General features: G+C 34.7%; 1 protein-coding gene across 1 annotated transcript; it reads right to left on the minus strand.

Annotated features, from left to right (window-relative positions):
• Positions 1 to 40,519: 40,519 nt before the first annotated feature.
• Positions 40,520 to 193,905, minus strand: LOC105213914 (uncharacterized). Its single transcript, XM_054231876.1, is given in 9 exon segments — positions 40,520 to 52,161; positions 52,218 to 52,461; positions 52,463 to 52,572; positions 54,246 to 54,458; positions 63,720 to 63,793; positions 74,232 to 74,423; positions 115,036 to 116,820; positions 183,219 to 183,900; positions 193,017 to 193,905. Coding segments are annotated over 7 exon segments (2,673 nt in total). The 5' UTR covers positions 115,709 to 116,820; positions 183,219 to 183,900; positions 193,017 to 193,905; the 3' UTR covers positions 40,520 to 50,994.
• Positions 193,906 to 288,358: the final 94,453 nt, after the last annotated feature.

Consider the following 288,358-nt stretch of genomic DNA (forward strand, 5'->3'; position numbering starts at 1 on the left):
TTAGTAGGCTGTAATGGCACATTGGGAATGGTAATGTAGCTGCGCTATGTGTTGTTGCTCACAATAAAGTAACTACTGCTGCGGTGAGTGTTGGCATTTCGGTCTCATTTTATGCCAATCACGTTTGAGCGGCAGTGAATGAAGGCCATTGACCAAAGTGCATATTAGCCGCAAATTGCTCATATGTGGTCTACACAAACACATTCAGCTCAAATTATGTACTTATAATGTGTATTCGCATATTACGCCGTGCCAACATTCTACAAACATACATGTGTGTGTCTGATAAACATTTTTTTGCCTGCTTTTATATGCATTTGTATATAGTAAGTACTTGTAAATACTTGAACGCTGTGTATATGAGCTGCAAATGACTGCGCTAAAAACCGCATTATGTTCATAAAAAGGGCGAAATCAAATTGAAATAAAATGCAGACATCAGCGTCGACAACGAGCGTGAGTGTACTTAAATATTATTTAGCTTATTGATATAAATAACATATAATCATGACATACATATATTGTATAAACACTTGTAATATACTTGGCTGCATAATTTTGTTCAAATCTTCTGACTTGTTGGTTAAAGATCGCGTCTCGCATAAATTTAAAAGGTTAGAAAATATGTTCCTAATTTAATCAACTCCATATTCGCTGTATTGCATGTTAGCTGTGCTATGGGTCGCCAAAATTGTGTTGGGCAGGTGGAATCTTTAATAAATTTCTATAAAATTAGCTTTACATATACATCTATTAATGCCTCACATTCATAAAGCGAGAAAAAGTGGTTGGATGATGAAAGTGAAAAGCACATCTTTTATAAAAATTCGAGTTTGCTATTCATTATAATTTACAAAAGGGGGGATATACCGATTAAATCGTCCTTCTTAAGGTGCTGAGCTTAGAATATGAAAGGCGTGGCTGCCTAAAGGTAACATCGAATTTATTACTCCGAAGCGTGACGCCTTTCAGAGAACTGGTCCACTCTGACAGTAGAAGGCGATACTAGCCTTAAGCTCGCTGATTGTGCACAAATCAGCAGGAATGCCTGTCCTCATTATCTGTGGCATCGTGGTGCTTCGCAATTAGACTAGATAATGCTGATAATTTGCAATTAACATTCGAAGGATTCTTAGTTTGGGCCAAAGACTAGAAAAAATTCATCAAACCGCTTTTCTTTTAAAGGCGTGCCTTTCCAATTCTAGTATCACACTCTAATCTTCCAATCAGTCCATCAGCTTATTGTTATTCGAATTTCGACTCTTTGATTTGTTGATTTGTAATATCGAAGTCTTTGATTCATAACTAAACTCTTTACAATTTTTTATTTCACATTTCCAATAACAACATTAACACTTAATATTTCTTCGGTTGTTGACTCGTTAAATAACTCCTTCACTAACAAGAAAATATGCAAATAAATTTTGTGACTAAACTAGCTAAACTGCATTTAATCCATGGGAATAAAATTTATTTACTTATAGCATTCAACCTATAAGCTTTTGTACACGCCAACACCATTTAATCGTTTCGCTTAACCCACTGCTGACACTGTTTTACATTTATGCAAATGTTGGTAATTTATTTATTTCTATTTCCTTTTCTCAGAATATTGCAAGTGATTTACAATGAAGCTATCCTTTATTGGCTAAGGTTGAAAATCTGCAGCGCATCGTTTGCCTGCCACTAAATGATGCCAATCTTCGATTACGATCTGTAAATGCAAATTCAAATAGAAGGAAGTGAGCTTTGGTATGGACGGTTTGACTGTATGTAACTCTAAAATGTACATATGTATAAACCAATGCTATTTTCAATTTATATAGTGTACTTTAAAGGGTAGTTGGTAGGAAAAATGAAAATTGGAAAACCACAAAACGGCAATGCTACTGGCTTCTTTAGAAATTTTAATTATATATAGCAAGAGCTTAAGTTTCAGAAACATAATTATAATAAATAATTTGTATTTTTTGATAATTTTCTGTCTCAACCTTTCAAATATCCTATCGAGTTCCTGTTCCTTATTTATTTATTAAACACCCCTCAGTTAGATCAACAAATATGATATGGATATATTTCAAGGTGTCCACATTCATGCATGTAAATTGTTAAAGCTCACCTTGAAAATTATAGATTTTGTCTCATCTTCATGATTACCGTCATAGCAAAGAACCGGCATAAATGGTAGAATCCGCATTGCACACAGAATGCCACAGCGCGCCACGCATCTCTCCTGTTGGCAGTTTGGCGCCAATTGGTAATACCAAGTTAGTTAGTTCTTCTCCATCTGGTCCTTCCATCGAAGTGGAAAGAGGGAGGCCTCTTCCTCGTCTTCCCCCAGCGGGTACTGCATCGAACACTTTCAGAGCTGGAGCACTTTCGTCCATTCGAATAACATAACCTAGCCAGCGTAGCCGCTGTGTTTTTATTCGCTGGACTATGTCAATGTCGTCGTATAAATCGTACAGCTCATCGTCTGCAGTATTCGCCGTTGCCAATGTTTAAGGGACCATAAACGTGATCAATATTAGCAAACTCCTGCACTGTCTTTACGATGATCTGGACAGGAACAGGTATGTGTAAAGCGGTAGATCAGAAATACATGAAGTTCCTACTGACGATCGATAGAAGGGACTGTAGGCATATGGTTGGAATACACACTGGTCACAGTCTGCGGGCGGCACATGCTTATAATGGCTGACGGATCAAGATGTCTGCAGGAAATGTCAGTAACAACATACAAGAGAAAACACGGATCATCTTTTGTGCGCTTGTGCTGCTTTGTCAAGGCAACGTCGGGAATCTGGAAGAGTATTTTTTGAGGTATTAAAACTCAACACCTACAAGTTGGAACTTGGACCTTTACGTTTACTTACGAAGAGCTTTCTAAAGAAATAAAACATTCCAACTATTTCTTAGTATCTATCTAGTTTTAATAATCTATTGAATTTTGAGACTCTTGAAGTAGACTCCTTTTTGTTGAAACTTAAATGCATATTTTTACATGAAAATGTACTTATTTATTCATGTACATGTGTGCATATTTGTGGATGTAAGCTTATTCTTCCTTTTCTATTTGAAAGCAGACATCTTTACTTACTGAAAAAATGTCAGTACTCGTTATTATGTTCGCATAAAAAATGCAGTGTATTGACGTTCATTTAAATATTGACGCAGATATCTGCTTCAGTTGCCTCTGTACCGCTGTCTCTTTCACATAATATTGCTTTTGGTTGAAAAGGCGTTGTAGACAAAATAATTCCAGGAGAGGCAGTAGCTTTACTGCAATAGAATAATATTGGCTAGAAGCGCATATGAATGAGAAGTATATTTTAATTTGTAAAAATGCGGCCTTTGGCATATGCGTAACCAATCTCTTGGGCATTACGCGCAAATGTGAAAGGATAACAAATCGAACAAAAATGGAAAACATAAAAAATATTTACAAAGTAATAAATATTTATATTAAAAGCAGTCTAACCTAGATTTATGGCGAAAGCAAAAAAAAAAACGGTGACACGTTTACAGCGCAGCCATACATTGATGGGATATAGATGACAATGCTGACGTTGGAGTTGACGTTTATGGCATGGTTGCTGTTCAGTACAGCGCTGACATTGAGATTTTACGTCTACAACACACACACGTCAACGAACGCACGAGCGAATATGACGTTAAGTTATAAATATGCGTGGAAATCACGTGAGCTTTTGGCATGCAGCGAACTGTTGGTAATAACAATCAGGCGCTTGGAAATAAGAATAACCCGTTATTTATGCATTCACTTCAAAGTAGACGCACGAAGGACGTGAGTTTATAAACTTAAATTATTGTAAATTTTGTTAAGCAAAAAATGATATTATTGACATGCAAATACTTTGAGTTAATTGTGTTATTATTACGCTGAGAAGAATACTGTAATATTTAGATTTATTGCGGGACTTCATTTCCTATTTAAAATTTTTTATTTCAACCGCATTTCTTCATCTTCAATATATGTATATACATTTCTTTAGTATCAATGTAAGCATAATTTATTATCATTCACATTTACTTGTTCGAATGCTCGCATATGAAGGATACGTTCAACTCAAAGCGAAGATTTCTTCATTGACCTTTCTTTTTGATTATGAGTATGAATACTAAACATATCACCCTCAGATTAAGAATATTTATAGGTTTGAGTATTTGATTAGTGAAGAACGTGGTATAAACTATAATATTTGAAATTATATGGAAGTTTATCTATATGAATTTGTATTTAAATTTAAAAGGTATCTCATGAAGTTCCATTAAGCACCCTTAGGGTGCCTACAGAGTGGACGCTCAAAGCCGAGCCGAGCGCAAGGCTGATTTCAATCAGCACTGATCAATTCTAGGTACCGCAGAGCGATAGCGAGAGTTTAGCGATGAATTCCGCCAATAATTTGTTATTAAACACCTATGTACATGTGCACTTTTGCTCTTTAATCTTTTAATATTCGTATACTGATTATAAGAAATTCGCAAAAGCTTTTGGAATATTAATCAAAACATTCGATTACACTCTTGATTTTAATATATAATTCTAATTTTTTTTAAATATTATAAAATTATTTTATTAAATAAATTTTTAAATTAAATTAAAAATAACAAGTTAATAACATACATATGTGTATTTAAAACTGTAAAAATAAAGTGAATAAATACGTTTCAGCGCGATCAGCGTTACGCTCTGCCTCGGTCAACTTCCACTCTGTGTGTGATTTTGTATGAAAATGTATGCGCACAGCTTTGACGCTTAATTCTAGCATTCATCAGCGTTGAGCTCGGCTCGGCTTTGAGCGTCCACTCTGCAGGTACCGTTACTTTTTCACTCGCAACAAGAATAGAAATATTCACAAATTCAAATATTTCGCCTTTCAGAATGTATGATGTCGGTTCTCTTAAGGGATTAGGGGTAGTCAGGATTTTCAAAAAATCAATTTTTCTTTTTTGCATTTGCTTTAAGTGTAATATCTTAAAAATATTCTTGAACATTTGAAGTTGATCCGATAATTATTTTTCGAGTTATTCGACAAATAACAAAGAGCGTTTCGGTACTCAAAAACGCTAGTGTTAAACTTTAAATGCGCTTTTCTCAAAACTATGTTTTTTGAACTGGTTGAACTCGAAAACCACTCAGTAGATTTTAATGAAATTTATACTACAGCTTTAAGAATACGTAATAATCCCGGGCCTGATCGAAGATTTTATAGAATAAAGAAGGTACAATTTTCTATAAGAGTGTAAAGCTGCTGGCGTACGCCGATGATATCGATATCACCGTCAGTTCTGTTTTTTTTTCAGACTGGATAAGGAAGAAAGCGTATGGGTCTGGTGGTGAACGAGAATAAGACGAAATATCTCCTGTCATCAAACAAACAGTCAGCGCATTCGCGTCTTGGCTCCCACGTCACTGTTGACAGTCATAACTTTGAAGTTGTAGATAATTTCGTCTACCTGGGAACCAGCATTAACAGCAATAACAATGCCAGCCTGGAAATCCAACGCAGAATCACTCTTGCCAACAGGTGCTACTATGGACTAAGTAGGCAATTGAAAAGTAAAGTCCTCTCCCGACGAACCAAAATCAAACTCTATAAGTCGCTCATCATTCCCGTCCTACTTTATGGTACAGAAGCGTCCGATGAGACGACACTAGGAGTTTTCGAGAGAAAGGTTTGGCGGAAGATTTTTGGTCCCTCAAACAACGAATACCGCAATGATGAGCTATGTATATGTGTTATTCGACGACGTAGACATAGTTCACGAATAAAGAGACAGCGGCTACGCTGACTAGGTCATGTTGTTCGAATGGACGAAAGTGCCCCAGCTCTGAAAGTGTTTGATGCAGTACCCGCTGGTGGAAGACGAGGAAGAGAGAGGCCTCCACTCCGATGGAAGGACCAGGTGGAGAAGGACCTGTCTTCACTTGGTATTACCAATTGGCGCCAAACTGCCCAAAGGAGAGATGCGTGGCGCGCTGTTGACTCGGCTATAACCGCGTAAGCGGTGTCTACGCCAGTCAAGCAAAAGAAGATCGACGATTTTTCTGTTGTTCAAAAATTTCTATTTTTTAAGACCTATTGACTTTTTCCGAAATATAAACAAAAATTTCTTGATGCCGTAATTTTGATAAATTTGACAAAAAAAGAACAAAAAAACTTCGATCAGGATATTATCTATTTATAAAACTAATTTTTCTTATCCGATTGATTTTAGATGAATCTCCAACGCCTTATGATCGTCACCGCAAGGTCCTTTTTTGGAACCAGGTCAACACAAACAGCTATAATTTTGGAAATTATAATTTGTTTTTTCAATTTTCGTGACTTCAAGTCAAAACCTTGTGTAATAATGCCATATTATCACTTTTCCGTGTCTCTGTCTTATCCCCCTTAAACTCGTAAAATATGTATTTGGCTGCCTTCAGACTATTGAAACAAAATCAAAAAGCTTTTAAAGTTTTAGATAAAAACATTCCTGTTTACTTAACAATTAATAGTTTTAGATGTGCCTTCAGCCGGATATTTCAATTTCCACTTCAAATGTTCAAGCTATAACCACCACCATCATTTTTTCTATTTCATCGCGCAATTTATAGTGAATAGCGCTTATCAGTTGTTTTCCTGATATTTTTATTGCTTCGCATTGGTACAATGTGTGCTCATTATGTGAGTGTCTTAATATGCCTTCAAGAGAAGTGTTCTACAGAGTGTGTCATCCCTTGTGCCAGTATGAAAAGTAACTTCTACATTTTATATATTTTAATTTAATTTTTTATTGTAATATCAATGAATTGGCTAGCGTTTTTACTCTTTCAAACATTTAGATTATGGATTACCTTTGGATAATTCTTTAGGATTATGAAGTGATTCATATGTAAAAATATGCTGAACTCAGATTTTCAAGAGAAGCAACTCAAACGCTTAGTAAATATCTGAATTTAAATTATATATCAATATATGATGATGCACCCAGTATGGAAATATGTATACTACAACAGGAAATGCGTACGTGTGCATTTTTTTCACTGAATGCAGTTACTTCATTTTCTTGCAGCTTAACGATAGCGGCAACTGACTGATGGTAAAATGTAAGAAATATACCGTAAAAGTAAATGCAAGACCTTCTGCAAAATGAAGGAAAAATAAAAGAGAGCGGAGACATAAAAATTGTTGCACACAAATATAATTTAATGATGACTCTTTTTACAAATAAATCTACTTATAATTGTTTTCGTGAGCATACATATGCACATATTACACATGTAAGGTTATGTGCGGAAATCAACTTGCATTACTTCAATAGTTTCAACTCCCTACATACATATATATTTATATATACATATAGGTACTTGTGTTTACACAAACAATATAAGAATGCACCCACAATAGTTGGTATCGCTTTAATGGCTTTCATGGCGTTTTACTGCACAAATGGGTTGGAATTTGATGGGATGATATGTTGAAAAATTGGAAAAACGATGGATGGCTGAAAAATTGAAAAAGTAATTCATGGCGCAGCTAGAACGTGCATGGAATTTTCTGATATAATATACACTGATATTGAAGCGGTTGAGGGGTGCGGACAACCGGTGAGAGATCAATCATACGCCATGTGCAACTGTGTGACGGAGGTGAAATGAATAGATTAGGTGCTGGCGGAAAAGCCAGCCATACTCACTGCAATCCGTCAGCGGTGTGTTTTACAGTGCGCGTACCAAAGGGGTGCGGAATGTAGAGCGTTGCCAGTTAAAGGTGTCAAAAGTAAATGTCGATTTGGATATAGAATAATATGTAAATATCTGTATTGAAATACATATTATACTCCTAAATATATACACTAGTTTATCAGCAAGCGGCTGTCACTGCATTCGCTTCGTCAGCTGAGCAATTTTGATATCGACGCTGGCTACGCGTCCATGTTTTCGCATAAATCCCGTCGAAAACAACAAAAATATAATTTTTGCGTCAATAGTTACCTTTGCAGTGTCATTGGAGCCATCAACAAAACGCGTTTCGCCGATTCTGTCAATGCGGCATTTTCGCAGTGAAACCAAAAGGGAAGCAAATAAAAATGGTTGGATGTGTGTGCACACAGAGTATCACAGTTTTCAAATGTAATACCATAAAATAATACAAGTGCTATTTCATTATAACGGGCTTATCGGCGCGAGCATGTCAATGCCAAGCCACACATATCTTGTGTTCTTAGTTGCAATTCGAATGTGTATTTATGTGCCGTTTTCGTTTTTGTTGTGCTCGCATTTTGTTTGCACGGATCAACATGAGGCATGATAACATGTCAGGCGTGGCGTATGAGTGACATGTATTTTATGAGTATTTCAGTGCGCATTTGCACAATGACTTGTGTCTGTCTGTGTGCGTGTTGCTGTTGAAAATTTATTTATAAATTTTTCAAATAAACGAATTGGAGATATTATCAATTTTTAAAGCATACAATAATATTTTTAAAAGTTTCTCCCCTTCTAAGCTTTGATGAATTTTAATTTATTTTATTAGACAATATATTTTAATATCCAAGTCAATATTAGTATAAGTATTTTTTGTACTATGTGAAAGGATGGGCTCATATGTAGAAGCTCACGCAAGTGGGGAAAGTTTCTGATTGCCATTCACTTCGATTCTTTCACATATGACTCAAGCAGCTCACAACTTCCGGTTTTAGACCAAGTATACCCTGGGTAGCCAAGGGCGAGCTAAAGTGAGAAGACGAAGCCCGCTTCTGCGGTTGTGCGTAGGGTTTTGGACCCACCACATAAAAAAACCTCCCCAATGAAAAAACAATCAGAGCCTCGGAAGAGAAACCACCCTTTTGATAACGACCCCTGCAAACGTATTAAGAATAATGATATAAGGGCATGCACCTGGAATGTCCGGACCCTTAATTGGGAAGGTGCCTCTGCCCAGCTGGTTGATGTCCTCATACGACTTAGGGCTGACATCACCGCCATCCAAGAAGTGCGATGGACGGGACACGGACGGAAGAAGGTGGGTCCTTGTGACATCTACTACAGCGGCCATATAAAGGAGCGCAAATTTGGTGTTGGATTTGTGGTGGGAGAGAGACTCCGTCGCAGAGTCCTGGCATTCACCCCGGTGGATGAACGTCTAGCTACAATCCGCATCAAAGCGAGGTTCTTCAACATATCGCCACGCCCCAACGGAAGAGAAGGTCGATGTGACCAAAGATGCTTTCTATGAGCGCCTAGAATGCACCTATGAGCGCTGCCCCCGCCACGATGTAAAAATCGTGCTTGGCGATTTTAACGCCAGGGTGGGTAAAGAAGGTGTCTTTGGCACAACAGTCGGAAAATTCAGCCTCCATGACGAAACATCGCCAAACGGCCTGAGGCTGATCGACTTCGCTGGGGCCCGAAATATGGTTGTCTGTAGTACCAGATTCCAGCATAAAAAAATTCATCAAGCAACGTGGCTGTCCCCTGATCGAAACACGCGCAATCAAATCGATCACGTTGTGATAGACGGAAGACATGTCTCCAGTGTTTTAGACGTGCGTACGCTCCGAGGACCAAACATTGACTCGGACCATTATCTAGTAGCAGCAAAGATACGCACTCGCCTCTGTGCAGCAAAGAACGCCCGTCAACAAACACAAGGAAGGTTCGACGTCGAAAAGCTGCAATCACAACCGACAGCCGAACGATTTTCTACTCGACTTGCACTCCTGCTCTCGGAGAGCACTCATCAGCATCTCGATATAAGGGAGCTGTGGAACGGCATCTCAAACTCATTGCATACCGCTGCAGCCGAAACAAATGGTCTCCGGCAACGCCAAAAAACCAGTTGGTACGATGAGAATTGTCGTTCCGCAGTGGAGAGAAAACAGACTGCCTACCTCGCAACGTTGCGATCGACCACAACACGTTCGGGGTGGGATAGATATCGAGAACTGAAGAGGGAAGCGAGACGCATTTGCAGACGTAAAAAGAAAGAGGCCGAAATGCGTGAGTATGAAGAGCTTGACAAGCTGGCCGACAGAGGTAATGCTCGAAAATTTTACGAAAAGATCCGGCGACTAACTGAAGGTTTCAAGACCGGAGCACACTCCTGTAGGACCCCCAGAGGTGATCTAGTTATTGATGACCAGAGTATACTGAGTTTGTGGAGGGAACACTTCTCCAGCCTGCTGAATGGCAGTGAAAGTACAACACCAGGAGATGGCGAACCCGATTCCCCAATCGATGACGATGGAATAGATATTCCATTACCCGACCATGAAGAAATTCGAATAGCAATTACCCGCTTGAAGAACAACAAAGCGGCGGGGGCCGATGGACTACCGGCCGAGCTATTCAAATACGGCGCGAAGAACTGATAAGGTGCATGCATCAGCTTCTTTGCAGAATATGGTCGGAAGAAAGCATGCCTGACGATTGGAATCTCAGTGTGCTCTGCCCAATACACAAAAAGGGAGACCCCACAATTTGCGCCAATTACCGTGGGATAAGCCTCCTCAACATCGCGTATAAGGTTCTGTCGAGCGTATTGTGTGAAAGACTAAAGCCCAGTGTCAACAAACTGATTGGACCTTATCAGTGTGGCTTTAGACCTGGAAAATCAACAACAGACCAGATATTCACCATGCGCCAAATTTTGGAGAAGACCCGTGAAAATAGGATCGACACACACCATCTCTTTGTCGACTTTAAAGCTGCTTTCGACAGCACGAAAAGGAGCTGCCTTTATGCCGCGATGTCTGAATTTGGTATCCCTGCAAAACTAATACGGCTATGTAAACTAACGTTGAGCAACACCAAAAGCTCCGTCAGGATCGGGAAGGACCTCTTCGAGCCGTTCGATACCAAACGAGGCTTCAGACATGGTGACTCACTATCCTGTGACTTCTTCAATCTATTACTGGAAAAAATAATACGAGCTGCGGAGCTAAATAGAGAAGGTATAATCTTCTACAAGAGTGAACAGCAGCTGGCGTATGCCGATGATATTAATATCATCGGAAGCAACAACCGCGCCGTTTGTTCTGCTTTTTCCAGACTAGGTAAAGAAGCGAAGCGTATGTCATCAAACAAACAGTCAGCGCACTCGCGTCTTGGCTCCCACGTCACTGTTGACAGTCATAACTTTGAAGTTGTAGATAATTTCGTTCGCTTGCCAACAGGTGTTACTTTGGACTGAATAGACAATTGCAAAGTAAAGTCCTCTCTCGACGAACAAAAATCAAACTCTACAAGTCCCTCATTATTCCCGTCCTGATGTATGGCGCCGAAGCGTGGACGATGACAACATCTGATGAGACGACTCTTGGGGTTTTCGAGAGAAAGATTTTGCGTAAGATTTATGGTCCTCTGAAGATTGGCAACGGCGAATACCGCAGACGATGGAACGATGAGCTGTACGAGTTATACGACAACATTGACATAGTTCAGCGAATAAAAAGACAGCGGCTACGCTAGCTAGGTCATGTTGTACGGATTAATGAAAACACTCCAGCTCTAAAAGTGTTCGATGCTGGAGGAAGCCGCGGAAGAAGACCACCTCCACTCCGGTGGAAAGACCAAGTGCAAAGTGACCTGGCTTCACTTGGTGTTTCCGGTTGGCGCCAAAAAGCAAAAAGGAGGAACGAGTGGCGCGCTCTGGCGGATTCGGCTATAATCGCTTAAAGCGGTTTCTACGCCAAATATATATATATATATATATATATATATATGTGTGGAAATATATACGATTTGGAATAAGCTGGTATATTTAAAGAAGTGAGACATAAAAATGAAATACAATTATTTATAAAATTTATTATATAGAACGTCGCAGAGTATTAACAAAACTTTGTTGAAATGTTTCCATTTGAATTTTTTCCCAACAAAAACATAAAATATTGAAAGTGCAATTGAGCAATTAATTTTCAAAAAAAATCCTGTGTTATAAAAGTATATTTATTTGACTTTGACCACCTCTGCACATACACATATTTTGGATTTCGACATACCCGTGCTAATTTAATAAATGTTTACGTTGTGTGACTTTAATTTCACTTGTTAAACAAATATCCCCAACTTGTTAGGTGAAATTAAGCAACTTTCAATCCATATGATGAAATTTGCGCAGTTATGAAAATTGCATTAGTTTGAAAATTAAATATTTGCTTAACAGATGCACTCGGCAATTGAAATTAGTTCCGCTCGAAGAAGAAACTCATAAAGTTGTCTCCTTTGAGGTGAAGCTGGCAAACAGTGAGGTGTATTATTAAAAAATCATGTGAATCACTATTAAGGCTGCTGCATTCAATGTGTAGAAAGTATATGCGTATGGAATTGGTAAGAGGACCTACGAGCTAACCTACTAGGAACTGTTTCAGAAAGACTATTCTGTGATTCTTAACTCAATTAACATTTGTACTTATACCCTTATCTGGTTTATAGTCTTGTCGCACAGCCAGATTAATTTAATACATTAAGATTATAATTGAGAAACCAGTTTTGTCCTTCGGAATCGATTAACATTTTTGTTTTTGCTGCTCATAAGAAATAAATTGTGAAATTTCATTAGCTGCATTCTATTTGCAACTCGATTTGTATTCGCTTAAAAATTAATGTAGAAAAATGAGATTTTAATTATGTATGGTAAATATATCTAAATTAGTGTTTTTATCGAGCAAAGCCCAGTTTATTGATCAATTATCCTGTGCGAAAATTCTTTAAGATGAAAAAAAAATGAGTCTTCGGTGGCTAACACGAAGACATTGCTATAAATTTTTTCTAATCTAGTCGTGTTAGTTATTTGAAATAAATGATTAAATAGAAGAATACAATTTTGTTTAAATATTTGGTTTCTAATGGTAGTCCACTAGCGACTAATAAGTTTTTCTGATCGAGTTCGAGTTTATTTTTAAGATGACAAAATGGGATCATCTCAAGAGGATCTCCTCTATTCAGTCTCTTAGAACTCCCATCTGGTTGATTTATCTAATGTGGTAAATGCTTGACTTAACTTAATATATTTATAATGATTTCTAGTCGTTTCAGAGGTTTATTTTCGAAGTTATAAATATTCAAAATATTTAATTTTTTTATCCATATTTCACATATAATAATATTTCACATATTTCTGCATAAAGTAATTCTTATTGATACCGAAAATTGTGCTACTTTAATAATTTCCAGAATGCAATTCCAACCGCTGTGGGCACTAGAGTTGTGGTAAGTCTTTCTAAGCTATAAGCGTGTGCGTCCGCTTTATAACCAACGCAACAGCTTCCATCAAAGCCAATGTGAAAGCTCTTATTACAACTTTCGTGGAAGTTGATGTTGATAATTAAAGTGTTTCTTTCAATTTAATGAGAGTGTCACATTATCGTTTAATATGTTGGAAATTCTGCATTGACATTGTCATCTGCAGCCAACCATCAGTAAAGCAAGTGAAATAAAAGGTTTTTATTTTCATAATTGTGTTATGGTAGTTTTAATGAATTCTCTTTTCACTTGCATTTTTCAAGTGATGTGTTGAAAGTTCGATAAAAAGAAAGAAAATTGATTGTTTTATCTTGATGAGTATACTGGATGCGAATTGTTGTCAAAATACAAATTCTGAGTATTCAATGTGGTGGCGTCAGGTAGAGCTAAGGGAGTGGGACAGGTTGTAATTTAGTAATTCAAAGTCTATTACATTTGATAATAAAATAATCAAAAGAGTAAAGGAAATTGATTTTAAAATTGTCCTGTAAATATTAGAGGCTCTTCTCAAAGTCATCATTAAGCTGGCTTATTAAACAAATTTTACTACTTTTTGCAAAAACTCTTATAAGTGGTACACTTTGACCTATGAACCACTCCGTCTGGGATTATGAAAAGACATTGAGAAAGAAAGTAGTTTAGCTACTAAAGTCTCCTTCTTAAAAGTGTATTGGTCGAAAATCTTTGATATATGAAAATTAGTGTTCTCATACACTGTTGTTTTCATTTATCTTATTGGACGCTGACGTCGCTAGTGTACTTACTATTTGAATATATCAAAATTAGTGTTCTCATACACTGTTGTTTTCATATACCTTCTTGGACGCTGACGTCGCTAGTGTACTTACTATTTGAACATTTCGACTGACTTCGATCCACAAAAAATTAACGAGAGAGTGCAAACGATATCAACCTCTATAAATTCACTTGTGTGAGTTCCACTCATACCCAACTTCAGAAATATATTCCATATGTACGTTTCCGTAAATTATGGTTCGGGGAAAAAACTTAACGCACACACGCATAAATCACAGCTACGCAATCGGCGTACGCTTTATTTTCATTTTTACTTGACACTGGCTCACCTTTGGGAATACATTTCCTTCTTTTTTGTTTCCTTTGTGGTTTTGACAACCTTGATTCACACTTTCTTTTCGTTCAAGTGTTAAGTGTTAAACGTGTGTGTTGTAAATTTTTTATTATCGCCACTACGTCTCGAACTTTTTCTCAGGTTTGCTGCGCTTTCAATTTACGCTTTAGTGGTTTCATTCGGATTGCGATATTTTATTATATGCTTTATTCAGTGTTCGTTGCCAATTTTAAGTATGAAGCGTATGAGAAATAAGTGTGCTTCCATATGTATGTACATACGCATGCCTACATAGTTTGACTGCAGCTTCCAACAGACGTTTTAATATCGGTACACCGCAAGTGCCAAGGATTTAATTAAAGCGCACGAAATAATGAACTTCGTTGAATCTGACGCGAATAAATACATTTCCATTTAAAGTGTATATACGCGTAATAAGTTAATATTATATACAAGCAAGATGACGATATGAAGACATATAGTTGTTGCTGAACGGCAAAATGAAATTAGGTGGTTGAAAAATATTTCTATTTAATTGGAAAATGTCGAAAAAGTTACGAATTACTGCGACATGTTGATAGATTCTCGGCTTCCAACATATTCATGTGTGTTTATGAACCGACGATTGCAAAAGCCCTTCTCTCTGGTCGATATGATGCTAACATCTTCAATGAAACTTTCTTCAACGTACTTCGACGGGGTCTGAAAGTTGGGAACAGTTAAGAAGAAATGCCAATCTCAAGGTCGAGTAGTTTCAGATCTTAAAATGCGCTTCTCACCTCGGTGCTCTGAGAGTAATTTTCGGTAACTCGATGTATGCTATTGATAGCACCGAGAACAATTTGAGTATGAGCAGGCTGGTTCCATTCTTAGAAAGAAGTTTTCGACTTCAAATTTAAGTTTGAATGGAGTAAGAACTGTACGGTTTTTCTAACACTGAGTCAACTAGTGATTTCGTATAAGGATTTTGCTTTTAGAATGATATGGTAGAACCGCTCGTTGGCCGCGAATCTCTTAACTGTCTTAATCATTATTTTAAAGATCGAATTCCCTTTCAAGCAAAAAATTTCAAAATAACCACCAACTGTTCTATTCTTACTAAATCCAGTAAATATTGTCATAGTGCGATTAACTCCCAACTAGCTTACTTCTTTTCATTGCAAGCAATCATTTTCCTTCAGATTTGATTAATTAATTTTTGTCTTTGTTTCAATTGCGCTTTTCTTTCAAGCGATGTTGGATTTTCATTATAACTGTGTGCTTGAATGGCGACAATTGAAAATGAGCAAGAATACTTTGTTAAATCCTTCGTTGAATAGCAAAGCGCAGTAAGTAAAAGCTGGTGTGAACTGATAATACTGAATGCAGTCGCTTGATTGCTTTGGAATTGTTGATTACAGTTCAGTTTGGAAAAGTAAATTAAGACATTCTTCTTTTTTACTGACTCTGAACTTGGTAAGTGGGAAATGGAGAGATAAAGAGACTAAAATGGTTGAAGCTAAAATACTACTGAATACTTTCTAAAAGCGTTGATGATAATATAACAATAATAAAGGTTTTCGAAGGTATAGAACTTTTATTTCTAAGAAAATATAGATTATTAAAGATCAGTTTACTTTTGTTCATCAGTAAAACCGAAAGTTAGATATTTAGCGATTTATAAAGACTACGGTGCCGGTCTAAAGTTGAAACACCTACATCAGAATAGCAAACCATAGTGTCCCGCATTATCTATAGCGCTCAAATTTTGGCTTTCATTAGTCCATCGAAGCTGGCTTGTATTGACTAATTTTTTCAAGAGAATAATACTTTCAACATCTAAATCACACCACAGAGGCAATTTTATGGATATCAGGGAATCTGGAGAGACCAAATACGATCACTAAACTAGTGATATATCACACCTCTTCGAAATGATCTGTACGTTTGTAAGTCACAATTGACTTGTATATATATTTTAGCGATTTATAAAGTTCTTGCAGAGTAATTTTCCAAAGTATTCTTAGCATACATGTCAAAATGATAGTTACTTTGACAGCAATTGTTGTTTTGTATACTCTAAACCTCATACAGTTGGCAGTGTTTTGCGACCTCTTAAGATATGATTATGTACTCTATATAATATACATATAAATACTAGTACAAATACACGCACAACGAACAATTTATGAGTGGCTGCGTAGTTTGTATCTTGTTATCTTGCTAACAAACTCTATCAAGCTTAAATATGGTTCGACTTTTACCCACAAAAGTGTCTGATGGTCAAGATAACATTTCGATTACACTCATGAATCGATTGCAGAACAAGGAAAAGCAAAGTGAAACCAATTTCATTATAACAACAATGTAAAAGTCTGTCAACCAGGAGCAGCAGTATATCAGACATAGGACATCATGCGGGCTTTCGTACATACATATGTATGTATATATGTATGTGGTATGTGTAGTCTTTTGCTTCAATGAACCCGAATGACTTCAGTACAGGTTTATTTTCTTACACTCCAATATGCCAAAGCAGAACTTTCTTTCATCCGTCACATAACCTTACATTCAGTTTACATACATACAACGATATTTGGGTATCACATTTGTTATCTGTATTGTTTGTATTGTGGGGAATCAATTTTATAACATGAAAAGTTCTTGAAGTATTTGCACAGTTGAAGTGATTGAGTGAAAGGAAATCGATACGGGAAAACGAATATAAATGGAGGAAAAAAGTTCTTACGAATTATAAGTGGGCAATCAATAGTTAGAGCAGAGATGGCAGCTGATTGTTTATGTAGTATATGGGACATAACACGAAGTTTAGCACATGAACAGAAACCTTAAATTCATTGTACATTAGAGGTGCGACATTTAATTTCCCTTCCAAAAAATTCGTGGCAACTCTAAATCGATGCTTAAATAAATATAACGATTTTAATTTGAAATTATTTATTATGAATTCAAATATAATAATAAAAATTAATTTAATTTGGACTTGCTCCAATTTTCAGAATGTCGTGAAAAAGTTATCCATTATAAATATTTGTGATGTATTGTGTTTGTGCTTTGAAAGTACCGATTCCCTTTGCCTAAGCTTCGCCAAAGCAGCAAACGATTGACCTTCAGTTATAAAACATAAGTATTTCATAGAATTTCCCACAATCTGACCAGATATTCACCATGCGCCAAATCTTGGAGAAGACCCGTGAAAAGAGGATCGACACACACCATCTGTTTGTCGACTTTAAAGCTGCTTTCGACAGCACGAATAAGATGCCTTTAAGCCGCGATGTCTGAACACCCGCGCCGTTAGTTCTGCTTTTTCCCGCCTGGATAGGGAAGCGAAGCGAATGGATCTGGTGGTGAACGAGGACAAGACGAAATATCTCCTGTCATCAAACAAACAGTCAGCGCATTCGCGTCTTGGCTCCCACGTCACTGTTGACAGTCATAACTTTGAAGTTGTAGATAATTTCGTATACCTAGGCACCAGCATCAACACCGATAATAATGTCAGCCTTGATATCCAACGCAGAATCACTCTTGCCAACAGGTGCTACTATGGACTAAGTAGGCAATTGAAAAGTAAAGTCCTCTCTCGACGAACAAAAACTAAACTCTACAAGTCTCTTATCATTCCCGTCCTACTTTATGGTGCAGAAGCGTGGACGGTGTCAACATCTGATGAGACGGCACTAGGAGTTTTCGAGAGAAAGGTTTTGCGGATGATTTATGGTCCCTTAAACATTGGCAACGGCGAATACCGCAGACGATGCAAAGATGACCTGTATGTGTTATTCGACGACATAGACATAGTCCAGCGAATAAAAAGACAGCGGCTACGCTGGCTGGGTCATGTTGTTCGAATGGACGAAAGTGCCCTAGCTCTGAAAGTTTTCGATGCAGTACCCGCTGGTGGAAGCCGAGGAAGATGGAGACCTCCACTCCGATGGAAGGACCAGGTGGAGAGGGACCTGGCTTCGCTTGGTATAACCAATTGGCGCCAAACTGTCAAAAGGAGATATGCGTGGTGCGCTGTTGTGGACTCGGCTATAACCGCGTAAGCGGTGTTCACGCCAGTCAAGAAGAGAAGAAGAACACTATATGAGAGATTGTAAAGAGTGGTTCCTTAGAATACTACATATAAGCCGTCAATAATACTCATGAATGTTATTCTAAAATCTGTCAGTACATTAAGAATTAAACTCGACGATACCAAAGAGAGATTTTTTTCGGATTTCCCATAACATACATGTACATAAATAAGCCATCGACTTAATTCAAAAGCGGAAAAATTACGCTAATTTATTAGTTTTCGCCACAAATGCAATTTTTTTTATTTAATTAATCAATATATCTATATCTAAATACAATTCAACGCCTGCCAGTGTCAATTGAATTTCAGCACGAATATAACAAAGAGTAATGTCACAATTGTTTCGTATTCGAAACCAGAAACTCAGCATGACACACGCTTACTTGCGCTAAACTTTTCTGCAACAATTTGTGTACACAGACAATTTTTCCAACCATCAGCTAATAGCACAGAAACAAGAAGTGGCAACAATTCGTTAACATTAAAAAGTTTCTCAGCCACGTTTTGTTGCAATTGGCAAACGCACTCGGAAATTTGTTTACAAAGTACTACTGAAAGTCAGCGCAATACAACAAAGCCCAGCTGGACGTACAAAAGTTGTTCGAAACTTTCATGGCTAACTTCAAGCTTCTCATACATATTCTATCTCTTCTGTTGCTTATAGCGGACGCAGAAAATTAAAAACCGCAAACTCCGCTACACTAGAGAGTTTACAGTTTGGGAAGCCGTTGCTTCAAATTGTACGAATTGATGAAGACTAAAGACCAGTTCAAAAACAAATTAGACCATATCGCCCCAAAGTTGGACTTCAATAGTAGCTTTTAGGTAAAGACACCATCTAGACGTCCAAAATGGACTGCGGAGTAGGAGCGGGGCCATTCTCCAAGGATCTCGACATATCTCGACATATCTCTGCCAAACTCAGCCAACAACTTCCAAACAGATGCGTCGAAAATGGGTCTGGCCTATAACGACATATGTCGTTCCTGCAAACTAGAAGGGTACAAGGAAACCGTCTTTAAATTTCTTTGTGAATGTCCGGTCTTATCACAAACCAGATATAGGACACTTGGAATTCATCATGGACCAGACCTTAACTGGTTGGCCACAAAAATAATAACGGAAGTAGTTTCATTGATGGGTGGTCCCAAATGGTTCTTACATAGAGATGAAGCGTGATAACGGGATTACTAAGGTCTTACAACAGTGCATTAAAATGGCGCATCTGGCGTTAATTGAGACCGGAAAAGCTGCAACTGACAAAGACATATGTAATCTGTTCTGATATTAGTACTATGGTGATCTTCATGACTTTTGTAGCATGTCCCAATCTGAGGTAATATCATCCAGGAAGTGTTCTGACTTATGTGAAGTTAGGTCAAGAAACAGATCTCCTCGACTACAGATAATCTAACTTATACAGCTCACAACTGTCCTTTCGCCACTCGAATACGGATCAAAAGACTTTCACGATGCGACAAAACGTTCGGACTCTATTACATAGTTCTTAAGGGTTTACATGGGTTTCGTGGGTTCAAAAAATGTTTTTTTTTTGTTTTTTGGCTTATTAATTTCTACAACATCTCAAGAATATTATTCAGGTCGATCCGAATAATAGTTTCGGAGATGCAGCCTTTGGAAGGTGTGCACTCCAAGTCAGGTATTATTGTTACTCAAAACTTAAAACGCGTTTTTCTCGGTGTTTTCGAAGTCGGTTGTCAAATTTTCTCGAAAACTACTCAACCGATCGGCTTATGGCAATTCCAGTCCATTCGCTACATCGGTCGAAGGTGATTTAAGCTGGATATTGAAAGAAGAGGTGCTTATACGATTCCTCTCGTCTTCAGGCTTGTTGGCCTCGTAGGATAGTTGGTTCCAGAATAACGACAGCAGGACGTTATAAACACACCGTTCATAACCAAGGATCGAATAATTTTGTATACTATATCAGCTGTCCTGGCAGTAATGTTCTCTTATTGTTATCAAGGGTCGCCCTTTTGCGTGGGATTTGAATAGTTTGAATATTTTTAAAGAAAATATGTATAATTTATAAATCCCTTATTTATTAACGTTTCCAATACAGCAATTTACAAAATTTATTTCAAAAAAGTCATTGTTCTTTAGATATTTAATGTATTTACGATTTTGAACTAAAATATATATTATCTTCGTTTTCAGGGCAATTATACTGTCAACCAAACGGCTGCAGCCTTACGAAATGTGTGATATCCGCATACTCTCTTCTACGAATTCAACTCGACAACTTGACGTTATTTATCAATCTGCGAATCGCAGAGAATTCATACAAGTAACACATCTGAAATCAACATAAACCATTTGAGTGTTATCTAAAAATTGTAAATTGTGTTGGCATGACCGTGGCAGTTCAAAAGTGTAATATGTGTAACTCAGTTACGCCTTGAACATTCATATGTATGAGTACTTCAAATCAATTACTAACTATTGCACAATCAGTGGCGCTGCGCAACATGCTGTGTGGCATGCGAGTTTTACGCACTCGAAATGTTGTTATCATTTGTTACGCCATTTCGCTGCTGCACAATCCAATGCAATACAATCGAATGTAATCACTTCGTCGATGCAATAACGAGGCGCAGCTGCCACTGTTCGCACTTGCAATGCGCTGGTAACTTCTGTGTGCACTTTGTTGTCTGCACTCGCCGTTGCAATATATTTGCCAGCATAAATAGTAGCTGCAACAATAACAAATGCAATGGAGGCGTAAGCGGCAAAACGGCTTTTCGCTATGCCCAAACGCTGAACACTGTGATAATCGCGTTGACAGCGTCGCAATTACATTTCGCCAACTGTGTCAACAATGGTGTTGCCACAATGGACGCCGCCAATAGCTGCAGCACCGTCACTTCCAATAAGGCCGCCATTGTTGTACCCGTCGTTGTCGTATCGTGGCTGGCGGAAGGCCCATTTGGCGCTTCACTTGAACTTGCTTCCGTTTTCCGCCGTTCCCTGTGTTGTGTTGGGCATTATCGCAACCATTATTATTTTACACGCACTATCTCAATGTGAGTGTCTGTGTGTTGTGGTGGACATGCAGTTCTCATGGATTTAATCTGTACATTATCATGAATGTATGCTACCATTAAATATGCCAAAGTCTGTACGAGTGTCGTTTGGTCTCGGCAGCAAGTATCATTTGATTTGAACACCAAATCCTTTTAATGATGTCTGTTCATCGTTTTTGAAATAAAATCAATTATGTGTCTTGATGATTTTATCTGGAACTGCGTTGACATCAACTTTCCCATTCGGTATTGCGCACTATCAAATAAATATAATATTTTTCTTCATCGCCTAATGACTCCATTATCGCTAGAGAAGTATAATATTACTTCGATGTGCTACGTTCTCATAGACAGTTAATGTCAAAATTTCAATCAAATTAGCACTGTTGAAAAATAAAAGGAGCAATATCGATAGATGATTGGTATATTATTTTTGGAAGGGAAATCGCACAGTGAAATCGAGCGCGATCGAGAAAAAGTGTTTTAACGAGCTGAAACAACAAAACAGCGCAACGGAAGGTAACGTGACAAAAGTTTGCGACCTGCGACTACCGAAGGATAGCTGAAATAGTAGGCAACACTGGAACTCTAAGGTGGGATCTGTGAACGAACTCGTTAGCTGTCTTTGATATGTCGATTCGATGAGTAATTGCAGAAAAATACCCAGAAAACGTATTTTCCAGACAATTAAATATTAGACCGTCCTCGCATGTCTGTCTACATGTCCACAAGGGTTGTACTCTCAAATTATTCCCTAATAAAAAAATTCTCTCATTGTTATTAGGAAACCATATCGATGGTTCGAGTTAATATAAACGGACGTATCGAGGACGAAAGTTATCACTTTCAAAGTTGTTATGCCACGTATATATTAACTTGATTTCGTTTATAACTGGGTTAATATCCGTTAGTGATGAGCGATATCGATACCGGTGATTTTTTCACTGTGATTGAAAAATCGCATATTGCAACTGCGATCAATTTTTGTAAATATCAGTAATTTTAATAATAATGTTCAGTGCTTTTATTCGATCACAGTACATATAGGAGTTCAGTAATTCTAATTCGATCACTCGATCATCGAAAGAAGCAATCACTGTTCAGTGATCACAGTAGCAATTTTTGTTGCGATTTCGATAATTTTGGATACGGTGATTACAAAAGCAGGTAAATGTAGGATATTTTTAAAATTAATAAAAATCTAAATGTTAAAAATATAAAAAAAATGTGGAGTACAAATTCTCATAAAATCTTTTTTTTTTGTTACGATCGCAATAGCAATATAAAATTAAGTGATTTAAAACTAGCAATATCGCTCATCACTAATATCCGTATTGTATAACTTTTTGATGGGAACGCATAATTTTTTTATCAAATGAAGTTTACAAACATATTTATGTTGTATAAAAATCAACCAGAGGACGAAGTTAATTGCATACGAGTATATCATTGTCTACTTTTCGTCCATTTTTATATTTTAAATGTCCAAAGCTTTTATTTGCCAGTTGCACTTCATACTTATAGCCGTGCTTATTCCATTAAATGTTCTTAACACACCTAGTATAGTTTCCGTCGCAAATTGCCTACGCACCCATTCTCTGTGTCTTTCTGTCTTTTAAGTCTTAAAGAAAATGTCATCCCTACCTATTTTGCAATCACATGCGTGATATAATTAGCGCTTAATAGCGGTAATCAAAACTAGTAGAACCCAACAACACGTTGCATATTTCATATAATTATAGATAGTTGTAGCCTCTTAACAGGCGTAAATGCCTGATTAATGTGCGTGTGTTGGCAACACCTAATTGATATAATTAAAACAACAGCGCGTAAAGGTAATAGCATACATACTAAAAATACGCGCTCATAAATTTTCAAATTAACAATTTCACAGGACATAAATTAGGATACGCGCCCAAACGAATATGCGGTATGAACATATACTATACCATATTCATACTTGAATGTGAGAAATATGCAAATCAAGCAGATCTGGTTGGGTATAATAAAAATGTAGTTAGCGGCCTAACAAGCGTCGAACAAAATGCGCTAGCCTGCACCATTGACATATATACATAACGTAAATAGCGTGCTGCCGCCTGGTGGGAGTGCAAACTCAGAAATATAGCAAGGTGAAATATTTTTTACAATAACAAAGTAGTTGAAGGAGGCGAAATAGGATCGAAACATGCGTGATAGAAAACTACGACACGAACGTACGTTAAATGTCTACAATTTATACGAAAGTACTGCTGCAAACGACGAATATCCTGTAACAACCTGCTCCTTTTTAGGGAAGCAAAACGTTCTTCCGGTGATTATATATGCGAGGTCATTATTATGAGTTTTCTTTTAACAACATATTGCGCATAGTGGAATAAATAATAAAGCGAAAACTCAGATGTCCCTAATAATTTCAAATTTATTTAAAGAGTAATATAGGTTCCCATCTCAATTGGTTGTTCCGAAAAACTGTATAATAATATTTCAGAATAATGAAAAATATTGGATCAAACTCACAAATATCACTTTCCAAGTAAGGCATTTTGAATTACATGATCAAATATTACAAAAAAATTAATATCGGTTTCATGAAAAAAATAACCAAAGATCCAATCTACCTTTTCAATATTGGATCCTTTTTAATATTTGATCCTGTAAAGTTAGGGTTGTTAATCTGTTTTTAAATTGAATGAACTTTAAATGATGCATTTCTTCCGAATTTTATTTGATTTTTATATATATGGCACACTTAATATGACTAAAGAAGTATTTTATTTATTAATTAAATAGTAAAAATATAACAATTATTCCCAATCGTGAACGACCGCAGCTCGTAGCAAGGGTCCATAGAGAAAAATGTTTTGATAATTATTTAAAAATTAAGCATTTTTTTGCTGTTTCTATCACAGCATAAATGTTTCAGAAATTTCATAAATATGTTAGTAAGGAACTATTCGAAACGCCTTTAAAAAAAAAATTGTTAGTAGTATCTCTTTGTTCGATTCGCCAAAACCGATTCCGCTCATAATATGCAACGGTTAGATTAGAAAATTCCTCGGGGTGCAAACAATGAAACCATCAATACCATTCGTTTACCTGTGGAGCAAAATAATAATATTATTCTCTTGTTTCAGCATATTCCTGAGAAATGTTGTATATGACTTTAAAACGATTTCATTTATAGACTGTTTTCCCATAAAGGTGTTTTGAATAACTAAAACCATTTGAATAAACATAAAAACGAAATAATAAATACAATTAAAAAACAAGTAAGGAAAGGTTATCGCACTTTTAGTAATTTTGCATCTTTGTGTGGGAGGTGGGCGTGGTTATTATCCGATTACAACTATTTTCATGGTGTGTGGTGGGATAAGTAAGGGAATCAATTACAGAAAGTTTGGTTTAGTTAGCTTTATTAGTTTTCGAGATATATACCAAAAACCTATTTGGGGCGCATACTTCCCCAAAAAAATTACATCCAAATATGGACAATCCTTTGTATCAAATTTTACTTTTATAACTTTTTTATTGTTCGTTATGGCAATTTATGTGTTTTCGCCATTTTGTGGGCGTGGCAGTGGTCCGATTTTGCCCATCTTCGAAAGCAACACTCTCACTGTCCCAAGAAACATGTGTACCAAGTTTCACATGTGTTCAAGTTATCTAAATTTTTACTCAAGTTTTCGGACGGACGGACAGGCATTCTGATTTTGACTCGTCTTGTCAACCTGATCATTATACTCTCACAACAAAGTTGCTAAAGAGAGTATAATAGTTTTGTTCACATAACGGTTTGCTATGTGTCCTTAAACTAAACGAGTTAAGGTTATATATACCAAAGTGATCAGGGTGACAAGTAAAGTTCAAATCCGGATGTCTGTCTGTCCGTCCGTGCAAGCTGTAACTTGAATAAAAATTTAGATATTTTGGCACCATAAGAAGGTTAAGTTCGAAGATGGCCGTAACTGGACCACAGCCACGCCCACAAAATGGCAATAACCGAAATCATATAAAGAATTATAACTAAGCCATAAATTAAGCTATTGAAATAAAATTTGATATGAAGGATCGCACTATGAAGGCGCAAATGTGGATGTAATTTTTTTGAAAACAACCAGAAGCCTTAAATTGCATTATAAAGATGGTACAGAAGTGCTGCACTTAAAATGGTATACAAAAACATATGGTATGGAGAAAACATATATTTAGTAAAATAACATGCATGAAAATAAAAGATGCAAATTTAAATTGGCTTTTAAATAAAAACTCTAAACTTAGCCTAGACAACAAAGTGCTTTGATACAATACGTTCATAAAGCCGATTTGGATGTATGGCATTCAACTGTGCAACTAATATTGATATAATACAAAGGTTCCAATCGAAAATGCATCAATCACGTGCTCACCATGGTACATTCGCAATGAAAATATCCATAAAGATCTTGGTATCCCTATGGTGAAGAAAGCAGTAGAGGACAGCAGATTATATATATCTAAACTCCGTGATCACCCACACCCATTCGCTAATGCCTTAGTACATTCCTGCGATCAAACACGCCTAAAAAGAAGGGATATGCCTGCGTACTAAAGAGCAACGTTTCACCAATACAGCTCAATCACTTGTTTGAGCTTGTCTAGTTTTTTAAATAGATTTAAGATTTTATAACTTATTGTTAGGCTTAAAGTAAAAGCAGATTCAATAAATAAAGAAATATTGAAAAAAATAAAAATTTGAATGGTATTGATTCCGCCAACTTATGAGTCAAAATCGATGCGGTGATTTTTTGGCGTTCGAGTTAGATATAGTGATTTTGTAATATTAAGTTGTTCATTGTGAATAAATTTATTTGAATAGAATTCAACGGTTGACTTAAACCTAATTCTTCAAACATGATGTTTGATTTCTTGCTTCGTGCGATAAAATTATACGAGGGCTGCTATATATATTTCTGGCCTAGGCAACACTAAGTGTTGCCAGGTGCAATCTGACATTTCCATTGGAAAGTTTGACATTTTTTAGCATAACATCACTCAGAACGTTTTGTCATTTAATCGTGAATTGTTTTATTTACAGGGAATTAAAAAATTCATCTCGGCCAAAAAATGGAATTAACTCGTGAACATTTTCGTGCGATCATTTTTCACAACTTTCGACGTGGATTATCGCGACAAGAGTGCATCGATGAACTAAAATCTTTGTATGGCTTGAAGCACCATCCTATAGCACTGTGAAAACTGGTACAACGAATTCAATCGTGGTCGACGATCGCTCGCTCGCTCGAATTCCGTGAATGTCGTCCAAAAACAGCCGTTGTGCCAGAAAACATCGATGCCGTACGTGAACTTATAATGCAAGACACTCATGTAACATACCTTCAGATAGAGGCATGCCTATGCATTTCTCCCACCAGCATACATTCGATATTGCATGAACACCTGGCCGTAAAAAAGGTTTGTTCTCGTTGGATCCCGCACAATTTGACAATCGCTCAAAAAAAGGCTCAAAAAAGTGCTTCGAAAATTGATTTGAGCGCATGCAAAAGTGTATAAATCTTGATGGAGAATATCTTGCAAAACAATAAAACCTTTTTCGTTGATAAATATTCATATTTTCATTATTAGACCAGAAATATATGTAGCAGCCCTCGTATATATTATATATTATTATTATTATATACAATTACGAAGATGGCTTCTAATAAAAAAGAAGTGAATTGTGGCAATTTTTCGACCCAATGAGTGAAATTCACGAAAAATTTAAAATTTGCAAACAAAAATTTCGAATAAAACAACAAACGAAAAATGTATGGTAAGACACTAAAAACAATTCATTTTATTTCAGATTAAGTATTTTTATTCTAAATAAACATTCAAAACTAATTGTTATACTATTCATATTACTAAGTTAAGTAGTGATCGCTGGTCGCTATAAAAAATCGAGGAATAATTTTCTATATAAACAACATGATTTAAATAGTAAATAGATCACTCTCTTACTTTCCCATTTTAACGTCAAACGCGAACCAAAAGAGAGTAAAAATACGGCAAGGCATGTCATTGGAAGTGAGAGCGTAAATCAATTGCTTGAAAATTATAAAAGAAACAACATTTTACTTGCCAGTTTGCGCGTATTACTGAATTATTTATTATTTTTTGAACGCTCAATAAATAAATAATAAATAAATTTTTAATCGGAATAAATGTTCAGTGGTTTGATTTTAATACCCAAAATGAGCATTTCATCTGATATGGCAACAATTCAAATTGTTACGGAAAGTGCTAATTTTATGGTGGTCTGACGCTGGAATATGATAACCTTTCATTTATTACTGCTTCGATCTTTGCTTAAATAACTGATTTGTGCGAGAGTTTGAGTATTGTATTTTTCTCGCACTCAATATAAAGCTGAATATTCCGTTTGAAAACGGATATTTGACATGAACGGAATGTTTCTTTCAGGCATACATATATCTAAATGAAGTTCACGCAAATCCAGTCAGTGCTTTAAAATCAGTGGATCACAACACATCACAAATAAAATGGATCATTTTTTTACGAAATATAGAAAGTTGGAGGATGAAATAGATGACCCGTGCACGAAATTTATGCAGGTAGTTTTATTAGATTACGAAAAAGATATCGAGACAGACTTTAATGAAGAGTATGAGTCATTGACAAGGGAGGAAGTGGACCAACTTAAGTGGAATGCTGTGAAGGAATCAGAAGAAATGTACAACAAACGTGAAGCTGCATTTTGTGAATCGCAAGTGCAAAAGCTTGAAAAGGAATCAAGGAAGCGTAAAAGATCCTTGTCTAATGATGCAGCAGATAAACCTGACGATGGCTACGTTGCGGGAAGTGGTTTAGATGAAATATTTGATAGTGAGGATGAAGATTCCTTTCTTGAAATCGTCGAAGAAGAATTGTATTATAATCAAAAGAAGAAAGACAATAAAAGAACACGTAAAGCACAAAAACATCGATTCGGATATTTAGCGCATCGAATTCAGAACCATATACCGGAAGTATTTAATGCCCGTCAATTTATAAGACAGGCTGAGGATACCCTACGACTGAAGGGTGCAGAGGCTGTGGATGCTATGAATCGGGCACGTCAGATATTTTTCGACCCACGGAGAGTAACAAATGATGCAAACATTAAGAAATGTGTGAATTTCGCAAAAGAAGAAAACGGAAAGGATGCAAGGGCGTTTGATGAACAACTGCGTGATCCGGAAGGTCCAATGTTTATTCGGGAATTGGATGATTTTTAAATTTAATATTAAAAAATACTGAACATATATTTCTATTAACGTAGTTTTCCCAATAGATTGAATATTTATGTTGCTTATGTTCGTATATGTAAAAATACTATTTAATCACCATTTTACTAATAATTAGTAAGATACTGACATTTTCACAATAATGTGACACTTTGGCATTATTCTGTCGATATTTGTCGCGCTTCAGATATTTGCAATAAAGATTAATAAATAGAGTAAAGGCAAGAGGTATGCGTATTTATTGCTGGACATCTTCGATTCTCCAGTTATTTTTCAGGTGCTGCGAGACTTACAAATTAACATTAATATGTGTATATATACTTGAGTGTGAGCAATATCCAAATTAAAGCGATCTACTTGAGTATAATAAAAAATTAGTTTGCGGCCAAACAAGCGCCGAATGCAATTCGCTAGCTTGCACCGTAGTATACACTTTAATAAATAGCGGGCGGACGCCTGGTTGAAAATGCAAAGTCATATCAATGTAGAATATATTTTACAACAACAAAATAGATCAGAAATAATAATAACAACAACACAGGCATAAAACACATCTAAGCTTAGATAGAGAAGTTATAGGAGGCAACACTGGGCCTAAGCATGTGGGATAGAATACTAATGGGTGTTTTTTTGACGTGTGATGACTTAATACTTGTTTCGGAGTTGCTTTTTGTCCCCTTTTTAACGTAATTTCCACCAAACGCCGAACCGAAAAGAGTGAAGGATAGGGCAATACTGAAACAGTTTCGTACTTTTTATGGCGCGTAAAATAAATACGCAGATTAAAAGGTGTAGAACTCTCAACGGAATTCCAAGGTAAAAGAAATGTTTAGATCAGCCAGTGTTGCCAGAAAAGAAGTTTTATCCTCAAAGTAAAAAATTTCAAAAAATATGATTAAAATTTTAAATTGCAGATATTAAAACGAACTCAAAATTCTATACAAAAAAATCTTCACTATCAAAATATCTGGCAAGATTAGAAGTTTTTCTGAAACTGAAAGATATCGCTTTAAAATATGTATATATGTATAAACAGTTTTATTCATAATGTGTTTTGGATATTTGAGTTATAAATGAAATATAAGGCAGATTCCGCCCACATACACTATATATAGTGATTTTCGTTATTCTAGGTCATTCTAGTGGACTTAAAGCCGATTATATGTGTAGAATTGTGTGCTATTTTAATAATAATAAATAAATAATTTGCGAGAGTATAAAATGTTCGGTTACACACGGAGCAAAATTATTCATATTATTGTAATTATACATGGGATACAAAAGGTTTTAAAATAAGCATTTAAATAATGCCTCATATGCATGAAAATAATTGCTAATCCAAACAATTCACACTCGATATAACATATTATTATCAGAGAGGAAATTCGTTATATACATGTTAACGAAATCACTTAAACGCGCATATGAATTAACGACGATTAAGCAGGATGCAAACGTATATAGTCATAAGAACAGCTATTCACAAAGTGATATATACACATAGTACATATCACCTGAAAATTATATACTAGTAAATCATATATATTGCTCAACGGCCCAGGATACCCGCACCTATTACCCTTTAATTTGTGCAAAGACTTTGCACTAACTGCCTTACATTTACAATTTCTTTCAACCTAATTGGTTCATTCGGTACGCGTGTGCAAAGTGATTCAATGAGTATTTTTAATGTTAATGGATTCTAGCGAACTCATCGGTCACTTATAGGGATGCAAACATCGTGAAATGAAACATCGATTGTTCGATGTATCGATGTTTCTTCAAAACCCATCGAAATCAAAAACATCGGCCATTAAAACATCGATACATCGAAATATCGATGTATTTTTTTAATTCTTTTTTAATTTAGTGTGAAAAGCTAAGGGATACACAAACAGAATCATAAATAAATGAAATGTAGTACGTCTTAAGTTGATACATTTTATTTCACTTAGCATTATATGTCTGTTAAAGTTTTTTCTCAATAAATAACAGAATTTCAAAACAACGACATGGAAAGTTTTTTCACTGTCATTTCTTTTCGATTTTACTTCTGCGTGATAGTTGCCCTGGGATTAGAAAACGGTCGTTTACTCAGCACTGAAGTGGCCACAATGTAAAAATATTAATAAGCCTATTTATACAACTCCGAAAACACAGTATTCATGTCAACCCAAACTGTATTGGTTTCTGATTGGTCGGGGTAACAGCCGAGATACACTTTCTTTGACAGCTTACATTTCACCTTTTGGTGGACCAAATGTTTATTCTGGTTCCAAGTATCAAACTATTATTCTGTTTCACACTCATCCGAAGATTCTGTTGTATCAGCGCGATTTTTTGATTTTTTAATGAAACAAAAAAAAAAAGTATTTCTTTCAGCCATAGTTTCAAAAACAGCGATACATCGTTTGCATCCCTAGTCACTTAGCATGTAATGAGAGGATATTGAATCGAATAATTTTTAGAGTTGTGTCTATTCTAGTTGTGCTGCTTCAAACGCAATGCAATGAACTCACTCAACAATCCAATAATCTAACTCGGGCGATATTATTTTAACAATATGTATGCTGATAACACTTCAAAAGCAGCCTCTATATGGATACTTTCCGTTTATTATTACTATGTATGAAACAAATGGAATCCACTATGTAGTCATTATGAAGCCCTATCTAGGTACATAATACACAATATCTACCTATGCTATTATGTTATAATATTCTATATGCGCAATATATCCATCAATTACGATTCCGCTTGTCGCGGTTTGCACCGCTTGACCACATTTGCGCATGTATGATCATTGTTAGATGGATTTAAGCTTAACTCATACGTGTTTTAACTGTGATTGTTACTAATGGATGTTTGCTATTGGTCACCCACATAATTTACTCTCAAATAGCAATGTCAGTGATAAAACTGCTATGTCGCCGTATAGGTGGAGTGTAGAGAAACTACTTTAAATGTACTGACCATCATAACACATCACTTCAGTAGTCGCTGGTTGATTATTCATTTACAAAATGGTACATTAATTGCAAATAGTTCAAAAACATATGAGCATTAATATATAAATTGGATATATATAAATATAATTGTATAAGAAAAATCAACATGAAGCGTGAATTGTCAGAAATATACCTATTTCTCGATCCCTATGCCTTTTAAGTTTTGATTAATTACCGTGCCTTATAAAAAAGTTAATAAATTTACTACAACTTTCTAAATTAGTTAAGGTTTAAACTATTCCACCGCCTAGTCGAGGTTCATACATTATGGCCTTGTGCTATTAAAAACCATTGCCTCGACACGATCTTATAACTTAATTTCATGGTTCTCTAAACACCGTTGTACTTAGACGTAGGGTTGGCGAAATATCTGTAAAATTTAGATATTGATCTGTAGAGCTCAAAGTATTTAGTGCCAGCCTTCTTCTTCTGTAGTTTGTCGCCCCAATGCCTCATCTGCTCATCTTGAAACTCTAAAGTCCGAAAACAAACAAGAAAATCGTAGTTTGTTATGTAATCGAGTCAGAACTATACTGAAATTATCAGCCCTAAGAAACTTATTAATTTTATTTGTCCAAGCAATCGGATCGATGTATTTAGAAAATAACATCAAACTACACCTATTGTCGATGTGAGAAAATGATAACTACTTTCCATTTCATATGATTTGTTCATAATTCATAAACTAATCGAGTTCTCGCCTTCAAAACTTCTCGAGAACATACTATAGAGCGTTGCTTTGAATCCTATATAATGCTCTGACCTTATAAAAAATATTTGAAATATTCCAAATAAAATTTGGAGCAAGTAGTGCTATCTGAAAATTCCTTCTTGTTTCTAAATTTTTGATATTGATTCACACTGCACTCTACAGACCACATATGAGTATATCGAGACTACGATTGGGTTTTTACTACTTATATTGACTAATGAGTGAGACATTTAGAAGGAGATTGATTAGAGAATATAAGAATATGTGAAATATCATATTAAAATTTGATTTGTAGTTAGATAACTGTCAGGAATTGTGTGAGTATTTGATAATCGACTGGGACTCGCTGCAGAGTTAGACGTTCTTACAATATTTCTATTTACCCTTCATTATAATTATATTTAATTAGCGAAAAGTCCTACAAAATTAAATCATTTTAAACTAAGGCACGTATTTTCAACAAACATTTATATAATATAAATCCACCGTAAACTATTCCGGTGCAAGGGCACCACTGCTGTCGTTAGTGGGTGCAGGCTCTCTCTGCAGTGTTTGTCTGTTTGCTTGATTACTGTTTGTTTTGTCGGTATGCAAATGGTGTAGCCGTGTAGCCGTGTAGGTGCGAGTGACTGTGTTTGTCAATGCAAGTTTTGGTCTCGCTTGACATTTTCGCAACTCCGCCGGGCATTTCAGTTGATTTTCATTTCATTGTAGCCTTGTGCCAGCGCCATGTGGCGACGGGCGCAATCTTTGTTTCACCTCTGGCTATGGTGGCAATTAATGTTGTTCTTGTTGTATCGCTGGCAGTTCTTTGCATGCATACAATATGCAATTCGGCGGTGTTGTTGGGACGGCATGCTGTTGTTTGCCTGCTGCTCAAGTGTCACCAATAATAATGGCTCTAAGCAAATACGCCTAAAACGATGCAGCAATTTGTAAACATAATTTAAATTGCTTTGCATGTCGCCAACGCTGCGAACGCTGTGGTTTATTGGTTGTGGTTTCAGGGTCAAACAGTGCACACATGCATCCACTATATAGTATATGTATATGTAAACTAATTAGTTTTGAATACATTGGGATATTTGGAATGTTTGGATGTGACATACTATTAGTTGTGGGCGTAATTACGAAACCGCAGTCATTAAATTACACTAACACTAAGTAGGATTGGCAAGGTAAATAGTTGGGTAAGCTATTAATAATGGTGAAAAACATAATGGGTGTGCTAACAGGGTTACAATTCACCACCCCCAAGTTATTATTTATAGCTTTAACAGGGGAACAATAACAAACTTTTTAACTAATGTGTCTTAGATAGCCCAAAATAAAAAAAATATATTACATAAAATAGGTCCATATAAAGTATTTTAAAAGACATTCCCAGGTATTTTGACTTTCAAGGAATATTACTTCATATACTTTCTTCAAAATTCAGAGTAGCTGTAAGCATATATTAGTGCCGGTAGTGAAATGTTAACAGCATCCAAACGTCTACAATATGCCCGATAAAGAGTGCTCAAAAACTAAGAATTTCCATTAAATTTATAGCAGAGACTATCAACATCGAATACTTCTTTATCCCTCACAATAATTTTGTTGCGTACATTATACGGCTCTTAAAATGTTTCGATTAACCTGAAAACCGATTATTCGAATATCCGGTTTGTAACCTTTCATACGAATACTAATTAGTACTATTCGGTTAGTCGGTCTACTGCGTTTATTCGAATAGTTCTACTGTGACGAAATTGTTTGAAATCCAGACAGCCTTCGATTTTTTTTTGCTTGTCATAAATGTATGAAAATGTATAAAATGTTTAAAAGTTTCCGCACCAGTCACAATTTGCGTTTTAGTTAGTAGTAATTTTAATTATATTTAAATTTTGTTTTATATAACAGATAAATAATATATGACAAAAAATGAATCGAAGAAAAGCAAGTTGGGTATGGATTTTTTCGAAAAGTCCACCGATGATTGCCTGTGATAACTTAAAGAGTATGCAGCAGATTAGTAGGTACTTTAATACAAAATCCCAAAATTAGGCCTCTTAATATTGCAGCACCATCAAAGCAGCACATTGCACGATTAAAAAAGTTTCACATTAAAAAAAGTTAACATACATACCTCACGTTTTGCGAAAATTGGTCAATATTTCCGAAAATAAACAAAAAAAAAACGTTATGCCAGTAATTTGCCTTAAATTAGATCCTGGAGCCTTTCGTGGACAGATAATGCTGAATTTTGGTTCCAGGGCTTGTTTAGTAAACGCTTTATGCCGTGAGAAAAAGAATAAAGCAGTTTAGGCGCTAAACAGAGTCGGAGGTGACATTATGATTTTTTGGGGAAGTCTTTCTTATTGAAGTTCTGGAGATTTGGTACTAATTTAGGGGTCATAAATCATCCGGATATAAGAATTCACATGACCATGCCATTGTAGTGGGTAGTCAACTTTTTCCAACTATTGACAACGGTTTACAACAGGACAATGCTCCATTTCATAAAGGATCATTACCAACAAAACTTTTAAGTGAAGCAAATCAAGTTGACCTCGGCAGGGCCCCGACCTAAACTTTATTGAAAATATTTGGGGTTTCCTTAAATATCAGAGGACAATTGATATGATAACCGAAAACGCCTAAATTACCGACATTTGGTCTAAATTAATGTTTAACTTAGCGCCCAATTGTGTTGAATCAATTCGGACCATAAAATAGGCTGTTGATGCCAGAGTCGATGTACCGAATTATGAATTTATCGCTTTAGAATAGTAACTTAGACTAAACATTAAAATTGAAAAAATTGTCATTAAAAATAACAGGATAATCCATTTCAAATTGTGTGTAAGTACTTTTGATGCAAAAAAATGTGTGTCTGTAGTTCATTTGATTATATATCCGCCATATTTCTAGCTAGGAGGATGGAGTCATATGTAGAAGTTCAGGTAAGTGAGGAAAGTTTCTGACTGTCTATCATTTGGGAGTGGCCAGGAACGCTTCTTTTACATGTGGCTCAAGCAGCTCACGACTTCCGGTCTTAGACCAAGTATCCTCTGGGTAGCCAACAGACATCCGTTTGGAGGCGAGCTAAAGTGAGAAGGCGAAACCCGCCTATGCGGTTGTGCGTAGGGTTTGGGACCCACCACATAAAAACACCCCCCAATGAAAATAAAAAAACAGCCTCGGATGAGAGACCCCAATTTTGATGACGACCACTGCAAACGTTTAAAGGACTACGATTTAAGGGCATGCACCTGGAATGTTCGGACCCTTAATTGGGAAGGTGCCTCTGCCCAGCTGGTTGATGTCCTCGTAAGAGTAAAGGCTGACATCACCGCAATCCAAGAAATGCAATGGACGGGACAAAGACGGAAGACATCTTGTCCTTGTGACATCTACTACAGCGGCCATATAAAGGAGCGCAAATTCGGTGTGGGATTCGTGGTGGGAGAGAGACTCCGTCATCGAGTCCTGGCATTCACTCCGGTGGATGAACGTCTAGCCACAATCCGCATCAAAGCGAGGTTCTTCAACATATCGCTGATTTGCGCCCACGCCCCGACGGAAGAGAAGGACGAAGATACCTTCTATGAGCGCCTAGAACGTACCTATGAGCGCTGCCCCCGCCACGATGTCAAAATCGTGCTTGGCGATTTCAACTCTAGGGTGGGTAAAGAAGGTGTCTTTGGCACAACAGTCGGAAAATTCAGCCTCATTGACGAAACATCACCAAACGGTCTGAGGCTGATCGACTTCGCCGGGGCCCGAAATATGGTCGTCTGTAGTACTAGATTCCAGCATAAGAAAATCCATCAAGCTACTTGGCTGTCCCCGGATCGAATCACTCGCAACCAGATCGATCATGTTGTGATAGATAGACGACATGTCTCCAGTGTTTTTGATGTGCGTACGCTTCGTGGTCCCAACATCGACTCGGACCACTATCTTGTAGCAGCTAAGATACGCACCCGCCTCTGTGTAGAAAAGCGCACACGTCAACAAACACAAGGAAGGTTCGACATCGAGAAGCTGCAATCACAACCGGCAGCCGAACGATATTCCACTCGACTTGCACTCCTGCTCTCTGAGAGCACTCATCAGCATCTCGGTATAAGGGAGCTGTGGGACGGCATATCAAACTCCTTACGTACAGCTGCAACCGAAACCATTGGTTTTCGGAAAAGTCAAAAAAAAACAGCTGGTATGATGAGGATTGTCGTCTCGCAGTGGAGAGAAAACAGACTGCCTACCTCGCAATGTTGCGATCGACCGCAACACGAGCGGGATGGGAAAGATACCGAGAGCTGAAGAGGGAAGCGAGACGCATTTGCAGACAAAAACAGAAAGAGGCCGAAATGCGTGAGTATGAAGAGCTTGACAAGCTGGCCGACAGAGGTAATGCTCGAAAATTTTACGAAAAGATCCGGCGACTAACTGAAGGTTTCAAGACCGGAGCACACTCCTGTAGGACCCCCAGAGGTGATCTAGTTATTGATGACCAGAGTATACTGAGTTTGTGGAGGGAACACTTCTCCAGCCTGCTGAATGGCAGTGAAAGTACAACACCAGGAGATGGCGAACCCGATTCCCCAATCGACGACGATGGATGTTCCATTGCCCGACCGAGAAGAAATTCGAATAGCAATTACCCGCTTGAAGAACAATAAGGCGGCGGGTGCCTATGGATTACCAGCCGAGCTATTCAAATACGGCGGCGAAGAACTGATAAGGTGCATGCATCAGCTTCTTTGCAGAATATGGTCGGAAGAAAGCATGCCTGACGATTGGAATCTCAGTGTGCTCTGCCCAATACACAAAAAGGGAGACCCCACAATTTGCGCCAATTACCGTGGGATAAGCCTCCTCAACATCGCGTATAAGGTTCTGTCGAGCGTATTGTGTGAAAGACTAAAGCCCAGCGTCAACAAACTGATTGGACCTTATCAGTGTGGCTTTAGACCTGGAAAATCAACAACAGACCAGGTATTCACCATGCGCCAAATTTTGGAGAAGACCCGTGAAAATAGGATCGACACACACCATCTCTTTGTCGACTTTAAAGCTGCTTTCGACAGCACGAAAAGGAGCTGCCTTTATGCCGCGATGTCTGAATTTGGTATCCCCGCAAAACTAATACGGCTGTGTAAGCTGACGTTGAGCAACACTGAAAAGTAAAGTCCTCTCTCGACGAACAAAAACCAAACTCTACAAGTGTCTCATCATTCCCGTCCTACTTTACGGTGCAGAAGCGTGGACGATGTCAACATCCGATGAGACGGCACTAAGAGTGTTCGAGAGAAAGGTTTGGCGGAAGATTTATGGTCCCTCAAACAGCGAATACCGCAAAAGATGGAATGATGAGCTATATGTGTTATTCGACGACGTAGACATAGTTCACGAATAAAGAGACAGCGGCTACGCTGGCTAGGTCATGTTGTTCGAATGGACGAAAGTGCCTAGCTCTGAAAGTTTTCGATGCAGTACCCGCTGGTGGAAGCAGAGGAAGAGGGAGACCTCCACTCCGATGGAAGGACCAGGTGGAGAGGGACCTGGCTTCGCTTGGAATAAACAATTGGCGCCAAACTGCCAGAAGGAGGGATACGTGGCGCGCTGTTTTGGACTCGGCTATAAACGCGTAAGCGGTGTCTACGCCAGTCAAGAAGAAGAAGAAGAATTTCTAGCTATTCTTGCCAAACTGACTTCATTCTCTCAGGAATAGATTTACATAGGTTTATAACAACATAGCTTTTGCTACCCTGCGACAGCAACAAGCTTTAGTAGTTTACGAGATATGTGCAAAACACTTAGTAAGACCTCTAGTACACTGACATAGTGAAAAAAATGCATAATACCCCGAAATATTTCAATAAGAGCACCTCCCCAGTGAGTACTGCGACGTTTTCCTGCTTCCAAATCTGAAATATTCACTTGAAGAAATCTGCCAAGGTTAATTGAACACAGAAAAGAACCTATAACTAATATATAGTTATTACACTTTGATTCAATAAAATTGTGTGTTAATAAAAAAAGTGGAACCGGAAGGAATGTTTAATTAAAGTTTTTGTAATTTTGTGTTTTTTTTTCTGTATAAGCTGTTGAATCTTGAGATCTAAAAGTATTCAGCTACAGAACTAAATATATTAGATTATTAAGGAATTTATAGCTAAGTGCTAACTAAACCTTAATGGCCTTTTCGCACAGAAGTTAATTGATCAATTAACTGGCCTTTGATCGATTAAAGCACTGATTTAGACCGATTTACAAATACAAAATAAAAATCTTATTTCACTAAATTTATTTTTAATTAAATACAATTAGCAGTCAGCTGATGAAACTTCTTATGACCAGCAAAAATAAAAATGTATATAATGCTGATCGGTAATTCGCACAGCGAATGGCAAAAATTGGTTTCTCAATTATAATCTTAATGTCTTAAATTAATTTGGCTATGCGAAAAGGCTAGTAAATTAAGAGAAGACATTACCGTTTTCTGAATGTGGACAAACAATTTATATAGGAAATTAAATCCTGGTTCAAAAAACGCCAGGTTTGATTTAATTACAAAGTTGCTATTCTCAAGACTAGAGTACTAAACTGACTTAGTATCCTAGACGGAACACTAAGTTTAAATTCGAAAAGAACAGAATTAATCCTTTTTGTAGTTAAACCAAAAAAATTATATCTAAAATTCTCTTGCCACTGACAAGAATGGGTTATGAATAAGTAATATGAAGAGGAACATTAAAATGATATTTCCATTTAAGACAATTTGATACCCTAGATAAAATAAGTAGATAAAGAAGTACTAATTAGTATTGACCTGTACCCTTTATTCAGTTATGATGATCATTTCGAAATCCTGAGTTTTAAATTTGCAAGCAGCTTTGGACTTAATCTATGGAATGTTATAGAAATGATCTAATTTGTCTAACCATGCTCTGAAAGCATGCTCTGAGTTTACACTAGAAATACCAGACAGATTGAACCGACAAAGCTACAGACGCGACTAGTTTTAGCCAGGCACTAACGCCTTTCACAGTGGAGCTATTAGCACTTTCACAGACTCCCTCTCACTGATTACCGTCGTTGGAGTCAATTCGCTACACATTAGTGTAGTGGAGTTCGAGTTGCGTAGAGAAACCAAAGTGATCTTCGCACGGCTTCGCTCTGAAGATTAAACTCCTATCTACCCAGGCTAAACCCGGAATTTTCATGCCACTTGTAATTCATCTACATACATATATAACTCTCTTACCCCTATGGTCCGATCCTGTTGAAGCATTTCGTTTTTCGGACACCTGCAGATGTGCACTGATGACAATTAATTTGCTCTTTCCTTTCAAGAAGGGATACACATTACAATAACTACTATATTGAAAAAATAAAAAAAAAATTAAATCGAATTAAAATTTCTTTAAAGGCTTTTTGATCTATAGCTATGGATTACTTGTTGAATCATAAAACACATTGTTTTTTTGTTTTAAATATTTTCTGTTTTATTTGAATGATTTATTGGTCACTTTTTCGCATTCAATATTTTTTGTGGTTCATTTGTTTTATGTATTGTTGTTTACAATTTGAAATCTCTCGAAAAAGTAATCATTTAGTTATTCAATTGAAGTTCCATAATTTACATACACAAAAAATTTACACTATAAATAAATTAGTTTAATTAATCTATACAATACTAAATATCAATTGTAATTTTTTGCTAGTGTTTAAACAAGTTTATATCTCATTTGTTGTTGTACTAAAATGAAATAGTTTTCTTTGTTCTTTCATTTACATACATGTAGTTTATATACATAGCATTTAAGATACATCACATACATGTACCCATATATTTTTTTTACGGTTTTAAAGTATTTTGCCATTTCTTTAGTTATGTAATGTTTTTTTTTTACAAATTGCTAACATTTATTGTTTCATTTTGAAGGGAAAATATTATCGACGCTACATAAAATATTAGTATGATTTTCATTATAATTTTCGTATTTTCAACATTTCGTTTATTTTGTTTGACAATATAGTATTGAGTTTGAGTTTGAGTTTCAGTGCGCTTTATTTGTTTTATGCGCTTGTTTGTTTTCATTTAATATGTTAGTTTTTTCAATTTTTTGTTTACATTTAATCTCTTTTGGTTTGTTATATCGAATTTAATAACAATAAAATTGTCCATTTGCCACTGATATTTATTAGTTTGGAATTTATCTAGTTTACATTCATACAAACATATACATATAGACGCAGGTGCAACCCTGGTAAAATTATTTATGGCTTAAACATTTCTATTATTAATCACCTCAACACTTGTTGCACTAGTTACAAACTGACAACAATTAATAATTAAATAAATAACGGTTTACCAGCACATGGTCCTTGAGTTGTACTCCAAGAATGTTCAGTGCGTATTGATTTTCTTGCGAATTTTCATCTTAAATTTATATACATATACATATATACGCTGCTATACAATGTTGCACACAAATTGCACTTACGTGCATTTTAGTTCAATCTCAATCAGTTTTTGTTTTTGCAAACTGCAATTAGTTTGCATTATTTAAAAGAATTTGGTATTTTTGTTTTGTTTTTATTATGTTTTTACATTGGTTGCTAAGGTACTACAATTATTTGTATTTATTTATATGTTAAGTTTCTCACATTGTTGTTTGTTTTTGTATTTATTTGGTCGCGTAAAATATTCAAATACATAAAGTTGTTGCTACTTATTTTCTGCTTCGATTTTTGTCTAAATTTCTGCAATATTCCTGGTTTTCACCGCAGTTAAAAATCCTCTAAAACGAGATTTTCCAACAGGGCTACAGTTCTACTCGCACATATATACGTAACTTCCAGAGTTTGTTAATGTACTTTGCTTTATATACATATATATATATATATATATATATATTTGTTCTTAACGATAACTACATTTTATTTTACTGAGTATCGTTTTCATTGTTCTTCGTGATCGTCATCCGTTTGTGTAACAGCTTTTAGGCCTAATCCTTACTGGTACACTTAATACACACATAAACGTATTTTTATAGTACGTTTCCATTTTATATATAAAACACACTTTACCAGCTTAATAAATACTTTTATGTACTTAACGATTTCGTTTCAATGTTTTCCATCTTTTCTTGATTTGTGTAGCAAACCATTCAAACCACTGAAAACTAAACAATCGCTGTTTCATTTCTTTAGCTCATTATTGTACAAGAGTGTTTCATCATTGGTTTGGAATTTTACTTCAACATTTTTTACAAAATTGTTGGAAACACTTCGATTATCTCAAAAAGAACTTAATTTTACTGTTTTAAATATAAATTATTTTAGTAATAAATATCTGACAAGATCCGTGAATAATGACCTCATCCCAGTCACCGAATAAATGTCGACAAGGTAAGGATACAAGAAATGTCTCAGAACATGAGGAGTATAGGTGAGGATATTCCACTGGTCTTCTTACCCAAAGATAATGTCGCCAAATGGACTTATTTCATCAAGATGTGCATCATACTTGTGGTATTCAAAACTGCATCTCAGAGAGAGCAATGAGCACAGATTATTCTGCAGCGCAATTACCGCAAATAGTGTCATTTGATCACTTGTGGGATTAAATATCTCCTGGTCCAAGAGTGCTCAATATTGGTGCTGAAAAGGTTTGGCTTTAAGAAAATACAGTCTTATCTATTTTCCAGTCGAAATGAAATGTTAGAATTAAATGTCCATTCTTTTGGTAATAAATACCTAAATAGGGCCCAACCGTGATTAAAACAGTAAGAGATCATTCTGGACCAGAATTTATAGTGCCGGTTTAAAAATTGGTAAAAAAAACTGTTTATGATTCTGTGAAGAATATTACGACACTCGTTTGAACTGAACAAACAATAATAAAATTTGATAATTTCTGTAAGAAACTCAAACACAATCACAATGAAGCTAATTGTAGCTGTCTTCGATTCGTAAAGCACTTGAGAGAAGTCAATCGGTCAAACTATCTATATGTTGAAAGCAACCCTCGTAAAGCACTTGAGAGAAGTCAATCGAAAAAACTATCTATATGTTGAAAGCAATCCTGGTATACTCGCTCGTACGAATTCAAGTATACTTTTGTTGTTGCCTTTACTTGTATAACTATTGACAAGAAACCAGCGCCCAAAGCTAGAGCGCAGAGATATGGAAAATCGAAAACAGCACGTGTCATCTACAAAATATTCCCCAGAAAATAATTCACAGTTCACTGAGCTCAACTTTGAGTCATCCGTTATTCATATTCTAATTAGCAGACAGTGTTTTGAAACAGCTGACAGTGTTTGTTCGATTCCCTACTTTCCAAAGGTTCTGAGAAAAGTATACATAGATATTCGAAAAGTTTGAACTTGACTGATTCAGTAAAAAATATTGTAATATTAAAATTATAGAAGTGGTTTCATACAATCCATTGTTTTTTCGATAAGTAGAATATTGTTCGTAAATCTCAATTATAAGTATTTCTGAATTTATACTCACTCTATTTTCAGTTAAATTTACGTTTTTGTTTAGACCACAAGTGCGGAATATGATTTTAATTTTAAATTTATGGCTTAGTAAGTAGTTTAGTTCGTCGTTTTGTTGTGGTGGGTGTATATAGAAGTGTTTTAAGTACGCAGACTGTACTATATAAATATATTATTTTATAGTGTGTCAAGTATTTGAATATATTCATTGCAGAAACGCGATAAATATTAACTTAAACAAGCAGTTCTAGAGAAAAATGGAAACCTATTTTTTGTTGAACAATACTGTAGTGTTATTGTTAAAAAGTTATTGCCCGCCATTATTTGCTGATTTGCCGATTTTTTACATTTAATAAGTGATGCCCACTTGCATTTTGAATATCCCCTCAAACACGTATCGAAAAATAGTTCGCACTAGTAATTTACCGTTAAAAATACTAACGCTTATTCAAAAATACTTTGCGTCTCCTTTGCCAAACACCACGCGTGGGGCTGTAATTATGAGTTAAGTGTTATTGTATTCCTCTACATAGATATAGTATATACAACATACTACTTGAAATTGTAATTTTAGCATATAATTGTATTTAAGTACACACACCGATTTCAAATACATATAGTACTTACTACTTTAAAAAGCTTTGGGATTTGTTTCATTCTAAGGTACGAGAGTTTTGCGAAATTGTTGTTGTTTAAATTTTTGTTCATCATTTCGTTTATATTGTTGATTGTTTTTATTGTTGGTACTGTTTATGCAAATAATTTTTCATAAATTTATGTTTCTTCTTGTTTTCATACACTTTTGGATTGTTTAGTTTTCGTTTGTTTGGAGAACGTTGTTCTATTTGAAATGTGTTTTGTTTTTTTTTTTTTTTGTTTCGGAAGACTACAATGTACACACATATAAACATATACGTACGTATTTATATTACATTCACATACATAAAAACTTACATTTAGAAATTTATTTGTGTTTATTCTTTGTTTTGCAATATGCAAATCTTTTAGAAGTCTCTTATATAGATAAAAGACAATGAAATTGTTTAGAATCCTACTTATATACAAACATTTATAAGTTTTTGCTAATATTTTACATGTACAAAAACAACATTAAAGCGGAAATTATTATTCAATATTTTGTTGTTGCATTAAGTTTTTTTGGAGCCATTTTTTATGCAAATAGTGTGCTGATCCACAGATTACGGTAAACATGGAACGATATTACTGAACAATCATGCAGGCTTATTAAAAAATGAAATTAAAATATTCATTTCATACATAAGTTATGGCAGGATTGGTTAGGCTTACGACTGAAGAGAAAACTCACTAAGTTCAACAAACAAATTAATCATACTGAAATTATTATGCTGATATGTACAGATTTTAGGGGTGAATTCTTAATAATTTTCCATATATACGTAATATTTAATAAAAATTAGAATGTCTGAAAAGCAGGATGATCCGCAAAAAAGTATTTAAAGTCAACTTTAAATCTGCTAAAGTATACTTTGGCTTAAATTTGACTTCAAATGTGCTCATTTAAAATTTATTTAACTTCTTAAAGTATACTTTAAATTTATAGTTAACTTTAGATATGCCAAAGTATACTTTATCTCAAGTTAGAGACGATTTTTTTCAGCTCTTAAGAAATGCTAAAATACAATATATTTATTATAATTTTAAAGTAAACTTTAGATAAGCTAAAGTATATTTTAATTTAAATTAGTTAAATGTATGTTTTATCTCAAAATAGAGATTTTTTCGGCTCAAAAATTAAAGCGCGAACAGCTGTTAGTTAGCCAGTAACTGATCTATAAAAACTATATAATTGTGATTGAAGCAGTATTCACTTTTAAGTTTAAGACTCAAAAAGAATTGATTAGCATGTTAAGTCTTTTGTTGCAGACTTGGTAACTCAAAATAGTGTCGACTCTTTCAATGAAGCTTGCTGCTAACTAAAGTATACTCTAGAGTTGGACCAAGGCTACTGACTCACATAAAAAGAAATAACTATTCAGATTTTCGCAGAAAACTATTAGCAATACAGACTCAGTAAAGCATATCAGTGAGATATAAATATATAGCTACAACTCTCAAACCGATTTTTTATCTATTAGTATATGTATGTATTACTTGCTTCGCTCTCACGAACCTATTGTGAATAGTAGTTAAAAAATAGCTAATTACGAATACACATACATATATGAAACTTGCACAAATTTCAGTTACAGTTATTGTTTACTTATTTACATAACATATTTATTTTCACATACTCGTATTTTCTGCTTGACAATTTATTTCTAATAAATATAAACGAAGTTGTTTTGATATATTATCTAATATCAGTTTGATTTCCATTAATATGCCATTTTTAATACAAATTTAACTAGGTTATTTAGTATTATTTAGGTAAATTTGATTTGTTTTACTAATTAAAAGACACATACATCAATTCACTGTTTGCTAATTTCCTTTTTAATTTTTTTGTAATTTCATAACAAGTGGTATTTGTCGCTTAGTTTAGATATTGGGAAAGTATAAAGAGTTTAGTAAAGCTTGAAGTTAAAAATGTTGCTATCAATAAATATTGAAGATTTGTTTACTTTTTTTTTGATTTCCTGCTTTAAAATTACGCAACACATATTTGAGCAAGGGACCCTATAACAATAAAGCAATATAATATTAATAGTTAAGAAATCATGGTTTTAAATGGTAATATTAACATACAATATGCCCACAGTTCAGGCTCTTTCGTCAAAAAAAAAATGTGCAGTAGTGCACTTTGGATTCGAATATGGAAAGAGGTTTTTTCAGACAAAAATTACCAAATCATCTGTGAAAGTACGATTTACAAATCACTTATAGGAAATGTAAGTATTTCAGACTACTTTTGAGATACTTAAATATAAGTATCGAAATGATTTATGAATACTTATGAATTCTGGTTTAGTCTAGTCATGGTTTTATTTATGACAATTGACTTCAGTATACCTAAAGAAACGAATAATATTCTTGACACGTTGACATGTTTGTAAATGATTTTTAAGATCTTTTAGCAAAGCAGTCGAAATCAGCAGAAATTCGCTCCTAGAGCTGGTTAGTTGAATTATTAAGAAAAAAATTTCGACTTTCAAATGCTGTGTTGGATATTTGTTCACATGAGTTTTTAAAGACAGTATAAGAATCGGAATTTGACATCGTTTGGATTGCAGGCTCAGAAAGGGCTTGGCTACAGAAAGAACATTAACCATCCAGGAACAGATGCATTAAGATGATGAGATGAGCATATCGTAATTTAAGCAAGTATGATACCTAGCTCCATGGGTTGAACAACTTCATCTCGGTGCATAGATCGGCGGTGTCTTTCGATAGGGTTCATGACTCTTACTTGAAGTCCTCAAGGAACCATGAAAGAACGATAAAAGCACGCTAAAAATTATCCGTTACAAAATCGGTCACAGATTTCTCCGTAAGATAATTCACCAAACTTGATTTCCTCACAAATATGATTATTTAAAAATTAATGAGGGAGAAAAAAGAAAATTGTATTAAATTGTATTAAATAAGTTATTTAGTTTTGAAGAGTATAGTCTCTTGCTCGCTACCGACACAAAATTTACGTACGTACACATTTATTTAACAACAACAATTTTTGTCCTACAAATAGTTAAGAGGGTAAACAATTTTAACTCTTTCATAAAGAGACCAATTCAGTGCCAACATTGTAATTATAAACCCATTCCATACCTTCTCAAATTTACATTTACTTAACACTACTCAACGCGATCGACAATTATTTCCACCAGAAAGCACTCTTACTTGCGCAATTTTATACTTTTATACACACACAATTAACAATTCAGAGTCCTTACAACAATTTGGGTTTCGCTTGATTTCTAGTAGATAATCAAATGCGTTCACATTGCACTTATTTTGTTAGAGTTTTTGGAAATTCTTATTTTTAACACCGAATTAAATAATTTTTTTTTCTCCCATTTTAGTTTGAGTTATATTAGTTGTAATCTTAATGTTTTAGTTGCTTAGTTTAGTTTCACATACTTTAGAACTTAGTTTTGTTGCTATATTTTATTGTAAAGCTTTCGTTTCATCAGCGCATTCATTTCTTTAAAGTAAAGCATTTTCAACACTCGTCCACTTCCAAAGAGTTTCTCCATCATTTAACATTTAGTATTGTTCAAATTTAGCGGTTTTTGTTTTGAGTTTTTTTCTTTTTCTGGGCGTTGTTGCAGTTGCTGCCGCACGTCACAAAGGAAATGGTTGAAAATGTGAAAAGTTCAACTACGTGTTTGGAAAAAGTGTGGCAATAGACACATACAGACACATGTGTTTTTTGTAACTCGTAGCCATTTTTAGCAGATAGTGTGTGCGCCTAAAAATATGCTAGTTTCTCTGCTTTATGTCAACAAAGTTGCTGTGTGCATGCAGCTTGCCTTCAGGTGGTGCTTCCCAGGTGTGTGCGTGTGTACGTGTATCCTTGTGGGTAGGTGACTGTGTGTGTGGAAAGTGTCCTTGTGTGTATTATTTTCACTTGAGATACTCTCACATATACCTCCACTTAAACTAATACACCATGAAAGTAAACAGCGAAACTTTAAAATAAGTTTTCCTGCTCTATTACAGCTCCCCTCTCACATGTATGTGTAATATTTTTCTCATATTGTTAGGATTTATTATCAATTGTTTTGTGTTGTGTCTGCATGCAAACGGGTTTTATACATTTACGTGTACGCAATTTGTACGTATAGGTGGCACAGCAAAAGGAGCGATTTCCATTGAGTTTATTGTGTTTGAACAGCATTCAAAGCAGCCAAATTTACAAGCAGCAAAAACAAAATATGAATATTGAAATAAAATAAAACAAAAAAGCATAACATATTGTTCAAAGAGAATGAGAGAGAAAGAGAGAAATGTAATTATTACTATTTTGCATTGTTTAAATTTCTTTTGTATGGTAAATCGATCTAAATTAGCGCTTTAATCGAGCAAAGAGCGGTTAACTGAACAATTTACTCCTGTGCGAAAATGATTGGTTTCAGTAATTTATGTATAATGAAAACACTTTCAGTGGCATAAAACTATAAGATAATACATATATGCTTAAGCCTTGCTGTACTCTTTAACAGCACTAATTGTCTCGTCAGACTAAGGGATAATTAAGTTGTGTAGTATTGAGTACAACATGAGTGAGTGAGTTATTGATTTTATAAATAATGAGGGCGATCACTGTAAATCAGAAAACAATATGAGCGCTAAAATGTCCACAAATATTATTGAAAAGCTATTATACGTATATTATTAGATAATAAAGATATATACAACTAACAAATAATTGATATTATATTTGACAGTGCACTTTACGAATTTAAGAATAAACTGAAATTGGTATGTTATATAAAGGGAAGGCGTAACTTCTAACTTCTTAACAGCAATTCGATCTTCTAAAGTACTATGTGTCGTTTAAACGCCTATCAGCCTTTCCGCACAGCCAAATTAATTTAATACATTAAGGTTATAATCGAGAACTCAGGTTTTGCTTTTCGCACAGCCTCCTGATGTTCATAAGAAATTTGTAAGTTTCATCAGCTAATTATTCCATAAACCCAGACAAATTTACAGCATTACAGCTACAACACTCCGAGTTGAATTACAATTTCAACTAGATTTGTACTCGATTAAACATTAATGTAGTAAATTAAGCTTTTTCTTTTGTGTGGTAAATCGATCTAAATCAGCACTTTATTCGAGTAAAAGCTGGTTAATTGATTAATTAACTCCTGCGCGAAAAGGTCATAACACATATCTTTAATAATATTCATCTTCGTTTTAAAACATTAATCGAGCAGAGTTGATTTGCAAAAAATCAAAAAGAAACAACATGGTTAATAAAATTTATTGAGCTCAACGGATAATGCAGATATTTCTATTGCTTTAAAATCGTTATGTGATTAACTATTTCATCAATGCTAGTCATTCGATATACCATTCTGCAAGCGTTGGCAATGTCGTTTTCACACACTGTGATGTTAGAAATCTGTCCTAATGAAATATGAAAATGATTCAAACATATTTTACCTAGTATTTTTCTTTAAATAAAGTAAAAACTTAAATAAATAAAAGAAAAATACGAAAATGAAAGGTAGAAAAGTTATAGGTAGTTTATTTTTATTCATAGTGGCCAATCAAACAATTGTTTTACAAAAATTACTTCATTCATTATGCTTTTTCATTGGGTAATACTTATTTATTTATAATAAAGATTAAAATTTAGAAAATATAGCTAATTATACATTTATAAAAATTGAAGAACAAAAGTAATATTTTGAATCAATTATTTACATTATCAAAAGACATGTAAAATCTTTCAGCATAAAAAATGAGTTTTCCTTTGCATTTAACCGCTTACAAACACACAGATTTCTGGATATAAAATTAAATAATTTTTACTTAATATTTAATATACTAAATAACACACATATATGTACACAAATACTCAAATACTTAATTATTTAGTACACAAATGTGTCATAAATCATACTGTTCTAAATCTATGTTTGCAGTTAAAAACAAATTTATACGCACACAATAAAGCCTTGCAACAAATGAATTTGAATTAAGTCTGATAAATCTATAGAAAGCTTTAAATAGTTTAATAGTGTTGGAAAAAAAGGAAATCAGTATGCAGCAAAGATGTGATGAATGCATCGTTGAGAACAACATAATAAAAAATTTTTTTAGTTAAGAACCGGGAATGCGAACCAAGAAGGGGACGACTTTAGATATTTTAGATATACAAGCTAGACAAATTATTTTTGCGATAAAACTTGAAAAAAATTATATCCTGAGGTTAATCACACTGCTAATGGGAGGTTACACTATAGCAACTCTAAACTTTTTGAATTCTAGTCTGTATTACAGCATCTATTAATGGAATTTAATTCTGATTACTATTCTGCCTCAGAAGCTCAGCATCATTTAAAAATAGGTTAGGATTTCTTAAAATATCATTTCTTACATCCACGCTATTGGTAAACTCATTTTACTGCTCACCTTATAATATTATCATGCTCTCCAATCAAGTTCGAAACCTTATCAATGGTTTTTTTTTTGCAATGCTCCATTTATCATAGATAATTGGTTGACAACCTGTTAACGAACTACGCAAACTACATTAAGCTGTGTTCACACAGTGAAATCGTTATGCCAAAAAGTAAAACATTTCATAGAAATTGTGCCAAGAATCTTGAAAATGTATAGATTCGGCATTCCGAGGAGTTCAATTCAATTTAATTTTTTATTACTATAATTAATTTGTACTTGCCCAACATCTAAAAAGAATTTTACAACGAAAAAGATTTAGTTTTTTGAGAGTGTTGAATCAAACACATTAGATTAAATTAGATTTATAATTGAGGAATCCACTGCGTCCTAAGGTGTACTGTGCTCTCTATCTGACTCCTTTTCCTCGTTATCACCGGACGGTCAAGAAGTATATACTCAGGTGTCTCCGCTTCAAGGTCACAGAATTGATCCGAGGAGAACACGAGAGGAACACTTTAGTCACGAAAATCTATCATAGCTATAAGACAAGATAAAAAGACTAATCTAATATCTTGTATTCAACCTATCAATTAATTTGTATAGGGGACTATCATAAAATCTTTTCTAAAACCATCTGAAATATATGTTCTGTTACATTTTCTTTATCTTGTTCAACATAAAAAACTTTTCTCTGATATACCTTTTAAACGTTGGTGAACCGAACTATGTGTGGGATGTAAAGTGTTTATGGAGAGTGCTAAGTGTGTGACGGTGGATGAACTTGCTGAAAGACCAACTGAATTTATAGGAACCTCGTAAAGCTATTCATGTATTCATAAACTCAAAACAAACAACCACACTCAAATCCCAATTAGTAAGGAAGTAAGCGCTGCTAGCAAAAATACCAAGTTGCCCCATAGACGACAGATATATGTAGGAATGAAACTACTATTAGCAAGAAACACCCTGTTTGGCCACCGTATACCAGGCGCGCACCTTCACCAGAGACGGTGACTCGGATGTGGGAAGGTGCTGCTGCAACTGCAACTCGCTGTCGCTGACGGTGCCTCTGGTGGCGCGATCCAGAGGATGAGTAGTAGATCGAGGTGGCAAAGTGAGTGCATTCCCCGCTGCTGCAGTGAGTGCCGACGCCGCCACCGAGCTGGCGTTGCTTGCGCAGCAGTTCTCACTGCATGCGCTCGATGTGGCAGTTTGTATGTCTGTTGTTGCGTATAAATTTTGATTTAACTGCATTCTTACATTTCTATCTTGTTGCTTGTGCAATTGCATGTGAGACTCACATTCAATATTAATAGTTGTTGCCGTTGTGGCCGTAGTTGTAGTAGAAGTAGTTGTGGTGGTGTTGTTGTAGTCCATTTTGCTATTGTGTAATGCCGCATGCCGCTCATAATATGGTTGTTGTTGCTGCTGCTGCGGCTGGTAGTACGATGGCGGCACATAATCACATTGTTGCAGCAATAATTGCAACTGATATGCATTGTGTAGTTGTTGTGGATGATGGAAGTGATAAGGTGCTGACTTGGGTCCCACCTGCGGACAGCGATATCTTACCGCCGCGCTGACATCACGTCGCGACCAATGCACACCACTCGTATAGGTGTTCGAGGGGAGCATGTAGTCACCGGCGCCATAACGTGGCAACCCGGCATGTACTGCACCCGCACTACCGCCACCACCACCGCCGCCGTGCCCGTCGCGTCTACCGCTGCTATTGTCATGGTGCGCACCGCTCCAACTTACCTCCTTGCGCGATTTACTCGTACGTCGCTTGCTGCACTGCTGCTGCAGCAATCTGTGCCATTGGCGGCGCTGCTGCGGACGCAAATGGCGCAACTGCAGCTCAATTTGGGGCCGCAGGCAGTGATGGCACATGGAGGAGAGCTTCTCGCTGACCGCTTCTTCGCTATCGCTGTCGCAGGAGGCAGTGGAGGCGTCGCTGCTGGAAGTATGTGCGTTGGCTGCATCGATGCTGTGCGTAACGGTGCGCTTGTCATGGACTTCACGCAGTTGAGGGTTCGCACAATTTGCGGTTGCAGTTTGGCTGATTAGTACATCGACTTGTTGCTGCTCGTGTGACTGCAATTCTGGCTGTGATGACTGTGGCTGTGCTTTATCTGGTAGTTGAATTTGTAGGACTTTCTTATTGGACTTACGTTTATTTGGCTTTTTACATTTGTCGCGTTGTGATTGCTCATCCAGTGGCGCTTGTTGTTGCGACATTTGTTGCTCTTGCTGTTGACGTTGTTGTGATGATGATTGTTTGCGTCTGTTGCGACTACTACGTGTACGACTGTGATTAGTTCCTGCGGCAGTAATCCCCTTGCCCCTACCCGTTGAGTGTGGTTTGTGTTGCCGGTAATTACCGGCACTCTCGTCTCGTTTCTCCAATGGATATGGTCAGAACGCTGAGTCGAAGACGGACATTGACCGTGATATGGCTTCATCATTTCGACATGTCTCCAGAAACTCATCCAGCGTCACCACACCATCGCGGTTTTTGTCCATTTTCTGAAAGTAGACGTAATGAATTCATATTAATTCATCCATTAAGATCTTGATAATTCCAATATTTTAAAGTTATTCAGTTATTCTAAATGGAGGCGAATTCAACAAATGAAAGATTATAGAAACTGATCCGGTCGTTCTGCAGATCAAATCAGGTATCACAGCCTGTTGGCTGAAAGTTCTGGACCTCTGGACCCAAATTCTACACCACTGGAGTCATTATACTAGATATGGCCACAGAACCATATTGTGAGCGGAAGGGACCGCTGGGTAAATAAATGCAACTTTTTCTTTACCCAGCAGAGAGGAATAAATCAGTAATATTACCATCGATAGTATTAATTTCGTTATTGGTCTATGTATTCACTTACGGATCTAAAAACCCACACACAGAAAGTTTCTTTAAACTAAACGACTACAAATCGGTATTTTAGGTCGTGAATCTTAGACTAATAATAATCAACAAGTGGACTTGCTTCCTAATAGCAAAGTCAAATTAATTGATCAAATAAAATTTTAATTGAGAAACCAGTTTTTTTTCCTTCACACGATCGGTTATTCGATAATTGATCAGCTGTTTCACATTTTTGTTATGTTTTGTCGTAAGAAGTTGGTAAGTTTCATCAGCTGATTGATATTTTATTTATTTATTCCAGCAACGACATCTACCGTCGAGTAGTATTAATGATATTTCATCAAAAAATGCAGCCCATCGCAGACAAAGCACGTACAATATATATAATTAGAAATACGGTCTTTATCGCAGAGTTGCATTTAATTTTCAAATCGATTAAAATTCAATCAAAAATTAATGTAGATTTTTATTTTGTATAGTCAATCGATCTTAATCAGCATTGTAATCGAGCAGTGGCCGGTTTATTGATCAATTAGCTCCTGTGTGAAAAGGCTATACGATTAAGCAAAGAGGTAATCAATAGTCTAACGGGGGCAAACTCCGTTCATAACATCTTGGTACCGTCATATAGGTTTAGAAGGAAATCAAAAGGAAAGGAAGGTTGGCCCGGTCGAGGACAGCTGGGAACACAGTTCTCCTAACCATCGTCAATGATCGGATATTATTTTTGGAAGGAACCAAAAACTACACTCTAAAAATCAATTTTAGAAAATAATTATTACAAGTTTGCAATTTTCAAAAGTTTTCTATTATTTAACGAACAATTTTCATTATAACCATTGCAAACATTTAAGCTATAACTTTTCAATATAATATTGAAAAGCAATTTGCATTGAGATTAGCTACCGTAATTCACTAAGCCCACAAGTAATTAATTCAGAACAACGCGATGTATCGAAAGAAAATATTTGCAAAGCAATTTAATGCTGTGACCAACATACAACCATACATACAAGACAACTAGTTTAATTCGAAAATCTACCGAAGATAATGGAAAAATTCGCATTTCTGGTAAGTTATGGCGCCACTAGGGACAGCCGTGACAATTGTAATTCACGCTCATCTTAGCGTCAGCTTCACCAATTCTATGATATTTTTATAGCGCTTGAAAGCTATAAAGCAATAACTTATGTTCGTTTATTGGAATTTAAATTTTACAGTTGCTCAGAAGAATTTAAATTCCATCGACACTTTTTTTATTTGTTTGTTTTATGACTTGTGCAAAGCTGGCAAGTGGACAAGCAGCTAGCGACACACTCACCTGGAATATATGTTCGACTTTGCATTTGATTTTCTCCTCCTCGGGACACTCGTCCGGTAGGCGTCCCATCAGTTCGTAAATGGCAGTCACAATATCAGTCATTTCTTCCCTCGTTATGAAGCCGTCGCCGTTGATGTCGTACAACGAGAATGTCCAGCGTAGTTTCTCCTCCACAGAGCCGCGCGACAATATCGATAGTCCTTGCACAAAGTCCTGTAAGCAGAGGAAAAACAAATGCTCTTGGATAATTTGTAAACACCACTGCAAAAGTAATAGAGGAAGAAGCAGAAAAATCTAATGACAAACAATCATTTTTGCATTGAAATTTGAAATTTATTCCCCCACGACGCAGCGGAACACTTGTGGTAGTTACGCCAACACCAGCTGTTGTGTGGCAACCACAAATGTCTCGTCATTCGTTATCTTCGGCTGTTCTGCTCATTACATGCCCAATTGGCAAATGTTTTTCACGGCATTTTGAAATGCGTCATTTATTTTTATCACTCAGAAAATGGCGAATGAAATTACCCTAAACAAGCAAATTGAAATGGAATGGGCTTGAACGTATTTGGGCTCGAACTGCATGTCAAACATAGAGTTTTGTAAGCATTTGAGAATTATTGTAATTGAAAATAATGTAAGCCGCTGGGCATAGACAGTAATCTTTACATAAGCCGCAGGTGAAAATGATTTGGAGCTTTAAAGTTCCACTCAATATAAAATACTAAATTTATTGAAATAGTAAGTAACATTATTTGAGAATATTAAAAGGAGAAAACATCGAAATAAGAGATTGACTAAGTTCGTTTACCAATGTTTGCTAAGTTCTTAACAAAGTTTCAAATATCAGAACATTAGAGGAGTGAACTGGGTAATCTTCATTAATTTCTAATTTACTCCTTTTCTTTTAATCTTAGTTCTTGTGTCTCAATTTATTTCGTGTTAATTCTTTTTTTGTGATCGGCAGATTATTGACCTCATTTTATATGTTTTAATCATTTCTTTGAAGTTATGTGGGAAGTAGTACTACAAGATGATTAATCAAAGCAGTGATTATTTGTTTTGACTAAAAATTTGATGTTAAATTAAATTATTATAGCTATCTCTCAAACAAAGACACTGAAGTCCTGATATACGGTAAATGGTGGCTTGATCCCCCATCTCCACTACAGTATTTGGGAAAAGTTTTATTCCGATATCTTCCTTGCAACTTAATTTATATATTGGTAAGTTCAACAATCGAGATTTTCAACTATCTAGTAGTAGGCTTAGACTATCGATACTGTATGATGAAGAGGATAATTTATAATAAAACAAATTTTGGGACATACTATGTTAATGTATTTCCTCGATGAGAAGAACCAAATTATATATTAGAGAACTTTCCCATACACTATGAATTGGAAATGTGTTAATGTGATTATTTGATTTATTGTCTGATTACAAAGCCAATATATTTTGCTCATCACGATCAATGGTGAATATTCAAACCCATTAAAACTTCTGACTTAATTTTACAATCGCACATTCAATGACACCTCAATTCATTCATGACATTTAACAAATACCTTGGAAAGTTTTTAGAATTTGATTTGTCATCAATTCAATTCAGAGTCATTGTTGTTGTAGATGTTAAAGCAGTTTTACAGATCCTTTTGAAGAAAGTTAAGGCACGTGCAAGAGACATAAATTCTGAGATTTTATGCAATATATACGAATGTTTGATTTGGTTTATTAAGGTGACCTAACGGGTGATTTTTTTGAGGTTAGGATTTTCATGCATTAGTATTTGACAGATCACGTGGGATTTCAGACATGGTGTCAAAGAGAAAGATGCTCAGTATGCTTTGACATTTCATCATGAATAGACTTACTAACGAGCAACGCTTGCAAATCATTGAATTTTATTACCAAAATCAGTGTTCGGTTCGAAATGTGTTTCGCGCTTTACGTCCGATTTATGGTCTACATAATCGACCAAGTGAGCAAACAATTAATGCGATTGTGACCAAGTTTCGCACTCAGTTTACTTTATTGGACATTAAACCAACCACACGAATGCGTACAGTGCGTACAGAAGAGAATATTGCGTCTGTTTCTGAGAGTGTGGCTGAAGACCGTGAAATGTCGATTCGTCGCCGTTCGCAGCAATTGGGTTTGTGTTATTCGACCACATGGAAGATTTTACGCAAAGATCTTGGTGTAAAACCGTATAAAATACAGCTCGTGCAAGAACTGAAGCCGAACGATCTGCCACAACGTCGAATTTTCAGTGAATGGGCCCTAGAAAAGTTGGCAGAAAATCCGCTTTTTTATCGACAAATTTTGTTCAGCGATGAGGCTCATTTCTGGTTGAATGGCTACGTAAATAAGCAAAATTGCCGCATTTGGGGTGAAGAGCAACCAGAAGCCGTTCAAGAACTGCCCATGCATCCCGAAAAATGCACTGTTTGGTGTGGTTTGTACGCTGGTGGAATCATTGGACCGTATTTTTTCAAAGGACGCAACGTTACGGTGAATGGCGATCGCTATCGTTCGATGCTAACAAACTTTTTGTTGCCAAAAATGGAAGAACTGAACTTGGTTGACATGTGGTTTCAACAAGATGGCGCTACATGCCACACAGCTCGCGATTCTATGGCCATTTTGAGGGAAAACTTCGGAGAACAATTCATCTCAAGAAATGGACCCGTAAGTTGGCCACCAAGATCATGCGATTTAACGCCTTTAGACTATTTTTTGTGGGGCTACGTCAAGTCTAAAGTCTACAGAAATAAGCCAGCAACTATTCCAGCTTTGGAAGACAACATTTCCGAAGAAATTCGGGCTATTCCGGCCGAAATGCTCGAAAAAGTTGCCCAAAATTGGACTTTCCGAATGGACCACTTAAGACGCAGCCGCGGTCAACATTTAAATGAAATTATCTTCAAAAAGTAAATGTCATGAACCAATCTAACGTTTCAAATAAAGAACCGATGAGATTTTGCAAATTTTATGCGTTTTTTTTTTAAAAAAAGTTATCAAGCTCTTAAAAAATCACCCTTTATTTTTACAGACAATAACACTATACGGCAAAATCGACTTTTTTCTGGGTATTGGCCAAATAAATTTTTTCCTGTAGATTGAGTCATAAGTAAAAAAATACGTTCTCCATTTTTCGGAGTTAGCCTTTAAAGTGTAAATATTCGACTTTGAATTTGGAAATTTATTCTACCTTTTCGTCTTATTCAACATATATAACAAAAAAATTACAATTTTAACTTTCAAAAAATTCGTATAACTCAATCTCTCCGAAAAACTAAGTTTGATCCAATACCCAGGCGAGTGTTGCAGAGTGTAAAGAAATTGTTGTGCTATAAGACAATACAAATATTTTTTGCCAATGAAGAAGAAGAATCATGTTGTGCTCTATCATGAAAGTAATCATTAAATAATATTTGACGCACCCTAATGTAAACTAAGTTACCTTTCAATGTGTCGAATCTATTTTTTGCGCAATGACAAAGGTAATTTTGTTTACTAGATGTTACTATTGTTGTTGCACCCGAATTTTATTTTTTGTTTATTAATGTTACTATAAATTCGTATCACACATCTAAACATCTCTGTTTCTATTTTTGTCCAGTTACCGTGTTTGTAATCCATAACCTACGTCATGACTTTACAAAAAGAATGCAATGAGGCAAACACCTTCGCCTGTTGTTTAGCCAAACTTTCCTTCCATACACTGAAGGTTTCACCTAGCTTGCGAAAGGGCGGTATACGTTAGCAAAACGTTATTTATAATTTAAGATTTTGGTGTTAGCGTGATATAAAACCATGACAGGCCGAGTGATAGTCACGTGTTCGACTATTCACGTTGTATTTGTTGTAGCACTTATATTTCCTTCAAAGTGTATCAAATTGAATTATGTATAAAGTGTCTAAGCATTACTGAATAAAAAGAAATGATGCTACATTGGTGTGTATAGTAAATATATGTATTAGGAAGACCACCCCATTCACTAATAATATTTCCAGGGAAGTGTTCTTGGTGCTGTCTTACATTTATCATTTTATTTTTTAACATTTTATCCATTTTTGGCATAATCTTATAAATATTCAATCAGCAATAATTTGTTTTTATTTATTTACTGGCAATTTTTTTAATCACCTCTTGGAGTTTCACCTCATTCAATAAATATGTGGGGTACTTTATTTGCTAAGAATTGTTTCAATATATTTTCATTGCTTCAAGTAGTTAATACAAATTCAATAAAAGTCAAAGTTCATTGGCGTTTTGAAGGAGAAATAGAAAGCAAAAAGTTCTCCAATATTAGAGCCAATCTCAAGTAGTTTAGAAATGGTATTTAACACTCAACAGATTTCCTATAACCTGTATCCAGTGTAACTTTTTCTTGGAACATTGTTCTAGAACTTTATGTAAGATAGACGTCTATTCTGCTTCTCGGTCTGAAAACCGAGGTATATCAGAAGTCGTCAAGTGAAAATCAGCCATTTAAACAATTAATGTTCTAGTATATTGACAAGTGATAATTAAAGCGAACCGTTGCGTCAACACATGGAATAATATTTTACCTCCTATTCTCCACCATTTAATGGGTGTGGCTTAATACATTGTGTTTTGAATATTTGAAATTTGGTGACATTTCCTTTCTAGGTGTTTATTGCTGAATTACACACGCAGTACCTCTGATTTCTCCTTTCACCCTTCAATCTCAACTTTAATGTCACGCAAAATTTGTTTTGAATAATGCCTTACGTAATGAAAGCGAAACACGAACATGTAGACCACATATTTAAGTATTTATTATACTACATATATATGTTTTTGTATATATATATACTTATAATTGTGCCACCACAACGATCTTTGAGTGGCAAACAATTTCACGCGCTCACACTTGACTGAAGTTGACTTGACTGGAGTTGAGTTGTGCTGAAATTTATAGCAGATTTGCATGACCGAAAATTTGCGCGTTCAAATGGTGTAGACTACGCCACCAAAATTGCTTTGACTCAACAATCACAAATTCTCACAAACACTATTAATATTTATGCACGTACAAACAAAGACAAATTGCTTCCAAGTATATAACAAGTTTTAGGGTTGGCGAGAAATATGCGCGTATGTGAATGGCGAAAGGTGGGTGTTGCAATTGATGTTATAAATAAGGTGCTATAAAAAATTGCTACTGAAGAGTAGGATTAAAAGTTTGAAGATGTTAAAAGTCTTAGCAACATAAACAACAACCTCGGTTAAATGAAGAATTAAATAAAATAAATATATAAAATAATACCGAAAGTTTAGATAAATTTTCGATTTTTTTCTGCAAATTGGATTCGCACCGGCGATAGTCCCCTAATTCAATTACAATTTATGGCCCACGGGTTACTTTTTTAAGTATAGAAAGAAACAAAACTTGGTTGAATCTGACGAAATGGTGTACGTCACCTTTCTGACCTTTGTGACAATCTTTTACGTTTTCAGAGCTGATAGCTTTCTAATGTCCAGTATTTATACAATATATAACCCTGTGACCCAGAGTGACCAATTGTCTCAGCTACAGAGGTAAAGAGATGTACCACTCATATGTCATTGCAAGTGAGAGCGTAAATCACCTACCCAACATTGACTGGATTGTGTATGTTTTGACGTTTAGCTATTGGGAAGACTGGAACGACCAGATTGAAATGAAATAAAAACATTTATTTATTACGAGTTGATACGTATTAATTCAGTTTTTTTATCACTGAATGTTCAAAATCGGGTCATTTAATATCGGGTCATTTTAATATATCATGATTTTTTATCACAATAAATATTGTGTGTTTCAATTTAATTGACCAAAAATTAGTATTTCTTCTGATCTGGCAACAAGACGCTCTCGCGCTGGAAGAAGTTGGATATCCCTTTACCTCTGTTGGCTATATCTCGTATCTGGAATCGAATCACCGACCGATAATTTTTCTAAAATCTGCGGACTCTGTAGATGTCTACGTCATATACTATTCGATAGATACTTGCTCTGCATACGCTGCCAATATTAAGTGAAGATTTTAGTAAGTATAATAAGAATTATCCGATTTCGTCACTCTTGAAACTCGTGGATCTATTGGCAAAATACTGGGAAATTCGATTCTCAAAAGCATAAGGTGAATGGATAAGAACCTCATAAACAAACTTCCAGAGCTTGTGGTGAGTCACTATAATTTTCCTCTCCTCGACGGTGTCATTATTGACACTACTGGTCCAATTTGAGATTTTAGCTGTAAGTTAGCAAACTTATAGCAAAACCTTCCCGACCGTCGGTTCTGGCAGACCATCGTTTATGTAGCTTCATCGCAATTCTACCACGACAGTTTTTGCTTCGTCATTAGTCAGCGATTCCCAGATGTAAATCCGGTCTATGCAGATTTTGATGTTAACTTGTGTGTACACATGCATTGATATCGTTTTTATATCCAGCCTTAATTAAATGGTTCCAAAGCACTTTCAGACATATATATTACATTTTTCTAAAGCCACATCTTTGAAAAACTATGGATTTATTTTTACCAGACCTTATACGTATATAAACAGAATCTATTACAATAGATCGATATCATTTCGAAGATCACAACTTGTTAAATTAATCATCTCTTAGTAACGAAAGGTAGAATATCCGATATGTGGAGTATTAACTTATTAATCTTTGATAAAACATACGTTACTCTTGAAAACATTAGTTAATAGCACTCAATACATGGAGCTACTGAAGACAACATACAATTAGCACTCAATACATGGAGTTACTGAAGACAACATACATACAATTTTGGATCATCAAATATTTCGGTAAAAGCTCGAAATTAATTTGAACGATGGACCCATGTAAAATAAGTAATTGAACAATTAAGGCAGCAAAACGCTAAAACGGCGCCGTAAATACGATGTTGAACAAAGATGTGCAGAGCGATAAGCGACGGACAAATAATCACAACAGCAGACATAAAGCTGACCAACGCGGCACGGCAAAGCCATAAAGAAATTAACTGAATTTTTAGGAGAAACTGGAAGGCCGATATTTACATTGGACGACGACGACAGGCGGAAAGGCCACCCAAAGGAGGCGAAGCAAAAGCTAAGTGAAAATAAAAAGCACATTTGTGAACATTCGCTTCGTCCTCTCTAATGCCATCATAAAAGCGCACAAACGGCAGCTCGCAGCTAGTAAGGGGAACGCTTGAAAAGTGTATAACTCTAAGCAACAACAATGAGCAAATTAAAAACAAGCGCGCTGCTTACATAACGCTGGTGCCTGACAATTTGTGTTGCGGCACAACTTTAATATGGTCATACCATTAAGTGAGCTTTACAGAGGCAGAGAACAAATAAATAAGAGAAGAAGAAAAAAATAATAATAAAATGCGAGAAAGGCGCTAAGCGATAAAAAACAAGCAGACCAGCACTAAAGGCCAGCGTGAGTAGTAAAGAACAGTAGCGGCGAAAAAAGTAAACAAATAATGCTTATCAACATAAAGTATATTAGAAAGCTCATTAAGCTCTCGGCGAACGCGGAGACGGCGTGGTATTTTGTTGAAAGGGAGCGCTAATGTTTACATACTATACATAAATACATACTTACAAATGTATGTACATATATCTCTGCTCAGCATCTGCGATAGTGAAATTCTCACAACAGGGATGTGTGTGGCGCATTAGCATTGATGGCCCCAAACACAAGGGTCCTCTTAGTGAGTGCTACACAATAATAATATGATGCTGTAGTCAATGCTATTGTGTTTGTTTGTGTCACATGACAGTTGACCTTTAATACAGCGCGATGTTAACCAACACATAACAACACTAAACACCTAATCAAGTGACACAAAATGACAACAAGCGAGCTTAAAATGTTAATGCCACATAATGTAACTGTGATATTAGTGGTGCGCAGTTTGTAACTGAATTGGGTGGTATGCAAGGCGAGGGAAGGTCATGTATTTTCGTATTTACTTAAGCAAAATGTGTGTATAGCAATCTACTTTAGAAGGTCTTTTTGTACGTTTTGGCGTTTCAATATTTTTTTTTTTCATATTGCTATGATATCAAGAGTCAAATCAGGATCAGTGAGTTATATGACTGTTGAACCCATTACAAATTTGCTTAATTTGTTCCGTCTAATATTCGTAAATATCCGAAAGTTTGAGTTCCAAAGTCTTTTAGTACAGCTCGCGAAAAAGCGGTCAGTCAACCACCTTACAAGTTATCCCTATTCCTGTTGTCTCACTCCGTCACAAAGGTAATTTTAAGGAAACTGTCAATGAGGTGACAGAGGTTGTAACTCAAATTTATTTGATGTCTTCAATGTGGAACGCTATTTCCATATCGTGGTAAGTCACCAAAAAGTCTGGACGTATATGCAGGGCAATCAGTCTCTCCAAAATTTCCAACAGGAACGATGGGCTGCGTTAGTTCTAAAGTCCTTGGCTACGATAAGCGAGCTCTTACCAGCATTCGGGACGAGCGTAACCTTAACCTGCCACCAACCGCGATAGCTTTAGCTTTTTCTTTTTCGCTGTTTGGTGCTCCATTTGAAGTTGAGGTCTTCATTTTCCTCTGCTTCCACCAGCGGAATGCTTTCGTCCATTCGGACAAAATGACGTATCTAGCGCAGCCGCTGTCGTTTTATTCTCTGAACTATGTGAACTCGTACAGCTCATCGTTCGTCGGATTTTGCTTTTCAGTTACCAACTCAGTCCAAAGTAGTACCTTTTGGCAAGAGTGATTGGATTTAGATAGATACCACAAGGGAACCTCAACCACCCTAGGCCATGAGATTTCTACTTTTACGTGTAAGGCTTTCCATGTTGACCTGCTCATTCTACTTTCATATTATTTTCGTAAGTAATTTTTTTTTTAATTTTCCATGAATTTCATTACTTTTGTCATATTTATTACACTTTTTCACATTTTCCAATTCACTACCAACAACGCCAAGCGCGAGCGCCATAAATTCCGCTGCTTTACGAGTTTTCGTGCAAGATTCATTGTGATTTGTTTGTTGGTCAACATGAACCAATATTCATTAAATCACAGCAGCCGAAAAGGCACACAAAGAGAATGAGAATTTAGTAATTGTCAAATTCAAGCAAAAAAAAGGCGCAAAAAGTCGCCATTAAAATGTATGCATTCATTAGCATCTGCAATTGCTGTAGCTGACACAAAGGGTTCCTTCCGCATTTAATTAAAATAAATTGTTGGGGGCCACAACATCTTTTATTCTTGCTACATTTCTTTTTTTGAAGCGCGTGAACTTAATTAACTTTAAAATTAATATTGATCAGTTAGCTGTGGTTGGAGAGAACTCCAAAAATATATAAATATATATACATAATATATTAATGGTGAATGACTACGTAATTACATTACGAATTCATTAATGTACAGATAATTACAGAAAAACTTAACATTTTTCTTTCAGCACTTACCTCAAAGCTAACAATGCCGCTGTGATCCTGATCGAGTGTGTTGAAAACGTAGTGTGCATACAGGGTGGGATTGGCTGTTGTGTATAAGTTTGCAGCATAATTTTGGGCGCATGTTCCGTTGAGAGGGTTTGTACATTTTCGAAGTTATGTAAAATAAAGAAAAAATCGGTTAAACTATTTCATAAATAATACTTGATATGATTCTATTACAATCGTTAGTTGTTGTTTTAATCAATTATTCATTATCAGTATTTTAATCAATACATAAGTTAGGAAAAGCTACATTCGAGCTAAAGCCAACACTAAATGTTCTCATAAACCAAAAGCAAGGTTTAAAAAGGCCAAGATGTGTCTAAAATAGTCGGCTAAGCTATCCCTACAAAGATATTTATAGTGATTTGGCAGAAGCACGAGGTGAGTGGTCGGGACCTGGCTTATAGTCCGGACCTGGCTCAAAGTTATCATGTCCCTGTCTATGGTGAATGTTTTTCTTGGTCAAAAGTCCGCTCAACCATTTCTATGAAAGTGTCACAATACAATTATTTTGAAAATAACACCAAGTTACCGAACCAAATGGAGCATATTTGACCTAACTAAAGTGTGATGCATTTCGAGAATATATATTTTTCAAAGAAAAAAATACAGTAAATTCAAATTTATTGGATAATGTTTATTATCATTCGAAAGAATATTTTTTAGCATATATTTTTTAAAGATTTTCTCTTTCAAATGTTGGCCGCGGTTACGTCTCAGATGGTCCATCCGTTGACTTAAATGTTCGATGACTCGTTCGATCAGCTGAAATGACATGCGTGATGTTTTGCTTCTAGTCCTGAATCGAAGCGTGATTGCAAACATAGACTTTATACTTTTAATATCCTGACAGCAAAAAGTCTAACGGAGTGATATCACACGATCTTGGTGGTCAATTGACCTGCCCAAGACATGAAATTATCTTCTCACAGAAGTGTTCTCTCAATAAATCGATTGATTGATACGATGTGTGGAAATTGGTGCCGTCTTGTTGAAACGAAATGTCGCCGAGATCACGAGCATAAATTTCAGTCATCTGATAGTCGGCTATCATGGCCCGATAACGGTCGCCAGGAACGGTTACGTTCTCACCGCTATTATTTTTGACGAAATATGCACCGATTATTCCACCGGCCCACACACTATACCAAAACGTTGTTTTTTTTTTTTTGGTTGAAAGGTATTTCTTGAATCTCTTCAGGCTGCTATTCGTCCCAAATACGTGAATTTTGCTTATTTTCGTACCTATTGAGCCAGAAATGGGGCTCATCTCTTAACATAATTTGGTTCGAAAACGTCGAATCTTCATGGAACTTTTCAAGAAGCCATAGAGCGTATTTTGTACGCTTTCAATTTAACTTCTATTCGGTCGAATATTATCCAATAATGATTGCGGAATCTCAAGATGGGTAATGGTGTTGCGAATAGCATGCTCAGTAGGCCGATTATGTTGACCATAAGTTGTTGACAATTTGTAAAAGTCTTTCCATGATGAAATGTCAAACAATACTGAATAAAAATAAAATGAGCACGACTGAGCGTGATCTATCAAAAAAGGCGATTGACAAGAGTACCCGTTATAAGATAATTTCTGAATTAATCGATTTAGCAGCTTTGAACAGTATATAATTAGATGCATTTGATGAGCAATGTTCGTGGCGAAAATTATTATAATTGCACTCGGTAGGAAAGAGCCTCCTTTTGAAATTTTAAGCTCAGATGTATAGCCATAATATTTGACTAATTTTTTATAAATTTTACTTTTTCAAAAATATTTCCTGAAGTGTTTAAATAAAAAAAAGTTAAAATTTATATAAATAATTTTAATTATGAATAATATTTCTTAAACCAATTTGGTTTGATATATTTACATGTTGTTTTAAGCAAAAGCAACGCACTTAATGGAATTATATTCTTATCTTTGGTTTACTGCTAACCATTAGTTAATAGTTTTCACAGTTGTCAACTGTCGGCGCTAAATTTATTTGCTTAGAGCAGAAACTATCTGCAACTGTCGCTGTCACTGTCATTGCAAGGAAAAGTCCGCCTTATATTGCCGTCATTTATAAAAGAGAATCTATGCAAATTACAAAGTAAACTAAAGCCATTTAAAAATAAAAACTTGCAGTTTTTGAATGCGAGCACAAAAAATCTCAGATTTCATTCTTTCTCTACTTTTGTCTTCGCTTTTTCTGCATTTCGTCTTTGGAAAATGTAATAGCAGTGTAACAACATTCGGTTTTGCTTTCACTTTTTCCCTTTGCTTCCATATCTTGCACTGCCATTACAGATTTATTGAGTTTGTTCGCCGAGTTTTTATTTTTGCACTCAAATGTAGTTACTTTTGAAATTATGCCGTCGAAAGCTGACTGCCTTCAGTTTGGAATCCTCACACGTTTCAATTTTAAACACAAAAACATGTTGCTGGCACTTACTGGCATATTCACATACATATAGGAATGTGTGTAATATGTGGCGAGTGAAGCCTCTATCTCGTCGCCTTAACTTTATTATGCAGAACCACCTACATCTGCACCGATGAAAAAAGAAGGTCAATTAAGGTTGTACGCACATTCGTTTTTCCTTGCATTTTTTAGAATACACCACAGCATTGATGGCTGTTAAGCCAACTCTATGTCGGTTTCTGCCTCCCCTGTCTCCGCGTTCTGCAGTCTGCTTTTCATTCGTATCTTTATATGTGTGTGTGGTGTTAAGTGTTTTATGTGCATATGTTTTTATGCATTTATTTCTCTTTTAATTTTCCACTGTTTACCAAATTGCATCAAAGTGATTTATGACTGCTTTTCAGCGTATGTGCTTACAGACAAATGTACATATTTATGTAAGAAAAATACATATAAAGCGAGAAACGCAATTCAAATGCGTTGCTTTATATGGCAACATTAAATATTTTCACGAATGTGGTGTAAACGATTGTGTTTTAAGTGCAGCTAAAATTGAATTTAATATTCTTCTTTATAACGGGATTCTGTAAAACTATTTGTCACAATTTTTCTTTTATTTTAACTATTAATTGTATATTTTTAAAATCTAATAGCTTTTACATCCACTGTCTAACTATTCAAATAATTACGAAAAATATATAAAAAAGTAGAATTTTTGTAATTTACCTCTGAGAATTCAAAACTGCACAAGAACTTATCACGGTGCTTCTAACGCTAATATTTTGCTTTGTAAGTGACTCCATGGGAATCACAATGTCACAGAGAAAATTAACTAATGTGTCGTATCACAGATAGATCTGACAACCGATTTTTTTCTATTTTTATTAAATTGAGTTTAGAACTCTGTCAGAGCAGAGTAGTATAAGAAACAAGTTAGGAAAGGCTAAGTTCGGGTGCAACCGAACATTTTATACTCTTGCAATTTATTGAAATTGCAATTTATTTATACTTAGACACTGAGTTCTTCATGTTCGATATCCGGGGCCTTGAAAAGTTATAGTCCGATTTTGAAAATGTTTCTATAAGTGAAGCCACTGATCGTAATAGTATTTGTGTAAAGTTTTATTCCGCTATCTTCTTTGTTTTTTATGTATACAATATAAATTGAAGGTATAAGATGGAATTCAAATTTGAGTTATATGGAATGTCGTGGTGGTGAACCGATTTCATCCATCCACACGTGTCATCAGGGTGTCAAGAAAATATTATATACCGAATTTCATTGAAATCTGTTGAGTAGTTCCTGAGATATGGTTTTTGACCCATAAGTAGACGATGCCACGCCCATTTTCCATTTTGTAAAAAAATCTGAGTGCAGGTTCCTTCTGTTATTTCTTCTGTAAAATTTAGTATTTCTGACGTTTTTCGTTAGTGAGTTAACGCACTTTTAGTAATTTTCAACCTAACCTTTGTATGGGAGGTGGACGTGGTTATTATCCGATTTCGACTCTTTTCGTGGTGTGTGGTGGGGTACGTAAAAGAATTGACTGCAGAAAATTTGGTTTATATAGGTTTATAAAAAAATTACATCCAAATATGCCCCTTCATAGTGCGATCCTTCATACCAAATTTTACTTTTATAACTTTATTTATGGCTTAGTTATGACACTCTATGTATTTTCGGTTTTCGCCATTTTGTGGGCGTGGCAGTGGTCCGATTTTGCTCATTTTCGAAAGCATTCCTATGGTGCCAAGAAATAAGTGTGCCAAGTTTCATCAAGATATCTTAATTTTTACTCAAGTTACAGCTTGCACAGACGGACGGACGGACATACATCCGGATTTCACAAAGATTGACACAAACAACCGTAATGTGAACAAAACTATAATACTCTCTTTAGCAACTTTGCTGCGAGAGTATAAAAATAACCGAGGGTGGTTCGATAAGTACTGAATCGACAAACGAAAAATTAACATTTTGGCAAAGTGCCAAGTTATTTCAAATTAGCTTTATATACCAGCTTCTGCTATGGATCATGATTGAAGAGTCCACGATTTCAACTTTTCCTATGTCTCTGGTGTGTATCGTTGAGTCCATATATCATCAACCGCTACGAACGATGCAGAAGCTCATTCGAATTGTACTTAAAAATCATCAAACTCTAGTGTGAAGGGATCTTACGGTTGCTTTAGTTGTTCAAAGTATTTAATGCATGAGATAATCTATGTGGCTTAAGAGCTGTCGTGAACTCGTTGAATTTAATTTTAACCGTTCCCATTGATGAGTCACCGTATAAAACTCAAAACTCTCTTTGATTTCATTGCGATTCCCTTCCAAAAACAGGATTTAATTACGTCAAATCAAAACAAAAATACTGATAACATAGAGAATGTACTACAGATAGTACATAAAGTGGTGCAAATCGGACAGTGAAACGAAATATTTATTAGACCGCTTTCGTACAATGACCAATATTATATTTCTTTGTATGTATTATCTCAATATACGAGGACTAAAAATACTCCAGCGCTTAAAAATAAAATAAAAGTAGAAAATAATAGAAAAATACGGGCTGCTAAACTAGGATAAAAGCTTTTGTATGGAATATGGCGTGTTATATCGTATGAGTTACATGAGTTTCGATATCGTTAAAAAGAATATCGACAATGGAGACTTTCAAAGTAAAACCAAACGATTGGATAATAAGAGAGTTAAGCACTCTTAATCAAATATGTCCATATATCCGGTAGAAGAGGAGATATAAAATTTTACAAAGAAACTTTATTGATTGAAGCATGATTTCATCAAAAGTGGCTAGTGGAGTCAATAGTATACCTCATACAAATAATTATATGTGCATGAGCTTTTTGGTAAAAAAACTAAAAGATTAAAGAATTTCAAACTGTTTCTGAGAATGCAGGTTTGTTATTACTATTATATACGATATAAAAACAGAAATTCAAAAATTAATTTTTTTTTTTAAGTATAAAATATAATTTAAGTTTATGGTAAATATTTATATGTGCATTTTACTATTTTTACCAGTAAATGCTATACATTTGAGTTTAACTGAAAGAAATGTTTATTTTAATAGTCAGTAGCATTGTCCTTATATTTTGAAACTAAATTAAGCCGTTCTGTAAATATTGGCAAATTCTTGCTTTATGTCTAATTTAAGGTGACGTACTGTCTCAAACTGCTTTCCGTTTTGGAAAACAGTAGCAGAGAGGATACCCAGAGATCATCAATAGGATTTAGGTTCGAATTCAATGCTGCATATTGAAATTTTCCGGTCGTTAAAGATGTTCTTCGTGTGGATTAAAGCGTTATCCTGCTGATATGTCCTGTTGTATGCCATAAATATTTCCAGCAAATTTTATTAACGCGCTGCCCAAAAGATCTACATTAATATTAGCATTGATTTGAATGGATATATAACATGAAGATGTCTTTCCACTGCAGCAAAATGCAGCCCATTCCAAAACATCGCTCTCCAATATTTCTTGCAATGATCTGGGCCGTACAAATTTAATTTGTTTATTGTTTTTGAATGCTTAAAATATGTAAAATCTAATTCTAATTTTGATTACTATTTGTATTCACCTTGCCACCATTAAAATCGTCTGCATATTCAAAGAACCTTCTTCGTGCAGTGTAAAGCATAATTTTTGCTAATGTTAATAATACACAAAAATGATTGATTTTTGGAAAACTGAAAATGTCTTAATGAACCTAAGAACCTAAGAATTTCCGTAAACTTTCTAATACATGTTGTTGTATGTGCACTACTGCAGTTTCGACCATTCGTTCTACATACTTTAGCACGTGCCAACATGCGAGGCCGCATATAAAATCTGCGTATGGCGCGTTCTATATAGATTACGTATCTTTAAAATCCCCTTTTTAATAAAAGCACCAGATTTCACTTTCCGATGCGTGTCGACCTTTTTTCGAGCACCCACTGTCCACTCTGTCAAACACATTTGCTTGCCAATATTCGCATGAACATGCGTTAAGCCTCCTAAGTAGGCAACATATTTCGCAGGCTGCCAACTTATTAAATACGTGTTCATACAACCATTTACACTTACTCATACACACACACGTTGGTTTGCAAGCCACATTTTGCCTGTTGTTTGCTTGTTTGATAACATTATTTTCTTGTTCAGCATGTTCGAGGTATTTTTACCTAAACCAACAAACAAACGCCAACGTGAGTAATCACACATGTTCGTACGCTTGGCCGCTACGTACGCTTTGCCTGTGAGTGTATGTGTGTATGCGAGTGAGAGTCTACAAATAAGCTTTGACCTTAACGTGCTTATTTACTTGCACTTGGCAATGGTTGCTACTCATCAACGCGCAGCATTTCGAGGGCGTGTTGCCAGCCGAAGGCAATGAAATGAAAATGAAATTCTGTATAAAAGTGCCCATTAAAGCAAAGTAATGCAAATGCTGAGGGAATGGTGAAAATTCAAACGTAGAAAATGCACATCATCACTTATTTTAAGTAGGATTTATTGCGTAGCCTACATTTGGGCGCATAAGCTTGTAATTGAGTAACGCTACGCCAATGTGAGGCAAACTGCTTAAGCCCACATATGCATATGTATTTACATGTATCACACACACTTATGCATTTCTGCAGTACTTAATGCTCAGGTATGCCTGTAAATGTGTGGGGATTACATGCAATCCATGTACTACACGTGTGTGTGTGTGTGGGCAGGTGAAGAATTGCTACGACCAAAGTACAGCTACATAATTTATGTATGCATTAAATTGCTGTAATAGAAAGTCAGCAAGGCAAGATATTACTCATTTTGCCTCCATCGCTGTTCACAGTAGTTATATCCTCAGTGCGTACTTTACTTCTAATATAATTTCATATACCATATATCTGTTAGTAGTCATCTCAATCTCAATAAGTGAATATATTAAAGTGTTTTTTGCTGCTTGAAGATAAGTGGTATACTATATTTCATTTACAGAAAAGAAAAACAATTATGTTCATGTCTATGTCCGAAAACACGTTCTTAGCGAAAATGTTATGAAAATTACGAAAAATATAAATCCAGGTTATTATTTAAAAAAATGGTATTTTGTTTAGTATTTAGTAATGTATCCATTTGCAAGCAATGATAAACTAACATTATTTAGCGTATATGAAGGTTAGAGACCGTACAGATTTCTTTATTATTATGCAAGTATCAAATCTTTATCTAATATTATAAGCCTTATCTAATTTTAATAGAATAATGTCAGTAGAAACTTTCTGCCGAAACGATCTGGATTTGAGAACCTTATATTCTATATGTATGACCTACATATGAAAATCGTGAAAGATCACACCACAAACACAATGAATCTATTACTGTCTTAAAGTACTAAAGAAAGTAAAGTAACTAGAATACTCACGACACGTAATGATATTTCATACAATTAATTTCAAGTTATTGGTCTCGAAGTGAATTTAGCTCTGCTCTTTTTACATAAAGAAAAAATAGAATTTCGTTGTCTTGTTTGCAACTCCTAAAACTAAACGAATTAGATATGTACTTATATCGAAATAATCAGGATGATGAAACAAGTTCGAATTCGAACAGAAATTAAAATATCTTAATAAATGGTATAAGTTATAATCACAAGGAGTGGTGGTCACGCCCTTAATAAATTATACAGATATTAAATTATTGATATTAAAACTCCAAATGGGTATGGTATCGCACACTTTAAGGTAAGAATCGTTTATCAAAAACCAATGGATCAATTTTGGTGCATATCTTTTCTCTAACATCCTGATGTTACGGATTAAAAGTGGGTGAAAACGGTTTACAACCACGCTTACTTTTTTATACCACAATTTTGAAATCCATATAAGTTACTCAACTTGCATTATATCAAGCAAGAAACAATGATGATATCGGAACAAACTTTTGCAGAAATAGTTTATTTGTAGTGTGACAGCGTCCGTCTAAAAATCGCTAAAATCGGACTATAACATTTCAGAGCCCAAAATACCGAACTTGAGGTCCTCAGCGGATATGCATGATTTTTTACCGAATCGTTAAATCTCCCAGATAATTTATGGACATTCAGAGGTACTCGTTTTCAACTAATTATATACCTCTGTGTCGAAAAAATGGTAAAATCTGGTAATTTATCTCCTATATCCCATTTCTTTAACATTAAGATTTGTTCACTTCCGGTGGCAATTGTGCCGTGTTTATCTATACATTATAATACCTTAACAAAATTAAGTTAATGTACAATATTTTATATAGTGTAGCTTGGTGGCAAGGATGGGTGAAACCGATCTAGTAACTACTACATATACCATATATATTGATTTTCGTTATTCTAATGGACTTTATGTTGTGTTAACAAATTTTCGGGAAAACGAGTTCTCATACCTTTTCTAAAATTTGTTGTTAAGCTTTATGTCTATGTATATTTCGTCCATATATTTATTGATATTGAAATTATCTTTTGTATAGCTAATAGTCTAATGATATGGAAAGGGTGGGCCAATAATATATTAAGTAATAATCTTCATAATTATATTTGAAGATGTGCCCATCTTTATACATGATTTCATGCAATATACTCCATTCACAATGCGAAATATCACTACATTATATATTATATATTCAGTTAAAAAAAAGTTCTAATCTGTGACCTCCCTTATGCTAATGATTTTCGTAAAATTTTGCATCTGTATTAGTTAAGTGTCCTGCTATCCTTGCTCAGCTTTCGCTTCTTCTAATCTCTGGCCTTGCTCTCAACTTTCTTAATTTTATTCTGTTACTTAGTTGCAGTCGCTGTTACAACTAAGACTGTTTTGACTTTGCATTTACTCTGTTATTGAAGATATGAAATTATTTGATTTGGCCAGTTGTGGATTTGATTGTGGTGTGCCGCAACATTTCGTATTCAGTCAAATCAAATTTTAGTGTTTTTAGGTTAAATGAGATAAATTTTAAGTGAACTACAGTTTGCAACTGCAGTGATGTCTGTTTTGTTGGTCTAGGAATATTTTCTCATACTTATTTTAGTTCTACGAATTTCCTTAACACTTGACATTGTGACAGTTTCGTTAAAATCATATTAAAGTTTAAGGTCTACTAAGTATTTAGTTGTTATTGAAATCGAGTCTAGGAAGAAGTAAGAGTTTATCATTTAGAACCTATTAAATTTGAGTAAAATTCTTCCATTGTCTACCAGAAAATGCTCCTATAAAATCTCGTAATCTAGTACTATCGCTATCAAAGATATTCTCATTACAGGAATTAGAATAACCAGTTAACTGATTCACTAGTTTAGCCCTCATTTCATAGCTTGGAGTCCTGGAAAACTATATTTCAAGTTATTGAGAAGTGCAAATTTTATAAATTGGTCAGCATATGAATTGAAATTAAAGCTATGGTCCAATATAATCCATTCCCATAACGCAAGTAAAGTGACCAATCTGACATTATTATATTAGGATTCTTTATACATGTAGTATGTATCCATTGACTGTCTCTTATATACATATGTAAGTCGATATCTATCTTGAATAGGGGTAAATGTCGAAAAAGACCGTTAGTTAAAATACCGTTAATGTAGGATTCCTCATAATTTTTCTCTCTCCTTCATAAGCAGAAGCACCCAGAGAAAAGGCCGCGACTCTCAGGCCGGTAGGACCAGAGCCTTTAATTGCAGTTCGTCGAAATGTTCTAAGAAGCCGGCTACAAGAAGAGGAATGGGCAATTAAGAAACGCTGGCAGCGTTTGCAGAGACTTCGCCACTCCAAACTTTTTTTCGATGGATATAAACAGAAAAGATGTAAGCAATTAATAGCGCTACCTAGAAACAAACTGAGACAACTAGAGGCACTTTACACCGGAGATTGCTCCACAGATTAGTATCTACATTAACTAGGGAACGGTTAATGGTTATGGTTGCACTATTTACAAAATACCGGTGAATGGAGATATCACAAACAAATTGTTGAAACGAAAAGAATAAGCGAAAGCTGCTCCTCATTAATAGCAAGGTGTTAGCAAACAATATATACTGTACCGCACGAACCTCCCTGCGGGAAAAACTGCGAGTAGATTAGTTTGAATGTGTCCTCCTTGACGACACCCGTCGGACACTCAGCCTTAAAACCGCGATAAATTCGTTTGATTTCATCCTCCGTGAAGCGCGTGGTACGACTGAGGGCACTTAAGGAATCGGGACGATAACGTGCGGGCGTCTCAAATTCCTCCAATTCCGAATCTGCAAGAAGAACAAAGAAACAAGTCTGTGAGATAAGCATGTAATAAGGAATAAATAATAAGGAATTCAACTGCATTCAAGGATAAAGTTAAATTAAAAACTTTGGTTTTTCACTTGCGTGTGCGGCTGTCGCCTCAGTATTTTGTGTCTTTAGGTGGTTTAAGGGATCGCCTAAAAGCACACACGCGTTTAATTTTTAACTTGTTCAACTTAATTTTTTTCCATTTTCACAAGTATTCCACCCAAGTGGGGGAGGGACACTTGCGGTATATATTCGCGCAGTGTTTGTCGCGTCAGTGCTTCTCAAAGGCTTACAATGTCAATAGTCTTTGCGTGGGGCTTGTGTGTATATAAGCGTGGTATTTTGTGATAGTGACTGTGTTGTGGAAAGTCTTAAAGTGGCATGCCAACTTGCTGTCAAATGCTGGCACTTGTGTAAATACATACATACATATGTTGTATATGTATAGAAATAAATGCAGACACATAAAAACTGTGTCTTTTCGGTTGTCATTTGGAGCGTTCGCTTTATTTGCTTCTTCGCTCACACGTTTCTCTTTTTGTTCAATTCTCTCTTGTTTTCCAACATTTTACTTATTTTATCTCCATTTTGATTCCTTTGTTCTTAAGGGTATAAGAAAGAAAATCAACAATTGTCATGTGTGTTCTTCCAACCTCGTCCCACAATATTTACGCTTCACTGATTCCATTGTATTAGATTTTTACCTTTTTTAGGTTTCGCACTTTATGCACTCATATATGTACATACATACGTACAAAGTGTGTATGTATGAAGTGCGCTAAAGACGCCTTATGGCAAATGCGCAGTATCCTTGAGATCTTAAGACGAAGTCTTTGGGTACTCCAAGGGTTGTGGAAAATAAGTAAATAGTGGCGGGTTAAATCTGGTTATTTAGTCTTTGATTGCGCATTTTTTGTGATAACCTAAGGAAAGTCTTCAAGGAAACTTAAATTTCGTAAAATATCTTCTACTTGATTTCTTGAGTTTTTAGTAGTAATGAGACGAACACTAAGAACTTGAAAATGAATTTGGTTACTGTTGTACAATTAATTTAATTAATGAATATTTAAAGTAATCTATACTACTATTATAAAGAGAAAAGATTTATGTATGTATGTTTGTAATTAATAAACTCAAAACTACTGTGTCTATTTCAAAAATTCTTTCACCATTGGAAAGATACATTCACCCTGAGTAACATAGGCTATATTTTTTGCAAGAATTTCAACTTTCTGGAAATAGTTAGTTTAATAGATGGTAAATAGCGTAAGAGTAAAGAGCGCGCGGAGCTGCTTGCTTGAGAGTAAGGTACGGAGAGTGTGCAGCGGCCTGAAGAACAAAATATTATAAACATACAAGTTCCCAACGCCTTCATAATCAGAGAGAAAGATAACGGACATTAAAGACTAGAGGTCGTAATCAAGTTTTCGCTGATTGCAAATAAAATAAAATTTCATGTTCGAATTTTCTAGCTAATAATTCAACACTCCGGTTTTTTCGAGAGATTGAGATAAATGCGAATTTCGAAATTAGCCTCCAAAATCCAAATTTTTCGTTTCGAAGTTCGAAAAAGGATTTTTTAAATATTTATTATTAACTACAGGATATAGTTACTAAAAAAACAAGTAAGGAAGGGCTAAGTTAGGGTGTAACCGAACATTTTATACTCTCGCAATTTATTTATTTAACTTAATTAATATTATACTCGTATAATACACAATTTGGCCCAGATATTCGTCGTATATAGTCCATTGAAAGTTGGAAACCCTAATATTAGGTTAGAAGCACCGAGGTCCTCATGTTCGATATATGGGGCCTTGAAAATCTATGATCCGATTTCGGCGATTTTTAGAATGGGGCTGTCACACTATAAACGTAGTATTTGTGCAAAGTTCTGCACCGATATCTTCACTAGTGCTTACTTTATATATTGTAAAATAAGCGATTCAGATCGTCTTCTAAGTTCTGGTATATAGGAAGTAGGCGTGGTTGTGAAGCTATTACAAACCAAGTTTCATTGAAATCGGTCGAGTAGTTCCTGAGATATGGTTTTTGACCCATAAGTGGGAGATGACACGCCCATTTTTCATTTTGTAAAAAAATCTGATTGCAGCTTTCATCTGCCATTTCTTATGTAAAATTTAGTGTTTCTGACGTGTTTGGTTAGTGAGTTAACCCACTTTTAGTAATTTTCAACTTAACCTTTGTATGGGAGGTGGGCGTGGTTATTATCCGATTTCAACTATTTTCTTGGTGTGTGGTGGGGTACGTAAGAGAATCGACTGCAGAAAGTTTGGCTTATATAGCTTCATTGGTTTGCGAGATATATACAAATAACCGATTTGGGGGGCAAAATCTATATATTCTTTTAATTCAATGGCTTATGACCCAATCTGCTGGAAAAAATTAGTCTGGTCCAATACCCAGCCGAGTGTTGTACAACGATAATATTACGAAAAAAATTACCAAGCAATTCAACAACAGTAACATCATTGCTCTACGATACGAATCTCATTTACGGATATTTTCCTAGTCCATAGAAAAAGGTCGCATATCATCACGATAAATAAAACTAGTAAATACTTAACTCAGGCATTTTCATTCAGACCAATACGTGTCCTACTCCGTTGGTCTAAAATATTGATAACAAGTAAGGAAAGGCTAAGTTCGGGTGTAACCGAACATTTTATACACTCGCAATTTATTGAAGAAATTTTATTAAGATAACGCACAAATTTACCCATAAATTCGGCATACAGTTTAATAGAATAACGAAAGTCATATACGGATATGAGGGCTGAGGTAATTCCTGAACCGATTTCATTCAATTTCACCAGCAAGGTACACTATATCCAATACTATACGCTCACTTAATTTTGCTAAAATATATCACATATTAACCAATAAGTAATAAAGCCCAACGAATTTTTGAAAAAGCTCTAACTAGGTATATGGGAGCTAGGAGATGTTGCGACCCGATTTTAATAATTTTTGGAACAGAGACAGACTATTGGAAGAAAACAATTTTCTCTGAATTACATTAAATTATCTGAGAGATTTACCCATATTTTCGGATAAAATTTAACCTTAGGCGCTGAGTTCAACATGTTCGATATCTGGGGCCTTGAAAAGTTATAGTCCGTTTTCGACAATTTTTTCACAAGTGATGCCGAGGATCATATACTGTATTTTTGTAAAGTTTTATTTCGCTATCATCATTGGTTCCTAATGTATATATTATAAAGTGAAGGATTCAGATGGAATTCAAAATTGAGTTATAAAGAAAGTAGTCGTGGTTGTAAACCGATTTCGGCCATTTTCCACACATGTCATCAGGGTGTCAATAAAATATTATATACCGAATTTCATTGAAATCTGTAGAGTAGTTCCTGAAATATGGTTTTTGACCCATAAGTGGGCGATGCCACGCCCATTTTCCATTTTGTAAAAAGATCTGAGTGCAGCTTCCTTCTGCTATCATTTCTGTGAAGTTTTGTGTTTCTGACGTTTCTTGTTAGTGAGTTAACGCACTTTTAGTCATTTTCAACCTAACCTTTGTATGGGAGGTGGGCGTGGTTATTATCCGATTTCTTTCATTTTTGGACTGTATAAGGAAACGACTAAAAGAAACGACTGCAGAAAGTTTGGTTTATATAGCTTTATTGGTTTGCAAGATATATACAAAAAACATATTTGGGGGCGGGGTCACGCCAACTTTTCCAAAAAAAACTACATGCAAATATGCCCCTTTATAGTGCGATCCTTCAAACCAAATTTTATTTGCATAGCTTTATTTATGGCTTAGTTATGACACTTTATGTGTTTTTGGTTATCGCCATTTTGTGGGCGTGGCAGTGGTCCGATTCCGCCCATACTTAACCTTCTTATGGTGCCAAGGAACACGTGTTCCAAGTTTCATAAAGATATCTCAATTTTTACTCAAGTTACAGCTTGCACGGACGGACAGACGGACAGACGGACGGACGGACAGACAGACATCCGATTTGAACTTTACCCGTCACCCTGATCACTTTGCTATATATAACCCTATATCTAACTCGTTTAGTTTTAGGACTTACAAACAACCGTTATGTGGACAAAACTATAATACTCTCTTTAGCAACTTTTGTTGCGAGAGTATAAAAAGATGACATCTTCATTTCAGGAAAACTACAAATGTATATAATACCAACGCACAAATTTGGGTTTCATGCAAACATGGCGCATTACCAAGTTAAAGCTAAAGTTATCTAAACCTATATTAATACTATTTAGATGTAGTCCAAGGATGTTCGTAGAAGATGTATCCCTGCTGATGGGTTCATTCTCTGGAAGCAAGTATGGCAAGGAAAGATAAAGAAATAAAATCCAAATTCATTTCCAATCTTCCGCCAATTTTAAGATTATGCTGAATATTGTAGAAGCTAAATAATTTACAATATGTTTTGTACTCCTCAAAATATTTCATTATTTTAAAATTTGGCGCTCATAATTCATTCAAAGTTCATAAGCAAGGTCAAGTGTCTCGCTAAAATATATATGAATACCAAAAAATCATACAACATTATTAAAATACAGTTGTTTCGCACTGCTTTAATATATGCATTCGAACTTTTTTGTTTACTTTCTACACTCGTCTTTCTTATCTCTTTTAGCCAGTGCAGTTAATTAAAAGTTTTCTCCCATACAATATACTTCCATTGAAGGTTTCTTTATTTTTCTCCGTCCTTTTATCTAGTACAAAGTAGTTGGTTTTATGATATGCAACTATTCCATGGAGGGAAGCACTTCAAAGAAGGGAGAATGAATGCCAATATGCTCGTTTTGGGTCAAGTAAGTGAGCTTTAATATGCTGCAAAATTTAATGAGAAGCGAAAAATTGTATTTTGACTCAAGTTCATAGGTCGTTTAATCCTACCGAGAAACGTGAAATAAAATTATCTTAACAATTTTGAAATTTAAATTCTAATCACTTTATTCCGATTAACTGCACTGACATCTTACGCTTCTAATATTAACAGTTATAAAACTTCTGCGCATACGTTGCAAGCCACACACACATACACACAAGTACACTTGTACACTGTATTAACATTTATACGCACTCAAAGCATAAAAGATAAAAACATAAATAATGAAAAACAAGTTGAACGCAATGCAATGAGGATAATAAGCGCGCAATAAAGTATAACAGGCCAACAACGGTCCGAAAGGAAAAATTCGCAAAAACTTGTAACGGGAAAAAATAGGTTAAAAATAGTGATCGTTTTTGTGCATCCTAAAGTTCAAAGCAATTGTGGCAGTGTGCAGTGAATAGTTGAAGCGAAAAATGATAAATATAAAGCGTGTAGCGCGATAGTGCCTGATATGCGCTTTTTCCTCACTTTCTAAGTAAATATTTTATAACCCCTCATCGACTTAGTGAACTGTGCGCATGAAGGGCAACTATATACATAAGTATATCAATATATATTACTGACTGGAATTTATTGTATGATTTTTTTGCGTTGAAAGTTTTTAAAAGAAAAAATTATTTGATTGACAGTGAAATATTAAGTGGAAAGGAGAAAAAATATAATTGAAATATGTATTAAGTACATAAATATATATGTAATTAAATCATATAGTATATATGGAAGGGAACATAGCTAGCTAAAGAACATCGACAAGAGACGCAGACAGAATAAAAGTGTCCTGAAAACCGAACAGATTGACCGAGGTTATTAATATCCAATAGATAAAATCTATCTATACAAAAATTTAAAAAAACTTTGAATACTATAAAATATTTGTTTGCTCAATAGCTAGCAGATGCGTTAAAAATGGGAAAGTAATAATTTTAAAACAAATTTAATTTTGATTAGCGACAAATTTAGTCGAGAAACATTCAAAATTGAAATATAACAAGTAAGGCTATGGCTAAGTTCGGGTGTAACCTTAGGCACTGAGTTCTTCATGTTTGATATCAGGGGCCTTGAAGAGTCATGGTCCGATTTGGACAATTTTTTCACAAGTGATGTCACAGCTCAAATACAGTATTTGTGTAAAGTTTTATTTCGCTATCTTTATCGGTTCCTTATGTAAACATTATAAAGTGAAAGAATCAGAAGGATTCAAAATTGAGTTATATGGAAAGTAGGCGTAGTTGTGAACCGATTTCGCCCATATTCCACCATCATCAGGGTGTCAAGAACGTGTTATATACCGAATTTCATTGAAATCGGTAAAGTGGTTCTTGAGATACGGTTTTAGACCCATAAGTGGGCGACGCCAAGCCCATTTTTTTTGTAAAAAAATCTCAGTGCAGCTTCCTTCTGCCATTTCTTATGTAAAATTTGGTGTTTCTGACGTTTCTCGTTAGTGAGTTAACGTACTTTTAGTCATTTTCAACCTAACCTTTGTATGGGAGGTGGGCGTGGTTATTATTACTTTTCTAAAAAAATTACATTCAAACGTGCCCCTCCCTAATGCGATCCTATGTTCCAAATTTTATTTTCATAACTTTATTTATGGCTTAGTTATAGCTCTTTATGTGTTTTTGGTTATCGCCATTATGTGGGCGTGGCAGTGGTCCGATTCCGCCCATCTTCGAACTTAACCTTCTTATGGTGCCAAGGAACACGTGTTCCAAGTTTCATTAAGATATCTAAATTTTTACTCAAGTCACAGCTTGCACGGACGGACAGACGGACGGACGGACAGACAGACATCCGGATTTGAACTTTACTCGTCACTTTGGTATATATAACCTTATATCTAACTCGTTTAGTTTTAGGACTTACAAGCAACCGTTATGTGGACAAAACTATAATACTCTCTTAGCAACTTTTGTTGCGAGAGTATAAAAATCCTCGTTCTGGCACTTCTCTCTCTCTAGTAACTATATTATAATATATTCATACTAGCTGACCCGGCGAACTTCGCCCCGCCCAAATTTTATTTGAAATAGTTAAAACGCTTTTTGAACTCCGTTCAAGGCCATTTATTTGAATGGAATGTTAATATATTCAGGGAATAACGTCTCTGATCAATTTAAATATTTTTGGCGAAGTTCGTTCTTTGTTTTGTTGTGTAGCGTGTAAACAAATAAAGAAGATGGCTCTCCAACACGCTAACATGACACATACATACCTATGTATGTACATATGAAACTGTAAAATTTTGAACTTAAACGATAAATCGGTTTGAATCATTCGAATTCTCAGAATGAACATTTCCTCACTTTTAGAGTTGCTGTGTTGTAGTAAACTATTCACTACAGTGAAATTATTATTTATGAATAAAGACGGAAACCTTAGTATATATCCGGTATAAAAATCCACGGGATTGAGATTTGAACTTGAGGTCAAAATTTTTAAAATTATTGATGAAAATTTTCGTAGAGTTGATAATAAGCACAAATTTTCATAAAATAGTTAATTTTTGATTTTATATTCAAGTTTTTAACAAATAAGTTAATTACAAAATTGTTAGTTGATAACATGTAACATTTAATTTGGGAGGCTTAAGCAATGCTTAAATAACAGCTGATTTTTGTTTTGAATTTGCTTTGAATTTTCAGCGACATCTTTCGTAGCGTAGGGCAAGTGTCCGTTCGTTTGCACTCAATAACAGCTTATACTTTTCCTTCAGTTCCCATAGGTGCTCCGACTCGCTAGTGATGAAATTTGGGGTTCTTTTGTTGTTTTCATCAATTTTTGATATAATTTTCATCGCAAATTTATTTATTATCTGTTATAATTAAAATACTTCAAACATATTTTTATGAATGACATTTGTAAAACATATGTTGCCCATAACGTTGCCATATATCATAATAAAATTTTATAGAAATTAAGCATTGACTGTGATACGCAAACGACTACTCAGTTTGCAACAATACTTAGCTAAGATTTTATTTAGGCACAACTTAAGTATGGACTGTGAAACCGGGCATTAGTCATACAAAATTCTATACCTAAATGCAAATAAATGAATTTTTTTTTTGCATTTAGGAAATACATGCGATTTCCTAAATTCCTCTGAAATCTCCCAAATTCGAGGAAGATTTACTGGAAAAGAGTGGCAGCATTGCTTATTTGTCTGACCATACATATGTACATAACTTTATTTATTTCACGGATTGTATGTGATTTTTTCTTAAATTTAGAATATTGGAAGTCATAGATTCGTATAACTTTACCACAAATAATATAAACTTCAAACAACGCATTTTCATTTAATGTTTTTAGCAAGTGGCAGCTTTTGTTATGACAGCCTAAAGCCATGAAAATTTAGAAAGAAATGTAGCGCCATCTACTGTAACATACCGCACTTAGCGCCACCAACTGGTGGATAGCTCTTTGCTAATAATAAACAAATAGTTTGCAATAAATAAATAATGCGACTATAAAGAGAGTTATAAACTATCCTATCTTTCAAGTTGGACCAAACTGCACACAGTGTTAAATATTTCATTAAAATCGGTTCAGTAGTTTAGGAGTCCATCGAAAACAAACAACGTGACACGGGATTTTTATATATTAAGATTTAATATCAATTTAAACATTTAACAAATATTGGATACTCTACAGGTTTATGTGCTTATGTCACACTAAACATATTAAAAGTATAATATAATAGAATACTCCTTGCTGTTTACTGGGTCAGAAGTGACACCTGTAGACATCTGGCGGGGATAACTAATTAAATGACGATTGATCAGTTTTCGACCGGAGAGGAAAAATGATTAAATTACTAAAATGGCTATTAAAAATAAGGGTTGATCGTAGAAGGGTGAAAATTGAGGATTGTATGTATTTTTGTGTGTTGTATCATAACAAAAGAGAAATTAAAAATTTTGTCTAAAAAATAAATATAAAAATTTAGGGGTGGACTACCCCTAACATTTAGGGGGATGAAAAATAGATGTTGGCCGATTCTCATAGATTCCGGATAAGCACAAAAAATTTCATCAAAATCGGTCAAGCCGTTTCGGAGGAGTATGGCAACGAAAACTGTGACACGAGAATTTTATATATTAGATATGAAGGGGTTTTCAAAAAATCTCTTCTCGTTTGTGACTTGAAGTACACTTAGATTCCTAAAAACATTATTCAATTGGCTAAGTAGCATTTTCTCTGTCCAATTTTTTTTTTAATTCCCAAATTTATATATCCTTATGGGTATGTGAGATGCTTAAACTTTTATTGCATCTTGCAAATTAGAAGCAATTATATTGTTCAGACAAAAATTATTTCATATGAAAGCATTTCCATTTAACAATATTTTAGAGGCGTTCTAGAAACCAGTAAATCATTTTTAATGTCATCGATAGAGGAATGTTAAATACATTAATTTTTAAAGATTTATAGAAAATAGCTACAATAGAAACTTCCCATCTCAGTGTTAAATTGGCGCATTTGCCAACCATCCACAGTGAATTGACGCGATGAATAATTTAAATAGCTGAATTCCAATTACAATTAAATAACCCGTGCGCTGTTTTTATGCGCGTTGATTGTAGTATTTTCCGCTTTCGTAATGTTGCTGTCAGTCTTTCCGAATGCGAAGTTCCCGCAAGACTGTCACTGCCACAATGGCTGCCGCTACTAATTAACCCTGAAAGGGTGCAGTCAAGGAGACAAGTTGAGTGGCAGACACAAGTGCTGCACGTTTTGCAAACGGCGGCAATATACACACATAGAATTTCATGGAATTGAATGAAATGGAGGAAGGCACTCATCTTAAGCTATGTAATTCGCACTAAAAATAATTAGAGCGCGTCACACACACACACACACACATTTAAAACTATTTGCATTGTTTTTCTCACAGCTACAACTTGTTTGTTGTATTTTATTGTTATTATCATTTCACTGTTTTGCACTGGTATTTGAAAGCATTTATTTTTAATTGCATCGCCATACTTTGTCGTTTTATGTTTCGCGCATAAAATTCAAGTTAACTAACTGTGATGACAAGAGAAGAGTGAGATATTTTTTCATTACATTCTAAAAACACACATTTCAAGTGTTTCAAATTGGTTATAGTTTGGATGGCAGTGGACTCAGACCTTGGCTGATAAAATATTATTTCAACGGTCTTCTTCTCTAGTGTCTCGTCATCATCTTCGGAGCACGCCCTGCATTCTGCCGATTCTACTATGCCAAGTCTCTGCAGGTGGCCTCTTAGAGGTAGGTGCCCCGTGATGACCCCTGTGATACAGCTTAGTTCTCTTTTGCTTAATGTAAGAAGTTTTTGGTCTGTCCAATGTCAACACTACCCCATAGTAGTTTTGTGGTACGACCCGTGTTGCACATGTTCCAGGACCTGAGATGTTCCCCTGGCATCCATTGTTTTAGGCAGCGCCTGAGAGAACTGAAAGATCAGGGGCAGTTTAAGGGAACTGCCTTCCCAGTTGCCCAATGTTTGGGTCCAGTGGACTCATATAACGAAGAAATTCCTGGACAAATATTAATGATATTGATTCAATTAATTATCTTGCGGGGTTTGAGCGAAAGACGTAGCAGTCGAGAGAGAGAGAGAGAGAGATAGAGAGGGAGAGAAGACTCTCAGCATGTTTTATGAATTTACAACATCAGATACTCAGCTCCGTACAAGTGATTCTTCTTTACACATTGTTGAACTTAATTAAAAATTAAAATATGAAAACAAAACGATAATGAAACAACATATCGCGATAACTAGCAACAACTTTGGCAATAATCAAGTATGACGACTGAAACGGAAAAAATCTTGCATCGCTGACAGCCAGATTCAACTCCGACTATTTAAAGAACAAAGCGAGAACAATAAAAATAAAGTGATATATCAAGTAACTTGGTCAAGTCGCCGCAATGTAGAAGCTTCGCTGAAACTGTTTTCATACTATAGTTCGCTATTCGCTGTGTTCGTTATCTTTCACAATGTGCAATTCACATTGTTTTTGTGCTATTCTACAAAATGTTGTTTTTGTTTTTGTACCTTTTGTTTATACACTCCTATTATCTTCCCTCTTTTCGTACAAAGTTGCTCGGCTAGCTAGTTTCAGTCGCATTGGTTACAACCTTCGTTCCTTCACTGAAAGCAGCAGAAAGGACGGCGGTTTTTGTGAGCGTCGAGAAACAAAGGACGATAAGTGATGAAATGTTGACGTTGCTTCCGAGCAACAAAAAGGACAACAGGAAACGCTTGTAAGTCATGAATCAAAAGCGCGTCGCGAATTGAAATTCAGGAAACTGCTCGACACTTCATGGTTTCAAAATCTTAAGTGGCGGCACACTAAATGTGTCAAGGTTAGATATACATACAATGTAAGCTTAAATAATCTATTATATAGGCCAACAAATATTTACGCTGATTATTGATGTGAATGCATTTAAGATGGGCGATTTTATCATGAAACTAGGTGATTTATGAAATTTAATTTCATTATGTTAGTTGGTTAACAGAATTCATAATATACCAATTAAATTTTAATGTGCAAGAGCAATGATTTGAACTTAGAACCCCCAAGGTAAAACATAACAAACCTTATGGCGGAACTGTAATAGCAAATATCTATTTCAAATATCGTATAAAATTATATGGAAATCTATAAAAGAAAGCAGCTCTTTTGTATATACCGAAGAAACACATTACAATAAACTGTTGATACACATTTAACAACTATTCCTTCAAAACTGAAACTCTTATTTTGAGTCTTTGCCGATAGTAAAATAAAACATTTATTGAAATCTCCGCTACTTAAACTTACAGCAATTTTTGGCAGCAACTTTGTTGCTATAGTTGTAGTTACAAGCACCTACATACATAAGCGTATAAGTGAGTATTATTGCCAGCACGAGCAGCAAATAAGGCTCATTTTATATGTTTACACATTTGCTTGCCGAACAGTTTATAGTTCAATTAAAATGGTGCTGCATTAAATTGTAATAAAGTGTGGTAATTTTCAGCTCGATGCCAACAAGTACAACGCTAAAGAACCGAAGAAAATCGACACTAATGCGCTTCTTCATTCAATAGTATGCACACCAACAGATAACTAACTACATACGTAAGAATGTAGGTGTACTCTTGCATACTAACTACTCGTTTAATGAAATTACGACTGTGCTACTTGTGAAAGCAATCGGAACGATAAGTACAATGTAGAAATTAGTGATATGTAAGTACACTAGCAATTTTATCCCTGGTTTGAGTGTTATTTTGAGTGTAATGAAGGGAGTATTTAAAAACGTTTTGATGATCGATAAACTTTAATACTCTCACTAACCATTTTGGAACTTTACTCAGTGGTTATTATTATTTCAATATTGAACTTGATTTTTCATCTAATTTGTTAAACTATTTCTGAAAGCTTTATCCTTTGGCACCACAAAAATCCTCTGGCACCTCTTCATCCTTTGACATCCCCAAAAAGTGCACTTTTTTGTTTTGAAATAAAATTTTGCCATGGTCGGGTCAAGAAACGAACATTGCAAAGTTTCCGCTTTTTTTAAGCGATTATAAATATAATTATGTAGAACTGGAACAGAAATATATTTTGTAGAAGTGGTATGACAATGGATCGCATGTCGTGAAATAATTCAAAAACCCTCCTACTAAAAAATTAAGAAAACATCAAATGTGTAATCGAGATTCTATTAATGTATTTTATTAAGATAACACACAATTCGTCTCGTATATTCTATTCGACTACAAAAGCCAAAATCATATATAGTATTCATGTAGGGGTTGGGTTAATTCCTAGACCGATTTCATTTTCACAACCAAAATACATTATATCCAAGGTTATACGCTCACTTAATTTTGCTAAAATATGTCACATATTAACCGATATATACACATATTAGGTATATGTGGCCTAGAAGAAGTAATGTACTGATCTTGCCAATTTGGGGCGTAGACGCACACTTTTATAAAGAACACATCTCTTTTAAATATTTTTATAATATCTGAGAGATTTACTTTAGCTAAGAGTTTTTTATACACAAGTATGAGAAATATGCGAATAAGCACGTGGTGTATTTTGAGTGGCTGTGCACTTGTGCAGGTCTCTGATATAATGGGATCGAATTTCATTAACATCGGTTCAGTAGGTTTATGCCCCAATCCCGGACATACAACGTGACATATAGATATATAGATAGATAGAAAAAATATGTTGTTCGTTTTTTCTCAACCTACGTCAGCAATATAGCTTTTCTTCCTTAAAGGGAGGTTCTTTTACATGCACCTGTTCTTGTCTATGGCGAATGATGTTGATTATAAAAATTTATCTCAAGCGAAACTTATAAAAATAGACTCTCCTAGTTTTTTTCCCAATAGCAACAAGGCCAATAGCAACAAGGGTAAGAGTAACATTATGAAATTATTTTCAAAATCTCAACAAGTAGTTGAACAAAACTGAGCATAAACTCAAAAACTACTGTGCCGATTTCAAAAATTCTTTCACCATTGGAAAGCTACAATCACCCCCAGTAATATAGGCCATATTTATAGCTACTTTCTTTCTGGAAATAGCTCCCAGGTGAGGGTATCAAAAACACTTCGTGATGGAGTATCTTAATCTGAACAAGTAAGGAAGGGCTAAGTTCGGGTGTAACCGAACATTTTATACTCTCGCAATTTATTTATTTAACTTAATTAATATTATATAATACACAATTTGACCTACATATTCATCATATATATTGTATAAAGTCCATTGATAGTTGGAAACCCTAATATTAGGTTAGAAGCACCGAGGTCCTCATGTTCGATATATGCGGCCTTGAAAACCTGTGGTCCGATTTCGGCGAGTTTTAGAAATGGGCTGCCACACTATAAATACAGTATTTTTGCAAAGTTTTGCACCGATATCTTCACTAGTACTTACTTTATATATTGTAAAGTAAACGATTCAGATCATCTTCTAAGCTCTGGTATATAGGAAGTAGGCGTGGTTGTGAAGCGATTTGGCCAATTTTCGCAACTTATTATTAGGTAAGGAAACTATTACAAACCAAGTTTCATTGAAATCGGTCGAGTAGTTCCTGAGATATGGTTTTTGACTCATAAATGGGCGACGCCCATTTTCTATTTTGTAAAAAATCTGAGTGCAACTTCCATCTGCCATTTCTTATGTGAAATTTAGTGTTTCTGACGTTTTTCGTTAGTGAGTTAACCCACTTTTAGTAATTTTCAACCTAACCTTTGTATGGGAGGTGGGCGTGGTTATTATCCGATTTCTTTCATTGAACTGTATTAAGAAGTGGCTAAAAAAACGACTGCAGAAAGTTTGGTTTATATAGCTTCATTGGTTTGCGAGATATATATAAATAACCGATTTGGGGGCGGGACCACGCCCACTTCCCAAAAAAAATTACATCCAAATATGCCCCTTCCTGGTGCGATCCTTTATTCCAAATTTTATTTCCATAACTTTATTTATGGCTTAGTTATGACACTTTATGTGTTTTTGGTTTTCGCCATTTTGTGGGCGTGGCAGTGGACCGATTTTGCCCATTTTCGAAAGCAACCCTCTCACGGTCCCAAGAAACATGTGTTCCAAGTTTAAGATATCTCAATTTTTACTCAAGTTACAGCTTGCACGGACAGACGGACGGGCAGACGGACAGACGGACAGACGGACGGACAGACATCCGGATTTCAACTCCACTCGTCATTCTGATCATTTATATATATATAACCCTATATCTAACTCTTTTATTTCTTGGTGACACAAACAACCGTTATGTGAACAAAACTATGATACTCTGTGCAACAGGTTGCGAGAGTATAAAAAGAAAATCGTCTTGCAAGTCTTTCTCTTCGCATCGCAATCGCATGCCAGAGATTCGAGTAACAAGCGCTCGCAGCTGCTTGCAGAACAAAATTTCAAAACCTCCCAAGTACACGAGTGAGGGTCGAGTAAGGAGCGTGTGCAGCTGCTTGAAGAACAAAATATTAGAAATATTCAAGCTCGCACTAGGGAGTCGAACTCTGAGCGTTCCCAACGCCTTCATAATCAGAGGGAAAGACAACGGACACAAAAGACTAGAGGTCGTAATCAAGTTTTAGCTCATTGCAAATAAAATATGATTTCATGTTCGACTTTTCCTAATTTTACTTTTTTTATATGAACCATTGCTCGAAATGGGAAAGTACACACATACATATGTATGGGAGAGTGTGTAAAAACTTATAACTTTTGAAATGTTTGTTTAAACCCATGCGAAGCCGGAGCGGTGTTCTAGTGTAATAATAAATTTAAAATAAAAATTATGAAGTTCTTTATTCTAGACGTAATATTACATCGTGAGGAATGATTGGTTCAGGCAAATATGAATCACACTGTGTTTTATAAGGGGAACAGAAGACTTAATAGTTTAGGCTATTAAGAAATCAAGAAAGTAAAAAAATTTATGTCAGTATAATTCAAAAGCAGTAGAAGGAATCGGCTAAGAATCGGCCAAATATGGCCGATGCTGAATTGTGTGGCCGATACTGGCCGATGCCAAGGCCGATTAATCGGCCGGACCCTACTTAATTTACGAACAAATCAGATGGACTTGACAATTGTGGTATTGTGAAAGTAGTCGTGGTTGTTAGCCGATTTCACCCATTTTAAAGCTATACTATTGGGATATCAAGAAAATATTATAAATAGAATTTTGTGAAATTGCTCGAAGAGTTTTTGAGATATGGTTTTTGAACTATAAGTAGACGGATTACGCCCATTTGCCATTTTTTACACCAACCTACATAAGTACTGTACCTTCTAGTCTGGTGATTTCCTCACTGGGAGGCAGGCGAGGTTATAATCCAATTTCATTCGATTTCATGCTGCATAGTGATAAGACTAATGGACTTAAGTCCAGAATGTTTGGTTGACATAGCTTTAGTCGTTTTTTGGTTTTATTAGATAAGCCCCGCTACGCCTACTTTTAAAAAATTGTATCCACATGTTTTCCATTTCGTTTATGATCCTCTGTACCAAATCTCATTTCCATAGCCTAAATTATAGCTCTTTATAAGTTTTCAGTCATACGATGCATAGATCTTAGTTCAAAGATCAACTCAGTTGTTACAGAATAGAACGAACTTTCTTGCTTATAGAACAATATATAAGTTACTGTGTTGGAACTTTTATCTACTGACACGTTCCTTCTCTTTCTTTAAAGAGACTTGCGTGGTTTCGCTGTAAGCGCTCATAAATGACAATTAGACTCTAATGAAACCAGTTCAATATTTTCAAGTTCACTAGCATCCTAATCTGTCAAGACTCTCGCTGCTTCTTCCTCACCCTCTGCTACTTTACTATTTTTACATGCATATACATATATTTTGCTTACATTGCGACCGTCATATTCGTTCACTGTTTTATGCTTCATTACTTTATCCATTTGTGTTAAAGGAACATCTTTTATTTGTGTAATAATTTCACCGCGATGTGTTTTATCTTAAGTGACGGCCATTGTATTTAAAACGATCGCCCTCCTGGAAAGCAAGTCTACAAAGCTGGTAGCGATCAAAACCATTAAGATCTGCAAAATTAACTTCATTTTTGAATGAGTGAGTTTATTGTCCTTCTTTCGCGTAACAGCAAAATAGTTGTGGTTGTGAAAGCGTTGAGTCTGTGACTGATTTTGTTTAGACTCGGGCATACTGCTTTTATTGTGTAGACCGTGAACAGAAATGAAAGCATGCCTTGTGTGGTTATTTTAAAATTAATTGTCAAAATAAAAAAAAAAATATAAAAATAAAAATAAAATTTCAAAAATTTCAAGAATTTTTACACAAATTTCACTCTTTCACACTCAATATACCATATTGCTTGCTTTTGATTCATCGAAATGGGGAGCGTGACGAATCGAACAAGGCACTTGTATAAATTCACCAGACTGGCATAATCAAAAAGATATAAAGTAGAGTAGATTTATACTAATCTTATATGCTACTAATTTAAATTAATAGATTTGCAAATGATTTGACAAAAGAGCAAAATGCGAAGACTAGAAGTCATCTAATATCACATATTTTGCAACAATTTGGCAATTTAGAAAACATACTGATTATATTGGCCTAAATCCTAAATTTAAAAAACTTAGTCTAATTTCAAAATTATTGTTCATTAATATTACGTTTCTCAAAAAAATCCATCAATCCTACTTGTTTTTCAAGTCAATAACATTATTTAAAGTAAAATATCTTACATAACAGATACGATATTTTAATCATTTTTGGTACAGACACTCCAATTCCCTTTGAATTACATTAAAATATCTGAAGGATTTACCGATATTTTCGGTGAAAAATTACTCTTAGGCACTGTGTTCTTCATGTTTGTTATCCGGGGCTCGAAAATTTATAGTCCGATTTCGACAAGTTTTCCACAAATAATGCCACATCTCAAATGCAGTATGTATGTAAAGTTTTATTCCGTTATCTTCATTGGTTCCTAATGTATACATTCATATATAAAATGAACGAATCAGATGGAGTTCAAAAATTGTGTTAATGGGAACTAGGCGTGGTTATAATCCGAATTCGCCATATTCCCGTCCGTGTTTCAGAAAATTTTATACACCGAATTTCATTTCATTTCAAATCGGTCAGGTAGGTATGTTTTTTTCTGAAAAATAGAAAATAGGTATCGCCCATTTATGGCTCAAAAACTGATTTTAATGAAATTCGATGAATAATAGTTTCTTCACGTCCTCATGACACGAATGAAAAATGGGTGTAATCGGATCACAATGACGCCTACTTCCCATATAATTCAATTTTGAATTGCATCTGATTCCTTCCGTTTATAATATATACATTAGGAATTACCACAGCCCTCATATACTATGTATGATTATTTTCGTTATTCTAGTGGACTTCGCCTTTCCTTACTTGTTTTTAATTTCACGTAATATTTATTTACATATTTACATTTACATACACCAACAAAAGTTGGCGGAAGTTACGTAATTATAAATAATGATATTAATTCTTTAAGAGTTACAATTATAAAAAACTAATTATAATTGCTATATATAAAAAATAGTTATTACAAAGTGTGGGTCTGTAAATACATATACATATGTATACACTCAAGTTTTTTTATGAATATTATACAATAAATATTATATACGCTTTGTTTGCTAATGTCCCACATTGCGACCACCATATTCGATTACTGTTTGTTATGTTTTATTACTTTATACATTTGTGTTAAAGGATCATCTTTTATTTGTCCAATTATTTCACCGCGATGTGTTCTATATATATTGCCGGATCTTGTTTCTAAAATGAGCCCCTTCCAGGTACGCAGGTCTACAAAGCTGGTAGCGATCAAAACCATTAAGATCTGCAAAATTAACTTCATTTTTGAATGAGTGAATTTATTGTCCTCCTTTCGCGTAACAGCAAAATAGTTGTGGTTGCAATAACGTTGAGACTGTGACTGATTTCATTTCGACTCGAGCATACTTTTTATTGTATAGACCTTTGACTCATTACCACTAGTGGTCCATAGAAACGCAAATAAAAACAAAAATAAAATTTAAAAAAATTTCAAGAAATTGATTACACAAATTTCACACTTTCTGTACTCTTATGTGAATGGAATATATGTACGTATATTAGTTGCTTTTGATTCGTCGAAATGGGGAGTGTGACGAATCGAACAAAGCACTTGTATAAATTCACCAGACTGGCACAATCAAAAAGATATAAAGTAGAGTACATTTATACTAATCTAATATGCTCCTAATTTAAATTGATAGATTTGCAAATGATTTCATAAAAGAGCAAAGTGCGAAGGCTAGAAGTTTTTAGATTTTTTTTCAAAATAAGGATATGGTGTGAGAAAAAAGTCAGAGAGTTAGAACTCGTCAACGCTCTGTATACAATGTGCAAAACACTTAGAATGTCGTCGTCGGAGTGACGCATAACATATTAATCGGCTTAGGGTTTACCGAACCAATAAAAATCCAAATATGTATATAAAGCCGACATTTACTGAATCACGATAGTGGGTTATATTAGTTATTTTCAACTCATTTAATAACTTTAAGATTTCTTTGAATTCGAATGATTTGGTTTTCTTTTATTAATTTAATATCAATTGTAAGCTACATATGTATATGTGTGATTCCCTGTCCGCCGGTTCTTTTCAGCATTTCATAACACAATGTGAAAGTTATGTAAAGATTATATTGGAAACTATTTTAAGTGCAATAACATTATTTAAAGTAAATTAGCTTACATAACCGATACGATATTTTATTAATTTTTGGTACAGACACTCCAATTTCCTTTGAATTACACTAAAATATCTGAGGGATTTACCGATATTTTCGATGAAAAATTACCCTTATAGGCTAGACAGACGGCAGAGTTATTCCCAACTAACTGCACTTTTAATCAGTTCCAATTTGGTGGGTGGCAGCAAAGCGAGTTATAAACTCCCATAACAGCTGATTGGCAATAATATTTCCATTTTGGTGAAATGAAATTGGATAGAAAGCAAATATTGCGGTTGTTAGCCACACAACTAGTACAAAATCACTAATTATTAAAAAAATATACATAAATATGTTATTATTGGAACTTCAATTTTAGAAAAAAATATCATGCGTATGTTTTTGTTTACATTTAATTGAAAAACAGCTGTCAGTATTGCATATACTCATTCACAATCGATAAAAAGCGACCATGTTTAACAATGTTACCAACGAAAATGCCACGAACTCCCACTAACTCTCTAAAATTTTGAGGATTAAATGGGAGTTAGCAAATGGAGTTAACTGAGATAACTCTCGAATTAACCCCGATTAAAGCAGTTATTCCGAATTAACGCCGCCGTCTGTCAGGGGTATTAGGCACTGTATTTGTTATTCATGTTTGTTATCTTACGCTCGAAAATTTATAGTCCGATTTCGACAAGTTTTCCACAAATAATGCCGCACCTCAAATACAGTATTTATGTAAAGTTTTATTCCGTTATCTTCATTGGTTCCTGATGTATACATTGTAAAATTAACGAATCAATGGAGTTCAAAAATTGTGTTATATGGGAAGTAGGCGTGGTTATAAACCGATTTCGCCCATATTCCCGGGGATGCTCATATTTTTTTCTGATAAATGGGCATCGCCCATATGGGTCAAAACTACTCGAACTACTCAGGAACTACTCGACTGATTTTAATGAAATTCGATGAATAATAGTTTCTTCACGTCCTCATGACACGGATGAAAAATGGGCGAAATCGGATCACAATGACGCCTACTTCCCATATAATTAAATTTTGAATTCCATCTGATTCCTTCCGTTTGTAATATATACATTAGGAACCAATGACAATAGCGGAATAAAACTTTACACAAATACTGCATTTAAGCTGTGACAACACTTGTGAAATAAATGTGGAAATAGGACTATAACTATTCAAGGTTCCTGATATCGAACATACAGAACTCAGTGCCTAAGGGTAATTTTTCACCGAAAATATCGGTAATTCTCTCCAATATTTTAATGTAATTCAGAGGGAATTATGTGTCGCTGTATCAAAAATAGTTGAAATCGGGTCACAAATTCCCCAAGCTCCCATATACCTAATTATAGGTTTTTCAAAAATACGGTGGACTTTATTCCGCATATATCGGAGATATGAGAGCAATATTAAGTGAGTGATACGGCGATAGTGTACCTTGGTGGAAATTAGTAAAATCGGTTCAGGAATTACCTCAGCCCTCATATACTATTTATGATTATTTTCGTTATTCTAGCGGACTTTATGCGAATATTGCGAGCGTATAAAATGTTCGATTACACCCGAACTTAGCCTTTACCTACTTGTTTTTAATTTCACATAATGTTTATTTACATATTTACATTTACATACACCAACAAAAGTTGGTGGAAGTTACGTAATTATAACTAATGATTTTAATACTTTAAGACTTACAATTACAAAAAACTAATTAAAAACGCCGTATATAAAAAATAATGTGGGTCTGTAAATATACTATATACATATACACTCAAGTTTTGTTATGAATATTATACAATAAATATTATATACGCTTAGTTTGCTGATGTCCCACATTGCGACCGCCGGATTGGTTTACTGTTTGTTATGCTTTAATGCTTTATATATTAGTGTTAAGGGATCATCTTTTATTTGTCCAATTATTTCACCGCGATGTGTTTTATATATAATTTCGGGTTTATTGATCAAGCCTGTTTTTAAAACGCTCGCAGTCCTAGCAAAGCTGGTAGCGATCAAAGCCATTATTAAGATCAGCGAAAATAACTTCATTTTTGAATGAGTGAGTTTATTGTCCTACTTTCGCGTAACAGCAAAATAATTGTGGTTGCAATAACGTTGAGACTGTGACTGATTTTGTTTGAATCAAGCATTCTGTTTTATATGTGTGGACAGTGACTCATTACTGGTGGTCGACCACGCGTGGGTATTTTAATGAATTGTTAAGAAGATACCAAATAAAATAAAATAATCAATTCAAGGAAGTGGTTAACCCAATTTAACACTTTGTGTATATTAAGTGAATGGGATGTGTGTATATTACTTGCTTTTGATTTGCCAAAGCGTGGTGTATGACACATCGAAGAAGGAACTGATACAAATTTCACAGACTCGCATTATCAAAAAGAAATACAATAAACTGTATACCATTCTAATATGCTCCTCTGCAATAACTTTAAGTGGATAGCTTTGCAAATGATTCCATAAAAGAGCAAAGAGCAAAGTGCGAAGAACAGAAGTCGGCTATTATCAAATCTTTTGCAATGATTTGACAATTAAAAAAACATGCAGATTATCTTGTTCTAAGTCCTTATTATAAAAAAAACTTATTTTAATTTCCAAAGTATTCTTCATTAATATTACGTTTCTCAAAAATTTGTTTTTCCAGTTTTGAGTGGAACTGTGTTACTTTCACTTAAACACACAGAGTTGATTTTTTTTTTTTTCAAAGTAATGCATTCTCCACCGCCAACGTGTAAAACACATAGAATGTCGTCGTCGATCGAGTGACGCATAAGATACTAATCATTTTATGAATGACTGAACCAATAAAAAGGAAAATATATGTATGGCAAGTCGATATTGCTTGAATTGCAATAGCGGGTTATATTTGTTATTTTCAGCTCGTTTGGTTTTCATTCTTCAATTCAATATCAATTGTAAGCTATATATGCAATGTAACTGATATATTCGGAATAAAAACCACGGTATTTTTGAAAAACCTAAATAAAATTAAGTATATGGGAGCTAGGAGAAGTTATGACCATATTTTAACTATTTTTGATACAGAAACACATAATTAGAAAAAAATATTCCCTCTGAATTACATTCAAATATCTGAGAAATTTACCAATATTTCCGGCGAAAAATTACTCGTAGGCACTGAGTTCTTCTTGTTCGATATTCCGGGGCATTGAAAAGTTATAGTCCTATTCCGACAATTTTTCCACAAGTGTCAAAATACAGTATTTGTGTAAAGACTTATTCCGCCATCATCATTGGTTCCCAATGTATATATTATAAAGTGAAGGAATCAGAGGTGAACCGATTTCGTCCATTTTTCATCCGTACTTTCAGGGTATCACGAAAAAATTATATACCAAATGTCATTTAAAGCAGTATCGAGTAGTTTCTGAATTATAGATTAAGACCCAAAAGTAGACGGCACCATTTTCCTTTTTTTTTTATCTGAGTGCAGTTTTTTTCTGCCATTTGTTCTGCAGAATATTATTTTATGCTGTGTAGTGGGGTATGTAAGAGAAACTACTGGAAAAAGTTTGGTTTATATAGATTTAGAGTATAAAACTAAATCAAATAATAAATTAAAAAATAACTCAAATTATTAGATATAATTTATTAAAAATTCGTTTTTGATATTTTCACACATATTCCTTCAACTCCTAAAAAATACCCAAAATTGTTGACAGATACAACTTTTGGCACACGCTGCTCATCAGTCAGTGACAGGTGCAAATTTAATATTCTTTCGCTGCGAGAGCAAAATAAACATGAACTTCCATTAGAAATTAAATTATCCCCACACATGCATACGCAACATATGCAAAAAATACTGTGAAAAGAGAATAGCTAAATAGACGAACAAATTGCACAACCTGATTTTGCAATTTTTTATTATATTTGCAATTTTTTTGAATTTATGTTTTGTTTTTAAAAGTGCAACAAAGTTGCATTCAAATGAGTTTAATTGAATTTCATATGAACGTGTAGCTTAAAAAATACGAACTTAATGAACAAATCTATGGGTGAAAAAAGTGGAAGCACAGCATAAACTGAAAACACTAAAAACAATAAAAGTGGCAACATAAACATATAAAAGCGTGTGTCTATAAATGCATGTGAACGCTGACATGTGCAACAAATAGGCGACGCATAAGTAAAACTGCGAACAAAAAATAGACGAAAAAATTAACATTATTGTATGGCAATTTGTTGGGTACTTAGTTGCCACACACACTACGAGCAGCAATTCGAGCATTTTACATCACGCCAACAACACCTGCAACTCAGCAGTGAAACTGTGTGGTGAAAGTTTTGGGGAGTAGTACTTAATTTTCATAGTTTCATCTTATATAGACCCAAAGTCCGATCTACCAAAACCTATATTCTCATCTAGGACATGTAAGCCTATGCTGTAGAAAAAAAAAAAGAAAAATAACTATTCTAATAGGTTTAGGTTCAAAAGCTGGCCCTCGAGTCATGGATCACACTTTGACAGCTAAAAGCGTCGACTTCAGATATGGAACGTCATAGCGCTCCGAGTATTATTACCACTCTTATAAGGCGCCTAACGGCAATTCCAGACAGTTCGATTGGTTCGGCAAAAGTATAGTTACGGATTGCTTAATAAGTGACTTCAGAAGTATTGTATGTATGTATGTGATTGGCGTTGCAACCGTTTAGCCGGTTATAGCCGAATCGACGATAGTGCGCCACCTCTCTTCTCCTTCGCAGTTCGGCGCCAGTTGGAGGTCCCAAGTTTAACCAGGTCGCTCTCCACCTGGTCCCTCCAACGGAGTGGAGGCCTTCCCCTTCCTCGGCTTCCTCCGGCGGGTACTGCATCGAACACTTTCAGGGCTGGAGTGTTTTCGTCCATTCGGACAACATGACCTAGCCAGCGTAGCCGCTGTCTTTTTATTCGCTGAACTATGTCAATGTCGTCGTATAACTCGTACAGCTCATCGTTCCCTCGTCTGCGGTATTCGCCGTTGCCAATGCTCTGAGGACCATAAATCTTGCGCAAAATTTTCCTCTCGAAAACTCCTAGTGTCGTCTCATCTGATGTTGACATCGTCCAAGCTTCTGCACCGTAGAGCAGGACGGGAATGATAAGCGACTTGTAGAGCTTGATTTTGGTTCGTCGAGAGAGGACTTTACTGTTCAATTGCCTACTCAGTCCAAAGTAGCACCTGTTGGCAAGAGTTATTCTGCGCTGGATTTCGAGGCTGACATTGTTCGTGTTGTTGATGCTGGTTCCCAGGTATACGAAATTATCTACGACCTCGAAGTTATGACTGTCAACAGTGACGTGGGAGCCAAGACGCGAATGCGCCGACTGTTTGCTTGATGACAAGAGATATTTCGTCTTGTCCTCATTCACCTCCAGACCCATTCGCTTCGCCTCCTTATCCATGCGGGAAAAAGCAGAACAAACGGCGCGGTTGTTGCTTCCGATGATATCAATATCATCGGCGTACGCCAGGAGCTGTACACTCTTGTAGAAGATTGTACCTTCTCGGTTTAGCTCTGCAGCTCTTATAATTTTCAGAAGTAGTAATGCTATGTAAAGATATATGTTCTAAAAATATCCATAATGTTCTAGAAAATTCCATTAATTTGAGAAGTATTATTTTCAACAGGATTTAGTCCTACGTTCTTCTTTCTAAACCGGCCACTTTGTAAAATCGAAAACATTATAATTAGGTACAGAGTAGTGCATTTAAACTGCGCATTTTATCGTTGTAGTAACTACCAAATTTTTAACTAGATGCCCAACTAGTTGGGTAGCCAAACCAATTGAGAGTTAACCGTACCACCGAGCGCTCAATAAATTCAGCTTTCGACAGTTTCGTAAATTCTTTTTATTGTGTTGCCGATAATGAAGTCACATTAAATGCAGCTGCGCGAAATGGTGTGCAGCGAGCAGAAGAAATAAATGTGCAATGGAAAGAAAACGAAACATTTTTTATCTGGCTTATTTTGTTCGCTTTTTTGTGCAATTGCCGACAATGTTGTGGCAAAGTGGCACAGGCGCCAGTCAAGCAACGTCGTCGCAACTATGCGACATTATCGAAGTGAAGAACAAATTATTTGTTTTTCATTTGTTGCTACAATTTCCCTCAATTTATTTCTTTATTTCACCGCTTCGAATTGCTGCTGATTATCGACGGAAATTGCGCGTAGTTGTTGTTAATTGCTTTGGTGCTTTATTTAATCCAGTTAATTGAATGATTAAGTGCAATTTAAAGGTAAGTTGGAATAATAGATTAGTGGATTACTTACAAACAAAAAAGGATTGCTTTAAACCTTGAGAAATTGTTAGAAGATAGAGAAGTGGTAAAAGTTTATTACTCCATTAAGATTTGAAAGGGTTAAAATTCCTCAAACGCCTTTTTGTTATTGAGAGCCAATCAGATATTTAGACAATGTCATGTCTGATATATTTTTATCCTCGTGATACTTAGAGGAGAATATTTCTACTGAAATTAAGAACCTTGATATTACTTCGAGTTTTGTTTAAATCAATACTGACTTGAATTTTTATTATATAATTACTCTGAAGTTATTAATATATATATATTTATACTTTGATGTTATTCTAATTTTATATAATGTGTGAAACCTCATTATTTTTAAATATGCTGTGTTTGTCTGAAAGTCTCCTCTGCAAGCCATCAATAGTTTCGTAAATGCGTGTGAGACTTCAGCCCGTAAAAATAATTTCTTTCTGAAGCCAAAAACTCTTGAAGATGATTCTCTTGAATCCTTATGTAACCGCAAATTTAATTGATTAATTTCGAATCAAACAGTATGTCTAAAGTTCCAAGTATTTCACTTTTAGTCTCACAAGGTGGGCCAAAAGAATGGGAAGGGCCTTAGGTCAAGGCTCTATCTGGGCCTTATTTTATTTATCCCAGACCAGAAGCATTTTGCGACCGCTGAAGTGCAATCTCTGGATTAGAGCTCTATAAGTCCACTTGTTGTTTACTAGGCAGAAGTAATTCCCAAGAAAACAGCGGAACTCCGAAACTTTCATAATACAATTGTATGGAGACTATAGTGCCTTTCGGTATTATAAACATGCAGATGCAAGCCATGCTGAATTTACTAGTGAATTAATATTAGCAATCATATTTTTGTCTTCACCAAGGCAATACTTTCAGTATGTTTTATTTGCCACTTTTCAACTAACTGCGCGCGACATTCACTTGTTACATGCAACATTAACTTAAAGTGGAGGTAAGAGCCCGCAACGCTTTTGTGCCATCGTCATCATCATCAGTGGAATAATCACAAAAGCAGTATTCTGCAAAGCAATTCATCAGTGTTAGCGCACAAACATATTGTAGCAGTAACTCATGCGGGGCGTGATGTTATTTAGAAGCAGTCTCTATAATACCCAGTAGGAAAAACACGTATATGGTCAAGTTTAATGGGGTTTGGGGATGTATAAATCTACTAATTATTGGACTTTCAAAAGATCAAAAGTGAATATAATACTCCTGTAAAATTGGGAGGACTAAAATATGGAATAGAAACTATATAGACATCGAATATGAATAATTGGAAAACGATCAATATAACCCAAAACTACCGGACCGCTCGTCGTTATTTTAAGCTATTCCTAATACATCCCTTAAGAATACATCTAATATATAAAAAGCAATGCTTTTCGTTGTAATTTTATAACTTAAGAACGGGCTCACCGATCCAAACCAAATGTTTAGGCTTTCTTCGGACTATTTAGAAGATGGTTTATGTGAAATCGGTGGAGCGGTTCTTCACCGATTTGGCTAATTTTAATCTTGAAATGTTCGTGGAGATATGTGGAGAATACTTAATTCCACGAATTTCTTTGAGTTCCTACGATTTTCCATTTCAGTTCAAACGTATTTAGTTCCCTGTGAAACTTGCATTTGCGACGATAATTACCAGGTCACAAGGATAGTCGCTGGAAGTGTGTGGCGTAAGTCTAGAAAAGCCATGGTTTTCACACGGTCAGCTATACGTGGCGTGTTCACGAGTTGGAAAACCATCTTCACTGTGTTTTTCAAAACACATAATTTCACGCAGGGCAATGTTTGCGGGGTCAGCTAGTATAGTATACAGTAGATTCCGGTTATAACGATTTTCAAGGGACCGACGATTTTACGTCGTTATACCCGGAGGAACATTTTTTTGTTTATTTTATGGTTGCCATGTTCGTAATAGGCTTTTAAAATAAAACAAATTAATTTTTAAATCAAAACAAAAAATGTAATTCAATAACCTTGGTTTTTCAAAATAGGTCGTATAATGACTTCCTTATCGCGCATTTTGTGCAGTTTACGCATTTTGCGCATTAACTCACTTTTGGCGAATTTACGCATTCAAAAAAATGGAAAATTGGGAAAAAGCAGAAAAAACTAGAAATATAACGGGACATCCTATCGAATAGGCTATGTGGTCTGCACACGCACGCTGTAAACATTTGAGTGATGTCAGCATTGCACTTCGACTATCTCTCTCTAGCAGCAGCGTTGCTAAGGCGACGGCTAAAACTGACAGAAAGTAGTGAGAGAGTAAGAGCCTTCGTGCCGCTGCTACGCACATAAGCACCCTTGCTTCACCTTGCGATCACTCATAAATACATATATTTCTAATTACGTCGTTTGATGCTTAAATTTGTTGGCATTATTTCGCTGAATTTTTTTATTTTCGTCGCTATATCCGGTTGAATTCTGAAAAATTTCATCGGTATAAGCGGTTAGTCGCTAAAAGCGGAGACGTACTAAGCGGAGGCCCTTTCATATAAGTTTGTATGGGGACCAACCAAGCCATCAACTTTTCGTCGCAATAACCGGACGGACACTATAAGCGGAGTCGTTATAACCGGATTCTACTGTATATGAAAGACGTCGAGAGGTATACAATTTTCCTGCAAGTAAGAAAAATAGTTCAACATTTTTCCGCAACAAATTGTAGCACTTAGTAAGTCTGCAAGAACAGTGGGACCTTACAAAGTACAAAAACACTAACAAATCAGTTTCACTCTTTCATTGTAATATGCAGTAAATGTCACCAAAATATCTCTTGGTAGCTGTAATTTAATCTAAATTCCAAAAATTTAATGCTCACACGCTATTGCAACCTTTCATCCCTAGCCTTCTCCATCCCTAGCCTATCACATTTACTGTCGGTTTTTATCTGATTTTTCTTCTCATGCAATGTGATGGCATTTTGAATACAAGCTTACAAATGACTCTGTTGCATATGACTTAGTTGAGCACAACAAAAGCCAAATGGCAGCAACGCATTGCCATTTTCAAAAATGCCTTACAGTTAAACCACGAACCTGCAACGAGAATGTTGAATGGCTTTTCTCAGTTATTTCGCCGGCACATTGTTCTTATTGCAACGTGTGTCGGGAAGTGTGTGTATGTGTTTGACGCATTAGTCTGTGCCGAAATGCCTTATGAGAACATGAGCTTTTTCGTTTTCGACCTCATTTTCTTTGCCGTCCTTCCCTACTTTCGTTCGTATTTTTCTATCAAACATTTTCTATTATTCAGAATAAATATAAATTGTTTTTTTAAAGCACAAAGCAATAAAAATAGAATGACATTTTATATGGAAAATCTTTCGAAATCAGTTTAACTATTAAAAATAAAATTAGTTAAGGATTAAGTTCGAGATGTACCGACATTTAAAGACCGAGAATGAGTGTATTCAGATGTTGCAGATATTTAAGATCTTCATTTCCATTAGCTCTACGTGTCTCGGGTAACTATTTAATTAAGATATCTCAATAACCTTTCGTTATAAGCAAATGAACTAATTCTCATAGCATCACAACACTCTCCAGGAATATCATTTGTTCTAAATTACACTCTACAAAAAAAGAAATGAAATGTCAAATACATATTTGACAGCTCATTTGACAAAAGGATGACCTTAATGTCACATGAGTTGGGTAACGCTGGTCACGTACCGACAAAACTATGTATACGTAGAGTGCCTACGTAGTATATACGAGTATGTAGCGAACGACACGACATTTAACCCGCCAGCATTTTCACTGTCACCGCTTCAGAAGGCTTTAGTTGCTAGGCTGGCGGCGAAATCTGGTAAGTGCCAGTGCAGCAGACGTTGGTTGCCACGAATATATATAGAGGTATGTAACTGCCGTGTATGGTTGAGCAACATGAGAAAACCTCTAGTATGCGCGTGAGCCTCGAGCTCAACTCGACTCAGCTTAAGTTAGCTTGATGGCTTTCAAAATGGTTGAACGCAGCAATTTCGGAACAACACTAGTTACAAAGGTGCATCGGTATAGTCAAACATGCCTATATTTATAAGCAGCTATGTTAGTAGTAAAATTTAGTCCTCATCTACTGTGCATGTGACACCATGTTTAGTCTCGTTTCAATGGAACTAGAATCGCAAAAGCATTTAATATTAGGTTTTTGAAACGATTTGTTTTTACCTTTTAACCTTTAAGCACGTTTCTGACATGAAAATAATATGTCCTAATGACTAAATCTACTACTACAAATAATTGAGAAAAAAATTAAGTAATGACACTTTAGTTCATTGGACCACGTTATTTTGGATTTGTATTGAAAATTGTATATTTCATTGGTCGTGTTCGATTCTCCGTATTTGCTCGGAACGGTTATGTATCTTGGTGTTTTCTCCAGAACAAACTGCAGATTCTCCCTCCATTTACATAATAGGTTCTATCTTAAACGCTTTAATATCGTCACAAAAACCCAACTCGTAATTTCCTTGAATTTCAATTATTCATTGAAAACCCGTGAACAGCTCTCTGGAAAGCATACATATGTATGTATATGAAAACTATAATTATATCCATCAAATTAGATTAACGGAATATTCATATTAAATAGAATTATTTTAATTTTCTATTCTTTTATATTTATACTCTAGCAACAAAGTTGCTAAGAGAGTATTATTAGTTTTGTATTATAGCTAACTAACAGTGATCAGGGTGAAGAGTGGAGTTCAAATCCGGATGTCTGTCTGTCCATCCGTCCGTCCGTCCATCCGTCTGTGCAATCTGTTGCTTTCGAAGATGGACAAAATCGGACCACTGCGGCGCCGAAAACACATAAAAGTGCCATAACTAAGACATAAATAAAGCTATGGAAATAAAAATTGGCACAAAGGATCGCACTATAAAGGGGCATATTTGGATATAATTTTTTTGGAGAAGTGGGCGGGGTTCCCTACCAAGTTTTTTGTACAAATCTCGTAAACTACTTAAGCTATATAAACCAAACTTTCTAGAATCGTTTCTTCTAGGTACTACCTTATACAAGCCAAAAATGGAGGATATCCGATTATAACCACGCCCACCTCCCATACAAAGGTTACTTTGAAAACTACTAAAAATACTTTAATTCGGTAAGGGAAAACACCAGAAACCTTAAATTTCATTATAAAGAAGGTTCAGAAGGGCTCCACCCAAATTGGTATACAAAATTTTAAGTGGGTGTGGCTCCGCCCACTTATGGGTCAAAAACCATATCTCCGAAACTACTCGACCAATATCAATGAAACTTGGTTTGTAATATTTTTCTTACATCCCAATTATATGTTGTGAAAATAGGCCAAATCGGTTCACATCCACGCCTACGTCCTATATACCAGAACTTTGAAGTCGATCTGAATCGTTTACTTTACAATATATAAAGTAAGCACCAGTGAAGATATCGGAACAGAACTTCGCATAAATATTGCATTTATAGTGTGGCAGCCCCTTTCTAAAAATTGGACCATAGGTTTTCAAGGCCCAATATATCGAACATGAGGACCTCGGTGCTTCTAACCTAATATTATGGTTTCAAACTTTCAATGGACTTTATACCATATACATACATATATGACGAATATGTGGGTCAAATTGTATATTATACAATATTAAATAAATAAATTGCGAGAGTATAAAATGTTCGGTCACAACCGAACTTAGGCTTTCCTTACATGTTTTGGAATAGTTTTGCCCACTTGACGGTTTTTTAGAACACCCAAAACTAACCGATCTATAGATGGAGTTACCAGAACTATGAGAATGATGATTTGTAAGCTCATGCGACTGTGTCTATTGCGAATGAGCCTTGCTGAGGGCAAATAGTTCAGTGGACATCTCACGATCCACAGTCTGATGAGGTTGCGGCTAGAGCACGCTTCGGATATACATACGTGAGTAATAATAAATTCCATTGTTTTGTCTTTGTAATGAAACACAATATCTTGGAAAGAACTTAAGCATTTAGTAAAAAAAAAATAATTGCAAACACACCTAAAAATATAATTGGCAAATATTCTGAACCAAAATGTCATTTTAAATGCCTTATACAATTTAATACCTTACACAAACCGCATTTAATGCACTTTCAAATATCGATGCAGATATACAGTTACATACTCATCATAAATGCGTGCGTGTGTATATTCTTCTATAAAAAATTAGGCAAACAGGTGAGCGTTCGTGCTGCGGCGGTTAAATAAACATGCGTAAACAGGTGCTTATTTGCATATAAAAGCAAACATGTGGCAACGTGCAACCACATGCTGGTTCACATTTTATCATTGGAAAACACACATATGCACATATACAAACATTTATTCATATATACCTCCTCACATCTACGTAAGAAAGTCCTTTAGTGGTGAAAGTTGAATAGGAACTAGTCGCATAGAAGACATTTGGTTACTAGTTTGGTAGTGAAACTCAGCGGAGAGTATTAAGAAAATTATTTTTTTTATACCAATATTTAGTTCATAATAATAGCGTCAGGAGTTATGACGTCTTCTCAAATAAAATGTATTCAAACCGCAAACCAATATGCTTCAAACGGGAATTTGAAAACGTCACTGGTTTTGTGAGTCCAATTGTCAAACCTTGACAGCCGTCGTTTAACAAACATTAAATAAATGAAAGAGCTAAGGCTATTCCAAGAATCGAGTTTGCAGTACTTCGATTGGAAGAAACCTTGACTTAAGTATGTACTAAGGAATAGGGCATTTTTAAATGCGACAACATTATTATAAACGAATGAAAAAAAATTCAATAAAACTAAAATTACCGTTATTTTTTTTTACTGACCTCGTACATAATGGAAGTGCCTCACGATTTAACATTCCTAGAATCCTATAGGTAATGATATTAAAATTCCTATAATTCTTAGTCGTTTTAAAATATCTTTGAGAGAGAAATTCTTTAGTTAGTGACGTCACGAACCAATTCCTTTGACAGTTTCTATTATTTTAGTTTAATTATGTTCATGGAACAAACACTGGCAACATCTTAACACTAACCATTTCCAGAATGATACTGAAACACCACATTTTACTGATTAAAGCAATTTGTTTGACTTAAAAGCGAGAATATTTTTCATGAATTCCAGGTCCGCAGACCGCATTCTGTTGAACAGCTGCTGACAGTTCTCCTGACATCGGTCAGTTTGTTGGTTGTTGGCCTAGCCTTTATTACTTTAGGTAAATACGACTGCATACAAGTGTATGTGTAGCATAAGTATTTGCAAGCTGGCAAGAGTGCTGTGGCTGCACGTGAGGCTGGTGAAATGCAGATGGGCTATCATGAGTGCCCGGGGCTGTTGCAATAGTTGAGGTCAAGGTGTGTTTATGCAGTTGGTTGCTCTTTCAATGCATTTGCAATTCATATGTGCTGCACTGCCACAACATACAAACACGTGTTTTTGAAATTTACATATACAACAGATTGCGCTGGTCATGTCCGAGCAGAGATAAAACACGAAATTTTGAATTGCGGCATTATGAAAATGAATGCACAAAAATAATAATTATACTGTTTGTTTGTAGTTGCAGCATAAATAATAAAAAGCCGTGGCTTATAAAGTGATATCCTGAGTATGTATATTTGTGGAGCATTCATTCAATGCTGCAAAATTTAAATATTTTTCTTAATTTTACTAATCAACATCTTAAACAAAAAACAAGTGGACTGACTTAAATCGGAAAGGTGAGAAAATATAATATAGTCTAAATTATTCAGCATTATAAACTGCTTGTTTGTAGTGTTCAATACAAAATAAGCAAATCCGATCGGAGCTGTTACCTTTCGAAAAATATCTGTTCTTGCCTCGCTAAAAAACTTGAGTCTAGTCAGGAGAGATTCTGAACGACTTGTACATTGAAATGTATTGATCCAACAGATAAATAAATCACGCTCAGGTTCTCCTTCTGACTCATCTCTTTAAAGATGCGAATATTATACCATATGAGCGATTTAAAAATTCTCTATATAATTAGTCTGAAAAAAACAAAATATGAGCATATTATATTGCCAAATCTATATTGCCAAATTTTTGCAATATCCATTTGGTAATATCCGACTTCTATTCTTTACAACTTGATATTTGATGAAATCATTTGCAAAGCTTTTCATTTAACGTTATTGTAGAGGAGCACATTAAAGTGGTGTAAATGTAAACTGCATCTCTATTTGATTAGGTCAGTCTATTGAATTTGTACCAGTGTCTTGTTCGATTCCTTATACTCCACGCTTTGGCTAATCAAAAGCAAATAATATAGACTCATACATGACATTCACATAAGAGTACAGAAAGTGGGTGTAACCAATTTCTTGAAATTGTTTTATCATCTTAACAATAAATTTCAACATACCCACACAAGGCATGAGTCAACGGTCCACTCATATGTATAAAAGCAGTATGCTCGAGTCAAATGAAATCAGTCACAGTCTCAACGTTATTGCAACCACAACTATTTTGCAGTTACGCGAAAGTAGGACAATAAACTCACTCATTCAAAAATGAAGTTATTTTTGTTGATCTTAATAATGGCTTTGATCGCTACCAGCTTTGCAAGGACGATGGGTGTTGTACAAACAATCAGGATCAATAAGCCCGAAATTATATATAAAACACATCGCGGTGAAATAATTGGACAAATAAAAGATGATCCCTTAACACAAATACATAAAGCATTAAAGCATTACAACCAGTAAACCAATCTGGCGGTCGCAATGTAGGACATCCGCAAACAACGCTTTTGTAATTTTTATTGTATAATATTCATAACAAAACTTGAGTGTATAGTATGTATGTATATTGTATATGTATTTACAGACCCACACTTTGTAATAACTATTTTATATATATAGCAACTAATTATAAGTTTTTTGTAATTGTATCACTTAAAGTATTAACATCATTATTTAAAACTACGTCACTTCCACCTACTTTTGTTGGTGTATGTAAATGTAAATATGTAAATAAATCTTATGTGAAATTAAAAAAATATATATTTTGAATGAAATTATTTTTAAACAAGTAAGGAATGGCTAAGTTAAGAATGGCTATAATTATATAAAGGTATATGGGTGCTAGTGAAAGTTATGTTCCGATTTTATTCATTTTTGGTACAGAGGCACACTTCTTCTTCTTCTTGACTGGCGTAGACAGCGCATACTCGGTTATAGTCATCACTCCTTTTGTCAGTTTGGCGCCATTTGGTAATTCTAAGTGAAGACAGGTCCTTCTCCACCTGGTCCTTCCATCGGAGTGAAGGCCTCCCTTTTCCTCGGCTTCCACCAGCGGGTACTGTATCGAACACTTTCAGAGCTGGAGCACGTCCATTCGAACAACATGACCTAGCCAGTGTAGCCGCTGTCTTTTTATTCGCTGGACTATGTCTATATAGTCGAATAACACATACAGCTCATCATTCCATCTTCTGCTTCTGAGTTTGATTTTGGTTCGTCGAGAGAGGACTTTACTTTTCAATTGCCTACTCAGTCCATAGTAGCACCTGTTGGCAAGAGTGATTCTGCGTTGAATTTCAAGGCTGAAATTATTATCGGTGTTCAAAGTTATGACTGTCAACAGTGACGTGGGAGCCAAGACGGGAATGCGCTTTCACACAATACGCTCGATAGAACCTTATATGCGATGTTAAGGAGGCTTATCCCACGGTAATTGGCGCAGATTGTGGGGTCTTCCTTTTTGTGGATTGGGCAGAGTAAACTGAGATTCCAATTGTCGGGCATGCTTTCAGCTCTTCTCCGCCGTATTTGAATAGTTCGGCCGGCAATCGGCCCCCACCTTGTTGTTCTTCAAGAGGGTAATTGATATTCTAATTTCTTCACGGTCGGGCAATGAAACATCTGTTCCATCGTCGTCTATTGGGGAATCGCGTTCGCTATCTCCTGGAGTTGTACTGGAGAAGTGTTCCCTCCACAAACTCATTATACTCTGGTTATCAACAACTAGATCACATCTGGGGGTCCTACAAGAGTGTGCTCCGGTCTTGAAACCTTCAGTTAGTCGCCGGATCTTTTCGTAGAATTTTCGAGCATTACCCCTGTCGGCCAGCATTTCGGCCTCTTTCTTTTTTTGTCTGCAAATGCGTCTCGCTTCCCTCTTCAGAGACAGAGACACACTATTGGTAGAAAAAGATTCTCTTTGAATTAAATTAAAATATCTGAGTGATTTACCGATATTTTCGATAAAAAATTACTTTTAGGCATTCAGTTCTTCATGTTCGATATCCGGGGTCTTGAAAAGTTATAGTCCGATTTTGACAATTTTCCACAAGTGATGCCACACCGCAAATACAGTATTTATGTTAAGTTTTAACCGCTTTAATAGTTACTCATGAATACCTTATAAAGTGAACGAATCAGATGGAATTAAAAATCACAAAATTTAGAAAAAAAAGTATCAAAAAAGATACAAATGTATCAAAACGGCAAATCTAGTTATATGAGAAGTAGGCGTTAACCGATTTATCCCATTAATAATATCAGGATGTCGATTCGTTGTACCGAATTTCATTGAAATCATCAACCATCTTCTGCTTCTGAGTTTGATTTTGGTTCGTCGAGAGAGGACTTTACTTTTCAATTGCCTACTCAGTCCATAGTAGCACCTGTTGGCAAGAGTGATTCTGCGTTGAATTTCAAGGCTGAAATTATTATCGGTGTTCAAAGTTATGACTGTCAACAGTGACGTGGGAGCCAAGACGGGAATGCGCTTTCACACAATACGCTCGATAGAACCTTATATGCGATGTTAAGGAGGCTTATCCCACGGTAATTGGCGCAGATTGTGGGGTCTTCCTTTTTGTGGATTGGGCAGAGTAAACTGAGATTCCAATTGTCGGGCATGCTTTCAGCTCTTCTCCGCCGTATTTGAATAGTTCGGCCGGCAATCGGCCCCCACCTTGTTGTTCTTCAAGAGGGTAATTGATATTCTAATTTCTTCACGGTCGGGCAATGAAACATCTGTTCCATCGTCGTCTATTGGGGAATCGCGTTCGCTATCTCCTGGAGTTGTACTGGAGAAGTGTTCCCTCCACAAACTCATTATACTCTGGTTATCAACAACTAGATCACATCTGGGGGTCCTACAAGAGTGTGCTCCGGTCTTGAAACCTTCAGTTAGTCGCCGGATCTTTTCGTAGAATTTTCGAGCATTACCCCTGTCGGCCAGCATTTCGGCCTCTTTCTTTTTTTGTCTGCAAATGCGTCTCGCTTCCCTCTTCAGAGACAGAGACACACTATTGGTAGAAAAAGATTCTCTTTGAATTAAATTAAAATATCTGAGTGATTTACCGATATTTTCGATAAAAAATTACTTTTAGGCATTCAGTTCTTCATGTTCGATATCCGGGGTCTTGAAAAGTTATAGTCCGATTTTGACAATTTTCCACAAGTGATGCCACACCGCAAATACAGTATTTATGTTAAGTTTTAACCGCTTTAATAGTTACTCATGAATACCTTATAAAGTGAACGAATCAGATGGAATTAAAAATCACAAAATTTAGAAAAAAAAGTATCAAATAAGATACAAATGTATCAAAACGGCAAATCTAGTTATATGAGAAGTAGGCGTTAACCGATTTATCCCATTAATAATATCAGGATGTCGATTCGTTGTACCGAATTTCATTGAAATCAGTCGAGTAGATCTTGAGATATGGTTTTGACCCACAAGTGGGCGATGCCATTCCTATTTTCCATTTTGTAAAAAAATATGAGTGCAGCTTCCATCTGCCATTTCTTCTGCAAAACTTAGTGTTTCTCTTTTCCGTTAGTGAGTTAACGCACTTTTAGTAATTTTCAACATAACCTTTGTATGGGAGGTGGGCGTGGTTATTAGCCGATTTCAACTATTTTGATGGTGTATGATGGAGTACTTAAAGGAAATGTGAACAATTTGCGGACAAACTTCAAGTCATTAAGTATATATTTTGAGTATAATGGTCTTCTCACAAAGTATGGGTTTTCTTCATAAAATCCGATAGACATATTTTCTTGAGCATACTTTTATTTAACGAATTTGCCACAATAAATTATTTTCGATCTTGCGGGTGATGTTATAAATAACTACATATCTGATATCTGTTCCAATTATTATACAGTAACAGTCAACAGTCAAGTATGCCCAATTTATACTCTGGGTCTAAATGCCTAATAAATTATTCATTGATATGTAAATAAAATTATAATGAATCCAGTTTTGTGTTTGACGTTCCAGAAGTCAAAGCTTAATTCAGATTAATTTTCGTCGAAATAATATGATTTGTAGTGGACTTAGGACTACATATGCTGAGGCGCGTACAATAATTCTTAACAGTCAATTAGTTTACTAAAACCGGCGCTTCTGCGCACATCACTACAGCTATGTATGTATGTATGTAGAGGCTTTGAAAGTTGGGTCTGATTCATGCATATATTGTTCGTTTAATAATCATTGACGTCAATGAATTTGTGTGGTTACAACAATATTTATAAAACCGCGTGTATAAAAAACACACAAGTCAAAATTAAAACCACAATTATTGTTTGAGATCAAAATGGCTTGTTACTAAAACTGAACAAGTAAGGAAAGGTTAAGTTCCGGTGTAACCGAACATTTGGATATAGTTAGTTTCAGGTGTTGATAAAACTTTGTTTTCGGAAATATTCAATATCCGTTATTTGCTGCAATGCAAATGATAGACAGATGGACACACAGAAACACATCCGGAATTCAGGACGTATCGCCATCCTGATCAATATAATGTATATAACTCATATCTAAAGCGATTATTTTGATACGGTTAGATGAACAAAATTATTATACCCAATGCAACATGTTGCGAGATATAAAAAGTTTGTACTAAAAGAGTGAAAACGTCAATCGAAATGCTAATATGAAAAAATTAATAACAAAACACAAACCGCAAATTATTTTAGCAAATATTGCATGTATTTTTTGGGTATGCGGTTTTCTTTTGGAACATTCCCAAACACCAATGCTTTATATGGAAATACATTTTTAATACTCAGAGATGACACATCAAATATCATGCACACTAAATAAATATTTCCGAAACATTTAACTAAATTTGGAACAACGATGTAATCAGTTAGACTCTTCGATTGTGTCAAAAATAGTGTTATGCTTTTAAATGTTGTATATGATATATGGAATGTTAATCCAATCCCTTTTTGTATAGTATGCATTATCTTCTACCATTAATGTATATTTTACTGGTTCTCTCGGCAAATATTAGATTACACAACGTTCATCTGAAGGCCAACAAACGGACCATAAAATTCAACTCGCGCCAAATGTTAGGTTTAGTTTACCGATTCCGTTCCTACAATAACCCTCTCAAATTTTAAAACATAGCTTAAACTTAGCTTAATTTTATTAAACTTCCGATTAAAAATATTTATGCAAGATAATATTTTATTTATTTATTTTTGTTAAGTGTTTTATTAGCTTTAGTTTGACGTTAATTAAGATCATTTATATGCAGTAACTGCAGTACACGCGTTGATTTCATGAAGGAGTATTCTTGCTACAATATTTGTGCTTATAAAGTGTTTCTTATAAGTAAATTTCTTGAGAAAATTTTCCTGAAAAAAAAAATTGTGAGTATTCCACATATCAATATTTATAAATTCTTTAAAACAAAAAGTGATATAAATGCGTCAGCTATGTCTCAGGATGTGAAAAGTAGTTGTTCTTTAAACGGCCAAGATTGCTCAAGGGATAATTTGTACCTTTGTAACCGTTCGTTTTAATATTTTCCGAATTTAATATAACTTGTTCAGAAAAAACTACATTACGTAAATTTAACGAAGAGGAAATACTGGATCTTTAGAAAGAGCTTCTGATATTGAAAATGAATATGTAAAAGATGTCGATGATGGGGTTGATGGTGTGATTAAAAAGATATAACCTGCAGAGTTTGTTGTAATAACCTACACTGACACTGCAATTGAAGTTGCTTTAAACGCATTACCATTTGAGGAGAATCTTTGTGTCGATGGGCAAATTATATCCTTGAAGAATTAAAGCATACTTTTTATGTGGATCCACTACACCTATAGATGACAATCTAGTCAAGACAGTTGGAAGTGACACCGCAATTGTAATTGAATTAGCAAAGCGAACTCCTATAGATGAAAAGGGACATAAATTGTATTTTGATAAATTCTTGCAGACTTTTCGATTAATTGAAATTCCTTATGGCCAAGGAATACATGCGGCAGGGACTACTATCCATTCCAATCGCTTTGCAAATCCTCACTGGCCCGACAATAATGTTTTGCTCAAACGAGGGTCGAGGATCAGCAGTTCAATGCATTAGCGAGAATGGAAATGCTATATTTACTAGATGATACCATATCGAAGTGGTGAGCTTGGCTTCAAAGTTCGTTGGAATTGCTGTAGCGGATAAAGCTCGATGGTGGGAAAAGGACTCACAAGATTATATTGAAGTGAATAACGAAAAACTATGAGAACTAGACCTATTTAATTCAGTGATTCAACATTAACGAATAAATATACGCACTGCAAACTGTACTATTCGTTTTATACACTACATATATGTAACTATCAATAACTGCATCATGGATGGAATATCACAAGGACAACTGGTCGCTGAAACCCCACGCCGCCGTGGACGGCCATCGCGAATGGAAGCTTCACTATTTCAATACTGTACCCCTAAATCATGCGATACAAACTTTTCAGGATCTGTAAATCTTTCTAACTGCAATCTACAGGCCTTTTTCGGTTCAAATATCATGATAAATAAGAGTTAAAAGTATATTTTTAATTTTTTGCAGAAACCAATGAATTATAAGTTTTAGATATACATATGTATGTATATGGTACTGCATTGAAACTGGAAGACTTTTTTATATGAAAATAATAAAGCGGAAACTGTATAAAGAGTTTCCCATAATTTTCTCTCTCTCGTCTCACAGTTTCCGCAACACGCAACACGCACCACGCAATACTCACATATCGATTATGCACACATTTTCACTTACCGTTTTGAGCGGCGCTGCCTTGAAACAAATTGCGCAGGTAATTGAAAAAGCGACGATGCAATGGCCGACGCCGATGCCGCGACATGCGTCGGCCCTGTTCAACGTCATCGCCAGACTTGCCGTCCGCGCCGTCACCATCGCCATCGCCATCAGCGGCGACACCACACTGCGACGCGTCGACGACAATCTCAACACTACGCTGTGCCGTTTTCGACGACGCCAAATTGCTGCGTTTTATCGCCGCATTTGAAGGAACAATTAAAGCATCACTAGCGCTCGGCCCGGGACCGGCTATGCTGACAATTTGACCACCACCACCACCGACGCCACCGCCGCCCATATCAGCCAAACTGCTGCTATGGTTGTCGGCCGCTGTCCCCACCGTTGGCTGTTGTTGTATGACGTGCGTGGACTGCGTTTGATGGCTGGAATTGGCGCTATTGCCGCGATATATTAGCTCCATGTCGTTGGACATTTGACGCAGCGCATGCAACCCAGTGTTCACGCTACTGCTAGTGCTTATGCTCGTTGCTGTGGTTGTGTGCGTGTGCGCCGCACCGCCAATGTGATGGCCGTTGCTAGCAATGCCGCCGCCGCCTCCGCCATTAAGGCCCATGTAGTAGGCGCTGTTGGGGCGCTGCGAATGTGAATGTTGCACCTGTGGACCAGCCATAGTGATGGTGGGGTGTTGGTTTCGAGAATTGTGTTTGCTTGACGCCTACTTAGAATTAATTGGAACACATGTTTTTGGCTTTAACAAAGTGGAAATGACTTTCGCTACCGTATTTACTAATTTTTATTAGTTTAATTAAAATTATTATTATTTTTTATATGAAATTAGCTACTTTAACAGGTAATTTTGAATTGTTTGACATTTATTGCAACTTTAATGATTTGAATTTCATATTATTAATTTAAAATATTTATTATTAATATATATTTTGTTCATTACACCATTTCTAGTTACTAGATGAACTTCGATGGAATTTTATTTACGCATTCATGTCGTTTTATTGCAGAAAATTTTAGCAATTTGGGCTCTTTCACTTTTATGCAAGCAAACGCATTAGTGACATTTGTGCTACACTAAAACCCGCTAAGCATATTTTATATTTATATTTCAATTTCAATTTTTATTATTTATTTATATTTTATTATTACTTTTTGATTTTTGGCTCGCAAAGTTTTTGGCACTTACTCAACACTTTTTGCTTTGCATTGCTGTTCGCGCCTACTTGCCACATTACGCGGCACAATTTTTAATTCGCAACACTAAAATGCGAAATTTTGCAGACGCATGAGTAACTACACAAAGCCCGCACAAAGTACCGCCCACCAAGTTACGCAATTTATATGTTGTCGTCACTGCTCTCTTTTTGTTATTGTGTACAAAGTGGTAATGTAGTGTTTCTCCAACTATTACTCATTACATGGCACGACGCTTCATAAAAAATTCATACTAAATACAATTACGATTCGCGCTCGACTTGCCTATCGATGACGTCCAACACGCGGTCAAACTCCACCTGATTGACGCTGCTGACATGAGCGATGGTACGCGCTTTGTCGAAAGTAGCAAGTTGCTGGCAAACAATCGTGAATGGCGGCGGAAATTGTAGCATTTTATTATATATTTTTTGTTTGCTAAAAAGATATTAATTATATATTAAATGAATTATTATTAGCCTTTATGCTTTAATCAATTCAGCTTAGCGGATCGCAATTTCATTTTGATTTTTTTATACGTTGCATGTGTTAAATTATCTACTTTAATTGTTAGCACATCTGCAAGAAAAAAAGAGAAGAGAGAAATGCAAAAAATATAAATAAATAGCGCTTATTTATTAGTTTGCAGTGCTTAAATTGCGCACACAAATGTACTTGTGTTTGTATTAGTATAGTTCATGCATATGTAGTAGACCTTTTTAGCGATTACGAATAACAGTTATTCAGCGATTTTTTTTAATTCTCAAGAAAAAACATTCGCATGCTCAATTACTTGTATATTTTTAAATTACTTAAATAATTTTAGCTCTGAATTAATTATTACTCATATTAATGTTGTAAACAAAATCAGTCAATGTCGAGGTGTGCTTTAATGCCAATGATATGTCTATTTTAAAAAGAAATTTAAACAACAATTGCTTTCTCAGTTTTAAGTAGCAGTATTATAAACTAGGGCGAAATTTAGTACATATTCATTTAACATTGGCCGAAGCTTTTCTATTTCTACTTAGAATAAACTAGAATTAGTGAAAAAAGAAAGCAAAGTTAAAACACAGAAAGAAATTCATACTTATACGAAAACGATGAAAATGATGTGGAGTTTGTCAATATTGTAAAGTAACTAGAAACATGTGAACCACATGAATTGGCAAACAAACAGTAATAATATGGGTACAATGAAATAAGAAATGCACCTCCTATTATTAAAGCCTGCTCCCCCCTCCTAAACAATACCGCCGATGTGTTATGTGATGTGATAAACATACAACACATTCCTACAGGAACTCAACCTACCACACCGGCACACAACAATTTCCCAATTGCACAACACTGTTACACAAAATTCACCACAGAAGTGAACGCACGTATCAACACACCCACACCAATAACAACACCACACAAAGGGTATTCCCGTTCTCCAAATAAACGTACGACTACTTCTCTTTTCGAGTGTCAAGTCGATCATTGCTTTTCCGCGATAGAGATCGTACGCCGTCCTTAGCAGCCCGAATGTTTTTATTGCGAAACTCTGTTGATAATTTTGTACTCACCACATAATGGATAGCTTTAATACCACGGATCCCTCTCTTCTCATGAAAGAAACTAAAAATAACCTGATGTAAACTTATGGGAACCTGCAAGCAAAACGCCTCGGTCCGGGTAGTTGATGTTTTTCGGTTGGATAAGAACTAGCCATGAATTTTAACATAACTCTTTATTATATGTTAAACACTTCACGGCTCTCAAATGTGATATTATTTAAAATAATTTAAATTATAGAATTAAATAAATTTTGATTAAGAAAGAGATTCAATTCCAGAACCTAAAATACATAATTTTTTAGAAAACGAATAGTTCTCGCATCTACATATAGAAATTAGAAAGTCTGCTGTGGAACATTCCAAAAAAACATATCTAAAACTCTTTCTCTTCGTAGTAACTTTTGAGAACTCTAGGTTGAGCTACTTCATCAAGAAAAACGGGAATAATGAGCAATCAGAGTACTATTCAGACGTTTGAGATTTGCTATACTATTCAATATACAATACGTTATACGCTATAAAAACCACATACTATATAAAATTTTTCTCCAAATTAAAATCAAGTTTAATTAAAATTAATTCAGAGCGATACAAAGTCTTGTGGTAGTGAGATAAATTGAAATCTACGTGAGTACAAAACTGTATAGCAACTGCTCCGCCAATAATCATTTATCCTATTTTTATTATCCAGTAACAATTTCGCCACTACATTGACTTGAGTAGATGGGCAAAAAGAAATATAAATTATTACCGGATATTTATACTACAGCAGCGACAAAAATCCAATTTCCCCTTACTTTCCGGCAGTGAAAAGCACGTGCCGCAGCACAGCTCGGAAGTTACTCCAGCCACACTCGTCAGCGCAGCGTTGCTCTCATGTTCGCCTAACCGGTTGCTATAGTCGGACGGCGGCAGTGGCTGTCTTCCTGTTTACTTGAACTGGAATAAATATTTTTCTAGCTTGCCGTGCTTGACGTGGCGCAGGTAAGCGATAAGAAATATAAGCAACAAAGGCGCTCATATTTATTTCATGACCATAAAACTAACTACTAGTGGACTAAGGTAGTCACATTTTAAATTGAGCAACCTGAGGATGTGCGGCAGGAAATCACTGAAATGCTAGTAGATGCTATAATACCAAGTAAATACGTGTATTTGGTGGAGAATTTATGCGCATAATACTCAAGTATATAACTTATTGTAATAAGCAAGTTAAACATAAATTTTCTTAATATACTAGTATAGAGTTGTGCTGAGATAAACTGGAAATAAATGTTAGGAGAAAGAAGAGGTAATCGCCTAAATATAGGCCGCTTTTTCAATTCAAACGACAACTGGTTCTTTGATACCGTAATTCACACATCCGTTTTATACGACTATCCCATCGGCGATCTAACCCAGTTTTGAAATATGAATGATTATTATAAGGATTCTGATTTTGAAGATTTGAAAAAAGTGTACCGCAATATTATTAACTGCGAGGGTTAAAAGCAATGACGTACTCTCTCATATAGGTTTAGCTGTTTCTAATTTAAATGTTGTGAAAGAGTCCAATGTCACCTGCCATTGTCAATGATTTAAACTTTCGCTAGCATTGGTTTCTCCGTAAATAGTTTGCGAATAACTTGAAAATAATATACAAAAATATGGCGGAATGCAAATATATAAATTGTCTGAAATTATATATACAAATACGCCATTGTATGTATATATTGTGAGGAAATGTACACCTCAATTGCAAGCTAAATGCACTTGTAAACTTTCAAGGTGCAATTGTAGCTGTCCACATACACAATAGAGACGAGCCCATTTGCTATTTTTCAATGAGACAACTGCACTACAAAATGCTTTTGAATTTAGCAGCTGTATTTTTATTGTTGTTGTTATTGTTCTTTTTTATTTTTTTGTAAGTGCTCATAATGTATGCATGAAAACATATCTGGGACTGTCATTGTGCTCGTATTGTTGGCAGCACGTGTAGTTCTTCACACAATATAAATTGTACTTGTGAAATAGACGTGTGCTATGGCAAGTGTACACCTGTAATACATATAGATTTTTATAATAAAAATGCATATGTATGGGTATTAGCACCACAGCTACAACCTAAATAACACTCATACATGGCTGTGATACTTGTAGTGCTCAGACAATAAAGAGAAGTGATATAAAGGAAAATTTCTACCATATGATGTTGCTGTACAAGCAAATACACACAAGTGCATATCAGTGCAATTGCTTCTTGAAATCATTTAGCCTTGTCTATGACATTCACAACGTTTGTGCCTTTAACGGCACTTTAAGATACATTGAATGAGTTGCGATGGCTTTTAAGTCACTAATTTTAAGGTAGATGTTGCTATTCAGAACTCGAGTACTTGAGCATTGATTCGTTTCTAATGAAATTCAACACATAATGGTAGTGTTTAGATATATACTGATACCACTATTTGTATTACAAACTACATAATGCTAATTGAAACATTCTTGCTTAAATTTATTTAGATATCTAACTGTCTTTTCGCATTAAAGTTAATTGATTAATTAAAGGGCTTGTATTCGATTAATACGTTGATTAAGATCGATTTACCATACAAAAGAGAAATCTCATTTTCCTACATTAATTCTTAATCGAACAAAAATTTATAACAGCTTATCGTTAATCGAGTAGCCGGCTGTGCGAAAGGCAAAATCTGGTTTCTCAATTAAAATCTTAATACATTGCATTAATTTGTCTGTGCGAAAAGGCTATTACACCTCCATTGACACATTCATATTTATGTGCAGTTTAAAGTCTACGTGAGTGGCATAATTAAGAATATAAATTAAAGTCTGAGACAAACTTCATTCTTTCATGACCGAAATCCACAATAAGTCAATAAAAAATATTCATTTCATTTCACGAAATATCGCATTTAGATATATAACTACTGGAGAGTCGGAAATTAGGTTTAGACCATAGTAGACCATGAAGAATATATAGTATAAATAGTATAGTTTTTAGAACAGAATTTCCAGATATTGGAGGCAATATTTGTTCTAAATTCTATACCAATATATTCAATACTGGTTAATTTATATATTACGAAGTTAAAAAATTTGATAGAATTTTATTTGTATTCCGATTTTGACCACTTCGTATCTGTAATTTATATACATTATATATAAATTTCGATAAATGCGGTTTAGAAACTACGGAAATATGTAATATGTAAAAAGAAAAATAAGATTTTTTATTTAGTACAAAACAAATACTAATTTATAATTTATCCCTAATTGTATTATTTTTCTCCAAAAATAATTCCATAATTCTCGATGAAGATATTTTTGTATATATTTTTGCCCAGAGACTAACTTCAGCTCTCTTTTTCTTTCGTTCATTTCCGCCAGTCATTCAAACTAAAAGCCATTAAGTCTCTACCCCTCCATTCGTTTATACACTCTCGTTGTCTTGAATTTCGTAGTTTCCAAAACAAAACAACGTATTTCAATTTTGGCATTAATAATTGCGAATACGTATACGCAACGTCATTTAACTACAGTACGCGTTACGCATAAACATGGCTCTCAATTTACGTTCACATAAATCTCAATAGGAACTTCCTCTGCTTAATCGTTCAAGTAAAAAAAGTTAAAATAATGTTGAGTACCATTACCCAAAGTCGCCGCCTATCGAGCACATCGAGAACATAAGCGATGCCGGTGGTTAAGGAGCAGCAGCGGCTGAAGGAGAGGAGGAAGTGTACAAGTGTGTTTGAGGTTATAAAAACAGACCAAAGTCAAATAACTCACATATTTTACTGCGTCATTGCTTAACCGTTGTAACACTAATCTGCCGCAGTGGAATAGAGTGGAAACCCCGAAGATGGTGTTAGGTGAGTGGTGCAAATGCATTAGCAAATTCAAGTGAGCAGCTCTCGCATTGCGCCACAAGCGCTTATGTCCATTGTGTAAATGAAGCAAATCGAGAAATTTTTAAAATTGCAGGAAAATAGTTGAAGCTCAGTTTTTCATTGCAGCGAGTAAAGGATTAAGGAAAAAGAGAGAAGCGGAGAGTCACTGCGATTTCATTGGATTATCTTTACATAAATAAATAGTTCGCAAGTGAACTTTATTGCTTACAGCAAAATGATAGAGTGTAAGTATGATTAATGTCGAGGAGAGAATGAAGAATGCGGTGTATCGTCTCACGGCATCGTATACAATTTTTGTGTTACTATATATAAATATAAAAAATATATACTTGATTGGTTTATTGCTGATTAAAATTTGATTTACTTATTCCACATATGTAGATTATTTGAATTAAATCTGTTCTTAAAGAATGTCTGCAAAAATTGTGGGTTTGTAGTCTTTAATAGTATCATATTTGAATTAAAAAAAAATCACACTTAAAACCCAAGTTAGATAATAATAATAATATTTAATTTTCATAATAATTTATTCAAACGAAATGTTAGCTTAAATTTTACTTTAACCTAAAATTGGTTTAATTAAAACAAACATGAATAAAAAATGTCCTTACACCGACAACAATATTCATGTCATGAGTGGGAGGTTGATAGTGCAAACTTTTCGCCTGAAAAAGATCGAATTGCATAGCATGGCAAGAAAGTTTGTGACACCATGGTGCAAAGGGAAAGAAAACAAGAAAATTGGTTGAAACTAATAAAACAAAATCAATTTGTGTGATATAAGCGAGGTTCAGTATTTGTAGAGAGGGAGGTGTGTCAAAAGTATATAAAATTTCAGGGTAAGCCACTGGAACCACACATTTATATTAGAGTTTTAGAATTTTAGTGCTCTTCATGTACATACACACTCTCAATTGCAGTTACGTGGTTAATAAATATTTAGAAAATCGCAATAAAAAGTGTCAAAAAAACGCCAAAATCTTATTTTACTTTTCTTTATAGGATATAGCAACAGTTAACCACAGGACGTGTTTAGATAGTTAAAGCCTAAATTCCTGGGATGGAGTGTGTAAAAATTTCTTGGGTGCTTCTCTTTATCGTTCGTACCATTGATTGTTGTCAACTTTGAACAGCCCTAAAATTATAGCTTCAATTCCCTCTGTGGAGTTCTTTAATCGTTAGGGTAGTATATTTTCACTTGGCTATTTTCCTGCGGTCCTTACATTCCCATCAATAACTCATCATAGTGATTGTTCTCAAATGTAAGTGATATACATACGGATTATACTTCCAATCTTTAAATCAATTTTGATAATCCTATTTAAATTATTTTAATATCTTCTTTAGGAACGTTTGGGCTTTATTTTCCTTTTTATTCAAATATTCAAATTCGACATTTATGGTGATTTTGCATAAATAAAAACATTAACTAAAAATTTCCTCAGTTCAGTTGTAAACGTGCTTCAATATTTGACTGTCAATAACGCATTTATTTTATATATTCTTTAATAATTAGGTATATATATTTATAAAGAAACTAAAGTTATGCATAAAGAAACTGTGTAATATTAAATCTAATATATATAAAAAATGAATATTTCGTGGAAGTTTTCGTTTCCCTTTTTAAGTTCTACTAAGAAATTAATACTTATTAATAAAATTGACCACCAGCGATATCACATAAACGTTGGAATTACAAAAATTTAAAATATTTTATTAATTCGTAGAATGAAAGCACTGAAGAAATTCCATCGGAAATAAACATGTTTATGTATGTAGGTATGTTAGGGTAGTTCTTAAAAAAATTAAATGAACGATTTTGTTCAGTTTAAATATATCAATGAGTAATACCACGAAAAAAGATTTTATCTATAGTATTTTTTGTATATTGCAACTGTTAAAAATGACGTACATAGATATTTATGCTTAATTTCTAGAAATAGCACACCTTATCATATGTTTTCAGTCTTCATAAAGAAACCTAAAACTTAATGTCCATCCGACGTGCTTTGAATAATCAACTCTCTGGTCAAAAAATACATCAAAACATAATCGTCCCACCATTTATGGACCACCCTTATGCATAAATATAATACATTAGTAAAGATAAGTAAACTCGTACACTTTACTTATGGTGTAGCTAATGATAGCGTTGCTTTTGAGTGCGTAAATCAACATATAGCATATCTACATACATATACATACAAATAAATAATTCACTCAGTCCTCCTCGTTCGTTAAGCTTTCATTATACTCTCGCAACAAATGTTGCTAAAGAGAGTATTATAGTTTTGTTCACATAACGGTTGTTTGTAACACCCAAAACTAAACGAGTTAGATATAGGGTTATATACACCAAAGTGATCAGGGTGAAGAGTAGAGTTCAAATCCGAATGTCTGTATGTCCGTCCGTCCGTCCGTGCAAGCTGTAACTTGAGTAAAAATTAATCTTGATGAAACTTGGCACACTTATTTCTTGGCACCATAGGAAGGTTGCTTTCGAAAATGAGCAAAATCGGACCACTGCCCCGCCCACAAAATGACGAAAACCGAAAACACATAAAGTGGCATAACTAAGCCATAAATAAAGCTATGGAAATAAAATTTGGTATGAAGGATCGCACTATGAAGAGGCATATTTAAAAGTAATTTTTTTTGTACATATCTCGCAAACCAATGGAGCTATATAAACCAAACTTTCTGCAGTCGTTTTTTTAGCCACTTCCTAATACAGTCCAAAAATGAAAGAAATCGGATCATAACCACGCCCACCTCCCATACAAAGGTTAGGTTGAAAATTACTTAAAGTGGGTTAACTCACTAACGAAAAATGTCAGAAACACTAAATTTTACATAAGAAATGGCAGATGAAAGTTGCACGCAGATTTTTTTACAAAATGGAAAATGGGTGTGGCGTCGCCCACTTATGGGTCAAAAACCATATCTCAGGAACTACTCGACCGATTTCAATGAAACTTGGTTTGTAATAGTTTCCTTAGATCCCAATGTTATGTTGTGAAAATGGTCCAAATCGCTTTACAACCACGCCTACTTCCTATATACCAGAACTTTGAAGACGATCTGAATCCTTTACATTACAATATATAAAGTAAGTACTAGTGAAGATATCGGTGCAGAACTTTGCACAAATACTATGTTAATAGTGTGACAGCCCCATTCTAAAAATCGCCGAAATCGGACCATAGGTTTTTAAGGCCCCATATATCGAACACGAGGACCTCGGTACTTCTAACCTAATATTATGGTTTCCAACTTTCAATGGACTTTATATAATATATATGACGAATATGTGGGTCAAATTGTGTATTATATAATTTAAATAAAGTTAAATAAATAAATTGCGAGAGTATAAAATGTTCGGTTACACCCGAACTTAGCCCTTCCTTACTTGTTTTATATTAGTTTTACACTTGCTAAATTGCTTGATATGCCGCACATTGAAGAGTTGCTCAATGAGCGATATGATATTCCTAAAGCCGTAACGGTAGTCGTAATACGTCCCATTCATTCCAAGCGCTGAATGTGCGTATGTGTGTGTCTCTGAATACATTAATTAAAATTATATATTTGTTTATATGCATTCGCGGCGTTTTTACACATGATTAAACATATTTAATGGGATTGCCATACACATTTGCAGCAGGTGTGGTAAAATAGTAAGCAGCGAGAAACATTAAAAATTCTTTTTGCTACAGTTTGTAAATGAAATTCAGCAGCATAAATGCGTAACTTTACAAATGGATATTAGCACAATTTGCTCGCACTTATGCTTGAGCACATACATATATACTTGTATTTTATGTGTGTATGTGTTTACGATTAAGCTGATCACATATTCTTTTTGAAATCATCTAAGCAAATTTGCCATGCTCACGCTGCTCTATGTTTGCGCTAATTTTATTTACATTCATACCTTTTGAACTTGCCGCCTCTTTTAAAATTATTTCTGTGTGCAGCGGTTTGTGCAGAAAATATTTGTTTATATTTATTTTCAAGTGCAAATTTAGAGATGTAAATATATATTGATCCTGGTCAAATCAATATATTCAAATATAATCAGGAAATTACCCATATTCTTTATAATAACAAGGTACATAGTTGCAGATAAAATATACATATGAATAGTATCTTTAAGGCTCTTAACTTTTAAGAGTAATGAAGTTACCGACTGGTAGCTGTCTTCGATTCGCCATGATATACTAAATAACATATAAGCCGAATATATCTGTTAATTAATGATATACTTTAATGAAGTTAACCAAAATCATTATTTTAGACCTAATTATTTGTGCCCTTCTCCTTGACGTACAAATTTATTTCTTTTTATACTATTGTATACTGTCATTTGAGAGTATAATTGGCTAATATGGTGAAGGCTTCGATTTCTGTTCGTCAGGTAGATACATCTATATTATTAATCTCACACCCCTATTGAGGAAATATAATGATACCTGTGATTATGACAGGCTAATCAATGTTGGCAAATATTATTTTTGGAGTTTTGACGAATAAATATATTTAGAGAAAATATGTACACTTTATATTTTATTATATTACGAATGTTTCCAATAAAACATTTGCCGATATTGTTTTATATCTCGCATTCTTGTATAAATTTGCTTCAAAAAAATGTAAACTCGGAGTTGTTAACTGTGTCTTCTAGTTGACCTGGATAAATGTCCTATCGTAACATCAAACTGGCTGTTACTGTATACTTCGCAGCCCTATAAGATTCAGAAGGTTGATTTCTCTTATCTTATCTTAATATATTAAATTCTTTTGGCAATGCGAAAAGGCTATTAATCATCCTTACTTAAGAAAATTATTTTATAATCTACAGGTTGTCTTTGAATTCTGAATGAGTATGAGAGATATTAGTTAGTTTTCCAGTAACTTTCTTAGTACATGCATCTCATTAAAAAATTAAAAGTTACATTGATAAAACAAAATGAGAGAATACATATACAATACCAACACAATTTGGAAGTAACTAGTTATCAGGGGCGTACTGCTAATATACTCGTACATAAATAACTGATAAATCACAATGGTCTAGACAACATAGTCTAAATATAAAAAATATGCATAAATCACATCTCCCATCTATTCGCACAAATTAAATGAATTTATTTTTTACACAGCATTAATTGGCTTATGTATACTACACAGTGTACATTGACCCCTAAGTGATTTGGTTGATATAAACAGTGTAAAGCTTTTCAATTAATTAGCTAGCACATTGAAACTATCAATCAAAATCAATTTACTCTAGAGGGCAATAAAAACATTAACAGTTGGATTAGCGGAACTACAAATTTGCAATAGTTTGCCCTTAAGAATTTGAGTACTGAAATACACTAATTGCTGTTAGTTCCAATTTGAATAGGTTATTAAAATTAGTTAATTGTGATTAATTGTGAGTTTTGACTCTAACGATTAGAACGCCGCAGAATCATTAATATCGTTTCTAACTTCGCCATCTGACAATCTGTATCTTGTCAGAATTTCGTTGCGTAACATAATTTCGTTTCATTCATGCATAAAAAATTTGAATTTCAAAGATAACAAGTATTATACAAGACATTTTCAGAGCGAAAATAATGCGATTTCTAAAAGCGAGAAAGTATTAAACATTCTAATGAGCTTATCATATGAAATAAAGCCAAATAATAGACTCAAATCAGAGTATATGTGTAAGTTTTGTTGTGACCCCCTGATAATTTATTTATTTATATTATTTCATGCACTTGAGCAACAGCTCTTACAGCGACAATAATAATTTCTTGCAAGGTTCGGTGAATGAACTTTTTCTAATTCATTCAGCTGTTGCAAGCCCTCAAGTCTGTCGTCAAAATGGCTCGCCTGCGGTTGAACATTTTCAATAACAATTTCCTCTTTTATCCCACAAAATATAATTTGCCCTGCGCTGATTGAATGTTTTTCTCAGTTCAAATTATGCTCGTTAATGACCTTGTCTGGCCAAAAGCGCTTTTGAGAAAAGGTGAATTTGCATTGTTCAGCATAACCGAAGTAAAAACAGAGTGGTTAACGCGACATTTTTTATGTTTTTTATCAATTTAATTTAAATTTATTTTATTTTATAAAAAGCTCTCTCAAGTTTTTTAGGTTATTTAAACTGAGCCACCCGCAAGATGCTGGTTTTTATTTTTCTCCCTTCAATCTTCACCCCAGAATCTCTCGTTAATATTCAGTACAGTAATAACTGGATATTATATTTGTGACATAAAAAATAACTGCAAATAATTTCAAATCTGATTTCGCACACAAACACCCACAAAAAATGCGCGACACATTTGCGCTCTTCACTTCTCGCTAATTACATTTATATTTATACCGAAATATTCGGAGCCAGAAATATTTGTGCGCGCATTCTTTAGCATAGTACAATTCTCATCTCAAATGCTCACCCATTTAGAAATTGTTCGTCTGCTTTTATGGCATTAAAATTATATTAAAAGTAGCAATTAAATTTGTGTTATAAATGGAAGTTGAAAATGAGGTCACAGCTAATTGGCAACAAGTTTTTGTTTTTTTTTTTTGTAGCTTGCAACATGGCGAAATGAAATTATAACAAATATTGTCGTGACGTTAATGGTATAATTAAAATTTTCTATGAAAACGGAAAGCAAATGTTATTTTCCACTTTTTTATTGAAAAAATTTATAAATTGTTGCACATTGTCTTTTGTAAGTCCCTTTAGTGGAATTGCAAATTGTTGATTATTTTTTACGACCATTGTGAATGGCTTTTCAATTAAAAATACTTTTTTTTGCACATAAATTATATAAATTTAAGATAATATTTTAGCCTTTCCATAACGCTATAAAGATAGTTTAAAGAAACTCCAATTTTTGGTTAGCCCCTCCTTTCTTTGTTTTCTAAATAATTTAATATTAAACAACATAAATTTCTGTTAGTTTATTAGAATTTTCCATTTGTTTGCGGTCTTTAAGTTTCAACTCCAAAATCGATATAACACACACATATTCATATACAACTTAGTGACAGGTTTTTCAATGCAATAACATTTATAATTTCACCGTAATTTTACTTCATTACTGCCCTTCACATGTCTTTCTCTGTATGGGGGCAATACAATGCGCTTTCAGCTGACAAATTACAATGGCTCGTAATTAAATATGCTTTCCTACCTCAATGCAAGACGCGGCTGCACTTGACGGCATTTCGCCTTTATTCCGCATTTCCACGAAATAATGGAGCAGTCAACGTGTGTAAATGCATATATTGTGTTGTTGTGTGGCGTATTGTAAATGTATGGGTATGCCGTGAAAAGCTTATTGTATTTTGTATTTTGTACAATTACTTTTATTACAGCGTTGGGTATTTGTAAAATGCCTTTGCGTTGTTCGCTGGTTAAAATATTGCTTAGCAAATTGTTTCAGGCATGCTCATATTTAGCTATTGTAACTCACGGCTTTTCCAAACCAATTAAAATTTTACTTAAGCCAGTATTATCTTCTTAACGAGTATTTTAAATTACAAATACGAATTGAAATAAAATAATAATAAAAATCTGGAAATTAGGCCAAACAAATATTTTTTTCCGGGAGATTGAGTCATTTCGATTTTTGAATTTTAGCTTACTGGATACGCCATCATTAATTTTAGTTAGGGAGTTCACAAGTCATCTTTAAATAGTACACTTTTGAATTAGCATAGTAACGTGTGAGCATCTCATACTATGTTCCGTTCTATTTCGGCAATAAACCACCTGGTGCGACAGAGAAAGAAATATTACTCATCGGTAAGAATAATAAAGAACATACCATATAGCATGTGAACAAAATGAAATGGGCAAATTAGAAGAAATCTCTTTGAGCGCAAAGAGAGAAATAGCAGAGTAAACATACATACAGTAGGTAGAAAAAGTTATCAAAACAGAAATCACTTTTTGAAATGAACTTAGTTTTTTTCCTTTATCGAATATAAATTTTTTTTGTATATGTTCGGAAAGTACTGTTGTGAGAGTACGACAGTTGAAAAAATTTTTGGCGATCGCGTGTTTGGTAAGAAATTTGTGTGGCATTCTATAAATGTACTCAGTGCTAAAGCGTGGAAAAGTAAATTAACAAGTGCCATAATTAATGTTTTTTTTATTAAAACTTAAAAGTAAATTACAAAAATCCGTTAAAGCTGAAATAATTCTTCATTTTCTAAAATACAAAAATGAATTTGTAAGCAAAAACTTTTACTTTTTGTTTACTTTAATTTCTATACTCTCGCAACCTGTTGCACAGAGTATAATAGTTTTGTTCACCTAACGGTCACCAAGAAATATAAGAGTTAGATATGCGGTTATATATACATAAATGATCAGGATGACGGGTGGATTTGAAATCCGGATGTCTGTCCGTCCGTCTGTCCGTGCAATCGATAACTTGAGTAAAATTAAGATATCTTAATGAAACTTGGAACATATGTTCCCTGAGGAGGTGCAAAATCGGTCCACTGCCACGCCCACAAAATGGCGGAAACCGAAAACCTATACAGTGTCATAACTAAGCCATAAATAAAGTTATGAAAATGAAATTTGGAACATAGGATCCCATTAGGGCGGGGCACATTTGGATATAATTGGTTTTGTAAAGTGGGCGTGACCCCACCCCCAAATAGGTTTTTTGTATATAACTCGCAAACCAATAAAGCTATATAAACCAAACTTTCTGCAGTCGTTTATTTTAGCCATTTCCTTATACAGTCCCAAAATGAAAGAAATCTTATAATAACCACGCCCACCTCCAATACAAAGGTTACGTTGAAAATTACTAAAAGTGCGTTAACTCTACATAAGAAATTAATTTTACATAAGAAATGGCAGAAGGAAGCTGCACTGAGATTTTTTTACAAAATGGAAAATGGGCGTGGCATCGCCCACTTATGGGTCAAAAATCATACCTCAGGAACTACTTGACAGATTTCAATGAAAATCGGCATATAATATTTTCTTGACACCCTGATGACACGTGTGAAAAATGGACGAAATTGGTTTATAACCACGACAACTTCCCATATAACTCATTTTTGAATTTCATCTTATTCCTTCACTTTATAATATATACATTAGGAACCAATGAAGATGGCGAAATAAAACTTTACACAAACACTGTATATGATCTGTTGCATCACTTGTGAGAAAATTGTCAAAATCGAACCATGACTTTTCAAGGCCCCTGATATCGAACATGAAGAACTCAGTGCCTAAGGGTAATTTTTCCCCGAAAATATACTTAAGTAAATCGCTCAGATATTTTAATGTAATTCATTCCCTCTGAATTTTTTTCTTATAACAGTTTCTCTCTGTACCTGAAATGGTAAAAATTGGGTCATAACTTCCCCCAGATCCCATATACCTAATTATAAGTAATATTAAATTAAGTGAGCGTATAGTCTTCGATACGTTGTATCTTGGTGGTGAAAACGAGTGAAATCGGTTTAGGAATTACCTCAGTCCCCATATACTATTTATGATGATTTTCGTTATTCTATTGAACTTTATGCCGAATATATGGGTCGAATTGTGTTGTCTTTATAAAATTACATCAATAAATTGCGAGAGTATAAAATGTTCGGTTACACCCGAACTTAGCCCTTCCTTACTTGTTCGATTTGTAAAGCTTTTATTTTTTCGAAAATTCATCTTTAACCCCTAATAGCATTTATCATACATATGCATAAGATTAATAACCTTTATACATCATTAAATTGTAATAATTCTAAAAAATACCGCTTTTCGAACATCGAAGATAAATATTTCGACACAACTATTTTACTTATGATTCAATCTCTCGGAAAACGTAAGTTTGGTTCAATACCCAGCCGAGTGTTGTACAGCGTAATGATAAGGAGACATATTTCTAAAAAAATTGTCTAATGGCAGATTCATCAGTCATCTGCCGTAATTAAGACAAATGACATTTGGATTAAAATATAACGACGAAACGTTTTGTTTTGTATATTTGCAATCGTACATCAATTCAGAAATAAATTTATTTTTACTATTTTTTACAGACTACTTCACACTTTTCTTTATGGACTCATTTTTTAAGATTTACTCAATTATTTGCCAATTTTTAATACAATTATTTGGTGTCAGCTTTATTATATATATTTCAAGAATCCCCTCTCACTTTCTGGGCAGATTTTCTAGAATTCATTGCTAGTTTGTATCTACATTGTAAAACAAGTTTAAATAAAATCCCGAACAATTTTCGAAAAGCTTTATAAAGCTGAGCTTAATTTTTCCGGATATACCTAAACTGCAGACTATCAAACCGTTGTTTACTAATACCTACATATTTTATAATATTTCCCGCTTAAATTTTCTAAATAGGTGGCAACTCTATTCCAAAATATGTTGCACCAAATAATTTCGAAATAATTTTATTATTTATTCCATTATTTTGATGAATACAAATATCAACTTATTGGTTGAGTAATCTAGTATTTAAAACTTCATAATTAACCGGTTATAAATCCAAACCCAAATCCAAATGATTCATAATATATTTCAAGAAGTTCATCACATCGGTTATTATTCATTCTGAAAAATACAATATCTAAATATAAGCTCGCATGAATAGCAATATATTTAAAAGTGCGAACCAAATATGGACAAAGTAAGAGTTGAATATAATCGGTACGAATATAGACGCAAATAAACGAAATAATCAAACAGAGTAAAATGAAAGTCATGCTAAATACCTTTCAATTAATTGATTAAAAATGAATTACTTGCCAAATGGTGACTCGTAGAAGTATGAAATGAGAAAACGTGAAATGGAATTTGACGCAGCTCTTTGGCTGACACGTGAGTGGTAAAACTCAAACGATGTTTTCATAGAAAACTTAAAAATGCCGTCTGCCGTCGGTGGCAAGCGCTTGTTGAGCAAACTTTTTAGAAATAGATTAAAGCAGATTTAAAGCAACTGACGAAAGTTAACGCACGCACACCCGCACGAACGCATCGCGTCTCAGCGCGGTAGCGCTCGCTTTCAAGGAGAAATGTCAACATTGTGCCACCGAAATGGAGGCAGCTGCGCCAACGAAAACAAACAGCGCACATCGAAGTCGTGAAGCTCAAGTGAATGTGGCGCAGCAACTCTCAAACATGTGGCGTGATCTTGCCGCAACGGTGGCAACAAAGTTAGCGACGTGCTGCCGGCAACTTAGTAGTTGAGTGGCGAATTTTGCTGTTGGCAGCAGGCAAACAAACTAAATGCAACAAACGGCTGCAACAACAACAACAAATGCAGCAACTATGTAGGCAGCAGCAGCAGTCGAACGAAACCTTGAACCAAATGCGCCCTGCACATGGCAAAAGCAGAGAGAACGAGCGAAATTTGGTGTGTTGATTTTGTTAGTATTTTCTTTTGGCTGCTGTTCTGTGTCTCTTCTCTCTTTCGGTTGCCGCTGAATTTGGTGCGTTCGTGGAATCTTAAGCGGAAATGCACTTTTGCATTCTAATGAAGTTTTGCATAAACAAATTGTGCACACCCAGTAAATGTGCGACTGACAAGCGGTGGGGATTTTCATTTCATTTCGCGGCCGATTGATGAAAAGATTGCATAGAATATTTGGAGAATATAGCTGTTAAGTTTGTATAGTTGAAGTGGATGGGAGTGAAATTGGAATGCGTTTTACGAAATTCTAGCCGTGGACATAATAACTCATGATACGTTCATCTAAAAACAATCTATCTTTTTTTGAGTTTTGAGATAAACGCATTTAAAGTTTTACATACATACTGACGTGGCCTAATGGGTGGAGTTTCTCTTAGAATATTACTCTGATTGATTTGATATTTATGGAAAATATTTTTAACATTTGTCACTATTTAATAAGACAAAAATATTTATTAAAATTTTGAAACCCACCTAACCCCTTAATTGAGTGACTCCCATAAGAGCTTTGTATATGCCTTTAAAATTGTTCTTACTTAAAATGTTCTTACTTGAAATGTTATCGTGATATATTCACTTAAAAGTTTTATTGGCATTGGTTGATAGCTGGGATCCAATCCAGTCCAGAAGGGGAATAATAGGGGAGGAAGATATCATCTCAGTCGGGTTCAAAATGGACTGCGGGGTAGGCACGGGAGTATTTTCCGTATGATCTGGACATTTCTCTCTCTATCCGTTTACCAAACTAGGCTAGCATCTTCCAAACGGAAGTACTGGGCATAGAGAAGGGTTGCGAAGCTCTATTGAATAACTATGAGATGAGAGGATACATAAAGCAACAAAATACACGGATAGCCAAGCGGCTCTCCTGGCATTGTCGACGTCCATGACTAATTCAAATAACCAAACAGATATAGCCAAAATACCACATGAAAAGAACTAACGACTAATTAAGTCAAGGAACAGTATCTTCAGACTAACTGTTACCATAACAGGGCATTGGCCATTTGAAGAAAATGCATCAAAAATGGGTATGCCCTAAAATAACATATGCCGAAGCTGCGAACTAACAGGGAAACCGACACAGAACACCTGGAATCCATCAACCTACAAAAAGTAAAACGGATATTAATAACTTCATCGAAACCACAAAATGATTTGAACGAAAAGCTTAAACATGATAGCAAATAAAAAGGTCAACGACTAGTGCATCAAAATGGCACAAATAGTGCTAACTGAGCCCGAACTATAATAGGGCAGCACTCCTAGTAAATTGAAGAACAGCACACGAGCGGTCACTCAGATCACGATGAAGCTTACGCTGTAGACTCACATAGCATGGATAATTTTTATAGTATTATTTTATTATAGGTAAGCTACTTTAACTTTTGCAGGAGTGAAATAATTTTTCCGTTTAATAAATTACTTCATATATTCTAAAAAGGAGCTGATAAAAAATTAAATCGCAGAGTAGTATGATTATATTCACGTCAAACAATAATCAGCCTGGTTCTGCAATCAGAGTGAAAATTCAGAAATTCAGTACACCAAATATACCAAATATCGGATTGAAAGTGAATTTGCTTGAATTTCATTCGGAAGTGAATTACAGAACCTGCCTGAATATATCAGAATGATCGATTCAACACATACAAGTTTAATAACTTTGTGACAAAATATACTGAAAATGGTTTTTACTGCTAGAAATAAGCATTTGAATTATTTAATAAACTAAGGATTAATAACATTTTATGAAAATTATTTTTTCGAGAGACTATGTCAATTTCCAAATATAAATGAGGGATTACAACTCGCTGTGGCGCCTCTGCGTAATTTTGACTTTCTTTCACGAAATTAATTTTCAGTTTACCAGAAAGTATGCTTTATCCGCCAAAGCACAAACATTCACACACACACACATATATATATATATTCCTCACAACAAAATTAATTAAGCAAACTCCCTCCAAAATAAAGGTTTAACTCCTCCGTCAAGACAACATTCTGCAACCATAATGCCTGCGTGATTCTTAGTTCATTTTTCAGCGAAGCAGGAGGGTGTGGGGTCTTTTAATCCACAAACAACTGTTTTGTAGCACCATAATAACTAGCGGCAGATGTGGTTGGTGTGTGCAGCATATTTTTCACAAACAATTTAACAAAGTGCTCTGCACATTTCATTCTTTCTTTCCTTTTCTGCGCACAACTTTTTAGTCACATCTATGCAACCACACATGCGCTTACATACGAGTACGCTTAATAACGCAAATGTATGCTTAAACAAAAACAAAATGACGAACACATACACACACTTTTCGCTTGCTGGCTTGTTGCTGTTAACTTGTGGCGGATTTTATGACGTGCAATTTAAGTGGCAGAGAGCATAGTCTCACCGCCGGTTGTGTGGCAATTACAAGGCGAGCGACTGGAAAAAATGCGCACCCTACACACAGCTTAATAAAATGCACAAGAGGGATTTTTAATGGGAAAGCCAGGCAAAAACATACACAAACATACACATGTTGACTAAAAAGTATTCGGCTGGGTCAGGGTTAAATGTTTTAAATTTGCAAGTCAGTATGTATGTATGTATCACACCTACATGTATACAATGCATGTTCATATGGGTGTTGCATACAGTTATGTAGGTGCCACTTTATTTTTTGTAACACAAAACTGCAATTAAATTTGCTTTGTAGTTGTTGTCGCTGTAGTGCCGCAGACATGCAAATGCAATTAAGGCTAATATAAGAAAATGCTAATTGTTTTGATGTGGATTAAATTGCTAATATTGTATTTTGGGATAATAATACATACATGCCACTAGCTAAAAAGGCCAACATTTTGTTAAAACTATTTTTTTGTGGTCTAATGTAGCGCTGTTCGGATCAACTTGTTCAAAATATTTATGATAATACTGGAAGATAGTGATTTAAACAGATACTGTAAACTCTCTGTATGGATTTTAATTGATTTACTTTGTTGTCACAAATTAATTTTTGTGCCGATTTCGATAGTAAATGGATAAATCTAGTTAATGAACGAAGGAAAAAAGAAAATATTAAAATTTGAATTTATCACAGCTCAAAAAAAAAATAGTTACAATAAAAATATAAAAAATCCTTCGTTCATTAACTAGATAGTGATATTCCAAAGATGTGTGCAAAATTTGAATAAAATAAATAAAATAAAATAAAAATGAACTTTAACTTAAACGATAACTTATATCGTGCTCTCCGACTTGAAAAATTGAGTTTTGAGTTTTACATTTTTATATCTCTAAGAATATTACTCGGATTGAGATGACTTAACCCCTTAATGCCAGTCTTGTATAACTTTTAAGTAACTATATTGATTGTACATGTGTGTATTTAACCGATGTAACCGAACATTTTATACTTTTATTATAAATTTTATTAAGATAACACACAATTTGATCCACATATGCGGCATAAAGGTTACTGGAATAGCGAAAATCGTTATAGATTATATATGGCGGTTGATGTGAGTCCTGGACTGATATCAACTATTTTTGCCACCTAGCTAGCTATACACTCACATGATTATTAACCGATATATATGGTATTAAGTTCCTCTCTTTAACTATCTGAGAGATTTACGGATATTTTCTATAAAAAATTAGCCAAAAGCATTCAGGTCCTCATGCTCGATATCCTTGGCCTTGAAAAGTTGTATTCTAAATTTGTTCCGATGTCTTCACTGGTGCTTATCTTATATTATATATTGCAAAGAGAACGCACAAGATTTCAAAATTGCGGTATAGTGAAAGTAGGCGTGGTTTTGAATCGATTTCACCCATTTTCATGTGGGTAGTATAAACAAAACTTAAAAGCTTAAAAATTCTCTATACACTGCCCGAGTCCAAGTATATCTAATTCAGATATTTTCTTTCATCTGATTAATTTCGCGAAATATTTTCACGGATTTGAAGTGAATCTACAAGTGGCTGGAGTCAATCTATGGGATAACAAATATTAACAAAGCTAATTAAATGTGTGAAATTTCGCCTATTGCGCTATCCTCAGGACACAAATTATACAATCTAATTATTTCAGGCTTTCTGGTTGATTCAAGTTGATACATCTCAGGCTGATCTGTTCCTAAGTTCGTAATTGAATAAGGCTGCAGTCGAACTCATCACTAACTTATTCTTCCATCTAATTACTTAGTTAAAGCTTGTATCAAAATAAAATGTCGTATTTTCAATTCTCACCTTATTACGATTGAAAATAAAGCGCAATTACACCCCCCAAATAAATGTCGGTATGCTCTTCACAATTACATATTCCCATATGTATCTGAGTCTCTGTATGATAATGCCTACCACACATTGTCGTTCCAACTCTGCAGCTGGTTTCAATATGCAAAATAATGGACAAACCCACTCGCGTATTGCCTTGAGGTATGAAACTGCTGTTCAATGGTTTAATCTTCTCAGTTGTAAGAGCGTGCGAATACAAATCAAACGATAACAGTGTTTCTGCATACGAGCCAATGATTCGCCGAGGTTTTAGCGTAATCTGCATGAAAATCCCTTTTACATAAAAATAAGCACGTAGTTATGCCAGCAGCAATCCATTGAAATGGAGGGACGCATATGTATCGGTACAGAAATTGCAATGCGACGCCTAGGAGTGTCTACTTCACATTCATATGTATGAGAAGCTCGACAGGTGTTGACAAAGCAAACAAACAGGTAACTCGTGTAAATTGAAAAACAGACAAATTGCTTTTAAGTCTATCAATTCCAGTGTTTTTCAGAAAATAGAGTGCTGGATATGAAATTGATTTCTGGAAAATTTATGGCAGTTTGTACGGTCATATTACGCCACTCTCTCTTCTATTGAGTATTAAAACACTCCCAAGGCAAAAAATTATTCCTGCATTTTTTGTATTTACTCGACAAAATTCTCTGAATATCTTTTACCAAGATAAAAAAAAATTTAGAATCACTCTAGATTGAAAAAATTGGGGCAAATCAACATCCTTCCTCTTCACATTATCATATTACCCATATTTCATTTCCTGATGTTCTGTTAATTAATTTGTATAGCCGCCAAGGATACGTAGATGGACGCACACTTAATAAAAATATTTTTCGTTAATTTGCGAAAAATACAAAGTTACGTTCTTGTACTTGTAATTAACTTAACATACAGATGCATACGAGTGTCATTACGTGCTGAAACCCACATGCACTCGTGTGTATGCAATTTTCAACAATAACATGGATGATGCCGTCGTAGGACGACAAGTAATATTTTATGCATGGTCATCGCACAGTCATTAACAGCTGTTATAAGTAGTCCATGAAGACCGATTGTCCTTCGTATAAAGGCGGTTATCTTGTCTCGCCTTTGCGGTTTCATATTTTAATATGCTAAAGTTTTGATGACAGCGCAAAGGAGTTTTAAAAGAGAGAAGGAAAGAGCTCTAGTGTGGATCATATTATTTGAGAATTTTGCGTGATTTCGAAAATGAAAAAGATTTTTTTTTTCAATTTTTTTTATAAATATTTTGTTTTCAGAAGTATAGAACTTCTATTGCAAGTACAACAAATATAAAAAAATAATTCAAATTTAGTTCTTTAATAAATTGCGCATTTATCAAAGGACACTGCCAATAGATGTCCCACTCAAACGCCTATTGAAAAAAATGAATTACGCTCAGTTTGTCACGCCTATTTATTTTGTGCGTATTAATCCCCTGTGAGCGCTTTGGAATCAATAACACTCTGGAGATGCCGCTGGCGCATATCGCACATCAAACGATGCCGTGAATTTAATTAATTTTATTAGCACTAATAGCGAAGTAATGCACATAATCTCACAGAGTAATGTCGCTCATTAAACGATAATGCCCAACTGCCAATTCAACGCACACTACTGTGCATACACACACATATTTACTAGGACAATACGCACTGGCATTCCGACGGCTGACACATTTGCGTCCCTTTGCTTATTTGCACATGTCAAATCGTTTTAGCTTCAATTTGTGCGCGCTTAGCTTTGTCCTCTGCTATGAAAATAGCACTAACAACAACAATCAGCGCTTAATGAATCGTGCGTTGAAAGAAACCCAAATAAACAATAACAATTTGAGCAATCATCAAATGCAGCAGCATGCTAGGCTCACAGTGAGAGTGAGAGTGACGTAGGCTATGCGTTTGCTGGAAATCCCTTCAACGAATTTATTGATTTTGTCGTTCATTGATTATTTCTAATTTGCTTTCGCTGTTAGGTGTTGTTGTTTCGTTTATAAAGAAAAGCAACATAACGGTATACTAATGCATACACTCTCACAGAGTGGTTCATTTAATTTCTGTTTCGGGATAAATGAGAATCACTTTCACTTTGATGGTTGTAATGATATTGAAGGATTAAGTATCTATTAGAAGCCCAAACATAGCAACGCTAATTATATAATTTCTAGAAAAATAACTGATAATGATTTTATATTTTCATAGAGTTTATTTTAAACAGGTAAGGGAGGGTTAAACACAAAAGCAGATAAAACATAGATATCGCAATTCGTAAGACAGAAACTCGTGAAATATTGTGAGCTGTCGGTACCGATTACGTTAGCGCATAGCCGCCACCTATTATTATAAAGACGAGAGGAAGCCATTTTGCTTTAAAAATTAACTCGGATAGGTGACCAGCGAATAACGGGTCAAACAAATTCCAGACAAGAGGCCCAATTTTTTCCCACTTTTTGCTGCAATTGCGCCGGATGTTGTTGAGGAGTAAGTCTGTTCATTATTCAATCCAAACTGAGTATGAATCAAGCAACAACATTAAAAAACAACATTGAAACCACACTAAAAACCACACGCCTAAAAATAACACCCATTATTATAAAGACAAATTTTGTTGTAAGGATTCAAAAGATCCATGTTTGTGGTGTAACGTTTGAGAAGTTTGTGAGATATGCTTTTCGTATATAACAACAATATAAAATCATAACCCAAGTGTTACCCTGTGCAGCATAAAAGCTTTAAAGCTCTAGATATCAATGAATTATTGCACTTTTAGTGCTTTTAGATCTCAAACTTCTCTGCTATGTCAAGTTTCATTAAGAAATTTCAAATTTTACGCAAAGTCAATAATTGAGGGTTTGGTGGAATAAGGAACGAATTGGCTAACACTTTTGAGCCACTTGACCAAGCAATGCTTCAACTTATACAAACCGTTTCGAAACAGATATTTTATGGAGTCTGAAAAACAGAGAGTAGTAATGGTAGGAGCGAGTGAATTTATCAGGTTTGAAAACAAAGAGAAATCTCTCGATGCGAGGATGTCATTCGATGTCGAAACGGTTCAATAATTCGGTATAAGAGAGTCCATTCAGATGTATCTATCGATGTATCTTTCCTGGTTGCCATTTTTGAGTACCGGTTGAAAACCGTTAAACCAATTCTTCATGGAAGGATCACCAAATAAAGCATTCAAGCTCTTTCAATGCGCGATTTCTCTTCCAAAAGCAAGTATCGAATCACTGGCCGTTATTGGTTTCTAAAATCCGGCGGCAAGCCCTTCTGCCATACGCGGTCGCTACAAAATGCCATAACAGTAGCTGTCTATAAGATTAAATTTGATATCGGATCATCCTTCTAGACGGCAGATCTATTCATCATAACGAACCCAATTGATCTCTCATTCACTCCTGTGTTCGTAAGATCTACATAGGTTTCCTTGCCTCAATATATGAGTTATTTAGGAGTGATGAGATGGACGGATAAAGCTCAGAAAATTTTCAATCACTGACTGCGGTCAAACTTGGGACGAACGCGAATTTACTTACATGCGTATATATCCTATGGTATTAAAATACAGTATGCGGATATAGAAAAACAACATACATTTTTAGTTACTAATATCTACATCTAAAATAAAAAATCATCTGCGGTCTGCTGAAATTATGTTGAACCAAACCATCTTTAATGACAAAGCCAAAATGTTGTAAGTGCAAAGCAAACAGAATATTGAATACACAACAACATACAATGGAATACACAAGCATAAACAGGAGACAAGCAGAATCAACAAATGTGCCCAAGAGGCACACAAGCACTACAAGCAACAATGGAGATAATGTGACTGAGTACTGTACAAAATGTTGCTTTAATTATAGTATTATCGAGGGGCTTATTTCGCAGATACGTATCTCAATACGGATTTGTCCAGCACCGTTTGCTTATTTACTTGTATTGCACATCGATTTGGCCGCAGGCACTGTCACAGCGTCAATTCGCAACTGATATCTATCTTAATACGTTTTCGCTTATGTGTGCATATAAAAAAATACGTGTTTATAAATGACTATAGCTCATTATTATTTTTTCATGTAGTGCACTACTCAATAAATCTGTCACAATATCTAGACAAGCACATACTAATTGCCTCGTTAGTGCTGTCAAATATGTCGACTCTCGGACAGCAACTGTGTCTGGCGTAAATCTCTTGTTTTGCTTTTTTATCTCACTCAACATATTAAACTGATATTGATATGAAGATAATATATGGCATGGCATATTAGTAATATAAAATACATTTATTGAGTAGAAAACTAAACTGGAGTAAAGAAAAAGCTTTTCTGAAAAATTTCTAAAGGCCAAATTGGAAATTAAAACTACTACTTTTAAATTTTCTTTAAGGAAATGAGATTTTGTGGATGTTTCTTTTTAACTATTTTTTTTTTTTGCAATTTTATACATATACAAACGATTTATCGTGCTTTATTAGGAAAAATTATTGAATTGCAGAAAAATCTGTTCCACTTGGCGATGAAACAAGCAATTTCCCAACACAGCTGTCCCCACCTCCGACGTTCCACGAACAATTTGGTCGAATTGGAGTACGAGCTGCTGCCCCTACCATAATGAGAAGCTAACGGCCATATTATTAAGGCTAAGTCAGGTATGTTGAGAAATATGGATATCACAATTTATACAAACAGAATTTTTGTTTTTATTTTGTAGGCCAATTGCTTAATTCATAGTGCAGTTTATTTATTGACTTCATACTACATAATTTATATATTCAACTGCCAAGCATAATCACTTTAGTCAGTGTTAATTCATTAGAAAATTTAGATATTTCTGAAAAAAGCTTTATTACTCATCCATTAGCAAAAAAAAAATCATTAATAGAAACTAAACTAAATTAATGTCATGTACAGTTAATACTTTGGCGGGATCTAGTATTCATCTGTGTTTTAGTATGCAATGAAATAAGATACCTTAATGTCAATATGACTAACAAAACAAATTCCAACTAATGCCTACATTTAACTCCATGTAATTTCAGTAACTAATGAAAGCGATTACTGCGGCTTTGCATCGTTAACTGGAGCGTAATAAAAAATAAATGCCGGCATAAAATAAAATATTTTTTATCAGTAGCACATAGATATAGTATACACATAGAAGCAAACACATTTATCGACAGTATACTGCATTGAATTTATTAACATTTTAGCACAAACACACATACGTTTTTACATATGTGATATATGCCTATATACATTCGTTAATATGTCTTTATATATGTATTTATATTTACATTGTGCTTATTTAGTATACATACGAGCATGTAAACAAAATTATAGCTACATATGTTTCTGAGTTTGCTTGCCAACCCACCTTTTGTGTGGGTGTGTGTGTGAGTCTGTTGACACGCACGTGTCAATATGGGCTGACTGACCTCTCCTGCTGGTCCACTTAACCGATTTAGCTGACGACAAACCAGCGCGCCGTAAAAAAATATTGATTTTTGAGTTCGCCGCTAAGCGTTGTGGTCACTTAGCTGCAGCAGGAAAAGTCTGTGGCATTAAAATTAGGTGTTGGTTTTTGTAAGTTAATTCTATATTAAAGGCTGATTTTTTTTATTACATATAATTAATAGTCTGATAGCTGAGTTTTCTTATCAAATCCATTTATTAAAATTTTTAAATGACAGTTTTTTTTCATTGTTAAATTGACAAGTAATAATCCATAAAATTAGGCGACTTAACGAAGGTTTCAAGACCGGAGCATCCTCATGTAGAGACCAAGGTGGCAATCTGGTAACCGATGTCCAGCGCCTACTGGGATTATGGAGGGAACACTTCTCCGACCTGCTAAATGGCAGTGAAAGTACAACACCAGGAGATGGCGAACCCGATACCCCAATCGATGACGATGGAATAGATGTTCCATTACCCGCCTGAAGAATAACAAAGCGGCGGGGGCCGATAGATTACCGGCTGAGCTATTCAAATACGGCGGCGAAGAACTGATAAGGTGCATGCATCAGCTTCTTTGAAAAAAAATGGTCGGAAGAAAGCATGCCTGACGATTGAAATCTCAATGTGCTCTGCCCAATCCATAAAAAGGGAGATCCCACAATCTGCGCCAATTACCGTGGGATCAACCTCCTAAATATCGCATACAAGGTTCTATCGAGAGTACTGTGTGAAAGACTAAAGCCCACCGTCAACAAACTGATTGGACCTTATCAGTGTGGCTTTAGACCTGGAAAATCGACAACTGACCAGATATTCACCATGCGCCAAATTTTGGAGAAGATCCGTGAAAAGAGGATCGACACACACCACATTTTTGTCGATTTCAAAGCAGCTTTCGACAGCACGAAAAGAAGCTGCCTTTATGCCGCGATGTCTGAATTTGGTATCCCCGCAAAACTAATTAGGCTGTGTAAGTTGACGTTGAGCAACACCAAAAGCTCCGTCATGATTGGGAAGGACCTCTCCGAGCCGTTCGATACCAAACGAGGTTTCAGACAAGGTGACTCACTATCGTGCGATTTCTTTAACCTGATGTTGGAAAAAATAATACGAGCTGCAGAACTAAATAGAGAAGGTACAATCTTCTACAAGGGTGTAAAGCTGCTGGCATACGCCGATGATATTGATATCATCGGAAGCAACAACCGCGAAGTTTGTTCTGCTTTTTACCGCATGGATAAGGAGGCGAAGCGAATGGGTCTGGAGATGAATGAGGACAAGACGAAATATCTCCTGTCATCAAAGAAACAGTCAGCGCACTCGCGTCATGGCTCCCACGTCACTGTTGACAGTCATAACTTCGAAGTCGTAGATAATTTCGTATACCTGAGAACCAGTATCAACAACACCAACAATGTCAGCCTCGAAATCCAGCGCGGAATAACTCTTGCCAACAGGTGTTACTTTGGACTGAGTAGGCAATTGAACAGTAAAGTTCTCTCTCGACGAACCAAAATCAAACTCTACAAGTCGCTTATCATTCCCGTCCTGCTTTATGGTGCAGAAGCTTGGACGATGTCAACATCAGATGAGACGACACTAGGAGTTTTCGAGAGAAAGGTTTTGCGAAAGATTTATGGTCCCTTAAACATTGGAAACGGCGAATACTGCAGAAGATGGAATGATGAGCTGTAGGTGTTACTCGTCGACATAGTCCAGAGAATAAAAAGACAACGGCTACACTGGCTAGGTCATGTTGTTCGAATGGACGAAAGTGCTCCAGCTCTGAAAGTGTTCGATGCAGTACCCGCCGGAGGAAGCCGAGAATGGGGAAGGCCTCCACTCCGTTGGAGGGACCAGGTGGAGAGCGACCTGGTTGCACTTGGAATCTCCAACTGGCGCCGAACTGCGAAGGAAAGAGAGGAGTGGCGCGCTCTCATCGATTCGGCTATAACCGGCTAAACGGTTGAACGCCAATCACATATGTACATACATAATAATCCATAAATATTTTGGAAGAAAGCTGCCGAGTATACAGCCCTTTACCTAATTTAAATCTGGAACCATTTCGGTACCGTAGACCTGATTGTTATAGGAACTTATTCGTTTCTCGGAAATGGTAGTCAATCTATTTGGTTCTTAGTGGTGCAATTAAAAGAGGATCTTGCATATTAAAATATAAAATGATGGTCGGTAACTTCGATTTTATTTATTTGAAATTCCGGGGTATACTCATACAAAAAACGATTTTAGACCAATTACACCATCCTCAACTTTATAAAAAATATGCCAATATTTCCTATTATTTTCCCAATCAAATTAAAGTAAATATTCCCAGAAGGGCTATTGTTATTAGGACCTCATTCGAAACATCAGCACAGGCATTTACTCATACAAAGTGTAGAAAAAGTGATAATTTTTCATGTAGGAGTGCAGCCATACTGGCTCATGTAGTATGAATTTATTTACTTACTACTTTTTATGTACATTTCAAAATGAATAAGATAATTCAGCTAAGCAGAAGAGATTTCTGAAGTAAATAAATCAAAATTTCATCCGAATAGGCTATATTTTCAAAGTTTTCATATACATACCTCCAAATTTCAAATAATTTCTGACTTATGCTATGTGAAAAGACATTGTCCAAAAGCAAATTGTATATTAAATATGATGAAAAAATATGTCTGACTTTTAACTTTAAAGAAGTCCAACTGTATACGATTTTTTAAATAATGAACTATAAATAGTTTTTTTAAACCACTTATAATTATAATAAAAGTTGGCTATTTAAAAAAGGCTAATTTTGTTAGCTTCTCTATTTATTTCCAAGCATGTTGCATATACATATGTATGCATAGTATAATATAGAGTATGTGAGTTGATACTGCATCCACCATTTGCATATTCTTTTTGCTATAAATAACCGTCGCAAATATGAACTCAAACTTGGTTATTATCAGCAACTCTCACTTTTTAATAGCACAACCGCAGTTTACTTACTCTCTGTGTCATATAGCTTTCTTTCAAAGGCACATATTCTGCATGTATCCTCACTGCCAGCCATTCAACATGCCTGCTGCAACAACAAAGCATTTTCTATTTACTTCGCCTGCCAACAACGGACGACTACATATCAACTCCTTGCTTTCTCTTCACTTTTTTCCGCTGTTTGCCAGTTCTTCCGCTCTAGTCCGCCTGTGCTATTGTGTCATGTTATTCCACTTTTTTGTTTATCTATACGCCTGTCCGCTTATGTTTGCATTTGTAAGCTCTTTGCCTAGCACAATTTTATTAAGTCCTTGTCGCTTGCCTACCTGCCTACATAACAACAGCGAAGATGTACGATGTACTGTGCCATCCGGCGTTCCATTCTCCATCTATATCATCCGCCGCCAACACTAAGCAAACACTTTCACTTTCATTCAACGTTCAAATAAGATTACGTATACGTCATGTACTACCTGCTCACACACACACACACAACGGTTGTATAGTTGCATGTGCCGTGAGCTGACGTGAGCGCCGTCGCTGTGGTATTTTGTCGCAACCGGCAAGTTCACAATATGCTTTATAACCTTATAACTAATTCATTTGGCCCAACCTTATGAATATTCAGTGCGATGTCATCCTTAGCACTACAATCACCCCGTGTACCCTACCCCCAGAGTGTTTCATTTTGCCTTGCACGCCAGTTATATATTTTTTCCGTTCACTTCCAAAAATAACAGGCACCTTTTCTTGTCGGTTTCTTGCGTTGACTTGTTGTTGCAGCAACTTTGCCTGGCTAAAATTATTTATTTTCGCTACAATGTCGTTGCTATTATGTTGCGAAACTTTCGGCTGCATACTCTCAAATTTCATTTTATCCCTTTGTACATCTATACTTTTTCCACGAAAACTGCTGCTGCTTAACACTAATCTCTCATTCAATTCAACCTGCCCGCTTGCTAAGTTCTTTTCTTTTCTCTACCTTTACTTAGCTTATTCTTATGCGCTTATCCTTTATCGTCCATGGCATCACTTTTTTCGTTATTTTCTTCCTGTCAAAAATATTAAATTATCTTCGTGATTAATTTCATTAAAAATGTTGCTGTTTAACGAGTAAATATTGTGCGCAACTTACTTTACCTCGTCTAGTTAATTTAATTTGAGCAAGGTGCAAAGGTGCTCTTCACTCTTTTGGCTGGTGACTACACTTGGCTTTAGTGTTGTTATGTTTGTGTGTGAAAGGAATTTGACAAGGATGCCCATTTGCGCATAAAAACTAGTTCAGACATAAATAAGAGTTTTATATCACAATAGAAGCTCCTCTTACGATAAATTTTGATAACCGTTCATAACAGGACAATACCAAACCATACAAATGATATTAAAACAATAAACTGATCTAAAATCCATCATCGATTCTCCATTTGTATGCTCGTTACCTTTAGGAACTACTTTCTTGCCAAACAAATTACATGAACAACGCAAAACATAATTAGCGAGTAGAATTCAATAACGGAGAGTTTGCGGAAACCTCATTTAAGTGGAATAAGCTTTCTTTAATGCGACTTTTCTGCTTTTTACAGATTTTAGAGAGGTTCTTCAATTGTGAATGGCTCAAATATTAAATAACTGCCAGCTTCATATATGAGTAAATGGGCTTCTTTTTGTAATATTTTCTCATCCATTTTATAATGAGACTGGATTTGCGATAAGGATTGACAAAAGACAAGTTGGAAACTTTAGCTTAGATATAGATATTCTAATATCTTTTGCACTATAGGCGTGAGTTTGATTCCACGCTCTTATAATTTTTGATCATTGTAGGCAAAAAACGGGTCCAAATGGACCAAGACTCTCCCATTCAAAAAATGTTGAAGAGACCAGAACAAGTAGATAATAGTACAATTTTTAAGAATATGCGGGGTGTAGGTAGCACATCACATTCCAGCTACAAAAGCTTTTGGCGAGTCATTAAACTTGTATGAGGTCACGCATTATCTTGGTGGAATACTATACCTCTTCTATTGATCAATTCTGGCCTTTTCTATTTCAGTGCATCATTCAATTTCTCCAGCTTATCACCGTACACTTGAGAATTAATCGTGGTATTGTCGGGCAAAAGCACAATGAAATGTATCACTTTGAATTCACACTAGGGCTCTAAAATTATTCGAATAACCTGAAAACTGATTATTCGAATATCCGGTTCATACCGTTTTTATGAATATTAACCGATTAATACTATGCGAATAGTCGTAACATTGGGAGTTTTTATACCGATTCTACCATTGTCAGTTTATCTACAAAGTCAATTACAACTAACTTGCAACTAATAAAGACAAACTTTCGAACGATTTCAACTGCAAGCCGTTTCATCTACTCAAATAGGTTTTTAAGTCGCATAATCAGCTTTTAATTCTGCACAAAGTAAAATAAAGACGTCAAACACTTTAAACTCATTAGTTATCGCTGTGACTAATCCGATTTTGTAGTTATTGTTGTAGTACAACTTTTCACCAGCCATCTGCTGATTGTAAGCAGAAAACCGAACTCGTCGTCGCGCATAATAAAGTAATTGTCAACGTGCCATGGCTGATACCCACACACAAACCCTACATCCCTTCGTTGCGTTATGTGAGCGCTAGAGAGCTGAAGTTAGAACAATGTATCGTTTAATTTGCATGCCATTTTATGCGGATATTTCTGGGAAATGCTGTTGACAATAAAGTTAGTTTAAGCCATTTATAACGTTTGCTCGTAGAGCACACCGCCCACATGCGCACTTGGAGCCATGCGTTGAGCAGCGTTAAGTAGTTGCGGAATTATCGCAAATACTTTGTGACAAAATGCACAGCAAATGCTTTTCGCAAACTGACAAGTTATGAAAGTAAGCGGCTAAGTAATGTGTGTACAGCAGGTGGCGATGAATGGCTGCATTTTACCTGCGCTCGGATTTAACGTTGGCCGATAGTGCAAGCGTAGCGCAAACTTGTAAAATATGTAAGCTAATTTGGCTTGTGTGCGCAGGGATTACTTCTAACAAAAGGCTCAAGGCAAGCAGTTGCGACAAGCCGTAAGGCATCTTAAGCGCTTGCTAAGAAATGCGAATATGAGAAAATACTGTACATGCATGCATACTTAACTATAAATGTATGTATAGCTGTAATAACCCAGCAGTGGTATCAACTATTAAAAAATATTACTTTATAACTAGTATGAAACTGAAGTCCATCTAGTCAAGAAACATTTTATATGTTTTTCTCTTACGAGATATCAATTGTTGGGTTTCGTTGGAAAGTATACCAGTTTCATACTTATTTAAAACAAATACCTAATTTTTCGGTTGCTCTTACATTTTCAGGAATAATTTTGGTGTTTTTTAAGACTGAGGATAAATATGATGTATTCATGTTTCCGAAGTTTTGAACTACTTTCAATGTAAAACTTTTTAAATAATTCGATTGGTTAATAAATGTCAACATTTTTCAATATAAACAGATCTTCGTAAAGCCAAGTAAATACTTATTCTGAAACCATGAATCACAAAGACAAAGAAAACTTAAGCTTAATGTAGTCAGTGTAATTTAACAAATTATGGACTCAAATTTCGGCAAAGAAGATCGTATTCAAAGGAGTGAAATCATAAAGTATTATAATCAACTAATAATTGCCTTAGATGTTGAGTCATACTTTTTTGGTTGATTTCATAAAAAAACTGACTTAAAAATTAATTTAAAATTTTCAGTATAGATTTTTTACTTGCCTTATAGGTTTATCTACGTGATTCAATTTTGCCAAGGTTTATCTACTAAACGCACACCAAAAACGCACTGTCTTTCGTGCTACTTAGGATATATGCTATAATTTCAGTCACTAACGAGCTTAGCTACACTAGTCTTATGTGTAAGCATTTGTTTATGGCTTTTTAAGTATTCATACACTTGTAATAAGTCATAAATCCAATCGAAATCCAAAGTTAATTGCTTGTAGACAATAATGGTTGCAGGTAAACTTATTGCAAATGGATGTGTGTACACTACAAGTAGAACACTCTCTTTAAAAACCGCACGCAAACTCCTATGAATATTCACCTATTTATTTGAAAAGGACAGACTGGTGAACAGATATATGTATGTATATACATTCTTGTGGTAACTAAAGCGTTTTAAGCTGACAAAGTCAATGACAGTTATAAGAGCTAAAGTAACCCAATAAAAATTGCAAGGTTTATGAAGGAGAATGTGTGTATTTCTTAATGAAAGTCCTAAATAAGTAAGAAAGTTTAATTGTAATAATAATCGTGGAATTTATGATACATTGATTTAAAATTTCTGCGATATTGCTATTTTTGGATCACTGTCATTTCAGTGATTGCTATTTTCAAATCACTGTGATTTTATATTGCTATTGCGATCGCAACAAAATATAACGAATTTTTGAGAATTTGTACTCCACAATTTTTATTTTATTATTTACATTTACATTTTTATTCATTTTAACAATATCCAAAATTTACCTGCTTTGTAATCACAATTAACTAATTTATAAAATTTTGGGTACATTTAACTGGTTTTGTATCAACGTTCCCAAAATTCCCGAAATCGCAACTAAATTCGCTACTGTGATCACTGAACAGTGATTGCTACTTTCGAACTGATATTGCTACAGTGATCGAATTAGAAGCGATTGTAAACCACTGCTATTTACAAAAATTGATCGCTGTGCTATATGCGATTTTTCAATACAATACTTTCTAAATTTAACTACCAAATTAACAAAACAAAATTCAATTCAATTTAAGCGAACAAAGTGCTCAGCATTGCTTAATTAACTGCTCAGTTGGTTAACTAGTTAATAATTTCATGCTAGAAACGCAAGCACAATGAAAACTTTCCTCCGCTATTAATTTCATTCAAACCCTATACTTACTCGTACAAGCATACATATGTATATGCACATAAATTACACCGCTTTTGTTTGCGCCACAAACTAACACTTGTAAACACTTTTTTTCTATTTGGGGCCTAACACATGCAATCGCATATAAATTTTCCGCACTTTCCTGTCACAGGTTCACGACACTTCGAATGTCTTGCATACTTTTCGGCGTCAAAAGTCGGCTAACCGTTCCGGCATTTCATGGCATTCCATACAACACATACATACACACATGTAACTAAACGTTTTGTTCTGCTGCCTACTCAGCTCTTCGTCAGACTACTGGTTTATGGCTCACAGCGCTTTGTTGTTGGTTGGATTCATTGAGTTTCGTGAGTACTCACTGAACTGTTGAACTAAAGGTGTGAAATGTTGCATTTGCACGGAATTTAATTAAGTTCCGTGTATCGCATGACACAAAAGCGCGACTGTAACTTAACCGTTGTAGACGTCGCTTGCGCATATTTATGCATGAGACATTTGGGTGTATGTGCTGTGCTCTTGGAAAAAGTAAATGGTTTAGAAAATTTATGTAATGACACTATTTTTGTAAGCAGCGTTAATTGACAATTAAAAATCTTTGACATGAATGGGTATACATACATACATATGTATATTATCAGCTTCTCATAGCTCTCCCTCTTCAGAGGCTCAGTTGCGTATGAGTGGTATACCAAAGTTCTGCTCTTGGTTTTTGATTGTATATACCAACGAAAGTGCTTTCGGATTAGACTGCATAAAAAATCGCTTAAAAATTCGAATTAAAATATATTAAAACAAGTAAGGAAGGGCAAAGTTCGGGTGTCACCGAACATTTTATACTCTCGCAATTTATTTATTTAATTTTATAAATACAACGAACAATTTCACCCTCAAATTCGGCATATATGTATGTATATGGCATAAAGTTTATTGAAAGTTGGAAACCCTAATTAGTTATACGGGAGATAGGGGAAGTTATGACCCGATTTCACTCATTTTTGGCATGAAGAAATATTATTACAAGCAAAATATTCCCTCTGAATTTCTTAAAAATTTGAACCGATTTCATTGAAATTTGTCGAGTAGTTTCGGAGATATGGTTTTAGACCCATATGTGGGCGGAACTACGACCATTTAAAATTTTGTATACCATTTTGAGTGCACCACTTCTGTACCGTCTTTTTAATGAAATGTAAGGCTTCTGATGGTTTTTCTTACTGAATTAAACCTTTGTATGGCGTGGTTATAATCCGAGTTCCCCCTTTTTTGGACTGTATAAGGTAGTACCTAAAAGAAACGACTTCAGAAAGTTTCCTTGATATAGATTTAGAATTTTGCGAGATATGTATAAAAAACTTGGTAGGGGGCGGGGCCACTCCCACTTCCCCAAAAAATTACATCCAAATATGCCCCTTCACAGCGCGATCCTTCGTACCTAATTTTACATCAATAGCTTAATTTATGGCTGAGTTATAGCTTTTTATATCTAACTCGTTTAGTTTTAGGACTTACAACCAACCGTTATGTGGACAAAACTATTATACTCTCGTAGCAACTTTGTTGCGAGAGTATAACAATATGAAATGTTTGCTTTCTATTTCTCATATAATAATATGCTTTAATATTACAGCAACACTTTCTTTATTTCTGTTCAATACATTGTTCTATTCGTTTCACTGTTTTCGTTAGTGTCTGGCTGTCTTTTTGTAATAAAAGTTAATATTAGAGCCTATAAAAAAGAAATAATAAAAGCAGTTAAATTCGAGTGCGGCACTCTTCCATACAACAACAAGCAAGCGTATGAGCCTTTAGCAAATACATTTAGAGCAAAAGCAACGGTGGTATAGGTAGTTTGGCTACTTCGCCACGAGTGTGGGTCATACATACACATATCTAGCATTGACTATTTTTGTTTTATTCAACAGCTCCACTTGTGCACAGCTGCCGCACTTTGGTCCTTTTCACAGCTTCTTTGCAAACCATTTTCGAAGAAGAGAAATATCAAAGTGCTTGTACAGCTGTGACATTTGGAGAAATGTTGCCATGTTGCCGCAGGCGTTGAAGTGATGATGCCAACTGATGACCGACCATTTGACCACTCGAAAGCTCAAATGTGTTTGTCTCGTTACTACTACCTCTTCACCTTCATCTGTGGTAGCTATATGTATGTGCGTGTGTATATTCACTCGTACATAATACATATTTATTGTGTACATTTTGGTGCATGCAAACGTTTTATGAGAGTGCTCATGCGAATTTGATTGTTGGTGCACCGCTAGATGTAGCTAGAATACGAATTCTTGTCTACACGGAAAGTCCATTACGGCACGAATATAGATATACTTACACTCGTATGTTTGTATGTATTCCAAATTTCAATTTCTGTATTGGAAAATATCTCTTCGCATTTGGGTATATGCAGGAATTTCCAACATCCCAGAAAGGTATCATTAGTAATGGTTGCTTAAATTAGTGATGTTTCCTGTCCAATCAAAGTGTTGCCCACTTGAATGTGTAAAACATAAATCTTAAATGAGCTGCAGAATATCTCTGGAAGACCGAGCTCAATAAAAATGTTTTTGGAAAACAAAAAGCTAGCATGCCATCGATTCAATTCGGCTGTTGTTATGTGATTGTATCATTAGATTGGTATTTTATCGATTATTTTCCAGTTGGCTTTTCGAAAAGTTATGTTATATGTATTTATATAATATTCGCATTTTTTCTCTCAGACATTATTAAATATGAATCTGTCGAGACTTCATTAATGTCGGTGCTCAATTTCGAATATATCAATTACTGTTTTAAAGGATTTTTAAACCGACCTTTATATATATATATTTGGCGTAGGAACCGCTTTGAGCGATTATAGCCGAATCCACCAGAGCGCGCCACTCATTCCTCCTTTTTGCTTTTTGGCGCCAATTGGAAACACCAAGTGAAGCCAGGTCACTTTGCACTTGGTCTTTCCACCGGAGTGGAGGTCGTCCTCTTCCGCGGCTTCCTCCAGCGGGTACTGCATCGAATACTTTCAGAGCTGGAGTGTTTTCTTCCATCCGTACAACATGACCTAGCCAGCGTAGCCGCTGTCTTTTTATTCGCTGAACTATGTCAATGTCGTCGTATAAATCGTACAGCTCATCGTTCCATCGCCTGCGGTATTCGCCGTTGCCAATGTTTAGAGGACCAAAAATCTTGCGCAAAACCTTTCTCTCGAAAACCCCAAGAGTCGTCTCATCGGATGTTGTCATCGTCCACGCTTCAGCGCCATACATCAGGACGGGAATAATGAGCGACTTATAGAGTTTGATTTTGGTTCGTCGAGAGAGAAACCGACCTTTAGAAGCTCGAAAACCACTCTATTAATATCAATCAAAATTCAAATATATGCTCATTTCGCATCTTACTTTGTTCTAAAGAAATGTTCCAAATTATAAATTTAATAAAAAACATACTTGGTATAGTATAACTTATATATAGTACAACTTATTTTTGAAGCCTGTAAGTATTGAACACGCAAATAATAGACACACTTTTCAATACATAATTACTTTTTATGAAATTCAACTTAGCCTGGTCGCGGGGAGACACTTAGGGCATTAAACAAACAATAAATTAGCAGAACTGACACGAGAACACCAACTTTCAAACAATAGCCATGAACTGAAAGAACAATACTACTAATAAACCTTCGGTGGAGCAACAGCAATTAAAGGAACAGTCACAAAAGATAAAGTAATTACCAAAGTTTTGTATCTATATATAACGCAAAACGAAGTGTCTGGTGATGGAGAGTAGGCGGTAGCATGAGTTCTAGTTGTTAAGAATCCATACACATAAGTACACGCACACTACTAAATAACCATATAGATAGTCATTAAAAGTCAGTAAGTGAAAGTGAATGTAAATATTTACATATATAATGCACAACTTACAGCTCTAAATATAACAAAATGTTATGACCGAAAACAATATGAGAAACAATTTGGCCACATTGTAAAACAAAAGGCAAGGAGACACGAGAAATAACAATAAAATAAAGCTGCCAAATAGTCGTCCAATAATAACATCAAAGTACTTGTTACTTTAACACAGAAAAGGAGGAGAGTTTGTGGGCGGATGAGCTAATAACACTAACTGACTTTGACCGCAGAAACAATAGTTCGAAGAGAAACCTTGCATACAAGTAATATCATAATCGGAAACCACAAGAAAGTTAGGCGACGAAGTGTGCAGGGAAGTGTCAGGGAAGAGAAAAATTTCACTAACGACATTGTCAAAAAGTTGGAAAGGTAGGTAATTAGACTGTCGTGTGCTTAAACTTGACAGTTATGGGCAGAGATTTTACACGAATTATAGTAAGTGCTTCGCCTGCGTAGCATAAAAGTTTCTGATTCGAGATGTGATTCAGTACTCTTCCTCATATCAAAATCTTAGTTTTTGTATCAAGATTTGTAAAACGTGCAAAATTCCCATAAAATATTAAAGAATTAAAATTTTAAGTTAACATTTACCTCTAATATTAATTTACTGAAATGAAGTCACATCAAATGAAAGCTCCAGCACTCAGGGCTCTGTATTGAGCCTGCGGTCTATTGAATGCCGTAAAATGTTTTATTGCTTTACGCATTGCGTGATAGTTAGTTCGTATGTTGAAGACGAAGCAACACGACAGCCAAATTGGAGCATATTTAGTGCGTGACTTCGTATAAATGAATGAAGTTGCCAGCGAAGAAAATATTATAGTATGGTTTTCAACGAAAATTGTGGTATTCGACATCTTAAATGGCTAGCAATAGTGACCAACAGCAAGACGAAACACATGAAGTGCTACAAATTTGGCTTTAATGATGTTATTATAAAGACTTTATTTTCTCTTAAAACTGTGGCAGGTCGATTTTTTGTTTAAGATTCAGTACGTCAAATTCAAAGACAGTCATAGTCAAATCAGCGTAGACGGTTTTATTGTACTTATTTAGTTTCTTATGACAACACCTTTCATACGAATTTGTAATCCAAGAAGAGAACTCATATTTATGAACGATTAATAACACATTAATTTTGTACATTCATATTGGAAGAGTATTGTTGTCAGTAGATTTTTTGACACTGAATTTGATATACAGTATACTCTCGAAAAGTAAATTCTCAGAAACTAAATAATCGCGGAAAAGTTAATCACCTTTAAGATTACACATGCACCTCGAAAAAGTAAATTTTTATACTCTCGGAACAAATGTTGCTAAAGAGAGTATTATAGTTTTGTTCACATAACGGTTGTTTGTAACACCCAAAACTAAACGAGTTAGATATATGGTTATGTATACCAAAGTGATCAGGGTGAAGAGTGGAGTTCAAATCCGAATGTCTGTCTGTCCGTCCGTCCGTCCGTCCGTCCGTCTGTGCAAGCTGTAACTTGAGTAAAAATTAAGATATCTTGATGAAACTTGGAACACTTATTTCTTGGCACCATAGGAAGGTTGCTTTCGAAAATGAGCAAAATCGGTCCACTGCCACGCCCATAAAATGGCGAAATCCGAAAACACAAAGTGTCATAACTAAGCCATAAATAAAGCTATGGAAATAAAATTTGGTATGAAGGATCGCACTATGAAGGGGCATATTTGGATGTAATTTTTTTGGGGAAGTGGCCCCGCCCCCTACTAAGTTTTTTGTACATATCTCGCAAACCAATAGAGCTATATAAACCAAACTTAAATTTCACATAAGAAATGGCAGATAAAAGTTGCACTCATATTTTTTTACAAAATGGAAAATGGGCGTGGCGTCGCCCACTTATGGGTCAAAAACCATATCTCAGGAACTACTTGACCGATTTCAATGACTTCAACTTGGTTTGTAATAGTTTCCTTACATCCCAATGATACTTCCCTACTTCCTATATACCAGAACTTTGAAGTCAACCTGAATCGTTTACTTTACAATACATAAAGTAAGCACTAGTGAAGATATCGGAACAGAACTTTACACAAATACTGCATTTATAGTGTGGCAGCCCCTTTCTAAAAATCGCCGAAATCGGACCATAGGTTTTTAAGACCCGATATATCGAACATGAGGACCTCGGTGCTTCTAACCTAATATTATGGTTTCCAACTTTCAATGGACTTTATACAATATATATGAGGAATATGTGAGTCAAATTGTGTATTATATAATATATATAAAGTTAAATAAATAAATTGCGAGAGTATAAAATGTTCGGTTACACCCGAACCTAGCCCTTCCTTACTCGTTTAATTTACTTTTCAGAGAGTGTGATAAAAAATTCGAAACGAAGCAAGCAGCGCTTTTTACGATGTTGCAAAAACACTTACTCTCTTGTTTATCGCGTCTTTTTAGTAAATAAACTCTCCTACTTGATCCACTGGTTTAAAAATGAAAACGATGCAAATCAGGTGTCAGACGTTTTGAATTGTCGTACAAAAATGGTCAGAAAATATATTGCAAAAAAAAAAACAAAAGAATATTCAAGATTTTTTCCCTTCATAGTAAATACATATGTATGTATGTAAATGTAAACATGTTTTTCATGTAAATCCATATGTTTTATTGAAGCAAATAAATGAATGAATTTTTTAAGTTTAAAAATGCATTTAATATTATAAAAACAGATAATTTATGTATATATTTGGAAAAGTAAATTATTCGAAAAAGTAAATTACCCAAAATACCAATCGATTTTCTTTTTGAGAGTATACTGTAATATAAAAATTATATTATAAAAGTTTGGAATAAAAACAAAACTTAGTAAAAATTTAAAAATTGAATTTATAACTTCGTAAATATTATTATGGTTGATTATTTATGTTTTCAAAACGATGGAAACCACACTAACTTAAAGAACGGCAAAGCGAAGTGATGACGCTCATTCAGTAACCATGTTATCAGTTGAGGATGTATGTATGTATGTAGTTCGTTGCAACAGAAGTCATCGTAAATAGTCGTTAAAAGCGAGCTTATGTGATTAAGTATTGTTATGGTAAATCGAGTTATTTATATATGCGCTCGATTATTGACTTTATGGCGCTAAGAGAAATTTACTGCCGAGCACCACTTTCAAAAAAATATATGATGACTTCATATGATTCTAAATAAGACTTTATCAAAACTGTGCTTTGCGGTAAATCTCGCGGCAAAAGTAAATGCAGCAAGTTTTAGCATAACGGTTGCTATATAAGTCCAGCTACGCGCCAGCAATGCATTATACAAGAAAGTAACTTAAACTCAAGCGGATCACTCAGTACAAATCTAATTGCTTATTAAAATTAATCATTTGAAGTGGTAACGGAAAGCTTAAAATGGATTTGGATGCAGCTGCTGAATTTGAAGAAACTACTGAGCAAGACCCTTGTTGTCCACCAGGTAATAATTCATAAATAATAAACTCAATATTTTGTAATTAAATGAATTATTCTCATATTGCACAGACTTAACTGAAACAAATGAAACTGAGATGCCACAAGCTTTAGCACTTACAATGGAAACGCATCCTCAAAAAGACTATATTGCTCATACGCACACTGGAGAAAAAATCAGCGAACGACCTGACCCATTCCCAATACTTCATTCTTAGTCTGTTTAATAAGCTAATCTAGTGGAGTAAAAAAATTATTAAATATGAAGTGTAGAATATTCTTTAAATTGTATTAAGATTGTATATATGTGTAATAATATCAATAAATTATGTGTCAAAACTTCCGCATTTTACTACATATCTTCACGAAATTTGGTGTGAGTTATTGTTCATAGAAATAATTTAATCTCTGAAAAAATTGTTCAGATCGGTTCACTATAGCATACAGCTGTCATACAAACCGAACGATCGGAATCAATGGCTTGTATGGAAAATTTTCGCATTTGACGTGGTATCTTTACGAAATTTGACATGGATTACTACTTAAGGTAATAATATAATCTCCGAAGAAATTGTTCAGATCTATTAACTATATAACCTTAATGTTTCTAGCAAACAACCCGGCTAAAAAGAATTAGTAAAATGTTTTTTTTTTTTACTTACTTTTTCATACGTCTTTAGATTTGCTTAAACACAGTTACTAAAAGCAATGCACATGTGAAGGGTATATTAGCTTCGGTACAGCCGAAGTTAACGTTTTTTCTTGTTTTTGTATCACTTCATGAAGTCAGGGTATACTAACTTGTTATAATGGATGCAGAAAAATGTCATCGCATTTTTATAATACAGATTTTCGGCTATAATATGCATTTTGGTATATGTATTTGCATAGAAACTATTTGTTTCTCAATTCTTATATCGTCAGATGGTTGTTTTATTTATCGCTCAATTAAAACTTAAAAATCGCCAAACTGAAATGTGAGTAAAAGTAAATTACTAATGAGGATACATTCAATTTTCCTTTGATCAAATTGTTATTACCAAAGAATTCGCATCAAGCTGTCAAAGTAAACTATCGCATACGTAGATGTTTTACTAAAATATGCTCGCATAAATTAAGAATTTTATGTAGAAGTTTGAACATGCGGTTACATTTCTCTAAGGCCAGTGTAGCCAGATCATTTTACATGTGCATGTTATATGAATGAACAAATTGGGTTAAATTTCGTTTGAAAAAAATCCATAGTTTCTTAGTTCCAGCCTTGTATGTATAAAAGATGTGAATCATCGTCAGCGTGGGACTTATATGGCCTTATAGCTTTTAATTAAATATTTTTATGGAAGTGCGAATCTATTTCGAAAACAAACCGATTCAAATTATTTTGAAACACTTCCTAATATTAGTAATTTTGCATAATCCTCATGCGACTTACCAGCTCTTGCTTATTGGTTTTATTTATTTATTTTACGTATGTATGCATATAATTGGAAAACTGAAAATTAATTGCATTATCCATTATACAAATAATAAAAAATCCAATTTTTCACAATGCATATTGGTCAAGCGAAAATTTATGATGCTCGACTTTATTGTCATATAAAGTAAACAGTTAAAAACCAACTTCCATTTGCATGCACTGATGCATTTCTGTGGCAGGTAATTGCAAACAGAAATTGTATACAGCGTTAAAAAAAACGGTGCACCAAAACAATGCCAAACAGCCGCTGCTATCTGCATATGCATTGGATAGCAAAGAGATTTTATTATTTATTATCCACATCCGCTTCACAAATATGCGATGGAAGCGTGGCCATAAATTTATTTTCCCAAACTTTAATGCCTTACTGCTACTTTAATAAGCAAATATTTAATATTACGCCTGCAGCAGTAAACACAATTTAATAAAAGTTTAATGCGCATTTAATTTTAATTTTGTTTTTTAATCACACGTACATATAAGTGCAACGAAGAGGTCATGGTAGGCAAAAGCGGCGAAGTTCATATGTATCAGCTTATATAAAAATGCACAAGTCTTATAAAGGAGCATCTAAAAACCTTTGAAAACCTAGCTTATGTATGTATCTAGTCTAAGCAAACAGCTGTTAGCACAAGTTAATTACAAAATTATATGCAATTAATTAGGCAAATTATCAGACAACTATAATTACAATACATTTTTTTTTTTTAATATTTATAAACGGAAGTCAATAATAGTGAATTGAGTTCACGAATTAATAACTTAAAACTCAAATCACGTAGAGCGTATTGGGGAGAGAGGAAAACAAAATGAAAAGTTTAGTTTAGGTTAGGATGATTTTAGAAGTGCAGAATTTCTTGCAGGGACAAATGTCAAGCTGGATGTTAAAGTGAAGACAGCTTATAAAAATTAGAAATATTCTTTCAAAATTCAAGTCGGTAAATAAAATCGACTTTGCTGGAAAAGGTCATGGAAAAGCAGCCAATAAATAGATTTTTATAAGATGCAGGCGTGAAAGTCAAACATTAAATGTTATAAAATTTTATAATTTTTCTGTGGAATTATAGTTTTGTGGAATATTTTTTTGAAAATAACTATAGCACTGAAATCTGAATGTGCGGAGAGTTTTTAGAGAACTAATGTTACAAACATAAATATAAGGGGCTAAAATTGGTTTAAGAAGAGTACAGTACATGGTATTTAACATATTACTTGACCGCTATAAAAACCAGTTCAAGATCATAACTTTCCATCTCAAGTTAGAGATTTCGAATTTCCTGAGGAATATCTATAATACAACTGTCAAAATAAACTGCTGTGCTTGACATTTTGTTTAGTCTTCTTTCCAAAAATATCAACGTGAGACCTATGCAATAATATTTAAAAATCTTGGAAATTTAGTTGCAAACAATAGCTAATAAGTAATCTGTAGTGATGCATTTTAAAAATTTCGTTTTTTGAGTGTAAGTAATTTTATAAAGACCCTTATTTTGGAGATAATGGTTAATGAGTGAAAAGTTCTCCAAAAATTTGTTGATATATCTTTAGTAGCTTGTGAAATATGTACTTTAAGCCTATTAGGAAGTGGGGCCTAGGCAAAACATAATTGAAAAGAAACATTCGGCGCGTTGTTGAAAGGCACAAATTATCTTCAAAACATAATTTCAAACAAATTACGAATAAATAATGTCAAAATATTGGTTATGTTATTAGCTGTTTTTGCATTTTATTTGAAATAAAAATTCGAGTATATACTACATGTATATTATTGAAATATATTCGTTCAGCTTAATGATATTTCACTGACTCCAATAAAAACTATTAAAAATTATTAATTAAGAGAAGGACAGGTAACATATCAGAGAGGACGGCAAAAAAAACAAACATATAATATATGTATATGTAAGTACTTGTGTGCGAAGAACGGAAATGTCTGCGTGCCAGCAACGCAGCCACATTGGCGATATTGTGTCGGAAATCACGACAATCTACTTTATATGACATCATAACTTAAATACGTAAACAATTTAATTAATTAAAGGAAAATGAAAGTACCCAGTAAAATAAAATCTCTTCTGGACCAGGTAGGAAAAGCAATTGGCCGGTAATGCAGACCACGACAGCTGTTTTTGTACAAATAAATTTAAAAATATTTTGTCTGCCTATTGCTGTTTGAAAGCAGAAACTGTGAAGTTTAACGAGGTTCGTGTATTAATAATTGCTCTTAGTATAACAAATACCATTTCATATAAAAAACTTGATGATATCAGCTGCTAAAAATTCCCAGAATTTTTTCCAAATTATGCAATGTTTATCAAAGAACGTATATGTATATGATCTGAGGTTTTTTTTAGTCAGAATATTAATAGCAGAACAAGTCGAGTCAAGCTTTGTGTATAATTGAGATAATCTTGATTTGAATATGAGTGTTTTTATAAATAATGAGTTGGTTTCAATAATTTATTCAACTGAAATCATAATTTATATTTTTGTATAAATTGAAAGCTTTTGTATTAATGACTGATATGTACATAGAACACTTCATACTGAAACAAGCCTGAAATCATTAAAGTAGATTTTCAGCTTTGTAATTTCATACTGACTGTAGTAAATGTATATATCTATATTTGACTTGCTTTAACACCTAATTTTGTTTTCCAACTTTGCTCTAGGTCAATCGTGCCGTCATCACACAAATATGCCATAAGAGTTCTTTCGTCAAACAACAATTTTAAAACTCGTGCGGAAGGGACCACTAAATCTTTATTAAAGTAGAGTTCTCCTTAATATCGTATCTAAGTATTTAAGTATTTGATTTCATTATAAATTAAATATTTTTTTTTATTTTTTACTACACCGATTTTGAATTCAACTCACATTTTGTTTAAAATTTAAAGCGTGCGACAAAAAGATTACACAACCGACAACAAAATCTTTAAGCACCAACTAAACAGACCGAGCTTATTTCTAGTGAGCTCGTTACACCCTCACTGGCAACCTTATCGCATTCATTTTGTTTCATTTACTGTGCTCTATATTGCGCGAATTCACTACATCGTTTGCACCCGCGTACTCGCGTCTGTGCACGTTCTGTTGTGTGGTGCGCTTCCATCGATTGATTGTTGAAATCTGCTGCCATTGTTGGCGATGACTGACGATGCTGTCGCTTTGTGTTATTTAAGCTCTTTCTGCTCGTCTCGATTTTATTATTGTTTATTGTTATCGAGTTGTATGCATGGCACACCCATTCACCTACACATACATACGCATATATATTACAGAGGGATATCCGTATCCTGGCGGCGACATGAATGCTGTGGAGGCTATAAATAAACACATGGTATGTTTATAGAGTCACACACACTCACACACATTGGCACTCAAACAAGCATACAACGTGCTCGTATCGCCGCACTGCCGTCAGCTGTTTGACTCACATCGCTCTTTACTGCGATATTCTCTTTAGTCAGCCTTATTTACTTTATTTTTTCATTGAACTGAAAGCGCCACTCATCTTAATGCCACTGTCAATGCTGCCAACCGCCCCCCTCTCCTTCGTCTGTTTGCATGGCTCCTGCCTTCGCCATGGCCCGCACGCGCACAGTCATCGTAACGCGGATTTTACCGTTGCACTCTGCGCGGCAGCGCAAATTCATTTCATTAAATTTTCAACGAACCTGCGCTGGCATTGCGGTTGTCGCGGCGGCAGTACTCTGTGGCTGTGGCCCTGCATTATTGATTTGTTTTTAATAAATTTAATTGGAGCGAATGCAGTGGCGGCACAAACAGCTATTTCCGAACAGGTCGGTCGGTGAGTTGGCTGCAGGCTAATGCGACGTTAGAGTTTTTCCCCAACACATTTGTCCAATTCTTTGATGTTTGTCGGCTTAAAACAGGCCGTCTGCTATTCGGCATCGAATGTAAATTAAATTTTGAAATAAAATGAGTCTGGGGGGCTAAATGTGGACGGTCAAAATTTGTGTAAAATGTTATTTATATGTATATGTACATACATTCATACATGTCTATATACTTGTAATGGCCAATGAAGGGAAGCTGCCAATATTTTAGATTTTTAAATACAAATCTAAAGATATCTAAATACAAATCTGTATTGGTCCAGAGTTGGACTTAATAGTTGGGAGGCTGTGATCTGCAGTCCACTTCAGCGATGTTCGTTAATAAAATATTAATTCGGAGTTTGGATCCATTAGGATCAGAAGAGAGCTGGAGAGTCCACTGTTGGTAAGTTCTATCCTCGGTCCAAAATTCTGTTTTCAAAGTCAGTTGTCCAGATTTCCAGAAAACTGCTCAACCATAGAAAATATACAGATCTTCGATATAAAATTTGCCTACAGTCAGACGATGGAAGTTCATTTTTTCCCCAAATTTATTTAGACTTTCTTCTTTTCCTTCATCCAAGTCTGTATGTATATGTTTATTTTATTTCGGATAATCTCCTACTAGGAGTTCTTCAGTCAAAGCGGGCGCACCTTTTTCTCGAGTACACGCCAGTACTGCAGCACAATGATAGAATATTTAACATTTTCAATAAAAAATTTTTGTATGGGAATACCTCCCTCATTAAAAGTTTTTTTTTAAATCAGCAAAAATAAAATATAAATAGTTATATTTTACATATTAACTTATAACAGTACATGACCTTGGTACTTTTGGTTACAGAGTTAGAAGAGCTCAACATGTATGCTATGGACAATATAACTCACGGCGGTATATGTTACTCGGTATATATTTTCTTAATGACATAAAAATTCCCGTATTGAGGTGAGCAGCATTAATAAGGAGGCCATAGATAATCTCTGGAAGCCCCTTTCTGCATGATAACGGAAGACAGTATGGCATTAAGGGGACTTCCCATTCTCGATTTCAAATTTTGACGATTTCAATGGGCTGGTAAATTAACATTATTATACCCTGAACAGGGTATATTAAGTTTGTCACGAAGTTTGTAACACCCAGAAGGAAGCGTCGGAGGCCCTATAAAGTATATATATGTATAAATGATCAGTATGTTGAACTGAGTCGATTTAGCCATATCCGTCTGTCTGTCTGTCTGTATGTCTGTTTTTAAGATATCGTTTTGAAATTTTGCAGATATTATTTTCTCTTCAAGAAGCTGCTCATTTGTCGGAACTGCCGATATTGGACCACTATATCATATAGCTGCCATACAAACTGACCGATCGGAATCAAGGGCTTGTATGGAAAACTTCCGCATTTTATTACATATCTTCACGAAATTTGGTGTGAGTTGTTGCTCATAGAAATAATTTAATCTCCGAAAAAATTGTTCAGATCGATTAACTAAATAACCTTAATGTTTCTAGCAAACAACCCGGCTAAAAAGAATTAGTAAAATGTTTTCTTTTTTTTTTATTTACTTTGACTTACGTCTTTAGATTTGCTTAAACACATAGTTACTAAAAGAAATGTGAAGGGTATATTAGCTTCGGTACAGCCGAAGTTAACTTTTTTTCTTGTTTATTATGTAACTTTGCATACATTTATTTGTACTTATTTATACTTAAAAACGAAGAAAAAACGTTTACACAATCCTGCTCTGCAATCTTTAGAAAATTCTATATCAAATCTCCTCAAACTTTTATCCAAAAATAGATAGATAGATGATAGATTTATGTTGTTATCCTACAACATTATTAAAATTACTAGCGTATTAAAAGTGCAAACATATTATTCGGTAGTAAATTATAGCAATCCCATAATCAAAGATTGAAACATACATATATATTGTTGAACTTCCATAACTCGAACTTCTATAACTCGAAGTTGTCCATAACTCGAACTGTTAAATTGGCAATAGAAACCAAGTTTCATACAAATTACGTTACGTACCTCGGAAGTCTCTCTAACTCGAAGCTTTTTTGTAGATTATGGTGATTTGAGTTAGAGAAGTTTAACTGTATTTCTTCTTCCAATAATTATTAATATACATAGAAAACATAATCTCTTGATCGATAGTTACAATACTCCTCATTACGCTAATGTAATTATATTATTCACCTTCAAATTATTTTTGAAAGCATAATTCTAATACAACCTCAAATTAATATTTGACTATGACTGGAGTAAGTAACTGACAAAACAATATTTCCCGAAAATTTATAACCCGGTGATTGCTCAGAACTTAACACACTCTGTCACTACACACTTATGTGCATATGTTTTTACTTACTGCTTTCTACAACCATGGCAAAAGATAAATACCGCACTCACTTCCCTCCTGAGCACTTACAATTCCATATGAATGTGTGTGTTTGCAGGTGGTAAAAGCATTAGTTGACCAACATTGTCACGCTGCGTTTTACCATTAGTGGCACCTAAGCGCTTAGCGCTTTATTTGTACCGGTAGTTACTTCCGTTGACGCTGGTGGATTTCCAACTTAACACGACGGCGAGCACACACATACCCCGCATCCACTATACTCGCGCCTGTGTAGACTTTCACTTGTAGGCGGCAAGCGCATAAATGCTCCACATGAGATTGCTTACTTCGCGGCGGATGGCCAGTGACAGCTAGAACAAATGAATGTGCAGGCAAGCTAAGTGCCACACACACATACATACATATGTTGTACACCCTCACACAAGTTTAGTACCGGTATTTTAGCTCTGCACGTCTGGCAATATTGTAATTGTATGTTTGTCCTTCGACTGGGTACATGCGCGCTATCCGTGCCTGCCCATTGACACTATTAACTTGTAAATGTACAAAAACATACATAAATACAACAACAAGAACAATGTTGTGCACCTGAAAGTATGCTATGCTGCCGTACGAATGCCACTGAGCACTTGAATTAATGGAAAAATCCGTCGTTGAGCCATTTCTCACTTTGGCGTTTCCGTTTTATGGCGAGCGCGCTCTTCTTCTTTTCACCACCAGCAACGCTTTGGCCGATGCAGTATTTTACGATTGTGCATATGTAAGTGTGTGTGTGTGCACATGTTATTTGTATGTAAATGACAGGCTACGTGATAAACTTCAATGCATATGGCGATACACAAACGTATGAATCTCTACAATAATATTTCGCTCCAAACACACAGGTGTATATCCTTGGGATTTCTGTGTGTTTGTATGTACGTTAGCTTAATGGCCTGGCTACTTCCTTCAGTGGCATACATACATATGTATATATGTACATGCTCTATAGGTACAATCAGTTTATTTTATGCATTGATTGTTTTCCATTGGCGTTGAAATGAAAGCGAACAATTTATGATTTGGCCTCGTGTTTCCTGAGTTTCGTTTTATTAATTTGATTTAATTGTAATATCTTCAGGTTTTGTTCATGTAATTTGAATCTTTGTTTTAACGACAGATACTTCGTTTAATTAAGGTTTGTACGGCATTCGAAGAAGTTAAATAATTTGGTTTTTAAAGGGGTCGCTCTTTAATGCTTTTTTCTTAGCAAATAAGAGTATTCGACCACTGTCTGTAGCAGCAAGGTTGGACGTTTATAAGGTTGACGATTGTCGTTGCTTGTTCATGAATTTTTAGTCAAAAACAATACTGTACCGATGTTTCATCCTCCATATTCATCAGACCTGACTCCGTGAGACTTTTTCCTTTCTCCCACAATAAAGAGAGCTTTGATGGGCCGTCCATTTTTTAGCAATCGCTCAAAGAGCCAAAGGTTATCCCAAAAATCGAATTTGAGAAGTGTTTCAACGATTGGCAGAACAACTGGCATAAGTATATAATATGGAATGGTAACTATTTTAATGGCGACACCATTAATTCAGACGAATGAATAAATATTAATTAAAAAAAAACGGAAGTTCCCGTTATTTTTTGAACATACCTCGTATACTATTTTTTGAATATCTTCATATAACTGACAATCTGTTGGAAGATACAGCAAAGCATTTCTCGTTAGGCAAGTGACTCAACACTGAGTAATATATTGTGTAGTAAACAGTTCTAAAAATCTTTAGAAAACGTCTTTCAACTCAGGGTATAACTAACTAAAGCAATTAGAATATTTGACCTAATAATAGGCGTTATAAGCGCATCTCGATGATTACTATGGAAATTATTAACAATAATCGAACGGAAATTGTACTAATTTTTAGCATTATTAGAAGCTTTTTGTAATATCCACCTCCAATATCCAAGTGCTACCAGTTTCCATTTTACAAATATTAGAAAGTTGGTAATAATGTGAATGGCTATTTAGAAAGTGTTATTCAATTTGAAAACTAAATAATTGAAATAAAATCTAAGTCAAGAACCAGGAGGTCAGGAAGAGGTGTTATTAGGAGCAGAAGGATGATTTTTTTCTCGGAAAGAAAAAAGCACTAAAGGATGAGTGCGTTAAATGGTACGATGATTTGCCCCTTTTTGTTTTAGACTGTTTGAGCAGCTGATTTTTTCTGTTACTCTTTCTCACATATCGAAACTAAGATAACAAAAATTGATGTATTGATCATTATGTATTTACTTATATTTTAAAAATCATTGTTACAGAAGTGATCTTCTTTATTAATGATAACATCTGCATCAATTCTAGTATTATACGCTTTGTTTTGTTCTTCGTTTTGTTCTCAAAATAAAACACAGTGAAAGAATTTTTCAGTTTAAAAATTTAACTGTTTTCTTCAAAATTAAACCAAAATCAAAGCACAACTATGAACTCGATTTTATGAAGCTGCATGTGGCTTTCGCTCAGTAAGTACTACACACTTTCTACCGTTGTCAAAATCATAAATTTCCTACCACGTCAAATACATATATACTTAAGGTTATACTTATAAATATGTTTGGTTGTGGGGTTGCTCACAAAACTCATTACTGTCAAGAGTCACGCCCACTTGCTGCGTTTAAGAGATTTCTACGGAACAATATAATGGAAACGTTCACCACAGCATTCTCAGTTGCCTTATAATTAGCTTGTCTTCATCATGAATTTGCTTTTGTAAATGCACAAGTGTATGTGCGTGTGTGTGTGTGTGAATGGCGGTGTCTCCACTGGAGTTTGCCAACAGTATTTGCCATTCTTAAATTCACTATACTTAAGAATGTCTCGCGCTGTTGCTGACGTCTCTCATACAAACGACGGTTAATTATGGTGTCCTGTCTGTCTGGCGGCGAACGTAATGACTGTGAAAGCTTCAACCTAGTGAATTGTAAGAATCTTTTGCTCGCCTGCATTTGCGCTGCAGCAAATTATATATTATGTATACAGAAATATGCTGATATTTAATATTTATGTAGTGTTGATATGAGTTCCTTACTTTTGTGTGTGTGGGCATGTCTTCAGTTTTCTCTCGCACTTGCTTTCGGAGTGTATTCAATATTCCTCCACATACATATACAAAATATTTTAAAATTAACTTGTTTTCTTTAAACAGCCTTTTTCGTTGTTTTTCTTTCATTTAAATTAGGCCGGTTCAGAAAACTGTAACATTAAAGTTTTATGTTGGATTTAAGGAAAGACCTCGAGATATTATTTTATTAGCTTCACAAATTTTTTGTACCATATTATTTACATAAATTATTTATTCTACTTTAAAATTTAATTTTCTATCCTTCAAGCTCATATTCTTAATCGCTCTCCAAATTTATGACACTAGAAAAATAATCCGGTTTAAGTACCACCTTAATACGTATGTATTTACTATAAGTGCTGTGTGTTTAAGTATCCGTTTCAATTTGGTGCATATGTGTCACTTCGTCTGACACGAACAGTGACATTGAAGCATGTAATTCATTTCAAGTTTTAATTACTATGCCCTAGAGTACTTTATCCAAAGGATATCCACAATATGTATTTACAGAGAGTATATAAAAACTTGCAAACAAATTGAGAGCTGTTGAATTGTGAATATTTAAGAAATGTTTTTTAAAGGAGAATAGATACAAAATAATGGAAAATAAGTAAACTTTTTCGCAATGACATAATCAAAAAGTATTATTCTTACGTATATATTACTTGAAGACAATCCCACGGTAATTCAAAAATATTGAATTTTTTTAAGAAAATGTGTCAAAGATGCCTCAAATAAATACAAAAAACATTTGAAAGATGTTTAAGAGTTACTTTTTCTACTTCAATTAAAACACGCTTAAATAGAGAAATTATGGAATAATGTAGAAAGATAATATTTTCAAAAGGCCGTGTTTCTCAAAAGCTCTGTCTATAAAATGCTGTGAATATATTATATTGTAATAGATGATCTATTTTTTTATACTCTCACAACAAAGTTGCTAAAGAGTGTATTATAGTTTTGTTCACATAACGGTTAAAACTAAACGAGTTAGATATAGGGTTATATATTATGTATCAAAATGATCAGGGTGACGAGTAAAGTTCAAATCCAGATATCTGTCTGTCCGTCCGTCTGTAAGAAGGATAAGTTTGAATATGGTCGTAATTGGACCACTGCCACGCCCACAAAATGACAATAACCGAAAACATATAAAGAGCTATAACTAAGCCATAAATTAAGCTATGGAAGTAAGTTAGATGTATTTTTTTGGGGAAAGTGGGCGTGGCCCCGCCTCTTAAGCTTTTTGTACATATCTCGCAAACAATAACACTAAAGTTATATCAAGAAAACTAGAGTCTAGAGTCGTATCCTTTAGATACTACCTTATACAGCCCACCTCCCATACAAAGGTTATGTTGAAAACTGCTAAAAATGCTTTAATTCAGTATAGAAAACCACCAGAAATCTTAAATTTCATTATAAAGATGGTACAGAAGAGCTGCACCCAAAATGGTATACAAAATTTTGAATGGGCGTGGTTCCGCCCACTTATGGGTCAAAAACCATATCTCCGAAACTACTCGACCAATTTCAACAAAATTCGGTTCATAATATCTTCCTAACTTCTCAATGATATGTTGTGAAAATAGGCCAAATCGGTTCACACCACATTCCAGAACCTTGAGTCGATCTGAATCGCTTACTCTACAATATATAAAGTAAGCACTAGTGAAAATATCGGAACAGAACTTTGCAAAAATTCTGCATTTAAAGAGGTGCATCGCAATTCTAAAAATCTTCGAAATCGGTCCAGAAGTTTTCAAGACATTATGTATCGAATATGAGGACCTCAGCGCTTCTAACAAATTTTTTACCGAAAATATAGGTAAATATCTTTCAGATATTTTGAAGAAATTCAGAGGGAATATGTTTCTTCTAATAATATTTCTCCGTTGCAAAAATTTAGTGAAATCGGGTCATAACTTCATCTAACTCCCAAATACCTAATATTAAGATTTCAAACTTTCAATGGACTTTATACCACATATATGCCGAATATGTGGGTAAAATTGTTTGTTATATTAATAAAGTTAAATAAATAAATTGCGAGAGTATATAATGTTCGGTGACACCCGAACTTTGCTCTTCCATACTTGTTATTGGAAATAGTTTACACGAAAGTGGACACCATCGGACTAATTGGAAACCAAACAATTCACTAGAGAGCAAACTTATTTTCGAAAAGCTCTCTGAACACTAGTAAAGTCGGACTTCAATATATTTTTCCAAGAAATTACGTTGTAAATCACGAGTCATCAGAGCGCTATAACAGCCTCCATAAATCGTTAAACCTATTCAAAAAATATTTAAATGCACATGATTTCAAATTTGTGTCTTATAATAATAAACCTAGGCTTATCATACAAATTGCTTTTTGTTCCATGTAAAGAAACATTCTCACAATAACAACAACTTTAAGTCGCTAACTGCAAATGTGCGTAGAATTATTGCGCATAAAGAAATTTGATAACAATTTGCATATGGAACCCACATTCATGGTAATACCAAAGTTAGCTGAAAGTTTGTTACAACTTATGTGCTGCAAAATATTTTCAACCAGGTATTTTTCCAGCAACTTAATTAAAAAACTTTCAAAAAGAACAAAACAAAAGGAGAATTTCAAATGTATGCTGCTTGTGTAAACAATGTGGCAAAAAATCGTTAGGAAAATTACAAATGTATGAAATGAAGAGAAAGTTAGGTTAGAATGCACAATGACACAAGACATAATAATTCGAGCCAGACATGCAGGCGAAGTAACAAAACTCCAAAACAGAAAAATAAAAAAAAAACAAAAACAAAAAATACTAAAACAGAAGGCAAAACAAAAGTTTTGCTGCTGGTCTGAATACGCAAAAGGAGACAAAAGTTTAAAATAAACTTATGTCATAAAATATCAAGAGATAAAGTATGTTTATGTTCCAGATACAACTTTGCATAAACAAGCATACAAACAGTGGAACAGTGGCCAATGCATTTAAAAACAAAGACTTGTATTGGGGCAGATGGACAGCAATCTTTAAATTGAATTGCGAAGAAATAAAGGCAGTTGTGGCATTCAAGTGACTTCAATTCACAGGGTTATTCCGAAAACAATTGGAAGGGCATGCATGCGCACATGGGAGTGTGGGTGTGCTAAAATATTTGCTTTTGGAAATTATAAAATTTTAGCATAAGCTCAAAAGCAAATAATTGCAATTTACTGCAAATACTTGTATGCTAGGTTATGTTTTAGCATATGTCGGTTCTTATGGAAATAGTAAATATATTAGTGGAGAACTAAGTAATGGTGGCTAGGATGCTTAAAAAAGCTTTCGCAAATATAGAAAATTTACAGCTAAAATTATATTTAAAAATTTTGCTTTTATTAATATTGTTTATTTAATATAATTTATAAATAATTAAAATTGCTTCTTCGCAATAAAATTTAATTAGAGTCAAGAACGAATGCTGGCAACACTTCTCAAAAATTATTACCAAAGTTATATGTTTATAAAATTTAATATTAGATAAACAACGAAAAAAGGCAGTTCTTCCATAAATCATTTCGAGCTCAGTAATATGCATTAAAAATCTCATCACATTTAAACAAAATTCCTTAACACTCCACAATAACAGCCATACACCAAAGTAGTAATATTGTGCTTTGCCATAAATTGACTTATTTCTAAACATATTCAAGTCTTCAAAGGAATGACACAAATATGAATATGCAGAGCTTTCTTCGTACTGTGCCAGCATAGCTGAGTATACTAAAAACCTTGAGTAGTCATTGCATACACAACAGAAGCATACTTCTGTGCGCACGCAAACAAACCTGAGAAGGACGTTTGCCTCGCCACTTGAGATTTAACAGAATAGCGATCAGTATATGCTTGAGTCATTACACATACGCTAATATAAGTATATATATAAACCAAATCTGTATATATTTATATACACTCATATATGGTATACATATATGTAATCTCTCTAGTAAACAACTTGAGTAGCTGTGGCTGAGTGATGCGTTGGCGAGGGATAAGAAACTAAAAACAGCTAACAACATGCATGTTATGTTATCAGATCATGAATAAGTGTGTGACAGAGATGGCAAGAGTGTAAGTAGAAAATTTAAAATTTAAGCGAAGAAACTATTAAATTTTCCAGCTCTCCAATATAAATGCTTTCCATTGAGTCCCTCAGCACACTTTAAAGCGTGTTAAACACTTTGCTATTATTTTAAATTTTATATTATAAGCTCCTTCCAGCATACATAAAGACGTGCCTCACTTCTGTGCAGCTGCTTTGCCGTAGTAATAAATCATTTGGATTGCATTTAAGCAAAATCTTTCTCAGCTGCTGCTGCTGCATAAACGCTGCAGTTATGAGTAATATCTTGCATTCTCTAATGGCAATAAAACTTGCTGCTGCATACTTGGAACACACGAGCGCATAATGCAAATCAGAATCGTATTGAAATCAAATGTAGAGTTGAACATATGGCATAATAATGGTGAAAATGCAGTAAAAGTGTAAAATTATTGAGAAGTGAAAGGGGCATAATGCTCAAAGGAATACGTGTTATATTAAATATTTTTGAACGTTATTGAGAATTCAAATAATTTTGCAGTGCTAGTAGAGTCAGCATATCAATATCTGCTAGTATTCTATTGGTCAAGTGGTGCAGTGAATGCTAGAAGAAGGAGAAAAATCTTATGATGAGGAGACATCTCTCTACTTATCACGTAGTTTGTAGTGGCTTTTTGAATATCGCAAATCATGCATTAGCCTTCATCGATTTGCTATTTCTCTATTCGTTATCGTTGGGCACTGCTCTCAAAGCGGCAATAGATATGGAGAGTTCAATTTGACACCAGTCACTTATTTAAAGCTATACTCGCTTCATTTAGTTTATGTTAATTTAAAGTTCCATCACAAGGTTTACCAATACATATGTATCATCTATACTGGCTGATAGCTTGTTCGCTTCAATGTTTTTTAACGAAAGCCGAGAGTTCTCATATACAGTCACTCAGAAAGACATTTAGTAACTGAAATACTTGCAGTTACTTGCTTTTCGTTCAATAAAATTTCTGATTAATCGTATTAAATAGTAATTAAGTCGCTGATTATAAAAAAAATTTAACAGTCAATCTGACACAATACCGTAATTATACTGTAAAATAATTAACTCCTAAAGAGCTCAAGGAGCATAATTAAAGATTGTTCGCTGCACCCCCCAACTGTTATTTATATTTTACATGCGTTAACTGCTACTTTTGTTATATGTCGACTATCATTTTATATATTAACTGGAATATCATTAAGCCAGCTGACCAACCCTTAAATTTAAGCTTAAGCTACTTCAGTATATAGGCATTCATCAGAAAAAAATTTCGAATATGTGCCGGAAGTCTGCTCAATATTCCTTGTTTACTTATTCAGAATCTACTTATCAATTCTATAATAGGTATGTACATAATATATGTGCTTTGAGTTCAGAGTAGTCAGTCCTTTGTGATTCCATTGAAGATGCGCCAAAACAGGCAAAAAGGAAATTTACACAAATCACAAAAGCACGCATACACAGTCCATCTCTGAGTACATACGAAATATACCTACAATGGAGTGCTAAAAATAGCATTTTTATAGACAGACTACAATGGCGCGCCAGGATATTGATTGTGTTCCACATACATATTTCGGTAGGAAGGTATGCAGTTATTATATTATAATATATATATGTATGTTGGTATGAAATGAGTAGAACTAGGTATAAAAATACAAAATACTCACCACTAGAACAACTACTGAATTATTGATTTTTTCTTCATTTAATGGACAATAAAAAATAGTAGATAGAAGAGACAAAGCAGTAATGATATTGGCTCGCATACCTTTGGAAACAAAATCTAGACATGCATTTATTTCTACGAAAAAAATTAAGAGCTTTAAATTAAATTAAAACCGAGAAAATCTATAGTCTATATTCTATAATAAAAAAATTTCGTTTGAGATGTAATTTTAAAACAATTCACCAACGAACAAGTAGTGGGAAGTGCAGCACAATGAATTGTACATTTTGATGAATCGAAAGAATGCGGACAATTATGTCCTGATATGCCCTCAATTGAATTACCAATACAGCGTCAGTATATATGTATGCAAAAATAGAAACGAAGCATGTGCCTTTCCACACATTCTCTCTAGTGAATCACGGCAATGAAAGTCACATTCTTCTTATGTAGGCAGTCAATGTACGTGTATGCTGAAGATGCAATTACGCATGTTCATTACTTTGTTCATCCAAACATATTTATCGGCTTCATATGTATGTCCTGTAGTCACTTGTCGTATTTTCAGACAGAAATAGAAGTCTCTGAGGAACTTCATTGTGATCTGTTCAGTATTGAGGTCTTTACACTGTCGGATGTACTGGTGTGGAGTGACAACTGACAGGATTCCCTCATACACACATGACTTTGAGCTGATGATAAGATTACTTAAAACCAAATTGGTGACCAGATTTGAGAGACTGGTCGAGAGCCGTAGAGAAAGTTGTTACAAACAACATATCGTCATATCTAATAGACGGAGCATACTCAATACGGTTTCCTCGAACATTATTATCCAAAACAACAACAGCCGAGATTATTAGATATCCATATAGAGGCAGAAAAACATTTCCCAAGTATAATAGTTAAGAGAAATTCTGCCGAATTGACAGTCCTTGTTGGAATAAAAATCCGGCTCGTATGAATCCCAAAAAATTGCTTTGTATTTAATTGTATAAAACCGCAGTTATAATGTCCCACATAGATGAGAAATAAAACTTAAAAATATTCTACAAAAATATGAAATTCAATTTTATTATAGTTCGCCTTCTTAAAGACAAGAATTTCAATACCAAAGAAAGAAAATATTTTTGCTATTTGATAACAAAATGACAGGAGTCCAACAACTAACAAATTTTCTATTATCATAATTCCTTTAACATATCTCTTGTTACTTATATTAACAAAATTATTTCGAAAATATTCTTGCTTGACTTAATTCGATCAAATAACAGTATATTATGGAAATAACAATCATAAAATAATAAAGTGTCACACAATTTCAATGGAGCGTCAACAAAGTCATAAATCAAGATTGTTATACAAAGCATTAATTTAAAATATTTACAAGTAACGGTAACCACACGGTAATAATTTAAAGCATGTTACAGGATACCGTAAAAAGTGGGGGAAGAGTTCAAGGTAACAGAGCTTGTGCTGAATTAAACGATATTTGTAAATAAAACGACAACTCAAAGAATTTGTTAAGCTTATTGATACAAAATCCAAATGCATATTTGTGCTTGTTAAATTTAAGCGCAATAAGAATAATACGAATTTACATATACAGATATATCTATTTGGTGGCAAATTTATGTATCCCAGGGAGAAAGTTAATGCTTTTAATATCAGCACAATTGTCGCGTATACGCCGGGGAGTGCCAACAAGTTACTGGCAATATGCAAATTCGAAAAAGCACAGCTAAAACTAATACACATTGCGTTGCAGACTAATGTGTATGTGTGCCTTGATCCTTGATGACGCATGTGTGTATGTACATACGGACATGTGTATTTTTGCGTGAAAGCTCATAAAATATGCGCTCCCTGTTGTCATTGAGCATATAGCGCGCATGAAATGTCATACATAGCAGAGGTTATATGCGAGTTCGCTGGCAACTATATACAATGTGTATGCATACATTTGAGCGATTTTTATATATATACATGCTAATATATATTTCACGTATGTACAAGCTCATGCGATTACAAATGAAAATGAATGCAAAGGAGGCTCAGTCAAATGAGATAAATAAGGCAAATTCCTTGATATTTTATGCGTTAGAAATAAAAAAATGTAATCTACCATGTCATACAAATTGTCTAAATCCCTTTTATTGGAGAGTCAACGGAAGCAGTTGAAATAAGGCTAATGATCTGCGCTGAGGGAACTCATGGAGTAATTTATTACTACATATATAAATGTAAATATATACGACAAAGTACACACACAAATGTAAATTTCCCTCTTCCTCACACACATTTATATTTAGCTTAGGAAAGAGCCTGTTCTCCGTCTTTGTTGCATGCGGTCGTAACCCACAAGCGCCGAGTCAAAGGAGTGTAAAAAGCACTGAAGCTGTAATAAAAAACGCATATGAAATCCCATGTCAAAGAGACTTAAAAGCGTAAAAAATAACGCAAACTTAAACGTCGCTTTAATGACATAAAGTATTACATCTTACTTGCTTCGAGTTTTTAATATCATATTAAAAATGAGCGAAAATATAACGAAATTATCAAAAGAAAGCAACAATAAAAATGCGCACGGTGCCACTGTGGTCTCTAATGCGCTTGTGTTCATTTGCTGTAGACAGCTGCCTATCTCGCAGTCAATGTCAGCTACGCTTTCATAATGTTGCTCATACGCACTGTTGGCTCGGCTAATGCAAATTAAAGTGAAAACCGTAAAAATGCTTTTGGCATTTTGACACTTTACACTGTGCAGTGGTGAAGAATTTCATGCTGCCGGGTAAATATTGGCGAGAGTAGTTGTTGTTGTTGTTCTTTTGTGGGATATTAAAGGTTAAGCGGTTTAGAACAGATTGAAGGCTTCCAATGCTTTACAAATAATAAAAAGAAATATTGAAATTTAGTTGAATTGTTTAACCTAAGGTAAACAATGGTGGCTCAAGTAAAAATGTGTAAAAAATTTAATGAAGAATTGGGTAAGTGAAAATTAAACTATATGGTCATAATGTTCCAACAGCATTCGTGTCTACTTAGCTGGAAATGATACGGATTTGTATATACAATGCCTAGGCAACTTTTCTCAAAAATATTTGTGGAATATTACTTGTCGCTACAACAACAACAACACTCATTTGTCTTTAAAATATTTTGATACCGAAAAAATTGTCACCAATAATTTCCATTCTCTCTCATGCGACTAAAACTTTTTAATAAAATATAGTCTATCATGCTATAAACCACTAAATATTAAAGCTTCTTCCTTTATATTCTCCAAACTTCAAATAAACTCTGTCACTATTAAGTCTCTAATGCTTCCTGCCTTTGGCACACCCATTCACATAAAATACACTTAACTGACTTTTGACGTACGACAACAAAGCACCGTTATTTTCTATATAGCTTTATGTCCATATATATAAGCCGTACAAACAAATACGAATTGTTAATAAAGAGGAAAATCAATTTCCGCACGCTTTTGTTGTGTTGCTCATAATTTTCCCCTATTCCTCTTTGTAGCTATTTATTTCCATTTTCCACACTAAATATATGTCAACACTAAATGAAAGTGAAAGCGAAATTCAAAAGCAAAATGAATGAGGGAAATCTAAATTGAAAGACAACAATGCAAATTGACAACAGTAGCGTACGCAAAGACACACCGAAGGAGATGGGAAAGAGAAAATGCGAAAACGTTAAGGTAAAACCGTTATGTGTTTGCTTTAAATTTATGCGCGTCAGTTGCTGGCAGGATTTGCTTAAATCACAGGCGCCTGTTGTTGCAACCCTTTTCGATTATACCGTTTATTTATTTTATTTCAGCATCACGGCAGTTTTGCGTTCAGCCTACTTGCTGTTTGTCTCAATGATTGCTTTACATTCCCATCAATTGCATTGTGGCTCATCGCTTCAATTTGCAATTTCGATTTGTAATAATGTGCAAAGGTTTTTTTGAGATTTTCATGCGCGCTCAATTTACGATTATTTTCGCTATCGATTGGAAGGAAATTACTGCGATTTTACTTTTTATAGCGCAATAGTTTAAATTTAACGTTTTTTAGTTAATATACAACGGCTGTTTGGTAAGTAGACACGAAATTTAACCACGCCTACAATCAATAAAGTTTGCCTTTTCAAAATATTACATATTGAAATAAAACATAAATATATTTTTTATAGAGTGGCAACCCTTATTTACGATTTGAAATTGGCTATATTATTTTAGAGCCCTGATGGTGACTATAAGGCCCGAGGCATACTTTATTCAAAAATTTTTCGGAAAATTTTCGGACATATTTGTAAGTTATCTGATGAAACCAAGGGAGCAACTTTAATCATCTGGATAAAGTCGGTTTTTCTAACCCTCACAAACAGAATATAATTGTTTTCTTAAATCTACTCAAAACCAGTTATGTATATCGTACACTATATCCAATATTTTATTGAAATTAAATGAATACGTTTTTTTGTACACAGCAAGATTTCGTATTATCATTGTTATAAAATCAGTTCAGATCACGATCTTCCTAATATAACTAATATAATAATTTCTTTCACTCTGGTCAACTATTGAATAGTACATCCAATATATTATACATTCTGTCAGTAGTCATTCAGTAATAAAAATCTTAGCTATTGAAATGTTCCTCCCACCATTATGTGAACTAAGCTTTTGACACAAAAACTTAAAGCACATGTACTTCCAAGCATTGTGTTAAATTACATTTATATTTCAGTCCTTTACTTATGTGCCTAGCGCCTTGCCATTTCTACGCCCTCAGCTGTCAGGCACGTAAAAATATTCTCGTGCTGCTAGAGCCTGGTCAGTCGGGTCATTAAAATAGCTGTCCATTATACGTTTTGTCTTCCATTTCTACTGTCTTCCACATTTCTTGTCTTCCATCACTTTTGTGTGCTGTAATATTTTCGCAATCAGTACCTATGTTCCATGTGTCCGCTCACCGCTATTAATTTTCAGTTTTCTTTGCACTATTGTTGTTTTTACATACCTAGATCTACAATTTCAACTTGATTTCGTTCACTACGGTTACCAAGTTTATTCACTTTTGAGGTCAAATGTCTTGTGTTTGCCCAAATCACTTACGAAATTAGATTTTTGGTAGATAAGTTCACCTGTATAAATGACATTACACGGGAGTATGTTTATAGGGAGATATATAAGTATGTATATGAAATTTATTTGTACATACATATACAAAGTAGAGAGAATTTCTTAAATCTTTAAACTGGCAATTACTCCCATTTACAGAAAGGCACAATTTGAAGAGGATGTAGAAAAATTACCTCGAGAGGTGGTAGTAACAAATTACTATTGTGTGTATGTATGTGTCAAAATCAAAACAAAAATGTATACAAATTATATATAACTAATTCTCGTTTGATTCTCTCATGACAAACTTTTTTCGCCTCTAATCATTGAAAGTAACACATTTTAATTCCAAATTGTTCCCCTCTGGATTTATTTATGCATGTCATTGTTCATCGTTACTTTCACCGTGAGCAGTTGACATTTGTTACTGTTGGCTTTTTCAAGCTAAGTGAATTGTTTGATAAAAAATTGAAAATTTAATTTATAAAAAGCATGTTTTTTTATGAATACTCTCAATATTCAATCGCAATATTTGTGGGAATGAAAGCTGTTGTACATGTAAGAGTGTCTATCAGTAAATTACTATTAAATATACACAATTTCACAGTCGCACTTGGCATATATTTCTATGTGTAATCCTGTATATGTATGTAAATATATATTCATTTAGCCGACAGTGCCTGCAAATAAATCTGCAAGGTTGCGCAATTTAATTTTGCAAATTGTTTTTGTGAAATACACTTTGGTAAAATCTGTTCTTCACGTGGACGGGGTTTCCATTTAGGTGATTTTCAATGCATGTTCAATTTGGAAATGGGATTTTTTGAACAAATTTGTTATACAATAAATATGTATTTGACGCTAACACGTGTCAAAGTACGTGATTAATTGGCATGCAAAAATTTAAAGAAAAGTAACTAAATATTCAAGGAAAAGAAAATTAATGAGAGGCATAGGTTTTATAAAATTATTGTTGTGACTACAGCTAAAAACGTTTGTGCTGATGATGCCTAATTCTTAGAACTGGCAAAATTCATATCAGAAAGTGGAAGCCTACTAATGCATTTTATACCTTCCACAGATTTTATTGAACACAATTTAGTTCATTAATGTTTTCAGTTCGTCAGAACTGAACGTTGTTGCAGTGGTTACTCAAAACCTGCCTGAACCGCCAAGCTTAAATCAATTGTCATCAAAGTCATCTAACGGGAGGACCAGGACCTCATTGTGTAGGTGTTCGACCAGAGACGTCAATAAGAAATTTGTGGCTGTGACGGCGGAGGGCAGTATTTTGACAAGTCTGAAGCTTCACAGCTACGTCCTACTGTACCTAGGTGACCATATAGTGGCGGCGTAGTTGTTGACCGTTTTAGGTAACTGAACGTCTTAACCAGTGGCGCCACTACATAATATAATAATAAATAAATGCTGCGTTTTCCTTAAGATAATAGTATTTCGTTTGATGCTGTTTGATATTTTTATACTCTCACGCCAAATAGTACCTTAAACTAAATAAGTCAGGTATAGGTCTATAGATATCAAAGTGATCAGGGTGACGAGTAGAGTTGAAATCTGGATGTCTGTCTGTTCGTCCGTCTGCCCAAGCAAGCGATAACTTGGGTTATCTCGATGAAACATCTCCCAAAATACCAAAGCCATAAAAATCAAACTTACTACATACATCGTGACAATGGGAGAAATTGGATAATAACCACGGGCAACCGCCATGCTAAAGTTGAGTTGAGAATTACTAAATAGCGTTAACACACTCACGAAATGTGTTCCAAGTTCAAATTAGATTGATATGAATAATGAAAAATGGACATGATGCCGCCCACTCATGGGCCCAACCCATATCTCAGGAACTATTTCTAAAAAACTAGGTTACGATTTTGGCATCCCAATGATATAGTTTGAAATTGGGTGAAATTGGTTCACAACCACGCCGACTTTCTTTATAACACTATATGATTTGTTCACTTTGCATTATATAAATCAAGTACCAGTAAAGATATCGGGACAAACTTTTGCACCAATAATGTAATTTCTACTGTGATATTGAACTATAACTTGTTAAGGCCACAGATATCGAATATGATGACCTTAGTGTCAAATTTTCACCTATAGGTTCTATAATTTAAACACAATAACGACGAACTCAACACAGGGAAATACCAAAAGTGCACACATTCACATCGAAAGTGAAAGTTTCCCCGGCGTCATGTCGGGCGGTTGATTTATTTTTATCGCTATCGCCGACAATAGCGGCAGTATTTGCGAAATGTGCTTTGCATGTGAAAAAATTGCTATATATATAGTAAAGAATTTATTTGTTTTAAGAGTATTAATCATTTAAAAATTATTTAAATTTGCTACCACATTTGCTTGTTTATATATTTTTTCCTCTACATACGAATAGGTCTCCAGAACAAAATACAATCGATCATGGAAATCGATAACATTCCCAAATTATCTACTATATAAATCTTACAGAATTCTTGTAAATGTACTGCCGAGTAAATTAATAAAAAGTTATAAATGAATAGTTATGATTTTGAATTAGAGGTAAAGACAGGTAGATAGCCATCGAACCGTAAGTGGAGGAGGCTCATTTAGTAAACCGACTGTTAAAAAGTTGGATGCTGTTTGATAAAAGATTGTCGAAGACGGGTGAACGGTAAACGATACTCAGAGAACTTCGTCGTTTGTTCGATTCATGTTTAACTATTCTGTTATAGGTATATTCCTTTTCTCAAAAACAGAATTAAATTTGGTAATTTTGAGCTGGAAAACTATTTTATAGTTATAGTTCAGACTTTATTCCAAGAGTTGTATTAAAATTACATATTATATAGTCAATATCAATATTTTGAATACCATGTACTATATTTTAAATAATAATGGTTTGATAATTTCCTAATTTCTTAATTTTATAAAATCTATGAAAATTTTCGAATATGTTTACATTTTGTAATCACATTTTGTATTGTCCTTGTTCTTGATAGAAACACAAAAAATATGTACGTGAAAGTGTATTGAATATATGAAAATTTAATTATACACGAAACAATGAGCATATTATACACATGAGCAATAACAAAAACATACACACATACATATTATAATATCAATATATTATATATATTTTATATTATTTACAAAAAATATTTACGCAAAAGTGTTAGAGTAATAAGGAAGCCATAAAATAAAAGGAAGCCAAATTTAAAAGCATTTAAAGCGCTGCATATTTAGCAAAACAATTAAAAGCCGTAGGCGTTTCGCCTTTTGGCAAATATTGATTTTCTGCAACTCACCAATTATGTAGCACTATTTATGATTACACTGCATCTGTTTCATAGTTTCAACAGCATATACACATGTACACTAAACGAACCACAAATTCCACAACAATTTTGTCTTCAGAAAATATTTTTAATCAATCTATGATTTTCACTTTGCGTTGCGGCCAATTAATGCACCAGCAGCCAACTGCAATTGGGCTGTCAACAAATTGCAAGCACTTAACAATTCTTATTGTGTTTTCCCGTTAACGATTAAGCACTTTTCAGCGTTAATTTGCACACAATTTTAGTTGATTTATTTATTATTTAATTCTTTTTTTTTTTTACTTTTTGCTTTGTTTTGCTGTTGTTGTTGAGTAGTTGTTGCTGCTTGCGCTCGCAGTCAAAACAGCTTTTTTGTTTGCTTAGCACAAATTACAAATTTTGATTAGATTGCACGCTTTCCTGCATTTCGTTTTTGCTTTGCTTTATTTCCTTTCGCAGCTGCACTTGTTGTGCCGCAGTGATTTCATTTCAGTTCGCCGCAGTTTTCACTTGCCACATGTTGGCGCTAGTCGCCACTTTTGCTTTTGTGATTTCACTTGCAGTTTTACAATTTTTTTTCTTTCGTACTTTACTTAAATATTTGAGATTTTCTGCAATCATTTCATTTTATACGTCTATGGTAAATAACATTATTCACTGCAACGTGTTTCTAGTAAAACAAATCATTTACATTATTATTTCGGTGCGAAAACATACAAACAAGCACATTTTGAGAGAGTGGTCAGTAAGAAAAATGTTGTCGATATAAAATTTTTGAAAATAAAATTGATCTGACTGATTTTAAATCCAAAATGAAATGTTCAATTCAATGACTTCACTTCTTAGTTACATTTATGCGATTTTTTTCATGATTTTCTCAAATGGTTCTAATATGAATAAATGTGTTGCAATAAACGAGTCTACAAACATGGTATGACCTACTTAATTTGGATTTTTGGTAATTAGCAAAAAGCAAAAAATTATATAAATTTTAATTTTTCATCATAGACACGTTAAACAATAATACAATAAGTAAAAGAAAATATATTACTTATTATTATATTAATTCTCAAACGACAAAATATAATAATTTGTTGCAAATCTAGAGTCGTTACAGATGAAAGGATTGGTTTTGAAGATGTTGTTGATTTTGGAACAAAACTCTCCTGTTATTTTGATTGTATTTTTATTACTACGAATTGAACTCTGAATCTTTAAATGGTAGATGTGTAGAAAGAAATGTATATTGATATGAGTATCGATAATATACAAAAGTTCAAAATACAAATAATGTATTTTTACTTCAGTTAATCAAAAGATTAAAACAGCCCAATATTATGTTCGCCAATAGATACCCTGGAATGTTAGTAAGAATCAATCCGACAGTTTTAAAATTTGACAATTTATTTTTAACAAAATTTTCTATTTTTTTTAACTGATGATACATGTTCAGAGAAAAATAAAAATTCGAGTGTAAAATTTAGTATTAAGTACAGACTTTCACTATCCTTTTCAATATCAAACTAAATTGTTGCTGTACAGGCATTGCATTTACTAAACATCATAATAAAAACATTGCTTTGTAAGGGATATTCTTAACCCTTTCGACCCCGACTTTTTTCCTGTGGTTTTCTCCATTGGGACAATAAAAGAATGCCAAAAAGAGATTACAATTAAAATTTTACCTAGCCACGCCTTTTATTATGGGCGCTACAGAAGGTTGCTTTTGAGTAACATTGGGGCATGATGGTATACAAAAATCATAAAGCGAAGATTTTGATTTCATGAAAATGCTATAATACATTTCCAGCAAAAATGCATACTCATTTTTTCATTGAATTAAATTATTATAATAATTGGATCGATTCTAACAAACGTATGCAAATTTTCGTTCACAAATTATCAACGACTTTAATGCACTATGTTAAAAAACTATAAGAATAACGGTAAAGAATGTTGTTAACTGTTTTGATTTTCATTTCTAATATATTAATCTATAGGTAGCCACTTAAATCAAGTTAAAACATTGAACACAGCTTTTGCTTTACGTCATCAAACTGGTTAAATTGCTCACAGGCAACGTCGGGGTCGAAAGGGTTAATAAGCGGATATCTTATATACCAGCACATCTTAAGAGGTTAGGCGGGTTTCAAAATTTCAAAATTTGAAAACGTTTTTTTTTTCTTATGAAATAGACAATATGTACTATCTTAGTAAAATTCTATCTCCTTTGCAATTCCCCAATCAGGCAACGCCAGTTTCAATTTAAAACTTTTATCGCGTTTAACTTAAAACTTAATTTTGCACACATCTTTGAAATAAGATTATCTAGTTAATGAACGAATGATTTATTTTTATTTTTTTTACAACTATTTTTTTCGACCCAACATAGTATGGTGAACATTTTTCCGAAAAGAGATTTTTTTTATTAAACTTCTGTCCAAAATTTAAATATATTTTTCCTTCGTTCATTAACTAGATGTATCCATGCACAATAGAAATAATTTTAGTTTATTGATTTTGGATGGACCAATAATTAGTTATGCATGGATAGCAAGACCTTTTTTTTTGGACACATTATGGAAAGTAAAGTACCATCGGTTAATTTTTCGGTATTTTTAAATAAAACATTCACAAAATACTGGTTAAATACCTAGCTTTAATATGCTAATTGTTTAAATGAACTATATGATTGTATATATTAAATAAAATATCGTTGCTTTCAAACTCTGAAACACACATAATCTCTGAATCATATCTAACTACAAAGTAGATATTTAGTATCAAAATGTTAATATTATTCTTTTTGTACATTTGCATAAATATCGTAAATATGAAACGACATTCCTTTTTTTAGTCACAGAATTAATTATACAAATTTTTTAAGGGCCTAACCACTTAAAATACTGCTAAGTAACATCCGAAGTAAACTACAACAGTTTAAATCAATTGAATACCTTTTGTTGGTATTTGATGTATATAAATGTGTATGGTCCAGTAAATTTAAAATCGAAATATTCTCCGATCTTATTAAAACTTTCAATATCTACATATAAACTGCAGCCATATAGAGCAAGTCAAGAAGTAAAGTCATTTCCATGCGGGTCGCCAATTTATTTTGATTTCGCAGTGATTTCTGAATTTAAGTGATTACTTACAAACATTCACACATATATACATACACACGAATATATAAGTTGTTGTAGTTGTATAGCGTTCTGGCATGACTTGCTTGCGAAGATCGCTTATTCAACACACCGACACACACACACACAAAACGTCTAATAAAATGTGAAAACATATGTAAGACACCGTTAGTTGAATTGTTGCAGGTGCTTAGCCGTGTCAAATATGCAAAACAAACTTCCGAGAAACCTATTAAAAACGCATTTATATTATTTTCCGGTTTATCTGCATGTTGTAAGCAAGAAAGTAAATAAATAAATGTTGAAAATTTTCAGGTGGGTTGAATGTTTAGTAAATTCGCTGTATTCATATATAGAATATATTGAATTTTTCTTTTTTTTTGATTTCCCAACAAGTATGTATGTACATGTGTATGTGTTCATTAACACAAGCGCTCGTAAAGGCTTTGCTTGCGTTTTTCGCGTCATTCCTGCCTTTGCTCTGTTCTATGCGCCTTCATGGCAATTGTTTCTAATGAATGCTTGCAATGCCGCCACGCGGCGCCGCGCGCCTGCTACAATGCCACACAGACAGCGAGCGCGGGTCGGCTGCTATTTTATCTGCGCGCTATTTGAGATAATCCATCTTTTGTTGTCTGTCATGCACATTGTATGTGCGAACGTCGTTGAATTTTATATACCAAATCACATAGATTCATATATATGTACATGTGTTTGCTGCGTCGCCTTGTCTATTTTCGCTTTGGGCCATTGTGCTTTTGGCTTAGTGCAGTTTTCGCGCTGAATAAAGCAATCAAAAATTGTTTCACCAAAGTTTAATGTTGAATGGCGAAAGCGCCATTTATTTTCTCGTTACGAACGCACAGCTATAAAAATTGCCACAAATGTTCAAAAATTGTATGCTTTTTATCGCGTTGCGATTTTGAAGCCCGTTACCAACCGCTGCTCCAGCGCTTCAGTGCTGCCATCAAAAACATTGTTATGACCAGTGAATATGGATTTATGAGTTAGTAAATAAAATGTGGTGCACAAATATATACATTGTATGCTCTAACTACAACAGCAACAAACACGTAGCGTATATATACACATGTATACGTACATACATATATGTAAAACTATTAAAGTAACACATTTTGCCTCGAAAATCATTTTTCATTGAGGACGCGCACAATTTTGTGTTCTAAGTTTTTCAATTCACGCAAACTTTCAAGCATCTTTGGAAATTCAATCAAAATTTTGTAAACAGCTTGAACTTGGTTACGTGTAAACAAAATAACTGTGTCTACTAATTTGTAAACAGTCTTTGCCATTGATCGCTTTGTAAGTTATTTATGATTCGGTATTAAATTATTGAGTGTGCATTGCAAAAATTAGTCAGAATTTCATGTTTAGATTGTTTGGTCGATCAAACGATGCTGCGTAATTAAATACAATGCACGCGTAGTTTCGGCAATTTATATAATGCGTGGTTGCCATATCGTCTCACAATTAGATATATTTGAGGGAATGCTTGATTTAAAAGATGGGAGGAAGATAATTCATAGATTGGAATTGGATTGGATTAAAAATAATTGAAAGGCTACTAAATTAAGACTTTATTTAGAAAATTTATTATATTTATAATATAAGACGAAATATTATTCAATAAAATATCTGCGCGTTCAAAAAAAAAATCTAAAACCGAATTTTTCATAATTCAATTCACGGAAGAGATATTTAATGGCTACAATAAGTTCTTTGAGATGACTATTTATATCACAGTGTGTCAATAGTACCGTTAGCTTTGCAATCACATTGTCAACTAGAATATCATATTTTATGAATATATTATTGAAATATTATATTTAGAATTAAAAAAAAATAGAATAAAAGTCCCGATTGATAATTCAAAATATCTTCCAATTTTTCAGGTAGACTTCTCGCCAATTGGTTCAAAGACGTTGTGTTATCATGGTGCTCATAGGAATAATATAATTAAAAGTTAATTATAATTAAACAAATAGTTTTTAAATATTATATATGTATATGGATACGGATATCTACAAATATATATTTATTTAGATTAATGAAATATGGTGTTATAAAATATTATTAGTATCTATTTCATCTAAATAGATTGACTTGACCTACCCTCACAGCCAATAGTATAATGAAGTCAAATCATATAAGCTGAGAGTCGAACTGGCAGGCTTCTTTTTGATATGACTGGGTCAACAATGTTCCATACATATAAAGTGTCAAAGTTTTTTCTTCGAAAAGAATACAAAAACTATATGTCGAAAAATATTGGACCCCTCATAGTTGACCGAAAAGTTTTATATACCATTGAATTAGGAAGAACATTTAGATTATATCTATATTTTGGATTTTTTAATAGTTATATATATCCTGTAATTAATAATAATTTTTATAAGTCCTCTTCGAATCCAAATATTTCGATTTTGGGGGCTAAATAAACTTTTTTACTTATGATTCAAGTCCTTGGAAAAAATTCTTTGGTCCAGAAACCAGCCGAGTGTTGTAATTAGAGAGAATGTCATCGTAGAAATTGATTCTACTCATTTATACAAAGATTTTGGCTTCTTCGGTATATTCAAAAAAAAATTTTATACATTTTGACTGCTTCTTTTTTATAAAAAATATAAATTAATTGGAGATTTTTATCATTAATTGATATGTTAATTCCGAAGGGACGGTAGTTTATATGAACATTTTTTTTTATAATTAAACAAACCTAAAAACTATTTTAACCATGAAATATATAAATATATTTAATTTGAAAAATGTATTACTCCAAATTTTAATTTTTATGTAACCATATCAAAGCTTTTAATTAATTTTAGTTATATCACTAAAAATGATCAATTAATGATTGTCCTAAGTTGTCGCTTTAACATGACTACTCTTCCAACAAAACTATGTATACAATTTTTAAACTAACCTGGGACCGGATTAATTTCTATAGTATACAATATAGTATAAATTAGTGTTCAATACATACTTGCAGCATAACTGTACCCAAAAGAACATCTTTGTGGTATAATTAGAACAAGAACAGATAAGAAGTACATATTCAAACAAAACAGAAGATCATTAGACGCATGCTCTTTTCCGTACTAAATTGTAAAAGTAAATGGTTGTCAGAATTTTTTTTCACAAACTAATTTGAAATTTAATTTTTGGAATGTCCAAGTGAAGAAACAAGGGATCCCTTCTCAAAATTATATACTCGTATATACGCGTGTATGTCACACATTTGAAACCAACAGCTTCATTTTTCACCTACGCAAAAGTAGTAGCAAAATTTCAGTTTTAATCACTTCATCGGCCCTTGAACTATTTGCATATGTTTCGCTGTAATGTTCACCTACACACACACACATACGTAAGTGTGGACTTTTGAAAAAGGATCAACTACACGTAGGATGAGCTCAACTTATATTACAAAGCAGCAAAGTGACAAAGCAGACCCGTAAACACTGGTTGGTCGGAGAAGTTTCGGGTGACTTTGAATATGAGTTGCCTGCGCTTTGGGAGTTCAACCGAGCTGAGCAGTAGCATTGTGCAAAAACAAAAGGAAACGTATATAAATGCGGATGTGTGTGAGTGACGTTGAGTGGAAACATATAAAAATGGCTAAACGAAGCGAGAGCGAAGCTAGCAGAGGGATATGAGTGAGAAAATGAAAACGTCATGCAGTGACATTTGCTATTTAATTTATAGTGATGACGAAGTTTACAATTTATAGAAGTGAAAAAGGTTGGAATTCGCAATGTGACTTTGAGAAATTTCTGTTGAATAATGTTCGTTGCAAAAATGTTAGCAAATAACACAAAGTATGTTGGAAAATACGGTTTTTGGGTGCAGATATTAAATGTGTGGCACATAATTGGAATTGTTACGTTGTTGTCATTTCAAAAGTTTGTACAACTTTATAAAGGCACATGTCTACACTTGTGAGAGAATCTATGAGGAAAACTCATTCCTTTGACAATGAATTGAAGAATTTGAAAATTAAAATATAAATTGTGTTTTAAGGATAGTGAGTTTTGAAAAATACTTTATCAGCTATCATACTCTATTTTATATTTTTTTAGCTAAGATTTATCTGAAAGTGACCCTTAAACGAATAGGTATTTTATGACTTTCATGAATACCTTGTAAGATACTAGCTTCAAATAATAATACCGTTGAAAAGAGTACCCAAATAAGCTGAAGATACTACTGAAATGATACGTATCACTCAAGTCCTGAGTGCGAATCTCGTCGGGGAGAAGAGTAAAAATTCTAATTAGAGTAGTGTATATCTGACATTACATGATATTACGAGGCGACTTAAAACATATGTATGTAAATAACAAATATGGATCCTTTATCAACAAAGTCACTACAAAAAGAATGAAGAGCTATTAAACCGCGCAAACTGGAAAGGTTATCCAAAAAATTATTTCCTGTTATGGACGTTATAAAATAAAAGAAAATAACAGAAAATAAAATAAAATAAAAATAAAATAAAATAAAATAAAATAAAATAAAATAAAATAAAATAAAATAAAATAAAATAAAATAAAATAAAATAAAATAAAATAAAATAAAATAAAATAAAATAAAAAAATAAAATAAAATAAAAAAATAAAATAAATCAAATTTTCTTGTACTTATTTATTGCATATATCATGTAACAAAGGCATGTGATACAGACGTCAAGAGCCAAACAATAGCCAAGTGCAATAAACAAAATTAAATAATACAAGTTTTAACGTATTTACATAAAGCAACATGCGAATTAAATAAATAATACATATTTTACATCTTTTTAAGAAATTATATGTTTTAATGATAATTCTATACCTTGAAGTCTCTCTTACTCGAAGTTTTTTTTTGGATTATGGAGATTCGAGTTAGAGAAGTTCCACTGTATATATTTTGAATTATAAAAAAAAAAAAAACAAAACAATAAATTTTTCATTACAGCATTCTTCTTTTCTGAGAACTCACAAGCACGAACTTGTCAAAATAATTAATTATAAAATTTGATCAAATAATTTATTATAATACATAGTTTGGAGTCTTAATTTTTATGATAACAAAGGCACACAGAATTTTACGAAAAGTTTGTTGTAGCATCTGGTGAATGTTTAAATGGCGAAGTAATTTATTTAATAATATCTATAATGTTCCTGCCAAACTCTTGCTACGTGTCTGAGTTCTAATTTCCAATGAAGAAATTCGCAAAAATATGGTTAATTTGAAAAGAACAACTGCAAAGTCTTTAAAAAACAAACTCTAGTAAGAATTCACCGTCACTCACAAGCAAAAACTGAATAAGTTTTACTTGAATTGCTGCGAATTTGTCGCGACAGACACATGTTTAGCTAAATACACAAATGTCGTAAGTCTACACATGTTGACAGTCTTCAATTCCCACGACATAAAAGTTTTGCCAAAGACGGCTTTCTAAATATGCCTCTAAATGGCTTTTGCCAAACATGCAGACGCAACTTGCCACAAACAAGCCTCGAGCGGAGGTGTAAAGCGCGCAGAAAACGTGCCTGAAGTAGTCAGTTGTCGCTGGCGACTTGGGAAATAATAAAAGCTTGGGCATTTGTAAGTGCAAGTGCTGGCTGGCGCTAAAAATGCAAAAATAAAATGTATAAATTTATTTCTACGCGCACATACGTCATGTGTGTGGCAAGAATAAGCATGCATAAAAAATGAGCTGAAGGTAGGCCATGCCACATGCAACGCCCAAGCGATCGCGCCGCATGTAATTAAACATTCACGACATTCCGTATGATTATTTTCACTTTTACGCCACGGTCTCTACACACGCTCTCACACATGTGCACACACAAACATACGCGTTTCTGCTATGCTCTGAGGCATAAAAAAACATATAAAAACGGTGCTACCACACGGTGGTCAACCAACCGCCGCAGGGCAGCCTGGGAATATAAACGGTACTCGTCTTGCCAGTTTACTTTTATTTCCTTTTACATGTAGAGCTCTACACTTGACTACAGCTAGCTAGCTAAAGCGACTTTTAAGGGCCACAAATGGCAGGCAGCGGAGCTTGCAGGTGTAGGGTGTAGTGTTGATGGTTATGGCGGTGAGGATGGTGTTGATGCTACGCAGCGTGGCTTTGTTGTAGTGAGGTGTCAATTTGCTCGTAAAATAAAATGACGTTAAAGTGTATGCCAATATCAAATTAACTGGCCTGTTCGCTTGCCATGGGCTTAATTTAATTGCTGCATACATTTAGGCGCACGAAACTGTGCTAATTGCTACGCTATGTATTGGTAGTGAAACAGTGTATGTGTTTTCGCATTGTACTTTCGTGAGTGTGTGTGTGCGCGCTTGACATTACTGCGACTAAGCCGCAATTGAATTTCACGAATGCCTACTTTGTCTTGCTAAATTGCCTTGACATTCGCATTAAGCTTCAGTGCTGACATGTATGCGCTGTCATTTTTATTATTTTCTGCTTTTTTTGGGTTTTGTTTAATGTGTGCTTGTTTGTATGTTTTGTATGTCTTTTTCTCTGTAAACAGCTGTTGCTTGAGATTTATAATTTTAGCGTTTTGTGATTAATTACTGCAATGCTTTTCTAATTGCGTTGCTTTATTTTTGCATTTACCTCGCACTACACTTTTCACATAGCTTTCACATTATTAACAAGTAAATTCTGTGCACTTGTTTGCAAATTACATATTTACAACAATTTACACTTCAAATATTTTTTTTTTATAATTTTCCGATAGAACTTTCACTAACTGGTTTTTAATATTTTTAACATTTTTTACAAAATAATCATAATGTATAACTGTTCACTTTTCAAATTGAATTCAAATAAAATATTCTGAATTTTCGATTTCCATTTCACCCGCAACACGTTTGTACGAGAGAAAAGCTACGCGAAAACTGCTGGGAAATTATTTTGCCTTTGCATGTTTCGTCTTCGTTGTTGTCGTCGTCGCCATCGTCATCATCATCGTCGTGGTGTTGGTGGTCGCAGTCGCCGTCGTCGTCCTCAAAGCCTAACGACGTGGCCGTGCACCCGTCGTCTCGCTCCGCGCCGCACTTGAATTCTCCCCTCGACGCTTTGTCGCAGTTTGGCATTCATTGCGTTTACTGGCGCTGCCTTGTTGTTGTTTTTGGCATTTTACACGAAAAATAACACACAACAAACACTTCGTGTATACTGCTTAAACGCAGGGAATTTTCCGCAATGCGTTTCGCCTACTTCAATGCGCATCCAACGCCACTGTGCAGCGGCGAGCGCGCCATAAACGGTACATTTGTTTTTGTGTGTTAAGCTCAGTGGGCGCAGAGAAAACTGTTGCCGAGTGAGCGCGCTTATCAGCTGATTGCACGAACGACAGCAAATTGTGCGCTTGTGTTGGCTGAGAAAATCGCATGCGATACGGTGTTTTCTCTCATACGAATTTATAAAGCTGAATGCTATTTAGAATTGCTTACGGAATAGAACTTTTTAAAGTAGAAACTGGAGTAATATTTGTGTTTCAATATAAAGATGAAATACTCAAAATTTAAACATTCACCTCTGATCAAGACTTTAAATTGAAATATCCGCAAAGCAACTGCTGTTGACGAAAAAAATTGTCTCAGGTTTGTACTTTTTTGAAGATCTTCCGTTGCAATTAAAAATCGGTATTTGAAAAACGTATTATTCTTAAGATATTGAAACTACAGTTGAACTTCCCTAACTCGAATCACCATAATCCACAAAAAAACTTCGAGTATTCAAATTTTTCATTAAAAAATATTTTTTTTTTTCAAAAAGCGGTAAAATATAGATTTTAACCCACTTTTTTAATTTACTTCGCATAAAGATTTCTGTAGTTTTGTTTGTTGCAATTTGCTATTGTTTGGCTCTGGACTTCTTATTCCATGCCTTTGTTACATGATTTATGAAATATATAAGTGTAATATCATATTTTATGTTCGCCTCCATACGATATAAGAATTCTTTTAAAATCCTGCCCCGATAGTAAAAGTTTCAATTTTGTCGAAAAATTCGATTTATGGCAGGAAATTTTTATGAAAATTTAATTCAATTCAAGAGTTCCAGTTTTGGACAACTTAGAGTTACAGAAATTCGAGTTAAGGAAGGAAATTTATATGAAATTTGGCTTCTAAACGCTATTGCCAATTCAAGATTTCGAGTTATGGAGATCCGCGAGTTATAGAAGTTCGAGTTGTGGAAGTTCCACTGTATTTAGAAATTAAAATTTTATTATATATTATATATCTGTCCAGTTTCAGAAATAGAAAGATATGAGAAAGTACTTTATAAAGCTTGATTTTCTGACCTAGAACAAGAACATATTTATTTTGTAGTCCCTAAGAAATCTGTTTTTAACTTTTCAACTTCATGCTACATAATTTTCTTTCTCATTCTGAAGATATAGACCTTTAATGAAAATATGTAAAATTCCAAAGCTTCATTTGAGTTTTAAAAATATATTTCGATTCAAAATTTAATTTGATTTACTAATAAATATTTCGTATTCTATATAAAAGCTTTCCTAACTCTCGCAGAAAGTCAAAACAAATGTTTTGTTTACCAAAAAAATATGCGCTCAGTTGTTTTATGCAGTTACTTGTCTCTTCTTCTTTTTTCTCTACCCTAGTCTCACTCTCTCTTTCAGTCGCTCACTTACACATGCCCAAATGAATTTTTTTCCACTTATAAAGCGCTCACGCACTTGGCATCCTATAAATTTCCCCAAAACGCACACATTTCTTTTTTCCTTCTCCACCGAATGTTATCCCAAAAATATGAAACTTCGCTGCGCTATGAAAGCTTTCGGAGATTTATTACGTTGCCTTGCATGTATTTGTGTGCTTGTTTTTTTGCAGCTTTCGTTGAAGTACACGTTTGGAAAAAAAAGTATGAACGACAGCGCAGCAGCACCGAGTACAACGACGACGGAGACGATGACGATGGCGCCGGACGCCATCTAAAATTTAGCACTACAGACCAGACCGAGGCCTACCTGTTGCTTAGCAACTGTTTAAAGCGTATATAAACACACACATACGGAGGTAAGTACTTGCCAGTAGTACATTTTGCTGCTCAGCTGTGTGCAAGCACTGACAAATCTATTGGCAGCGGCCCTGGCATTGTGTTTGACTGTTGCTCTGGTGGCGGCGTGCTTGCTGCGACAGCAAGCGTTTGGCTGGCATTGAAACCCCAACATTTGGCCGGGTAGCTGACGGGTTGTTTGGCGAGCTTTGTTTTGGAATCTACATACATGCTAATGTATCAGCAACCGACACCGTCACTGCCACTGCCACAAGTCAACACCGGAGACGGAACCGGAGTCGCTGCCAAAAGTGGAGTTACGTAGGCTGTGTGATACTCGTATCAAAGTTATTATCACGCAAGCGACTGCTTGGCGCTTGAAATTTGCTGGAACGGGCAACCACAATGCTAATCTGGGAGATTGTTTAGAAGGAGAGAGAAAACGAGAGTAGACACAACTGTATACAATAACTGATTTTGCAAATATACATAACATGCAAATATTGGCTGTAACATTATATGGAAAGCAACTCAAACTTTAAGAATGCATACCTATGTACTTATGTTCCAAGTGAGTTTACTTTAATATTTGTAGGACTCTATTAAATCATTTAAACACAAATTAGCTTAGGTTCTATGGCTGAATCACAAGAAGTGGATTACACTTGCTCTGCCAAATGCAAGCCTTTTGTGAAACCATATATTATAAATAAGCTTCGGTGTTTCTCTATATTCCGGCTAATTCAAAATTAATATGTACTTGGAAATAAACTTGCTTTATCCTCGTTCTCGCAAAAGGCGAGATAATCACGGGCCACTATTAGTTGGCCTTGTATCTTGTCTTGTTATAAACAAACTCTACAACCAGAGAAAAGCGCATATGGTTGACTACAAGAAACTAACTAGATCTCTTGAGACTTAATTTGAACAGGAAGGACTTTGGTACTGTGAAGGTATCGGTCAAGCGCTGTTCAAACTCGTCAAGACAAATCGTTATCATCTTTAAAGTTACTTGGGTTTTGCTCTGAATTCCACTGTGGAACTGAAGGAGGATGTAAATCTTCGGTGTTTACATAAATGTCTACTTGTAGAGCTCTGCATTGACTGAGAGAGAAGATGGAAACTAAAATTGTTGGACCTGCTCCCATCTATGGACCCTACGTCAAATCTCCCACAAGCTTTGACTCTAAAAGAGTTCACTCTCCCTCTTATTCAGCTTTTCCTTCCCACCTAAATAAAAATACAGTGCAAATTCAAATACACAGATGTGCTCCGCGTACGTGCCACATGTGCGCCTAGGGCCTCTTTAGAGTCATTGCTTAATATGGTCTTCCTTTTTTCACACAACAAAATTAGCTGCTTATTATCTTTCAAATTGTTCTCCACTGAGTTATTAGTGCTGCAAAGGCTTGTTTGCACACATACATTTGTACTGTTTTTAAATAAATATTGCTAAGCGCAAATACAATGAAAGCGTGTATGTATGTATGTGTATCTTATTTGCATTTGTGTACAAACAACCGCGCTGAAAGGCAAACAACGTCGCTGCTGGAGTAACAGCGGGAGTATCAGTGCAGCAGCCATTAGCGAAAGCTCTGTTTGTTTTTCTCTGTTCATTCACCAAGGCATTGGTATAGCGATACCACTAAAACAATTCGAATGTAGGCTAACAGATGTATGAGTATATTATACTCCTACATATATAGTTCTTTAAGTTTTTCTATTGCACTTGCATTTCTTTCAAATATTTACAAATACAGCTGCTATAATATGGGTATTTAGAGGGTGCTTTTTTCGAGGTAAGCAATTTTCTGGTGGCATAGCTGGTAAATCTGCTGTCTTAATAGAAATATCTGTTTCAAATTGACATTATATTTTGGTAAATTATCAAACAATGGCTTGCACTCCTATGTCATTAAAAATCCGTTAAATTTATTTCTCAAATTCGCATTTTAGAGCTAAACTTACAGAGCTCCTTCGCTCAGATCAAATGTTCTTCAGTCTCTCTAGTCCTTCATTAAAATGAGAAGTGAGCGAATATTACCTTCAAAGACGATGTGATGGTGCAATAAGTCATATGTTGAGCGCATGTAATCTTCATTACACTGGCACGGACTTTGGAGAATTCATATTCACATGTTAGGAATTTGCTCTATAGAATGGTCTTCATAAGGTAGTCACGGTAATTAAATGCTATTAAAATAATAAATGCCTTTCTCTTATTTTCTACAATTTATTGGAAGTAAAATGGCTATATACCGAAAATATTATATGTATCTTAAGCTCAAAAGTAACATCATTGCGATCTTTTGCATACTTACTGTGATCCATTCGTAAAGTATTATATACTACGGTTTACTTTCAGTGACTAAAATAGAAATCGTTGGAAATTTTTCGATAGCCGACAAATCGTTATAAAACAGATGCTTCAGCTATGGAAAACTTTCAAAAGTTTCAATTTAACCTTTACCTATAACAAGTGATAAACTATTACATATAGGTACATATGGAAAGTTTACTTCTAAACTAAAACTTATTTTTGTATGTATCTCAAATCGATAAAGTACAACTATTTGTGAAATTTAAAGTTAAAAAAAAAAAATTATAAAAAAATAAGTCTCCAACTAAAAAAGTTGAGTGTCGACTTAAAAGCGTAACCCCCTATTACGACTGGCAGTACAATAGACTGCAGGCGATTGGGTCGATTATATTCAATTTAGCTGTTGTGTAACTTGATCGACAAATTTTAATAATTTCTAACGACTTAAAAATTGCAATAGATAAATGAGCGATTGAAAAACATTCTCAGTCGATGGTTGAACGACTTACAATCGTCTTACACGATAATATAAAATATATTTAAAAAAGATAAAGGCCAGATATATGTATAGAATTGTCACCTGTTTCAATCAATTGATAATTAAATAAGACAAATGACAAGTATTTGGAGCTATATAGAAATTTTTTTATATGATTCTGTAAATCATTAGAATAATAAATTCACAATGAAAATTTATTAAATTTATTCTGGAATATTTAAAATATTATAATATAATTAAATAATGTTAATGTTTAATAATGTTTACTTGTTGGCTCGCTGTCTACAGTTTTGAATAGATCGCACGAAACAATTAAGCCGTGTATGATATCACCAAGTTTTTTTTTTCAGTTAGCGGAAGTGGTTTAAAATATTAACGAGCAGGAAAACCATACGTATTTTCAAGACTTATCACTCATAGTTCCAGGGACTGCAACTGAACAGATTTTATATACTTGTCAGAAAAGCCACACAAGTTTTGACTCAGTTAGATGTTATACTCGTAGAACCTAACATTTATACAAGCATATTTTAGATATTTAGGGAACTTCTTTCTTCTGTTAAGTGTAAGCCGATGAAAAGAAGATCATACAAAGCTGTTTTAAATAATTACTGCGATAAACTATTTTTAATATATAAAAAGTTCTTAGAAATCAAAGTTCTTGAAGTATGTACATAGAATGTCACGAGGTCACGAAATATTTTCTGTGACTTATTAACATATTACGCTTGAAAAACTGAAACACAAACAAGGGAATCCCATCTTTGAAAAGGGAGTATTTGTTATTGTACAAAAAAGTAATCGCCATTCTTTCAGGTGTAAAATGCTTAGTAATCATAAAATAGCATACCTTTGTATGCCCAAGTTAAATCTGTTTAAAGAGCTATGGTATAACTAAATGTGATTTGTGCAACTTACAGTCATAATAATCATATCCATCTGCCTCACTTGGCGTTCGGCTGCCCATTATTCTGGCAAAAACTAAGAAAAAAGAAACAATTGAAAAGAAAATATTACAAATCGCATAGCCATTATCATAGATTCAAAATTTCGTAATATTAAAATAAGTGTATGACTTACAACGCAAGATACCTTCCCGAAAGCGCTCCAGACACGTCAACGGACGACGTTGTATTGCTTTTGAATTTGCCGCGATATCGTCGTTCCCAATACAAATGGCTGTGGAAGCCTCACTGATACGCACCGATAAGCCACGCCGCAGTGTAGGCACTGGCGGTGTTACTGGTGTAGACGGTATCGAGTATGAAGACTGGCGTGAACTTAACGGTGTAATGCTACGATCGTTGTTGTTATTGTGGCCGTAAGGATCAAGACTATCCTGCCGTTTTATGGCAATGGCCAAACCGCCACGCTTACGCGTCACAACGCTTGTTGTTGTATTGTAGTAGGTCCTGCTAATATTACTCGTTAGACTACTACTGCTCGCTTTCTTTGTCAATGTACACGCATTCAAAATATTGGTATTTTGGCTATGATTAACGGCAATAACACTGGCGGAGACACTGGTTGTGGTTTTTGCTGTGGCAGACTCAGCTATGGCGACACTTGCAGTGCCCGGTTGGCGCCCTGTGAAAGAAAGAGCAAATTAATAATACTAATTTTGTCTTTTTGTTTAAATATTTTTTTTGCTAAAGCCAAAGACTAAAAATTTGCTCCTATTTCTCTTGACAGGTCTTGGTCAGCTGTTATATTAAAAGCTGACGATCAGATATGAAAATACAAATTCATTACAACAATGATCAACCTATGTATTGTATGATATAGAACTCAGATTATACACAATTTTTTTTTTTTTTTTTTGGTGCAACTCGATGACTCTACATTTCATTTATTGAAATTATTCAATAGTTAATGTTGCATTTTCAACCTTAACGGGATGTTCGGATTAGAGATTATTCCAAATATGTTAAATTTTTTTTGCATCAAAAGAGGTCAGTCTCAACGACTACCTCTTCTCTAAGGCTACATTTCTTTATAAAGTTTATGATGTAATGTTCAAATTTGCCTTTTGGAAGCTAAGAATATAAAGACGGTATATACTCAGATTCACTAGAGTCTTTAGGCACTTCCTTATACAGTCGTAAAATGGAGGAAATATAATAACCGCACCTACCTCCTATACAAAGGTTATGTTGAATTAAAATTTCTATACAAAATTCTAAATGGGGGTGGCTCTGCCCACTTATGGTTCAAAACCATATCTCAAAAACGTCTCGACCAATTTCAACAAATAGTTCGTAACATTTTCTTGGCATCCCAATAGCATAGTTTGAAAATAGAAGAAATCAGTTCACAACCACGCCTACTTTCCATATACCAAAATTTTTAAGTCCATCTGATTCGTTCACTATAAAAGAAGCATCTGAACAAATAATGCGTTACTAGTGTGATATCACTCATCTTAAAGTCACCGAAATCGGACTATAATATTTCAAGGCCCAAGATATCGAACACAAGGCCCTTGTGGCCCAAAATATCGGTAAAACTCGCAGATATTGTAAAAAAAATTCAAAGCATATGAGTTTCTTATGTTATGTTAGTGTGCCTCTGTGCCAAAATTGGGCAAAATCGTGTCAATACCTCATAGCCTCCATATACCAAATATACGGATTTTTAAACTTCCGGTGAACCTTACAGTGTATATTACGGTTAATATGTGAGATATCTAAGCAAAATTGTAAAATCTTGGATATAATGTTCAACTTAGCCCCTCCTTACTTATTTTCATCTATCATTTCCCAAACTATTGGCCAATGTATTTGGTCTTTTTAGACCGATTTGGAGATAACAAAAATCTTCAATTACCACTATTCTTGCCAGTTGACTTACTAAAAACAATTAAACAAAAAATAATTGAGATTTAATTTTGCTACGTTTCCCAAAATAAAAATAGTACGTAATTTGTTTATTTGCATTTAATTTTAGCTTCGTTACTCAGTCATCATCAATGGCAAACAATAATACTGCATATTGCCGTAAATAAACAATTCGGTGAATACAGATGTACACATATATACGACAGCACTCGCTTATTACCAAAACAAAAATCAGCGTTTAATAACAAACAAAATCACAATTTGCTGAAAAACAGAAGGCAGCACGCCGATGAACGCAAGTCTCGAAGACTCATAAGTAGTATTACTATGGATTACATCCATGCATATTTCAGCACTTAAAGAGGATATCCCTAGTAATATTTATATATGTATGTTTAAAGTTGATTTCGTCATGGTTGGCTGGGAATATGTGTTTCCATTTTCGTTTGGAATTTGAAAACAAATTTTGTTGCATTTCCAATGTGCCACAGCTTTAAACTTTCCAAAAACTCTTTAAATAAATGCCATATCTCGTGAATCACTTTACATAAAAACGATTGCATGTGGGTATATTCTATATACAACAAATCGACCAACAACAATAATAACATGTTCGTTCATACGATGACGTTTTGTTTGTTATTTCTGGCTTTCAGCCAATTGTAGCCCGTGCCTTAGTCTGGCGAATTAATAAATTAACTGTATGATTTTATTTAATTTTATCTGCTGTATATTTTGTATAAATATTTAAATAATTCACTTGTTTCTGTTTTTTCTACTGCCGTCTATTAGTACAAATGGCTAGCGGCTGGCTTTATTAGCCATTTCATTTGTAATAGTACAATTGGCATGGTTGAATGCGATCGGAAGTTCGTATCCACATCCTTTGTTTATTTTTACGAGCTGCTAAATGTGTGCGTATTTTATTTCACATTTGATTTTTAAACAAATTGCTCAAATGTAAAATATAAGTTTAAAATTTGTTGAAGGAATTAGTTATATGTATATGTATATTGGGTGCTTTTCAAACGTGTGGGATTCAATAATTTTTTCGGAGTTGGTTTGCCATTCCATAATGTTCAGACTTATTCCGGAACAACGTTAATTGCTGACGTACAGCTCTATTAGTTGAAAAAAAGTTTGCGACTCTCGGCTGGAATTTAGTCCGCTAACATCCCTGATTACTTGACCATTGCACCGCGGAATAGTCTTCCAGCGGCTTTTTCTCTACGCAATACCTACGAGAGTAGGTCATTGGACTGGACGACTTGTGTGGTTACATGGTCACCATCGAATCGGTGGGAACTACAAAGCGGACAAGATTACAAGAGACGATACCCTAAAAGCACTTAGAACACAATGGGAGCGGGTTGTTAGTCTTACAAACTATGCAGTTGCGAGTTTTTTTTTTGAACTTTTGAACCACAGAGTAGCGCAAAAGGTGTATCGAACTGCTTACTTTCAGAAAGATTCATCTCGGCTCAATCAGAGGAGTGCTAACTAGACAATATCCAATAGGTATACATGCGATGAGAATAGGAATTCTCCTATACGCAATTTGCCAGAGCTGTTTGGAAAAAGACAAGTCGAATGGTTAGGGTCTTTTTGATCTATTATCAATTTGTTAATATCACAAAGGACAACGCTCACAGCTATCCAAGGACATCCATGGACATCCATGCGCAGAGATCTGCCTCTCATTTTAATCTATTCTCATATAGATGATGTATCGCAGATACTTGACATTATATTGTAATGAAAAATCATTTAACCTATGTAGAGTTTCAAGCTTTGATTTTAACTTCATACTTCTTCTCATATCATTAAATAACATATTTCAAAAAGTTTTGTTAACTCGTTTAACTCCGATTTCAAGCTTGTGTCTAGATGTCCAGCCACAAATAAAATGTAAAACACGTTTTAAGCCGACTACGAACAACTAATGAATTCCGTAAGAAGTTTTTTCATGGATGGAATAACCGAGGAAGTTGACTTGGCGACTGACATTGAGTGGCTAAGTGGGTTTCAGATTCTAAAAACAAGGGTATTTTTACAATTTTTCAGCGTATCAAAGAAACATGTTTAAAAAGTATTTTGTGAAATTTGAGAAAATATTGAAATTTTAATTTTCGGCAGTTAATGTTATTCCAAAGATGTGTGCGAGATTTGAACAAAATCGATTCATAATTTTTGTCCACCGACTTGAATAATTGAGTTTTAAGATAAGTGGTTTTAAAATTTTATATTCGTACTGACGTAGCCTGATGGGCGGAACTTCCAAAGGGTATATATCTTTGAATATTACTCGGATTGTTTTGATTGATTTGGGGGATAATATTTAATAGGATATATATTTTTTTTCAAATTTTAAATTTTGAAACCCATCTTAATTTAGGGGCTGTGGGTTCCACTAGAAATCAAAACCTCGGCGGCTATCAAACTTATTTGAATTACTACCAAAACATCTTTACTTGCGAAAACTATGTTTACCTATATTAATATCAACAATATTTGGGTTTCATGCATTAAAGTTTCACTATATTTTGTCACGGCAAAAGAGGCATCAACCAACTTTCTCTCTTTTATAATATACTTACACACTTATTTGCAAATATGTCATAAACGAACTATATGTCGGAATTTTTCAAAACTCGTTTCCACATATCGTAAAAAACGGAAAATATTAATTTTTATGTGTACAGCAGATGTGCAAAATTGCTTTTGCTCATTCACCACACATTCCTCTATGAAAAGTTTTACAACTTCATAAATTTGATCGTAAAATTAAAAATAAGGACTAAACTTAATAACCAAATATTTACAGCATATAAATATTCAGACACATGTGTTAAAATACATCGAATTATTCATTTATAAACCAAAGCATGTACATATGTAGTATGTGTCTTAATGAGATGGTTAATATTCTTATCATTTATTCCAATTATGTAGGCTACTAGTATTTTGCATTACATATATGTAGTTATTGATCTGACCTATCTTGAATACCATTGCTGAAATTCGTACTTGTTGACCTCCACTCTACAATACTTTGCAACCGGTACAAATATTTTAGGCAATGACTGTCGTAAATGAACTGGTTACTAAGGAAACGCATTCAAATATACATTTTTACGATAAACGGAAAAAATGCATAAATTACATTTGAATTACTCAGCTCTCATAATTACCTACTTTACACTTCCTTTAAAAATTCCACAAGTTGTAAACATACTGTTACAACCAGAAAACACTGGTCAAGTCTCAAATATTTAAAAAAAATTAGAACTCATAATATGATTGAATGGTAACACATATGAGCTGTATGTACATTTGTTTGTTTATTATTCCATGCATTTATGGATGTACACTTGTGTATAAACAATGAAAATTTTAGAACAAATTTGCTTGTAAGCAATTTGAAAATCAAATAAAATTATTTCCGTTAACACGAGGAAATGTGTTAATAACAACTATATTTATAGTATAGTGGAAAATTTTAGTACATAAATTCGACCGCTGAAATAAAAATTTCAATATTACAGAGGTTTTGGCGTAACTACTAAAGTCATCAGTCATATGGATATTAAGAATGTATCAAAGGGGCCAGTGTTTTATATGAGTTTATTTTTTCACTCTAATTAGTGAGGATAGACTGTAGTAAAATACTCTATGTTACAAATCCCCCAGAATTATAATGCTACAATCATATCTATAAAAAACCGTTGCAGCGATTTAAACCTGACGGCTATGTATGTACTCTCCACCTTGTTTTAAAATTTCAGATAACGAATTTAAATAGTCTTTTGGAACGCTGGCCATAGATTTATATCAGATGGAAATTTCAATACAAAACATATATATTGAGGCTCACGACTAATTAATCTAATCCGAAAGGACGACAGCTGTATCACACTATTATAAACAGGCACAATAAACTTGACATAATATCTCCATATCTTCAATATATTGGCCTAGTTGTTTTTTGTAATCAAAATTGATTTTGTTGTAATCAAAAATATATATAAATCGCACATAACATCTTCTGAGCACTCTCCTGTACAAATAAAACTAGGTGAACAACCCATATTCGTTGAACCGAAAGTGGGTCTAACATCCTATAAAACGAACTGGTTATAAAATACAAGAAGAAATATTGACGAAAGCATGAGAGAACTCAATAATATAATAACTAACGCAGCTCTCTTAGTCTCAGAAAATGTTGCACGAACGGACGGACTTACAGACATTCAGATTTCAAATCAACTTGTCACCCTGATCACTTTGGCATATACTAAACGAGTGAGATATAGAGTTATAGTTTTATGACTTACGAACAACAATTATGTGAACCAAACTATAATACTCTCTTAGCAACTTTTGTTGCGAGAGTATAAAAAACAATAATAGTTTGATACAGGTTCTTATAGAACGTTTAAATCAATTTCTAACATCAAAAAACCTTAATTTGAAAAAACTCTTATTGTTCCATGTGTTTTTTTATGAAACAAATTTTACTTCGTCAGAATTTTTCTTTACTAGTTTGATATTTCCAAAGTGTATTCAACAAAGTGAACTAAGTATTTGACATACCCGCTTTTGACAATAAAATAGTAAACAATTCATGTATTTGTTTACATTAACCCGTCTTTTTTAACTTTAACAATATAATATATATTGATAATATTGTTTGCAATTTGTCAGTTGGAGCACAAAACCTTAGTAAATTGCTTCCATGAGTTGTTTTGCCTAAGCAGAAAGTATTCGGCATTTTCTTTTATTCATTTAAAAAATATTTTTTTTTGGTTTGAAATTTGTTTACTTTTGAATTTCAAAATTTGAATTTTTGAATAAATGTATGGGTTAAATCAATGGCAACAAGCATGTCGAATTCGGGTAAAAAAAATGAAATGTCATATACCTGGTTCACTTTGTTGAATACACTTTGGGTATTTCAATGGGGAGATAAAACTGGCTACTATATTGTCCTCACAAAAAGTGATAAATTCTCTATAATGCTAGATATTTAAAGCTGGAATTTCCTAAATTATTGATTTCCTTATTTTTGGTCGAGATCATATGTATATATTATGTATTAAATAGAAAGGCATGAATAAGCTCTCTGCTTTATCTGAAGCCCATTAGTTTGCAAATATGTAGCCAAGCAATAACTTAGACAATTAATTTTGCCAAGGCGAGGTCTCATTGTGAAGTTGAGGAAATTGTAAAGAGGGAAGATAGTGAGCATCATATAAAAAAGTCAAAAAGTGTGATCTCCGCAAACTACGTAAATAATTTCCTTCAAATATTGTCTAAATCTATGGATTCTAGAGAAACCGAGCAGGCCTTGGAAGACATCCAATTCTTTGATTGAGTGTTGCTGGTAGACGGTTATTGCGGGACTTTAAGCACTGCGATATTACCTAGGAAATAGTGAAGAGCAATGAATTGGAAAACGTATCACCTGCTAATTTTATAGGAATTTGAATAAACGAACTCCGTTCCCTTATGTTCGAAATCATTTTTTGTGTAGTCTTATTAAACTTATATGGTTTTTAATTAAATTTCTCTTAGCCTTCCCTCAACTTTACATCTAATTATGCAGTACTGAGGTCAAAAGCGCCAATAAATTATAAATAAACATTACTTTAATATAGTTACGAGATTTTGAATTACGGAAGCCCTTGTTAGCAATAGTGTATGGAAGAGCACACATCAAACCCATGATGCTTTGTTGAATGAAGTTTGCATTCTTGAAACATTCTCCGTCGGCGAGTCTACTGCTATTAACAAAGGCAAATTTTTATATATACGAGTATATATTTTTTGTTTATATATATACAAAGTGTATATTTATATATTTGCGCAAATTCTATAAAACTAGCCATCCGCAATTGAGATTCTTTTTTGTTCAATTTCTTTGATTTCGCGTGGGCGGAGCGCGTTTGCATGAACTAGTTCAAAAGCAGGCTGCATAAATAAAATGCAATAAATTTTACAAAACAATTAATTAATTGGCAATTAAAATCATTTGCGTCGGTTCCACGCTGTTTTATTTATAAGTGCCGCTTGCAACGATTTATTTAACTAAGGTACTGTTATTTGTTTTGAAAATTTATTTACCCGTTTAAAAATTTCGATTACCATAGTAAAAATATACAACGATTTGGTCTCGATTGGAATTTTACAAATCCTTTTAATAGTTTCTGATTCCAAAAAGCAACTAATTTATCAAATTTTTGAAGAAGTTCAGGGAAATTGAAATCATAAAGTAAAGTTAGCGTATCTACTTCTTGTAAATCGAGTTCATCAAAGTGAGAATTAGTCCTAACCTAAAGTCCTAACACCATATCAAATTCAAACTCTTCACGTTTAGAAAAGCAGTAAGGTCCAATTGACATTACAATCCAAAAGAACTCTACTCGAAGCCAAGAGGTCAAAATGTTATTTTTGAGAGGGTTTCTTCCTCAAAGAAGAATGTATACATGTTGCACTGTAAGTGTTGCCATTGTGTTTAAACAACTGGTATACTCTTAGTTTATTGGATTCATTATTTGCACTCGCTGAAGGCAGCGATTAAAAGCTTTGTTAAGTATCTTCCGATTAATGCCACAAAAGGACAGATTTTAACATAATTGAGTAGGAAGGAACCTCATTCGAAATATGAAACACTCAGAGTAATAGCCTAGACAGACGACAGAGTTAACCCCGATTAACTGCGCTTATGTTTAACAATGCTGCCAACGAAAATGCCACAAAATCCCACTAACTCTCTAAAATTTTGAGGATTAAATGGGAGTTTTCAAACGGAGTTAACTAAGATAACTCCCGAATTAATCTCGATTAAAGCAGTTAAAACGGATTAACGCCGCCGTCTGTCAGGGGTATAAGCTAATACATAGATAATTCAGGTTGAAACCATAAAATGCAATTTCTATTACGCAATGTAAATATAATTCAAGCTTCCGCATATAGTTAACGAATATTTTGTATACAGTTTTTCTAGCTACATTATGTGCGTTGCAGCGTAATTTCGTCTAAAATCATCCATTGCAACTACAATGCTTCAGATTGTTTAGCTACACTTGTCTATTTGGTTGCAACAAAGTGTGTGTATGCAGTCTAGTCAAGTTCATCTCCATTCAGAATGTTCAACCACCCATTAATTTTTCCAATTTACGCGCTATCAGTCCATCTACCCGTCAGCCATCGTTCAGTTTGTTTATCTCAAACTTTCATTTTACATTTTGCGTTTCACGCTTCAAAGGCAAAAATGTTCAATGGAAATTTAATGGAAACGAATAGTAAATGAAAACACAAACAAACTGAAGTGTACATAAGGAAATTTTATATTTACCAAAACATGAGTAGCCTTGCCAGATATTTTCAGTACAAGCAATCATATTTATTATACATAATTGAAATAAAGTGCCGAATTAGAGAAAGAATTTTATGAAGATATTTGAAAAAAAAAAAAATGTATTTAATTTATCAGTGGTTTTCAAACACAATATACCAAAAGGTCGTTGAGGATCAACACGAGTATTTCGTATAGGAATTGCGAACTATACATAGCTAAATTGTTAGATTCTATTTAGGCACTAAAATGAAACGGTTATATTTTTTAAAGATCGTGGTACATTTTTGTATAACTTATGCCCTACTTTGGCCCAACGCTCCAACAAGAGTTAAAGGAAATAATATATACCCAATAGATGGCACTGGAGTGAAGTTATCACAAAATGGAAAATGTTAATTGATTAGTAAATGGTTATATAAGAGTTAGAGATAACTTCAGAATCAAGAGACCCAACAATTGAATATGTATATTGCGGATATGTATATTAGAGCTCTTGGTATTCGACTAATCGACTAACCGAATAGGGCATTATTCGAATAATAATATTCGGTTTGCACTATTCGGATAGTCGTCAGTCATCGACTATTCGATTAACCGCTCATTTTCGACTATTCGGTTAACCGTTCGTTGTCGACTATTCGAATAGTGCAAGTTCATTAATTTTCTTATTTTTATTGAAAAAAGGGAAACATTAAAACTAAAGATTAACTTGCTTTAAAATGCAAAAAATAACAATGATTTCACAGGAACCATTAAGTAATGACATATTAGTTTTTAACTATTTCAACTGGGCGAATATATTAAATCAGTATTTTTCATAAAACGTCTATTTTGATATAAGAAAGTTAAAGGGTTAACATTTGTTGGTTGCAAGCAGCTTCTACGTGATGACACAATGCAATCCAGCAATGGAGAACGTCCGCTCTGATTCTGATAAAGTGGCTGGAATGCGGAAACTTAAAAAAATCAAAAGCTGTTTAGATTTCAGACAATTTTCATTTATTCGAATAGTGACAGTATTTTTAGACTAAGATTCTAAAATCGAAATATATCTTTCGAAATTAGTTTAATTGTAAAAAAACAAGTAAGGAAGGGCTAAGTTCGGATGTAACCGACATTTTATACTCTCGCAATTTATTTATTTAACTTTATTTATATTATATAATACACAATTTGACCCATATATTTGTCATATATATTGTATAAAGTCCATTGAAAGTCGGAAACCATAATATTAGGTTAGAAGCACCGAGGTCTTCGTGTTCGATATATGGGGCCTTAAAAACCAATGGTCCGATTTAGGCGATTTTTAGAATGGAGCTGCCACACTATTAACATAGTATTTAGGCAGAGTTCTGCACCGATATCTTCCGTAGTACTTACTTTATATATTGTAAAGTAAACGATTCAAACTGTCTTCAAAGTTCTGGTATATAGGAAGTAGGCGTGGTAGTGAAGCGATGTGGCCTATTTTCACAACATGTCATTGGGATGTAAGGAAACTATTACGAACCAAGTTTCATTGAAATCGGTCGACTGGTTCCTGAGATATGGTTTTCGACCCATAAGTGGGCGACGCCTATTTTCCATTTTGCAAAAAAAAGTGAGTGCAGCTTCCATCTGCCATTCCTTATGTGAAATTTAGTGTTTCTGACGTTTTTCTTTAGTGAGTTAACCCACTTTTAGTAATTTTCAACCTAACCTTTGTATGGGAGGTAGGCGTGGTTATTATCCGATTTCTTTCAATTTTGAATTGTATTAAGAAGTGGCTAAGAAATACGACTGCAGAAAGTTTTGTTTATATAGCTCTATTGGTTTCCGAGATATGTGCAAAATCCCTGTTTGGGGGCGGGGCCACGACCACTTCCCCAAAAAAATTACATCCAAATATGCCCCTTCATATTGCGATCCTTCATACCAAATTTCCAAAAATCCATAGCTTTATTTATTGCTTAGTTATGGCACTTTATGTGTTTTCGGTTTTCGCCATTTTGTGGGCGTGGCAGTGGTCCGATTTTGCTCATTTTCGAAAGCAACCTTCCTATGGTGCCAAGAAATAAGTGTGCCAAATTTCTTTAAGATATCTTAATTTTTACTCAAGTTACAGCTTGCACAGACGGACGGACGGACAGACAGACATTCGGATTTGAACTCCACTCTTCACCCTGATCACTTTGGTATATATAACCCTATAACTAACTCGTTTAGTTTTGGGTGTTACAAACAACCGTTATGTGAACAAAACTATAATACTCTCTTTAGCAACTTTGTTGCGAGAGTATAAAAATATTTTGATTACAGGATTTATTCAGTTATGTCTTAAATATAGGAGTTCTTAAATACATATGAAAGCATGAATTTACACAATGATACTAAAATTTTGAAGAAAAAGTTCAAAATCGGAAACGTGTACCACTTGCCCGAAACCAGAAGTCCATACAAAATAATATCCTATTAATTTTGCATTTATCTTGGACAATAGGATTTTGGTTCAAAAGAGCCAGAATATATGAATAAATTAATTTCTCCATTCCTCATTTTCATCTTGACAAAATAATGTGAAAAGGATTAACACATGTATATATGAGCTTTAGCTAGTCCATGTTTATATGTCCACCCACTTCTATGTTGATTTGTGTATTTGTACAAAGTCGAACAGTCAAATATGTCTACAATTATGTTTACATTTTCTTGAACAAACACTAAATTCGTCAAAAGGTAAATAAATCACAGACGAAACTGAAATAAACTAAATAATGAAAGTGTGCGAAATTTATTGTTATATGTAACATATGAATGTATCCGTCTAAATAAAGCTGCAATTAAAAACCTTGTAAATAGTTGGTTATATAATGATACACTTTAAATAAAATTATATACATAAAATTGAAATAAAATTTGGTAGAAATTCTAGGAAGATTATCGAACATATTTATATTTGCGCCAAAATGTTGGCCTCTTTTTTACTTGTGTTACATAGTGAGAACTCTAATTGCAATAATTCTAACTTTATAATTTTGGAAAGTTTTTATGGAAAATATATCAAAACAGTAATGTATCAGGTGCAACTGCACCAATTCGTTTGTTTACATCCTAGGATATGAATCATATCACTTTTTACTATGATGAATGTATATATATGTAGATAAATAATCATCATATCCAAACGTAAATTATTTTTTGCATATTTGGAGCGTGTTTCCAATGATTTCGCCAGTCACGTCGTCGATAATAGAGATTGTGGCAGAATATACACGGGTGAGCGGTGCGAAACTCAAGGTCGTGAGCGCACTCATCTGTATTTACCTTTTTGATGCACATGTTTACGGAAAAGGCCAAAGAGGCCAAGCGATTATAATCATACTCGTACAGTGTTTATCATTTGGACTGGATACATCAATTCGTTTGTTAAAGTCGTAAAAATTATTTCAAACGAAAAGAATTTGAGGTATATTTGCCTTGCCTAAATTTTTGGAAGGATTTTGTGTAGCTATTGAATTCTTAGTAGCAAGACAAAATGTTTGCCATAATGGTGCATTTAGAACAAAACTATAGTCTTAGAAAGATAAATCTGACGGATTATTGAATTGTGGATAACTGTCTGTCCATTCGACCTTATGTCTATTCGATAAAGTAGACTATAAATGAAAAAAAAAATAACTTTTCGAAAGTGGCATGTCTCCGCCTCTAATTGATTCTATGCACATATCTTACAAACACCTTAAGAAATATAAATCAATATTCGTACCGCTACTTTTAGATAAAATCTCAACCATCCCAACCAAGTTTAGTACATGGCAATTCCTAATATCCTATTGTTATAGATTGAAAATTAACGAAATCGGATTATAATCTCTTCCGATTCCCACATAACACGATTTTATATTTCACCTGCTGTACTCTCACCAAACTAATTTTGACCACTTAGCTATATAAACCAAACTTTCTGCGGTTAGGGTAATAATTACGCCCACCTCCCATACAAGGGTTATTTGAAAATTACTGAAAGTGCTTTAACTCACTACCATAAAATGGCAGAAACACTAAATTCTATAGAAGAAATGCCAAAAAAATGGAAAATGGGCATGGAATCGCCACTTTCATTGACATTCAAATCGGTCGAGTAGTTTCTGAGATATGGTTTTTAACCCATAAGTGGCGATTCCATGCCAATTTTCCATTTTTTTTTTTTTTGCATAAGTGATATTTTCTCGACTTCCTAATATTATCGATTGAAAATCACAGACACGCCTACTTCGCATGTAACTCAATTTTGAACCAATGAAGATAGTGGAATAAAGCTTTACACAAATATTATATTTAAGCTGTGGCATCACTTTTCAAGGTCCCGGATATCGAACATGAAGAACTCAGAGCCAAATCATAATTTTTCACCGAAATTATGGGTAAACCTCTCAGATATTCTAATGTAATTTTCTTCGAATAGTGTGTCTATGTACCAAAAATGAATGAAATCTGGTCGTAACATCCGTAACTCCCACATACCTTATATTCGGATTATCAAACGAGCATATAGCCTTGGATATAGTGCACCTTGGCGGTGAAAACGAGTGAAATCGGTTCAAGAATTACCTCATGCCTCATATAGATATTTATTATTCTAGTGGATTTTATAGCGAATATGTTGGTTATCACATAAAATTACATCAATAAATTCCTTGACCTGCCCTCCTTACTTGTTTACTTATGAATCAATCTCCCGGAAATAATTGGTTTGGCCCAATACCCAGAAAAAAATTCGATTCTTTTTTTTATTATTATGACGAAAATATCGGTCAAATTAGTCCAAACCTTTTCCTAGTATCAATATCCTCAATACCGAATAAAACTTATTGAAAATATTTCGTTTGACATTATGTCATTTATAACTATTGCTATGTATCTTCCAAAAAAACTAATATGATGATAAGCAATACAGTACTTGATGCTCCAGAGGACCTCACAGTTCAATATTAATATAGATTACTTATTAAAATGTATTAAACATTCATTTTTCTAAAAAATGTTTCCTTTCTTTTGACCAAGATCTGCATTAAGTTCATATCGAGATTATTTTAATTTCTACGCAATTTATGTATTTTTGGTTATAAAAATATTTGATCGAATCAGTATAAACGTCCAGTCAGCCAATATATGCACATTTCTATCTTGAAAAACAATCTTACCCAATTCCCGCATTTCTTGTATGATATCCATGATTGCAACGATTTATATTTAGCACACGCGAGAATTTAATTTATTTAATTTCAATTTTATTTATACACTTGAATTCAGCCACTACTGCAAATTTTGCAACGCAATTTTATTTCATGGATTTTCACAACTTTTTTTTTGCGATTATTTCGCTTGTTTAAGGCACTGCACAAGTCACGTATGATTTAATGTCACCTGCACACGTTGACAGTTCCTCACAGCAAACACTCATTTGAGATGTGAAAACACATAAAAAATTTTACAACATTTTCACGTGGTACAAAAATAGTTTTTATGAAATTTTGCAAATTAGACGTCACAGATCGCTATATATTGATTAATTATGAATGTCGAAACGTTTTTTTTTATTTGGGATTTTTTGGAGTTTTTAATGAAGGCAATGGTAAGAATCTAAATAAAAATATTGAATATTTTCTAATTGCAAACTAAATCTCCGTTATGCAGTGTAAATTTTTTTCTCGCGCCCAAAAGCGCTTATCGAATTAGACCGACCGCCGAAAATGTTGCACACCAACTGAAGGCGAATTTCCAAAACTCAAGCAGCAAATTGTCGCTGCTAACACACGCACTATATTTTTTCAAATTTATTATTCCTGCTTCCACTGCATTACACATTTTCTTCCAATTGCCAATGTTCTAAAAAAAAACAGTTTTTTATTTGTTGTTTTTTTTTTCTTCATCGATTTGGAAGATAGTTTCCGTGGAAGGCAGCAACCAGTAAACACTGCAATGATCTCAACGTTTACTAACAATTTTCGTTTTTAAACAATCAACAACAATAACAACAAATAAATACGTATTTAATTGGAGCGCCATAAAAATGCTCAAAAGAACGGAAGGCGTAAACAAAAGTTAAACGCATCGATAAAAATCGAGAGAAACAAAACGCTCAGGTACAAAGTCATACATAGTAAGCGAAACGCAGAATTTTGTATCATATTCGAAAACACATAGCGGTTTTGCTGCGTGTTCAACTTCACAATTCGGCCGTAATTTATACACGCATAAATTTACAAAATAATGAATAATGAATAAACATTCGGAGGAAATTCGCAAATCACAATTGTGTTGAAGAAAAAATGGAGAAAAATGTTGTACAACAAAAGAGGCTGTCAGTTTAGCACGTCAGTGTAACATCAAAAATCATACTTGACTGTTTTCGAATTTGTTTCATTCAGATATAAATTAATTTTTGAGTGGCAGACTTTCATTTTTCAATGGCACATTTGTAAGTAAGTAAGTATAATTAGCAAATATTTAATTCAACATTTTTGTTTTTGAAATACATATGACAGGCCAACAAGGATGCGTTCACTTTGAAAATAACGAAATTTCATTTATCCACACAAAATACACTGAATATACGCTCTCTATACTCATATGTGTAAATATTGATGCACAACCACTTGTTACTACACCTAAAGTAAATATTATTTCTTTTGTTATTCTACTTTGTTGGCACTTTTTATTGTCAATTTCACATTTTTATTTCGTTTCGCCACAGATACACCGTTTGTTTAATATATATACAGTGAGTATTGAGTGAAAACGCGTCCGTTTACCGCAACAAACTTGCTTCGCGAGCATTCACCTACGAAGTGTGGAAAGCATGCCATTTCAGCATTTTCCAACACAAAATTCAACAGTTTGAGTGGCGATGTCGCATTTTTCCAGTATTCTAATTGACTGAATTTGGTTTGCATTAGCGCTAGTTTACATTGCTTTTCAAACTGTTTTAAAACACCTGCACACTCTTGAGAAATTTTTGAAAATTTTGGTGTAATTTCTCTTTACGAGAATGTATTGCTTTGCTGAAAATACAGTTAAGAGAAAGATTAGCAATTTAAGGGAGATTAAGATAATATTTTCTTTTTCGGTGGAAATTTCATTGAACTTGATCCGTGAACTCTTGATCTGATTACGGATTGTTTTTTTGAAAACCAAGACATTTTATGACTTCTGTTTAAGTGTTTTGGTGTTTTTAAAAACAATAAATTTTTGACACATTTTTAAGCGATTGATAATTATAATAGATTGTTATAACATATCACAAGACATGGATTCTCTGAGGAATTATTTTTTTCCATTCGCCTTATAACTCGTATAAGCCTTCGCCAAGATCACTCCTCCAGTGGTGATCACCATAGATTATTCCTTGGGTAAAATGAAAGTTGGTTGTTGTTTTTATATACCTGGTATTATTTTTCAATTATTTATTATATACTCGTTAGTTGATTTATAATTTCAATAGTCAAGATATTGACACCGCGACAGCCAAAAAAACAAAAAAATAATTTTGCACATATACCTATTTTCTATGAAGCGACTCGATATGCATAGTGTACTAATACTAACTGTATTATACTTATAAGCACATTATTGATGTACGAAAGAATCTCATAAGGAATTCTTTAGCCGTTCGAAGTTAGCTTAATTTGTATTTGTAAGCATCTTATCTAACAGTCTAATTGTGTACGGGAATTAGCGAGAATATAGTATTCGTTAGGCAAATATATATTAAAATGTCTACCAAAAGCTAATCAGAGGCACCTGGGTAGTCATTGCAATTTTGCATTACTATCATTCTTTATTACAGTATACTAAATCAAATCAGGCAACTGGAGTTTTGGAGTATGAACACTTTGAATATATATAAAAAAAAACTGATATTTTTAGCGTCTAGAAAGACGTTGTTTTTTAAGTACTTTTTGAAAAGTATTTAACAAATGAAGCATACATTCTTTCATGGTGTTTATGTGTAGCATACATATTTCGAAATTACGATCATTATTGAAGTATTGATTCGACTACTAATCTTTATAATTGTAATACTAATAATACAAATTTTCTCAGGCTCTTGTCAATATCAACTTGGGTAGTAGATACTTTTAATGCACTGGAGTCTAGTAATTTTATAACGAATGTAAACATTAGTTCAAATAACACAACGATTTGAAATCTTAATGAACACCATGGCTCTCCATTTAAATATGCTTAGTTTTTGAATTTTTGCTCAAAAATATATACTTAGGGTTGTTTTTTGTGGCTACTAGTATACTGACTCTAGTTGCCATTTGCAATGCAAAATTCTGTTATAGTCGCCAAGGCAATCAGTTGGACAACTATACCCCAGTAGCCTTACACAATTTAAATTGAATTTATTCACGCATATTTCCGAATATTCAGATCAGTAACCGATTTATTATTTCATTACTACCAATCATCACTTTTTGTATTAAAAAGAAACTTTCCACTTTTTCAAGTCACAACACTGGGTCACATGAATATCGATGTCCACGTAAATAGGAAACATTATTTCAGTGCAAAATCAAAATGTTCTAGAAATATTCATATATTAAATAGGAAATTCCAAGTGGATAATTACTTTCAAAAATTTTATATATAAATATCACAGAACTACGGCAATAATGGACTCAAGCGCACTACGATTTTACAGGCGCGTATTTTCTTTTTGTAAAGTAAAGACAAAAACAATATTAATATACTATAAATAACCGTATGCTCTGCGCTTTCCGCGATAAAAACAACCACTGCAGCAGTTTTTGTTTAAACAAATCGCCACTACGGCTAAATATAGGCGATTTCGTCGTACAGATGCCGCACGCGCTGCCAGCCAGCATCTCCAGCTATTGGGTAGGCCAACAAACCCATTGGACCACGAAGTTATAAATTTTAAAATAGAATTTATCACTTTCTAATGAGCTCAATGAGTTGGCTGTTCTTTTCGATTTGTTTAGTCTGCACTTTATTAGTTGCAGTTGTTGCACACACAACCCTAAGCTGTTGTAACACTAGCCACGAGCAAGTCCAAGTGGTTTAGTGAGCTTTCACATCAAAGCAGATTATTACCACAAATTCCAAATATACTTACATACATATGTATTTGTATTACAGTTGTAGTGTCTATGGAGATGCATTAAATAAATATATTTCATGTGTTAAAGTGTAGGGATTAAGATTTTCAAGCGAAATTTATCTAAGTAATAAAAGCTCAGAGCTTTTATTTTACTTTGTTGTCATAATCTGTCTGCATAAGATCCCCAGCGTAACATTTGGAGCACTTTGTTGTAGTGAACATGTGTTCGTAGGGAAAATATACTTGTTGTTATTATTCGGTTAGAATCCTTTATTAACGTCAAATCCCAATGCTCTGTTATCATCCACTGATATTTTTTTCAAAATACATTTTAAAGAGCTCGAAGAACTTAGTATCTTCAGACGAGCTCAATTATGACTCCCTTTAAATAAATTTAAAATTCTCACAGCATGGACCTCAAATAAGAGCAGAGATAGAGTACCGGAGCTGAAAATACCGTTCACAGCCGCTAACAGGATATTTTTCTGGTGTATTCCGTCTATGGGTCCATGAAAATAGTATCTTGAGTAAAAATCGAAATCATATGGGTGGAATCGTATCACAGTCACGCCCACAAAACAAAATAATCGGAAAACATAAAGTGCTATACCTATTTGCCCGAGTAAAAAGCGACGGAATCGAAAGATTTTAAGTTCGACATTATTTAATATAAGTAAATTATCTCACTAGTCCACAAAAAAAATGTTTACTCTCAAAAATACAAGCTCTTGCTCATATATAATATTTTGTGTCACCTTCAGTATGCACTTCTGTGCAAATATTTGGGTTTTCTTATATTTTTATATTTGCAAATATTACGGTTTTAAGTATTATTGTTTATTATTAGTATATATAAACATATACATATAGGTATGAATATTTATATATATATTACTACGCTTTACCAATGAAAATAAATATATAATTCTATATACATTTGGAACTATGCCAAAGCTATCTGTTCCATACAATGGAATATTTTACATTTATTATTTGCAACAAATGTAAAAATTTTAAAGCAAGGAAATGAGAAATACACATTTAAAGATGAATTCGAATTTTTCAAGATATCAGAGAAAACCAATTCCTACAACCAGTCACTGTGGTGTAAAGTATCAGAGAGTTTCAATAGACAATATTAGCAAAGATACTTCTTGTATAAAGCCACTCTGAGTTTCAGTACTTTGGGTTTAATTTTTTCAAAACGATCTTAAAATTATTTTCATTTCCTTTAAAATTTAACAACACTTTATATTATTAATATATATATGAATCAAGTATTTTCAAATATATATTCAAAGAAATAAATTTTTTAAAAGTTATCCAACGCAGATGAATAAATCTTTATCACTAAATAATGAGTGGGCATCTGTAGGCGGAACTTGTTAGCGGTAAAACATTAGTGAAATTCGCCAAAAGCAGAAATTAAAAAGTAAAAAAATCGTGAATTTATATACTTAAATTGTTCAGTTTGTTCAATTAGTTCAAGTTCAAGTTAAGCAGCTTGTAAAGATTTACTGTATATTTTATTAAAAATAAATGTAAAAGAAGAAAAAAAAAAATTCATACACGCGCATAATTTGTTACACGAAGAAGTTTTGCTCGGTTCACAATTACTTTTTTGGAAGAAAAATATAAATAAAATTTAAACGACTGCTAATAGTTTAGTTGACTGAGTCGTTGCAGTTAACATCTATCACGCTCTATTTAAAGTTAACTGTCTAATTGGCCAATTTTGTAAAAGTGGTGAATCAAACAAACAACTGGTATAAATCAAATAGACTGGCATATTTAGATAGCAAAATATTAGAAAATTTTGAACCAGTTGAAGAAAGTGTCATTCAATTTCTTGTATTATATGTAACTGATCACTTCAAATGTATATAACTCTTTAATCCGTGAAAAGTAGCTAATCTAATAAACAACTGAGTATAATACAATAAACTATTTAAGAGACATACCTAATCAAATAGGTATAATATAACCAGTGGTGTAAATTCTTTCAGTATATAAGTACCTAGATACTCGCTGATTTGCGCCCACGCCCCAACGGAAGAGAAGGACGATGTGACCAAAGATGCTTTCTATGAGCGCCTAGAACGTACCTATGAGCGCTGTCCCCGCCACGATGTAAAAGTCGTGCTTGGCGATTTTAACGCCAGGGTGGGTAAAGAAGGTGTCTTTGGCACAACAGTCGGAAAATTCAGCCTCCATGACGAAACATCGCCAAACGGCCTGAGGCTGATCGACTTCGCTGGGGCCCGAAATATGGTCGTCTGTAGTACCAGATTCCAGCATAAGAAAATACATCAAGCTACTTGGCTGTCTCCTGATCGAAACACGCGGAACCAAATCGATCACGTTGTGATAGACGGAAGACATGTCTCCTGTGTTTTAGACGTGCGTACGCTCCGAGGACCAAATATAGACTCGGACCATTATCTGGTCGCAGCGAAGATACGCACCCGCCTCTGTGCAGCAAAGAATGCCCGTCAACAAACACAAGGAAGGTTCGACGTCGAAAAGCTGCAATCGCAACAGACAGCCACGAAATACTCTACTCGACTTGCACTCCTGCTCTCTGACAGCACTCATCAGCATCTCGGTATAAGGGAACTGTGGAACGGCATCTCAAATTCACTGCGTACCACTGCAGCCGAAACAATTGGTTTTCGGCAACGACAAAAAACAAGCTGGTACAATGAGGAGTGCCGTCTCGCAGCGGGGACAGACTGCCTACCTCGCAACGTTGCAAACGACCACAACACGTGCGGGATGGGATAGATACCAAGAGCTGAAGAGGGAAGCGAGACGCATCTGCAGACAAAAAAAGAAAGAGACCGAAATGCGTGAGTACGAAGAGCTTGAGAAGCTGGCAGACAGAGGTAATGCTCGAAAATTTTATGAAAAAATGAAGCGACTTAACGAAGGTTTCAAGACCGGAGCATCCTCATGTAGAGGCCAAGGTGGTAATCTGGTAACCGATGTCCAGGGCATACTGGGATTATGGAGGGAACACTTCTCCGACCTGCTCAATGGCAGTGAGAGTACAACACCAGGAGATGGCGAACCCGATCCCCCAATCGATGACGATGGAACAGATGTTTCATTACCCGACCATGAAGAAATTCGAATAGCAATTACCCGCTTGAAGAACAACAAAGCAGCGGGGGCCGATAGATTACCGGCAGAACTATTCAAATACGGCAGCGAAGAACTGATAAGGTGCATGCATCAGCTTCTTTGCAGAATATGGTCGGAAGAAAGCATGCCTGACGATTGGAATCTCAGTGTGCTCTGCCCAATCCATAAAAAGGGAGATCCCACAATCTGCGCCAATTACCGTGGGATCAGCCTCCGATATTTAGCATACAAGGTTCTATCGAGCGTACTGTGTGAAAGACTAAAGCCCACCGTCAACAAACTGATTGGACCTTATCAGTGTGGCTTTAGACCTGGAAAATCGACAACTGACCAGATATTCACCATGCGCCAAATTTTGGAGAAGACCCGTGAAAAGAGGATCGACACACACCACCTTTTTGTCGATTTTAAAGCTGCTTTCGACAGCACGAAAAGGAGCTGCCTTTACGCCGCGATGTCTGAATTTGGTATCCCCGCAAAACTAATACGGCTGTGTAAATTGACGCTGAGCAACACCAAAAGCTCCGTCATGATTGGGAAGGACCTCTCCGAGCCGTTCGATACCAAACGAGGTTTCAGACAAGGTGACTCACTATCGTGCGACTTCTTTAACCTGATGCTGGAAAAAATTATAAGAGCTGAATCGGAAGCAACAACCGCGCCGTTTGTTCTGCTTTTTCCCGCATGGATAAGGAGGCGAAGCGAATGGGTCTGGAGGTGAATGAGGATAAGACGAAATATCTCCTGTCATCAAGCAAATAGTCGGCGCATTCGCGTCTTGGCTCCACCGTCACTGTTGACAGTCATAACTTCGAGGTCGTAGATAATTTCGTATACCTGGGAACCAGCATCAACAACACGAACAATGTCAGCCTCGAAATCCAGCGCAGAATAACTCTTGCCAACAGGTGCTACTTTGGACTGAGTAGGCAATTGAACAGTAAAGTCCTCTCTCGACGAACCAAAATCAAGCTCTACAAGTCACTTATCATTCCCGTCCTGCTTTACGGTGCAGAAGCTTGGACGATGTCAACATCAGATGAGACGACACTAGGAGTTTTCGAGAGGAAAATTTTGCGCAAGATTTATGGTCCTCAGAACATTGGCAACGGCGAATACCGCACACGATGGAACGATGAGCTGTACGAGTTATACGACGACATTGACATAGTTCAGCGAATAAAAAGACAGCGGCTACGCTGGCTAGGTCATGTTATCCGAATGGACGAAAACACTCCAGCCCTGAAAGTGTTCGATGCAGTACCCGCCGGAGGAAGCCGAGGAAGGGGAAGGCCTCCACTCCGTTGGAGGGACCAGGTGGAGAGCGACCTGGTTAAACTTGGGATCTCCAATTGGCGCCGAACTGCGAAGGAGAGAGAGAGGTGGCGCACTATCGTCGATTCGGCTATAACCGGCTAAATGGTTGCAACGCCAATCACATACATACAGATACTCCCTTGTTTATAAAGCAACTGAAAAGTCGGGCTGTTTTTATACACCAATTCATTGAAAGTAGCCAATCGAACAGACAACTCGTATAAATCAAGTTAACTGGTATAATTAAATAAGTGGATAAACTAACAAGGGTTAATATGGCTAATGTAAAAAATATATCTTATATTATAAATAGATGTTACTATAACCTCAGCTATTTTGCTTCTATCTTCCATTTTCGGTTTTGCTCGCGTGCAGCATTCCCTTACTCGCATAAATTTGTATTACTTGTGCTCAAGTATTAAATACATATATACATATAAGAGTACATACAAACTCGCTGAATTTGTCCTGCAGCTCATAGTGATTAATTATTATTAAAATAATAATCTTCTGAACTGCAAATTCACTGCAGCTGGCGTATTTAATTTTAATTATTTATGGCCACAAGGTGTAAATGTTTTTGGATAAGCATGCAATGTAACGTGTAAAAAAGATAATGTGCGGCAGAAAGGAATTTAATAATACTGCAATAAATGCGCACATTTATCATAAACGAATTATTTGCTGGCCTCTACTGAGCTTTAATTTTATTACATTATGAATAAATTGTATGACTGTAGCTCAACTGTGTGGCGGTATTATTGAAAACTTGGCAAAAACGAACTTAACTGGAATTACTTGCTTAAGCTGAAATCAATTACTTTATTAATTTTTAATATATTCAATTTCTCGTTTCTTTCGTCGCATTGTATCGCTACTTCTCCTGGCAGTGGTTTGTTCGATTCGCCACTCAATACCTACCTTTCTGATTCGAACAGTTGTAACCTATTTTCAACAGTGAGGTGTTAGTGATATCAACCTTTTCGGTATTTTTGTTAGAAGAAATTTTGAATCATTTATTATTTTCTTATTGTAATACAACAGCACTTATATTTGTACAAATAACAAATGAAACATTCGTATGAATATTTTCTAAATGCGAGTAAGTACGTCCGCAATCCTAAGCATTGCATCATCAAAAATTCTATGCAATACTTTTTAAGTGGAAGTGGGTACATTTGCTTTCATTGCTATGTGCCCATATGTATACTCTACACATGTGCCTTCTGCTCATTTTTATATAACCCGTGCACAAAAAAATCATATTTCTGCCATATGTATGCTTTTGTGGTCTATGAATGAAAAATTGATCAAATTCATATGTTGTATATCAACTTTTTTACTCCACCGCATTGAGCGAATGCTGGGCGTAGTATTTATGTATTTCATTTGTGCGCATAAAATATTTTTATGCAATCATTTATGTTATTCGCGCTTATCAGCAAGATAATCTGTTTTTTATTGAAAGCATGTATAATATATTTGAATTTTTAATTCAATTATGTAGCAGTTCGTAATTTGCTTGATATATGATATATTGCGTGGCGCCACAGTAGGAAATTTTTGTAGTAGAAATAGAAATTATACGCTTTGATATTAAAGCTTCTGATGAATTCTAACATATTAGTCATTAGTTTCTAGCCATATTCACATAAATATAATTTTTCTATAAAGTCCTACATATATTTTTTTCCTTTAGAAGAGTGTGTATGAAAAATTATATTCTTTCGAATAATATAATACAACAAAAAAGGGGAAAAAATACTCTAGGTATGCCTTATAAAAGCTAACTAAACTCATTAGATATTTTGGTAAAATAATCTGTTCTGATTTAATATTTCTATCATGGAATAGGTGAGTAGTAAATCATGAAACTTATTCCGTATTTAAAAATTGTTGTCATGCGTTATTTTTCAGTTATACTAGAAATAAGTATGTATATATGAGTATAATTACTGGAATAAAATTGTCTTGATGATACGAAGTCAAACTTGGAATAGTATTAAAAAATATTTTAAGCTCTCTCAATTCAAGAAATCGTAGTATTAATATCCACAATATGGTCTTCAAATATTCACTGTATTCACCAATTGAGATATATTTTGTTTTTAGAGAGGGCAACACTGGACAACTTATTTAGATAACAAAATAGCTTTTGCTTATTCACATTTCTTGGCGGGTGAAATTTGTTAGTTATTTTACATATATTTCCTTCGTTGTCCTTCACAACAGTTTAACTTTAGTCCTTCGATATACAACAGCCGTGACTTCGCTTATCTCTAGTGAAATTTCAGTGGCCTTCATTTGATAAATATATGTTTATTTTTTATAGAAATCACAATTTTAATTTTGTTGTTATCATTCATACATTTGCATAGCGTTTCAATTACGATAAGTTGTAATCAAATTTTGTTTGTATGTTTCATATATTTTTTCTGCTTTCTATATCGAATGCAAAATGGTTTTCTATATCAAATGGATTGGGGCAATTGGGCTTGTAGCCTTAGTCGAATATTTCAAAGTAACACCTAATATTCACAAAACTTAGGAGTCCAGTTATAGACCCAACCTCATTATATATTGAATCCAATATTTTACGACAAATCATAACACTAGATGGCCTCATAGTCAAATATTTAAGTATAAATGTAAAACTCTTAAATAACAATTCACGATTTTTTCTAAATCCATTGTAGCAAAGAAATATAGTTCCTAAAAATTTAAAGACGAAGCAGTTCTGTTTAAATGAATACAACTAACAAATTCGCGGTTTAGCTTTAAGAGTTGACATTTTCTGTCCAGCCTAGTATTTCCAAAGAATATTATTTCAAATTATAGCTTCTATTTGAAAATTGCAACTCTGGAAGTAACTTAGTACTCATTGAAGCGGGATCATTAATTTTAAAAACGACACATATGGGTTAAATCATATCGAAAAGGCCAAATAGATCAGTTCATGCGTTGAAACACATGTTTACACAAACATTTGAAATTCATAATCCCATTAAGTAAACCAACCAATATATATAAATTAGATAGAAAAGAAACAAATTTACGACCACTTAAATACAACAAAATTCTAAAAATTCTTAAATACTACAAATTTTGCACACATTCGGCTGAAATCAAAGAAAATTCTACGCCAAAATATTCATTGATCAGTATAAAAATACTCACTCAAAGCAATACTGAAGCTGTAAAGCACAAACACCAAAGGACATAAATATTAAAGGCACTTAATTAACAGATTTCTAATTTATGCAATAACAACAAATTTATTACGCAGACGCTTAAACGCGCTTAAATCCTGCACACAGTTGTACGTGCATGTGTGGGTGTAAATAAATTTAAATACTCATAAATATGCAGAAACTCATGAATAACTTGCAACAAATGAATCGCAATTGATTTACAACAAAATCAAAAGCATTGCAACATTCTGTTAACCAGCCGACAACAAAAATGTGATAGCAAATCGGATAGAATAACATGGTTTATACATACTTACTGTGGTTTTGATGCGTAGTGAAAATACACTGGAAATATTTTTTGATTTAAATTGGTTTTGTTTTTTTTTTTTTATTTATATGAAAAAACTTTTTAATTTTTTTATTTTTAAATATTCGAAGAGAAAATGCACTGGTAATAATATTTTTGAATTTTTTATAAAATTCGATTTTTTTATTGATTTGAAATAACTTTTAATTTTCTTTATTCCAATTTTTGATCACACTTATTAGATATATTTATTCCTTATGCAATTTTGTTCCCCAATTTTTGCACTTTCACATATTTATTTATAGCGTTTTGCTATTTTATAAAATTTATTTTATTTTATTTCAATTATGTTTTTCAGCATTTCCGTCACATCGCACGCAAACCCGCTGTTCACCGTTCACGTTGACGATTTATCCGTTCCGATTAAACTGAAATTTGGAGAGCAGCAACTGTCGCCACAAAGACCGCAGCGACCGGCCACCGCAGCACACACACGACGACAACAACAGCGCCAACACAAATATACAAATACAATAATAATAACAAAATATCTGCAGAAATGCGGAAAATGGAAGTGCCAGTGAACGAACGCAAATGAAAGCGAAAGCCTTGGATCAGCAAAAAAAAACATGAACACAACAACAATAACTACACGAATGCTTGTAAATTTTTAATTGCTGCGCCGCACTCATACGCCACGTTGTACCGTTAGCGCGTTGTTGTCAAAATATTTTCGCGACACAAAATCAAAAGTGTATGAGACCACTTGCTTGGTTATCTAAGCTCGAAATTCATATTTTGTATTTTCCATACCGCACACCACCTGCTTGTGACTCATTTTATTTCAATTGCTGTTTTTTTACTCGAATACATTGTTTTTGTTTTTGTAGTTTTCTTCCCGCGTAGTTTCGTGCGCTGTTTGTTCGTAGCTAATCGCCGCGCATTTATTCCGTTTGCGGCTGTGGCCGGGCAATTGCACGTTGTGACTGCCGAGACCGGCCGCGAAGACAACAAATGTACGTACCATAGGTACGGGTGCTTCATGCATATGCGGGCCGTCATCTTCAAAGCCACTTATTTACATAGCGTACGCCTGTCAGTCGGCTGTGTGCTGTGACGCCACTCAATGTGCAAGCAAAATAAACATTCGCCTGCAACGCCGTGAAGATACTACACTCAATTTGGCAGCTGGAGCGGTGCTCCCTTTTTTTCGCGTACGCGAGTGTATGCTGAGTAGTTGAGAAGAAGATCAGTGCAGAACGGCGAAATCTTGGCGTATGTTTTTTATAGCAGTTGGATTTCATAGCACTCATTTTGCTTTTGAGTGGAGCAACCCAATAGATTGCTTTGTATCATATGTGTATTTGTTTGTGGTGTCTGTTGAGCTATTTGAAATTGAGTGCAAAACTTATAATGAGAATGCATGCTGCAAGAGCGCTGTCTTGTTAAATTCACATTTGTTTGCAAATAAATGAAAATTATGAAAATAAACATTTCCGATATTCAGAATGACTGCTGACAGCTCGTACTAAGTTGGTATTTTATAATAATTGGCGGTATTTAAAGTGGCGGTGTTTTTGAACACTTCCCAGTTACCATTTTTACACGGTTTTACTTTTTTTACACGGATTTTTTATTTTAATTGTATACTTTTTTGCAATAAAATCAAAATTCCATACGTCACAAATCTATTGCTGTTAATAGAATTTAATAAATTCTAAATTAGGTTTAAACTAAAAAATACAAATCTTAGATTCGAAAGCCAGTGAAAAGGTTGCAAAAATTTCAATACGTAAACAAATAAATGAAGCTGTATGAAGAATTAGAAAAAAGAAGACACAGCGATTAATGACGGAACTTTTAAATGTATTATTTTTTTACCATTCCTTGAATAGTTGTTGTTTGTTCCTTCTAATAGTAATATGTACATAAATATAATACCAGAAAAGTCTATAACAACAACAACAGTGTAAATTCTCACTGTACGAATAGATAGAATTTCATGTAAAATTAGATCTTTTTTACACGTTTTCTATTTTTTGCACGATTTTTTTCTTAAATTGGTCCCAATAGTGAGTTTTATATAAAAAATTTGATTTTTTTTGCACGGTTTTTTTTTTTACACGAGTAATTCAATGTCCCAGTTAACCGTGCAAAAAAGAGATCAACTGTATTCTCTACCTGAAACATGGATGCACTGGTACACACTAGAGATTATGGAAAATACGAACTAGTATAAATGTAATAGTCACTTTATATGGGACTTGGGGATTGCTGCCCTTGCATTCTCCAGAATTGCCATCGAAAGACTTCTTTGTTTTTGTTTCTAATTTCGAAAATGTTTTGAGTTGAATGAGTATTCGTTGGCATACTTTATGGACCTCCAAATAACGTAAAATGATCTATAGAACCTACTACTCCCATGATTGTATTTTTAATAAGTAAAGTAAAATGTTAATTATGAAGCGCTTTGATCATTCACATCAGTCACTTCGGTATATAATATTTCCTTGACACCCTGATGACACGTGTGGAAAATGGATGAAATCGGTTCACAACCACGACAACTTCCCATATAACTCAATTTTGAATTCCATTTTATTTCTTCACTTTATAATATATACATAAGGAACAATGAAGATAGCGGAATAAAAATTTGCAAATTTACTGTATATGGTCTGTGGCATCACTTGTGAAAAAATTGTCAAAATCGGACTATGACTTATCAAGACCCCGGTTATCGAACATGATGAACTCAATTTAAATGAGCGTATATTGGATATAGTATACCTTGCTGGTGAAAATGAGTGAAATCGGTTCAGGAATTACTACAGCCCTCATTCACTGTATATTATATATTGGGTCAAATTGTGAGTTATCTTAATAAAACTATATCAGTAAATTGCGAGAGTATAAAATGTTAAAGTCTCCTTTAGAGTTTTCGCCAATCTGGAGTTAAAATCATTTCCATTAGATGTATGATAACCAGAAAACGGAGAATGATGAGGTAATGCTGTTCCTCGCTCACGTTTGGGTAAATATTCCTTGTTCCATGTCCTTAACAAACCATATGTATGTACTGAATAAAGTTTAACGCCTTTACATATATTTATATAGCGCTATGGGTTTCGTACTAATTCGAATATAATAAACTAACTAAGTACCAATTTTCGTTGAGGTATCCGAAACATTACTAGTGTTATCACCTGCACAGTCTGATCCACGGAATGCGAAAAGCACATTAATCATCCATATATCTGGTTCTGTTTATGACAATTATTCCAGGCTATTTACATTATCCAACCAAAAGTTATTTTAGCTGGTGATAACAAAATTTATTTACTAGGGAATCAACTCTTCGAATGCAAAATTTTTCAGAAATCGTAATATAAAAGCTATACGAGTGTTTGTGGGAAACGTGGTAAATCAATATAAATTGAATTTCACGATATTCAATTATCAAATGACCTCTAATAGAGCTATAAATATTAAATTACAATTGCTTTCTGACTTTTCATGCGATATTAATGAATTTATTTGACAAGCATAGATAAAAAAACTAAAATTTACTTATAAATATGTCAAAAAAAATACCTCCAATAAACTACTATAGCTAGATATAATATAAAGCCACAGATTATTAAAATATGAAATATGTCGACAGCAACAAAAACAAATTTCAAAAAAATATGCAAATAAATAGTATGCAATAAAATAATAAAAAAAACAATTCAGCGCATAAAATAATATAAAAGCAATAATTATGCTTCAATAAAAACAGGTTGATTTAATATCATTATTAAAATTGAACTAAATAAAATCTATCAAAAAATAAATTAAGAGGACTTTACATACACACAGTTATGAAAAAATCAGTACTCATTCCTCTGTCCATTGAAATATCGCTTAATATTTACTGGCGCAATTAGTATTAGGTGGATTATTGCAGTCGTTTGCCAAATGAATTGCTATTTATCACTTAATTCCAATTTTTTTACTGCGAGGCATTGCAAAACGCCATCGGAAATTGATGTAATTAATATTTAATAGTGAAATGTAATTAAAAGATAGCATTGAAATTTTATATTCTAATAAACCTAATTATAATTAATGAGAGTTCAAATTCCGTACAGTTAATTATGTTTGCTTTTATGGAATTTATTTTTTAAAGTACTACATATTTATATACAATATTAAGACCGTTTTTTAAATTTTAAATATAATATAATTAAAACACAGAAAATTACGTGAAATATTCAATTTAAATAGCTTCATTTGTTCGCAAATTTTATAGCAGTTAATGTTTTATAGCTTGTGACACATGATCATAGGGATCTATTAAAAATCATTTCCTAAGCCCAATTTGTCAGAAGTTAGTTAAGTCTAGCCACTCGCCGAATGTGTTGTCTCACAGGTCAGTCAACACATGTTTATCAACATACAAATGTATATCATTAGCCTTACCTACCCTGAACAATAAGTCACCAAAAGATCTTTCGAATATAGAGACGATTTCACATACTATATGGCTAGTCACAGCGGACTATTGGAATTATTTAGGGCTTATGCGACTGATATTCCCATAGAGAACGATAACGTGGCTAGAAATTTACGTATAAACTTTGGTTGGATCTATTTTTTTTTTGTATATATATACTATACGTTCTCACCTATTTATTGAGTCAAACTCTATTACAACTGAATGGTTCTCTAATAAGACATATTCCTAACCTTATTAATAACTTCTATTTATTCTTAATGAATACTGTATTTTTTAATGGTTTTCTGCAATTGCAGACATACAGACCTAGCATTTATGATATTGGGTCATAATCTTATTCTTTTAAATCTTTCAAAAGTCGGCGTGTCCGATCTTTAGAAAATTTAATGTACTTACTAATTTGCCTACTAGTATTAGGCACCCATATTTGATTTTCTGTAATGGTTCTCAAATAAGTACATTAAACCTTAAACCAAGCAGATATAAAGGGTTATCTTAAAACTACTATGTGAGAACGCTCTCTGAACAATTGTGATAAAAACAGTGAAATGTTTCAAGTTTAATAGATACCTTGAACTAGACAATGGAGTATGCTCTCGATAGTTAATGTGGGAATCCAGAAAATAAAGCTTAACGCTCATATTGCAGTTCCAGTTTTTTATAATTTTCGATCATGTTGGCTACAATTTTTTTTAGTTTGGAGACTTGTTGGATTCTCCGAAAGAACTCCTGGAACAATCTTAAATCTGTTTTTTAGTTTCAACTTTCGTCTGATGTTTTCTGTTCGATGATGTGAAGAAAAGGTGGAGGAATGGGAATTTCAGGTCCATGATGAACAGTTAGTTTCGCGTACGGTAAATCGGGATACTGAATAGTATATTTATTTTTCGAATTGAAACCCTTGACATAGCGCGAGTAAAAGTAACAGTCATCGACATGGTTTTTTTTGTTCAACTTTCTCATTTTCTTTTTAGCTATAGAACAAAATATCTCACAAGGTTGTTTTTTAATTTCATGAAAAACCCTAATGTCTTGAGCTCAAACCAAACTCACATTCTGAATCAACGTACGCGCTTTAACTTAGGAGACTTATCAAATTCAAAACACCAAAAATCATATAGATCTTTGGTATCTTTACACTTTGATCAGAATCATTAGGCGAAATGAAGGATATAAAATGCAGCATTAGAATATGTATATTATAGAATACTCTTATTATGTTATTGCTCACTTTATTAATAAAAGTTCATTTATAAAGAGCAGATCACTTTTGTCATGTTCTGGTGAAACATCATAAACCCTTTAGAATACTGCGGTATCTTTTTCCACACAACAATTTCTAAACTTATTTTTATGAAGTGTCTGATCTTTATAGCTTATTCTATTTTTAAACTGTAGAAGTCAAAAGCTCTAAAGGTTTAAACAAAAAAGTAATCGATCACCCATATTATAAAAATGCCACAGATTAAACATAAAATTTAATGTGTTGATTTACGATATTGAGAAATAAATTCACCGAGAAGCTTTCATATATGTTCATTAGGGTGTGCCTTATTTTTTAAAAATTTCAAAATTTTTCTTCTATTTCTATTCTATTCTTTTCTATTTTTTTCTTTTTGGTTAACTGAAACCGCCTAAAAAATTCAGAATTCCAGCGATGATCCTATACCCTGCCTCAAGAAGCTAAAAATATGTATTATTTAACTTTTTGAAAGGCAAATGTCAAAGGTTATTCACTTGCTGTAACGCGAATAATAATGCAAGTTTCTACTACCAGAAGAACTTAAATTGATATCAGTACATTTAGTGAAGAAAACAAAGATTTTAAGACTGTTAAATTATTATTTTTTTACTGGCAAATACACCTGAAAGAACAGAGCTTTTGGTCAATGATTTCATACGCATTACTCGACGAGCGTGCTGACTAACAAGGAGAAGGTTTTGGAAATTGTCTTCAGTTTTCACTTGTCTCAAATACTCTTGAGTTAAGCCTACGGCCCTTTCAGCAGCGTCATTGATAACAGGAAACGTTGTAAAAAATTCCTTGGCTATAATAAAACTTTTACATGAGGCCCACTCAATGGGATCAATTTGTAGGAAATCATAACTAAGATTGAACCTGCGGAAAATTTTGAGAGAGTTTGAACTTAGTTGCTCATAAAAACCTTTTTCGAGAAAATTTGCAACATCTTTCGGCCTGACAATAATTTAATAATAACCCAGGGATAGATGCGATAAGTTAGATGTATTATCCTCTTTTTCCATAGAGCAGAATATCTGTGACATCTTACGTTTCATTTTAATAGAAAGAGTGGAATCAAATACGGCAAGCGACACCCACTCAGGTGTTAAATACCACAGATGCCCTACAAACTTCCTAATGGCCACCTCAGACACTTTCTTGTTAATATCTTCAAAATCATGCAAGATGGACAGAAACTGAAAATCATGATATGGGGCATTTATTTTAACACATCATTACACTTGAATCCAGAAATTCTCAAAAAACACAACTCAGTTTACGATGGATAAAGAAAACTTTCGACAAGTTAAAACCTGCCCTCAGTCAAAGAGCCAGGCGCGCGAACGAAAAGAAATACTTTATTGACTCAAATCGCGGAGTAAAATAGAAGTTGATGACGAACTACATATATTAGGTAAGTAAATGCAGTTGGACATACAGCCAAAGATAACATGATACGAAACTCTTTCATTCGTGAGAGAACTGTCAAAGGCCTCATTTTTTATAACAATTGGCAGTGGTGCCACTGCGAGAAAACATAAGTTAGGAGATTTTTTTTCGATTTCTTGGGTATTTATTGGTTTGCAATTTACGCTTAATAGAGACTTCTTAACCAATATTACGCCAACACATAAACTTATAAATATATATTTTAAGATAAACAATAAACATCTACACATAAAAATAAACAAACATTATAATAATTAAAAGTCGTACATATTCTAAGTCAACATAAACAAAAATTTAGTTTAGTTTTATTTAGTAGCATATATTTATTTATATTTTATAAACAAATAAACACCTTAAGATATTCTCTAAAAGTTTAAGAGAAAATTTGTACCCAGATATGTATTTACGTAAATGGTATTTAACACTGCTAAAGAAAGTATATTACTTTGGTACAAATAGCCACCGTTTCTTAAATATTATATACATATTAACTCCATTTAAATAAAAGTTAATAATAATTCAAAATCACAAAAAAACGTATCGTACAAAAAACGAACTACTACATCATTTATTTCTGCGGGATTCTTAGTGGTAACTCGTCATTTTGACTGGCAGCTGTTCAGTAGCCCATGATCTGGTTTTGTTGCCAACATCAAAAATGAGTTCATGAACTCTCTCAACAAGCAAAAGCGAAGAGTTTCGTATCATATTATCCATGCATACAGCGGAATTTATTTTTATATTGCATATGAATTAAAAGGCAGATACATGAGAAAAATGACTTCTCTCAGATGCCAGACTGCCAAAGTTATAAAATATTGAAAAAACGTAAAACTTCGAGTGCCTTGAGGCAGGGTATTCGTTTTTCCAACAGATTTGAAATTTTGTAGATTGATTCAACTTATCGAAAGGGAAAAAAATTGTGTGCCACATCGTAATTCTTAATATTGAATTTTAAGGGACACCCTAATGTACATACATATATCTTTGTTGAGAAAGAAAGATAACTAGCTAAAATGGGTAGTTCTAATACAAGTTTTGCTTAATATTGCAACATGTTGCTCAGTGTAAACTAGTTTTGAGGCCCCAATAGTTGTTAATAAAATTAAACAAGATAGAGAAAAGGTTATACATATATACACATACAATGAGATCAGAATGGCGAGAACTGTATTCCTGTTTGTCCGTCGGTCTTTCAAAGAAACGAACCTCACTGGATTTATTAATATTGTCTAAAGCACTTCAAGATCCTCCTTTGTGAAATACTTAAAACACATTAATGCTTCAAGCCAAAACCTGTTTTGGAACCACATATTATATGCGGTTATAACCCGATTATTGTATTTAGGTGCTAAATGTATTATTAGTCGGTAACAATCATAAAAAATCCGCGAAAATTGTTTGCACATTTTTAATTGAAGTCATTAACAATCATCTTAATTATATACATTTCCATACGAGGAATCAAAGAGGTATTAATTTTTAAATTGTGAAAAAATTCAAAAATTCAATAAACCCGAAATTGATTGTTAGCATGGTGCCGCCTAGGAAATTGGACTGAAATCATTAAGCACATACATATTTGTATGTACTATACATACAGCCACATACAAGCAAATGTGACCGACTTAAAGATAAACTGATCATAATAATAAAAATTCTTTAAATATTTAGATTAATATAAGCAATTGCTCTAAGTATGAGACCGTATTGATTAGAAAGCAAAATTTTTGTTTACAACAAAAACAATTTGTACGAACATCCGCCTATCATAATTGCGAATATACATACACATATATATATCCATGGAAGTGTTTGCAGTACAGATGTATATATATATTTATTTGCATGTTTTATATTTTATGAATAGCTTGTGGTTAGTGCAATTTGTGGAACAACAACGATTATTGTAGATTCGATGAAAATAGTGCAGACAGAAATTGACTCTCACGTTTATTAATGAAATGTGTAGAAATAAATATAATAAAGAAATAAATATATTAAAAATAAAAACAATCTTTTAGTGTTCATAAACTTTTTAGAGTTTACGACCATCCTCTTCAAAGGATTCTCTCTGGTTAATTTTTGAGCGCTTCTCTGTATTTCCACAGATCATTATGTGTTTTCTATACTAATATACTAGCGGACCCGACAGACGTTATCTTGCATAATATAATATTTTAAGTTATTAGGATATTAAACAAAGTATCAACTGAAACACAATGAAAATAAAATATATAGATTGAAGGTTTGGTACACCGCCAGTAGCGACATCCAATCACAAACAAGTTTTTCCAAAGCAACTTTATATACCTTTAAGCGGTTTCTATACAGTAACAATAGCGCCATATATTTTTGGCAAATAGAAAACATCAAAATAATTTTCAAATCGATCCAGCTGTTTATGAGGAGTTCAGTGACATACACTCTTATATATAAATATATACGATATTTATACTTAAATACTTAAAGTACTTAATATTAAATATTGTTAGATGTGGAACAGTTTAAAATGGTTTTCTTTGTCTAAAATTTGTCCAAGCATGACATGGGGTGAAAAATTGTTATTAGTAGAACAGTTGGTTATGCAATCCCTCGTGTCCCCCCTTATAGCCTTCCACACAGGATCAATTAACCGGTCTCTGCTCGATTAAAACGCTGATTAAGATCGATTAATACATCCATTCCATTTGTTGGATTACTATTTTAAAGATACTGTCGAAGACTTTAGTGTGTCAACAAAATTCAGCGGATTACCAGTATCTCCACAATGACTTACATATGCTTCAATGTAAAATACTTCAGATTTAATGTCTGTTCCCTAAAAGTTTTTTGTCTTATTTCGTACTCATTTAAAGGCATAATTCCTAATTTTAGGGAAGGACTTTTACTTCCTTGGTAGAAGGAATTCTGTAACAAAACTGTTTTCTAAGCGGCAGAGTGATGTCATTTTATGCTAAAAGGTATCAAACTTTTTTAAGTACAGCTCATCAAGAAGTGAACTCAAGGACTACTTCCTTGAACTTTCTCGCTTCTTCTCTTCGTGGAGCCCCGCTCGCACCCGCTAAATCCACGGCGACCCTCTTTATCAACTGGAGTACAGACTAAATCTTAATATTCACGTCGATGGCACACCAATAGCGATTGTGAGTAATCCCAAGATTTTGGTCACATTTGATAGTCTGCACTCCTTCACTCTACACACGACCGCGATAATCACTAAAGTACATAGCCGCAACGAAATCCTCAAGTCGCTAGCCGGTAGCACTTGGGGAAAGGACAAAGAAACGTTGCTGGGCACTTACAAGACTATCGGCCGGCCGGTCGTAAATTACGCCTGGTCGCCTGGATGCAGCGGCACGCAGCAGAGGAAGATACAGACGTGTCAGAACACCGCCCTCCGGATGCGTCTTGATGTCACGAGAAGCACATTTGCACAATGAAGCCACTATGCTGCCTATTAAGGAGCATAATGAACTGCTTACCAATGAGTTTCTACTAGGGAGATTTCGTAGATTTCGTGACCCTTGCGCAACTTCGATCTGGATATTGTAGCAGGTTAAACTCCTACTTATCCAGACTGAACCCCGACATACCAAATACATGTCCTGCATGCAACGAGTCCCCGCATGACACTAACCACCTTTTTGCATGCCCAACTAACCCTACTCACCTAACAGCCCTTTCCCTTTGTTCCGACCCCGTCGAAAAAGAATGTTTCCTGGGCCTCCCGTTATATGACCTCAACGACAACTAGATTTATGCTTTCCGTTCCGGCAGGGACAGATAATCGTTACAACAACAATGAGTAATTGTTTATTTTTGTTTTAACTTAAACTAGATCTAGTATTAACACTTTCTCGAATCAGATAATATAGTCTGGAGCATGATAATAAATCTAGGCAAAATAAAAATGTATGACACCACTGGGAGAGTTGCTAGTTGAATACCTACTAAGTACAAATATAATAGCACAAATGTGGATTTAAATCGAAGATAAATCTAAGGTTAGAATATTATAAATATATTCGAAGTCGTTTCTGAAATTCCTTGCACGAACATCTTTCGTTGAAACTTTTTCAAATGTTGTCTGCTTCTCTTTTTTTTTTGCTAAGCTGTAACAAAAGAGACATACATATGTTTATACTTTCAGCCCTATTCTGTGCACTTGACAAAATAACAAAAAAGTTTAAAATTTTTTCAGTTTTTATCAAGTAAGAACTTTTTTGGTATTCTGTGACAATTTTGATAAAATAAAAAGCTTCAGTATGCATAGCTTTTCCCCACACGTGTGGAAATCAAAATAATGTAAACAGAAACAACTGATTCTGTCCAATTATATTTGAATTGAATTGAAAAATTGATTTGAATTATTTTTTAACGTAAGTTTTCAAATACATTTCAATATTTGTTGCAAATAGTTAATAATTTAACTTCAATTTCACAATAAATCCATTGCTTTTGGTCTAGACTTTTCTTAGGGTGCGCAAATATTCCATGCTCCGAAGCTGGCACTATTTTTCATGCAAAAGGCCGTTATTTGGATGAGTGTTTGTTTTAACCGAGCCTTCTTCAGTGTGGCTTCGTTGATAAGTTTGGTTTATGATTGACCAAAGAGTTATCAGCCTATCTATCCGATTCTGATGTCGAGATATCGACTGAAGCCTTTCAGACCTGATGCAAAGTATTTGGTTTGGTTTCACAACTCCATTTACTCTATATAGATGACAGGGTTATACCTAACCAAACAGGGAGTGCCGCGCGTAAATAAAGTTGATTGATAATCAAATGGCAGAGCCTACATATTCACTTTTCCATCCCAGATCCTCCATAGTATTTTGCTCCCCCGCAAAGCCGTAGAATACTTCATAATATAATACATATACATATGTCCTTTATAATATATTTAAAACTGTTTGGAAAGCAATTTTGATTTAGTTGGTTGTTATGTTTAGCTTCAGAAAAGTTCCTTGGGGACTACGAAATCTAAACTTTGTTCTTTGTTTGCAAAAATTTGATAAGCTTTAATCGCATGCAATATATAGAAAACAATTTCGTCAATGTTGCCCTCATTATCCTCATTTTTTTTATACAAAAAACAGAAAAATAAACTTCTTAATATATTATAAAAACGGCTCAATAACGCGAGCCATCCAGATGTTCATATTTTTCCTCTTTGTATAAAACTAACGACAAAAGTAAAATATCTCTATTGCAACAAATTCACTTTCACAACTATCCACAGCAAGATATTTTATTTGTCAAGAGCATTTCACTTCTTAACAATTTATAAAGAAAAGAGCTTTTTATTTTAGACACAAAATACGAAATGCTTGATAAATTTCAATTTTTTACAAATTAGATTTTTGTTGAATTTGTAAAGTGCACAGAATAGGGCTGTTTGTATGTTTAAAAATTTGTATGTATTTACATTCGACGCATTAAAATTGTACAATTTTAAATAATAATAATATTATAATATTTCCATTCTAATAGCTTCAAGAACATAAATTTCGCCAATTTCTTTTTTTGACATATTCTTTCGCATGAGAGAAATGTATACCGAATAATATTTATGTATCATTTTAACAACTCGTATATTCAGCGCCATCTATAAGTACTTCGACATCAAACAACATAAACTTTTATGATCATAGGGGTGTATGTGCCATATATCGTACTCAAACGGAACAATTATTTGCCACTGACATTTTTACGCTCCAATAGCGGGAAGGAAAAATATGGGCAATAAAACTAATCACGGAACTGTAAAATGCTCCAGCGAGTTACACAATCAGCACAAGCTTTAGTATATATTTACATTTAATGTTCAGATACATATGTGCATACATACATATTTAATATACATTTCATTTCTTAAAATTTAACGTTCGACTTTTGTGGGCGAGTGTTTGATTAAGCGTGTTTAATAGGAAAAGGCATTCTCAACACAAATACACACATACACACAGTTGTACATGTTACATCGGCGAGCGCTTTTCCAATTTTGAGTAGGGCTATTTAGACATATGTCAAATGCATGCTTGACCAGTCGTTGCAAATAATTAACGATGACATGGAAGGACTACAACAACAGCAATAACTGCAATTAGAATTGGTAAGGCATAGGGTGAAGGAGAATTTCAAAGTTGAAGGCTGTGTATGGCAAAAAATGTAGTCGAAACTCTTATACTTTCGTAGACTTCGGTTGAAAGTCAAATATATAAAAAATATAATTTGCCTTACAAACAATTGCTTGTAAGCCTATAATCAAGGAACTTAGGAGTTGCTATAGCTTTGGATATCTTATAAGAAACAAAAATTGCATAAATAATATAAATATGAACACCGGATTTCTTTAGTTTAATACCGAAAGTACATGCAATTACTGCATCCTTGCAACTTAAAGCTAATTGTTCTAAATTTAATAAATATTTTCACATAGATTGCTTTATAAATTCTTTTGGTACCTTTCTATATTATACTGTGGAAAATATATTCATGTTTAATATAAATAGAATAGTTCTTTTCGTTTTTTGAGATACAGTCTATTCATTATTCATTATTCGAAATTCTATATATGTATTTATCTTTCTTAATACCTCAGTTATCTGTAAGAAAAAATAGAAGTAGAGTATCATGAACCACCCTCTCATTAAAATTTTAGGTCAGCCATAAATTCTCCCTGTTTCGCCATCGATCCCGCAAGTTCACACACTCTCGATAACGATTTGTATTTTATTAATTTTGTATTACTACTATTCGCTTACATATTTTCATACGAAACTTAATGGGTTACATGGGTTTCGTGGATTAAAAAATCGGGTTTGTTTTTTGGCTTATTAATTTCTACAACATCTCAAGAATATTAACATACATTTTCAAGTCTATCCGAATAATAGTTTTGGCGATATAGCCTTTGAAAGGTGTACGCTCCAAGTCAAGTATTATTGTTACTCAAAACTTTAAACGCATTTTTCTCGGAACCTTGTTTTCAAAGTTGGTTGTCAAATTTTCTTGAAAACTACTCAACCGATCTTGATGAAATTTTGCACAGGTGTTCGAAATACAATTTACTCGTGCTTCTTATTTTCTTATAAAATTCTTATTTTTTGGAATAATGTCTGCCAAAATTCCAATTTTTACTTTATTTGTCTTTCCTTCGCTCAAGCACACACTTATTTTTGTTTTTTAGTTTTGGATGATCCTGTCAGGAGTAATGCTGACAACTGGGACGCACTTTTTTTTCTGAGGGGTCACCGGAAATGACGTCACAATGGAGGATTTTTAATTTGTTCTTTTTTTTTGTTTAATTTCAGAAATTATTCCTTAAATATGTATCTATAAGACAGAAAAAAAGTTTGAATTAAATGAATAAATTACGCGACAAAACTAATGTAACCTCTTAAGAAACCAAATTTTCCATAATTTAATAAATACTATTGTACTAAATAATCAAATCATATTAAGGGGCTATACAAGTGTAACCTATGAAGAATTAGGCGATTTTCATGATTTTTTTTTTTAAGAAAGTACTCGATCGATTGTTTCAAAGTTTTTTGCACATAATAACGTATGTTTTCAGCTACATTTCAACATTTTTTTACAAAAATATTGAAAAATAACAGAGTTATAAGCAATCTTCGAAGGTGCAAAAAAAAAGTTCCCCAACTGCTGACTTGATTCCGCCCGAATGAGTTTTTTAGGTAAAACAGGCCTTTTTTTAATGACAATTAGACAATTTTCAACCAATTAAAAAGATCGTAGGTCGTTGTATAGTTAATATATTATAGAATACGCAGTTATATTTGAAGTCGATCGGTTAATGTATCGTTGACTTATGATGCCAGAAATTTTGAGAAATTTCGTTTCCAGAAAAACGCATTTTAAGTTTCGACTATAGCTGCTTATACCTGCGGGCGATCGCTCTTTAAAACGCTACCATTCAAAAACTATTCAAGATACGATTTTACCACTTTCACAGGATAAATAAAAAAAATTGATTTTTTGCAAATGTCACACTGGTATAGTCCCTTAAACAATAATAAATATTTAAATTCAAATTTAAGAACGAATCGAGATAGGAATTTGTTAATGTAAAGAAAGTAAATATTAATGGAAATAGTTCAAAAAGTAATTATTGTTGGTCAAAAGGTATTAGAGCTACAGATGTAGCAATATTTACTTGAAACTAATTTTGATACAATATCGGGAATAGCAGTAACCTACATTTGTAGAATATTATTTGTAATCACTTAGCCCTAGAATGGAGAAATGTTTCTATAACACATTTCGATAAAATTTATAGTTAATGATTTCATGAAATATCATTAGTCCAGTTTTTCGTGAGAAGTGGTCTCAATCGTTGTAATATGATATCGATATATCCTGAGGCCATATTTTGTTACTGTAAAAGTCTTCCAGGCTGACAAATTCGATAATCTATCATGATAATTCAGTGTTCAGCTGACACTGAACCTAAAGGAATCCATGCAATTTCTTAGCAATTACACTATCTGGTCAATGTTGTCATATGTAGTTTCTGCAACATAATAATAACTTTGGACCAGTGATATGAAACTGGCTATATTTTGTTATGTATGGCATTGATTTGTGAAATATGTCCTGCCAAATAATCAATATTCGCATGTATTATAAAAGGCGTCAAAACTTTTTTGTAAATGTATAAACTATCTCCTATAAAAGACAAATGTCGATAACTACTTAACGCTTAACCAAACTACAAATGTATGTGTGTATATACAATTCAATGTACTTTCAATATTCATTTGCCTTTCCATGTAAGTAAGCACACAAGAAGTCTGCATATCCTATGTCATGTCCTTGCCACTGACCATTCATTGAGTGCTGTTAATTTGGAATAAAATATCTTAAGTGTAATTCGAATGTGCATTTGCGCGCTACAAAAGACATGCAAATCCGATTTTCTGGCATGAATTTGCTATTGGCATGAACATATGTACAAGCATGTAAGGCATATGTATGCTTACAACTACGTTTGTACGCATGAATGAACACACTACATTTCCTATTGTGTTTGCCCACTCCCATACTCATAATGAACATGCATACACTTATATACATATATTTACATATATATTTATATACATATGTATATGTGTGTGTATGTTGGCCACTAAATGCACTTTTTGTCAACCACTTTCATGGCGACTCAAAAAGCAAACTTGCCTTCGGCTCAGTAATATAAAGAGAAGTGTTGTTGCCAAAAAAAAAACAACAACAAACACAAACAGAAAACGCCAACACTCTCCTATTGTGCAAATAAAAATGAAATGTCCGATTTTTGCATGTAAAGCAATTTTTCTTCGCCTTTTGTATATTTTCGTTGTCGAATTGGCAGAGAAAGGGTGCGGGACATGACGAATGGACAACAACAACATATTTTGGCCTTGCAGCCAAACTGTATGCTAACATGTTCATGAAACATGAACAATTTTTAGTATGAATGTGTGGAAATAGAAAAATAACGGACAGCAATGAACTACTCGTGTGAGCAAGGCATGCAGCAGTAATTGAGAGGGAAGCGCCGAATTGTTGAAATGTAGTAAAAGCTGTGAACAGGCTGCAACCGGGGCGACGGTGCGGTGGCAAGTGGTTGTGCAACACTAAAGATGAGTGGCTAGAAAGGTGTGTGTGCCAAAAGATAGACCGATAAAAAGGCAAAACAGGATGTAAATAGCAGCCAGCATGCATATTGCAGCTAACAGAATGTCAGTCGCAGCAGCAACAACTGCAGCGCTGACGTACGCTGGAGGCGGTGGCGTATACGTAATGTGCGCTGGTCGAGCAGTGCTGCAATTTGTCTGAGGGTGTGTCACGAATGTTCGGCGCTCCCCTGTGTTGATTGCTCAACAGACCTACATACTCACAGACCGACTGACGGAGAGACCATTCTACTGTGTTTACAAAAGAAATTCATGACAGGCCGAAAGGAGGAACATTTGTCTATGACAGTTGCTTATGAAACTTCTGTAAATGGCGAAGTTACTGGCTCACAAAATTTAGTTTAAATGAAATATCCATTAAAATTAGAACATATTTAAAAAGCAATTGGTGAATGCTCGTTTAATAGAAATGGCAAAATTATGAAATTCTTTATTAATTCATATTTTAAATAGCCCGTAAAAACCTAGAAATACAACATCTAACGACGAGACGAAAATAGTACCGATGAGTAATGTCATTCTATTTTTAACAGCAAGTGAAATCAGAAGATAAGTCCGTCGCAGATTTCAGGAAATCGGTGAATTGCACGAGCTTTTGCGAAGGCGCACCAGTAAAACAATTCAAAATAAGAAGATTTAGTAGTATGCAGCGATGAATACTAGTTCAGTGTCTATGGGAATGTTGGACGTAAGCGACCATCACAACAAGTCTTAAAGCCATTGGAAAATCATAGGGTATTATCAAGAGGATAGTTTCGTTTAAATATATTAAATTTAAGTATATTCGTTTAATTTTCTGAATTAATTTGGATTTATCCATTAAATTCAACTTTTATGAACTTATACACTATAAAGTTGATATGGCTTAACTGTGTGAGTTCAAGTGTATATGGGTATCTAACAGTAATCAAAAAAAGTTTTTAAACACAAAATTAATACAGCTTTCGAACTGAGAATTTAAAAACTATAACTGTCTTAATAGTTCATGGATATTACACAGCGCTTCTTTCATCTGTAAACCAAAAATAACACACCCACACAAAACAAATTTTTGTTAGGACTTGGGGCACTTACTATGTGTTTTATATGTTTTTGGGGTAGCTGAATTCGAATCTGACCCCATTTAACTCCATCAGATCAGGGTTTTAAGATAGCCACAGAAAACCAATATGGCGGACACCGATTGTTAAAATTCATCGGTAAAGAAACCTACTGTTTAAAAGTAATGGATGGACGGATGGATCAAAGTTAAGGGGAAAGGTGGGAGGCGGAGTTTTCTGCAGAAAGCTCTCTATCAACACCAGCTTTAGGCTACCTGACCACTGCAGTGTATTCCAAGCAGAGGTCGCTGCGATTAAAGTAGTAGTGGACGGACTGCTCCGTATGGTGACTTCTTTTAGAGAGGTATGTATTCACTCCGACAGCAGAGCGGCAATATCTGTGACAGTACGCTCTGGGCTAGTAAAGGAGTGTCTTAGATCCTTATCAATAGCTTCTAGCTATTTTACTATCCGACTATTGTGGGTACCCGGTCACCGCGGAATTGTTGGTAACTGTAAAGCGGACAAGCTTGCATGGGAGGGTACCCTAGCCACATTGACGTCGGAATAGGTGCGCGTTGGTAATCCATGGTCCACCTGCGCAAGAGCGCTGGACATGCAGACTACGCATGAGCTCGTCAAACGCTGGTAAACTACCAGCACTTGTGCAGTGGCGAGGTCCTTTTGGCCCTCTGTGGAGCGTAAGAGGTTTTTCAACTGCTTTCTCTGGGCAAGACTCATCTCAGCGCGATCATTGGTGTGCTTAACCAGGTGAATGGTGTGCTTACTGGACATTGTCCAATGGGTACCCACGCGTTGAGACTCGGGATTGTGGCAGATGCAAGTTGCCAATGTTATAAGGAGGAAGGCGAGGTAGGATCATTAAAGCATTTCTTTCTCCATTGTCCAGCTTTTGCCAGACTGAGGTTGAAACACCTCGGAAGGCCCTTTTTCGGCGATCCTTGCGAATTGGCTAGAACCGACATCAGCCGTCTAAAGAAATTTGTAACAGATTCCAAGCTTTTGCTGAATCTTAAGGGTCTTCGATCAACAGGGAGTTTTACTGGTATCACAATGGATAGCGCTAAGTTGTCTAAGTGAGATCTTCTCTTTTTGTAGAGATCTGCCTACAAACCTAAGCTAACCTAACCGACTAATCGCGAAGACCTTCTCTTACAAAATATATAGAATTCTATTAACATGTACATACATAGAATATTGTCGTTGGTGTAATATTATATGGAGATACGAGCAGAGATTTTACATGGATGTATTTGTCGAGAAATCATTATATTTTTGCATTGGGTGAACTTGAGAATCTTAAATACAGAATTACATAAGTATGAAAGTGTTATCAATTTCTTTATACATTAGTGTTAATATAACATTACTACTAATAACAAGATCTGCATCTTCCTGAGTTCCAAAAATATATTTGGACCAATGAAAGCTTCGACAAAGTATGGTTTTAAAAAATCTATTAATACCAGCAAAATATCGAAACATATTCTTTTGTATGCAGTTATTTTCATAAATCACGCTACTAATCTTAACCATCAGTTATTAATTTTCCAAGAATATTACATATATAAAGCACACTGAAACATATAAAGTCTTTAAGAGTTTAACATTTATTCACAAAGTAGGTCATAGCATATACAGCTTACAGTATGCAAATAAAATGCTACATTAGCACAGAAAATTCACGGAAATTAGTCTCGACCGCACTTAAAGCGCTGCTTTAGCTTACGGCAACACTCTCATTTGTCATCCATCACTTACCTTTCATACCTATAGGACATCCCCGTATATACAAACAAATCAATGAAAGGTTCAACAGACTTCTCACTTAAAGAGTTGGCTGTCGAATCTTGGGCCTTGATTGAATTAGTTCACCTGCACTGGACATTTGTCGGCTGACATTTGAAATTGATTGTTTTGCGACATAACCCCTTTGGGATGTGCACAGTAGCATGGCGTCTGAGCTGGTAATCAATAGCAGACACTGAATATTTGCACTCGTAATGCAGCTGGAATTTGTCGGCAGCTCAGCATGCTTGCCAAGTTGTTTATTTATATTCCCTCGGGGCGAAATTTAATACCTCATAGTTATTTCTGCAATCAGGTATGCTCATATCCATGCAGATGTTGAGGCATTCATGGTTGCAGTGGTGTGCAGATTGGAGTGTCGTAAATATTTGTGTGTGAGTTTGTATTCGAGTGTTCTTGGAATTACATAAATTTAACTATTTTGTTCGCAAAGTTAATAGCTCTCACGTGTAAAGTGTTATACACGTTGTGCATTTATTCCTGCATCTAAACTAAAGTGGATGAAATAGCAACCAACTTCCAACTTGAAAGTGCCTAAAAGTAGACTACGCAATCAACACTATTTGTGAATCCATCAATTTTCATATACTGACGACTGTTAATGATCATTAGATAAATACAATCGCACCGGCAAATTTTTATACAAATTAAATAAAAGCCATCTCGACATTTTTAAGACCCGTTAACTTTATCCCGATACTCGTACAACTATTGATGACTTTCACTCGCTTTCTTTAGTGCATTAACGTAATTGTTCTTCATAAAAAATATGTCACATGTCACAATATTTTCTTTTATCAATTGCATAAATGTCCTTGTAATTTAGTGTCTTTAATCTGCGCACACACAGCGCCCGCTTTTTATGTCTCAATCTCTTTTAAGCGGCTGATTGCGGAAACGGATATTATCGCATGTGACCTCATTTACCGCCAGATGACGGAAATGAAACGAAAAGTAAAGTCACAATTGCCAGTTAGTGCACACACTCCCACTACAAAAGAGCAATCGTCTTCTCTTCGTCAACACACATACACACTTCCAAGTGCACGTAATGAGCTTTGAGTAGCTACTCTTCCGGTTTCAAAGCAACTGCACAGTTTTCTTTGAGGATGTGCGGAGATGGAGAGCGACCAGTCGCTACGTTTAATTTAGTGACATTTGTAGGTTCTTTGATTTAATTTTCTTACTCATTGCATGTTTTCGATTGAAAGCAATCAAAAGCGCAAATTTATATTTTCCGATATGATACAATATAACATTTATTTTTTTATTTTTACAATTTTACTAATAGTTCAAGTGAAGTTCGTAACTTTTACTACAGGCGTTTTGTAATTTAAACACCATAAATATTTAATTTAGGTTGACTGGTTATGTTTCATTATTATTGATGGTCAGATGATTGAGCCGGGTAACCCGTAACCTTAAATCCATGCGAAGTAAACATATTGACTTCCTACCTGATGGCATTCTTAGGGTAGTTGTCATGTTGATAGACCCTTTTTGTGCGATTTTCGATTCAGCGACTCAGTTGGCTTCAGTTTAAATTTTCGCATTTCAATCAAATACATTTCGCTTGCACTTCTTTTATTAATCACAGCAAAAATAACTACGTTGCACAAAAAATAACGGTACTCCATGTATATGATAACTGTATCAAATATCAATTTAAACACAGATTCTTAATATTTAGTCCAAAGTTTCTGCATAAAAAAAATGTCATGGCTTGAAGTTTTTAAGTGTAATAATTTCACTTATTTAAATTTTGATTAGCCACTGCTATTATTTCGAACACAATTGTATATTTAGAGATATTCCCAATTTATTTAATTTTTAACCTAAAAGCCTCTAATCTGGCTAAGAATATTATTACGAATGCTTCATCAATATTTAATGATCATATATTTATTCCAATGGCCTGATAGTGTTTCCACAGAAAGGTCTTGATAAAACCTTTCATCCTATTTTTGACCCAAGACGTGGATAAACATGAACAACTGAACAACTAGTCCCGCTTACTTCACATTTCAGTCAAAATTATTTAATCATCTATGTCAGAGGTCTAAGTGAACAGCTGAACTTTAGATTTATGAGCATATCATGAGCATCTAGAAAGATTTATTGAGTTATACCGTAAGTATTATAAATCGAATGTTCTGAACAAATCAGTACAAAATGCGATTTAAAATCTTTAAAGAAGCTCAATTTTGATAAACAAGCCTGGTCAATATGGTTTACGTTAATTAAAGAAATGTTATAAATAAATTTTAACCATGAATCCCATCAAAGGTTATCGTCCTCCCTCTCCGTGGTCGTCGAATGAACTACAATGACCCGTACCTTTGCGACTGTGAGTGCATTCTGGCCTAAGGTGATTAGCGGGAGATCTGACCTTTTGGCTCTTAGCAAAGTTCAGCTCGCCGTAATGTTAGCAGTCCTTAGTGGACACTGCCCAATGGGGCTACATGCAGTTAGGCTAAATATCCTCCCGGATGCACGTTGCCAAAGTTGAATGGAAGAAGGGTAGAATAAGTTATCCAGACACTTTCTCCTTCATTGTCCAGCTTTGGCTAGACTGTGGCTGAAGCATCTTCGAACTTCGGAGAACCAGTTGACTTGTCCCGATTACAAATGTGTAGCTTGTACAAATTCATAAAAGGTTCAAAACGCTTTGTCGCCATTTGGGTGTCTCGAGCATCCATTTTGTGGAGTTTGCGGCATCAGAAATAACTAGCTCTATTTGTTTAAGAGAAATCTCCTGTTGCACAGGGACCAGTCCTTTAACCGAACCTAACCTAACCTAACCTATACATATTACAAAATAGATCTCCCCAAATGTGTTAAATAAATAGATAGATGTTTAAACTATTAAATGAAAATATGAAACGAAAAATAGGAACGTTCACAATATATGTTCTTATATATTATTATTAAATATCTCCTTTCCTCCTTTTTGTCTTTTGTATTTCGCGGCTATGTATAAAGCACTACGGAGCTCGTATCTGGCAATACTATACATCTTTGAAAGGTCATGATATAATGATTTGCATGATTAGTTTGTCACGATTATTAGTCAACCGTTATAGACGTGTAAACATGGAGTTCACTAATGCCGAAATTCGCGATGTTTTAAAGTTTTCCTTCGTTAAAAGCAAATTCGCCAGAGAAACATTCCGTGAGGTTAATAGTGTTTTGGAAAATGGTACTCTATCACTTCGAACTGCGGAGGAATGGTTTCGCCGATTCAGAGCGGGTGAAAACGACACCATGGATAAGCCAGCCGGCGGAAGACCTGTGACGACGAATACCGATCAAATCATGGAAAACATCGAGTTAGACCGGCATGTAGCATCTCGTGACATCGCCCAGGAGATGGGAGTTAGTCACCAAACCATTTTAAACCATCTGCAGAAGAAAAGGCTTGATGTTGGGGTGCCGCTTGATTTAACGCAAAAAAACCTTCTGGACCGAATCAACACCTGCGATATGCTGCTGAAACGGAACGAACTCGACCCACACAATATCAAACTAAAACGGTCATGGTCGAGTGCCGGTGAATCGCCTCAAACAGTGGCCAAGCCGGGATTGACGGTCAGGAAGGTTTTGCTGTGTATTTGGTGGGATTGGAAGGGAATCAACCACCATGAGCTGATCCCATATGGCCAGACGCTTAATTTTACCACCTACTGCAAACAACTGGACCGCTTGAAGCATTTACATTACATTAATTATTTACATATGAGCAAAAACTGCACTTTAAAATCCACTGAAATACCTATTCAAATAGATTTTGGCGAAAATTGTAGGCTTATAAATAAAAATAAGAGTGCTCATTTTAATAAAGTTATCATTAGAAAATCGTTTGCTTTTATAAGTGACAAGCTAACGTATAACTTATTACTTTCTTGATAAATCTCTTAACTAAAATTAAGAAATCCTTTAGTTGCTTTTCTAAAATATTTATTTTTTCTGATGTTAACTGCTCTCAGATTTATAAAAAAATTATATTATCAAGCCGGGCTGATTTTACAAAATAATTAAAATACTCTTCATTAGAATAAAATTTTTGTGCAGGGAGCTGAGTTATGAACGAATGACTGGCAGATAACGATATGCAAAATTTTTTTTATACCCGATGCCCGCATTTTCTGAAAAAACTGTATTTCACATTCATAACACTATTTTCATTTCATTACTATAGAATTTTTTTGTTTCTCGCTGGATGTTAGTTAAAATAAATAAATAAATACATTTACTATTTTTTAAGCCATTTTATTGGACTTGTTGTTAAATAATTCCGTATTATAACAACAAATTCAACATAAATATTATGATGGAAAAAAATGTCCCGTGCGACATGTCCCGTGCGAATGTGGTTAATAATTAATTAAAAAAAACTATACATTATTTTTGGATGAAATCCATCCAAATACCATCTTTAAAGGCCATCAATGCGTAACATTTTACAATCAAAAACATTTGAATATTGCCTCACAATTCGCTGAAATCACCGTTTGATTCGTTGTCCCCAAAAATGACTTCCATTTTTTGTCCCGTGCGAATGCCTTGGTTTTTTGCAATTAAAAAAAAAAAAACCTTGCGAAACACTTTAGATAGTAGGTTGTCAATTCAGTGGTCAAAAGTTGTGAAATATTTGTTCTTGATGGATTTATCGAAACTGCCAGATGGGATGAGCGAACAATAGGGACACTGTTTATTCTCAAATTTAGAATTACGAAATGAATTAGTTAATGCATAAACCAGTAAATTAAGATAATTTTACATAGCGTGATAATTTTCTATCAATTTTTGTGTCAAATAATTTATTATTATTTATTAATATTATTTACAAATTAGTCATCATTAAATCAGCAGATTTACGATGAACATTATTCATTTCGAATACCAGGCGTAATAAATGCTTACCGAAGCGTAATAAGCGCATTCTACCCATAATTTATATGATTAAGCGAAATAATCTCACTTTAATAAATCGCAGAAAGCCACAAATGGCTGAACGTCACAATAATACTTTGCAAATATAAACCGACATTTTTCATTTAGTCGCCCGCCATCAGCTGCGCACTTTACCTCAAACACCTTGGGCACCATCACTAATACTAATACAAAACACACACACTCTCATTTGTAGTTGTGCAAGAGTTTTCCACTATTTTGATTTTCCGACAGCTGGTTTAGTTCCCTTTAAGCCCATTTCCCCATTTCTTTATTACCTTAACTTTCGGTTTTTATTTGTTTGCATTTCTTTTTTCTCTTTGTCACCTGCTCAACAAATCCGTATGCTTGGCTATGTATTTCTAATTTTACCTTCGCCAGGCGTGACAGGCGTTTATGCAAAGCATTTTTATTCCGTATTTGGCGCATCCTTGCATCCGTCCGTTCTATTTACCCATTCGTCATAATGTTGGTGGCGAACATTTTGAATTAATGTCAAGTGACAACGACTTACAACTGTCAAGTTGCCACACGGAAGAATGTGAGACGACCGGCAAGCGGTTGGGCGAGTTTGTGAAACCGAAATGTGAGCCGGATACAAGGGGAAGTGTAACAACTATGAGCGAATGACGGTAGGAAATCCAAGTACAAGTGAGCGCAGACATTTTGAGAGGAAGAGATACTCTGTCGTGGCAATGGTATTCCGATTAGGACGGAAGTTATTTTTATGTACTAAAAAGGCTACTAAATCAAATATATTGCAATAAATTAATTGGACAATATAAAAAAGATAAAACCTGTCTTTCAATGCAATCTAAAACAAGTTGGTTTTGACAACCAAATAGTTTTTACTTCGAAATCTATTATCATTTCCTACTGTGCAGCGCAATTCCATAACACATTGAGCAGAAACGGAAGCAGCTGCACTACTTTCCCGACAAAAATATAAATACTACAAAAAGTAATAACATAATCTGATAAAATAAAAAATGCAAAATTTTAAATCTTGCATAATAGTGAAGGATAACGGTTATTTCGTTATTTTCTTTAATGCTACAAATTCTATTGTCGGAAATATTTTTAATTTTTAAAACCAAGTGGTTTATATTTAATAAATTTTCCACTAAGAATTAAAGAAAAGATGAAAATGAAGATAGTCAATAAGGTGAGAACCAACATTTGCAAGTAACATATATAAAGGGTGATTTTTTAAGAGCTTGATAACTTTAAAAAAAAAAAAAACGCATAAAATTTGCAAAATCTCATCGGTTCTTTATTTGAAACGTTAGATTGGTTCATGACATTTACTTTTTGAAGATAATTTCATTTAAATGTTGACCGCGGCTGCGTCTTAGGTGGTCCATTCGGAAAGTCCAATTTTGGGCAACTTTTTCGAGCATTTCGGCCGGAATAGCCCGAATTTCTTCGGAAATGTTGTAATGAATGAGGTACATATACTCGTATGAAGATAATCGCGAAATGAGTAACGAAGGTTCCCGCTTGGACAGCCGAAATAGTCATTCCATTATGAAGCTGAGAAAGAGTCCGTCAGATTCAATTCGCCCCGTTCGTCGAAGGTGTGACTACCGACATGTTTCCACTTTGCTTTCCTCTAAAAACATTAACAGTTCGCGTCCGACAAATTTTGTTGTCTTAGCGCGTGCCTACCAATTGACCTATATGAAGACGGCGGTGACGCACCAATCGGCACCAGTTCTTGCAAGCTCTTCAGCTTTCCAGAACAAAAGCCAAAACAAAAAGCGTTTTTGAAGATTTTTTTTTGAGAAAACTACTGAATATTTTTGAATAGTTTTATTACCATATTATTCAGTGACATTTCAAGTATGTTTTACAAACAATCAGTTTTACAAAATGTCGAAAATCAACTAAGTTGCAGCCACTTGAAGTAGGCACTCAACGGAATTCCGCACATTGCGGTGTCCCGGATATAAGATCGTAGAATCATCTGAAACACATGGGATAAAAAAAAAATTAGTTCTTTAGAAGTATATCTCCCAGCCAACGGTGCCCTTTTAAAAGAAACATTTTTTTTTTAATTTTTTCAACGGTCGGTGAAGGTAAAAAGTACGTTTTTAGCCCTAAAAATGCGCCATTTTGTGGCTGTAAAATCGAATAGAAGAAAAAAAAAAAATAAAATGGGACCGTTGGCTGGGAGTCAATTCTATGTTGCACAATGTGTGCAAAATTTCAATACGATCGGTGCATAACTTTTTGAGTTATCGTGGACACCGACTTCAGAAAAGGCGTTTCGAGAAAAACGCGTTCAAAGTTTTGGGATTCGTCAAATCTTTTCACATATTCGTGAGCACTTGGGCCGGTGGTGACTTCCATCTTTCTCCGAATGAGCTGAAATTTTGAGACAACATTCTTCAATAGTTGTACATTCGATTTAACAAATAAAAAAATGATTTTTTAAAAAATTTTATCCCATACCCCCCCTTAAAGTTTTTTATAAAGATTAAAAACGTTAATGAAAACTTATTACATTTAATGTTTGAGCACATGCCAGGTCTCCGAACTTACGAAAGATATTATATTTGAACTACAGACACTAATAAATAATGGTGGACTGAACTGCCTCATATTTTAATAAAATATCCTAATGAATATTAAGAACATAGGCATGAGATTTATTGCTCATTCTGCCAGCAATTGCTAATTCAATACATTACGTAACGACGAGCACCCACTATTTGGCCTCTGGAACTTCTGCTATCAACATTTAACACAACATTGAGAGTTATGAGAATTGGAAATTATACATCCATTCGAATGGCACTTACACATTTTAAAGCCACACAGACAAATTTAAAGATTTTCGTTCACACAATTCACCAGCAGGCTGGTAATTCTCAGACAGTTCAACATTTTAGGTAGGCAATTGACTACGCATTATTGCCATACGAAATTCTTCTAATAAGGATTCTTCTAATTAATATTCAGAAGAGATAAAAACTATTTTTAATTTGTTTAACTTTTTTTTTTATTTTACTTTCTTCATAGATTAAACTGATATTGTTAGTAGGAATTTGTTTCGACTGATAATAATAATTCAAGTAAATGTTAAGCTAAAATTAAAAATTCTGCAAATCCCACTCTGGCCTTAATTGGTTACCAGTATCACCAACTTTGGCATTTACGTCAAACAAAATAAATCTACAACCATATATCAATATTTTGACATACACATATGCAATCATATGTACAATTGTAAGTGTGTCTTGGAATTAAACAGCACTACACAGGCATCTGCTTTTCATGTGAGTAACGCAAGAGTACATTAATTTATAATCAATTACATATGTCACAAGCAGTATAAGCAGACAGCTGTCTAAGTCCACAGACGACAGCCTAAGAAATTATATATAAAGTAGTAACGTGCATGCGTCTGGATCTATAGACATACATATGTAAGGCATTCTTATATCTATATGTATGTAGGTTTTCACAAAAATTCATGTTTTAACTTCGTGCGACATTTCTCCAGCCAGGAAGGCATCAAATTTAACAACTTCAAAAACTCATAATCATTACAGCTGTAATAAATTATGGCAACGATTACAACAGTGACGGCGCTAGGAAGAGAAAGTGCAGAAGCCTACCACAAGGCAATAAAGCACTGAAGCAAAAAGCCAATCAGCCAGGCACCAGATGAACAACAGGAATGTTTGTACTTACATGCATACTTACAAGAAATCGTGCGAACTGTGTATATATGTACATATGATTTATATATGTGTGTGTAAATATTGAGTATATTGAAACTATGTTCAACAACAACACAAATATAGCCTAAAGCTGTCTACATTGTGGTAGACATGCCATCGGCTGGAAACACAAAACTGAGCTTACATACTTACTTACATCCAGAACCAATTTATTGGCTACCAATGTAAACCAAGTAAGATTGCAAGTATCTCTTAGCCTAAAATGATAAAAAGTGAAATCAGAGAGAAGAAATCAAATTATATCTACCGTTAGCCATGATCGATGTACACACAACAAACACGCAACCAAATTGCTAACCGCTAAGTGACTGAAGCATGAAATGGGCAACCGACGACAAAGCCTAAAACACAAACTTCATGTTGCAAAGCTACACTCTCGCTAATATAAGTTGGTTACTGGTGTGTTTATGGTTGTTCGTGTGCCAATGTTGAACAGGGGATCTCCAAAAATTCATCTCGATTTCAGTCTCATACTTCTGTCTGCGTATGCTGGAAACGGAAATAGGTCATTTGCCATAATATTGCCAATTTTGTTGCACAATAAAGATTAAGTCGCAGTCTAAATATAACTATATAAGAGACTATCTACATACCTACATATATACTCGTATATACATGAGTATATTAGTATACAAGTGAAATGCGTGCAAAGCGTAGACCATTTATTTACGTTGACTTTTTTGCTGTTCATAAACATGTAATTTATGAAGCAGACTTTGTGAGCTGGAAAATGTGGCGGTCAGTCTGCGATGCAATCAAACGGCATAAATATATTATGGCAAAATTTCACAATATTAATAAAGTCACAAATAAGTAACTTAAAGCGTAACAACCGAAGGAAAATACGAATTTTAGTAACAAAGTATTTCAATGCTCATACCCAGCATACATTTTAAGAAATCTTAAATTTTTAAATTTTTTACTAAATACAATCATTTATTGAGAAATAGAATTAGTGCATATATAGCAGGTTCATTTCATTGGCATATGTTTGGTTGAACTTCCTTTCCGATTTGTGGTGTGTGTATTGGTGATATCTGATAACTAGAGGGATCTACGTTTTAAGCCAACTCCTAACAGAAAATTTAAGTATTGGTCAGAACAAGTTACAAGGAACAAATAGTTGGCCGACCACGCATATAAGTAAAGAATATCTTAAAATTTACAAAACCGAAATTCATTTAAATTATATAGGAAATTAGTGATTGATCAAATGAGGAAACATATCGTCGTTCGGTGTAATTAATAATTTCATCTTCTACGCAATGTTGTGACCATTTCAGGTCTTTAATATAATATTCTGATAAACAACAGTTCAAAGCTGAAATCACCTTCACCTCGCTATTTATACATTAATTTTTCGTAGAGAGCTAATTAAAATTTCAAAAAAATTTTAAAACAATTTGTTTTATTACAACGATAATATTTTAGCTTGTCCCTATCATTTCGAAGTAGGCAAGATCAGACAATTCCATGCGCCGCTTGGATATTTACATATCTTTTGGAAATTCCCCTTTTGTCATGATTTCCTGAACAACGTTGAAGTTCCAACCGTCTCCAATTAAATTTGGAACGACTGGATAAATAAGAACTATCAGGTTAGATCGTAGGCATGTAACTACCACATAATAATGTCTACAACTCTCAACTGTCCGACCTATTTAATAATGTCTGAACTATCAAAACGTATTGATACAGCTTTTTCAAGCCAAATAATAATATTGAGTACTCTTAGGTCAGGTTAAGTTCAAAGGTTGACTCTCGCAGGTGTCGCGACTAGTCCAACAAGAACAACTAAAGACGCCGGCATATTGTGATGCCAAAGACTCTTGAATATGGATTGTAACAAGACGCTTATTTATCACCGAAGTGCTAGAGATATAGCTACCGAGATGTTTCAACCCAAGTCTTGAGAATGCTGGAGTGTAGAGAAGGAAATGACTAGATGTTGCTGAGTTCTCTTATAAAAAGGAAAAATATGCCAATAGGAATTAAAAAAAATAACTCTAAAACTCCATGAACTTGAATTGAACTCCAATCCTTGAGAATTGTTTGCGTATTATTAGACTATTATTATTATTATTATTATTAGACTGTATAGATACCATATATGCTTCTTAGTCATCCCATAATCTTGTGTGCTGGGTGAATAACCATGCACCATCTGAAGCATAAAAACATTTTCGAAATAAAATCAGTTATAGTGCTAAGCGGATTTAATGCCGCATTTTGATAGAAATATAAGTTATTGCACGACTGCACTCCATCATACCCAATTACACGCATTAATTTTACATTAACGACACACTTCCAATTACATAAAAATTAAAGAGACGCACTACACTTTCGCTCACATTGAACAGAACAATATTGTGAACTTAATTTGATTTTCATCACCGTCATCATTAATTACATTTGATTACTTTCTAAGACAGCACTTCTTAGCATACTCACGCTCGAGGTGTTGTTGCTGTTGTCACTACTCACAACGCGCACAGCACACATTTACGCCAGACAATGATTTGGCATAAGACAATGGCAGCGGCAAAAACGCGTAGGCAAGCGATTCGGGAAAAGCGCAAACAAACAATAAATTAATTCGAGCATTTAATTATCAGCACCAAAGCGTGAAAATGGGGAATAACACAAATGCAAATGAGAGCTTGACAAAACGTAAAAACAAAACGAAATGCCATGCAACCGGGAGATAAGCACAAAGAAACGAATTTATAAGCGGCAATAATTGCTAGAAAAGCTATTAGTCAATACGAAGTGACGAAAAGCCAAAGCGAATGGGATGCTCTATGAAAAATGAAAAGTATTTATCATTCGTCTGAAAGCACAGTGATTTCGTTACAGAAATACTCACTTTTTTCTGCAGAATATTTGAAGATAACATGGATTTAGCTTTATATATTATATATATAAAAGCTTTGTAACGAAAAATGTGGATAAAATTTAATTAATTAAATGTTCAACATGTTCAATGTTATATACACTCACCATCTAAGTGTTGAGTGGATTTCCCAGAGGACCAGCGCTTGTTTAATGAACCTCAAATTCTCGAAAGCTCGGTGAATAGTCGGTTAAAGGCCTCGATCCTCGAATTTCCTCTAATCTATACAACTGCGTCCCTAAGGGAACTGGTCCTGATAATTTCATCTCATTTCTGAGCATTAGTTTCCACCTTCCAGATCACGTCAGCATCTTTCAAGCAGTGACTGTAATTAAATTAGGTATCAGTACGTTATTGCTTCGGAATGAAAAAGTCTTTTCATACTCGGATAAAAGAGCTGCACTATAGCTTTTGAACTCACACAGTGTAGGTTCATATTCATTTAAGGAACTGTTCGCCTCTTTACTTCTTAAATCTAACAATTCATTATAAGACGTATGTTGGCCCCTGTAGAACTTACGACGGCAGGATTCTTTTTCACCAAAAGTCGTAAAAGCTCTACTGAACTATATGCAATCAACAAATTGAATCTCTTTTACACTATTTATAACGTATTTAACTTTTCCATCATGCTGTGAGGCTAAAATTTTATCGTACACCTATTGCGAAAATTCTCTTGTCTTGACTTTTTCTAAACTGTCAATATTTATAAGGACTAATGTTGAAACATATACAAAATACCTTCAATTATCCGAGTCAAGCAAATTGAATTGAAATAACTAGTCCCAATAGATTTACTACGATTAGATTTTACCTAAGACAATGAGATACAGTCTACATTTAAGAGCAAATAATTATCCTAGTGACTTTTCTACTCGACTTGCACTCCTGCTCTCTGAGAGCACTCATCAGCGTCTCGGTATAAGGGAGCTGTGGGACGGCATATCAAACTCCTTACGTACAGCTGCAACCGAAACCATTGGCTTTCGGAAAAGCCAAAAAAACAGCTGGTATGATGAGGATTGTCGTCTCGCAGTGGAGAGAAAACAGACTGCCTACCTCGCAATGTTGCGATCGACCGCAACACGAGCGGGATGGGAAAGATACCGAGAGCTGAAGAGGGAAGCGAGACGCATTTGCAGAAAAAGAAAGAAAGAGGCAGAAATGCGTGAGTATGAAGAGCTTGACAAGCTGGCCGACAGGGGTAATGCTCGAAAATTTTACGAAAAGATCCGGCGACTAACTGAAGGTTTCAAGACCGGAGCACACTCCTGTAGGACCCCCAGCGGTGATCTAGTGGTTGATGACCAGAGTATACTGTGTTTGTGGAGGGAACACTTCTCCAGCCTGCTGAATGGCAGTGAAAGTACAACACCAGGAGATGGCGAACCCGATTCCCCAATCGACGACGATGGAACAGATGTTCCATTGCCCGACCGTGAAGAAATTAGAATAGCAATTACCCGCTTGAAGAACAACAAGGCGGCGGGGGCCGATGGATTGCCGGCCGAGCTATTCAAATACGGCGGCGAAGAGCTGATAAGGTGCATGCATCAGCTTCTTTGCGAAATATGGTCGGAAGAAAGCATGCCCGACGATTGGAATCTCAGTGTACTCTGCCCAATCCACAAAAAGGGAGACCCCACAATCTGCGCCAACTATCGTGGGATAAGCCTCCTTAACATCGCTTATAAGGTTCTATCGAGCGTACTGTGTGAAAGACTAAAGCCCACCGTCAACAAACTGATTGGACCTTATCAGTGTGGCTTTAGACCTGGAAAATCAACAACTGACCAGATATTCACCATGCGCCAAATCTTGGAGAAGACCCGTGAAAAAAGGATCGACACACACCATCTATTTGTCGACTTTAAAGCTGCTTTCGACAGCACGAAAAGGAGCTGCCTTTATGCCGCGATGTCTGAATTTGGTATCCCCGCAAAACTAATACGGCTGTGTAAGTTGACGTTGAGCAACACCAAAAGCTCCGTCAGGATCGGGAAGGACCTCTCCGAGCCGTTCGATACCAAACGAGGTTTCAGACAAGGTGACTCGCTATCGTGCGACTTCTTTAACTTGATGCTGGAGAAAATTATAAGAGCTGCAGAGCTAAATAGAGATGGTACAATCTTCTACAAGAGTGTACAGCTCCTGGCGTTCGCCGATGATATTGATATCATCGGAAACAACACACGCGCCGTTAGTTCTGCTTTTTCCCGCCTGGATAAGGAAGCGAAGCGAATGGGTCTGGTGGTGAACGAGGACAAGACGAAATATCTCCTGTCATCAAACAAACAGTCAGCGCATTCGCGTCTTGGCTCCCACGTCACTGTTGACAGTCATAACTTTGAAGTTGTAGATAATTTCGTATACCTAGGAACCAACATTAACACCGATAATAATGTCAGCCTTGAAATCCAACGCAGAATCACTCTTGCCAACAGGTGCTACTATGGACTGAGTAGGCAATTGAAAAGTAAAGTCCTCTCTCGACGAACAAAAACTAAACTCTACAAGTCCCTCATCATTCCCGTCCTACTTTATGGTGCAGAAGCGTGGACGGTGTCCAGCTCTGAAAGTTTTCGATGCAGTACCCGCTGGTGGAAGACGAGGAAGAGGGAGACCTCAACTCCGGTGGAAGGACCAGGTGGAGAAGGACCTGTCTTCACTTGGTATTACCAATTGGCGCCAAACCGCCAAAAGGAGAGATGCGTGGCGCACTGTTGTGGACTCGGCTATAACCGCGTAAGCGGTTTCTACGCCAGTTAAGAAGAAGAAGAAGACTTATGGCTTACCGTTCAAACAAGTTTATATCGCCGAACAGCCCTTGGCCGAATAAATTCAGGTATCGTAGAACCGGCGATTGTGGGAATTGATCTGGCCTTACTAGTGCTTCATGATACAGATTTCAGTGAAATTTTTTAAATTATAATTTTAAGTTTAAGAATAAGTCAGCACATACTAAAAGAATATCAGCTGAAAGATTTTATATTTTTATTAAAGGTTAGGTTAAGGGGTAGATCTCGCAAATGCAGAGAATCTCACCGAGACAGATTCGACTGTCCATTGTGACACCCGGAAAAACTTCTAAAGGATCACTAAGACCCTTTTGTTGCGTCGAAGCGCTTAGACGCAATAATAAAGTTCTTATGTCGGCTAATGTCGATTCCAGTTACATCGCTGGTTTGGCAGAAAATATGCCTACCGAGTTGCTTTAACCTTAGTCTGGCGAATGCTGGACATTGAAAGAGGAAGTGCTTGGACGATTCCTCTTCGTCTTCCTCTAAACAGCTTTAGCAACTACCGTCTGACATGATCCCTAGCCCACCATGGGCCAAAAGGACCTCGATACTGCGCAGGTGCTAGTTGTTCTTCAGCGCTTGGTGAGCTCACTCAAAGACAGTGTGTCCAGCGCTCTGGAGTAAGTGGATCACGGACTGCCCATATGTTTCCACTCCGGCGCCAATGTGTACCCTCTCTTGCAAGCTCAACAGCTTTGCAGTTTCCAGCGATTCCGCGGTGATCGGGTACCCACACAAGTCAGAGCTACCACAGCCTGAAAGATGCTTCAATGGTCTGGCAGCCGAAAACTAGAGTTAATTGATATCTTGACGAAACTTGGTACAAATATTCCTTGGAACCGTGAGAGGATTGCTTTCGGAGATGGGTGAAATCGGTCCACTGCCACGCCCACAAAATGGTGAAAGCCGAAAACACATAAAGTGTCATAACTATGTTATAAATAAAGTTATAAAAGTCAAATTTGGTATAAAGGATCGACCTAGGAAGCAAAATGAAAAATAGCATTTTCTTGATACCCTGATGATACGTGTGGAAAATGGGTGAAATCGCTTCACAACCACGACTAATATCCATATAACTCAATTTTGAATAAATAACGAACCAATGAAGATAGTGTAATAAAACTTTACACAACTAATGTATGTGATCAGTATCAGAAATCGGAATATAACTTTTTGATGCCGGATATCGAATGTGAAGGATTCAGTGCCTTAGGGTAATTTTCCACAGAAAATATCGGTAAATTTCTCATTTTTCTTCTAATAATATGTCCCCGTGCCAAAAATGAGTGAAATCGGGTCATACTTCACCTATTATTAGGATTTCCAACTTTCAAAGGACTTCATACCAAACTTAGACCTTCCTTATTTGTTTTATGTTATATTTATGTTTTATGTAAAACATTTTCATATTATTTAACACACAAATTTTATTGTAGACATCATTGTGCCATAAATATTTCGTTCGTCAAGCAACATCCATAAATTGTGATGCGGCACTTTCCGAACGAATAAATTATGTTCATTTTCACACTTTAGAATGGACAGCAAGAGAACATACATATATTATATCTACTATATTATACCATACATATAATCAGTGTGCAGTGATGATTATTAACAGACCGAGCAAAGCTTTCCGTTTGATGTTTAACTCAAGTTATAAAATGCACTGAAGCTTAACGCAATTCTCAACGCCTTACTAATGTGGTAAACTGTTGTAAACAAACGAAAAACACAACAGTTAGAAGAGTCACTAAGGAAATTGTGCGGTTTTTTAGAGATGAGAAAAAGGTGCTCAGCATGAAGGAAGCGAAAGAGTGAAGGAAAAAGGCAAAACAGTTTTGGGTGAAGCGTAAATTAGCATTTGGCAAATGTCGGAAAACACTTGAAGAGAAATAGGTGAGAGGCAGAGAGTATGGAAATGACAGCGCAAAGTAAAATAAATACAAATGTAGCAAAGGAAAACCACAAGAATAACTTTGCAACAACTTTGAAAAGTATACAAGTGCGCATGTACATACAAATTTAATAAATGTATGAATGCTGACTGTTTGGCTACGCCTTGGGCTATGCAAAAATCCATAAAGAATGTGCTTTATGCGCTATCTTCAGCATACTTCAGTCGCTCTACACTGGTATTTCTTACATTTCATTCCTTATCGCAGCTCTGCTTGGTCTTTGCTCCTACTTTGCACACTTTTTTCGCATTTTTCGCCTTTTGGCCTTGAGCTACTTATTCCGCTACCGGCCTCCTACTACTCCGCTCTCTAATTTCCTGCCACACTCAGCCCATCAAATTGCGCGTATTAGTGCATTTGTTATTAACAAGATTAGCGTCAAACTCACACCACTCGCACGCGCACGCTTTCAAAGTAGCGTCTCTGCGCTGTACCGTTAAATTGACTGCGCCGTAAAGAAAACAACTGTGTTTGTGATGATGAATGATGGTAATTTTTATTTATGCACAGCTAGACAAAAAACTTTACATTTATTTTTTCTTTCTCGACACTTTTGTTTTCCATCCACACGTTCGCATAGGATTTTTTATATCCTTCTATAGCCTACTTTTCCTTCAATTTTTTGCCTATCTCGGCTCTTCACCATTTATTGCTGCGATATATCAAGGATTTCAAATCCTCTTTGTCTACAATGTGCCGCTGGAAAACTGGTTTTGCTGTGTTATCAGCGACTAGATCATTCATCATTCGTGGCAGAAAAATAGAAATTTCTGAGCGAAATGTAAATTTCTGGTTTTATTTTAATACGGAAGAAATGAATAAACGAGAAAAATTACAAATATACATATGTGTCACTAAAACCGAAATTTTGTCAAATTTAAGTGGCAATAATACTGATAATATTATACATTAATTAATACTTGATTTTATGAGATATGTAAATGCTGAAAATTAAAAACTAACTAAAAATTAAATATATTTTCATTACACTGGAATTCTAAAGGGAGCCCCCAACTAATGGGACCAGCCAACACCTGGAAGTCACAAGTTGAGTCAGAAGCGAAAAAAACCAGTTCCTCGATGAAAAGCAAATTTCTACGTTAAAATAAGTCCCCCCTACGAACTATAAGAAAATTAAGTCACGTGGAATCAAAATTGGAGATCAAGTCACCAACTAGTCAATGTTACCTGTACTTAATATGAGATCTTCAAAGAAGAGTTCGATTCGTAGAGGGGTCTCTTTGTTTAAACCAGTAAGTTTCTAAACTTTTTTAAGTATCTACGAACAGCCAAAATCTCCCACAGTCTTTTTCGATTTATTTCAAAAATGTGGACCAAAATGATTTTTTGTAAACTCCTTTTTGGTTTTGAAATGCTGATTCCTTAATCTCGAATGGATTTCAAATCTATCATACCCCGAAAAATTATACAGAAATCATACTCAGTGTAAGACATTCGTACGACTATTATGTCATATTCCAAGCCAAATGTAAGAACGATCGGTCATATCTTCTGTTAATTTAATTTTATATGAAAACGTCCTCTCTGGATAGACAAAACTAACACTCTATTAGTCACTCATATGTAATACCCGTGCTTCTGTATGGCGAAGAAGCATGAACGATGGCAAAAGTAATGAGCTGGCTCTTTTAATATTCCTTCGTATGATTTTTAGTTTTTTAAGTTTTGTTGACAATTGTCGTATCCGGACAAACAACGAGTTGTACAAGAACGATAGAAATAGGTATTCGATGAGAGAGTCCGTGGTAAAAGGCTTAGAGTTAGGCCAAGTCTCCGGTGGAGTAATCAAGTGGAAGTAATAGTGACGAAACTTGGTGTGCGAGGCTAGAGAAGGCGCTTGTGAGGCGTTATTATATCATACTGGGACTCAATAGTTGAGGTTGATAGTGAAAAAAGAAAGCTCACCGGATGCCAGATAAGTAGAAGTAGTTTGGTTGTAGACGAGATAGAATCAATTCAACACTTTCTTCTTGACTGTCCGTCTTTGTTAGATCAAAGCTGAAGTTCATAGTGGCTTTTACATTCAGTTATCCAAGTGAAGCAGCGGAAAGGAATAAGATTGTTTCAGCAGATCGGTGATGGGTTTAAGGGGCTGAAGTTTTCTGACTTCAGAAAGGACATTTTTAGCAATTCAAGTGTGATCGCCCTTTTGTGGATCAGCCTTAAAACCGAAAACTACAAAATTTTTAATTTTACGGTACACGAGTAAAATCATTCATCTAGATTGTTATAACTTAAAAACCATTGATGAATATAATTAGGCCCACATTTGAACAGGAACTAAAGAGGATTTCTTATACCACACGTCAGCGTGCTCTTTCCAAAGGCTTATTAGTGAAATAATGAAGGTAAACCAAAACCGTGATTACAGTAAAAAATAATAAAATTTCGAAAACCGTAATGTCACTGTTGTGACTTGTATTCAATCAAAAGCCATGCACTAACTCTTATTAATGCAAAATAGCCAAAAATATGTTTTTGCTACACATTTTGCTGACATTTTTCAATTTAGATTTTTTTCAATTATTTTGCTTTTATAAATCTCATCTTCGTTGCAGGCACATTAGTTGTTGGTAAAAGGCGTAAAAATAAAACTTTGGTATGTGCATATCAAAGGAGAATAAATAAATTGCACAATATTATTTGACAACAACGTGATATGCAGACCAGCAAATTTAGCAGCAGCAGCTCTATCAACTATCTCCACCACTGGCCTGTTGTACACCCACGTTGCATTGTTGCATAACTTTGCGCTGGGATGTGAGTAAAAAGAGACATTTCGCACAGCAGCAACAATAACAGGATGTTACTGCCACACCATTGGACTGCAATGCTCCGTCGACAGTCGGTATTGTTTTCCAGCTCGGCTCGGAGGGAAAAGAACAACGCTGTCAACCAGTTATTTGCCGTGTGTCCATTTGTTGCACTGTGTTGTTGTTGCTGTGTCGCTGTCGTTGGCATATGAAAAATTGCGGTTGCCAGTAACCGTGCTCCTCGTGCATGTTTTTCCTGGCTTACCTTCACACAAACATGCACATGCTCATGAGTTGTGTCTGTGTAAGGTCTGCATTTTTTGTCTCCATAACATGCGTGTACTTTATGTTTGTGTTAGCTTTCATCAAGTGTTGCAATTTATGTGCAGCATGCAGAGCAATGCTGGGCAGCATGGAAAATGTGGTGCTTTTCAGCGAAACTTTGTTTTGCAAATTTCCAAAATTGTTTCAAATTTATACAATAACCGCTTTTGGTTTAGTTTTTTCTTCTTTGTTGTTGCATTCTTGTAAGGGATAGGTATGAATGAGTGTAATCGCATTATTATTAAATGCATTAAATGTGAGTAGATATGCATAAAACGCATGTGGACATATAGTCATTCATAATTGAATTTCAGGAATCGCAAAAAAATATATTTTCATAATCATAATAAGCCGAAATATCAAATTTAAAATGGATGATTAACCAGTATATATAAATTTATTCCAATTTTATTTATTTCATGCGCTTAAAATTTTCTTGCAAAAATTAAAAAACATCCGCTTTTGTTGATTTAAGATTTGAAAGATTTTCTCGATTTTCACGAGATTTGTATGTATGTGAGTATTGAATAAACTCGAAAACTACTGTGCCGATTTCAAAAATTCTTTCACCATTGGAAAGCTACATTCACCCCGAGTAACATAGGCTATATTCATAGCTAGAATCTCAAGTTTCTGGAAATAGTTCTCAGGCGAGGGCATCAAAAAGACTCCGTGATGGAGAACCTTCATCTGAAACTGAAAATCGTCTTGCAAGTCATTCCTTTTGCATCGCAATCGCGTGCCAGAAAGTCGAGAAAGAAGCGCTCGGAGCTGATTGCTGAACAAAATTTTAAAACCTCCCAAGTACGCTCTTAAAAGTCGAGTACAGGGCGTATGCAGCGGCTTGAAGAACAAAATATTAGAAATATACAAGCTCGCACTAGGGCGTCGTACTCTGAGCTTTCATAATCAGAGAGAAAGACAACAAACACCAAAGATAAGTGGTCGTTATCAAGTTTTAGCTCATTGCAAATAAAATATAATTTCATGTTTGAATTTTCCTCATTTTACTATTTTAAAATGAACCCACGCAATTAATGGTAAAGTACGTACATGTGTATGCGAAAGTGATTATATGTGTGTAAAAACGTATAACTTATGAAATGTTTGTTTAAACCCGGTCTGCTAGTATATTATATATTTGCTTCAACTTAATTTAAACTTTAATATTTAAATTTTTTGCAAGAGACAAATATAGCGAATAGCATAGTGGCGAATAGAAGACGTCTACTACTAGCTTGTTACTAACCACAGGCATGTTCGTGGTTTTGTCAGCATTATGAATGGATAAGTATGTATAGATACATGGGGAATATTAACAACAATGAAATGATGATGGAAATACACTGAACTTCTCTAACTCGAATCATCATAATCCACAAAACAAACTTCGAGATAGAAAGCCTTCGCGTTATACCTCATACAAATATTTATATGTGCATTTTTGCTATTGTTTATATTTCCTGTTCAATGTAATTTTTTGAACTTCGGTAAATATAGAATAAAAGGTTGATATGTTGCCGTTACTATGCAACGAAAATTCGTTCATACTTTTCTCGTTCGTTGTACCGTTACATTAAGAATATACTTGAGAACGGAGTATCGCATAGTAAGTATTTATATGTGCTGATAGTCTAGCGGCAAAATCTTTTTGCGTGAGAACTTGTTTGTTAAACTACTGTAGGTGTATTATTTTAAATTTGAATTCTATTGCCAATTCAAGAGTTATGGAGAAATTTGAGTTAGGGAAGTTTGAGTTATGGAAGGAAATTTGTATGAAATTGTATTCTAAACGCTATTATCAATTCAAAGTTCCAGTTATGGAGATCTTCGATTTATAGAAGTTCGAGTTATGGAAGTTCCACTGTAGTTTAAAGATATTCACCTTTTAATATAAGACTAATTCTCCTGCAATAGTGTATTATTTTATACATATATTTCACTTTTACGTTCCTTATTTCATAATTGTACACTTCTTTTAACCAAACATTCATACATATATATTTAATATTTGTAATTAATTAATTTCAACAAATTTTACAGGTTTCATGTAGTTATGTCTATAAAAACATTTCAGTTCAATATAATATATGAGTATTTAATAATCACTCACATCATACTTATATTGCTTCACAATTCAGCAATAGAGCTTGCTGTATGAAGTAGTATATCATATAAACCTATATACATAATACACATATGTGCATGTTACAACTAGTACCAATTACCACCATGTTAACAGCAATAACTTACTAGCAGCAAAAACACCAATATACACCCACACACCAATTCATTGTTAATAGCATAAGTCAATTTTAATTGGTCATCTTTCGCCTTCGACTCTCTCGCTCACAAAGTACTGACGTCGGAAAAAGTCATTAAGTTTAAAAATTGCGGTAATTGGATTTTTCCTTCATACTCTGTTGTTCAGAAAAAGGATTACGAAAAATATCGGAAAATAAAATATTGGTGTCCGTAGCGTGAATTATTGTTTAATATACTCAAACGAACAGCGAAAGTATCGCAATGAAATTCACACCATAGATTTTAACTTCACGGAAGCAGAGTTGTAAAAAAATGTTTTTATAATTCTACGACAATGGTAAGCTGCTTACCAATATTTTTGCCGAATTTTCAGCAATTACAAACTTTTTTAAATTAAATATTGTGCTCAAAAATTGTATTGCCTGTTTTGTAAGTGAGAATAGTTTCGAGACATTGTTTTAAAGGTTGTAATGAAAAAAAACTTTAGAGGACCTCAAATAGGCCAGGTGGAGTAGTTCTCTGAAAATCTTGACAACCGACTTCGAAAACACGTTTAAAGTTCTGTATGACAATAAACCTACTCAGGAGCGCGTAAATTATTCTGGCTGTATGTCTAATATTTGTACTCGGATCGACTTTTTGGACTACATTCTAAAAATAATCAACTGTTTGAAGCCGTGAACCCTTGAAGTGTTTCAATTTTATATGGAATAATGGCTTATGGATTTATGATAGAAATAACTCTTTTCTTACATGACAAGTTCAAAGAAAGATGTGAAATATGGTAATTTCAAGATTTTATCATTTTAATAATTCTCTTAAGGAGCTGAAAGCCCCTGCAGCTAGTGCCTTAAATTTTGTATAATAATAATTGTATTATTATTTTTCATTAAAAAAATCTCAGAATCGATCGTGTATTCGTTTCGTACAATCGCACAGAGCTTTCACATACCCACAAATTTTCTTATATGTATATGAGCAACATATCCTTTCGATATCATTTGAGTGTAAACTATGTCGATCAATATGACTTTTCATCGACTTTGGTGCTCATATGGACTGCACACAATTGATCAAACCTCCATTGCTTAGCCTGCGCCATTATTCCATTAAAAGTGTTATCTCTTTTTAATTACAAAAATTTGCTTGAGATGCTATATCACAAGAACCTTTTGGAACAAGTTCGACAGATGTGAAATTATTATTAGAAGGTTAGGTCTTTTTAAATTTATTCTTACTCAACTCTAATGAATTCCTCTCATAGAAACAGTATGATCTTTTCGAACCTACTAGGAAAGAAATATAGATATGTAAATAAGAAATTGTCTATTGCTAAACAAACGTAAATGAGCCTCAAGAATAATCGAATGGAACTCAAACTGACGGATTATATAAGTTTTCTAGTGCTTAAATAAACAAAATCAATATTCAACCAACGCACTTAATCAAAGTGGGAATTTTATGTACTGACCAGTTCATTTTAATGTTGAAAAACAAAATTAGTCGGGATTAAATTTTAAAGCCTTTTCCGCACGAATTCCAATGAAATTAGTCTTCGATTTTCGAAATTAACTTCACATTTATCAAGGTTGTTGTGCACTTCAGCATGGCCGGAGCCAATTTCTCATGGTTAGAAGGTGCCAGGTTAATCAAATCAAGCGAGACATCAACAAGCCCACTTATTGTGTGTATGTGTAAAAAGATAGATAGCCAGTAGCGGTGTTTTCATAGCGCTCCTCTCTTGCCATGTACTTAGCTCCCAACCACGAGGGTTGCACTTGTCAGCCCAGTCGTTCGTTTGTCTGCAATGAAGCGTGTTTCCCGGGGCTCGTGGCTCGTGTGCAGAGCGAATGAATGGCGAATGAAGCGCTAAGAATTTATATGCCTTGCACGATTTCACACAAAATTAATTTTTACATAAATTCAAAGTGAAACGGCCTAGCAGAGGCCGTGTTGAGGTGCGGCCGCGAGGAGTAACTGCATATAGATGCGACCGCAAAAAAGTGCGAAATAAAAGCAACAACAAAAGCCGGTAACAAATTGAAAACTCTGCATATTGACATACAAATTATATAACTGTATTTCCGCTTCCTGTGACACAACAACAACAGCAACAAAGCAGCAGCAGCAGCACAGCAGAAAAAAGGCAGCCATATTGAAAACAAGAGCCGTAGTGCGCGACATTCACCACTGGCAACAACAGGAAATGGCCAACTGACAGCGGGTAACCAGCCAACAGCGAGGCGCTGATGCGTGGTGCCGCTTGCAGCAATCGACCCAGTCGCCAACAGCAACAAACACAACAACAAACAAACTGCCAAATAGCCGACATGGCAGCCGCAACGTTTACGTTTGTCCGCAAAGTGATTGATGTTGCAAATATCCTTTGCACAGTTGAAAGTCCATTTATTTCCAAAAAGGTCAAAAGTACATACGCACGCACACACACATAGGCGGCAAGCACAATGAAAACAAATTTATTTAAAAACTGTGCGTAAACTATATATGTACGTGAGAAACATTTATGTTAGGTCATAGACGGAAAAAGTGAAAATATACTACTTTTGAGCAAACCAACTGCGCAGCTTTAGATTAAGCAATTTGCATTGAAAAGTTTGCAAAGTTGTAAAGTTGTTGCTGGTCATTGAATTGGGAGTCAAACTGTGTGTGTTCATAATTTTAAGAAAATCGGGGCTTCAATTAGGTTTAGTAAAACGAACCTCATTATAATTTTGAAAATTTTATTTAACGCAATATAAGAATCAACCATACTAGCGGCCGGATCCTATTGGCCAAAGCTGCCCGTTATTAGACGATTACTTCCTTCAGACAATCTGCTATTGTTGACAACAATAGAGGAGCAAATTATTCCAAGGCAATCCCACAATCTGGCTGGGCCACCATATGTATCGACTCACCGCGATTCGACGTTGACCGTTGGGGAAACACTTTTCATCACCAGTAACTACCCACTTCAAAAATGTATCCGTGAAATTTGTGAGCTTCTTAACAAGTTTTATATTTCGTAATTGTTTATTTACCGCGCTATTGATAGTTGTTTCCCAAATGCCTACAGTTGATGACAGTCGTCTTCGCGTGGTTCAAACCGAATTCCTTAAGAAAACAGTCAAGGGAGATGGATATATCGATCAGATCAAAGTCAAAGACCTCCTCGAGGTGATCTCCACATGACTAGTCATCTTCTGACAATATGGTTTAATCAAATGAAAAGCAATAAAATCTAATCAAAAACTTCCAAAGATGCAAACATATTAATCCAAGGGTTCAACGTGGTCACCATCGAGTTGATGTACTGGGGAGTCTCTTGTCTTCTGAGGCTCCTAAATACCTGAATCGTTGTCTCGCTAGTGCAGGACAAACGCACAACAGATGCTCCACTGTTTCCTTGGTGCCCTGCTCTTGACACTTTATGTTTTCCATTTTATAGGCGAGTGCCGCTACTAGGCTGTGGCCACTAAGAATCCCAACCATGGTTCTACAACCCTTTTTATCGAGTACCAGTAGGAACCTTGTACAACAAGGTAGATCCTTCTCAGCGCGCTTTGATTTTTCTTATCATGCACCTAACTATGTCGTCGTACAGAGAGTGCATGGGTTTACCGATCTTGACAATCCCGTCTACGATTTCGTTGCCCTCAATGCCTTTATGGAATCGCACCCAGTTGCCGCATATTCCTGGCGACACTCTCCACTGCTGCCCTGTGACTCAAAACAACCAATCATCCATTTTAGAGCCATCCGTATAGATGTTTAAGGTGTTGCGTCTAGTTGCAGTACCCTTTCGTTAACCATCCTTTTCTGTGTTTACCTTGAACCCTCTTTCCCAGTTGTGGAATGGGGTGAAATAGTCGTTACTTGTCAGACTATCCTTAGCAGCCGAGCGAGACAAAACTGTAGAAGGAGGATTTTTTAGAAGCCGTGGTAAAGCAGTTAAGCAATACTTTCGATGAAGCGCATGGGATTGTACTACTAAATTGTACTACTGCATACAAGTAAATAAACCCCCAGCAGTGATTGAAGTCGGTATTTGAAACTATTGGACTACAGTATGTGGTGATAGTTTGAGGAAATTGCCTGTTGAATACCCCACAGAAATTTGTTGATTTTAATAAATTAAAACTTGAAATTAAATATATTTTTTCGTACGTGGCGTAAGGCATGAACGCTGTTGGTGGAGAATGAATAATATGTGCCTGTATTAGACGACATTTCAGCGTAAAAGTATTCAGTCAGTAGTAGTACTCATTTACTCTATTCATTTTGTGACATATTGATTAAAATGAATAAGAACTACCTTGAGCTTTCTACACTTCAAACTTTCTAAACTAAACTTTCCAGTTACCAATACATTTTTGTTGCAATATTTCAAATCGTTCCATCACTACCCATCTATAAGAGAATTTGTGAAATATCCAACGAAAGCTTCCGTCAAATTCCTGTCATTTATCTTTTCCTGCAAACACCAAATAAATCGTGGAATTTACTTTTATAACTCAAATCTCTGCTTTTGTCTCTGTGCTTTGCTTTGATTCTTGATTAATCGTATGCCATAAATCAATTGCTGCATTCGACTATGCAAACCGAAAGCCGCTGTAATTTGACTGTCTATCTGATTTCACATACATTTCCCGGAAAAAATAACTGTACATACATTTCTATATATGTATGTTTATATGTGTAGGCATTGTGATAAGTTGGAGAAAGCTACCGAAATAGCCGCCTTCATTCTAAACAGACTATTTGCAGCCGTAAAACATGATTTTATTTCTGCAGAAACGATTTATTCTGTCGAATTCTCATTTAAAATTTATCACTATCTCGAAATAAATACTGAGTTTTTTATACCCAAGAGCAACATGTTGCAACAGGGGAATACTCGTACAATTGCGTTTACGTTTCTGTAGATGAATCCTGAAACCTGCACTTCTGTTTGATCTAAATAAAAGTGAATACGAATTGGGAAATTTGTAATTCTCATAAACGGTAAAAACTGTGCGTAAAAGCTTTTTCAGAAATCCAATTTATTGCTAACAAATCGGAAGAAACTTTAAAATAATAAATCATTTGTCTATACGAAATTTGAACTGAAGGACCGTAGGACAAAATATTTTTTAATCAATGCTATAAGGGTTATAGAGTTCATAAACTTTAGAGTGAGATCACATCTTCTCGTAACATTATGGTATAAGCAACCTTAAAAAAAGCTAAGCGGATGCTCTGAAAGTATTCATGGTGGGACTGATTTCATCTTCAAAGTTGTCTATAATGGGCCAAATCATTGAATCCGTTTCGATCGAAAAATTTTACGTCGGAATCATTGACACCGTATCGAAAATAAAATTTACGATCACATTGAACTCACTTACCGACTCGAAAAAATACATTCCGCGGCTAATAGATGTCACTTATTACGAAATCATTGAATCAGAAAATGGAAAATTTTCATCGAAATCTATCCGTTGATGAGTGAGTTGCGGAAATTTAAAAGAAATAAGCCATTTGGAAGTATTTATGTAAACAATTACTGATGATGGACTACATATATTTTAAATGGGTATTTTAGAGACAAAAGACAAAAGCAGACTAGCAAAAAAATTAAAGATGTTTAAAGGCGATTTATAGTTGCCCCCTCGAAATAGCGAAATCATTTTCTTAAAGAGTCCCAGACGAATTAAATATTTTATGGAAAAAATGTCACCAAAGTTAAAAATAAGTGAATTTTTTTTTTTAACAAAGCAAAGAGAATAGACTAGAGCTCTTGGTATTCGACTAATCGACTAACCGAATTAATCGAATAGGGCATTATTCAAATAGAAATAGAAATATTCGGTTTGCACTATCGACTATTCGATTAACCGCTAATTTTCGACTATTCGGTTAACCTTTCGTTGTCGACTATTCGAATAGTGAAAGTTCATTAAATTTCTATGTTTATTGAAAAATGTGAAACTCATGAAAATTGCAAACAATTGACATTTTCACAAATAAAAACAAACAAAAATCAAAGGCTGCTTGGACAAACAATTTTCATTTATTCAAATGCTCCTAGCGGAGCAACTATTCGAATAGTCGCATCTGAACAACTATTCGAATAGTCGTAACATTGCTACTAATCGAATAGTACTAACCGGTTAATATTCGTATGAACAGTTACAAACCGGTTTTCAGGATAATCGAATAATTTTAAGAGCCCAAGTACAGACACTATCAAATTTGTCGCATTTGTCGATAAATGTTGATAAAACAGTTTCATGTTCTCACTGTGTGGTAAAGCAGTTTATCGACGGAATCAATGATTACATGAATATTTTCCTATCGAAATTGAATTCGCTGCGGATTCAATGATTACGCCCAATGTGATTATCATAATTAAAATTGTGTACAACAATATTCGTGAGAGCTTCCTCTTTTTACTATCACCTTAAAGAAATATATGTGTTTTATTTCTTCTTGAAATCCGTTAACCGGACAAAACAAGGTGATAGGCGTCGTACGGAATCTAATCCGCTCTAATTATTGAGAATGTTTCCTCATGTTTGGTATAGTATAAGTTCAATGAGTATGACACGTTTCGCTGAGATTAAGAATTATAAGATCTCCCGACAGATGATCTTTCTTTGATATGTTGTTATAAGGAAAGTTACGGTTATGTTCAAAAATTGATACCAAAATGACATGGCAGACTGGCTAATAAGCTCATTAGATAGATTTAACTTTCATTTGATACGTGACAGAAGTGAGGAGATATTCGCTGAGACTGAATCCCATTTTCAAAAAGAAGACAAATCGGGTTATAAAAGTTGTAATATCGCTACAATAGATGTATCGATAATATGTAGCAAAGATGGTACAAAGATAGTATGAACAACATTGGAATGACTAGTCTATATGCTATATAAATTATCTGAATTATCATACCTTCCATCAAATTTCATGTTTCTATTATTTGTTCTAACAAAGTCTTTGCAATGTGCGATACTTTAAAAATGACATTATCTGAGTTTATTTGGATTTTCATTGAATTTTCAGTACTTTGTGCAAGATGTTGGAATATTAAATGTTGTTAAATATATCTGTATTGAGTGGTCATTCTAATTAATCTTGTGATGCTCATACATTGAAGCGTTCATCCCAGCTGATGAAAATTTTCACACATTCTCAATATCATTTCGAACTCCAATGCCCGCTGATTTTATTTTTTTTTTTCTAGTACCACACTGCATATTAACAATAAAAGTTTTCTAAATTTATGAAAGCGTCAATCACCAAAGTACCTACCGGCCGCCATGACGCACACAAATGTTGCACTTGCTTTAACCTTAAACAAAATGCAAAGTCATGGAAAAGTTTCCAACAAAAAAAAAGGCGTTTTGGCCTATTGCAATTTATGTAATCGCTGACCGATTGAACTCTCATATTCGAGTGCGAGCTGACAAATAATCATCAATCATTATTACAAAGTTTACACAAAGCAATTTTTGCCGAGCATATTTCATAAAGCCAGCGCTCGCACACATACATACGTACATACATACATATATGAATGCATGGAAAAGTGTGGCGTGTAGCCCTGATTCAACGCAACCAACAATAGCCATCAATTGTGGCAGCAATTAAAAGCAATCGCAGTTGCCGACACTAACATAGAGTGTACGGCTTGCTGTTTGGATTCTTCGTTGCTAATATCAACCAATCAATGTTGCTGCCGCTGCTGCTGCGGCTACTGTTGGTGATGTTGATGTTGCTGCCTCCACCACAAGTACCACTTTCGGCCACTCCGCTTAATGACCAAAGTCCGGGCAACAGCATTAATAAATGTAGATAGTTACTGTCGTATTGAAGTCATAAAAAGTGCCGTAAATAAGAACGGTAGAGGCCAGCAGCTGCCCTGTGTTGGCATAAGTGTACATATGTTGTTGTTGTTGTTGCACAGGAAAAGACAATTGACTATGCAAACACGGAAAGCCTTCGACATGCGTTCTCCGAATTTCTAGCTAAGCTCATGCTTGTTATTAGACATTTGTGGCTGTGTGCCTTTCCAAAGATAAAATTAGTAAGCAGTCCAGTTGCAGGCTCTTTATGACTTCAGTTGCCAAATTAAGGTTTCTGGCGCACCGTAAATGCTCACAAAATGCTAAGGAAAAGCTACACGCTTGGCAAAAATCAACACTAATTGTTTGATGGTGAGCTTGCGCATGTAATTCCGCTTTAATTTCCTCGCATATGCACATATGTATATATGTAAGAGCATGAATGAAAGCAGAATTGGTGAAATTTGAAGAACTGTGAGCATACATATGTATGTATGTACACAATGAACATACTTGTTCATTACCAATTCACTTAGCCTTGCAACACTTATTGGCAGTAAGAATTCGAATGGCAATTCTGCATATGTCAGCTAACATATCTGCTACCATGTATCTATCGACTATGTAGGCACACTTTACATTTACAGCCTGCTGTCATTGAAATTTTCGAAAATCTTACAGAAGTGAAAAATATTGACCCTGATGAGCACACATGATGAGAGACAGTGAATTTGCTTTTGGATAGTAGGTGTATATGGTAACATGATGAACATTGGTCTCATTTCGGTACGATTGTATATCATAATTAGATTCACACTAGACAGCTGAAAGCTTCCAATATAATTTCTACAGTTCTTCTTCTTCTTCTTGACTGAGTCCACAACAGCGCGCCACGCATCTCTCCTTTTGGCAGTTTGGCGCCAATTGGTAATACCAAGTGAAGCCAGGTCCTTCTCCACCTGGTCCTTCCATCGGAGTGGAGGCCTCCCTCTTCATCGGCTTCCACCAGCGGGTACTGCATCGAACACTTTGAGAGCTGGAGCACTTTCGTCCATTTGAACAACATACCTAGCCAGCGTAGCCGCTGTCATTTTATTCGCTGGACTATGTCTATGTCGTCGAATAACACATACAACTCATCATTCCATCTTCTGCTGTATTCGCGGTTGCCAACGTTTAAGGGACCATAAGTCTTCCGCAAAACCTTACTCTCGAAAACTCCTAGTGCCGTCTCATCTGATGTTGACATCGTCCACGCTTCTGCACCATAAAGCAGGACGGGATTGATGAGGGACTTGTAGAGTTTAATTTTTGTTCGTCGAGAGAGGACTTGACTTTTCAATTGCCTACTCATACGGGAGTATCACAAAATACTGTTATTTCTGTAAAATTTAACTTCTTTCTAAACTTAAAATAATAAATGAGTGAGATCTCAGAAGTTCCATACGAGTATTCAACAGTCCACTAGTTCTAGAAAAAATAATTATGTATATGCCAACGAACAGACAATGGAGAATTACTACTATTGCTACGTCACGAGATAAAGACGAAAAGATTATGAAAACTCCCACTTGATTTGAGCACAATCGCAGCTATTCACACATTGTTATAAATTGACTTGAAATAAATTTGAAAATTTATCTTACTATGGCCACACTTGACCAGCTAGACCTCACATACTTTTTTGTACTGTAATTGCTTTTTTTGTTTAGTCAATAGTTTTCTCGCTCGAAAAATGCATTTTTGTCACCCGCCATATTTTATATTACTTGGCAAACGAACCAAAGCAGCCACTAACAGATAGATAGTAGTTTATTGCAACTGCGAGTAAAAAATCAAATAAAAGTAGAAATGCTAGCGCAGAAAAAGGCAGCAAAATTAGCAATGGGTAATAAAAATGAAAATCACATTAAATTGCCTTAAGCGCCCACAAAATGCGCTGAACTACTTGGCCATCTGCCCAATTACGAGTAAGCATGCTAAGAATGGCGTGGAGAGCAAGCGTCGAACAATTATTCTCAAGGCGGGAAATGGCAATTTCGCCATGGCAAGGTTGAGGTTTGAAGAAAAAGTCGATGGCAGTGGTGGTGCAAGAAGAATAGGAAGAGTCAGCTTATGAAAGTCAAACAACATAAGACGGAAAGAAGTCGTAAAAATATCGACAGCAATTACAAGCACTTGTTTGTTTGTATCAAGAGCTTTGAAAACAAAAACAATTTCGACATATTATTGGGGATATGAAAAAAATAAGCGACGAGTTCAGAAACACACGAAGATTCATCTACTGAATTGTACACAGCACTAACAATATCAAAATCAATCAAAACAATCACAATTTTTCTTTGAGTTGTGTAAAGATTATTTCGTGGAGATCGTCTAGGTCATGCCTTCATAGTGATTGGGACTTAATTATTCTTGTATATACATTTCACTGTATTTTCCATTAAACTTTCCTATTTTTGTTTCCTTATTTACAATCCGTAAAACTCTTCGTTTGAATATTTTTTGTTGAATACCTCGAAAGAAATATTATCCGAGTTGTGTCTTCTTTTGCTACTTGTTTACAAAATAACTCAGATATTTATAAAAACTGTTATTCAGATGTCATTCTTAAGGGTCACACAACAAAGGATGCGACGCTTATTATGAAGATTCTACACTGCAGTTGTTTTGTAAACGAGGACTTAATACTTTGGAAAGTTATAACAATTTCGAATAATATCTTGACTTTTATATAGCTATAGAAATATATAATATTTTTGGTTCGGTCCTATGCACGATGAAAATGGAACTCCCGAAAAATCTATTCTCTCATACATGAAAACTCTGTCTACTCTAGAGAAAAGAAAAAGAGAGAGAGAGTGAAAGGAAGAGCTGTACGGAAATTTTTAATATTAACAGCATGAGAGTTAGACTCTATGTATAACTCAATTTATCAACCCATCTGCTTAATATTAATCCATTGAATTACATTTATATACAAATATAAATCTGATATATATCTCGAATTCCCATCAGCAATAAATCTTCGCCTCACTGCTGTAATTGGGAGTAGTATTTAAAAAGCAATATTTTTAAAAGTCAAATGAACATTGCGCGCTGATTGACAGCCGAATGACATCGATGGCAACAATGTCAGTCGCAACAAAATTGTTGGCAGCGGTTTAACGCCAACGCACAACAAGCTGACATTCTGCCAACAGCATTGACATTCTTCAAATATGCACTCACTCAATATGCTGGCACATACAACATGTAAGTGTATAAGCATATATGTATATAAAGACGTAAATATATATATTTATACAACAAGTATACATATACATTTGGCAGACAGATAGTGAAAGGACATACTGGTAATTTGCTGATGTTGCAACAGTTGCATGAGTGCCGCACTCGTTGCTTGTTCGCAAGTTCACTTCTCTTATTTTTCGCGTTATATAAGCAAGCAAGTGTGTGTGCGTGTATTGGTAGATACTTAGTTGTATATCCTTTTCGTTATTCCGTATTTCCGTTCAGCGGAGAAATTCCTGTTACTGCGCGTCCGTTCGACGGCGCTTCCTTTGTCGTCGGCGTGCTTGTCATGCTGCCGTCATGAATTCATCGAATTCTTCTGCTTCTTCTTGTTTGCAGTGCATTTGCATTTTTACATTTTTGCCCTCTTGACATGTTTGCCGCACATTGGCGCTAAGCGCATCAGCGGCTAACAAAAGCAAACACACATACATATGTTATATGAATACATACATCCATATATATTACGACGTAAGCAACGCATATGTAAATCTATTTGTACGTATGTATGTGTGCTTTTGACTATCTCTATTGGATTTGTATGCACAGCTGCTGCACTGTAAGTCCTTACTGTCCACGGCTGGTATACTTGTTTCATACTCACTATTACAGCTAGTTCTATGCTTGTTTGCTTTTCACTTAAGCCGCCGTTCCGCTTTACCCGTCCTTAGTGCGCTCACATAAATTTTTATGCTAATTTCTTTGTTACTCTCTCGCTGTCATTGTCGCATATTTAGCTTTTATTGTTGTTGTTATCGGTTGCAACTCAACTACATACATAAGTGCAATTCAAAGATTGTATAATTCGGTCGCAGCATGGCAGCATTTGCCATCCTCCTTGTGGAAAATAAAAATCAAACTATTGGCAGCGCAAATTTGATTAGCATTTTTTACATGGTTGAGTGGCAGCTGCAAGGGTTACCGAAGAACATGGCAAGCAGCAATTGGCTTTTGCATTTATGCACTTACACAAGATTTTTATACACTGTGCTGATTGTGCGATTTTTACATATTTTTAAAGAAGAAAGTAAATAAACATTTTTTTCCTAAAAGAAAAATGTGAAATTGAAAGCTAATTAAAATAGATTTTGCACTTTCGCTCGGTTGTAATCTACATATACATGGAAATGTTTAACATTATTACTTAGTACTTGAACTAATTATAGAAGAAGCACACTTTGAGCTATTTCTCAATAGCATATACAGCGTTCTCAGAATTACACTCAGTACGCTCTTTGAAATTTTTTAATCAATTTTTGAATGAATACTGAATTTTTTCGAAAATGTTTAATATATTATATATTTTAAACGGGTGGCAACTCTATTTAAAAATGTGGCTAATTATAATATTTCTCGGATTGTCACAATGAACATTTCCATTTAATGTAGCAACTCTATTCCTAATTTCTTTAATAGTTTTGTACTATTTTCGCTTATCCGAGAATTGTCGTAATAAATCCCAAGATGATGACGCATTCGCGTCCCTGTTGAAAGTCATTTGAAGTTGTAGATAGTTTCATCTACTTGGGAACCAGCATTAACAACACCAACAATGTCAGCCTCGAAATCCAACGCAGAATAACTCTTGTCAACAGGTGCTACTTTGGACTCAGTAGGCAATAGAAAAGTAAAGTCCTCTCTCGACGAACCAAAATCAAACTTTATAAGTCACTTATTATTCCCGTCCTGACGTATGGGGCTGAAGTTTGAACGATGACAACATCCGATGAGACGACTCTTGCGGTTTTCGAGAGAATGGTTCTGGGCAATATTTATGGTCCTCTTAACATTGGCAACGGCGAATACCGCAGACGACATTGATATAGTTCAGCGAATGAAAAGACAGCGGCTACGCTGGCTAGGTCATATTGTACGAATGGGTGAAAACACTCCAGCTCTGAAAGTGTTCGATGCAGTACCCACTAGAGGAAGCAGCGGTCATAAAACATCTCTAGATAGTTTTGGAGAATATTTCTCGAAAACTCCTGAACCAACCAAAGTTCTTTTCCAAAATCTTCACTAGTGCTTACTTTATATATTGTAAAGTACACGATTCAGGTCGAATTCTAAGTTCTGGTATGTGGGTAGGCGTAGTTGTGATCCGATTTGGACTATTTTCACAACATATCATTGGGAAGCTGGGAAGATGGTATAAACCGAATTTCATTCAAATTGGTCGAGTAGTTCCTGAGATATGGTTTTTGACCAATATGTGGGCGGAACCACGCCCATTTAAAATTTTGTATACAATTTTGAGTGCAGCTCTTCTGTACCATTACGCTCATTTTCGAACTTAACCTTCTTATGGTGCCAAGAAATACGACTTCCAAGTTTCATCAAGATATCTCAATTTTTACTCAAGTTACAGCTTGCACGGACGGACGGACAACAGACATCCGAATTTGAACTTTACTCGTCACCCTGATAATCTCGATATATATAACTCTATATCTAATTCGTTTTTATCTTTCTAGCTTCCCAACGATATGTTTAACCGTTATGTGAATGAAACTATAATACTCTCTTAGCAACTTTTGTTGCGAGAGTATAAAAATATTATGATTTCAAATCCGTTTGGCTGTCTGTAAAAATTATATGTTTCTCGTCGTAAGCACCCTCTTTGGCAACAAGAGGAGGCTTTTTTATTGCAGTAATCTCTGCTTGAAATACGTTGGTAGCGGAAGGCGATTCTGATATCTTATATTTCTGAAAGGCACGACCTACCACTCGTTGATCTAAATTAGATCCGAGAACTTGGACGAACATTTTTTTCACAATTATTAAATTTGGTTTTCGTGAAGACCTGCCAAAAAACAATTTAATTCTAGTTTAAAGACTGTTCCCTGATTTTCACTTCAGATTAACCTGTTAAGAATTATGTTTGGCAACGCGGAAACACATAGTCCTCGAGCGCTCAACAGAAGTCACGTCACAACCCAAGAGGTATTCTATGGGATTACGGAGGTTGTGGAAACAAACGGAAAACTTGATATCCGTTGTCAACATATCTGTTAAAGCTGTATAAAGCTATTCAAAATATCTGTATAATATTTTGATTGTTTATTCGATTCGACACTCGCCAAGAACTCGCATATAGAGTACATCTCAAAGTTTCCAACAATTGCAGGAAAATTACTTAAATTAACCCTTTAATAGAAAATATGTAATTTTTGTATACTCGTAATGTAAATATTTAAATGAAAAGCCTCAAACGGTTTTATTATAGCGACAACATGTGCTGCCAAGAGCTATACGCATAATGTTTCCCTTATTCCAACCACAATGGCATTCAGCAGCTCATAGAACGCAGCTGTTCTACATAACAAATTACAATATGTGCAATGTGGTTTTTGTAGATATTTATATATTATATACTATACGACATATTCAAATATACATAGAAATTTTATGATAGGATTGTATATTTGTTTCGGAGCAGGCGAACAAAAATTTTCTGCTGACAATGTCAAACAGAGGATCAAGTATAGAGGCTTTGTTTTAATTTTACAAAAACTTGGGAATCCATTCTAAATTCGATATGGATTTGTAAAGGTATTAAAAAGTTCCAGAGGTTCGGAAGTTCAATAATGTCGGTTTTGTTTACTCGTGTTTTTTGTAGATCATTGGAAAATTACAGCATATAAGGAACCGACAATTCCAATATTGAAACATTTAGTAATCTCGAGCGGCAGGTTTACAGTTCAATTAAATACCTAAAATTATCCAATAATTCCTATTTTTACATTTTTCCAGGTGGCCATTAGTAATGCAAGCGGCAGCGTAAAAACTTTTATGTCCATGTATGTGATAGTGGAATTATTATAAGTGGTTTCCGTTGACTACGCGCCAATCGAAAGTGAAGCAAAAACCGAGTGTTCTATCAATAATCTCTCACTCATCACTGGCACAGGCTGCGTTTTATTGATGCGCCGTCGTGTTAATGTCATTTTAATGGCGTAAATTTAATTGACCACTTTAAACTCTTTTTTCATTTAGTTAAATATTTACCGTAAAATGAAAATTTTCCTGCGTTTATTGTGTGTAAGCTTTTAATTTGAACCACAACACTCGACAATTCAATTAATTTTATAATGAGTTTGTATAATAAGAATTATTTTTTAAGAACATTAACACTTGGGACTTTCATTGCATTTAAACACCAATTAAATTATTTTATATTTTATAAATAAAGTTTTCAAGCATATTAGGACATAGATTTTATGGTATGGCAGACTTAATTTAACATTTCTAATGGTTCCAAAAAGGTAAAAAAAACAAATAATAACAATATTTTTCACTGTTCCAAAAGAATTACGAAACCACACCAAAAACAATCCTGAAACAACTGAAAAAATATGTTCGAAAACAGTACCGAAACAATTTCCAATATCGAACTAGAGCGACGTTCATATTTGTTAATTTTTCTAATTTTGAAAAGAGTTTTCATTTCATTGTCTATAAAATAGAAGATAATATGAATTGGTAAACTCATACACAAGTAAATAAGGATTCAATTATATATATTTATATATAGATGAGATTGATTTAAAAAACTAAAGAGTCGGCGAGCATTCTACAAATATATCATGTTTTTATAGATTTAATAGAAATTATAGAAATGAATAAAAAGAATTAAAAGAATTAAAAGTGTTTTCAACAAGTAAGGAAAGGCTTATTTCACGTGCAACAGAACATTTTATACTCTCGCAATTTATTTATGTAATTTTCTTTAACACACAATTCGACCCATCGGCATAAAGCCCACAAGAATAACGAAAATCATCGTATTGCAGTAGTTTTCCTATATAACGAATATTCGATTTAACGAAAACCGCTCATGACTAACAAGTAAATTGTTTACATTGAGTACCTTAAATAACGAACATCGGGATTTTGTATGTACTCGGTTTAACGAACAACATGAAGAAGATCCATATAAAATGATTTAAAAATCAAATAATATAGTGGTAAAAACAGTCCAAACAAGAACTTAAAAAAATTCAAAAGAGATGTCCATATTGACAAAAATAGTACGAGAAAAATATTGAATTTGATTAAAAAGCTTAAAATTATTGATCAGCACCAAGAAGTCGGAATTGTGTAAAAAAATTAATTTAAAAGTTTTTACCGTTTCGTCTACATTAAAAATAAGGTAAACCTTTCGAAAAATATGAGCTACTGCTAACCCGTAATGGTGAATTCGCAGAATTGGCCCATTTTGGAATAATTTACCTGATGAAATGTATGTATACTCTGCAGAGTGCCAGGGAGAAAATTATCAAGGAAGGAGTGGGTGTCCTTTTACGTTTTGAAAAAGATATTGATTGAACTTCAGGAAGGAGCTATCAAATATAATTTTTGTATTCCAACGGTTAATCCAGCTTTTAAATTGCTATAGAAATTTACGAGTATTACTTATACAAAAATATTTTGATCTCGTATAATGTGAATTTGTTTTCTAAGCACATTACTTCTTTTAGGGCAACATTTGAATTGTTCTGTTATGGTTATTCTTTTTTGAGCAAATAATTTAATAAAACAATTTATTAAATTGCAATTTACGGATATTTAACTAACATTTATATTTATTGAAAAACGTACCTCTAAGTGAGTACTTTAATTAAAGAAAAATTCGATGTAACGAACAGACCTGACAATTAATGTGTTCGTTATTTCAGAAAACTACTGTATATGAGGGCTGAGATAGTTCCTGAACCGATTTCACTATTTCTAAGACTATGCGCTCACTTAATTTATCTCACATATAATATTAACCGATGTATGCGGAATAAAGGCCACCCAGAGAAGTTATGACCCGATTTTAATAACTTTTGGTACAGAGACACACTATTAGAAAAAAATATTTCCTCTGAATTAAATTAAAATAACTGAGAGATTACCGATATTTTTGATGAAGAATTACCCTTAGGCATTGAGTTCTTCAACTCCGATTTTCGACAATTGTTTTCTCAAGTGAAGCCACAGATGTTATGCGGTATTTGTGTAAAGTTTTATTACGCTATCTTCAACGGTTCCTTATGTGTACATTATAAAGTGAAGGCATTAGATGGAATTAAAGTTGAGTTATGAGCTGTATCTAATTCCTTCAGCTTTATGACTTACAAACAACCGTTATGTGAACAAAGCTATAATACTCTTCACAACTTTGTTGCGAGAGTATAAAATAAGTGGCAGCGTTCGAACTCTTCTGTACTATGCGAATGTGTCAGCTAACAAAGTAAATATATTTAAATTTAAGTTTGCAATTAACCGTTCTTAAGTTATTGCATGACCAAAGCAAATAAGGATCCAATTTTGTTTACATACATACAGATATATGAGTATATACAGGTATATATATCTAAACAGTAGTCGTGTTTAGATTTCATAAATTGCTGTTTAAACATTTTCATTACAAAAGAGTTTCGCCTATCTCACGAAAAATTTATTACATATATATCCCCGCGCATTTTCAATGATTTCATTCGAACTTCATTCTTTTTCATTTTTTTGTTTTGTTTATTACAATGAAAATAGCACCATCTGCATAGCATGGATACGTGCATTAAAGTTTAATAGCTGTCTAATGCAGCGGACAAATGTCAAATATTCGCACAAGAACCAAATGAATGAAGAATAAATCGAGACAGTCATCAAGATATATGTTTATAGGAAATAAAATTTACAGCCAAAACACAGATGTTAAGCAATAATAAAACAAAAATTGCAGATTTTCGATTGAGGAGACTGAGATGTTGTAAGGGGACAACAGGGACTGTAAAACGAAGAGATCAGTGCAAAGCAAACCCAGACTAAACGATTTCTAAGTGATTGGTGTAGATAGAGTGGTATCAAAATAAGAACAACACCTCAAATTGTTGTTGTGGAGATTCAGCGATATTAAATTAACAGGTAAATCCGAAATGACTGTGTAAAATAATAAATAACAGCAGCCTAAGCAACACTGCCAGTGGCAACACCTTTGCCAAATGACGCTGACATTTGTGTCAAATCTCCTACAGTAATTTCGCCGCAGCAGTTTGACCGAAAAAAATATATTATTTTATTGTTTTTACTAATAACTGTGCTTACGTACAGTAGAAACGTGCACAAAAATACAGTTATATAAATTGACAAATGAAGCAATGACGTCGAGTGTTTATTGTGAGTACCGTCTGTCAGCTGCGGGCAATAGACACATAAACGCGTCCATATCCGTTTCATAAAGCCAGAGTTTTATTGGCAAATACGCACAACCTTATATGGCTGTGTGCATGTGTGTGTGTGTGCTGAGTATTACACACACGTTTTTGCTTATTGTGACCTGAAGCAGACACAAATCACAGCTGGGGCACAAATTCCATTAGCTCAACACAAGGACGGCGTGTGACTTATATGTAATTTTGCGACATAAAGACATAAAGACACACATATACATACACATTGAGATATATAAATATAGTCACATACATATATCGAGTTGTATTTGTAATGAAGGAGCGCCAGCAAATTAGACCGATGATGTGGCAACACTGGCAAGGTGGCGACATTGAACTGGGAGTGCCTTTGGCACTAGCAATATGCAGCTGGCCATCACAAGCGACGTCAGCGCTGATGATGCCTGGCCCAAGACGCCAACAACGAACGCCCAAAATACCCACACACACACATGCACACCAGCAAACACATATCTCGATTTGAGTGAAGTGAAGAGTTCAGCCGGGCAGCAGGAGGCTGAAGGCTGAAGGCGCAACATGTCATTCACGACAGCGCCATTTAAGTGTGTGAGCGCGCCTGGCGTCTGACGACAGACGACAGATGGCCGAAAGGCAGCAGCCGTCACACACGCACAAGCGGTGAGTGAGTGAGTGAGGCGTAAAAAAGAACTGTATTGAATTGCTTCAGTGAACCGAATTGTAGTCAAAGTGTGTGAGGTGCGCCGGATGGAACTGTGTAACGGTTATGGAAATTAATACGCATGGGGAGCGCAAAGTAGTCTTTTGGTTGGACACAGGAATGTTACTTGCGCTGGCTGTGTATTTGAAAGATTGTCAGTGCATTTGTCAAACTGTCAACATTAAATACACACTCACACACACAAGCACTTATGAACAGTAGGGCACTTTCGAGTGCCGCAATGAACATTTGAACATTTCGAGCATTAAATTTATATATACATATACGCACTCCTTCACTCAGCCACTCACTCAGTGTATGTCACGTAATCACTTAGGCGACCACGCTGCCTGTCGGTTCGTCATTTATGCAGTTTGTGATATTTGCCGTCGTAATTCATTGTCCGTCATTGTCTTTGGCCATTCGCAATCGAATGTCGTCAGGCACAGCCACTACGAGACTTATGTCTTACAAGTACAAGTGTATTGCGACAGAGTATAAGCGCATGCCGGGGCGTATACGCAACCTATATAAAATTAGTTCATTTGCACTGCACAGACCGAGCACGTCTAACACAGTTGGCGTCTGCATGATTTCAAGCGCAGATACTAAATATTACATTATTGCCAAATCCAAAATGAAGTAGCCTTACTGGAGCTGCTGATATATTTACTTAGTACATATTATATTTACAAATATATGTACATATATAGACATGGTAAAGCTTTGCGACATTTGGTATGCTCAAATTTCGCTTCGATTTGAATCAAGTTAATTAACAACATTTAAAGATCTGCAATTATTTACTAAGCATAAATTAAACATAGCAATTTCCTATTAAGCCTCAGTTTGAGAGAGTTTGTAATGCAATGGCACAACATCTTCTATATGTAATTGAATATAATATTTTAATATACTTGAAGAGTTTGCTTCACATTTTCTTATTATCAGTTCAAACACTCGACATTAATATATTCATACGCAAATAGTTTTGGACTTGAATTACTATTACATTAGTTGTTCTGTATGCAACTAAAGTCATTTTGTTAGCATATGGCCCTAAAATAGGTTAGGCTCAACGCTTAACTAATTTGCAAACTGGAGTTTTTATGCATGCTGGCTGTCGAAATGAACAATTTGTAATTACAAGCAAATACAAAACGTTATTAAAACTGAAATTTAGGCTGAATACTCGAAGTATAAAAGGCATTCTTTTATTCAAGAAGTTGTAAAATATATTAAGAAATTCGAGTTGACCATCTTAGTCAAATTTAGAAATTAGAAACTAAAACAAGTAAAACAAGGCTAAGTTCATCTGCAACCGAACATTTTATACTCTCGCAATTTATTGAAGAAATTTGATAAAGATAATACACAAATTTACCCATAAATTCGGGAAAAAGTTTAATAGAATAACGAAAATCGTAATATATAGTATATGAGGGCTGAGGTAATTCCTGACCTGAATTCATTCATTTTCACCAGCAAGGTACACTATATCCGTAACACTCACTTAAAATTGCTAAGATATCTCACATATTAACCAATACATAACGGGTGATTTTTTTGAGGTTAGGATTTTCATGCATTAGTATTTGACAGATCACGTGGGATTTCAGACATGGTGTCAAAGAGAAAGATGCTCAGTATGCTTTGACATTTCATCATGAATAGACTTACTAACGAGCAACGCTTGCAAATCATTGAATTTTATTACCAAAATCAGTGTTCGGTTCGAAATGTGTTTCGCGCTTTACGTCCGATTTATGGTCTACATTTTACGCAAAGATCTTGGTGTAAAACCGTATAAAATACAGCTCGTGCAAGAACTGAAGCCGAACGATCTGCCACAACGTCGAATTTTCAGTGAATGGGCCCTAGAAAAGTTGGCAGAAAATCCGCTTTTTTATCGACAAATTTTGTTCAGCGATGAGGCTCATTTCTGGTTGAATGGCTACGTAAATAAGCAAAATTGCCGCATTTGGGGTGAAGAGCAACCAGAAGCCGTTCAAGAACTGCCCATGCATCCCGAAAAATGCACTGTTTGGTGTGGTTTGTACGCTGGTGGAATCATTGGACCGTATTTTTTCAAAGATGCTGTTGGACGCAACGTTACGGTGAATGGCGATCGCTATCGTTCGATGCTAACAAACTTTTTGTTGCCAAAAATGGAAGAACTGAACTTGGTTGACATGTGGTTTCAACAAGATGGCGCTACATGCCACACAGCTCGCGATTCTATGGCCATTTTGAGGGAAAACTTCGGAGAACAATTCATCTCAAGAAATGGACCCGTAAGTTGGCCACCAAGATCATGCGATTTAACGC

This window comes from Zeugodacus cucurbitae, chromosome 5 (genome assembly GCF_028554725.1).
Source record: "Zeugodacus cucurbitae isolate PBARC_wt_2022May chromosome 5, idZeuCucr1.2, whole genome shotgun sequence".
Lineage (NCBI taxonomy): Eukaryota > Metazoa > Arthropoda > Insecta > Diptera > Tephritidae > Zeugodacus > Zeugodacus cucurbitae.